Raw genomic sequence first — 288358 nt, 5'->3', positions numbered from 1 at the left:
GCGACTAATGGACGCTCTCTACGTTGCAGCTAAAGAAAGGAGCTGTGTGTTAGTGGGCGTCCTGACTCTCCTGTAGTCCAAGGGAGGGGGTGAGCACGACACTCAGGGCCGGCCTTTGGGGTGTGGACAGTGCCGTTGCACAGGGCGCCATAGCAACATGGGCGCCTGGCGACCGCACATATTCTAAGTAGTGGGTGGGGGGGCGTGCCGCACCGGGTGCCACACACTGGGGGTGTCAGGCCGGCGTCCCCCCGCGACTGAAGAGGACTTTGCCGGGTGGCATGGCGTGGTGCCTGGCTTTGCAGGGGGGGGGGGTGCAAGCCACACCCGTGCGAGCCGTCGGCACACCCGGGACCTGGCCGCAGTGATCCCTCTTCTCTGTGGCAGCTCCGCAGGTCTGATGAGTCTCGGCTGCCTGTGACTGTCTCACAGTCACGCAGCCGAGCAGTGAAGCCGCCTCCCCCTTGTCTGTACTGTGCTGTGTGTGCAGCGCGCGGCAAGCAGATTATCTGAGCCTGCTTTATGGGTCTGAAGGGGGGGGGGTTCTGTATTTTAAGGGGGGGTGTTCTGTATTGTGGGGTTTTTTTATTGTAGGGGGGTCTGCACTGTAGGGGTGGATCTGTATTGTAGGGGGGGGGGTTCTGTATTGTAGGGGTGAATCTGTATTGTAGAGGGGTCCAGAGGTGCAGGGGGCTGTGTAATGTAAAGGGGTCCAGTGATGCAGGGTGCTGTGTAATGTAAAGGGGTACAGAGCTGTGGGGTGCTGTGTAATGTAAGGGGCCCAGTGGTGCAAGGTGCTGTGTAGTGTAAAGGGGTCCAGAGGTGCAGGGTGCTGTGTAATGTAACGGGGTCCAGAGGTGCAGGGTGCTGTGTAATGTAAAGGGGCCAGAGGTGCAGCGTGCTGTGTAATGTAAGGGGCACAGTGGTGCAAGGTGCTGTGTAGTGTAAAAGGGTCCAGAGGTGCAGGGTGCTGTGTAATGTAAGGGGCCCAGTGGTGCAAGGTGCTGTGTAGTGTAAAGGGGTCCAGAGGTGCAGGGTGCTATGTAATGTAAAGGGGCCCAGAGGTGCAGGGAGCTGTGTAATGTAAGGGGCCCAGTGGTGCAAGGTGCTGTGTAGTGTAAAGGGGTCCAGAGGGGCAGGGTGCTGTGTAATGTGCAGGGTGCTGTGTAATGTAACGGGGTCCAGAGGTGCAGGGTGCTGTGTAATGGAACGGGATCCAGAGGTGCAGGGTGCTGTGTAATGTAAAGGGGCTCAGAGGTGCAGGGTGCTGTGTAATGTAAAGGGGTCCAGAGGTGCAGGGTGCTGTGTAATGTAAAGGGGTCCAGAGGTGCAGAGTGCTATGTAAGGGGTCCAGAGGTGCAGGGTGCTGTGTGATGTAAAGGGGCCCAGGGGTGTAGGGTGCTGTGTAATGTAATGGGGTCCAGAGGTGCAGGGTGCTGTGTAATGTAAAGGGGTCCAGAGGTGCAGAGTGCTATGTAAGGGGTCCAGAGGTGCAGGGTGCTGTGTGATGTAAAGGGGCCCAGAGGTGCAGGGTGCTGTGTAATGTAAAAGGTCCAGTGGTGCAGTGGGCTGTGTAACGTAAAGGGGTCCAGAGGTGCTGTGTAATGTAAGGGGTCCAGGGGTGCAGGGGGCTGTGTAATGTAATGGGGTCCAGGGGTGCAGGGGGCTGTGTAATGTAATGGGGTCCAGAGGTGCTTGTGTTGCATTCACACGGTCACACAAAAGTTCTCTGAACTTTTGACTGTCAAGAACGCGGTGACGACAAGCCGAGAAATGAAGTTCAATGCTTACGAGCATGCGTCAAATTATTCCGAGCATGCGTCGGAATTTTGCGCGTCGGAATTGCTACAGACGAACGGAATTTTGTTGGCGGAAATTCCGACAGCAAAAGTCCGATGGAGCATACACACGGTCGGTCAGAATTACCGCCCAAAAGCTCACATCTGACTTTTCTTGTCAGAATTTCCGATCGTGTGTATGGGGCATTAGGCACTGCTGAGTTTGTAGAGGCTGATCTGCTGACAGCCTTAAGGCTAGGTTCACACTGCTGCGAATTCTATTGCGAATTTGAGCCGTTGCGATTTTGCAAGTCATTTAAATTACATTTTTTAACATTAGTGCCGTTCACATCAATGTGTTGTCAATATAAGGTGCGGGAAAAAAGGGTCCTGTGCGAGTTTGACCCATGTGCGATGCAAATTCAGCTCTATAGACTGGCATTACATGAAATTGCGGCAAAAACGCAGCCGCAAAATCGCGGTAAAATCTTGATTTTTACCGCGATTTTGAATTTGCAGCAGTGTGAACCTAGCCTAAAGCAGAATTAAACCCTTAAACCCTACCCATACTTTACATCCAAGGAAGCTGCTTACGTTTGATGTGCAACTGCCATGGCGCTGCTCATGTGATCAGTTATAACACCAGACATTTGATGGTTTGACAGTTTGATTGAGGGCACAACAAATGTGGCCATTGGCAACCCCAGCGTTCCAGGAATGTTCTGTTATTTGAAACTGTTAAATTGATAGGTTTAGTTCTGCTTTATGATTTACTGCTGTTCAGGGGCTATGGGATTCAGCAAAATGGCTGCCTTCAGCAAGAAGAAACAGGAGCAATGCTGGAGGCAATTTACAGCACACTCTGAGTTTGGCATCATAATTAGTATTATGGAATGTATATTCCTTGCTAATGAACACAATTTTTTTTTATCAAGAAGTGATGGATAAAGTTCCACTTTAACCGGTTGCCGACCAGCCGCCGTCGTTTTACAGCGGCAGGTCGGCTCCCCTGCGCGAGAGCCCGTAAAAAATAACGTTGACTCTCGCGCAGGCCACTAGGGGTGCGCGCGCGCCGCCGGAGGCACGCGATCGCTCGTTACAGAGCGAGGACCGGGAGCTCTGACGGTAAACACAGAGCTCCCGGTCCTGTCAGGGAGAGAAATGCTGATCTTCTGTTCATACAATGTACAGTATGAACAGAAGATCAGTCATTTCCCCTAGTGAGGCCACCCCCCCTACAGTTAGAACACACCCAGGGAACATACTTAACCCCTTCCCCGCCCCCTAGTGTTAACCCCTTCACTGCCAGTGGCATTTTTATAGTAATCCAATGCATTTTTATAGCACTGATCGCTATAAAAATGGCAATGATCCCAAAAATGTGTCCGAAGTGTCCGCCATAATGTCGCAGTACCGAAAAAAAAAAACGCTGATCGCCGCCATTACTAGTAAAAAAAAAAATTTATAAAAATGCCATAAAAATACCCCCTATTTTGTAAACGCTATAACTTTTGTGCAAACCAATCAATAAACGCTTATTGCGTTTTTTTTTTTTTTACCAAAAATATGTAGAAGAATACGTATCGGCCTAAACTGAGGAAAAAAAATGTTTTTTTATATATTTTTTGGGGGTATTTATTATAGCAAAAAGTAAAAAATATAATTTTTTTTCAAAATTGTCGCTCTATTTTTGTTTATAGCGCAAAATCTTAAAACCGCAGAGGTGATCAAATACCACCAAAAGAAAGCTCTATTTGTGGGAAAAAAAGGACGCCAATTTTGTTTGGGAGCCACGTCGCACGACCGCGCAATTGTCAGTTAAAGCGACGCAGTGTTGAATCGCAAAAAGCGCTCTGGTCTTTGACCAGCAATATGGTCCGGGGGTTAAGTGGTTAAATAAGTAAGGCTAGTGGGGGGCCTTTTTGGCACAAAACCACATCCATGAAAGGAGCAATGCGGCAAAAAGGAGGAACCAGTAAAGGCAAAATATAGGCAGAATAAACTTCAGCTTTTATTTTTATTTTTTCAGTTAAAACATTTTATAGAAATTCCAGAATAACCTTCAACACAAAAATATGTTTTATGCAATAACAATGTTTAGTGTATCTATAAAAATGTGTAACTATGTATTTAACATCCTCACTTTTATAGGTGTTATTTTGTAGTTTGGAAACGTTCGCTGGTGAAACAACAAAATCTGTTTATCTTTCTGTGTCATAACGTATGTGTGATTGTTACATGATCGAAACAATCATTTATGTCTTATTACTTCACAGCATATAATATACAGAAGGGACGAAAACATAAACAAGACAGTAAAAGGATGTGCGCAGGCGTTAAGTTTTTTTTTTTTTCGCCCTTTTTTTTTTTTTAATTGCCAAATGCCGGCAATTTTGCAGGGACTGCACCATGACTGCGACCCAAGTAGACACGTGCAGAACGGAATTATTTTTTCTTTTTGGATAGATTTGTTATATTACTAATTTTGGTTTGTTGATTCATTTCAGAATTTGTTCGGTTTTGTTTAATTGTAGGGGTTGCACAGGCAGGGATTGCATTGGCAACTATCATCTTGGATAAAGTATTCATATTGGAATAAGTATTCCACTTCGGCACTCTTCTCTATCCCTCCACAGGTAATCTATGCTGCCTTCAAATTCCACCTTTAACTGCAACTGCTTCATTGTTTTAAACATGCTTATCCACTTGCCGACCGCTGCACGCCGATATACGTTGGCAGAATGGCAGCAGTGGGCAAATGGACGTACCTGTACATCCCCTTTAAGAAGCCGCGCTTAAAAAAAAAAAAAAAAGAAGCCGCGCGGCGGGCGCATGCACACCCGCCGCAATCTCCGTGACCGTTACCGCGGGTCCTGGGAACTCGATGTTCGCCGGCAGCCCGCAATCTTGTCACGGAGAGGCAGAACAGGGAGATGCCTATAAAAACAAGGCATTTCCCTGTTCTGCTTAGTGACAGGACAGTGATAGGCCCCGTACACACGACCGAGTTTCTCGGCAGAATTCAGCCAGAAACTCGGTTCAGAGCTGAATTCTGTCGAGAAACCCGGCCGTGTGTACACTTTCGGCCGAGGAAGCCGACGAGGACCTCGGCGAGGTAATAGAGAACATGTTCTCTATTTCCTCGTTGTTCTATGGGAGAACTCGGCCCGCCGAGCTCCTCGGCGGCTCCAGGACTCAACACGCCGAGGAACTTGATGTGTTTGGCACATACACTGCTCCCTGTCATCGGGAGCAGTGATCACTGTCGTGTCACTGGTACCCCCCCACCATTAGAATCACTCCCTAGGACACACTTAACCCCTTCATCGCCCCCTATTGTTTAACCCCTTCCCTGCCCCCCACCATTAGAATCACTCCCTAAGACACACTTAACCCCTTCATCGCCCCCTATTGTTTAACCCCTTCACTGCCAGTGTAATTTACACAGTAATCAGCGCATTTTTATAGCACTGATCGCTGTATAAATGACAATGGTCTCAAAATAGCATCAAAAGTGTCCGATATGTCCGCCATAATGTCGCAGTCACGATAAAAATTGCAGATCGCCGCCATTACTAATAAAAATAAAAAAAAACCTTAGTTAGACTTACCGGTAACGGTATTTCTATGAGTCTTTCAGGACAGCACCTGGAGAGAGCGCAGCTCCACCCACTTCCCAGGAAACACTGCAGTCAATGCTATAACTTCCGCCCCCTTCCACCATGGCCTCAGTTGTTCACGAGTACCTCCGGCCACGCTGAAATTAGATAAGCAGAACATAGAAACTACACACATTAGCATATATATATATTATCTTTAATAATAAAAGGGCGGTTATCGGTGCTGTCCTGAAAGACTCATAGAAATACCGTTACCGTAAGTCTAACTAAGGTTTTCTCACCTCGTCTTTCAGGACAGCACCTGGAGATGATAACCGAGTACTTACTCTAGGGTGGGACCACCGCTTGCAGGACCTTCCTGCCAAAAGACTGCTCTGACACAGAGAGCAAATCCATCCTATAATGACGAGCGAAGGTGGAAAAGCTCGTCCACGTTGCCGCTTTACAGATGTGTTCTGGTGAAGCTCCAGCCCGTTCTGCCCAGGAAGTTGCCACCGCCCTAGTAGAATGGGCCATTACTCCCGGAGGAGGATCCAAACCTTTAGCTTTGTATGCCTCATGGATAGCCATACGTAACCATCTAGCCAGAGTATTCTTGGAAGCCCCATGCCCCTTGCGGGATCCTGAAAACAGAACGAAAAGCGAATTCGCCTTTCTGAACTCACTAGAGACCTCTAGATAGCGTCTAATGCATCTCCTGACATCTAAGGAATGGAATTCTCTCTCCTTCGGACAAGAAGGAGTTGGACAAAAGGTAGGTAACACTATTTCCTGCGTCCTATGAAATACTGACACTACCTTCGGAAGAAAACTCGGATCAGTTCTTAATACTACCCTATCAGGGAAGATTGACAAAAAAGGCTCCAAAATGGAGAGCGCCTGAAGCTCGCTAACCCTCCTCGCTGAGGTGACCGCTACCAAAAGCACCAATTTCAAAGTCAGAAATTTAATAGAGGCGTCTACCAGTGGTTCGAAGGGTTTTTTAGTCAAACCCCCCAGAACCACTGATAAATCCCACTTGGGGAAAAATTTAAACGGGGAAGGCCTAGCCCTGGCTAAGGCCTTAAAAAATCTGATGACGTAGGGCTCTAGAGATAAACGTCTCTCTAGAAACACTGACAAAGCCGCCACCTGCGCCTTCAAGGTGCTGGCTGCCAGACCCTTATCCATACCGTCTTGTAAAAACTCCAAGACGGAACAAGTATTCAAAGGAGAATAATTTTTACCTTCACACCAAGAATTGAAAACCTTCCAAGTCTTGAAATAAATGGCCCTTGTGACCTCTTTCCTGCTACTAAGTAGCGTATCTACCAAACGTTTGGATAAACCCTTCCTGCTAAGAATTAGCTCTTCAGTAACCAGGCCGTGAGCCTTAACCGACTCACGTCTGGATGAAGTAGAGGGCCCTGAAAAAGTAAATCTTTTCTGACTGGCAGTACCCAGGGATCTTCTACTGCCAGCTCCAACAGACTCGAAAACCAAGGCCTCTTGGGCCAGTACGGGGCTATCAGGATCAGAGTAGTCTTCTCCTCCTGAAGCTTCCGTAATACTAAAGGGATGATCTGAACTGGGGGGAAGGCATAGCACAGGCGGAAGGGCCAGCGTTGGACTAACGCATCTAGACCCTCTGCCTGGTCCATTCTGTTGAGAGAAAAATAAGCCGGAACCTTGGCATTGGACTGGGACGCGAACAGGTCTATCTGAGGGGTTCCCCACCTGTTTACTAGCTCTTGGAAGACCTCCGGGCATAAACACCATTCCGATTCCAGAACCCTCGTTCGACTTAAAAAGTCTGCCAGAAGGTTTAAGCTGCCTTTTAGGTGTACTGCCGATAGGGAAGCCAAGTTCACCTCTGCCCAGGACAGAGTCTGTAAGGCCAGATTGAGGAGTACCTTGCTTCTCGTGCCCCCCTGTCTGGAAACATATGCCACTGCTGTGGCGTTGTCTGACAGAATCTGGACATGTTGGTCCAGAATCAGCTCCTGGAAGGCCCTTAGCCCTAACCAAATGGCCCTGAGTTCCCTCCAATTGGAGGACCTTCTGGACTCTTCCCTCGTCCAGGATCCCTGTGCCATCTGCCCGTTTAGGTGAGCACCCCATCCCCACGAACTCGCGTCCGTAGTTTGGACCCTTGTAGTGGGGAAGGACCAAGACAGGCCTAGGCGCAGATTTGTCTGGCCTCTCCACCACCAAAGTTTCCTTCTCACTGAAGACGGAACTCTGAATCTTTTCTCTAGGGATTCCCCATGGGTCCAATTCTGAAGGATCGCCTGCTGTAGGTCCCTTGAATGGAGACGAGCCCACTTTACCGCCGGAATGGCGGCCGTGAGTAAGCCCATTGTGGACATGGCTGAGCGAACAGAAATCGGCACATTCGTCTGAATTGTCTTCACCGCAGCCTGAACTTTCTCTTTTTCCTTCTGGTAGAAAAATCTTTCCCTGAACAGAGTCTATGGTGTATCCTAGAAAGACTATCCTCTGGGAGGGCACTAGATTTGACTTCTCTTTGTTCAGAATCCATCCGAGCCCTTCCAAATGAGCCTGGGTCCTCCTCAGGTCCAGGAGTAGCTGCTCCTCCGACCTGGCGAACACCAGGAGGTCGTCCAAGTATGGAATTATAGAAATCCCCCTGAGCCTTAGGGGCGCCAAAGCCTCTGCCACCACCTTTGAAAAGATTCTGGGAGAGGAGGAAAGGCCGAATGGGAGGGCTCTGAATTGGAAATGTCTCACTCCGCTCTCTGTTCTGATGGCTAGGCGCAGATAGCGCTGAGAGGAAGTCCTGATTGGAACGTGCAAATATGCATCCCTTAAATCTATCGATGCTAGAAAGCACCCCAGAGGAAGCAGCTTTCTCACCGAGTATATAGAATCCATGCGGAATCTCTTGTACCGGATAGCTAGATTCAGGACTTTTAGGTTTAAAATTAACCTGAATTTGCCCGATGGCTTCCTGACTAGAAATATATGGGAATAACAGCCCTCCCCCTGTTCTTTCTGGGGCACTGGTGTAATCACCCTCTGTTGGAGAAAATCTTCCACTAATGACAGCATTGCCCGAGATTTCTCTTGCTCCCTGGGCAATTGGGTCACATAAAACCGCGACGGTGGTCTTCCCGAGAACTCCAGTGCGTAACCCTCTGCAATCAGTTTTAGGACATACGGACTGGACGTCGCCTCTTCCCACTGTGGAAGGAAGGCTTGGAGCCGACCTCCCACAGCTGGGAGACTGTCACTGGGGCTTAGCAGGCTGGCTGGGGGAGCGAAATAACAGCCCAGGCTTCCCGCGGCCCCTCTGGGACCGCCAGGGTCTACCACCCTGGCCTCTTTGCGCATCCTTAGCACCCTTGGCTTGGAAAAAAGGACGAAAATTTTCCTTGGGCCCCGAATCTACCTTTTTTAAAGGAAGAGCCTTCTTTTTATCCGCCGTCCTATCCAGAACGGCGTCTAGCCCTGTGCCAAACACCAAGTCTCCTTCAAAAGGTAACCCACACAGTTTCAGCTTAGAGGCTGTGTCCCCCTGCCAGGTCTTAACCCATAAGGCCCTTCTGGTTGAATTTATCAACGCCGAGGATCTGGCCTATATAGCCTACCGCTTTCATAAGGACTGGAAAGGACTCCAAAAGCTCTCTACGAGAGGTACCAGCCTCGATGTGACCTTTAAGCTGATCCAGCCAATGTTCAAGGTTTCTAGCCACCACAGTGGATGCCATAGCTGGCTTGAGATTAATCAAGCTGGTATCCCAGGCTTTCTTGAGCAGGGTATCTGCTCTTTTATCCAGGGGATCTTTAAGGGTACCTGTATCCTCAAAAGCTAGGTCCGTATTGCGAGAAACTTTTGAGAATGCTGCATCCAGTTTAGGCCTTTTATTCCATGCCTGCGTTGGATCTTCATCGAAAGGAAATCTCCTTTTCAGAGATTTAGAAAAGAAGGGTGCCTTTTCTGGGTCCTTCCATTCTCTTTTAATTGTCTCAGACAATACTTTATGTACTGGGAAGGAACGATGTTTCACCTCATCCAAGCCCTGGTACATCCTGTCATGCAAGGACAGCTGAGTCGCATCTTCCTTAATGTTTAGGGTAGAATGAATAGTCCTTAATAGGTCATCAACCTCTTCTAAGGACAGTTTATAGCGCGAGGAAGAAGTATCCCTTTCTTCTTCTTCCATCCTTCTGATCCTGAAACAACCTTTTCAGGTTCCTCCTCCTCGGACTCACTGTCTAACCTTCTAGATGTGGAGGGGGTACTGGCCCTGGCCTTAGATCCCTTAGTCGGACCCTTGTCCAGGAAGGAGCGAAAAGACTGGAAAGTCTGGTGCAACTCCTCCCTAAATGAAGAGAGCAACTCCCCCGTACCCTTGACGGTGGGCTGCTCAGAGGCCGAACTAGTAGAGGCCTCCCCCCTGACAATCTCCGCAATACAAGTTTTGCATAAAGGTTTGGTCCAGTTCCCTTTAAGGGAAGCTTTACAAGTAGCACACCGCTTCTTGGAAGGAGGAGGTTCTACCACTTTAAGTTTTTCTTTAACTTTCTGAAACGACACAAAGGACAACAACGCTATGTTTAACCTTTGTATGCCAGCCAACAAATCACACAAGTGCACACAGCTAGTGAACAATTAACACCAGAACCCATCACCGCTGTACCAGAAAAAACTACACACACCCAAAGAAGTGACTAGGGTGAGTGAGGCAGGCTCCCCTCCCCCGAAGGGGCAGAAAAGAGGGACATAACAATACCCTGGCACATTGACCACCGCTGGGTCTCCTACCTGGGCTGGGCTGGTGCTTGTGGCTCCTGCTCCCGCCACCTCCGCTGCGTCTTCTGGCTCCATGGTCCCAGAACGCTGCGGGCGTGCGACAGCTTTTTGAATTTCCCGGCTCTTACTCGCCGCTGCGAGACCCAGGAAATAGCACCGCCGAGGCCACTCCTCCTCCTGCGTTCCAGGCGGCCGGAACCGGAAGCCGCCACGCGCCGCCGGAAGTCCCGCCTCCACCCGGAAAGAACGTCACTACGCCCTCCGCTCCGGGACCTCGTATGCCGGAAGAACGGCACCTGACCGCCCCCCCGCAAGCTACGATGCCCGGACTCAGGGAGCGGGACCTCCAGCAGCCTCTGTCCTCGCCGGACCGAAGAGGAGAAGCACCCGACCTTCACCCGCGCGTCAGGGGAGAAGTCGAGTCCGCCTCCTGGAGGATCACCTCCTAATACATCAAACACCGGTATGCCTCAAAACCACCTTCCCCGCCTGGGGAGAGAACAGCACACCCCTGGTTCCCTGCAGCGCTTCCACCATGGCCGGAGGAAACACTACAACTGAGGCCATGGTGGAAGGGGGCGGAAGTTATAGCATTAACAGCAGTGTTTCCTGGGAAGTGGGTGGAGCTGCGCTCTCTCCAGGTGCTGTCCTGAAAGACGAGGTGAGAAAATAGCCATAAATCTATCCCCTATTTTGTAAACGCTATGGCCCGGATTCACAAAGCACTTACGCCGACGTATATCAAGATACGCCGACGTAAGTACAAATGTGCGCGGTCGTATCTATGCGCCGACCCACATACTAAGATACGCCTAAAAATAGGCTTCCTACGACCATCGTAACTTTCCTACGCCGGCGTATCGCGGGCGCATATTTACGCTGGCCACAGGTGGCGCTCGCATTGATTTCCTATTCAAATATGGTAATGAGGGAGATACGTCGATTCACGAACGTACTTGCACCCGGCGCATGATATACGCGGTTTGCGTAAGTCAGGCGTAAAGTTATTCCCCATATAGGAGGCGCAACCCATGCAAAGGTATGGACCAGGAAACACAGCCGTCGTATTTTACGTCGTTTATGTAGTACGTGAATATGACTATGCGTAGGTTACGTTCACGTCGTAGGCAGTGATTCAACGTATCTTAGGCAGTTGTTTTGAGATGATTCTGAGCATGCGCACTGGGATGTGGCCACGGGACAGCGCATGCGCCGTTCATTTTAAGTACTTCTATGGCGCTTGGCCCATCATTTGCATGGGGTCACGCCTCATTAGCATGGCTCACGCCCACTTCCACCTACGCTGGCTTACGCCGAGGAAACCCAGCATAGATTTGACAGCGAGTGGGAGCAAGTGCTTTGTGAATACTGTGCTTGCCTCTCTGCGCTGCGTCGGCGTAGCGTATATTTGATACGCTACGCCGGCATAAATATGTGCCGATGTATGTGAATCCGGGCCTATAACTTTTGCGCAAACCAATCAATATACACTTATTGCGATTTTTATTACCAAAAATATGTAGAAGAATACATAGCCTAAACTGAGAAAAAATAGCTTTTTTTAAAAAATGGGATATTTATTATAGCAAAAAACATCAAATATTCGCTGTTTTTTTGTTTATAGCGCAAAAAATTTTAATTGCAGAGATGAATAAATAGCACCAAAAGAAAGCTCTATTTTTGAGAAATAAAGGACGTCAATTGTTTGGGTACAGCGTTGCACGCCTGCACAATTGTCAATTAAAGCGATGCAGTGCCGGATCACAAAAAAATGGCCTGGTCATTCAGCAGCCAATTCTTCCGGGGCTGAAGTGGTTAAATGGTAATCTATGCTGCCTTCAAATTCTTTAGCTCTGTCCAAATCACTGTGAAGTTTATTTTGTTTTCTTATTGTCTGTACCTAAATTATGAGCTGGTCTTATCTTTATAGCCATGATGATCTCCTGCTCTCTTGCTGTGTCTTGTAGTTTGTCTTTGGTGTGAGAAATTCGTTCTGTCAGCCATGTGTTCCTCCTATGCAATCATGACTGATCGGCAATAATTCCCCCACCCTACTCAGTATAAATGCAGGCCTTCTCTAGGGGATGCCCAGGCAGGGATTGCATTGGCAACTATCATCTTGGATAAAATATTCAGCTTCATTGATGACTTCTCTGCCTGGCTACCCTACTTTCTCTCTTCTGAAATCCCAACAATCATTCTTGGTGACTTCACCATCCCTGTTAATCTTAACACTTCCGCTACTTCTAAATTTCTGAGCCTAACCTCCTGTTTTGACCTGAAACAATGGGCAAAAGCTTCTACTCGCTTTGTTGGCAACCTCCTTGACCCCATATTCTCCTACCTATGCACTCCATGCAACCTCTCCAACATTCCTTTTCCTCTCTTTCCATATCACCACCTTATTAGTTTCACTCTCTCCTTGTCATCATTCTCCTTGCCTTCCAGTTACCAAACAATTACCCGTAGATAAATAATATACCTTTAACATCTTAAAGTGGTTGTATACCCGCACATTAAAAAAAAAAAAACCCTGCAGAGCAAAGGCGTAATGAGCTAGTATGCATACTTGGTCATTATGAAATACTTCCCTTAGAACGAAGCCCCCGTATCAGAGCCTGATTCACGCCGAGGGAGCTGACATCTTGCCTTTGGCGTGTCTTTTTTCCTGGCAAGGTCCGGCAGCTTCTAAGCTGGTTTCTGCTATCGATATGGTTCTGTGTGCAGTGCGCAGGGGCAATCCAAACCGACGGAAATCTCTAAGCGGGAACAGCTGTAGATGCACTCACTCCCGGTGCCTCATAATACACGCCGCCGCTGGTAATGCACGCCGCCGCTCTATACAGCAAGGGGGCAGAAAGGGGCGGATGTGATATTGAACATATTATTATTTTTTGATTGGTGCGTGTAAGCGCTGTTCAATAGGACATGATTCTCTGCCCCTTCTTGGCTCCGCCCCCTTTTCTGGGGTTTGCTGCGGCGTGTAGTGCGGCATGTCCACCGCCCCTTGAGGTGTGTAGTATGTGAGCTGTCTCTGCCCCTGTCTCCGCCCCGCTGTGGCTGCTGACGATCAGCTGTTGATTTTGGCTATTTTCGCACAGTCGTTCTGGAACCTATCCGATGGTGGAACCAGATCGATAAGACACCGACAGCTTTACCCCGGATGTCTGCATACTTAGATGTGACTGTTGTATTCATCAACCATGTGAGTTTCTAAATTTTGTACCTTTTTATTAAAGGAGTTGTAAAGGAAAACATTTTTTCACCTTAATGCAATCTATGCATTAAGGTGAAAAAACATCTGATGATGGCGCCCCCCCCCCCCCCCGAGCCCCCGTTTTACTTACCTGACCCCTCGAAAGTCCAACGCTCGGTCCCGAGATCCTCTTCGCCGCTCAGCTTGGCCGCTGATTGGCTAGAGCGGATGGATTGAGAGCAGCGCAGTCATTGGCTTTTGCTGCTGTCGATCACATCCAGTGACGCGGCGTGCCGAGGGGCGGGGCCCAGTCATACAGTGAGCGGTTATGGCCACTCGCTGTATCACGGGAGCGTGCCCACAAGGACTCATCACCATGCAAGCTCTCTCGCATGACTGTGATGAGTTCTTGCGAGGAGGACCAGAGACAGCCGCCGTCGCCGAGGGACCCCAGAAGACCAGGTTCGGGGCCACTCTGTGCAAAACGAACTTCACTGTGGAGGTAAGTATAACATGTTTGTTATTTTAAAGATTTTATTTTTTACCTTTTATTAACCCTTTAAATGTAACCATATTGCTACACTTAGAGGCGCCTCTCTTCTCTTTTATAGTCAGTTGTGACATGATGCTACTCTTATATCAAGACATCGCTTGTATATCAAGTCAAAATGTATTTAAAAAAATAGCTTGTCTTGCAAACCAGGTTACTCTCAAACAAAGGTTTTACTGTATTAGGGATGTGGCACTAAAAATCACTAAAATGTATTAAGGATTTTAAAGTCACAGGGTTCACACTATTCAACAAGTACATGTAAATATGTATTAGTAAAAAAAAAGATCATTTGAAGTTACAGCCTGAGCTTCTACAGGTATGACAGACGTGTATAATTTGCAGGAGGATAAATCTGCTGGGCCATTATTGTATATGCCTTTGCATTCTTTTCTGTAATCATAATAATTATATTTCTGATTTAAATTCCCTTTCATATAATCATAATAATTATATTTCCTATAAATATTTAAACAGGGAGCTGTCCTAATGCAATCACATTGATATCCCGCAAGAAGATAAACACAATGTAACGACCAATAGGACTGCTATCTCCTGCACTAATTACCTCTCTACACCAGAAATGCTGGACGCACTATTGTATGTGATACTAGCACGATAATACCAGTCTGGTTTTGCTGTTAGGCCCCTTTCACACTGGGGCATTTTTCTGGCGTTTTTCATGCGTTTTTTAAGGTGCTTTGGCGTTAAAAAAAAGCCTGTAAAGCGCCTGAAAGAAGCCTAATCTGCAATCCCAATGTGAAAGCCTGAGTGCTTTCAGAGCCCTTTCACACTGCCAGCGCCCAAAAACCGCTGGTAAAGCGCCGTTAAGACCCCTTTCACACTGGGGCATTTTTCAGGCGCTTTAGCGTTAAAAAAGGCTCCCTCAATGGGAAGGGGGCTTTAGGAGCAGTGTATTCAACGCTCCTTAGGCCCCTTTCACATTGAGGAGTTTTTCAGGCGGTACAGCGCTAAAAATAGCGCTGCTATCCCGCCTGAAAAACTCCTTCACTGCAGACTCAATTTGAAAGCCCGAGGGCTTTCACACTGAGGCGATGCGCTGGCGGGAGACAAAAAAATCTCCTGTCAGCAGCATCTTTGGAGCGGTGAGAGAAGCGGCGTGTATACCGCACCTTCACCGCTCCTTCCCATTGAAAACAATGGGAAACCGCGGCAATACCGCCCGCCATGCGCCTCTATAGAGGTGCATTGCGGGCGGTATTAACCCTTTATCGGCCGCTAGCGAGGGTTAATACCGCACCACTAGCGGCTGATACCCGCGGCAATTCGGGCGGTATAGCGCCGCTATTTTTAGTGGCGTTATATCGCCACCGCGGCTCCCGCCCCAGTCTGAAAGGGGCCTAAAGTGCTGCAAAGAAGCTGCTTGCAGGACTTTTTTTGATGCCCTGCCAGCGCAGCGCCTCGGTGTGAAAGCACTCAGGCTTTCGCATTGGGATTGCAGATGCAGTTTCTTTCAGGCGCTTTTTTTTACCACTAAAGCGCCTGAAAAATGCCCCAGTGTGAAAGGTGTCTTATAATGCAAGTTCCCAGGAAAAAAGAGGAGCGCATTCATGTCTTTATAGGGGGAAATGAGTAAATGCATACTAAGGCCACTGTTTTGTCACATTCGGTGGCTTCATATTGTCATCCTAGAGAATATATATTTTTACCCAAAAAATTATTAGTATGCAAATAATATGAGATATTGCATAAAATATTTAAAAACATTTTCCAGGCAGATAAATATTAGCTTTTGCTTAGATCTTTGGGCTCATCCTCCCATTTGCTTTGCTTACAGATGTCAATAGCTCAAGATAACATTTGCACACAGAATTGAGAGGGGTTCATTTGGTTTATTCAGCACCTGTGTTGGCAAAATGGTTTAATCAAGCTTCAACCAGCCACTAGACAGGTGAGTGAGTTGTAGGCCAACCACATCCACAAGACTGCAAATAACCAGGGCCAGTGCTTGAATCTCTGTCCACACATGTGTAGCCACCCCCCCCCCCCCACAATTCAATGGAACACCCACTCCACCCAAGCAGTGAAAAGCGCAATGCTGCACCCAAAATCCCAACCAAACTGCCCCTGAATGGCACATGCCATGAAGGGGGTGGGTGAACTATGTCCCTCCACCTCCCAGTCGTGCCGTCATCCCCCCACACTACGTCCACAATACAATGGGGCGCAACATGAAGGCCACCACACAGCACCAAAAACATGAGTCACGTTAAACTGCTACCAAACAGAAGTGCAATGAGGGGCTACGCACTCCCTGCCTCCCCTCAAATGCAGCCAGTTTCCCCCCAAATGCAGCCAGTTTCCCCCCAAATGCAGTCTTTCCCCTCCAATGAAGCCAGTTTGACCCCTCAAATGAAGCCAGTTTGACCCCTCAAATGAAGCCAGTTTCCCCTCCAATGAAGCCAGTTTGTCCCCAAATGAAGCCAGTTTGTCCCCAAATGAAGCCAGTTTGTCCCCAAATGAAGCCAGTTTGTTCCCTTAAATGCAGCCAGCTTCCCCTCAAATGATGCCAGTCTGCCCCCCCCCCCCCAGACCAGGCACTTACCTTTTTTGGGTCGGCGCCATCCTCCTCCACTCCATCCGAGTCCTCGATGTCTTCAGCCAATCAGGTGACCGGTAACCAGACCCGGTGCACCTGATTGGCTGAGAGGCAGGTCAGTATTAGGGAAGCGATTCCCTAACACAGCATGGTTTAAACAGGGAACGCACAGCCTGTGCGCCCATTAACCATTAACCATTTGGAAGCCGATTTAACCCCACAGGCTCTAATCAGGAAGCCTATTAGAGCCTCTGGCTCTAATCAGGCACTTAAAAAACACTCCCACCGCTGTAATTCAGATGGCCGGCGCTCAACAGGGGGCCGGACACCTGATTAGGGGAGGGGCATCGGCGACAATAGATATATTCATGCAATGCATGAATATATCTATTGTTGAGTGACGGGTGCAGGAGAGAGGGGGTGGCACTCCTGCGTCCACTGTGGACGCACCGCCACTGCTGATTTTTTTTCACCTTCACTCTTATTGATAACGGTAAACAGAAAAAATAGAATGTATGTTTCTCCCTGATGGGGGCACAGACAGCAATCTAGTTTTGGATAGAGTGGAGAGGGATTAGCCTCTCTATCAAAAACTAAAAAAAACATTCTTTAAATGTAACATACATTTAAAGTTTAACAAAAGGCATTTTTTTTTCTTTTTAGAGTCTTCATCAGCAAATCATAAATTTGAACATCTGGAAGTTTCCGCAGGGAATTCTCTTTTAAGGGACAGTCCCTTAGCCTGGCCTGTGTGACTATGACCCTGATGTGTTTCCCTTGGGGTGACGGTGTGCACGCCATTGTTCAGTCCTTCGCCCTTTATTCTCAATTTCTTAAAGATTTCGTAGGAAAAGGCCATTATGATGTGCTGTTTACTGCATTAAGTGTCCATTTTCAACAGCAGAATTCGGTAACTAAACACTGAGCTCGGCAAGTTTTCTCCCCTGAGATCTTTTGTAAGGGATGACTTTTTTCTATTTGGGAAGAAATGTAAAGTTTGGGGAAAAAGGAAAAATGTTTTCATTATTTAAAATATCAATACAGCAAGATACATTAAAAATAAAGAATTATTTATATTTTTAAAGCAGGACTCCAGCCAATGTACAGTTTAAAAATGATCAGTCTATTAAAAGATAACATAAAAAAACTTTCCTGGTGCCTCCATGGCAGCATACCAATGGTCATGGCTCCGCCCCCGACCGACCCACAGGACCTATTAACTCTCTAATAAAAGGAGTAATCCCCCCCCAGTTAGGCATTCTTTTTTCTGTCCTCATCCCCGCAGGATCACGCGTCAGCCCTACCTCACCGTCTTATGGTGTACCGTTGCAGGTTCATGCTCTCCTGCAGGATGGAGTCCTATCGCTTGGGTTGCTAAAGGCACCAGATAAGTATAGGAGCCCTTTTTTCTGTGGATCTTTTTTTGGCAATACACACACTTGTAAACCTCCAGGAGCTTCTCTTCTCCTCGTTAGGTGCACAGGCTGACTGTCCTAAATATACATTTCCCCAGTACAAGCCACATACAGGAGCGCAGCCTCATCTGAGGTACTTTACCTGACCCCCGCCACCCCAGCCTCCGCTCGTCGCTCGGTACGGCAGGAAGAGGGGGAGCGGGTCAGCTATTTCCCCTGCTTGCGGCTCCACATGCTGTCGGCGCTTCGCGCGCGTCACGGAGCTCAGCCTCGTCATCTTGGTGGGCGGGGCCTCAGTCGGCGCGGCGGCGCATGCGCAGAACGTCGCGGGCGGCCATCTTGGTGCTCTCATCTACTTAAGGCAGCCTGTTGCCTCATTTGAGGACAGGCTGTCTTGAGGGAAGCATCTCTCCACCTCTCCTGCTCTGATCATGGACCCCTGTCAGGGTAAGGCTAATTTTCTATCAGAGGAATATTACTTATTTAAAAAAAAAAAAAAAGGGAGAACCATCCTTTCTTTTAAATGGATTGCTGTGCTTGTGTATATATATGTATATATAGGTATGTGTATATATATGTGTGTATGTATGTATATATATATATATATATATATATATATGTATGTGTTATCCAGCTGATCTTGTGTATAAAATGTATAGCTTCATTTTTAGTTTAAAAAAAAAAAAAAAAAAAGAGATAGTAATTTCTGAAATAAATCTACCCCTAGCTGCCCTGGACATAGTCATGCCGCTACAAAAAGATCCTCAACATTCCACTAGGTAAGGGCTGCAACAGCAGGTAAGCTTTTTTAAATAAAAGAGCACTACAACAGGTGGGAGTCAAATTAGCATCCTATATTTTTTTTGTCTTCCCAGCCCGCAACGAGACTCTTCTCGCAGATCTTCCCAAGACAGAGGCTCAAGGAGCCATAGAAGCTCGGGACACTCAGCCCACAACTCCAGTAGTCACCAGAGTTCCTCCCACCACACGTCCTCCAGACCTAAGAGGGACGATTGTTGGGTGTGTGGCAGAAAGGCCCTTCCTGGGAAGTTAGCCTGTGGCCAGTGCTTTCTGGAGGCCACAGCAGAAAGACAAGGTTCCTCTAGTTCCATTAAAGATCTAATCAAGGAGTCTATCAGGGAATTGGCCACAGTACAGAGCACTCCCGCCTCCCCTCCCGCTGATCAGGAGGTCGCAGGGACATCCGTCTCTCGCCCTGAGGGAAGCATCTCAGAGGATGAGTCAATCCTGAATGAAGAAGAGCCTTCAACCTTTGACTTTGGCCTGGTTGAGCCCTTTGTGGTAGCGGTCAAGGACGCTATTCAATGGGAGGAAGACCCGGAACCTCCTTCCAAAACAAAAAAGTACTTCCCGCATTTAACAAAAAAAGTTTCCAACTTTCCCCTAATGGAAGAGATTAAGGGGGTTATCGTAGGAGAATGGCAAAAGGTAGACAAGAGGCCGGTCGCCTTTAACCGTCTTCAGAAATTATACCCATTAGCCGAATCGGATGCAAAACTTTTTGACTCTATCCCTTCTGTAGACGCTTCAGTTATGAGGCTAGCAAAAAATACGACCTTGCCATTAGAAGACGCAGTCTCTTTCAAGGATACCTTGGATCGAAGGATCGACACGGACCTCAAGAAGATTTACCAGGCGACCGGAGGGGCTTGCAAACCGGCAGTAGCCTTATCTTCTATTTCTAGAGCGACCAAAGTATGGGCGGATAACATTGAGACAGCCCTCAGGGCTGGCATAGATTCCGAAGAAATTATAAAGGCCTTGGATGAGCTGAAACTGGCCTCAGATTTTATGGCAGAGGCGGCCATAGACGTCCTGAGGTGTTCATCTAGGGCCATGCTGTATTCTATTACCGCCAGAAGGGCCCTGTGGCTGAAACCATGGGCGGCAGACGCATCATCTAAACAATCATGGTGCCGCATCCCGTACGACGGGAAGGCGCTGTTCGGAGAGAAGATGGACTCCGCAATCACCAGAGTCACGGGGGGAAAGAGTGGTCTGATCCCTCAAGACAGAAGCAGAAGAAAGAGGTTTGCTCCTAGGCCAGCGGCTCAACAGAGGGGAAGGGACTCAAGATTTTACCGCCCAGGTAGAGAATACAGAAGGGGCTGGAAGGGCTCACAAGCTTCCTTCCTCAAGCTGGGAAAGCCAAAACCCGCTACCTCAGTTGGGGATAACCAGAAGTCTTTTTGACTCCCCTACCGCCCAGACCAGCGTAGTGGGAGCAAGGCTAAGATCCTATGCGCAGATCTGGGTGGAGGGCTGCACAGACCAGTGGGTAGTGTCCACTATTCTCCAAGGTCATTTTTGGAGATTCAAGACACGTCCTCCACCATTTTCTTTTCAAAACACCAAAATCCCGGCCTCCAAGGAGAAAAGGGAAATATTATTTCAGTACGTTCAGATGCTCCTGCAGCAAAAGGCAGTTCTGCCAGTTCCGGAGTCAGAGATAGACTCGGGATTTTACTCTCCAGTCTTTCTAGTGCCCAAAAAGACGGGAGGGTGGAGACCCGTGTTGGATCTAAAGAGACTGAACAAGTACATTCGTTTAGAACACTTCAAGATGGAGTCCCTAAACACAGTGATTCTATTAGTCCAGCCGGGGGACTGGATGGCCTCCATAGATCTTCAGGATGCGTACTTCCACATCCCCATCCACAGCCAGTTTCAACATTTCTTACGTTTCAAAGTGGGCAATCTACATCTACAATTCCAGTGCCTCCCCTTTGGAATCTCGTCAGCACCCAGAACCTTTTCAAAAGTCTTGGGAGCCATCCTGGCCCCCCTCCGAGAAAGGGGGATAAGAGTATTGCACTATCTAGACGATATACTGGTTCTGTCGCAACACAAGAGTACCCTGGAAGAACACACTCAAACAGTATTAAACACCTTAACCAGGTTCGGTTGGTTGATCAACTTCACAAAAAGCCAGCTAGCGCCAACACAAAGAATGGTGTACTTGGGAGCCTTATTCAGCACCCCGGAGAGAGCAGTCTCTCTTCCTCCAGAGAAAATACCAGCATTAATCCAGAAGGTGAAGAGGGCGTTAGAATCCCACAGCATGTCAGCATCAGATTGCTTGAGCCTCACAGGCTCCCTCGCGTCATGCATCCCAATGATAAAGTGGGCCAGATGGCACCTACGGGACTTCCAATTGGGTTTCCTGGCACAATGGGGGAAAGTACATCTCAGGCAGAGGATAATTATTACCTCTTCTATGAAGTCCGGCCTCTGGTGGTGGACAAGGCCATCCAATCTATTAGTACCTCGGTCCCTAGGGCCGATTGCCTGGACTGTTCTTACCTCAGATGCCAGTCAGCTCGGTTGGGGGGCTCACTCCCAAGGCAAATTAGTTCAAGGGAAGTGGCCGTTCAGTGCGGAGGGCGTGATCTCCAACGTCCTGGAGCTCAGGGCCGCTTGGATGGCGCTCCTACATTTAGCTCCTCTACTCAGGGGGAAATCAATCCTCCTCCAAATGGACAACAGAGCAGCAGTGGCCTACGTCCAGAACCAGGGTGGGACACACAGCAGATCACTATTCAGCGAGGTGACCCCAATAATTTCCTGGGCAGAGAAGAACCTATGCAACCTGAGGGCATCCTATATTCCGGGCCCCGAAAACCAACTAGCCGACCACCTATCGAGGTCGTTTGTGAGCAACAACGAGTGGTCGCTAGACCAAGAAGTCTTCAATACAGTATGCCGGCAGTGGGGGACTCCCCAAATAGATCTTTTTGCCTCACCCCTCAACGCGAAAACCCCACGATTCTTCTCGAGGGGCCCCTGTCCGACCTCGGCAGGGGTGGACGCCCTGATACAGCCATGGTCTTTCCGGTTGGGGTACGCCTTTCCCCCAACACCCCTAATACTACGCTTTCTCCAACGACTGACAAAGGAGGATGTCACCATCTTAGCGATAATTCCATACTGGCCGAAGAGACCCTGGTTCCCACTCTTGGTCAGTCTGGCACTGGGCAATCCGCTTCCTCTACCTCTCAAGAGCGGCCTACTGTCACAAGGAACTTTTCTTCACCCACGCCCAGAAATCCTGAGTTTGAGGGCCTGGAGATTGAACGGAGGAGGCTGGGCAGCTTAGGGTGTTCTCAGGAGGTAATCCAAACTCTCCTACAGGCAAGGAAGTCTTCCACAAATGCCACTTATTACAGGATATGGAAGAGGTTTATAGCTCTGGAGGATTCCAACCAATTCAACCCTCTAGTTCCCGGGATCCATAATGTACTGCTGTTTCTTCAATCAGGTCTGGACCTGGGTCTTGGCCACAGCACACTAAAGGTCCAGGTATCTGCCATCTCAGCCTTAACGGATACCAGATGGGCCCATGACCCTCTAGTCGATCGTTTCCTTAAGGCGGTCCTAAGATTACGCCCCCCTAGGAAAACGCTATATCCCAAGTGGGATCTTACTGTAGTCTTAGAGGCGTTGGCACGTCCACCCTTCGCCCCTACAGAGGAATGCTCGCTGGAGGACATCACTTGGAAGACGGCCTTTCTAATTGCTGTCACGTCGGGTCGCAGAATATCAGAGATCCAAGCTCTTGGTGCTCAGGAACCCTATGTCACATTCTTCCCAGACAGGGTGGTTTTGCAGCCTATTCATCAATTCATTCCCAAGGTCCCCTCGGCCTTTCATCTTAATCAGGAATGGGTCCTTCCAGCATTTGGAGAAGATCAAAACTCCTCGAACTTACACGAGCTAGATGTGGCCAGGTCCTTAAAACATTACCTAAAACTCACACAGGGATTCCGGAAGGGCCAGCGACTCTTTATCATCCCCAGAGGGGCAAGGAAAGGAGAAGCGGCCTCCAAGACAACAGTAGCTAACTGGATTGTGAAACTTATTCAAAACACCTATCGGGCTAGTGGTCTCCCTATTCCCAAAGCGGTGAACGCCCACTCGACGAGAGGAATCGCATCATCTTGGGCAGCCTTGGCTCGGGTCTCTCCGGAAACGATCTGCAAGGCGGCAAGCTGGTCATCCTTCAGCACATTTATGGCTCACTATAGCCTAGATCCAGCAGCTCTCACCTCCCGCGATTTTGGGAGAAAAGTGCTGCAGCAATCTGTTCTGTAATTCATTAAAATATATTTTTTGAGCAGTACCCTCCCTGTAAGCGAGTTATTGGACCATTGGTATGCTGCCATGGAGGCACCAGGAAAACTGAAAATTGAATACTTACCCTTCCGTAATTTTCCTTTCCTGGTGCCTACCCATGGCAGCATACACCCTCCCTTGTTGACTTGCTCTTTGGGTCTGAGGTCTAGTTACTAAGAATGCCTAACTGGGGGGGGATTACTCCTTTTATTAGAGAGTTAATAGGTCCTGTGGGTCGGTCGGGGGCGGAGCCATGACCATTGGTATGCTGCCATGGGTAGGCACCAGGAAAGGAAAATTACGGAAGGGTAAGTATTCAATTTTCCGTTTTTTGCTGCAATATTCACCTTCAGTTCAGAGCTTTTGTCTGTAGCACTTTATCCCTGCCACTAGATGGCCTCAGTCTTCCAGGTAAATGACAGCCAGTATAATTCAGCCTACTAGCTCTGGACTCAGGCCCCGTACACACGACCAGTTTCCTCGGCAGAATTCAGCTTCTGACCGAGTTTCTGGCTGAATTCTGCCGAGAAACCCGGCCGTGTGTACACTTTCGGCCGAGGAAGCCGACGAGGAGCTCGGCGAGGAAATAGAGAACATGTTCTCTATTTCCTCGTTGTTTCTATGGGAGCTCTCGCCCTGCCGAGCTCCTCGGCGGCTTCAGTGCTGAACTGGCCGAGGAACTCGATGTGTTTGGCACGTCGAGTTCCTCGGCCGTGTGTACGAGGCCTCAGTCTGTCACAAACACACTGGGGTAGATTCAAAGAGCAATTGCGCCTGCGTAACCATAGTTACGCAGCGCAATTGCTTACTTGCCCCGGCGTAACGAGTGTTCTGTATTCAGAAAGCTTGTTACGCCGACTGCAGCCTAAGATATGAATGGCATAAGGCTTCTTATGCCATCGTATCGTAGGCTGCATTCTTGCGATGGCCGCTTCACAACGTTACGCGAGCCCTGCGTACGCAGTTTACGTCGTTTGCGTACGTCGTGTTTAGCGTAAGGCTGCTCCTGCTAATAGCAGGCGCAGCCAATGCTAAGGATACCCATCGTTCCCGCTTTGCGAAGTTTAAATTTTACGTCGTTTGCGGAAGTGAATCGTGAATGGCGCTGGACGCCATTCACGTTCACTTTGAAGCAAATTACGTCCTTGCTACGTCATTTGCCGCAATGCACGTCGGGAAAGTTTTCCGACGGACATGCGCCCTACGCTCGGCGCGGGAACGCGCCTAATTGAAATGATTCCCGCCCCCTACGGGATCATTTAAATTGCGCGCGCTTACGCCAGGCATTTTGCCGGAGCACCCACACAATTTACGGAGCTACTGCTCCGTGAATCAAGGGTAGCGCAGATAATTTGCCGGGGGCGCAGGGCAAAAACAGTGCCCTGCGCCTCCGTAAAAACTGCGCAAAGCTACCTGAATCTACCCCTATATTACCAAAAGTATTGGGACGCCTGACTTTACACACACATGAATAATTAATAAATACAGAACTTCATTGATTTGTGTTTTTTTTATCCGTGTTAAGTGGATTGGTTGACAATCACTTCTACTGAAGCTTTATTTTGGGAAGGTTTCATTTTTGATTTTCTATGCTTTCCGATGCCAGCTGGGTGTAATGGTAAAGTCAGGAGCCAAAAGAACAGGAGACGTGCCAAATCATGCAATGAAATGCAGCCAGACTTGTAAAATTAATTTCCTTCTCCATAAATTTAAATCAGATAAGCATCTCAAAATGGAAAAACACGATCTACAAAATCTAAACTCGGTGACATTGGATTGATGAGTGTAAAATTACTCCAGGTGACTGTTTCCACCAGGCTGCGTTCAATTGAATGTAAAACATCAGTATGAAGGTATCATATCCCAGTTTAGAGGTTAATGAATGAGATTTTTTGGGGGTGAGTAGTAGCTGTAATGACCAGGAATGGCTTATTAACCACTTCCATACAGGGCACTTATACACCTTCCCGCCCAAACCAATTTTTAGCTTTCAGCGCTGTTGCACTTTGAATGACAATTGCGCGGTCATGCTACACTGTACCCAAACTAAATTTTTATCATTTTTATCATTTTGTACCCACAAATAGAGTTTTCTTTTGGTGGTATTTGATCACCTCTGGGATATTTATTTTCTGCAAAAAAAAAAAAAAATGTAATAAAAAAATGACCGAAAATTTAGATTTTTTTTTTTTTAGAAAAAAAATGTTTTTCTGTTATAAAACATAGTAAATAAGTACGTTTTCTCCTTCACTGATGGTACTGCACTGACGGGCACATATAAGGTGGCATTGATGGGCACCAATATGCGGCACAGATGGGCACTAATATGCGGCACTGATGGGCGGCACGGATGGGCACTGATAGGCGGCATGGATGGGCTTGGATAAGCGGTACGGATAGGTGGCACAGATGGGCACGGATAGGCGGCACGGATAGGCGGCACAAACGGGCACGGATAGGCGGCACAGATGGGCACAGATAGGCGGCATGGATGGGCACTGATAGGTGGCACGTATGGGCATAGATGGGCACTATTGTATGTGTTGTACTAATGAATACCAATCAGTGCCAAACAATGCCTGCCAATCAGTGATGCCCATTGTGGGCACTGATTGGCATCCATTGCGGCACTGATTGGCATCCATTTTTTGTGTCCTTCTCATCCCTGGTGGTCTAGGGTGGCATCCTTTTTTTTTTATCCTTGGTGGTCTAAATGGCCATCCCTGGTGGTCCAGTGGGCATCCCTGGTGGTCCAGTGGGCATCCTCGGGGGGGCTGTGCTGATAATCGATCAGCACAAACCCCCCCCCCCTGTCACAGGAGCAGCCGATCGGCTCTCCTCTACTCGCGTCTGACAGACGCGAGTGAGGAAAAGCCGATTACCAGCTTTTCCTATTTACATCGTGATCAGCCATGATTGGACACAGCTGATCACATGGTAAAGAGTCTCCGTGAGAGACTCTTTACCTTCATCGGTGTTGCGGGGTGTCGGACTGACACCCTGCAACAACGATCGCCGTGATGCGCACCCCCGGGGGCGCGCAGCGGCTCAGAATCCTGAGGACGTCATATGACGTCCAGTCAGGATTCTACAACCACTTTGCTGACATCAATATGTCATTGGCGGGCGGCAAGTAGTTGGTATTGGAATTTATATCGATTAAAGTGATGCTAATGTCAATAATAAAAAAAAAAAGACTTCTAGTTACTTGCTCTACGCATGCTTGCTCCAAAGCTTAGTAAATGAGCAGAAGCTCTGCTGACTTCCATCATCCAATCATGTGCAAGCAAAAATGCAGTGTTTCCATTTTCCTTGCATGTGATTGGGTATTCTTTACAAAGGGAAGCGTTACCTCATTTATTAAATTCTGAACAACTGCATTGCAAAGTGCACAGTCTATTTGCCTTTAGTAAATAAATGTCATGTTCTTCTTCTCTTCTGGCAGTCTTCTGTTTCAATCTTTTTATTCAGTTTTTTAAATGACAATAAAAAACATGCTATGCCATGTAACAAAAGAAATTGCATAATGACATAATGAAAATAGTGACAAGAGCATATCCAAAGGATAAGGAGTTTAGGCAAACGCCACCATGACAGTCCATTGTTAGATACCAGGAACATCACCAATGTGGTAACTGTAGAGCCCCATATAGCAATACAGGTTCAGCTATATGTTAGGAGTAGGGATGAGCTTCGAGTTCGACTCGAACATTGCCTGTTCGGCGAACAACGAACAATTTGGGGTGTTCGCGGCAAATTCAAAAGCCGTAGAACACCCAGTTAAAGTCTATGGGAGAAATCTAAAGTGCCAAGTTTAAAGGCTAATATGCAAGTTATTGTCCTAAAAAGTGTTTGGGGACCTGGGTCCTGTCCCAGGGGACATGTATCAATGCATGTATACATTTCGGGCCAAATTCTCAAAAATCGTGCGTAACTTAACTTTAGGGAGTTAAGTTACACTGCCGCAATTTTCCGAAATTAAGTACCGATTCTCAAAGCACTTACCCGGAAAATTGCGGCAGCGCAACTTAACTCCGTCCGTCGCAAGGCGTTCCTAGTTTAAATGGGCGATTCCCATTTAAATTAGGCGCGCTCCCGCGCCGGACGTACTGCGCATACGTGTGACGTCATTTTTCCCGATGGGCAGCGCGCGAACGTAATTTACGCCGGGCTTTGTGGATCGCGACGGGAAAATAAAGTTGCGTCAGGAAAAAAAAAATACGCGCCGGGAAAAAAAATTCAAATTTAAAAAAAAAACGCGGCGATCGAAAAAAAGGTCTGATTTTACATGGTGTACTAAATTTACACATTGTAAAACCAGACCTAGTTTTGCGCAAGCAAATCGTAACTTACGCAGAAACCACAATGCTTAAAAGCTTTGTGGATCTGCTTAAGTCCTCATTTGCATACGCAAAGCGGCATTTCAATGAGAAATGCCCCCAGCGGCGGATGCGGTACTGCATCCTAAGATCTGACAGTGTAAGTGTCTTACAGATGTCGGATCTTCTGCCTAACTTTGGAAAAATCCTTTTGAGGATCGTTTCCAAAGTTAGGCACAGAGATACGCAGGCTGAACAGCAGTTCCGCCTGCGTATCTCCTTTGAAGATTTGGCCCTTCGTACCTAGGGGGGGTTTACATGCTCTAAGAGTAAAAACATTTAAATATATTTAACGACTTATTAACCACTAGCCGACGCAATTAGCCGATTAGCTCACGCAAATATACTGTGGCAGGTGGGCTCTCCTGCGTGAACCGTCGTACCTGTACGTCGGTCTGTGCAAGGAGAATGGCGGGCACGCGTGCCCGTCGCACGCTGTGGCAGCGTGCCCGCGGGTCCTGCGGACTCTATGTCTGCCGGCGACTCACGATCATGGTGAGGAGATGTAAACAAGATGATTCCTCGTTCTGCCTAGTGACATGACAGAGATCTACTGTTCCTAGTGATCGGGAACAGTGATCTCTGTCATGTTCCTGACAGTCCATCCCCCCTACAGTTAGAACACACACAGGGAACACACTTAACCCCTTGTTCGCCCTCTAGTGTTAACCCCTTTCCTGCTAGTATAATTTTTACATTGATCAGTACATTTTTATAGCACTGATCAATGTAATTATGTCAATGGTCCCCAAAAAGTGTAATTTGGGGTCAGATTTGTCCACCGCAATGTCGCGGTCCTGCTAAAAATCGCAGATCGCCGCCATTACCAGTAAAAACAATAAATAAATAAAAGTCCCTAAATATATGCCATAGTTTGTAGACGCGATAACTTTTGCGCAAACCAATCAATATACGCATATTGCGATTTTTTTTTTTTACCAAAAATATGTAGAAGAATATATATCGGCCTAAACTGTTGAATTCATTTTTTTGTTATATAAATATTGTTTTGGGATATGTATTATAGCAGAAAGTTAAACAAATATATATATATCTTTTTAAATTGTTGGTCTTTTTATGTTTATAGCGCAAAAAAATAAAACCCGCAGAGGTGATCAAATAACACCAAGAGAAAGCTCTATTGTGGGTAAAAAAGATGGCAATTTTGTATGTGTACAGTATCGCATGTCCGCACAATTGTCAGGTAAAATGACGCAGTGCCGTATCGCAAGAAATGGCCTGGTCATTAAGGGGGTAATTCCTTCAGGAGCTGAAGTGGTTAATGTTTACAGAGCTACATTGATTTGTGCACCTTAGGCTGGTGGTGTAATGGTGTGGGGAATATTTTCTTGGCACACTTTGGGCCCCCAATTGAGCATCATTTAAATGCCACAGCCTACCTGAGTATTGTTGCTGACCATGTCCAGTGCCGATCCTGACTTCCCTGGGGCCCTAAGCAAAATGACATGTCACATTAAGGTTGAGAGGCGGGGGGGGCTGCTGAAAATGACATGTCACATTAAAGTTGAGAAGCGCACGGGGGGGAGGGGGTGTTCTGCTGTCGGAAATTATATCTTACAATAAAATGAGAAGCGGGGGGTGCTGACTTCTTACCTCTTCTCCCATGCAGCCAGCGAGTTGAGAAGGAGGATGAGGGGCCAAAAATGACTTCTCACCAGGTGGGGCCTCTAGTAATTTGGGGGGCCCTCCGCAGCTTTGCGGGGGCCCTAAGCAGCTTGCATAGTGAGCCTATAGGGCGGATCGGCCCTGACCATGTAAATCCCTTTATGACTACAGTGTACCCATCTTCTGATGGCTTCTTCCAGCAGGATAATGCACCAAGTCACAAAGCTCCAATCATCTCACCACTGGTTTCCTGAACATGACAATGAGGTCCCTGCACTCCAATGGCCTCCACAGTCACCAGATCTCATCCAATCATCGCATCATTGATGTGTAGCCGACAAATCTGCAGCAACTGTATGATGCTATCATGTCACTATGGGCCAAGATCTCTGAGGAACATTTCCAACATCTTGTTGAATCTATGCCACAAAGAATAAAAACAGTTCTGAAGACAAAAGGGGGTCCAACCCAGTACTAGAAAGGTGTACCTAAGAAGGTGAGTGCATATTTAAATGCAATTGTATATAATAGATATCATTTATATTAGGGATGTCCCGATACCGATACTAGTATCGGTACCAATACCGAGCATTTCCCGAGTACTTGTACTCGGCTGAAATGCTCCGATGCTTCACCCGATACCTGGGCAGTCAGGTATCGGGTGGTGGGGGGAGTTACAAGTCTTCTCCGTGCCACTCTTCCCCCGTGCTGTCTTCTCCCTCTCATTGCCCCTCTCCCCCCATGCTTTCTTGTCCCCCTCCATGCCGCTCTCCCCCATGCTTTCTTGTCCCCCTCCATGCCACTCTCCCCCCGTGCATTCTTGTCCCCCTCCGTGCCGCTCTCCCCCCGTGCGTTCTTGTCCCCCTCCGTGCCGATCTCCCCCCTCAATTTGTCAGGATGAAGACCGGAGGTAGGAGCCGCTAAACCCAGCTCCTACCTTTTCCGAATGAACAGAGTCGGTGATCACTGACTCTGTCCATTCACATAACTGGGCATCGTAAACTGTGTTTACGATGCTTCAGTTTATGAATGGAGAGAAACTTCTCTCTATTCATTTCAGCTGAGGCTGCAGAGAAAGAAACTGGGGAATATGTGTCCTTTGTCCCTTTCTCTGTCTCAAAGTGGAGATGTCAGAGGTCTGCTAAGACCCCTGATATCTCACCAAAGCCCCCCCAACAGGGCTGATTAAATAAAAAGAAAAAAAATTGCAATAAATAATGTAAAAAATAAAATGTAAATAATAAAAACAATAATAATAAAAAAAAAAAACACTGACAATCCACTTCCCCTCCTCTAAAAAAAAATAAAGAAAAAATTGTAAAAAAAAATTGTAAAAAAAAAATTGTGTAAAAAAACAAAAAAGAAAACACCACTGTCACATGACATTAAAAAAAAAGTATCGGTATTTGGTATCAGCGAGTACTTGAAAAAAAGTCAGCGAGTACTTGAAAAAAAGTATCGGTACTTGTACTCAGTCTCAAAAAAGTGGTATCGGGACAGCCCTAATTTATATACATTACACAGTATATACAGTAAGGTATATACACAGTTCAAGGAATAGACCAGGAGAAAGCAAGAAACAGTAATGTCACAATTTTGTGTTTACCAATTATCTTGAACATGATAAAAATGTATCTTCTTAACTCTGTTATGTCACGTATTTGATTAGGCAACTTAAGAAATAATTAATACATGTTTTCCTTTACTTTAATTACAGTCTATAAAGGTGTGTCTATTAAATAACAAGACTGATTAAATAACTTGCCTTTATTTATATGTATTACAAATGTAATGCTTGTCCCCTTCAATATATTCCCAATTTGCACTAATACATTGCTGCAGTCTTGTTTTCCACTGGTCGAACGCATGGAGAAAATCAATTCCTGTCAGCTGTTTCAACACATCCACCGTTTTCTTCTTTAAAGCTTCAACTGACTTACAACGTGTCCCTTTAAGCACAGATTTAACTTTTGGGAGTTCATTCTCATGTCCCTCGCTGAATCTTTTGTGCCACTCAAACATACGCGCACGAGACAGGCCGTCATTCCCATTGCTGTAGTAAGCATTTGAAAACATTCTGTTGGTGTTTTTTTTCGATTTTACCAAAAAATTTGGATGGACCAAACTATGTATAATGTCCATATCTAAATGTCTTCTTTAAAGCTCAATCCCTACTTGTTATAAATATGGCAATTCTTAAAGTAAAACTAAGGCAAAACAACATCCACTTTATATATCTCTACAAAACAGTAGAACGGTGTAATGGAAGATATAAGACAATGATGGGTGCATGATGTGAAAATTCAAAACCACTGCAAAGATAATTATTTAAACCAGGACTCCTCAAACTTTCTAATCAAAGAGTCAGGCCCCGTACACACGACCGAGTTTCTCGGCAGAATTCAGCCAGAAACTCGATCGGAGCTGGATTCTGCCAAGAAACTCGGTCGTGTGTACACTTTTCACCAAGGAAGCCGACAAGGAACTCGTCGGGCCAAATAGAGAACATGTTCTCTATTTCCTCGTTGTTCAATGAGGAAAGTTGGCTCGCCGAGATCCTCGGCGGCTTCAACACTGAACTCGACGAGGAACTCGATGTGTTTGGCACGTCGAGTTCCTCGGACGTGTGTACGGGGTCTCAGAGTACTCTCAACACTCAAACACACGACCGTTTTTCATGTAATGGAAAAAAACAAAGTTTTTCTCGACGTGATTCCTCTCAAGCCTGCCTTGCAAACACACGATCGTGATAAAAAATGCTTGAGCAAAGCGTGGTGACGTACAACACGTACGACCGCACTATAAAGAGGAAGTTCCAATCGAATGGCGGCACCCTTTGGGCTGATTATGCAAATTTTCCTTCTAATAACTTGCTTCTGAGCATGCACGTTTCTTCCCTGTCGTTAAAGCGTACACACGACTGTTTTTCACGACGAGAAAAACAACAATGTGAAAAACGACGAGAAAAAATAAAGCAGGTTCTACATTTTTAATGCCCATTTTTCATGTCGCAAAAAATGCTCTGGAAGATTGGAAAAACGTTGTCTGGTCTGATGAGTTGCGATTTTAGCTACGACATTCATATGGTCGTGACAGAATTTGGTGTTAACAACATGAAATTATGGATCCATTCTGCCTTGTATCAATGGTTCAGGCTGGTGGTGTAATGGTGGGAGGATATTTTCTTGGCACACTTTGGGCCCCTTAGTACCAATCAAGCATCATTTAAACACCACGGCCTACCTGAGTATTGTTGGTGACCATGTCCATCCCTTTATGACTACAGTGTCCCCATCTTCTGATGGCTCCTTCCAGCAGGATAATGCACCATGTCACAAAGCTCCAATCATCTCACCACTGGTTTCTTGAACATGACAATGAGGTCTCTGCACTCCAATGGACTCCACAGTCACCAGATCTCATCCAATAGAGCCCCTAAGGCATGTGGTGGAACAGGAGATTCACATAATGGATATGCAGCTGACAAATCTGCAGCAATTGCGTGACGCTATCATGTCAATATGGACCAAAATCAGGAATGTTTTCAAAACCTAGCTGAATTTATGCCAGGAAGAATGAAGGTAGTTCTGAAGGCAAAAGGGGGTCCAACCCGGTACCAGCAAGGTGTACCTAATAAAGTGTCCGGTGAGTGTATATATAAATCCTAATCCACCATCCACACGTGTTCAACAAAAAAAGGCAAACGTATTACCACCTATTGAAAAACAAGTCTTAGTGACGTCACTGCATCCATGGACAATTAAAGATTAATCTCGCTTATACGAGGCCTATTGACGTTCTTACAGACAGCATTGATAGCACATCTGGTAGTGTTTTCATAATATTTTAATCATTTATGGAGACATATTAATATGAATTGTATGCACGTTTTTTACAGTGTATTAATACATGAAATGATACTTGTCATATATTTATTTTTATTATATATAGCTATTCCTTGATATTTAGTTTTATACTTTAAAGACAATCTTTAAATTCTAAGGGCCAGATTCACGTACCTGGGCGTATCTTTAGTTGGGCGTAGCGTATCCTATTTACGCTATGCCGCCGCAACTTAGACAGGCAAGTGCAGTATTCACAAAGCACTTGCTCCGTAAGTTGTGGCGGCGTAGCGTAAATGGGCCGGCGTAAGCCTGCGTAAATCAAAGTAGGCTGGTAGGGGGCGTGTTGTATGGAAATGAATCGTGACCCCATGTAAATGACGCGCCTAACGAACGGCGCATGCTCAGTATCACGTCGAATTTACTCCATAATATACGCCGGCTTAATGCCTGTGACGTGAAAGTAACCTACGCACAGCGCCATTCACGTACAACTTACGCAAACGATGTAAAAAGATACGCTTGTTCCGACGTCCATACTTTGCATTACCTACGCCTCATATAGCAGGGGTAACTTTACACCAGACGTAAGCCTTACGTAAACGGCGTAACGGGCGCAAGTACGTTCGTAAATCGGCGTAACTAGCTCATTTACATATTCGACGCGTGAATCTATGGAAGCGCCCCTAGCGGCCAGCGTAAATATGCACCCTAGATACGACGGCGTACTAAGAATTACGTCGGTCGGCTGAAGCCATATTTCAGGCGTATCTTGTTCCCAGAATACCACGCAGAGATACAACGGCGCAACTTTTAGGCCTCGTACACACGACCGAACATGTCCGCTGAAACTGGTCCGCAGACCAGTTTCAGCGGACATGTTCGGTCGTGAGTACAGCCTATGGGACAGTTTTCCAGCGGACATTTGTCCAGCCGACCGTTTTCCAGTGGACAAAAATTTCTTAGCATGCTAAAATACATGTCCGCTGGAAACCTGTCCGTCGGACATGTTCGGTCGTCTGTACAACTCACCGGACATGTCTGCTCGGCCGAAAGCCCTCGCATGCGTCGAAGTGATTCGACGCATGCGTGGAAGCATTGACCTTCCAGGGTCGCGCACGTCGCCGCATCATCGTTGCGGCTACGTCACCGCGTATCCTGTCCGCGCGGATTTCTGTTGGATGGTGTGTACAACCATCAGACAAAAATCTCCGAGCGGACATGTCCGATGAAAACGGACTGTTTTCATCGGACTGTCCGCTCGTCTGTACAAGGCCTTAAATTACGCGGCGTATCAATAGATACGCCAGCGTAACTCGTTCATGAATCTGGCCCTAAATGTGCAAATAAAAATGGTTATGCGGAACAAAGAGGTTAAAAAAGGAGTACTGCCAAGGCTCATTTGGCCATACTTCTCATGTGGGTCACAGGAGTACACTTGTGCTCTCCTGTGACCCAGAATCAGCTGACGTCACCATCACAATAATGTTGGGATTCAACCAGATGCCTGAATGACAGCTGGCTCAGCCTCTCAGTGCACTGCTCAGAGCTTGAGCCAGCAGCTCCTGTCCCCTCTTCTGCCTCGTGCTCCAGTGAGCACTGGAGGTGCAGAGCACAGAACAGTGACTGACAGTCACCACTATCTGCTCAGAGTGGACTGAGCAATCAGTGGTCATGTGATCGCTCAGGTCTCCGACTTAGAGCCAGTGGGGGGACAGCTGCATCATCACAGCAATGCTGCATCCATAGAAGTATGTTTATTATTTTGCTTCCCACACCTTTCCTTTAAAACTCCATGAACCTGCTTATTGAGGTTCATTTGCATGAATTCTTTCTGGGAAAGTACCACAATTATCTTTTACAATAATAAATTGCTGTGGCAAACGGCCAGCTATGTCAAATGTAATTGCTAGATATGATAATGATAATGTATTATCTTTGAACTCATTGATTCTGCAGTGTATGGAAAGTGGAAGCTTGCACACAAATACAGAATATATACATAATGAGTAGATTTAAGATTAACAGTGGCCAAAACTGATATTCAGCTTAAGGTTGCCACCTCTTCTCTAAAAAAAAAAAAAATACAAATAATGGGGTAGATTCAGAGAGCAATTCCGCCTGCGTATCCATAGATACGCAGCGTAATTGCTAAGTAGCGCCGGCGTATCTACTTTCTGTATTCAGAAAGCTAGATACGCCGACTGTAGCCTAAGATACGACTGGCATAAATCCCTTATGCCGTCGTATCTTAGGGTGCATTCTGACGCTGGCCGCTAGGTGGCGCACCCGTAGTTGTCAGCGTAGAGTATGCAAATTGCATATGTAAAATGTGAAAGTGTCTGCGCTGTAAAAAACCTGAAATGGGGGAGGGAAAAGGGAAGAGGTGAGGGGACAAAAATCCGTGGACAGTGGACCGTGGGATAGTAAGTATATTGACACAGTGGAAGTGACCCACAATGGAAAATAAAATAAGTGTGGTCTAGCCTAAAACGTGTAACAAAAAACACATAAAAAATCTTCAAAATATCAATGGTATGTGAACAGTTCAAACAAGAAACCTCCTTAGGTGATAAATGGAAATAAACATATATCCAATTGGTAAGACTTGAAGAAAAGGTGAGATCTTATAGGCAATATTGGAGTGCAGTCCAAAAAAAAAAACAAATAAAAAGTGACTGGTAGGTAAATGCGTGATTGGGTGTAGAAAATGCCAAACTCAGGTGAATGAAGGTGTGTGATCAGGTAGGTCCACACACCGTGCACCCTTCACCGGTAGTGAATCAGATAGCTTACCTCTCTACTCACATACAAACCCGAATCAGTCACTGTACCAGCTGGCTGTTAAATGGATATCTACTTGTCTCAATCGTGGTGCATACATGTAAAGACAGCGATATAGAAGTTGTAGCTTTATCTTCTTGCAGGCAACAAGGAGACAAAGTGCCCAAAGTAAGGAGTGGCTGATTGTCCACTTACACAACTTACAGGAGTGTATGAGGAGCGTGTGCCTATCTCCACGAGCGCCGAACTCGTATCCCAATCTTCTTCCTGCTGCCAATTTCTCTTTAGCATCAAAAGAGCCGTCCGCTCATGGCGAGATGTATAGGCAGGGATGGAAGGAGAGAGGGGGGGCACATCGCATAAACCGTGCAGCAAATAAATTTATTAAAACAAAAATAGGTAGGTAAAAGACTCACATGGGGCAGTCTAAGGGCGGTCTCGTAGCCACGAACGCCGCGCTCGTCCACCGTCCGTCAGATGCTGCTCCTAGTGTGTACTCTGTGTTCCCGACGCGTATTCGTCACATCACGTGACTTCATCAGGGGATGGTTAACTAGAGTACTGGGTCCTGTTTAAATAACGTCTCACTAATAGGACATAGCAGCGGCCATTTTATTGAAGTCCACGCCGTGTATTGGCGAATGCCGCGCCGGCACCATTTTCCCTGAGTCTCCTCTCTTGTGTCAGTCTCCGCTGGATGAAACAAACAGGACGGAGAAGGAACAATCAGGGGAGCTGGGCCGGAGTAGGCAACGGCTGGCCTGTGCTATGAGCAAGTGTCCACAGGGGAGAATTAAAAAAAAACATTCGGTTTAAATGCAGTAAAAAAGAAAAACTTAAAAAAAAAAATTATTTACTGGGAAAAGTGATTATTATATATGCATGATCCGGACATATTGAGCATAAAAGTCCAATAAGACACCCATATGGGTGGTCGGGTTTGGGGCACACATTGGGGCAAATAGTGAGCTATCATACATTATAATGCAGAGTTCTGCCATGTCGCAAAGCCGATATACACCGCATTAGCTAGCAGCGCGGTGGCAGGCAGGCTGTGCAGAGAATATTGAAAATTTAAAAAACATAAAAACAAATGTTATTTTAAAATGATATATATTGAGAGACATATATAAGGGGGTAGGCAATATGAGCCCAATGAGGGAATGGTGGAGTGGTCGAAAAAATCCGGGTATCAAGGCCCAGAATGTATTACACCTGGTGTGAAAGGGGCTATTATGCTATGGTGACCGAAATAGAGCAGCACCTGACGCACAGCAGGTGTAAGTGGGATAGGTGAGTGCATGGGGGTCTTAAACATATAATATTCTACACAACATAAACAAGATAGTGTAAGGATAATACAAAGGGTCTAAAAATCACTTAGGAAGCAGTTCAGATCGAACTCAATGTTGAGACCTCTAGGTGTGAAAGTGTCCATATTGTAGATGTATTTCGATTCTAGTTGGCTGAGTGCCCTAACCTTATGGCCCCCCCGCCATGGTCTAGAATATGGGACTATCCCCCAGAATTTCAGATGTGAGGGGTCTTTATGATGGACTTTGGCAAAGTGGCGAGATACACTGTGGTTAGCGAACCCGTTTTCTATATTTTTCACATGTTCTGAGTCTCTTCGTGCGGCCTACATATTGTAGTCCGCAGCTGCATTCGAGTGCATATACTGCACCTTCTGTGTTGCAGCCAATGAAGTCCCTTATTTCGTACTCAGTGCTATTGCTATTAGACTTGAAGGTAGACACCTTTTTGTTCGGACGTTTAGTATGTGTGCAACATTCCTGTTGTTTGCTGCAGTATTCACGCCCACCCACCCCACTGCCCCTTCTCTGGCCCACTCCCCCTCACCTTTATCCTATACAGCGCAGGAGTTCACTTAATACATTCATCATGCAAATTGCATACTTACGCCGATTCACAAACGTATGTGCGGCCGGCGCTCTTTTTTTACGTCGTTTGCGTACGTAGTTTTCGCCGTAAGGCTGCTCCTGCTATAAGGAGGCTCAGCCAATGTTAAGTATGGACGTCGTTCCCGCGTCGCGATTTCAACATTTTATGTCGTTTTGCGTAAGTCGTCAGTGAATGGCGATGGACGGCATTTACGTTCACGTCGAAACCAATGACGTCCTTGCGACATCATTTACCGCAATGCACGTCGGGAAATTTTAGGGACGGCGCATGCGCAGCACGTTCGGCGTGGGAACGCGCCTAATTTAAATGATCCACGCCCCCTACGGGATCATTTGAATTACGCGCGCTTACGCCGGCCGCTTTTACGCTACGCCGCCGCAACTTTACAGGCAAGTGCTTTGTGAATCAAGCACTTGCCCGTTAAACTTGCGGCCGCGTAACGTAAATGTCATACGTTACGCCGCCGCAGTTTTGCGCGCCCCTACCTGAATCTGGCCCAATAGAAGAATAGCCTCTATGCTACTAATTATTAATACTATGCTCTGTGTTTAGTTGGATGGCTGGATGACAACAGTAAATCTCTCTCTGAGTTTGGACACTCTAGTCTGATATGGATTTTTATTCTCTTTTTGTACAGAGGTTCCCCTTTAAATACATACCAGACCTCTATCTAGGGCAGCTTTTTTCAACCACGGTGGATGCCTTCAGGTTTCTTCAGGGGTGCCTCTGCAAAATGTCTAAAAATTGTCCAAACATTATAAACGAGTCGATGGGTGCATTACGCCTGCCTTTTAGTTACAGAAAGCCGAGGGTTTTCATTGGGCACCATTACAACCTTCCAGCCACTGTCCTAAGTCCTAACAACCTATCTCATTATCGACTGATAAGGAGGACATCACGTGCTTGCACAACATCCTTGTTTGCCCTCCCCTGCCCATCTCCATCAGCACTGGGTCCCATTAGCTGAGTGAGGAAAACACATTGAGGGAGAAGAGTAACATTGGAATACTGGTCAGGTATGTTTGCTTTGGAAGAATTAATCACCTCTAACATTGTGTGTTCAACATGTGTGGATGCTGATGTGTTATATACAAATATTTGTTTCGTTTTTTAACATTTTTGAACAAGGAGCCATATGATTTTGCATAATTTTAAAGGGTGTCTTGACCAAAAAAAGGTTGCAAAACATTGATTGATCTAGCACAGGGGTCTCCAAACTATGGTCCGAGTGCCAGATGTGGCCCTTTGCTAACCTTTATCTGGCCCTTGGGACACTATTTCTTCCACTGATTTATGAGGCGCTATTTCTCCCACTTACACCAACAAGGGGGCACTATTTCTTCGACTGATACCAATGATGGGATATAATTCCTCCTAATAGGGGCACTACTCTTTCTCCTACTGACCACTAGCCTTGAGGCCATGTTTATTCTCACTGGTGCTGTGAATGAGACATTTTCTGCCCCCGCTGGCCACAATCTGGCCCTCCTAATGTCTCAAGGACAATAAACTGGCCCTTTGTTTGAAAAGTTTGGAAACCCCTGATCTAGGATAACCATCCGATATGCATTTTAGAGGGACCCCACACCATTCATACCAATTTTTTAGTTTTTTTGCAAGGGGTCTCCTTCAAATTCAACACCAGACCCTTATCCAGGCTTGCAGGGTAGCTAAGAAAGGAGAGAGTAGAAAACCCTCCACAACTGAAATACACAACTTTACATGTCTTGTGGAAGAGAAAAAAAACACATCATGCAACCAAAAAAAAAGCTTGGGAAGGCTCCCTGTCCCTGTGTTCATGGAAACCAGGAACTCATCCCTATGTCCCTGGCCTGGTGGATGTGTGGAATATACTGCATATTAGAATATGGAAACCTTCCCTTCTAAAATAAGGGGAACCCCTGATATCCTACTAGTGTTGAGCGGAATACGCCATATTCGATTTCGCGATATATCACGAATATATAGCCGAATTTTCGTGAAATATTCGCTAAAATCGAATATTCGTGATATTTAAAAAAAAAAAAAATTGCGAAATTTCGCTAATGCGAATTTATTGCGAACATTTTGCGATTTTTTTTTTTTTTTTTTTCTGATTGGCTCTGATGCAAAAGAAGGGCGGAGAAAGTATTCTCGAATATTCGGAAATCGAATATTCGGAATATTTTATCCAAAAAAAAAATGTTGTGAAATATTTTGACAACTGTGGTAGGAGAACTCTGATTGGCTCTGATGCAAAAGAAGGGTGGAGAAAGTATTTCCGAATATTCGGAAATCGAATATTCGCGAATACTTTCTCCGCCCTTTTTTTGCATCAGAGACAATCAGAGTTGTCAAAATCTCGCAATCAATTTCGCATTAGCGAAATTTCGATAAAATATCACCAATATTCGATTTCCGAATATTCGCGAATACTTTCTCCGCCCTTCTCTTGCATCAGAGCCAATCAGAGTTCTCCTACCACAGTTGTCAAAATATTTCACAACATTTTTTTTTAATAAAATCTTCCGAATATTCGATTTCCGAATATTCGAGAATACTTTCTCCGCCCTTCTTTTGCATCAGAGCCAATCAGAAAAAAAAATAAAAAATTCGCAAAATGTTCGCAATAAATTTGCATTAGCGAAATTTCGCAATTTTTTTTTTTATATTCGGAATAGCGAATATTGGACGCGAAATTCGAGATATTCGCGAATACTCGAATATGCCATATTCGAGCCGAATATTCGCAATACGAATATTCGTGAGCAACACTATATCCTACTCCCTACATCAATGAGTAAGGGGTACATAGTTCTCCTACTCACTGTATATATTTGAGTATAAGCTGAGTTTTTCAGCACTTTTTTTGTGGTTAAAATGCCCCCCTTTGATTATACTCGAATTAACTTTTTGCACCTGATCTCCCGTACTTTGGGGACCCAGTACCGGCCGTCCATAGGTCCCCTGGACCCCAAACTTGGCACACATGTAGCCCTACTCTTCCTATATAAATGTGCAACGTTTGTTGTCCGGGGGACAACAGTCGGGGGGGCACTGATTTTTCAAAGCACCCCTTCCATAGACTCCCATGTTAAATGGTAATTTCTCTGGTGACTTTGGGGACCCGGTACTGACCGGTCGTAGGTCCCCTGGACCCGAAACTTGGTACACATTTCTCCTCCACAAGTGTTCAAAGTTTGGTGTCTGGGGGACCTATGGCTGGGGAGCACCGATTTTTCAAAACCAGGCACCCCTTCCATAGACTCCCATGTTAAACGTCAGTCTAGTCATGGAAACAGTGAGGCATGGGCACAGTGAGGCATGGACATGGACACAGTGAGGCAAAGTGAGGCACAGTAAGGCATGCAGATGGACACCCTAGGCATATACTCGAGTCAATACGCTTTCCCATTTTTTTGTGGCAAAATTAGGTGCCTCGGCTTATATTCAGGTCGGCTTATACTCGAGTATATACGGTAAATTATACAGCAATCACACTGTCCAGCGATGTAGATCCACCATCAGTCACGATTAAATATGCCCCAATGACCAACAAAAACAATCATGATAAATTGCGCACATTGATCCTCTCCGGCCAAACTCCCATTGCAACTGATATTTTCACAGCACTCCTGGAATGTAAATGGCAGTGCTGCAAAACCTGGCTGATGTCATTTACCAATTATGATGTTTGTTTAATGATGTCAGCGAACGTCAGTCGAGGTGCTGGCTGGCTTGTGCACAATTTGAAACAAGCTAAGCTTTATTTAGTGGCGCTAGTAATGTCAGCACTAAATGACTGACTCCAGGCTGCAGGAGAAGGAGGGCCAGGGCAGCAAACTGTCTAAATCTGGCCAATCACTTTGCCCCTACAAACTGGAAACACTATGGGTTTGGGTTGAACTCATGGAAAATCATAGATTTTGAGCTGTTACTATAAGATCTACTAGCAGCTGTAAGGAAAATTCAAAAGAAAAAGTGGAAAAAGGAGTAAATTCTCCTGGAACACCAAGCTAAACCTGAAGCAATCTGGGTGTGTAGGGGGAGTTATGTAGGCAACGGGTTGGATTATATTTTTAGTGTCTAGTGTTCAGTTCACCTCGGGCTAGTAGGAGAAATGAAACAGATCGCTGCTCCAGTTAAAGCGATTGTAAAGCTTCAAGTTTAAAAAAAAATATGAAAATATCATACTTACCTCCACTGTGCAGTTAGTTTTGCACAAAGTGTCCCCCGAACACCGTCTTCTGGGATCTCACGGCTCCTCCTCTCATCAGATAACCCCCCCTAAGAGAAGCGCTCTCCCGGGGGGGTTACCTTGCGGGCGTGCTCCCTAGTCCGACTCGGCCCAATCCCCCGGACCCCGCATCATTGGATCTGATTGACAGCAGCGGGAGCCATTCAAGAGTCGAGAACCCCAGTAAGAGGAAGAGCGCATCTCCGCCGGGTGAAATTCCAGGGCTCAGGTAAGTAAAACAGGGAGGGGGGGCTAGGGGGCCGGACACTGGCAGGTGTTTTTTCACCTTAATGCATAGCATGCATTAAGGTGAAAAAACACAAGCGTTCACAACAATCCACCAAAAAGGAAGGGCTGGGTGCTAGCTCCGGCTCGCAACCGTGAACATGTAGACCAAGTGAGAAAAATTAGCTGCACACCAACATCCGTCCAACAGGTTTATTGAAAGACTGCCGCCAGGACAGGTTTTGAAGTAGCACTATGTAAGTGTAAAACATTGTCACCCCTTGGTCTGTTGTTTTAGTCCTGGTGGCAGTCTTTCAATAACCCTGTTGGATGGATGTGGGTGTGCAGCTATTTTTTTCTCACTTGGACCACCTGGTGCTAGTACTATGTAACCCAGGGGTGCTCAAACTGTGGCCTGCGTGCCACATGTGGCCCTCGGAGCCCTCTGATGTGGCCCTCTACCTCAAAATAAGGAAGCGCATGTCCAGGGTAAGCAACCTGTTTATCGTAATCTGGGCTTGCCGACACGCTACCCCCGAGCATCAGAGTGTATCGAGCTGGTAGCGGAGGAAACCTATGTGCCGCTTTTTTTCGACAATGTCATTATCACATTATCATGGTCAGAGACTGCAGACGTAGTACAGTACCTAGGATAAATAATGGACAATGGCCAACAGGCTCTCTTACCAGATCCAGCAAAACTACAGCAGTGATCCCTCAGGCTGGACAATCACTCACTCTGGGTTTCCCGGGGGTGACTCTGGTCAGTAGTGTAGCATGTCTTTACCCTGCCAGTGGCTCAGTCTTTCTCTCTTTGGTGGTGCTGGGCAGCATGGCTCTCTCTCTGGTGGCAGTGGGCAACGTGGCTCTCTCTGGTGGCGCTGGGCAGCGTGGCTCTCTCTGGTGGCACTGGGCAGTGTGACTCTCTTTGGTGGCACTGGGCAGCGTGGCTTTCTCTCTGGTGGCGCTGGGCAGCATGGCTCCCTCTCTGGCTTCCGCCCAGCACACTCCTCTTTTTTTGTCCTGTAGCGCTCACTCCCTCCGCTTTTTTGTAGGCTTCTCCCTGTGGAAAATGGGGAGGCCAATCTTTGGGACCACATGTCCCATAATGCTCTTCTCTCCTAATCTCCTTTGATTGTCCCTCAGTTATGGCCAATGGGGAAGGAACAAAGCAGGCAGGAAGCTGGGTGGAGAACCTAGTGAAAGCCGCCGTCTCTTCTCCTTGACAGGAAAAAGGGGGGCGAGCGGGAGAAACCTCTAAAAGTCTGCAGCTCGCCTTTTTCCTGTCACAGCACTGCTGAGTTCTCTGCTTGACTGAGCAGGAAAAAGAGCCGCAGTTACACTATGCTGATGGGGGGGCTTGATAGCAACTTGATAGTGTCACTCCACTGGCGGGTGGAACCCAGGTGCGGGCTGCCGCAACCCCCATAGCGACACCACTGTGCTAAATTTAACAGTGCTGATCCGATCCTTGATTCCAGGGGGGGGGGGGGCACTTGACCCCCCTTGCCCCTACCTGCGGACACCCATGGATACAGGCTTCTCCTCCTCTCCCTCCCGCTGCCAACAATTTTATTTTATTGTTGCCTGTGACCAGTTACCAAATCATACCAAGTAGCCCACATTCTTCAAAAGGTTGAGCACCCCTGATCTAACACATGCTTACTGAATTTGTTACTGTGTCCCTCAGTTGAAGGGCCCATTCAATCCTTTACGCTGTGTTAATGCAAGGATATGATTGCACCACAATGCACTTACTTTGCAGCACACTGCAATGCATGGTAACACACTGACATGCATTGTGGTGCACTACAAAAGATATAGCAGGTACATTTTTGATCCATTGTGAATAGACTGCCTTACCATGATTCGCATTAACAAATGTGTGTTCATTGCAAGAAAACGGATTGCCCTGGCGTGAATGGCCCTTATCCACATAATAAACACTGTTGTGAGCATCCCTGTTCATTTTAATCTAAATCTAAATTTGTAGCATTTTTTTTTAAATGATTTAACATTTCTATTTTATATATTTAATTTTTTACTATTTTTTTTTCTTACTCTAGTCTGCTCTACACTCTCATTGGCTAAACCTATTCTAATCCAAGTCTGCCTCTACTCCTACTCCTCTTCTACTCCTACTCCTCTTCTACTCCTACTCCTCTTCTATTCCTACTCCTCTTCCTCTTCTACTACTAATCCTCTTCTCTTCTACTCCCAATCCTCGTCCTCATCTTATCCTACTCCTTTCTTACTCACACTCCTCTTTTACTCCTACTACTACTCCTACTCCACTTCTACTACTACTACTACTACTACTACTACTACTACTACTACTACTACTACACCTATTCTACTCCTATTACTCTTACTCCTCTTCTACTCCTTCTCTTTTTCTACTCCTATTCATTCTCTGCTACTATTACTCCTCTTCTTATCCTACTCCTTTTCTACTTCTACACCTACATTTACTCCTTCTCCTTTCTACTCCTTCTCCTGATATTCTCCTCTTCTACTCCTCCTCCTCTTATAATGCTACTCATTTTCCTATTCTTCTCCTACTCCTCCTCCAACTCCTTTTGTACTCATAGTACTACTCCTACTCTTCCTCTCCTGCTCCTCCTCTTCTCCTACTCTTATTTCTCTTCTACTCCTATTACTCCTCTTTTACTCCTCCTCTTCTCTCTTCCTATCCCTCCTTCTTCTCTTTCTATTCCTCCTTTTCTTCTTCCTCCTCCTCCTAGTTATCCTCATTCTCCTCCCATTCATCCTCCTCCTCCTCCTCCTCTCTTTCCTATTCCTCCTCCTCCTATTTATCCCATTCATCCTCATCCTCCTCCTATTCATCCTCCTGCTCCTTCTTTTCATCCTCCTCTTCCTCCTATTCAACTTCCTCCTTCTTCTTCTATTGAATTCCCTCCTCTTATTCATCTTCATTCTATTAATACAATTTTTTCTCGTCCTGCTAGTCAGTCTCCTCCCTCCTTTTCCCCCTATTTATGCTCCTCCCCTTCCTATTAATCCACCTCCTGTTTATCCTTGTCCTCCTCCTTCTCCTCCTCATATTCATCCTCCTCCTCCTGTTCATCCTCCTTCTTCTATTTCCCCTACTTCTATTTATCCCACTTTTCTTCCTCCTCCTCCTATTCACCCTCCTCCTGCTCCTTCTTTTCCTCAAATGTATTGGTGAACGCATATGTAAGTTGTGCCCACATATGTAAACGGTGTTCAAATCACACATGTGAGGCATCACCTCAATCATTAGAGAAAAAGCAATAATTCAGCACTAGACCTCGACTGAAATTTTAAACAGGTAAAAAAAATCGAAATCATCGCCTATGACGATTTTTAAGTACAGTAGTTTGTCACCGTTCCACGAGCGTGCGCAATTTTAAAGTGTGACATGCTAGGTATCTTTTTACTCAGTATAACATCATCTTTCACATTATACAAAAAAATTGGGGGGTAACTATTGTGTTTTTTTTTAATTCATTAAAATGTGCATATATCTTTTTTTAAATTTAGTTTTTAGTTTTAAAGTCTGCTGCGCAAATACAGTGTGACATAAAACATTGCAACAATCCCCATTTTATTCTCTATTGTCTCTGCTAATATATATATATATATATATTATTTTTTTGGGGGGCTCTAAGTAATTTTCGAGCAAAAAATACAAATTTAAACTTGCAAGTTAATAACACCCCAAACACAGATCACAAGTGCATTGCGCTTGCCTGCACTGGATCTCATGGTGCTGCGGTACCATGCAATCTGGTGCAGTGCACTTCTAAAATCGGGTGTGAACCAACCCTAAATGTAACTTGCCAATACACCATCTTTTTGCTTTCTTCTTGATCCCATCCAATGTCTATGGCAGTTTGCTGTTCTGCAGATGTTATGCCATCTTGGCACAATACGCCCCAAATAGCAGGTGGCCTGATAATTTCTGTACTCACTTATACTGTACCCACACCTATCATATGTATAAATAGCTATCTGTCCCTTCTCCAGCTGTGGTTTGCTCCCATTGACCTCTGAAAAAAACAGGTGTGGGAGGACAGTTCTCAATAAATAAAGTGTTTATGATTACAGTGAATGATTTGATTAGTAGTCTAAATGCAGTAGAGTAAACAGACAATGGTATGTTGCCTAACTTTCATCTGTGTCATTCTAGAAATCTTTTTGGAATTTTCAGATTGTGGGTATGGGACTGATATACAGTGCTATGGCATAGTTTTATCTAGCTGAATTACATTTTTGGCGTCATAGTATTAATCCTAACACAATGTTATTTCTGCTGATACATTTTTTTTTTTTTTTCTTTAGCTTTTTTTTTTTATCTTTCATTATCTTTTTTTTAACAAATATATATTTTTTTTCACAATGGAACGATGACTTTGGTTTTATTTGTAAATGTGAAAAAAGCAATAAAGTACTTCTCTTTTAACCACTTCAGCCCTGGAAGATTTTACACCCTTACTGACAAGAGCACTTTTTACAATTTGGCACTGCATCGCTTTAACTGACAAATAGAGATTTATTTTGGTGGTATTCGATCACCTCTGCGGTTTTGAATTTTTTTCACTTTAAACAAAAAATTAGCAACAATTTCGAAAAAAAAATAAAACATTTTTTTTTTTTACTTTTTGCTATAATAAATATTCCCAAGAATGTATTTAAAAAACAAAATTCTTCATCAGTTTAGTCCAATATATATTCTTCTACATATTTTTGGTAAAAAAAAAAAAAAAAAAATCACAATAAACGTATATTGATTGGTTTGCACAAAAGTTATAGCGTCTACGAACTATGGGAAAAATTTATGAGCATTTTTATGGCATTTTTATTTTTTTTACTAATGGCGATGAGCTGTGATTTTTTAGTGGTACTGCGACATTGTGACGGATTGGACACTTTTGACAAATTTTTGGGACCATTGATACTTGCTATAATTGCTATAAATATGCACTGATTACTGCGTAAATGTCACTGGTAGGGAAGGGGTTAAAACTAGGGGGCGATCAAATTGTTAAATGTGTGTTCCCTAAATGTGTTCTAACTGTATGGGGATAGGACTGACTGGGGAAGGAGACATATCATTGTTCCTACTTAGTAGGAATAACGATATGTCTCCTGTCCCCTGACAGAACAGAAATTTGTGTGTTAACAAACAAATCCCCAAGCTGGCTCTCGTGCACGCGATCGCGTGTGGCTGGTGGCGATCGTGCCCGCAGACCACATGCATCGGGTCCCCTGGCGTGCTCTCTTTTGGCTCTTAAAGATGAAGCTGTACCCGTACATGGTTTTGCCCTGCCGTGCCATTCTGCCGCAGTATATCTGCGTGAGCACATAATATACGCGGTTTGCGTAAGTCGTACGTCCGGCGTAAAGTTATTCCCCATATATGAGGCGCAACTCATGCTAAGGTATGGACCAGGGAACACAGCCGTCATATTTTACGTCGTTTACGTTGTACGTGAATAGGGCTGGGCGTAGGTTACGTTCACGTCATAGGCAGTGATCCGTCGTATCTTAGGGAGTAGTTCCGACGTGATTCTAAGCATGCGCACTGAGATACGTCCACGGGATGGCGCATGCGCCGTTCGTTTGAAGTACTTGTATGGCACTCTGCCCATCATTTGCATGGGGTTTACGCCTCATTAGCATGGCTCACGCCCACTTCCACCTACGACAGCTTACGCCGAGGGAACCACAACAGACATGTGCACCTCTACCACACAGAGTGCATGCTTACCAGAAGGCAAGCATAACAAGCTTGCAGCTTTTAACCTAGCCAGGGCCTTTATCTTGAAAGTATGGGAAATGTCAGCTCACAGTGGGGTACTTGAATGTTGCAACTAGGATATGCACCAGGAGTCGGTATACCTTGATTTCTCCAATGCTTATGAACGTGCATCAACCATGTATAACCAAAAACAGAAAAGGCTCTCCATAGTGTAAATCGAGTAAAACATCTGTATTTATTAGTAAAAATTTGCACTTGCATACACAACTTTAAATAAAGCATTTCCATATAAAAGAAGCTGACTGGCTCACGAACACCCATCCTCACAGGAACGCCACGCGATGACGTCAGCACGTCACTCCTACCCCTTCTCCCACTGCCTACATGCCCTCTTACTTCTGTCCCATGTCCTATTCCATTCATTATGTCATATATGGGTCTTTGGCTCTTTTAGTGTTGTTAGGGAATAAACAGGTGGAGTTACCTGATGTTTACATTAGCAGGTACTACCAAGAGTTTGATGCTAATTTTGAAAGATTGTGATTTGTGGTTTGTTGCCTTTCTGGGTGCTTTTCTCTTTTTATTACCGGTACTTATTGTATGTTTTTTTTTTTTCTCTCTCTCTCTCTGAAAAAACAAAATAAAGATTATTCAAAAAATACCACAAAAAGAATGCTCTATCTAAAAAAATGATATAAAATGTGTTTGGGTACAGTGTTACATGACTATATGTGCTTATCATTAAAAGTGTGACAGTTTTAAAAATGAAGAAAACGGCCCAGACACGAAGGGGGTGTAACAATGCAGTCTTTAAGAAAATCAGCAAAGTATACATATAATGTTTGTTATAAAAAAAAAAATTAGACTGAACAGCCTTTCTAAATAATAACAAAGTTTTATGATGCTGAAAAACAGGTAATTAAATGGTTAAGCATGGGGCAACTGTGGACCCAGTGCTCTATACTCCCCTATATATCTCTTCTTATCACATGACTTGAGGGACACGCAAAATGCTGAGGCTCTGGTTATCTATAAAGCATAAACACTTGACCTCCTCCTCCCCTTCCATAATTAACCAGGCAACAACATATTATTTGGCATTGAATGGCCATAGCAGCCTTTTTTATTACAAAAACAATTACCGTATTTATCGGCGTATAACACGCACCCCAAGCTTAGAAGGGAAGTTTAAAGCGGGGGTTCACCCGTACATAACAATTTTTTCCCTTAGCTTAATGCTCATTTTGTCTAGGGGAATCGGCTAGTTGTTTTAAAATATGAGCTGTACTTACCGTTTACGAGATGCATCTTCTCCGCTGCTTCCGGGTATGGGCTGCCGGACTGGGCGTTCCTATTTTGATTGACAGTCTTCCGAGAGGCTTCCGACGGTCGCATACATCGCGTCACGATTTTCCGAAAGAAGCCGAACGTCGGTGCGCAGGCGCAGTATAGAGCCGCACCGACGTTCGGCTTCTTTCGGCTACTAGTGACGCGATGGATGCGACCGTCGGAAGCCTCTCAGAAGACTGTCAATCAAGAAGGAACGCCCGCGCCCGAAGACCTATACCCGGAAGCGACGGAGAAGATGCATCTCGAAAACGGTAAGTACAGCTCATATTTTAAAACAACTAGCCGATTCCCCTAGACAAAACGAGCATCCATCTAAGGGGATTCTTTGAAAAAAATGTTTTATGGGTGAACTCCCGCTTTAATGAAAAAAATGTTTAGGAGGGAAGTTTAAGGAAAAAAAACATACATTTTAAATGCCCATCAATGCAGCCTTATCAGTGTCCATCTGCTGTCTTGTCCAGCATTCATCTGCAGCCTTGCACAGAGTCCATCCAGCCTTATAAGTGTCCATCTGCAGCCTTAAAAGTGTCCATCTGCACCTTGCCCAAAATTGCAGCATTATGCATTTTTTTATTTAGCGCCTCAGCCGAGCTATACAGAGCCGGATTTCCTGTGTATTCGGCTCCTCTCGGCTCCTCTCGCAGTCCTGCCCAGTCCCTCCCCTTGGCCCGGCTCGTATAACGGACACCACAGCAGTCCAATGGCGGGACATAAAGGCTAGGAGGCGGGACAGGGCGTGACTGCGAGCGGAGCCGAGCCTAGCCGAGTACACAGTACACTCAGCTCAGCTTGGTGTATGTCGGCGGCGCTCAGAGACAGTGGGGATCGGCGTATAACACGCACCCACGATTTCCCCCTGATTTTAAGGGGGAAAAAGTGCGTGTTATACGCCGATAAATACGGTAAATACAATAATCAAAAGAAACACTCAGTCAATGCATAACAAATAAACACATTTTCAGCTTAATCCTACATGGTCTAAGATATTTGAAGGCCTATTTACTCACGACCAACCAGTTGTATCTGCCACCCATTAAAAGACCCCCTGCCACAACTTACACCAGCTCAGGCCCAGCTCAGGCACAATTAACACTTACTTATTAGATATAACCTACTTAAAACCCTGATGTTAGGAAGGGACACCCATACCTCCAGATGGACCCAACTCCCCTGATTCTCCAGTATTTTATCCAGTATGGCCTTCAAAGACCTAATAGACCCCCGCCCCCCCCGCCTATGATAAGAAATAAATGGACCCATAAATACCTCTAGCTCTGCGCCCTCCACCCCAAAGCACCTTGTCCCCATTTCACTAAAAAAGTGTAAACATTTTTTTAAACACAAGAGGCACTTCTGGACAAGTCCTTTATTAAAAAAATAAAAAATTAAAATAAAACTGTCCAGCGATTTTTTAATAATTTGAGGAAAAATTGGTCTGGTTGAAAAATTTCTGTTTTCTATGTGCTTGTAGCTTGCAGTGTACTCCAACATTTATTTTACTTCAATCTTTTAATGCCATACAGAAAATAAAAATACTAAGCTTTGACTTCTGTGACTCCCACAAAAAAAATTCAAAGCTGAAAAACTGCTACGGAATGTTTGTTTTGGTAGGGTTTGTTTCTGATTTTATGATATTTAAATCACCTCTTTAATTAGTCTATACGTATATTATCTGGGATTACAAGCATGGTTCCCATGGTTGCCTCAACGTGAAGTCTGCAACACTTAAATTTTGATAATAACCAGGTCTAATTTTTTTCCACGGATTGCAGAGAAAGGTTGTTGGGTTTGAACATAGTTTGTGAGATACAAATTCATTTATGAATAATTTATGCTGAGTGCTTTTAATTATCTCAGATTCCACATGTTTCTGAACACAGCACCTTCCCAGTATGTATATGTTATGGCAAAGGTGTCATTATAATTATCTTTGCGTATAGCGCCACCATTACCTGTGGGGCAGTTCCGTGTAATGGATGTAACATACGAAGCACAGTTATCACACTACACAAAGGAGGTCATTTAAAGCCCTACTCCAGGAAAAAAACAATTTTCATCCCCCCACCCAACCCATCCTGACTGCTTTTTTACCTGGTAAAGGCAGCTATACTCACCAAACTCCCCCTTCCAGATCCTTTGCCATCACCAGTTATGGTGCGGGGGACTGCTAATTTAGTACTATGATAGTACCAAAAAAACACCAGTCTCCTTCACTCCCCTGACACAAGTCCTCATCTGGATACTGAGATGACCAGATTTTGCGCTCTCCAGTTTCAGTAAATCAATCCCAATGTTCACTGAGCATAGTAAATAAGTTAAAGCTTGGTCCACTATGAATACCCAAGTTATGTGCATGGGAAATAAAAATAAATAAATGTGGTACTGAATAACTTCAACCATTTAATTCCCACTTGCTGTCTCATACATCTACAGTGCCTGGAAAAAGTATTCATACCTCTTGACATTTTCCAAATTTTGTCATGTTACAACCAAAAACATAAATGTTTTTTTTATTGGGATTTTATGTGATAGACCAACACAAAGTGACACATAGGGCCAGATTCACAAAGAAAAGTATCTATTGATACGCCGCGTAATTTCAAAATTCCCGCGTCGTATCTTTGTTTTGAATCCTCAAAACAAGATACGACAGCTTCTGGGTTAGATCCGACAGGTGTACGTCTTCGTACGCCTTCGGATCTAAGATGCAATACTTCGGCGTCCGCTGGGTGGCGTTTTCCGTGTCGGGTATGCAAATTAGCGATTTACGACGATCCACGAATGTACGCGCAGCCGTCGCAATTTCTAACGTCGTCTGTAGTCGGCTTTTTCCGGCGTATAGTTAAAGCTGGTATTTTGCGGCGTATACATAGAATTGCCATGTTAAGTATGGCCGTCGTTCCTGCGACGAAATTTGAATTTTTTTGCGTAAGTCGTCCGTGAATAGGGATGGAAGTAACTCACGTCTAAGTTAAAAAAATTACGTCCTAGCGACGTCATTTAGCACAATGCACAGCGGGAAATTTCAGGACGACGCATGCGCAGTTCATTCGGCGCGGGGACCCGCTTCATTTAAATGAAACCCGCCCCCAACCCGCCCAATTTCAAATCCGCCGCCAGAAATACACTACGCCGCCGTAACTTACGGCGCGAAATCGCTGAGGATTCGAAAATGCGCCAGGTAAGGTACAGCAGTGTTGTGTATCTCTGATACACATCACCGTTCTACATGTATGTGGATCTGGCCCATAACTGAGAAATGGAAGGAAAATTATAAATGTTTATGAAAGTACAACTAAATATGTGAAAAGTGTGGTGTGAATTTGTATTCAGCCCCCCTAAGTCAATACTTTGTAGAACCACCTTTAAATGCAATTAAAGCTGCAAGTCTTTTTGGGGATGTCTTTACTGCTGTGTCCCGCTGATCTGTCCACATCGATATCAAGCATTTCTTAAATAACAATGGGGTGTAACAATGTTGTTCATTTGGCTGGTTGAAAAATGTCTGTTTTCAATGTGCTTGTAGCTTGCAGTGTAATCCTACTATTTTTTATTCAATCGTTTTTATGTGATGCAGACATTTTTTTTTACTAAGCTTTGACCTCTATGACTGAAAAAGGTATGATTTAAAAAAAAAAATCTAAGTTGAAAAACCGCTTCGACATGGTAGGGTTCGTAGGGTTTGTTTCTGATTTTATGATATTTCAATCACCTCTTTAATTAATAAGTGTATATGCATATTATCTGAGATAACAAGCATTGTTCCCATGGTTGCCTTAATGTGAAGTCTGCGACACTTACATTTTGATAATAACCAGGTCTCATTTTCCAGGGATTGCAGAGAAAGGTTGTTGGGTTTGCACATAGTTCGGGAGACAATTTAATCACAAATTTAATTATGAATATTATATGCTGAGCTCTTTTAATTATCCCAGATTCCACAGTTTCTGAACACAGCACCTTCCCAGCACGTACTGTATATGTTATGACAAAGGTGTCACTATTATTATCCATGTGTATAGCGCCATCAACACCCATGGGGCAGTTCAATGTAAAAGATGTAACATTGGAAGTATAGTTATCACAATACACAAAGGAGGTCATTTTTTTTTTTTTTAAATATGAACAAGCTAATTTAGTGCAAAGCAACCCATGGCAACCAAATTTCAGTTTCTGATTGGTGGAAGATCAATGCAGATTAGTGGCCATTGGGTATCGCCTTAAAGTGGATCCTCACTGCATCCGAGCACCAAAAACACCAATTCCTTCCCAACATTCAAAGCAAATTTCCCCCATCCACCCATGTCTCCATGCACCTTCCGCCTGAGAAATCACCTAAAAAAAAATCAGCATGTGGCTATCCCGGGAAAGGGCAGAAGACTCACGCAGCATCCTCCGCCCGGAATCCATCCTCGCCCAGCTCAAGCATGCAGGAGAGCATGACCAGCCCATAAAAAAACCTCCTCCCCTCCTGATGACATAATTTGCCACTTGCTCTCCTCTCCTTCCTGCCTTCCTCAGCTGACGTGCTTTAACTCCAAAGGAGTTCCTTTAAAGCCCTACTCCATGGGGAGCTGCGGTGGCTCAACGCGATTGGCACTGCGCTGACAAGCCATTCACCTCTGCAGCTAGGGGTTTGGATCCCGGTCTCAGCTACATGTGAATTGAATTTGGTGGTCTCAGCCCGGCTCCCGGTGGGTGTGCTATGCGAGGTAAGCCTGCGATTAGTACCCCCCCCCCCCCCCCCCCCACAAAAACCACCACACTTACATGCACTCGAAATTGGGTTAACATGCACGCACATTGACCACGCGGTCTCTAAAAAGAGAGGCGAAGGACGAACGGGGCGGGTTGAGCGGGCTAGATCCTCTCACTCCCTCTGCCCCGTTGGGCTTCAAAGCGGAGCAGGTAGGGCGGGCTGTGTGGGAGGACCCCTCACACACCCACCATTGCCACCCGGGGCATGGAGAAAGGTGGCAGATTGCTTCTGGAGGAGGCCTGCCTACTCCCAACTCCTGCAGTCCGGCTCCTCTCTCGAGTACACGCACAAAATACACTTTAAAAAAAAAAAAAAGCCCTACTCCAGGCAAAAACTATTTACATCTCCACCTAACCCATTGTGACTACTTTTTTACCTTTTATCGCTCCAGGTCAACCACAGACTAAAACAATTGCAAGTAATGCCAGACCACCACTATCAAGGCAAACAGAATACTCCCATGCATTAGAAGGGGTGTTTATTATATGGGTAAATTAATAACCATAACCCTTTACAAAAAATTGGTTCAGCCTCATCTGAGTATGAAATTCAGTTTTGGTCTACAATCAACAAAATAATGTGCTGAAATTAGAAAAAGTTATCTAAAGAACAACAAAATTAATAAAGGGGCTGGAGGATATAAGCTGTGAGAATAGATTGAGACATGATGACTATCTACAAACTAATAATGGTTACTGTAAAGCCGGCAACAACGTGTTTTATCCTAGGTCTCTGACAAGGACACATGGCCACAATTTGTAGTTGGAGGAAAGGAGGTTAAATCTGAAATTGTGGGGAGGGTCGAAGTAACAGCAATGTGGAACTCCCTTCCCCAGGTAGTGGCATCAGCTGGGAGTTCTGACAAATTCAAAAGGCTTCTAGACATCTACCGTGATGAGAAACCTCTTATATGCAAAAATATTGGCTAAACCTAAAGTGCTTTTTTGATTTCTACTCTTCCCTTATATCGGCTTTTTAAAATAACAAATGCAGTAATATAGCCATAGTTTCCATCTGTCCCTGATTTCGAGGGACTGTCCCTGATTTGGAGCAATGTCCCTCTGTCCCTCTTTCCCCCTGGTTTGCCCCTCACTTTGGTCTGATCCATATACAGTAGTTGTATATAAAATGCCCTTTTTTATCTTTTAAAAAGTGTTTCCACGTGTTAAACCTTTCATCCAATTTTTCTAAATTGCTGCAATTGTACATTTTAAAAGCAAATATAAAGGAATATCAGTGGTAAAAAAAAAAGTCCTTATGAATTTAATTAACCTTTTAATTTGGTCAATTCTCCTTTAAGGGGGTGTAGCAGGGGGCGTGTCCTATGCCTACATATGTTTTGTTAGTAGGTGTCCCTCATTCCCATCTCAAAATGCCATCAGGAAGACTGTACGGGGCCCCATAATTTCTAACAGCAGCCCTGCAACTAACTACTGGATCCATCCAACACACATACACTGTAGACTTGACATACCTCCATGTATCTAGGTGCCAAAGCTGCAGGTTACTGTATTTAGTTGGAACGTATACAACATAGACGTGCGCAAGGGGTGTGCCAGGGCACACCCTAATCCTGGGGTTAGCAACCTGTCAATGGTGGGCAGGTGACAGGTAAACCACAATACTTCCTTGCTGATCCTCAGAACCTGGACAGGAGAGGTGGCGGGGGTTGGATTTAGTGGAACCTATCTGTATTTTTCTTCTGCAGCAGCTGAAAGTAGGCTTCTCCTCCTCTCCCTTTTGTCAACATTCAGCTGCCATAGGAGGAAAATATAGGGGATCGGTACTAATATATGCCACCCCTCTTTTGCCTGTTCCTCTTCCTTCTGTTGCCCGGGTCCCTCATGTGCTCCCTCGCTCCCCCTTCCTCCCATTATTTTAGAATGGAGAGAATGGAAGAGGCCGATAAATATGTCAAACGCATATGTGTTGAAGCTTTAGGGTGCACACCCTGATGCAATAGGCTGCCCACTCCTATGATATACAGTCTAATCAGCCCAGATCAAAAGACATAAAGCAGGATTTAGAGCTTAATCATGGCTGATTATCAGGCTGGAGAAACTTAAAGTCCAGCCAGACTTTGTAAAGTGCCACATAGCTGAGCATATGGGGGGGGGGGGCAGGGTTACCCTCCAGGACAGAAGGGATCTGATACATAGGAAAGTGCACTAAGTGACCCTTTGCCATCTAGACAATAATTTTTACGAGGACAGCGTCTGTTTAAAGAATGAATTAAGAGTTACTGTTTGTAGACTGTCAAAGTCCCTGACATTCATCAATCAGTACATTGACTTAAATATATTTTCTCATACTGGGACACCATAAATTGTCCAATAAATGAACTATACTTTTCTCTTGTAAATTTCAAATTCTTCTCCGATTCTCCTAGAGATTTGTCCTACATACACTATGGGGTTGGTTTACCAAAGCTGAAGAGTGCAAAATCTGGTGCAGCTTTGCGTAGAAACCAATCGGCTTCCAGGTTTTATTGTCAAAGCTTAATTGTACAAGCTGAAATTAAAAACTGATTGGCTAACATAGTTACATAGTTAGTCAGGTTGAAAAAAGACACAAGTCCATCCAGTTCAACCACAAAAAATAAAAAAACAAAATAAAAAACACAGTAAAATCCTATACACCCAACTCCATACCCACAGTTGATCCAGAGGAAGGCAAAAAACCCCAGCACAGCATGATCCAATTTGCTACAGCAGGGGAAAAAATTCCTTCCTGATCCCCCGAGAGGCAATCGGATTTACCCTGGATCAACTTTACCTACAAATCTTAGTTCTCAGTTATATTCTGTACATTTAGGAAAGAATCCAGGCCTTTCTTAAAGCAATCTACTGAGCTGGCCAGAACCACCTCTGGAGGGAGTCTGTTCCACATTTTCACAGCTCTTACTGTGAAAAAACCTTTCCGTATTTGGAGGTGAAATCTCTTTTCCTCTAGACATAAAGAGTGCCCCCTTGTCCTCAGTGTTGACCGTAAAGTGAATAACTCAACACCAAGTTCACTGTATGGACCTCTTATATATTTGTACATGTTGATCATATCCCCCCTTATTCTCCTCTTCTCAAGAGTGAATAAATTCAGTTCCTCTAATCTTTCCTCATAGCTGAGCTCCTCCATGCCTCTTATCAGTTTGGTTGCCCTTCTCTGCACTTTCTCCAGTTCTCCGATGTCCTTTTTGAGAACTGGTGCCCAAAACTGAACTGCATATTCCAGATAAGGTCTTACTAATGATTTGTACAGGGGCAAAATTATATCTCTGTCTCTGGAGTCCATACCTCTCTTAATACAAGAAAGGACTTTGCTCGCTTTGGAAACCGCAGCTTGGCATTGCATGCCATTATTGAGCTTATGATCAACTAAAACCCCCAGATCCTTCTCCACTACAGATCCCCCCAGTTGTACTCCCCCTAGTATGTATGATGCATGCATATTCTTAGCCCCCAAGTGCATAACTTTACATTTATCTACATTAAACCTCATCTGCCACTTAGTCGCCCAATCAGACAGAGCATTGAGGTCGGCTTGTAAATTGGAGACATCCTGCAAGGACGTTATTCCACTGCATAGCTTGGTGTCATCTGCAAAGACAGAAATGTTACTTTTGATCTCAGACCCAATATCATTTATAAATATATTGAAAAGTAAGGGTCCCAGCACTGAACCTTGGGGTACACCACTGATAACCTTGGACCATTCAGAGTAAGAATCATTAACCACGACTCTCTGAATTCTGTCTTTCAGCCAGTTTTCTATCCATTTACAAACTGATATATCCAATCCTGTAGACCTTACCTTACACATGAGCCGTGTGTGCGGAACTGTATCGAACGCTTTTGCAAAATCCAAATATATCACGTCCACAGCCACGCCCCTGTCCAAGGTTTTACTTACCTCTTCATAAAAGGAAATCAGGTTTGTCTGACAACTTCTGTCTTTCATGAATCCACGTTGTCTGCTGCTTAAATAGTTTTTTTCCAGCAAGAACTCATCCATGTGGTCTTTTATTAAACGTTCCAGTATCTTCCCAACTATAGAAGTTAAACTAACAGGTCTATAGTTACTTGGTAAAGACTTTGTTCCCTTTTTAAATATGGGCACCACATTGGCCCTGCGCCAATCCAGTGGTACTATTCCTGTCTTTAATGAGTCCCTAAATATTAGATACAGTGGCTTTGAAATGACAGAGCTCAACTCACCTAGGATCCGTGGATGGATGCCATCAGGTCCAGGTGCTTTATCCACCTTTATTCTGTCTAAATATTTCTGGACCATATCACTTTTGAGCCATTGTGGATTTGAGGCTGTGTCACTCCCACCCCCATTTTGGACATGAGCTCCCCATGCTCCATTGTATACACAGAGCTGAAGAAAACATGTAATAAATTTGCCTTCTCTTTGTCCCCAGTCACCCACTCTAGATTATTTTGTAAGGGGCCTACATGCTCAGACTTCACCTTTTTACTATTAATATATTTAAAGAATTTTTGGGGGTTTGTCCTACTATCTTTTGCAATCTGTCGTTCGTTTTGAATTTTTGCATCCTTGATTTCCTTTTTGCATATCCTGTTATATTCTTTGTAACATTTAAACAACACTAGTGTTCCTTCATTTTTATATTTTTTAAAAGCTACACCAACATGCACAGCTGCACCAGATTTTGCACTCTCTCGTTTTAGTAAAGTATGAGTTGTTGAGTTCAGGTGTTTCCAGTGAAGGGTACTGGCAATGCTACGGCACACAAAGACATTGTTAGACAATCAAACACCTCCAACCTTGTGGCAACAGTTTGGAAAAGGCCCTTTATTGTTCCAGCATGACTGTGCCCCTGTGCACAAAGTCAGCTCTAAAAACACGTGGTTTGGTGAGTTTTGTGTGGAGGACTTTCAGTGGTTTGCACAGAGTGAAGGTTGTTATAGCCAGTCACAGAGGGGTCCATATTAATGCACAAATTTTGGAATAGGATGTCGTCCAACAATCTCATGTAGATGTGGAAGTCAGGTGTCCACCAACATTTGTCCATAAAGTGTATCTTATACATATCATCCTACACATTATGTTTTAACATAATAAGGGTTAACCAGGAGAAAGTCCATTTTTTTTTTTAGTCATCTGTGTATTCATGACAAGGATGTGGGGTAGGTGCAAAAATGGGTAAAGTTGAGCTTGTTTCATTGATCATTTCCCCCTGAAAAATAAAAGTATGAGACATAGAATAATTTATAGAGTATGTCATATACTTACTAAAAATATTACATTTAAAAACCTGATACCTTCAACTAAAAAAAAAAAAAATTCAAAGTATCAAAGTACTGTGATGCAGGCCTTCACAGTACTGTCAGCTGTGGTTATAAAATCTGTATTTTCAGTAAAAAAAAAATACATTAACCACTTGGCGCCCAGAAGGACTGGGCTTTGTGGTGGTATATCTGAATGATGGGTGCAGCTACAGGCATCATTCAGATATTGCCGGTTTAAGCCAGCGATTCCCTACACCATGATCATAGCAGCTGTTCCGCCGCTTGATCGTTCTTACGGGCAAGGTAAGGGGACACCCCCCTCCCGCCGCCCTCCGGTGCTTCTCCCGACTCACCTGTGCGATCGGCGAGTCGGTGACAGGAACCACCGGCCCCGGATGTTGATCACAGAGATTTCTGGTGACCCGATGGTCCCTGGAGTCTTTATGATCGCCGGAGGTCGGGCGCGATGTTATGACGTCACGCCCGGCCTCTGCATTCCAAAAAACTGTGCCGCTTCGGCTGCGAAGCCCATCAGTGCAGCCTATCGTGCCCATCAGTGCAGCCCATCAGTGTACCCTCATCAGCATACATCAATGAAGGAGAAAAATTACCTGTTTGCAAAATTTTATAAGAAAATATAAAAAAAAAATCATTTTTTTTTTTTTTTTAACTCACTCTTTTTTTAATTTATTTTTTAACAACAAAATAAAAACCGCAGAGGTGATCAAATACCACCAAAAGAAAGTTCTATTTGTGGGGAAAAAAATGATAAAAATGTAATTTGGGTACAGTGTTGCATGACCACACAATTATCATTCAAAGTGCGTCAGCGCTGAAAGCCGAAAATTGGTCTGGGCAGGGGGTTTTAAGTACAAAAAAGAAATAAGCGCGCAACTCCAAACATTTAAATGTGCAATCACAAGGGAGTGAAATAATGTTATATCAAAACCATAAAGTGATGAAAAAATTGATGTGTTGATACACCCTGTACCAGGTGAACAAAAAAGATATAAATAAACCCAAAATGAATAAAAAAAAGAGGTAATTGAGTGATCAAAGTCCTCAAAAAAATATATCAAAGAAAATCCTGACCACCAGATACTTCCAAGCAATAGTTCATTAATCGCTGCAGACTTTAACCCAACATCTTGAAGAAACTTGAATCTTTATATTCAGCTGAAGAAATATAAATACTCACTCTTACCCAATCGTTGGACCCCGGTTTTAAGGAGGTCAGATGAGCTTGTGCATCAGCTTGCCGGCCCCAGGTGTATAATCACTTATCTTGGGGAGGAGTGCTTCTATCTTGCCAGAAGGAAGAGAAAAGACTTCAGCTGTCTTTCCAGGCCGTATGACACAAGAATGGTAGTCAGATTTCAGTTTTCAGCTTGGAAGATGCGGGATAATAAATTCTGAACACGTAGACTCAGTGGAAATGGAGGGAGAAAAAATAGATCCTCATAGTGTAGTATATCCAAAGAATTTATTAAAAAAACACTTTAAAAACTTCACAGCAGGCACCAATCCACTTTTAAAATTCTCACAGCAAGTCACTTCATCATAAAAAATATGTAAAAACTCAGGATGGAAAAGAAAAAAAAAGCGTAAATAAAATATACAGCCAAGGAATGAACCAAAGAGCTGGAGTATATGAGTGTGATGGCGTTTTAAGAATAGCTCCACCCGACATGTTTCTCTATAACTGGCTTCAACTGGGAAAGATGTCGGGTGGAGCTATTCTTAAAACGCCATCACACTCATATACTCCAGCTCTTTGGTTCGTTCCTTGGCTGTATATTTTATTTACAATATATATTTTTTTATGCTTTTTTTTTCTTTTCTATCCTGAGTTGTTACATATTTTTTATGATGAAGTGACTTGCTGTGAGAATTTTAAAAGTGGATTGGTGCCTGCTGTGAAGTTTTTAAAGTGTTTTTTTTTTTTTATAAATTCTTTGGATATACTACACTATGAGGATCTATTTTTTCTCCCTCCATTTCCACTGAGTCTACGTGTTCAGAATTTATTATCCCGCATCTTCCAAGCTGAAAACTGAAATCTGACTACCATTCTTCTTGTGTCATACGGCCTGGAAAGACAGCTGAAGTCTTTTCTCTTCCTTCTGGCAAGATAGAAGCACTCCTCCCCAAGATAAGTGATTATACACCTGGGGCCGGCAGGCTGATGCACAAGCTCATCTCACCTCCTTAAAACCGGGGTCCAACGATTGGGTAAGAGTGAGTATTTATATTTCTTCAGCTGAATATAAAGATTCAAGTTTCTTCAAGATGTTGGGTTAAAGTCTGCAGCGATTAATGAACTATTGCTTGGAAGTATCTGGTGGTCAGGATTTTCTTTGATATATTTTTTTGAGGACTTTGATCACTCAATTACCTCTTTCTTTATTCATATTTAGGTAGATTCAGGTAGGGGCGCGCAAATCTAGGTCGCCCTAGCCTAGCGTGTTTACACTACGCCGCCTTAAGTAAGAGAGGCAAGTACATGATTCACAAAGTATTTGCCTCCTTACTTAGGGCGGCGTAGTGTAAAAGCGGCGGGCGTAATGGCGCCTAATTCAAATGGGTTGGGGGGGCGTGTTTAATGGTAATGAGGCTTGACCTCACGTTTTTGACGTTTTTTAAACACTGTGCATGTGCCGGGCGACTACATTTCCCAGTGTGCATTGCGGTTACGTACGCCGCACGGGCCTATTGATTTCGACGTGGACGTAAACGACGTAAATCCCGATTCGCGTACGACTTACGCAAACGACGTTAAAAATTCGAACCTCGCGGCCGGAACCCCGGCCATACTTTAACATTGTTATTCCACCTAATAGGTGGAATAATTTTAGGCCTCCTAAGGCCTTACAGAAACGGCGTAAATCGACTGCGGCGGCCGGGCGTACGTTCGTGAATTGGCATACAAACTCATTTACATAATCTACGCCGACCGCAATGGAAGCGCCACCTAGCGGCCATCCGAAAAATTGCAATCTAAGATAGGACGGCGCAAGCCGTCCTATCTTAGATATGTTTAAGCGTATCTCTGTTTGAGCATACGCTTAAACATACGTCGGTGTAGATTCTGAGTTAGGCCAGCTTATCTACTGATAAGTCGGCCTAACTCTTACTGAATCTACCTATTTGGGTTTATTTATAGCTTTTTTGTTCACCTGGTACAGGGTGTATCAACGCATCAATTTTTTCATCACTTTATGGTTTTGATATAACATTATTTCACTCCCTTGTGATTGCACATTTAAATGTTTGGAGTTGCGCGCTTATTTCTTTTTTGTATGTATGTCTTTGAAGTTTAAGTATTTGAGCTTTAAATAGGCAGCAGCACTCCCCTATTTAAATTAATTTTTCACTCATTTTTTTCATTCCTTCCTCTATTTAGAGGTCATATATCAATTTTTCTTCACTTGTAAGTGGGTTTAACGCAGAGTTTTCTCCCTTTTTTTAGGGGGTGTTAAGTGCCCAGTAAGCAAGTGGTTAAAACCACTTTAAGATTATATTCTTGGTTTTGGCATTTCAAAATCAGAAACAGGTATACCCTTAACTGCTTGCCAACCAGCCACCGCAGTTATACAGGTCGGCTCGGCTGCGCGAGATCACGTAGCTATATGTCATTTCGCAGTTCAGCCAATAGGGGCGCACGCACTGCTGGAGGCACGCCCCCCGCTCGCCCCTGATGCCGACGCGCGAGCCTGGCGGTCGCGATCACCGCCGGGCACCTGCGATCGCTCATTAGAGTGAGAACCGGGAGCTGTGTGTGTAAACACACAGCTCCCGGTCCTGTCAGGGGGAGAAATTACTTATCGTCTGTTCATACAATGTATGAACAGCGATCAGTCATTTCCCCATGTCAGTCCCACCCCCCTTTCAGTTAGAACACACCCAGGGAACATAATTAACCCCTTCCTCGCCCCCTAGTGTTAACCCCTTCCCTGCCAGTGGCATTTTTATAGTAATCAATGCATTTTTATAGCACTGATCACTATAAAAATGCCAATGGTCCCAAAAATGTGTCAAAAGTGTCTGAAGTATCTACCATAATGTCGCAGTACCGATAAAAATTGCTGATCGCCGCCATTATTAGTAAAAAAAAAAAATATTAATAAAAATGCCATAAAACTATCCCCTATTTTGTAAACGCTATAACTTTTGCACAAACCAATCAATAAACACTTATTGCAATCTTTTTTTACGAAAAATATGTAGAAGAATACTTATCGGCCTAAACTGAGGAAAAAAAATGTTTTTTATATATATATTGGGGATATTTATTACAGCAAAAAGTAAAAAATATGATTTTTTTTCAAAATTGTTGCTCTATTTTTGTTTATAGCGCAAAAAATAAAAACAGCAGAAGTGATCAAATACCACCAAAAGAAAGCTCTATTTGTGGGGAAAAAAGGACGCCAATTTTGTTTGGGAGCCACGTCGCACTTGTCAGTTAAAGCGACGCAGTGCCGAATCGCAAAAAGTGGCCCGGTCATTGACCAGCAATATGGTTCGGGGCTGAAGTGGTTAAAACAAGAGATTGGATACTTCCTTTTTTTTTGTCTGTGCTTTCAGAATGTAGTTCCATTGAGGGGAAATCATCCACTGAAGTCTACTGGGAAACCAACACTTCTAAGGCCCTGTACAGACGACCGAACATGTCTGCTGAAACTGGTCCGCGGACCAGTTTCAGCAGACATGTTCGGTCATGTGTAGGCCCGAGCGGGCAGGATTCCAGCAAACATTTGCCCACCGGGCCTTTTCCCAGCGGGCAAATATTTCCGGACTTGTTTTAAAACAGCCCGCTGGAATCCTGTCCCCTCGGACATGTTCGGTCGTCTGTACAGACCTACCGTACATGTCCGAGCGCCCGCCATCCCTTGCATGCGTCGAATGACTTTGACGCATGCGTGGAAGCATTTAACTGGCAGGGCCGCCCACGTCGCCGCGTCATCGTCGCGGCGACGGCGCGGACACGCCCCGCGTATTGTTTACGCGTGGATTTCTGTATGATGGTGAGTACAGCCACCATACAGAAGTCCCCGGGCATACATGTACGGTGAAAACGGTCCGGCGGACCGGTTTCATCGTACATGTATGCTCGTCTGTACGCGGCATAAGAGTGTCGATCTCATTGATCCCCTGCAGAATTCATTGGTTTCTCCCTCCAAACTCCACATCATTACAGGACATCAACCAGATTGACCGAAGTGTCCGTTTTCCAGTAGACTTCAGCAGAAGATTTCCCTTGTGTTCTGGCAGGACAGCAGGAAAGGTAATTATTTGGGCTTTTCCTTTTCTAGTGATTCTATTTTTTTTCTCTTAAAGATAGAGTCCCTTTTAAAATGTGTACTTACCGTACGATGAGTGATAATTGCAGTGTGGTCGGCTTCAAGGATGGCATTTTGGGCTTTAACTATGGTCTCCTCATCCCAGTCTACACCATTAATGTTTATAATGGCATCCATTATGCTGAAAGAGACAAACACCAGGAGGCAGAAGTGAGACTGGGGTAAAGAAGCATTTAAAAGGCACAGTATTCTGAAAGAATTTCTTCAGCTGATTGTGTCAACCCCATACTCAAACTCTGTGAGATGAAATCGCATATCACGATGTGGTGCATTGCAGTCATGTTCATTGTGAACCTCGACACACTATCACTGTAGCGAGCAGCATACCCACATTGCAGTTTATCACAACCCACATGCAATAAAGGGTATTTTTTTAGGTGCGCTAAGGTGCGCTGTGATCTCAATCAAAAATGAATAGGCTGTCTTTACATAGTGCCTTAAAGTTTTACTAAACCCACAACAGAAAAATCATCCTGTATATGCAGTAAAGATCCTGTCTTCTCCCCTTCTTCCACCACCTCCAACTCATCTATGGATGTTATAGAGCAGGGGTCTCCAAACTTTCTATACAAAGGGCCAGTTTACTGTCCTTCAGACTTTAGGGGGGCCGGATTGTGGCCATAGAGAGTAGAAAAAGTGCCAGCATCAGATGGAGTAAACAATCTCCCGTCTTTGGTGTCAGTGAGAGGAATTGTGCCCCATCATTGGTGTCATTGGGCCCCATTGTTAATGTCATTGGGAGGAATAGCGTCCCATTGTTTGTGTCATTAGGAGGGATTGTGCCCTATCTTTGGTGTCATTGGGAGTAATTGTACCCCATTGTTGGTGTCATTGGGAGGAACTGTGGCCCATCTTGGTGTCATTAGGAGGAAAAGTCCCCCATCATTGGTCTCATTGGGCCCCCTTGTTGGTGTCATTGGAGGGAACTCTGCCTCTTTGTTTGTGTCAGTGAAAAAAATAGTGCCCCAGGAGCCGGATGAAAGCAAGCAAAGGGCCACATCTGGCCCCCGGGCCGCAGTTTGGAGACCACTGATATAGATTAAAGTTTAAAACCTACCCAAACTATAGAAAAGCCATCATCCTAGCATACTCCTAGCACTATTATTACCTGTGCCCTGAAAATTATGCCAAAAAATGGATCCTAATCTGTGCACTAAATACAGATGATGGGCAGATTCTCCAATATTCTGCGGCGGCATCGCGTAAGCCATTAACACTACGCCGCCGCAACTTACTGGAGCAAGTGTCGTATTCCTCAAGCACTTGCTCCGTAGTTTGCGGAGGCGTAGTGTAAAAGGCCCGGCGTATCCCCGCGTATTTCAAAGGGGGCGGCTTATATTTAAATTAAGCGCGCCCCCGTTTCGATCGAACTGCGCATGCGCCGGGCTAAAAATAGCCCAGTGCGCATGCTCCAGTTCTCGGCGGAAAACATCAATGACGCCGACGTGTGCGTCATTGACGTAAAATCGTATTCAAGAACGACTTAGGAAAACGACGTACCCGACGGGAAAAGACGACGCGGACCCGACGCCATACTTAACATGGCATACGTGGGACTGGCGTAAGGTTACCCCTCATATAGCAGGGGTAACCTTACGCTTGCGCAAACGACGTAAGCGACGGTTACGCAATGCGAATTCGTTCGGGAATCGGCGTATCAGGCTCATTTGCATAAACAAATGAGACCTGAATGTAAACGCCACCTAGCGGCCTGCGGCGAATTACATTTAAGATCCGACAGTGTAAGTGACTTACACATGTCGGATCTTCAGCGTATCTATGCCAAAATGATTCTAAGAATCACTCGCATAGATACGCGGGTCAAAAAAGAGAGATACGACAGAGTTTCCTAAGATACTCCGTCGTAACTCTACTCAGAACATGGCCCGATGTGTTTATGAGAGAGTCTCTCTCTCTCTCATTAAAATCGTTTTTAAAATAGTTTAGATCAGGGGTCTCCAAACTATGGTCCGAGGGCCAGATGTGGCCCTTTGCTAACCTTTATCTGACCCTTGGGACACTATTTCTTTCACTGATTATGAGGCGCTATTTCTCCCACTTACACCAACAAGGGGGCACTATTTCTTCTACTGATACCAATGATGGGATATAATTCCTCCTAATAGGGGCACTACTCCTTCTCCTACTGACCACTAGCCTTGAGGCCATGTTTATTCTCACTGGTGCTGGGAATGAGACATTTTCTGCCCTCGCTGGCCACAATCTGGCCCTCCTAATGTTTCAAGGACAATAGACTGGCCCTTTGTTTGAAAAGTTTGGAGACCCCTGATCTATATTATGGTGAAGATTAAAGAATATTTTTTTTTTTTTATATAATTCAAATATCAAATATTGCACATATAAAGATAAATTCGGGAATGTAAAAAAAACGAATAGCCATACTTACATAGATGGATGCAGCATTTGTCCCCCGCCGCCTCTAAGACTAAGCATTCACACACTGCTGATCGCTCAGTCTTCAGTGAGCAGAGAGTGGTGACTGTCAGTTACCGGCTCTCTGCATTGCCCCTCCAGCGCTCACTAGAGTGCCGAGCCGTACAGGGACAGGAGCGGCTGGCTTAGTGCCGGTTCACACAGGGGCAACACGACTCTGTGTGCTCTATTGCACTATTGTGCTCCCTCTTTATAAAAAAAAACACAGTGCTCTAGGCATCTATGAATAAATGTCACCCAAACTATTATAAGTTTCCTTCAATGCCCTAATTGCCACCTTTTTGGCATGCCTTTACGTGGGTTTGAATGCATGGGAGGTGGTGCAACCTCTGTATTATGTGATCGCTGTGATCTGCTCTTACATAATCAGGAACTCATCCCAATGGTTTCTGCTCAGAAATCATGACGAGATCCTATTGGTGACAGCTCTGTTAGTGTGAAAGGACTGGAGCATGGGACCAGGTCTCTATTACGACTAGTGGCGGCTGCTGCTCAAAATTTTTGGAGGGCGCAAACAAACTGAAAAAAAAAAAAACATCAAATAGAGCCACTGTGCCAAAAGCAGCCACTGTGCCATCAAACGCAGCCACTGTACCCATAATTTGCTGACACTGTGCCCCATCAAATGCTACCAGTGTGCCCATCAATTGTCGCTACTGTGCCCCATATGATGATACCAGTGTGCCCATCAATTGTCACTACTGTGCCTCATCAAATGCTGCCAGTATGCCCATCAAATGATGCTACTGTGCCCCATAAGACGCTGCCAGTGTGCCCATCAATTGTCACTACTGTGCCTCATCAAATGCTGATAGTGTGCCCCATCAGATACTGCCTGAACTTACCTGTCTCGCAGCGAGTCAGTGGCGGTCTCCTGCACGTCCTCCATGTCTTCTTCCGTCCTCTCTCAGGCGTCCAATCACAGCGCCTGACATTTTAGCCAATTAGGTGACCGGTAACAGACCCGGCAACCTGACTGGCTGAGAGGCGGTTCAGTGTTAGCAAAGCAAATTCCTTTGCTTTGCTAACACACAGCTGAGTGATCAGCGAACGCCCAGCATGGCGCCCGCTGATCACTGTTTTGGGCGCCTATTAGAGCCTATAGCTCTAATCAGGTGCTTCCAAAACACACCCCCGCCACTGTAATTCAGGTGCCCAGCACCCGAAAATAGGCTGGACACCTGAAAAAGGGGGTGTCAGCAGCGACCATAGATAGATTCATGCAATGCATGAATCTATCTATGGTAATAGCAGTGCCAGGAGAGGGGGCCCCTTATGGAGGCACCGGCACTGATTACCACCCCTGTAGTTTATGCCCCTAATTGACAAAGAAAACTATGTCTTTCTCAGCAAGGGCCAGATTAAAAACACGGGAGCCTATAAGCAAACACCTTATGCCAACTAACGCAGAACCTCTCTGCTAAGATTACCTCTGTTACACTGAACATTTATTTTCTAGCCTCGCTGGAAATATTGTGACAATGTGTATGAAAAAAAATGTGTGCCGTATAACTATGGTGAAAAAAAACACCCTTTTGCCTTGAGGGACCTATAGGTACAGGCAGGGGCGGACTGACAACTCATGGGGCCCCCCGGCAATAGGAGATTATGGGGCCCCCGGGCAATTGGAGATTATAGGGCCCCCGGGCAATAGATTATGGGGCTACACAGTATACAGACACACACACATACAGTATACATGCACAGTATACACACACACAATATACACAAACAGTATACACACACTGAAAGGGTACCGGAGAGGCGGGGCAGCTATAATCTTGGAATTTTTTTTAAAAACACAGATTTTTACATACTGCTCCTGGTTTTACTGAGGCTGGCAACCCTGATGGGGCCCTCAGGCAGTGCCCGAGTGCCCCCGAATGGTCAGTCCGCCCCTGGGTACATGCCTACTTTGCTTAATGTTATCAGCTCACGTCTCTGATTCATCCAGCTCCAGGACCTCAACCACATGCTGGATATCGAGGAGACTCCAACAGGCAGCAATAGGAACAACAGGATAATAAAACAGGAACACCACACACATTTCATTTGTGGTACTTGGTCCTCCCTGAAAAAATACAATGATGAAAACATAATAAAATATTCAAACTAGAAAAAATACAAAGACTGTATCATTGGGAGAAACAAAATGCAAACAATAGAATACTGCATTCTTTTGCATTTTCCTGGCCCTAAACTTGACGGTTTAGAGGTAGCTTGATGTAAATGAACAGTCCATTTACAACCCCAATTCCAAGAGTTGGGGCGCTGTGAAAAATCTACATAAAAACAATGGGCCTGATTCTCAAAAGAGATACGCAGACTTAACTGCTGTTCAGCCTGCGTATCCCTGTGCCTAACTTTGGAAACGATTCTCAAAAGGCTTTTTCCAAAGTTAGGCAGAAAATCTGACATGTGTAAGACACTTACACGGTCAGATTTTAGGATGCAGTACCGCATCCGCCACTGGGGGCATTTCTCATTGAAATGCAGCTTTGCGTATGCAAATGAGGACTTAAGCAGATTTTCAAAGCATTTCAGCATTGTGATTTCTGCGTAAGTTCCGAATTTGCCTGCGCAAAACTAGGGCTGGTTTTATAATGTGGAAAGTTAGTCACACATTGTAAAGGCCCATTCCAGCGACGGCATTTGGTATGCATTCTTGAGGGAGAACTCCACGGCAATTTTAAAATTCAAAACCGGCATGGGTTCCCCCCCAGGAGCATACCAGGCCCTTAGGTCTGGTATGGGTTGTAAGGAGACCCCCCTCCGCCGAAAAATTGACGTAGGGGGTCCCCCTACAATCCATACCAGACCCGTATCCAAAGCACGCTACCCGGCCGGTCAGGAATGGGAGTGGGGACGAGCGAGCGTCCCCCCCCCTCCTGAGCCGTGCCAGGCCGTATGCCCTCAACATGGGGGGGTTGGGTGCTCTGGGGCAGGGGGGCGCACTGCAGCCCCCCCACCCCAGAGCACCCTGTCCCCATGTTGATGAGGACAGGACCTCTTCCCGACAACCCTTGCCATTGGTTGTCGGGGTCTGCGGGCGGGGGCTTATCGGAATCTGGGAGTCCCCTTTAATAAGGGGGCCCCCAGATACCGGCCCCCCACCCTAAGTGAATGGATATGGGGTACATCGTACCCCTATCCATTCACCTGGAGGCAAAAAGTAAAAGTTAGTAAACACACAACACAAGGGTTTTTAAAATAATTTATTATTCTGCTCCGGATGCCCCCCCTGTCTTCGTTATTAGCTCAATTACCAGGGGGGGCTTCTTCTTCCACTCTCCGGGGGTCTTCTCCGCTCTCCGGGGGGGGTTTCTTCTTCCGCTCTCCGGGGGGGGCTTCTCCGGACTCCGGGGGGCTTCTTCCATCTTCTCCCCTCTTCCGCTGTTGACTCGGCGAACCCCGGTTCTTCTGCAGCTCTCCGGTGCCTTCTTCTTCAGCGCCGGCTGCCTGCTATGTTTGTGTGTTAGCTCAATTAGTAACAGGCAGCCGGCGCGGTCTTCTGTGACGTCAGGGTCTTCTGTTCTTCTCCCCTCTTCCGATGTTGACTCGTCGCCTGTTGTCGCTGTAATGATGGAAGCGCGCCTTGCATCCCATTTATATAGGCCTCACCGTCCCATCATGCTCCGGCAGGTACCCACGTGGTGGGTGCACGTGGGTAGGCACCCACCACGTGGGTACCTACCGGAGCATGATGGGACGGTGATGCCTATATAAATGTGATGCAAGGCGCGCTTCCATCATTACAGCGACAACAGGCGACGAGTCAACATCGGAAGAGGGGAGAAGAACAGAAGACCCTGACGTCACAGAAGACCGCGCCGGCTGCCTGTTACTAATTGAGCTAACACACAAACATAGCAGGCAGCCGGCGCTGAAGAAGAAGGCACCGGAGAGCTGCAGAAGAACCGGGGTTCGCCGAGTCAACAGCGGAAGAGGGGAGAAGATGGAAGAAGCCCCCCGGAGTCCGGAGAAGCCCCCCCCGGAGAGCGGAAGAAGAAACCCCCCCCGGAGAGCGGAGAAGACCCCCGGAGAGTGGAAGAAGAAGCCCCCCCTGGTAATTGAGCTAATAACGAAGACAGGGGGGGCATCCGGAGCAGAATAATAAATTATTTTAAAAACCCTTGTGTTGTGTGTTTACTAACTTTTACTTTTTGCCTCCAGGTGAATGGATAGGGGTACGATGTACCCCATATCCATTCACTTAGGGTGGGGGGCCGGTATCTGGGGGCCCCCTTATTAAAGGGGACTCCCAGATTCCGATAAGCCCCCGCCCGCAGACCCCGACAACCAATGGCAAGGGTTGTCGGGAAGAGGTCCTGTCCTCATCAACATGGGGACAGGGTGCTCTGGGGTGGGGGAGCCCGCAGTGCGTCCCCCTGCCCCAGAGCACCCAACCCCCCCATGTTGAGGGCATGCGGCCTGGCACGGCTCAGGAGGGGGGGGGGGCGCTCGCTCGTCCCCACTCCCATTCCTGACCGGCCGGGTAGCGTGCTTTGGATACGGGTCTGGTATGGATTGTAGGGGGACCCCCTACGTCAATTTTTCGGCGTGGGGGGGGTCTCCTTACAACCCATACCAGACCTAAGGGCCTGATATGCTCCTGGGGGGGGAACCCATGCCGTTTTTTTCTTTGAAAATTGGCATGGAGTTCTCCCTCTCAGGAATGCATGCTGAGCGACGCTGTCATTTTTTTTTTATAATTATTTGTTTTCCCGGCGCGTCTTTTTTTTTCACCCGTCGCAACTTTAGTGTCCCGTCGAAATTCTCAAAGCCGCCCGGCGTTAATTACGTTCGCGCGCTGCACGTCGGGAAAATTACGTCACACGCATGCGCAGTACGGCCGGCGCGGGAGCGCGCCTCATTTAAATTTTAAACGCCCCCAGGAGAGGAGGACCGCCTTACGACGGCGGCACTTAAGTTACACGGCCTGAAATTTCTACCTAAGTGCTTTGACGATCGGGCACTTAGGTAGAAATTTTAAGTCAGTGTAACTTAACTGCTGAAATTTAAGTTAGGCAGACTTTTTGAGAATTTGGCCCAATGTGATGATTTACCAATCTTAGATCTATTTTTTTTTATTAGAAAACTTATCAAATGTTTAAATTGAGAAAATTGATCATTTTATGAATAAAAAAAATAAGGTGAGCAGAATTCTGCCTCTATGTAACAATGAATTAGGAAAGACTGAAACTTACAAAGGTGACACCTTCTCTGTCTGGGGTGCTGGATGAACATTCCACCACAATCTGATCCCCCTGCAGGTAGAGAGAATTACAAAATCAAATCTCTGTCTTTGTGTGTATATATACTGAATGCATTATATATCTATATCTATATATATATATACCGTATAAGCTGAGTTTTTCAGCCCTTTTTTTATAGCTGAAAATACCCTCCTCGGCATATACTCGAGTCAGTGTACCTGAAGGGCTGCGAGCGTCCATTGTTTTAAAGTCGCGGCTTCCCCCTGGTCCCTTCCATGATAGGCGTTTCCCAGCAGACACTGTGTTCAATGTTCCGCCAATCACAAATTTATTTTCATCCTCGGACAAGAGAACATGCGTGATAGGCGGAACACTGAACACAGTGTCTGATGAGAAACCGAGTCCGAGGATGAGAAGACGTCCGTGATAGGCTGCTGGGAAACACCTATCACGGAACGGGACCAGGAGGAGACCGCGACTTTTAAACAATGAATGGATACCCGCAGCCTGTCAAAAACTTCAGTTACACTGACTTGGGCACAGGGAGGCTGCAATGGGCACAGTGAAGTGGCAATGGGCACAGTGGCAATGGGCACAGTGAGGTGGCAATAGGCACAGTGGCAATGGGCACTGTGAAATCCCTGCTTTTTCTGTCTGTCCCTCTGATTTCCAATAAAAACTCACCACACTAAACAGTTCTCTAGCTGTGCTAAGAACTCATGCTGCTCTCTCCTTCAATGATCAGACTTCTGCTCACCCCCTCGCCCCCACACAAACACAAAGCTATTCACTAGGGACGTTCAGTGTAATGCAGTTTCTCTTCCCTCAGCTCTCTGTTTTCAGCTGCATAAGGAGCTTAGAGGGAATGTAATCTCTTATAAAAAAGGAAAAAGAGTATTTATACGTTTTTTTTTTTTTTATCTATGCACAAATGTTTTGCCTTTCATTTTTTTTTTAAACTGAATGGGTTGTTTTACAAGGTGAAGGTATGCATATACCAATTACTTCTTTTCTTTTTTTTTTTCATTCAAGTTTAAGTTTATTTTCAAAATATAGACATTACATTTGAAAAAACATAACAAAAAATCATTATATTGTATTACACAACGTCATATTTAGTAGTATACTCTTTCCATTAACACCTTGGTCTAAATCGAAGAAGTATTCATTAGCAAGAGACAATGAATGCAACAATAAATCAACCCAACTGAAATGGAATGGTTACTCCAACCTTCTTATCCCTAGTCATCCGTCTAACTCTTGTCTAAATTCACATTATCTCACATTATGAATCATAACAAGAGTTGCATCTCTCAAATCTATCAATATGGTAAACTATTAAAGTATCCTCCACCTTTCCTGACACCATATCAGGGTCATGCCATGTCAAGGGATGTAGAGCATCTCCTCCATCCATTCTTCCCCCCAATTCGGAAACTATCTCTTATGGCGAATTACCAATTACTTATTTTCACACACATTATAACCTAAAGTAGCATTAAACAGGGGCGGGCTGACCATTCGGGCACTGAGGCACTGCCCGAGAGCCCCATGCCACTAGGGGGCCCCATAAGGGTTGCCAGCCTCTGTAAAACCAGAGACAGTATGTAAAAATCAGTATTTTTTTTACATCTGTCCCTGAAATGTCCCTTACCGACATCCTTTTGGTCTAAAAATACCAAGATTATAGCTGCCCCACCTCTCCAGTACCTTTTCAGTGTGTTTATGTGTATTCTGTGTGTGTATACTGTGTGTGTATACTGTGTGTCTGTGTGTGTATGTATACTGCATGTGTGTGTGTATACTGTGTGGCCCCATAATCTCCTGTGGCCTGGGGGCCTCCACAATCTCCTATTGCCTGGGGGCCCCACAATCTCTTATTGCTCGGGGGCCCCACAATCTCCTATTGTCCGGGGGCCCCATAATCTCCTATTGCCGGGTGCCCCATGAGTTGTCACTCCGCCCCTGGCATTAAACCCTCCTTTTTTACATTAAAGTATTCATGTCCACCACACAAACTTACACCATATATATATATGGGCTTTACATGGGGGGGGGATGGGGGTAAGGGTGCTTGGCTATGGCAGGGCTGTAGGGGACCCGCAAAGGCCACCCTAAAAACAGAAAGAGAGGATTCAGAAACTGAAGACAGAAGGCAAATATACAGTAGTATCTACCTTTGAGGTTTGGATGCCAGGACGTGTCTCCATGCATGCTGAAACCCACTTTCAGTATATACCTCCTTGATACTGTCCAATCATCTCCTAATCAATATTTGGTTTCTTAGTGCACAGGATGGTGCCCACCTTTGGCCTCAGTGTCTCTGGCTGTCTAATGCCCTTCTGTGGAACCCGGCACCTTCTAAATTTTTATTCCCTATTTCCAATGATAACATATAGTGATAAGTTCGGCCACCTTGAATACCAAAGCAGGAAAGATGTGACACACGGTCCTATCTATGTTCTTTGTTTTTAATAGTTCTATGGAATGTTTCACTTGTGACACCACCACAATATATATGATTGACCTCCTCATGATATCCCTGAAGAAGGAGACACTGTCACTCTGAAACGCGTCGGGGTCAATTCAGAGGATCTCATTGTGGTATTAATGTGGTGATTTTGTACACAGATATGTAATCATTATATTTTTCATGTGCGTTTTTTACTTTGATATAATATGTTCAATAAAAACATACTTATTTAAGCAATTTTCAACTGTAGTGCCTTACAAGTCCACTTAAGGGTTATTTCCGTGCTAATATACAATAGTATTTACTGACGTATACTGCTTTATTTCACTTTTTAACTTAATAACACTTCAAGCCTAGGTTTACACTGAATGCGGGTTTGAAATCCTGCAAGTTCAGTAGAACTCGCACAATTTCGAACCGGCATTTCAGTCTGACTTCGGGGACGACTTGAGAGACATCTGTGCAGGTTCATACATGATGTCTATTGAAATCACCCCCCAAAGTCACCAAAAGTAGTTCAGGAACCACTTTTGGGAATCAGTGCGGCACCACAAAGTTAGCGTCGCACCGATTCGCATGGTGCCATTGCCGGTAATAGGCTGCGATTTAGCATGCAATTTGACATGTCAAATCGCCCCGATGGGAACGGGGGCTAAACCACGTTGTGGGACTTATGAAAACGTGAGCAGCTGCGCATGGCAACCAATCAGCTTCTGTCTTCAGCTTGTACAGTTTAGCTTTGAAGTTTAAAAGCAGAAGCTGATTGGTTGCCATGCACAGCTGCTCCAGTCTTGCTACTTGTGGTTTTGATAAATTCCCACCATTGCCTATTATTTCTTAGAGTTATGCCACATACACACGATCTGGCTTTTGCCCGGACAAATCACATTGGAATTCCGACAGAATTCCATCGAAAAAAAATAGAACATGTTCTATATCTAAACTCCGATGGAATTCATCGGAATTTCCGATGAAAAAACTCAGATGGGGCTACACACGATCAGAATATCCGATGGAAAAAGTCCATCTGACTTTTTCCATCGGAAATTCCGATCGTGTGTACGGGGCATTAGACAAAATGGAGTCTAATAAATAAATCAATAAAAAAATGCTTATTAAAAATAAAAAGTACATACATTTAAAGTGCTAATCCCTCTTACAACATGATGCCCCTTTTCTCAAGACCAAGATTTCTGATGTAAAGTCACCCAACGTACCATTTGTACCGTGATAACTCCTGGCAAATCTCGGACTTGTTGGAAATTGAAGTCATATCTCTTATCTTCTCCCAAACTCCCAATTAATGTGCCATTCCTAGAGAGCAAGAACAATAATTGGGTATTATATGGAATGCTATAACTGGATTGACAGCTACTATTTGATGCTTTGAGGGCGATGTCTTAATCCACTTTATTGGTGCAGTTTCCATTTTTTCGGAATTTGCCATTTTCTCTTGTCAATTTAAAAAAATGTAATGTGATGTTATAATGTTTTATATACAGTATATATATTGATACAAAGTATACCTATGACACATTCCTACACCATCACAGGTTTTCTAAATTAAGAACACAGAAGCATCTGTCCCATTCAGCCTATATTCGATATGCACTGGTGCACAGTCATGTTGGAATAGGAAGGGGTCATCCCCAAACTGTTCCCAAAAAAGTTGGGAGCATGAAATTGTCCAAAATATCTTGGTATGCTGACGCCTTCCCTTCACTGGAACCAAGGGGCCAAGCCCAACCCCTGTAAAACAACTCCACACCATAATCCCTCCTCCACCAAATGATTTGGACCAGTGCACAAAGCAAGGTCCAAAAAGAAATGGATGAGCGAGTTTGGGGTAGAGGAACTTGACTGACCTGCACAGAAATTCCTACGAATTTTCGGTTAAAATTCTATCTGTGGCCAGCTTTAGACAGCAAATTATCAGTGGGATTATATTCTTTTAGCACTTGAGTGCTGGCAGATTTTACACACTTTTCATATTTATATGTCTCATATTCATATGAGACAAATACATAGGACATTCTGAGAACTGGCAAAATGCAAGTGTTGACAATTTATGACACCAGAGATTGAATGCCAAAGTTGCCATGGAGTTTGAAGAATGTTTGCTTTGTACTAAGTGTGTTTATGAACTGAACCAATCCCAAGAATGTTTATTGTTTGAGCCCTTTATTACCTGTAATGCATAATTCGTATGCTTTGTACTGTCAGATGACCATGAAGGAGAAATGTGTTGACATGGAAGTCTTCTACTGGATGACCCAACATCTGTGAAGAGAAGAGAGTCCTATGCGTATAAATCACTCACACACAACCCTGAGCATTGTCTACAACAGGAGTCTCCAAACTGTGGCCTGGGGGCCGGATGCGGCCCTTTGCTTGCTTTTATCTGGCCCTCGGGCACTATTTCTCCCACTGACACCGGTAATGGGTCCCTATTCCTCCCTATGATGACCACGACAAGCCACTATTCCTCCTCCTAATGCTAAATGTGGTTATATTTACTCCTACTGATGCCAGGAAAATTTTAATCCCACTGGTCAAAGTCCGGCCCTCCTAGAGTCTGAAGGACAATAAATCGGCCCTTTGTTTAGAAAGTTTGGAGACCCCCTGGTCTACAATATGGTGCTCTACCTTAAGCTCCCCGCAGGAAACACACTTAAGCCTCGTACACACGGCCGAGTTTCTCTGCAAAAACCAGCAAGAAGCTGGCTGTTTTGTTTTTTTTGCCGAGGAAACCGGTCGTGTGTACACTTTTCAACGAGGAAACTGACGAGGATCTCGTCGGGCCAAAAAGAAAGCATGTCTTCTTTTTCGCCGATGGCAATGGGAAAACTTCACAAGGCTTCACAAGGAACTCGACGAGCAAAACGATGTGTTTTGCCCGTCGAGTTCCTCGGACGTGTGTACGAGGCTTGAGGCCTCGTACACACGATAGGTTAACCAGAGGACAACGGTCTGAAGGACAGTTGTCATAGGTTAACCTATGAAGCTGACTGATGGTCCGTCGTGCCTACACACCATCAGTTAAAAAAACGATCGTATCAGAACGCGGTGACGTAAAACACAACGACGTGCTGAAAAAAACGAAGTTCAATGCTTCCAAGCATGCGTCGACTTGATTCTGAGCATGCGTTGATTTTTAACCGATGGACGTGCCTACTAACGATCGTTTTTTTCCCATCGGTTAGGAATCCATAGGTTGGCTTCTTTTTAACCTAAGGTTAAATAACCTATGGGGCCTACATGCGATCGGTTTGGACCGATGAAAACGGTCCATTAGACCGTTGTCCTCTGGTTAACCTATTGTGTGTATGAGGCCTAAGGCTAGGTTTACACATGCGGCAGAGCATGTGTGATAGCTCACTTTTTAGAGGCCTTTGATGGGTGATGAGGAGGTGAGATTTTGCCATAAATGCAGCACCACTACATGCATTGCATATGGTTGCAGTGTGGTCATGGCAAGGCCCCATTCACCTAAAAGGCTCACACGGTTGCAGTAATAATTCCCACTGATTGTGGTGGGTGGGGGGGGGGGGGCAGAGCTGTGGTGTGTTCCCCTAAGACCACATACCGGAAGGTCCACTGCTATTCATCAAGCTGCGTGAGATACCTAGAACTCGCTTATCAAGGAGGATTATTCACTATGAGCATAGCAGTGTTGGTATTAACACATATAACAGTTCAGGACTATGATACAAAAAAAAGGTGGGAAAGATACTGTAGAAACTACGACATGTGGGGGCAGATGAGGGGGCCTCAAACAACCACAGAGAGGACATACAGGCTCCAAATAGAGCTGGGTCTGATGGGAACTGAATCCATGACTCCACCACTGCAAATAGGCTAGTCACTGCTTTAGTCTCCATGATTTTGTGAGACATCAGGTTCAGGTACCTACCTGTGGGATCAGTTCAGTGTTGCAGAGTCCATAATTGCGGAAATGATCAGCTCCGGGAGGGATAAAATGGATAGGAAACGTGAAAATCCCAGTCATCAGAATACCGCCGTCGTGTTCACGTAATTGTGGGGTGTAATAAATTCTTATACCGGAACTATCCAAAAGTCCTGCAAATCAGACACACAGGGGGTTATTTACGAAAGGAAAATCCACTTTGTACTACAAGTGCAAAGTGCTTTTGAAATTACACTAAAAGTGCACTTGGAAGTGCAGTCGCTGTAGATCTGAAATGAGGGGAAGCTCTGCTGATTATATTATCCAATCATGTGCAAGCTAAAATGCAGTTTTTTTTTATTTTTCTTGCATGTCCCCCTCGGATCTACAGCGCCTGAACTTCCAAGAGCGCAATTCCAGGTGCACTTTGCACTTGTAGTTTGCACTTGTAGTGCAAAGTGGATTTGCCTTTAGTAAATAACCCCCACAATGTTAGTCATATGATTGCCTGTGACTATGAGGAGCAGGTATCGTGACCAATTTACATTTTAAATGGCCTATAAACTTGCATTGTGAGAAGGAGCAGTAACACATCTATTGTGTTGGGCTGCAAAGCAGGAAGAAAGGTGTGAATCTGTAACAAACAAATATGGCGGTTATTAAAAATGAATCACTTAAGGACTGAGCCTATTTTTCAGACTTGGAGTTTACAAGTTAAAATAATTTTTTTTTTGCTAAAAAATTACTTGGCACCCCCAAACAATATATATATATATATATATATATATATATATATATATATATATATATATATATATATATATATATATATATATATATATATATATATATATATTCTAACACCCTAGAGAATAAAATGGTGGTTGTTGCAGCACTTTTTGGGAAAAGGTAATTTTTTTTAATTATAAATATATTTTTTATATTGTGAAAGATAATGTTACGCCGAGTAAACTGATACCCAACATGTCACGTTTCAAAACTTCGCCCGCTCGTGGAATGGCAACAAACTTTTACCCTTTAAAGTGGATGTAAACCCGAATTGTTTTTTATTTATTTTTTGATGTCACAATGTAGAGTATAAGATTTCCTATCGTCTGTGCCCAGTCTTGCCACAAAGAGTTAATCCAGCTCTTTTATTGTTCAGTGAGATAAAACGGACTTACAGAGAAAAACCTTGGTCCGTTCCGCCCCCTTGCTATGAATGACAGGTTATTTACATATCTCATGCACTAGCCTGGAGACAGGGATTATTTTTTAATTCCCACCCCCACTCCTTTTCTGAGGTCACGTGGTTACTTTTCTGGATTTTGACTGGATGTTAGTGATCATAGCAGAATTTAGTGTAAGGGGAGTGTAGAGGAGGGCGGGGAGTCTACTGACATCACGACTCCACCAACCGAGCTCCAGACAACAGATCCACCCACAGAATCTGCAGTTTTTCAGTTCTTATAACAGACAGAGGGGAGACATTTGTCAGGTAAGGATACATGCAGGAGGCTTGTATATCCTTATAAATCAGCACTATGGCAGTAGTTTAAAAAGGATGAGAGTGGGTTTACATCCACTTTAAAATCTCCATAGGCAATGTTTAAAAATTTCTACTGGTTACCAGTTTTGAGTTACAGAGGTGGTCTAGGGCTAGAATTATTGCTCTCACTCATTTATTCAAGCAATATTGCACAATGAAAGTCTTCTTTCCCGAGTTACTTCAGAGAAGCAGCTTTTCCCGCACACCTGAGGCTATACAGTGGACCAAAGACACATCGGTGTTTCTTTGCAGGATTACTAAGGACCATTTAACCAAAGGCGTGATTAGACCTGAGCGGTCTTTTCCTAAGGTAAGCGGGTGATTCACCTGAAGGTGGCGCTGGTGGTTTTATATCACTAAATTGTATTACTATGTGGCACATATTGAAGCATAGTGTCTAAGGAAGGATCCTAGACTCTATCATTGTGTGGGACGTTATCACTTGAACTATTTACCACTTATTCACTATTGAGTGTCATTTTATATCTACGTTTTATTTTATATCCTATCAGCAGTGGCAGGTTCATTTAACCTTGGATTTATGCCCAAGTTGAATTAGGACACAATTATTTTATCTGTTATATATTTAAAAAAATAAACATTTGCTTTCCCTTTAAAGCTGCGCTTTTTTGCGGTGTGATAACTTGCCTGATGTCGCACATTGACATGAGTTGTGTTACGGCAGCCCTATTTAGAATGAATAAGTTGCCAACACACCAAAAATTGGTGCATGTTTCATTTCTGGCAGCACACTGCAACACACACTAGTGCATTGTCACGTTTGTCAGCAAGGTGCATTGGGGTGCCATTCAGAATGACGCTTGTTAACCCCTTTCTTACCAAGTCATAAAACTCATGAAAAATGACGTCGGCAGGAACCCTCCCTCCCTTAGGGTGGACGTCATATGACGTCCTGGGCTTCCCGGGCAGCTAGGGGGCGCTTGCGCGCCCACCGCATCGCTCGGGACCCGGTGCGCATGCCCGGCGTCCGCGATGTCCGCCGGGCACCCGTGATTGCCTGCAATCACGGCAGGACCATGGATCTGTGTGTGTAAACACACAGATCCATGTCCTGTCAGAGGTGAGGAGACCTATGTGTGTTGCCAGTACAGAGGAACACAGATCGATCTCCGCCCCTTGTGAGTCCCCTCCCCCCACAGTTAGAATCACTCACTAGGGAACATATTCAACCCCTTGATCGCCCCCTAGTGTTAACCCCTTCCCTGCCAGTCACATTTACACAGTAATCAGTGCAGTTTTATAGCACTAATCTCTGTATAAATGTGAATGGTCCCAAAAATGTGTCAAAAGTGTCCGGTGTGTTCGTTGCAATGTCACGGTCACAAGATCGCCGCCATTACTAGTAAAAAAATAAAAATAAATAAAAATGCCATAAATCTATTGTTTATATTGTAGATGCTATAACTTTTGCGCAAACCAATCAATAAACGCTTATTGCGATTTTTTTTATACAACGTATCGGTCTAAACTTTTTTTTTAAATTGTGATGTTTATTAACTCAAAAAGTAAAAAATATTGTGTTTTTTTTTTTTTTTCAAAATTGTCGCTCTTCTTTTGTTTATAGCGCAAAAAATAAAAAACGCAGAGGTGATCAAATACCACCAAAAGAAAGCTCTATTTGTGGAGGAAAAAAACCATAAAGATTTCATTTGGGTACAGTGTTCCATGACCACGCAATTGTCATTCAAAGTGCGACAGCACTGAAAACTAAAAATTGGTCTGGGCAGGAAGAGGGTGAAAATGCCCGGTATTGAAGTGGTTAATGTGCACGTTACCACAATGCAATAGCATGAATAGGCTGTGTTTTTTTTTTTTTTTTGTAGCAGAATAACAATAATCACAAGATCACCTTCCTTGTTATGAAAATTGCTGTAATGAATTTCAAGCCGGATATATTTAGGGTCCTCCTCGGTGCCGATGGGAACGCCCATATCTGGTGAAAAATCAAAGACCTATAGAGAAGAAAAAAAAGAACCTTGACAAAGGAGGAGAGAAACATTTTCAGAGGAATTTTATTTGCCAATAAAAATTCTTTATACGTTGGTCATTGAGCTGCCTAGCTAAAATCTATTTAACCACTTAAGCCCCGGACCAATATGCTGCTAAATGCCCAAAGGCGTTTTTACAATTCGGCACTGTGTCGCTTTAACAGACAATTGCGCGGTCGTGCGACGTGGCTCCCAAACAAAATTGGCGTCCTTTTTTCCCCACAAATAGAGCTTTCTTTTGGTGGTATTTGATCACCTCTGCGGTTTTTATTTTTTGCGCTATAAACAAAAATAGAGCGACAATTTTGAAAAAAATGCAATATTTTTTACTTTTTGCTATAATAAATATCCCCCAAAAACATATATAAAAATATTTTTTTCCCTCAGTTTAGGCCGATACGCATTCTTCTACCTATTTTTGGTAAAAAAAATCGCAATAAGTGTTTATCGATTGGTTTGCGCAAAATTTATAGCGTTTACAAAATAGGGGATAGTTTTTTTTTTTTTACTACTATTGGCGGCGATTAGCGATTTTTTTCGTGACTGCGACATTATGGCGGAAAGGCAAGGACGTACCTGTACGCCCATTGCCTGTACGTGCCATTCTGTGGACGTACATATACATGCGGCGGTCGGCAAGTGGTTCTTCAGCTCCGGGGAGCGATCGCGACGGAGCGGCTATAAACGAATAGCCGCGCCATCGTCCCGGATCGCTCCCCGCGGGAATCCGATCGGACCCCCCACCCGCTAGAAGGCAAGGACGTATATATACGCCCTTCTGCCTGTCCGTGCCATTTTGCGGACGTAAATAGTCGTGCGGTGGGCGTTAAGTGGTTAATAGAAAAAAAAATCTACTCAGTGCTTTTATGTTTTTTGTTTTTTATTACAGGATGCCTTTTTTTTGGGTGTATTTGTGTTAGTTTAGCTTATTTCATTTAGTATTGTATTGTTTCTGTTTTTTCCTTTTTTGTGTATTTGGTTGTTATTTGCTGCTATTTTCAACTTTTATTTTCTGTTTCCCGTTTTAAAAAATGTTTCCTTCTTCTCAACCTCATCTTTTGTTTTACTAAAAAATATGGGTGTTTGTGTGCCCTAAAATTTACTTTAGGCCTCATGCACACTGGACATTAAAATAACGTTATAAAAACGCCAGTAGCTTTGCAATGAGTTTTTCAACGCTTTTGCAATAGCGTGTTTTAGCGTTTATTAGCGTTTTTCTGCGTTGGTGTTTTTTAGTGATTTTAAAAAAAAAATATATATATTTTTTTAATGGATCAAAAATTTTAAAACACACTGGTGAGCAGCGTTTTTGATCATTTATCAGCGTTTTTTTGTAGGGCTGTGGAAATGAAAGATTATTTCCTTGATTAATCGTTAATTTTTTTTGATCAATCAAAATTCTTTTGATCAGTACTAGTGGTGCAATGGATCGTAAATGATCCGTGATACCAACGGGTCACCATATGCGGATCAGCACACCAGGTGATCCGTGGAGCTCCGCTGCTGCCTCAGCCATAGGAAAGGCTGCAGCTTCGGCCTAGCTCCTGGAGCGGCGGCCATCTTGATCCACCTGGCGGCAGCCTAGGTGAGCCTAGAGCGCTTTGACAGCTGTTAGATAGGTAAGTAACCAAAAGAAATGTCCCCAACGGGGTTAACCAGTTACATCAGCGGGTGGCTCCACCCTTACCTATATAAAAGCTGCCAAAGTGAAAAGAGGAGGACTCCCAAGGAGGCAGAGTTTTTTTCTATTTTTTGGGGTCCGTCGGGTGACCTGATTGACGATGTACATCGCAGGACACTTTTTTTTTTCTTTTTTAATAAAGGAATTTTCAAAAACTGTCTCTTGTGGTTTTTACTTTTTGGTGAATGGGTAGGGTTATAATGCACCTGATACCACATAACATAAAGGCGTCTGGGATCTGGAGGCCCCCTTGTTAAAGGGGGTTTCCAGATTCCGATAAGCACTGACCAGGGTTATCAGGAAGAGGCTCTTGTCCCCATTAACATGGGGACAAGGTACTTCATGGTGGGTGGATGGCACCCAATGGAACACCTTTGGGATGAATTAGAGGAGACTGCGAGCCAGGCCTTCTCGTCCAACATCAGTTCCTGACCTCACAAATGCACTTCTGGAAGAATGGTCAAATATTCCCATAGACACACTCCTAAACCTTGTGAACAGCCTTCCCAGAAGAGTTGAAGCTGTTATAGCTGCAAAGGGTGGGCCAACTCAATATTGAATCCTACGGACTAAAGGCAGACATCCCAATACTTCTGGTAATATAGTGTATCTAATTCTGCTAGTACATCTTACACTCTTCTCTTCCTCAGAGTGACAATGCTGCTGTCCAAGGGTACCCCCTGTGCTCCTTCATCCATAGTGGGGAGCTCTAATACACTTTGGTGTGTTACTGGCTAGATCACCAGGCTTTGGGTTTAATACCGCTTTATTGGTGTGAATGCAGTGACAAAAAAATGCTGAGCCATTATTACTACTTTTGAAGGAAAACACAATTTACGTTCCCCATTGACTCTAATGCACTGTGCCAATAGTGAAACTTTGCCAAAATTTTCAGATTTTTTGCAGAAAGTTCACAAAAAAAAAAAATCTCAGGTTATCATATCACTAATTGCGTTTTAAGTATTCCACTTATAGCAGTTTATTTGGCCAGGAAGCCCACATATAGGACTGTTGTCTGATCGAACAAACCTTTCCCACACATTTTAAAGGATAATTTCACCTTTGGGAACATATTGCATGTTCCACTTCTTCTTAGGGTAGATGTTCTTAGGGTAGAACATGTAACGTGTTCCCACTCCTGCATCATTATCTACTCCTGTCAGTGTGTATATGCCTGCCCATACCAGGTACGAGCAGACAGATACACTGACAAGTCTGCAGGAGTTCACCATGTTTATCGCAGGCGCAATGCAATCCAGAATCCTAATAAAAAAATAAAAATAAGTGCACATTTTTTTATCTACAAAAAGATGTGCATTTACAGGTGATACTCGAAAAACTAGAATATCGTGCAAAAATGTACATTTATTTTCCTAATGCAACTTAAAAGGTGAAACTAATATATGAGATAGACTCATTATTACATGCAAAGCAAGATAGTCCAAGCCGTGATTTGTCATAATTGTGATGATTATGACTTACAGCTCATGAAAACCCCAAATCTACAATCTCAGAAAATTTGAATATTACGAAAAGGTGCAATATTCTAGGCTCAAAGTGTCCCTCTCTAATCAGCTAATTAAGCCATAACACCATGTTAAGCCATGCAAAGGGTTCCTGAGCCTTTAACTGGTCTCTCAGTCTGGTTCAGTAGGAATCACAATCATGGGAAAGCCTGCTGACCTGACAGTTGTGCAGAAAACCATCATTGACACCCTCCATAAGGAGGGAAAGCCTCAAAAGGTAGTTGCAAAGGAAGTTGGATGTTCCCAAAGTGCTGTATCAAAGCACATTATTAGAAAGTTATGTGGAAGGGAAAAGTGTGGAAGAAAAAGGTGCACAAGCAGCAGGGATGACTGCAGCCTGGAGAGGATTGTCAGGAAAAGGCCATTCAAAAGTGTTGGGGACTTTCACAAGGAGTGGACTGAGGCTGGAGTCAGTGCATCAAGAGCCACCACACACAGACGGATCCTGGACATGGGCTTCAAATGTCGTATTGCTCTTGTCAGCCACTCCTGACCAACAAACAATGTCAGAAGCGGCTTACCTGGGCTAACGAAAAGCACACCTGGTCTGGTGCTCAGTTGTCCAGAGTTCTCTTTTCTGAGGAGAGCAAATTTAGCATCTCATTTGGAAACCAAGGAGCCAGAGTATGGAGGAAGAATGGAGAGGGACACACTGCAAGATGCTTGAAGTCCAGTGTGAAGATTCCTCAGTCTGATTTGGGGAGCCATGTCATCTGCTGGTGTTGGTCCACTGTGCTTCATTAAGTCCGGGGTCAACACAGCCGTCTACCAGGACATTGTGGAGCACTTCATGCTTCCTTCCACAGATGAGCTCTATGGGGATACTGACTTAATTTTCCAGCAGGACTTGGCACCGCTACCTACCCACACTGGCAAAAGCACCAAAACCTGGTTCAATGACCGTGTGATTACTGTGCTTGATTGGCCAGCAAACTCGCCTGACCTGAACCCCATAGAGAATCTATGGGGCATTGCCAAGAGAAAGATGAGAGACATGAGACCAAACAATGCAGAAGAGCTGAAGGCCGCTATTGAAGCATCTTGGTCTTCCTTAACTAACACCTCAGCAGTGCCACAGGCTGATGGCATCCATGCCACGCCGCATTGAGGCAGTAATTGCTGCAAAAGGGGCCCAAACCAAGTACTGGGTACATATGCATGCTTCTACTTTTCAGAGGTCCGATATTGTTCTATGTACAGTCCTTGTTTTATGGATTGCATGTAATATTCAAATTTTCTGAGATTGTGGATTTGGGGTTTTCATGAGCTGTAAGTCATAATCATCACAATTATGACAAATCACGGCTTAAACTATCTTGCTTTGCATGTAAAGAGTCTATCTCATATATTAGTTTCACCTTTTAAGTTGCATTAGTGAAATAAATGAACTTTTGCACAATATTCAAATTTTTCGAGTTTCACCTGTATATGCCTGCCTATACCAGGTACGAGCAGACAGATACAGACAGACAGATACACTAACAAGTCTTCAGTAGTTAATCATGTGGATCGCAGGTGCAATGCAATCCAGAATCATAGTAGAAAACTAATAATAAATGCACTTTTTTTACCTGCAAAAAGATGTGCATTTATAATTTTTGTTGTAAAAAGGTGAACTTATCCTTTAAAAGAAAATTTGCCATCATTATTTGCCATCATATTCACAAGCTCATGAACATTTTTCCCAACAAAGATATGCACTTGAATAAATACCATGGCAGTGAAGGTAAGATCATTTTGCAAGTTTGTTTATCTATGCACAAATCAATGTGCCATTTTATACTGACCTCTCCACCGACTGCCCACCCGAACAAGGAGTTCATACACTTGGAGTATCTGGTGTCACTACCATAACAAGCTCCAATCTCTGACGAGAATTCAAGGTTGTTGCCGCAGCCATATATCAGAATGTGATGAACTATCCCAACGCTGTCGGGGTCAACAATTAGCTCATACTGTAACATGCAAAGATAAAAATAATGAATTATCTATATACATATATTTATACAGTGTTCCCGGAATTAGGCTTTGGATTCTGTGCCCTTTTTATTTTACCCTTGTTTTATCTCTATACCGTCCACTTTATTAGGTACACCTGTTCAATTGCTTGGTAACACAAATTGCTAATCAGCCATTCAAATGGCAGAAACTCAATGCATTTAGACATCTAGACCTGGTGAAGATGACTTTCTGAAGTTCAAACTGAGCATCAGAATGGGAAAGAAAGAGGATTTAAGAGACTTTGAATGTGGCATGGTTGTTGGTGCCAGACAGGCTGATCTGAGTATCTCAAAAACTGCTGGGATTTTCACGCACAACTGGCTCTAGGGTCTACAGAGGATGGTCCAAAAAATATCCAGTGAGTGGCAATTGTGTGGAGGAAAGTGCCTTGTTAATGTCAGAGGTCAGAGGAGAATGGGCAGACTGGTTCCAGATGATAGAAAGGCAACAGTAACTCAAATAACCGTTGTAACTCGTTACAACCAAGGTATGCAGAATACCACCTCTGAATGCACAACAGATCGAACCTTGAAGATGGGATACAGCAGCAGAAGACTACACTGAATTCCACTCCTGTGAGCTAAGAACAGGAAACTGAGGCTACAATTGGCACAGGATCACCAAAAGAAGATTGGAAAAAAATTGCCTGGTCTGATGAGTCTTGATTTCAGCTGTGACATTGAGATGATAGGGTCAGAATTTGGCGTAATCAACACGAAAGCATGGATCCATCCTGCCTTGTATCAGCGGTTGTATCAATGGTTCAGGCTGGTGGTGGTGTAATGGTGTAGGGGATATTTTCTTGGCACAATTTGGGCCCCTTAGTACCAATTGAACATCATTTAAATGCCACGCCCTACCTGAGTATTGTTGCTGTCCATCCATTTATGACTACAGTGTACCCATCTTCTGATGGCTCCTTCAAGCAGGATAATGCTCCATGTCACAAAGCTCCAATCATCTCACCACTGGTTTCTTCACAATGACAATGAGGTCACTGTACTCCAATGGCCTCCACAGTCACCAGATCTCATCCAATCATGGATGTGCCGCTGACAAATCTGCAGCAACTGCGTGATGCTATCATGTCACTATGGAGCAAATCTCTGAGAAATATTACCAACATCACGTTGAATCTATGCCAAGAAGAATGAAGGCAGTTCTGAAGGCAAAATGTGGTCCAATCCGGAACTAGCAAGGTGTACCTAATAAAGTGGCTGGTGGGTGTATATCAATTTATATATATATATATATATATATATATATATATATATATATATATATATATATATATATATATATATATATTCGGGGAAATGGGCACTAGGCTCATAGAAAACTGAAAGTCAACCTCCTGGATGCTTTGGGATTGGGGAGTGTTTAAGACCTCAAGGGGCCTTCAGAAACAACTTTCCATTTCTCCTGTAGGCAGCAGTATAACTATAGGTTGCTTATCATCATCAAGATGTGTCCCTCAATTAATAATTGAGAACGTGTTGTAATTGGTATTTTCAATTTCCATACATGAATGTTTCTAATCTTGTCAGAAAATATAGATATGGGTTTAAGAACACACCCCCAGATTCTCGTACGAGTTACGCCGGCGTATCTCCAGATACGCCGTCGTAACTCTGAGTCCAAGCCGTCGTATCTATGCGCCTGATTCTTAGAATCAGTTACGCATAGATTTGTATTAGATCCGACCGGCGTAAGTCTCTAACGTCGTCGTATCTTAACTGCATATTTACGCTGGCCGCTAGGGGCGTGTACGCTGATTTACGCCTAGAAATATGTAAATCAGCTAGATACGCCAATTCACGAACGTACGCCCGGCCGACGCAGTACAGATACGTTGTTTACGTTACGCTTTTCCCGGCGTAAAGTTACCCCTGCTTTATGAGGCGTACCTGAGGAGTACCAATGTTAAGTATGGACGTCGGGCCAGCGTCACATTTTTCAAGTTTTACGTCGTTTGCGTAATAGGGCTGGGCGTCATTTACGTTCACGTCGAAAGCATTGGCTTCTTGCGGGTTAATTTGGAGCATGCGCACTGGGATACTTTCACGGACGGCGCATGCGCCGTTCGTAAAAAGCGTCATTTATGTGGGGGTCACATAAAATTTACATAACACACGCCCACATGTACCACATTTGAATTAGGCAGGCTTACGCCGGCCTATTTACGCTACGCCGGCGCAACTTTGGTTTGAGAATACGGCACTTGCCTGTCAAAGTTGCGGAGGCGTAACGTAAATAGGATACGCTACGCCCGCACAAAGATACGCAGTTCTACATGAATCCAGGCCATAAGCTTTACAAAATCCTTTGTACATTTTCCTATAAGTCTAAAGAAGAAAGCTCTTGGGACCCTAAAATGTGTTGGCTTTGTTTCTAAATTGTTCTACATGCAAAAATAAAGAACTTTTTTCTGGACACAAAGGGAATGTATTTACTAAAGGAAGATAGGCTATGCAATTTGCAAAGGAATTTCACCTTAGATTAGTGAGTGAATGAGGTGAAGTTCTGCTTGCTTCATTCATCTAATCGATTTTTTTTTCCTTGCATGTGATTGGAGATTTGTGAATTGAATTTTCACCACATTCACTAAGCTAAAGCTAAAAAACAATTCCAGTATGGCACTTTCCTCCACTTCAAAAATTTTTAACCTTCCCTGGCGGTATGATTCTTTCAGATTTTTGGTGCTGAAAGCGGTACCATTATTTTGCATGGAAATTTGGCTTTTTATATTGTAGGCCTGTAATTCTTAGTAATAACTCACTTAAATCTTTCCAAACAAGAGTCTAGTAGACATCCCGGGTATGATAAAGTTTGAAACACGAAATCATAAATTATAATATAATAAATTATAAATAATAACAAATAATAACATAATAATAATAATAAAAATGATTATGCCACGTACACACGGACAATTTTCTTGTTCTAGAAAAAACAAAGTTTTTCGCAACGTGATTCTTGTCAAGCCTGCCTTGCCTACACACGATCGAGAAATAAAAATGCTCTAGCAAAGCACGGTGACGTACAACACGTACAAAGGCACTATAAAGGGAATGTTCCATTCGGATGGTGCCACCCTTTGGGCTGCTTTTGCTGATTTTGTGTTAGTAAAAGTTTGGTGAGAGACGATTCACGCTTTTCAGTCTTCGTGCTTTTCAGTCTGTTACAGCGTGACGAATGTGCTATCTCCATTACGAACGCTCGTTTTACCAGAACGAGTGCTCCCGTCTCATAACTTGCTTCTGAGCATGTGTGTTTTTTTCCCGTCGTTAAAGCCCACACCCGATCATTTTTCACAACGTGAAAAACGACGCAAAAATTTAGAGCATGTTCTAAATTTTTAATGCCCATTTTTCACGTCGCGAAAAATGCTCTGGAGCCCACAAACGATAGTTTTTAATGTAATCAAAAACAAAATGTCATTTTTCATGTCATGAAAAACAGTCGTGTGTACACGGCATTACTTTCAGTGTTTGATGACAAATTTAGCCACAAAACGCTATCGCTCATTTCTGCAAGTGATTCTAATTTATTATCGCTGTTTTCTAGCTGGTCTAAAACCACTTTTGACATAAAGGGACACATTTTTTGGTTGCTATGGACAATCTCCAGTTTCCAGGCCGAAAGAACAGTCTTTATTATATAAAAGTGCAGGACACTGGACAGACCACTAGGGACAAACAGGGGGGGGGGGGAATTTATTTTATACAGTATTGTAATCTGTAAGATTACAGTATACTGTATGTGTATTGTGTTTTTATTTTTTTGAATTTGGGCCGATCTCCGCCCCCGTGCATCGTAACGTCACAGGGAACGGAGCTCGGCGGGACATGGGCACTGTGTGAATACTAACCTGGTCTGTTCTAAAAATCCTGAGGGGTTATGCTGTGCCTATGAGCACTAGGTTTGACTGTACAAAATAAGGTCCATTGGTATGGACCATTGGGCGAGTAAATGGATTGAAACTGGATACAAGGGTGAGTTCAGAGGGTAGTGATAAATGAGGAATACTCAGAATGGTCAGGGGTGGGTAGTGGGGTCCCCCAGGGTTCTGTGCTGGGACCAATCCTGTTTAATTTGTTCATAAACGACCTGGAGGATGGGGTAAACAGTTCAATCTCTGTATTTGCGGATACTAAGCTAAGCCGGGCAATAACTTCCCCGCAGGATGTGGAAACTTTGCAAAAAGATCTGAACAAATTAATGGGGTGGGCGACTACATGGCAAATGAGGTTCAATGTAGAAATATGTAAAATACTACATTTGGGTGGCAAAAATACAAATTAAATCTATACACTGGGGGGAGAACCTCTGGGGAAATTTAGGATGCAAAAGGACCTGGGGGTCCTAGAAGATGACAGGCTCAGCAATGGGATGTAATGCCAAGATGCTGCTAACAAAGCAAACAGAATATTGGCACGTATTAAAAAGGGGATTAACTCCAGAGATAAAACAATAATTCTCCCAATCTACAAGACTCTGGTCTGGCCTTACCTGGAGTATGCTGTCCAGTTCTGAGCACCAGTCCTCAGGAAGAATGTACTGGAAATGGAGCGAGTACAAAGAAGGGCAACAAAGCTAATAAAGGGTCTGGAGGATATTAGTTATGAGGAAAGGTTGCAAGCACTGAACTTGTTCTCTCTAGAGAAAAGACACTTGAGCGGGGATATGATTTTAATTTACAAATACCGTACTGGTGACCCCACAATAGGGATAAAAAAAAATCGCAGACACGTGGCCACTCATTAAAATTAGAAGAAAAGAGGTTTAATCTTAAACTGCGTGGAGGGTTCTTTACTGTAAGAGCGGCAAGGATGTGGAATTCCCTTCCACAGGCGGTGGTCTCAGCAAGGGGGGGGCATCAATGGTTACAAGAAACTATTAGATAAGCACCTGAACGACCACAAAATACAGGGATATATAATGTAATACTGACATATAATCACACACATAGGTTGGACTTGGTGGACTTGTGTCTTTTTCCAATCTTGCCTACTATGTAACTATGGGGAAACATTAGCTTCTCTGTTAATTTTATTTGGATTTTATTGTTCTCTGTCCCCCATTGGAGAGATTTCCCCTTATTTTCTGTCCCCAGTAGGTAAAAAACAAAAACCCTGACAATGGTCCAAGCCATTGCACATTCCAGAAAGAACATGTTGAATGGAATATCCCCTTGAATGGTTGCATTTGCACATGGCTTTTGCTATATTTACACCTTGGCAGTACCTTCTCATTTTTGAATCTTTAGTGCTATGTTAACCTGTATAACGCTTTCAACTGGTCCTTTTCATATTTATTTTGACCTTTGTCAAATTTTTGAGGACCTCACCCTAACTATATGATGCTTGGTAGATACATTTGGCATAGGGATGAAGGTACAGGCATACGTCGTATCATCGGCTGGAATCAGGAACTGTTGGGGAAGAAAGAGAATGTGTTCAAAACTAAGCTCTAGGCAAATATAAAAGACACAAATTAATGCAGTGCTGTAATCATTAATACATCATATATATATATATATATATATATATATATATATATATATATATATACACACACACAGATATAATATATATATATATATATATAGATATAGATATATCTATATCTATATATATATATATATATATATATATATATATATATATATATATATATATATATATATATATATAATCTATATAGATATTCATATATATATATATATATATATATATATATATTTTTTTTTTAACCATCTCTGTCCTTAGGTCGTTTATAAAAGTTTGAAGTGCTAATACTAGGATCATGGTTGAGGCTAAAACCATGATCCCAGTTTTGTTTTTTTCAGTCGATTTCCCTACAATCTAAAAGTGATCCATAGATCGGCTGCATCACTTTTACACGCAGCGGAAGGGCTGCAGATCTGGGGGACCCAGTAAGGATACAACTGTTGGTATGCACTTCCTGAGACACAGAGGGGGAGATTTACTAAAACCAGTGCACACAGAATCTGGTGTGGCTGTGCATATCAATCAATCAGTTTCTAACTTCAGCTTGTTTAATTAAGCTATGACAATAAAACCTATAAGCAGCCTATGGTTACTAAGCACAGGCTGATATGTAGTGTATAGTGACAATCAGCGCTAAGAAACTATCTAAAGTGCAATGTACATAAAAATATATAGAAACAATGTATACAGTATATCCAAATAAATGTGAAACAAGAAAAGATAAACCCACAGATGCTGTAACACTCACAGTGATTCACCACAGCAATTAAACAATTATTTCCTTATATTGCAGCGCTGTATGACATTTCCAAAAAGTTTTTTTTAAAACATGATAATCCACTTTTATATACTCGAGTGTAAGTCAACCAGAGTGTAGGGGCCTGCTACTTTTCTTAGCTGGCCCTGCTTTAAATTTAGAGGGTAGTCAGAGATTTAGCTACCTCTGACTGTATTGTTTTGCCAAATTTGGGCCTCTGTTCCAGCCATGGCTGTACTGTGGGTGACCACTATCGTTGTCTGGGGTGTCGGTCCCACCCCAGACCGAGGGTGGCAGCAGTTAGGTCAAGGTGTATTGGATATTTTTCCTCGGCAGCCAATCGGTGAGGGTTGATCGCCTCGCTGTGCATGTCGGGGGAGAGTATTTAAGGGACAGACGTCACTAGTTTGGGGTGGTCGTCCGTCCTGGTCAGTCGTCCCACCACTCCCCGCGTGTGGCCCTCCTGCCGGGGGTGTGTGTTCAAGAGTTCCTGGCTCCGGGACCACGTTGGTCCAGAGCTGTGATCTACCAGGTAGGCCCGGTAGTCAGACTGGGTCTACATTTTGCAAGGTGGTCCTGTGCTGTCTGTCCAAAAGGGAGAAAGCCACCGAATGAAGCACCTGTTACGGAAAGCACCGAGCACAAGGCTGGTACGCTCAGGAGAGGCCTGGAACTTAAAGGGGTTGTAAAGGTTTGTTTTATTTTCTTAATAGGTTCCTTTAAGCTAGTATTGTTGGTTCACCTACCTTTTCCTTTGATTTCCCTTCTAAATGTTTTTTTTCTTTGTTTGAATTTCTCACTTCCTGTTTCTCCTCGGTAAGCTTTCCACCATCATCCGAGCGGTGGAAAGTCATTTAGAATAGCTTACTGAACACCTTACTGAGGAGAAACAGGAAGTGAGAAATTCAGACAAAGAAAGCAAAAAAAAAAAACATTTAGAAGGGGAATTGAAGGAAAAGGTAAGTGAACCAACAATGCACTAGCCTAAAGGAATCTATTTAGAAAATAAAAACAAACCTTTACAACCCCTTTAATTAAAGGACGCACAATTACTGAGGGGCTGAGTGAAGGTCACCTGTCAGTTCTGAGTTCACAAGAATCTGTTCAAGAAGAGATCCGGGTGCTTAATCATATGCTGAGAGGATTCTGGACCAGTTACATCTCTACAATTTTTGGAGAGGTCGGTGGCAGAGACTTAACCAAAAATTCCATGTGACACCCTGGCTGCTAGGTTAGTGAGAGAGACCTATCCAGGTGCACAACACCCGCTCTGGCTAGAGTGGCGATGAAAGCTACATGATTGGAAGCAAGAGTGTTTCCGACTAAAGTTTTACACCTGAACCTACTACCTATACCCTTCCACCTATTCAACCCCTATATTCGTTCTTTTACCACGTTTGGTAAATAAAGCAGAGAAAAAGGAACACAACGTGTGGACATTAACGTTCTTTCAGCTCTCATCAAGTACCCTGGATGGCGAGGAAATAGAGGTAACATGCCACCCAAAACAAACCAGCAGCTCCTTTGGGTGTAGTGATAAACGAGTAGAAGCCGAGGCACGTAATTTTACCCCAAAAAACTCATGGGCACGCTGGGAAGTTGCCCAGGGGCCCCACTTTCTCACTCACACTCGAATCTTTGCAAATTTATTAAAAATACAAGACGGAAATATCCCATGTACATAAGTATTCACAGCCTTTGCCATGACACTCAAAATTGAGCTCAGGCGCATCCTGTTTCCAACTTGATTGGAGTCCACCTGTGGTAAATTCAGTTGATTGGACATGATTTGGAAAGGCACACACCTGTCTATATAAGGTCCCACAGTTAACAGTGCATGTCAGAGCACAAACCAAGCCATGAAGTCCAAGGAATTGTCTGTAGACCTCTGAGATAGGATTGTATCAAGGCACAGATCTGGGGAAGCATACAGAAAAATGTATTCAGCAATGAAGGTCCCAATGAGCAAAGTGGCTTCCATCATCCGTAAATGGAAGAAGTTTGGAACCACCAGGACTCTTCCTAGAGCCGGCCTCCCGGCCAAAATGAGCAATCGGGGGAGAAGGCCTTAGACCCCATTCACATCTAGGCGTTTTTACGCCTGTAGCGCTACGCCGCTGCCGCCAGAGGGCTGAAAACAGATGTCCCTCTATGGAGATGGTTCACATCTCCACGCCGAACGCCGGACGCCTGTCGCCTGCGGCGTGAAAAAAGGTCCCGGACCTTTTTTTCAGGCGTCTTCGAGCGTTCGGCTAGGAGATGGCAATCATCTCCATAGAGGGGGTCATCTTGGGGCACATCTAGGCGGACAATACCGAAGTTTTGTCGCCGCAAATCGCGGTACAAAACGCCGCTATTTTTACCGCGATTTGCGGCGACAAAACGCCGCGATTTCGTCCGTCTAGATGTGAATGCAGCCTTAGTGCGGGAGGTGACCAAGAAACTGATGGTCACTCCTCAGTAAAAGGCACATGACAGCCCACCTGGAGTTTTCCAAAAGGCACCCGAAGGACTCTCAGACCACGAGAAACAAAATTCCCTTGTGTGATGAAACAAAGATTGAACTCTTTGGCCAGAATGGCAAGTATCCTGTCTGGAGGAAACCAGTCACCGCTCATCACCTGGCCAATACCATTCCTACAGTGAAGCATGGTGGTGGCAGCATCATGCTGTGGCCATTTTTTTCAGTGGCAGGAACTGGGACACTAGTCAGGATCGAGGGAAAAATGATTGCAGCAATGTACAGAGACATCCTTGATGAAAACCTGCTCCAGAGCACTCTGGACCTCAGACTGGAGCGACGGTTCATCGTCCAACAGGACAATGACCCTAAGCACACAGCCAAGATAACAAATGAGTGGCTTTGGGACAACTCTGTGATTGTCCTTGAGTGGCCCAGCCAGAGCCCAGACTTGAACCTGATGGAACATCTCTGGAGGGATCTGAAAATGGCTGTGCACCGACACTCTCCATCCAACCTAATAGAGCTTGAGAATGGGAGAAAACTGCCCAAAAATAGGTGTGCCAAGCTTGTAGCATCATACTCAAAAAAACTTGAGGCTGTAATAGGTGCCAAAGGTGTTTCAACAAAGTATTGAACAAAGGCTGTGAATACTTATGTACATATGATTTTTGTTTTTTTGTTTTTTATTTTTAATAAATTTGCAAAGATTTCAAACAAACTTCTTTCACATTGTCATTATGGGGTATTGTTTGTAGAATTTTGAGGAAAATAATGAACTTAATCCATTTTGGCATAAGGCTGTAACATAAAATGTGGAAAAAGTGAAGCGCTGTGAATACTTTCTGGATGCACTGTATGTTGGATGTGTGGAGGAACACATAAGTTGATATGTAAATACATTCAGTTTCAAGAGGACATATTGTACACAATGTCGTTTAGTGGAGGTCTTTTCGGTTACATTTTGGCTCACCTTATCATTTTTGTGACAGGCATTGCATCATCTTGGTACTTACATCGTTAACTCTGAATTCATAAGGGATTAGATTTTCAGTATCTGTCAATTCTTTAAGGATTTCCAGGAAAAAGAAAGACTTTATGTAGGTATTTTTCTCCAAAAGCGTGAACTCATGGTCTTCTCCAAACACGACAATCACTCTAATGGTGTCATTCTAGAAACAAAAGAGTTCAAAAAAGTATATTATGAAATCTCGAAGTTAAACAACTTTATTATTCTTATAGAAATGTAAGAATTTTCAAGGAAGTAAACTTTAAAGTGGCACACAACTGATTGACCAATCATCCTCCACTTCTATGCATCCAAAGGCTATTCAGAAGATTTATTTTGACCCATCTCTACACAGACGATCCTCCAATCAGTCTATCATGAATGCTGCTGCTAGACTTATTCATCCCTCAGATGCCCTTTTCTTCCAATCTCTCCCCTGGTTTGCAATCACCTAATAGAATAAATTTAAAATACTAACAATATACAAAGCCAGCCACAACTCTGCCCTGACTACGTCACCAACCTCATCTGAAAATATTATTATTATTATTAAGGTACTTATATAGCACTGTCAATTTATGCAGCACTTTACATATACATTGTACATTCACATCAGTCCCTACCCTCAAGGAGCTTACAATCTAAGGTCCCTAACTCACATTCATATACTAGGGCCAATTTAGGCAGAAGCCAATTAACCTACCAGCATATCACTCAAACTGTCCTCTTTGCTCGTCCCAAGACCTCCTGCTCTCTAACTCCTTCGTCACCCCCTCCTATGCTCACCTCCAGGACTTCTCCCATCCTCTGGAACTCCCTAATCTCATAATTTTGGTTATCTCCTACTCTATCCACCTTCAGGCAATCCTGGGCAACACTGCTGTTATTGTGTAGGGGCATGGGGCAGTTCCAGGCGGTAGCCCTGCCCTTTACCTACAGTAAATAGGAACTGTCACACGGCAGAGCCTGCAGTGGGCGGATAGCCTTCATCACGGGCGTAGCTTTTTTTTTTCGGCGGTGGCAGTGAGCATTGTGATTGATGATGGATCTACATGGGGGACATTGTTTTTTTAATTTTTAATAAAGGAATTGTCAAAAACTGTGTGTGTTTTTGTTTCTTTTTGACACATTTTTGGTGAATGGGTAGGGGTACTATATACCCCATACACATTCACATTTGGGGGAGCGGGATTTGGGTGCCCCTTTGTTAACCTCCCTGGCGGTATGATTCTTTCAGATTGTTGGTGCTGAAAGCGGTACCATTATTTTGCATATATTAAAATATATATTATATTGTAGGCCTGTAATTCTTAGGCCCCGTACACACGAGAGGATTTATCCGCAGATACGGTCCAGCGGACCGTTTCCACGGATAAATCCTCTCAAAGATTTCCGCTGATTTCGATGGGATGGAGTGTACACACCATCGCATTGAAATCCGCGTGGAAATCCTCTGCCGATGACGTGTCGCGCCGTCGCCGCGATTATGACGCGGCGACGGGCGCGACGCTGTCATATAAGGAATTCCACGCATGCGTCAAATCATTACGACGCGTGCGGGGAATCCCTTTGGACGAATGGATCCGGTAAGTCTGTACAGACGAGCGGATCCATCCGTTGGAATGGATTCCAGCAGATGGATTTGTTGTGCAGCACAGCAAATATCCGATCTGCTGGAATCCATCCCAGAGGAGATTTCTCCGCGGAAACAGATCCGCTGGCGTGTACACACCATAGGATCTATCCGCAGAAACCCATTTGATGGGATTTATCTGCGGATGGATTCTATCGTGTGTACGGGGCCTTAGAAATAACTCACTTAAATCTGTCCAAACAAGAGTCTAGTAGACATCCCGGGTATGATAAAGTTTGAAACACAAAATCATAAATTATAATAAATAATTATAACAAATAATAATGTAATTATAATAAAAAATATTCAATAATGTAATCAAATCAAAAACACAGAAATTTGCTCAGTTGCAGAATTGTCGCTGTCATTACTTTCAGTGTTTGATGACGAGTTTCCCCACAAATCGCTATCGCTCAATTCTGCAAGTGATTCTAATTTATTATCGCTGTTTTCTAGCTGGTTTAAAACCACTTTTGACATAAACTGACACTTTTTGGTTGCTATGGACAATCTCACACAACAGAGCCCCCTCACCCCAAAGCATCCCTCCATGTTGAGGGCATGGGGCCTGGTATGGTTCAGGAAGGGAGGGGGCGCTGGCTTGCCCGGATAAGGGTCTGGTACAGATTTTGGGGGGACCCCATGCTGTTTAAAAAAAATATTGGCGTGGGGTTCCTCTTAAAATCCATACCATACCCAGAAGGCTTGGTGGTGGAGGGGGGGGGGGGGCACATGCCGTTGTTTTAACATTTTTGTATTGCCGGAAATTGTATTATATTGCGGAAAATTTAAATGTATTTTTTTTCTTTATAAATGTATACACGGTACAGATGCATCACTTTATAGGCAGACTAATGGAAGCCCCCAGGTACTAAATTTAAAGGAATTTTTCATTTTTATTGGTTTCACTTTAAGCATCATTAAAAATTATCTTTTTTAAAAACAATGTTTGGAAGTTAGTTGCGGGTAAGTGTGCGGGCAGCATGGTAGTTGAGCCGGCGGGTGGCTCGGTGTACAAATGACTGTGCGGCGTGGTGGGTGAGCCGCTGAGCTGCCTGTCCGCTCGGCGCTCGCACAGTCACACTGACTGTGTAAGCGGAGGCGGCTCGGCGGACGGGTGAGAGAAACAGGAAGCTGCCGGCTGGGAGGCTCGGTGGGTGGACTGGCCAATCAGCGAGTGGCGGAGCAGAGAGATGACATCATCTCTCACCGCCCGCTTCCCGGCCTGCATCCCGGCAGTTCCGCCCTCACTCACTGTGCAGGCAGCAGAGAGATTACATCATCTTTCTGCTGCCTGACTCCGGGACACAGAAAGTGACAATCCACATTCCCCACCTAAGCAGAAAAGTGACAATCCGCAAAGTGTGGCAGGTCACATGACAAGTGGACAATCTGCAAGGTGTGGCAGGTGATGTGGTAAGTGAAAATCTGCAAGCTGTGGCAGGGGACGTGGCAAGTGACAATCTGCAACGTGTGGCAGGTGACGTGGCAAGTGGACAATCAGCAAGGTGTGGTAAGTGACAATCTGCATTGTGTAGCAGGTGACGTGGCAAGTGGACAATCCGCAACGTGTGGCAGGTGATGTGGCAAGTGGACAACACGCAACTTGTGGCAGGGGATGTGGCAAGTGACAATCCGCAATGTGTGGCAAGTGGACAATCTGCAACGTTTGGCAAGTGACAATCTGCATCTGGTAGCAAGTGACAATCTGCATCTGGTGGCAGGCAACGGTTGCAAGTGACACACTCGGGGTTCCCACTGATTCTGCATTAAGGGGAGTTGAACTATTTAATTTTCTATAACAATGTAAAAATAGAAATAATGCACTTCAATCATCCTGACACCATAACAACCCTGGTGCCGTGATGATTGAAGCGCCAACACCAGCCATTTCCCAAATAAATTGTCTGCAAAAAATCGTATTTTCTGGCAGTGCCCCTCCCGAGACTAGACTCTGGATCCGCCCCTGGTGGCACCAGGGCAACAGGGGGGTGAAAAATCCTGTCGTCCTGCAGTACGAACCACAGCAGCGCCGACAGGGTGGGGGGCTTCATTGAAGGCCTTGGGGAGTAAATCCGGGCCTGGGTCATGTATTTTTTTTTGGGGGGGGGGGGGGGGGACTCATAAAAGCTATAAAGCATAAGGTGCTCAGACACTTTTGATCAGTGATGAGCTTGGGTTTGGTCCAGAAGTCCTAAAAAAGGAGGCTACACCCTTGAAATGCATTGTCCTGGCAACCACTGTCCAATCGTGGCCAGAATTCTCACCGCTCCAGGTGAGCCTCGTGATGATCGGGGTTGTTGAACCACCAGGGTGCTGGCAATGCGGTAATGGCAAAAAACAAAAGAACAAAAGCTGGACAGCCGCACTCCAAAATTTTTCTTTAAAAGAGATGTCTTTATTTTCAACTGTGCATACAGTCACTGCAAGCCCACAAAAATCAGTATGGCCAACATTTCGCACTGGCGTCAGTGCTTAGTCATGGCTAAGCACTGACCCCAGTGCGAAACGTTGGCTTTTGTTCTTTTGTTTTTTGCCACTGTCCAATCGTGTCCCTAGGTGTCTCGCTAAGGCGAAAAATAGCATGCACCATATGATTCAACTGGTGGTTTGTCAGCTGGGATAGCAGCCGCTCTCGGTTTAGTCTTCATGTACACACAGCCTACTCTGAAGGCTGGCTGCAGGGAAATACAACCCGCGGCAAAATCGCACCGTGGCCGGTGGTCAAAACTTTCCTATCCTCAACGCGATTCTTCCGCATTTAGGAGAAAGGGGTTGAGGGAGGTTGAATGTCCCCTAACCGCAGCAGCTCCTAACCCCCAGTAAAAACCTATGTGTACATTTACAAAAGCCTAAGGCCTCGTACATACGACCGAGTTTCTCGGAAAAAAACAGCAAGAAACTTGCTGGGAGATATTTTTTTGCCGAGGAAACCGGTCGTGTGTACATTTTCGTTGAGGAAACTGTCGAGAACCTCGATGAGCCAAAAAGAGAGCAAGTTCTCTATTTCCTCGACGGGAGTCCAAATTGGCTCGTCGAGTTCCTCGATGGGCTGGTTTTTGACGAGAAACTCGAGCGTCTGTATGCTAAGAATCCCGCACTTGCTCAGATTAAAGTATGAGACGGGAGTAAAAGTAGCATTTGTAATGGAGATAACACATTTTTAAAGCTGTAACAGACTGAAAAGTGCAAATCGTCTCTTACCAAACTTTTATTTAACACGCAAACACATGAAATTAGCAAATGCAGCCCCAAGAGTTTAGCCAGTGGAATCGAGGAGATTTTGGCTTGACAGTGTGTACGCAAAGCAAGCTTGTCGAGTTCCTCGACAAGCCTAACAAGGAACTCGACGAGGAAAACGATGTGTTTCGCCCGTCGAGTTTCTCGGTCGTGTGTACGAGGCCTAAGGGCTCATGTACACTACAGCTTCTAAACTTAAAGTGGAGGTTCCACCAAAAAAAAAATATTTCACCAAAAACCTAAAATAAATAACTAAAAAAATAATAAAAAAAAAATGTTTTACTCACACTAAATAGCTGTTGCTATGCGGAAGTGCCGAATCTGCCTCTTCATTGTCCGCAGTGGATTCTCTTCCTCCTCCTACACTGGGCGTCTTCTTTTGAATGGGGCACGTTCACAAAGCATCGCGCTGCTCGCGCATGCGCAGTAGGAAACGGGCAGTGAAGCCGCACGGCTTCACTGCCTGTTTCCCTTACTGTGGATGGCGGCGCTTGGAGCTGCCAGGATCGAGGATCGCTCTCGGCGGAGGCTGACAACGCTGGCGGCTAGGACAGGTAAGTGTCCTTATTAAAAGTCAGCAGCTCCAGTGTTAGTAGCTGCTGACTTTTAATTTTATTTTTATTTTTATGGAACCTCCACTTTAAGTTTAGGCGCTTTTGGCTTTTTTTGCCAAAGCTCCTAAACTCAACTCCATAAAATGTTGCCATGTTTTGCGTTTGTTTTCCCGCTGCAGGTGGTCAACCTAGTCTGTGTGTACATGAGCCCTTAGACATGTGACTCCTGTGTCCATGGCACTCCAGCCGTTGGGCTGACAGGTCACCAGCACGGCAGACTCCTTTGTCTGCAGATCAAGGGATCCTTCTGTGAAGTGTTATGTCTGTGGTATCAAGTTTTTAATTGTGAGCGCATTTGTTTATTTTACTTTACCCCAATAAAAGTTTTAACACACTAGGGCGGTGTGCTCTCTCCCTTTTTTTTATTTTTTTTATTTGCTGGACCTCCCGCTGGCTGTAGAGAGTTTCAGACCACTGACAAATGCATTTTCAAGGGTAAGGCCCCATGCACACGAGACACCGGTGCAAACTCTGCTGAACGCATGTTTTAAAGGCTGAAACCGGCGTTTAGAAACACCAGTTTTGCCGCGTTTGCAGCCATGTTTAGCGGCGTTTTACTGCGTTTGCGTCTCTAAACGTTTAGTTAAGAAACATCATAAGACCCTCCCTAAGCTCAAAAACCAGTATTATTTAACCATTTCAGGCATTTTGTGAGACCAGAGCAGCTGAGAGAGCAGCATTGTACTTGTATTTAGCGTGTCACTTGCCACGTCACCTGCCACAAGTTGTGGATTGTCCACTGGCCACGTCACCTGGCCACGTCACCTGCCACAAGTTGTGGATTGTCCACTGGCCACGTCACCTGGCCACGTTACCTGCCACAAGTTGTGGATTGTCCACTGGCCACGTCACCTGCCACAAGTTGTGGATTGTTCACTGGCCACGTCACCTGGCCATGTCACCTACCACAAGTTGTGGATTGTCCACAATGCAATGCAAGCAAGTACAGGTTTTTTTTTTTTTTTTTATGTTTTTTCATCATTTGCCATCATTTTTGAGATTTCTAATGTAAAAAAATAGGTCACCTATAAAAACGCTTATAAACGAAAATGCGGCAAAACGCTGGTACCGCGTTTAGCTGCGTTTTGCGTCTGAAACATGGAAAATTTTACGTCTGAACCCATTTTTTTGCTTCTGGAAAAACAAGGTTAAACGTAACTGAATAAAAACGCCAAAAAACGAGACTGTGTGCATGGACACATAGGATAACATTGAATGCATTCAGGGGCAGTTGAAAAAAGTGTCCAACTGCCTCTGAACGCGCGTTTAACAGCGTCTCGTGTGCATGGGGCCTATAACTGAAGAATTATGGACTCTCCCTGACAGGTTCGCATGAGGTGTCATTAGCGCAATACTGGTGCTACTGTAACTATACTATAGATCTATCATAGTATCAAAACAAAACGCATATGTAGGAAATAATATGTAGTTATGCATAGAAAAGGGAGGGGAAGATGGGGAGGTTTAATTTCTATATAAAGTTCTCAGTGTTCTAGTTTGCAGGAACATTACTGTTTAAATGCCACCTAAAAAAAAGAACATAGTGAAACTCATCACTCTGAAACATGAAACATCCTCTAGGCGTTGACAGAAAAAATTACATGTACTATCCTGCATGCTTTAAAATGTGTGTAAAGGCAAAACCTTTTTTTCTTTTTTTTTTACTGAGGAAAGAAATTTGGAACCCTTTAGTTATCCTAATGCACAACACAAGATCGGAAAAACCGTGGATTTTTTTCCTACGGAATGTTGGCTCAAACTTGTGTTGCATACACACGGTCACACAAAATTACGACCGTCAGAAACGCGGTGACATACAACACTACAACGAGCCAAGAAAAATGAAGTTCAATGATTCCGAGAATGTGTCGAATTGATTTCGAGCATGCTTGTTTTTTTGCGCGTCGGAATTGCATACAGGCGATTGGAATTTCCGACAAATTTTCGGAAATTCCGACAAAAAAAGTCAGATGGAGCCTACACACGGTCGGAATTTCTGACCAAAAGCTCACATCGGGCATTTCCATTTCTTGTCGCATCGTGTGTACGTGGCGTGGCATAATATTATAGGGTGTGACAGTGCAAGGCCCTGCCACTGTGAAAATGGCTGGAAGAAAGGACACAAAGATTGCATGTGTGTAGAGTGCAGGACTTGCATGTGTGTAGAGTGCCTTCAGAGTGAAGAATTCTCCAATCCATTGTCCAGTTTTTGTTGAAGACCAGCAGGGTGTGTGTCCAGCCTCGAAAGCTTGAGGATAGCTCAGGGCAGCAGGGGCGGATCCAGAGTCTAGTCTCGGGAGGGGCACTACCAGAAAATATCAGGGAAATGACTAGTGTTAGTGCTTCAATGATCACAACACCGTGGTTGTTATGGTATCAGGATGATTGAAGCGCATTATTAATATTATGTTACATTGTAATATAAAATGAATGGTTCAACTCACCATAATGCTTATTCAGTGGGAGCACCGAGTGTCAGTTGCCACGCCACCTGCCACCAGAGGCAGCTTGTCGCCCGCCACACATTGCGGATTGTCACTTGCCACACATTGCAGAATGTCACTTGCCTGCCACCAGATGCAGATTGTTACTTGCCACATCACCTGCCACATGTTGTGGATTGTCAACTGCCACATGTTGCGGATTGTCACATCACCTGCCTGTGAACATCTGAAGTTGAGATACACTGGTCTAACACCTTTGTAGTAAGCCTTTTGGTGCGGTACTTGGTGGTGGAACACATGTGGTGCTTTTTCATGGATTGAAGAGGCCCATTATATGCACATATTCTGGCACAAGCGAAATATTTAAGATCTGCATGTGCAGTGTGGACTTTTAATGTATGATTATATGAACATTATTGTTCTTGTGATTCTGTTATGAACATTCTGATATTTTTTCATTGGCCGCTCAGGAGGAGGAAACGCAGGGGAAGCCGCCGAAGAGGAGGTGCTGAGCAGGAGACACAGAGGAGGAGACGCCGAGCAGGGGACACAGAGCAGAGGACACCAAGCAGGAGACGCCAAGCAGGAGACGCCGAGCAGGAGATGCCGAGCAGGGGACACAGAGCAGGGGACACCGAGCAGGAGACGCAGAGCAGGAGACGCCGAGCAGGAGATGCCGAGCAGGAGACACAGAGCAGGAGACGCCGAGCAGGAGACACAGCAGGGGACACCAAGGAGGAGACGCCGAGCAGGAGACGCAGACCCGTGACCTGCTCAGATGACCACTATCTATTTAGCATTTTCCATTATTTTTGGCTCCAATGAGAAAAACAAAGGTGAGTCTTCTAACACAGACGGCAATAAAAACTCTCTATAAGTTACCCAAAATGTAAAAATATTATATAAAGCAGATTGTGTATAGATTTTATCAATGTTATAATAAACTGACCTCAATTTCCAGATCATGGGAGTCACAGGTGAACCATTGACGCCAAACCCTCAAAACAACGTGGGTCTCATTGCGGCTTAGTTCGAGCAGTTCATAGTCTTGGGACTTGTCCATCACGGGAGGCCATTCATCTTTGAAATGAGCATCCTACAACAGATCATACTTCTGTTAACAATTTTTAAAGCTACCACGTTCTAATATCTATAGTACTGTATATTGTTAGAGGGAGATTCAAGTTACATTAAAGCGGCATTAAACCCAAAAGCAAGCATTTATTATATTGCAGCTTACCAATTTTTAGATGTGATAGCTGAATTCATGTTCTTTTTTAATCTTTCTTTCTTCTGTTTTCATCTGTTGATTAAGCCAGTAACTCTGCTGTTTTTCTGAAGCTCAAGCTCTTCAGCAGAATGTATCAGTTTACATGGATGAGACCATTCAATACTAGCGGGGGTGATTCAAATGGTCAGCTTTCATTTGTTCATGTAAAACCTTTTTCCAAAAATATTGCTACTGTCTGTTGTGTCCTGTACTCATTCCTCTAGAGTTGCGTCTCACTAATACTGGAGGCGTTCTACTGGCCAGATCACCGGGTGAAAACAGAGGGAGGTTGGTGACAGGATATTCAGAGGCGGTCCTCCGCACTGTATTGTTACGTTTCCCTTAACAATACAGTGCGGAGGACCGCCTCTGATTTAAAGGGGACTGCACTATAACGGAACACTATAATGATTACAGTGTCCCTTTACAGTGCAGGTGCCTTTATATCACAGTGCCCCTTTACATTACAGTGCCCTTAGCAATTACATCCCCCCATCACAGTGCCCCTTGCTGTCTGGCCCGCTCCCCTTTTTCTCTCTAATCACAGTGCCGCTCTGCCTCTCTGCCTATCCTGCACAGTCCATTTTCGGCAGGGGAGAGGCAGGATTTAGCCCTTGTGTCCTCTCCAGGGTTTCCCGCCCTGCCAACAGTGTAATCCTATCAGCAAGGCAGGGATCAGCAAAAGCTGCAGGTCTCTGAAAATCTTAAAAGATTCCCCTCTATTTGCAGATCTCCAGCTCCTCTTTCCTCCCTGCTCTGTTAATAGAATGATGTCGTTGGAGGGACGGGAAAGCCAGGAGAGGAGACACAGGCATAGCTGAAGGTGAGTGGCGACTGCGGTCAGGGCCGTGTTTAATGTTGATTGGAGCCTGGGTAAAAAAAAATCTTGCCGCCCCCCCATGCAATTTTGCTCCCCACCTGCTCTAAGACATACAATAAATATCAGCTAGACTTCAAATCAGTTTACTGTATCAGATCAGGCAGTGATTGCAATTGGTTGCCAGAGGTTACAGTGTATCATTACCACTTACTGACTGGTTGCTAGAGGTTACAGCACACATTACGGCTCACGGATTAATTGCTAGAGGTTACAGCATATGATTTATTCTTGTTTATTGGTTGCTAGAGATTACTGTACAGTAATACTGCTCACTGATTGAGTGCTAGAGGTTACAGCACATCATCTCTTCACTGCAGAGGGGCATAATATACATATGAATTCCGCCTGTATTTACATATGAATGGTGCCGTCCTCAGCTATTTATAAATAAATGCTCCCCTTATTTACATATGAATGATGATTATTTACATGTAAACACAGCGTCTGCAGGTGAGTCATGTACACAACAATAGGACAGAGCTGAGCAGCATTAGTAGCAGCACTTTACACTGAGATATCAGGACACAGCACAGGACTATAACTTCAAGCAACAAGGGAATTTAAACTGGGATAGTTGGCAATTACGAGGCAGCTGCTTTGTACCCCTTAACAATGACAGCGCCCAGGGAAGCTGCCTATTTTGCCCTGCCTTAAAGACGGCCCGGACTGCGGTCTGTGTTAGCCCTGTCCAGACCTTGGTCGCCATTTACTTCCCATTGTGCGGCCCAGTCATCAACAGGCTGCTCTTATTAGGAAATGCGGTTCAGTGGCAAATGCCTGGTGTGCCCTATGGCCAGTCTCGGCCTGTAATGAAGCTTTCAGTTGCCAAATACATCTTTGATGGCGCATCTACTTACTGAGAGCTTCATTCAAGTATTGATGTTTGTAGTTCACTAGCTCTCCCCACTCCCTTTTGTTAGTAATAAAGGATAATTGAAGTTGAGTGCTGTTTTCTACCATTTCTGCCATCTCTACCCCAGCAATCTGACAACAACTGAGGCCTCGTACACACGACCGAGGAACTTGACGGGCGAAACACATCGTTTTGCTCGTCGAGTTCCTTGTTAGGCTGTCGAGGAACTCGACAAGCCAATTTTCTCCATTCCCGTCAAGGAAATAGAGAACATGCTCTCTTTTTGGCTCGACGAGTTCCTCGACAGTTTCCTCGTTGAAAAATGTACACACGACCGGTTTCCTCGGCAAAAAAAAAGCAAGTTTCTTGCTGGTTTTTGCCAAGAAACTCGGTCGTGTGTACGAGGCCTGACACTATCAGCAATGTGAAATGTAGAGGGATTAACACACATCTTGACACCAAACCAAGGATGGGGTTTTGTTGCTAGAATTGGGTGGTTCCAAAACTTTTACACCTTCAATCCTTTTCATGGACAATAAACATCTAGGGCCAGATTCACAAAGAGATACGACGGTGTATCTCCAGATACACCGTCGTATCTCTGACTTACATTGGTCCTATCTATGCGTCTGATTCATAGATTCAGGTACGCATAGATATGGCTAAGATCTGACAGTGTTACACTGTGTTACACTGTCGGATCTTATTTTCAATTTAAAAATGGCGCCGGGGGCGTTCCCCCTGATTTACGTTGAATAATATGTAAATCAGCGAGATACGCAAATTCACGAACGTACGCGGACCCGACGCAGTCTTCTTACGACGTTTCCGTAGCGGCTTTCCCGACGTATACTTACCCCTGCTTCTATGAGGCGCAGCCAATGGTAAGTATAGCCGTCGTTCCCGCGTCGAGTTTGAATTTTCTTACGTCGTTTGCGTACGCCGATTCACAAACACGCGCGTCGCAAGTCACGCTCACGTCGAAACCACTGACGTCCTAGCAACGTCAGTGGGAGCAATGCACGCTGGGAAATTCCCCGGACGGCGCATGCGCATTTAAATCGGCGCGGGAACGCGCCTGATTTAAATAGTACACTCCCCCTAGCCGCGGAATTTGAATTCCGCTGGGGGTTTTACGATCCGCCGCCGCAAGTTTGGAGGTAAGTGGTTTGTGAATTACCCACTTGCCTCCCAAACTTGCGGGAGCGGATCTTAAATCACGTAGATCGAGCGGATCTATAGATCCGCTGATCTACGTGAATCTGGCCCCTACTTTCTATGGTGGTTCAGGTAAGGTATCTGTTTACCTGTGTGGAAATTAATGTTGGGGTATGTTCCTGACACTCATTCGATCTGAAGAAGTGGCTTGCATAAGCTAAAAAACATCTTCAAGGTTACGGGTAAAATACAGATGAATGTGATTAACTACTACGAGCCATTTTTCTGATATTTTGGGAACGGTCTTGAGTTTTGGAGAAATGCATTAGAGTAAATGAAGAAGTGGAAATTAGGGGGGTTATGGTTGATTTGAGGGTGCAAAAATTGTCTCCTTTGGGTTACAAAAGCTAACTTCAACTATCCTTGATCGGTTCTTGCCTTTTTATTTGATGACATTATTTTTTTCCATGGAAAGGAACCATTGTGAGAGAACGGTAAAATAATAATAATAATAATAATAATAATAATAACAATAATAATAAAAAATAATAAAGCAAAACGACGCAAATTATCAAATACATGCGAAAAAAGAAACAAAAAACACACATACCAAAAACACTAATTGAAATAATATAATCTAATCTTATTACACCCCCCAAAACTCCAAATCAAGAAAAATAAAAGTAGATAGATTGTAGTAGTTAGTCACATTCAACTGGACATGTTCTGTACTTTTGAAGACATTTCATTATCCAAGCCATTTTTTCAGTTCTAAAGATAGTTATGCCGTGTACATACGATAGACCGATAGACTTTTTTCATCGGAAATTCCGATGTGTGTGGGCCCCATCTGACTTTTTTTCGTTGGTGTTTAGAAATAGAACATGTTTTATTTTTTTTCCGATGGAAAAAAAAAACATGATAGGAAATTCCTATAGTCTGTGTGCAACTCCGACGGAGAAAAAACCCACGCATGCTCAGAAGCATTGAACTTCATTTTTCTCGGCTCGTCGTAGTGTTTTACGTCACCGCGTTTGACGGTCAGAATTTGGTCTAAAAGTGTGTATGCAAGACAGCTTGAACAGAATTCCGACAAAAAATTCCATCGGATTTTAGGCCATCGGAAATTCCGATCGTGTCTACGGGGCATTAGAAACCCCAACAATTTTTTTAACCTCCCTGGCGGTATCCCCGAGCATTTTCAATGCTAGGATCGGTATCCCTGAGTCACGCTCGGGGTAGCTGTGCAGAATGTGCAGCGGCGCAGCTTACCTCGCAGCATCCACAGACAAGTTACTTACCTTGTTCCTGGATCCTGTGATGCATCCCCGCTGTGTGAGCGAGCGGGTCCTCGCTCGATTCACAGTGTCCCCGTGTGCCGCCGATCTCCGTTCCCTGTGACGTTACGACGCACGGGGCCGGAGAACGGCGCCAAATTCAAAAAAGTAAACAAACACCTTACATACAGTATACTGTAATCTTATAGATTACAGTACTGTATGTAAAAAATACACACCCCCTTGTCCCTAGTGGTCTGCCCTGTGTCCTGCATGTAGTTTTATATAATAAAAACTGTTCTTTCTGCCTGAAAACTGTAGATTGTCCAAAAGTGTCCCTTTATGTCAAAAATGGTTTTAGATCAGCTAGAAAACAGCGATAATAAATTATAATCACTTGCAGAATTGTGCGATAGCGATTTGTGGGGAAATTCGTCATAAAAAAATAAAAGTAATGACAGCGACAATTCTGCAACTGAGCAAATTTCAGTGATTTTGAGTTGATTACATTATTGAATCATTTTTATTATAATTATATTATTATTTTTTATAATTATTTATAATTATTTATTATATTATAATTTATAATTTTGTTTTAAAAAAAAATCATACCCAGGATGCCTACTACACTCTTGTTTGGTCAGATTTAAGTGAGTTATTCCTAAGAATTGCAGGCCTACAGTATAAAACGCCAAATTTCCTTGCAAAATAATTGTACCGCTTTTGGTACGTAATTCCAGACAGAATCATACCGCCAGGGAGGTTAAAATCACTCACCCCGTTACAATGGAAGGTATTAAGGGGAAATTACTTTAAAAGCAAAGAATGATCGGTGCACTTTTAGTGAAATTTTCCCTCACCTCCTATCCTATGGACAGTGGCCACCAAGACAAGACAATGGGCAAAGTCTCTCAGAAGGTACACCTTCACCAACAACAACAAGATGTTTCCACACTCCATTCAAGAACTAAAAAGAAGCCATCAACGCATATCTGTGATATTATTTAAAAATAACTTACTTACATAGAAAACTTGTTTGTTCTCTTTATCCCATCCACCTACAGCAAAATCACTTGCGTTCAGTTTCCCTTCAGGACTCAGGCCCAAAACTACCCAAGTTGCTAAAGGTGTCTGAATCTCTATTGAGATTTCCTGCAACTCTCGGTCATATCCCCACTTCAGCAGCACCACGTTTTCATTTTCAGAAGATGTCATCTCCCTGGAAAATGGCATACTAATTGGCCCCCGTGATCCCAGGATTGGGACCACCCAAGAGAAAAGTATCCAAACATTCCAAGGCATTGATAGTCTCCTAGTCTTTACGGTTATGTGTTTTAGAGACGCAGAGCATGATGGGGATCTGGATCTTAGAATGTTTTGTATTTTCTAGGAGAGGCTTTTATAAGATCCTACTGGAGATATCGATTTCACCTAATAATGCCTGCTTTCCTGCCTGGGTGATGTAAGACATATCTCAAACACAGGTGTTTTTCACAACAGAAATATCATATTTTTTCTCAGTTAGATAACATTGTTTTTAGGAACAGGAAATGAGTTTAAGGATTTTAAGCTTGGTTGCCTACCATTGCCAGGAATTGCATAATGAGTCATTTCTGAGAACCAGATCCTTTAAACTTATATTTTGGCAAAATTATAACTTACGTAAATGCCTAAAATTTAAAGTGTATGTAAAACATAAACATTTTTTTTACCCTTGTCAAGTTTTTTTTTTTTTTACCACTTGCCACCCAAGCCAATTCTGGCATTTCTCTCCTACATGTAAAAGTCATAATTTTTTAATTAGAAAATTACTCAGAACCTCCAAACGTATACATATTGTTAGCAGAGACCCTAAGGCAGGGATGCCCAACCTTTTGAAGAGCAAGGGCCACTTAAGCGACTTGGTAACCTGTCGCGGGGCACAATAAGCGGAGCAGGTGGATGGCAGCCCACTCGGCTCTATAGAGCCCACTCTACTTTCTCTTTTTTTTTTAGCAGATTGGATTGGAGGTAGGCATTTGTAAACGTCCATTTAAATGTTCCACTCCTTAGAGGTGAATGGAGGGTCCGATTTGGTCGGACTGACTGTGTGAAAGGGGCCTAAGGCTGCTTTCACACTGATGCACTGTTGTTAACCCGCAGCACAGGTGCAGCACAGTGCACCTGTGGCTTTCCTGCACCTGTGGATCAGTTTGAAAACAGCCCAGTAACCCCTGCAGAATAGATAGACCCATATATACACTGTGATTTTAATAATAAACTTACCTTTAATAACAGTATTCTATTCTATTTTATTCCATTCCAGAGCAGGAGGTCACAGGCCACATCATAGGGCTCTGTGGGCCACTGGTTGTGCACCCCTGCCCTAGGGAAAAAAATGGCAGTTGTTGCAATATTTAATTTCACATGGTATCAAACGCAATTTAATGAATTTTAATGCAAGAAAACACACTAGATAATCCAATTGTTGGTACAATATAAAATATGTTACGCTAAGTAAATAGATACCAAACATGTCACACTTTAAAATAGCACACACTCGTGGAATGGTGCCAAACTACAGTACTTAAAAATCTCTATAGGCGACGCTTTAAATTTTTTTACAGGTTACCAGTTTACAGGTAGAGTTACAGATGAGGTCTAGTCCTAGAATTATTGCTTTCACTCTAACAATCACAGTGGTACCTCACATATGTGGTGTATACGCCGTTTACATATGCGGGCGTCACCTACATATGGGGCGCTTTAAAAATTGTTTTATTTTTTATTTTATTTCCCTTTAATTTTATATTTTTTTATCACTTTTATTCCTATTGTGATCCCTTGTAATAGGAATAGGACATGACAGGTCCTCTTTATGCAGAAATCTGGGATCCATAAGTCCCCACATCTATCTTTTATGCTGGCAAGAGATCAAAAAATGTAATTGATCTCAGGCTTTCCAGCACACAAAATGGCAGTGTTCACATCTTCTAGAGTTGGAGGTGATGTCATGATGTTGCTTCCGGCCTCCGAGGGTCATAGAGATGGCAGGGACCAGATGGTAACTATATGGTAAACCCCTGCTGGTGGCAGATTCATTTTCCGGCTCTCCGATCGCAAGGGAGAGACTGGAGAAGCACCAGAGGGCACCGCCTGTAAAAGCAATTATGTAAATAAACCTCCGCCAGGATGGCTTTTACACTGTAGAGAATCTCTGGCTGGAGAAAGATATCTGGATGATGTCTGTTGCTGCTGGTATGATTCAGATATCTCCACTCAAAGTACATAACCGGAGGGTGTTCCAGGTCATCCGGAGGAGCCTGGCTGGAGTCTTCTCTTCATCCGCACTGTTATTATAGTGTTGAGCAGAATACGCCATATTCGATTTCGCGATATATCTCGAATATATAGTCGAATATTCGAGATATATTCGCTAAATTCGAATATTCGTGATATTTTATCGAAATGAAATGATTGCGAAATTTCGCTATTGCGAATGCGAAAATAATTGCGAATTTTCGACAACTGCGGTAGGAGCACTCTGATTGGCTCACAATATTCTTGATATTTTTTCGAAATTTCGCAAAATGCGAATGCGATATTTATTGCGCAATTTCGACAAATGCTGTAGGAGCACTCTGATTGGCTCAGAATATTCGTGATATTTTATCGAAATTTCGCAAAATGCGAATGCGATATTTATTGCGGAATTTCGACAAATGCTGTAGGAGCACTCTGATTGGCTCAGAATATTCGTGATATTTTATCGAAATTTCGCAAAATGCGAATGCGATATTTATTGCGGAATTTCGACAAATGCTGTAGGAGCACTCTGATTGGCTTAGAATATTCGTGATATTTTATCGAAATTTCGCAATATTGCGATTGCGAAATTGATTGCGGAATTTCGCCAACTGTTTTAGGAGCGCTCTGATTGGCTCATTCTGAAATCGAATATTCGAGATATTTTATCGAAATTTCACAAATTGCGAATGAGAAATTGATTGCAGAATTTCAAGAACTGCTGTAGGAGCACTCTGAAATCGAATATTTGTGTTATTTTAGCGAAAAAACAATATTGCGATTGCGAAATTCTCGATCGCGCATGCGCATTCGCGCGAACAACACGCGACCAACACGCGATCACTTCCTGGAGATCCTTGCCAGTTTACTTTCGCATAGCAATTTTGTGCTGCCCACCTTTGAAGTGAAAATGGTCGGGAGCAATTTTACACTCAGTGAGGAAAAGATGCTGATTAGTGTAAGTATTTTCACCACTGTTATTTCATTATCTTTAACTGCATTTTAACTAGTTTAAAAGTTAGTATATATGATCAGATATTAGTATTTCCCAAACAATTTGTCTCCTGCTGTTACAAAACTACAACTCCCAGCATGCCTGGACAGCTGCAGACACCCTGGTTGGTAAATGTGTATTTAGGCACTTTCCTTGCTATTTAGCATAATGAATTTAACATGTTGTGGACATAGGACGTATGTGAACGTCCTGACTTCAGGGTCCTTAACCTTTACCACCGGGCTAATTTTTCAGATTCGGTGTTTACGAGACTAAAACAGTTTTTTTTGCTAGAAAATTACTTAAAACCCCCAAACATTATATATATATTTTTTTCTAACACCCTAGAGAATAAAATGGTAGTCATTGCAATACTTTTTGTCACACCGTATTTGCGCAGCGGTCTTACAAGCGCACTTTTTTTGGAAAAAAATCACTTTTTTGAATTAGAAAATAAGACAACAATATATTTTGCCCAATTTTTTTATATATTGTGAAAGATAATGTTACGCCGAGTAAAATGATACCCAACATGTCACGCTTAATAATGCGAGAATGCTCCCAATTGTTGAATACCATAGATTTCGTCATATATCCATAAGGCTTTAAACAAAAGTATTATAATATACTTTGTTCTTCATCTTGCAGAAGTTTCTGGAAACAGGTTATGATGAGCTGCGGAGACAAGCCGAAAAAAAGGCCGTGGTCAGCTCCATAATTGCGGAATTACGCGACCAACACGGCGGCCCACCTGATCGCATGGCGATCCTCAAAAAATGGTCAGACCTGAAGAGGCGCCATATGGACCGGGTCATGCGTATCCGTGAGAAATATCATCCAGGTAAGTTATTGGTGACAGTTATGTTTTTTTTTCTAAAGTGTATTTTGTGCGTGTACTCGAGAGAGGAGCCGGACTGCAGGAGTTGGGAGTAGGCAGGCCTCCCCCAGAGGCAATCTGCCAATTTTCTCCATGCCCCGGGTGGCAATGGCAGGTGTGAGGGGGTCCTCCTAACACAGCCCGTCCTACCTGCTCCGCTTTGAAGCCCAACGGGGCAGAGGGACTCCCTATAAGGGAGTGAGAGGATTTGCCCGCTCAACCAGCCCCGTTAGTCCTTCGCCTCTCTTTTTAGAGACCGCGTGGTCAGAGTGCGTGCATGTTAACCCAATTTCGAGTGCGTGTGTAAGTGTGGTGGTTTTTGTAGGAGGGGGGTGGGCGTACTAAGCGCAGGCTTACCTCGCATAGCACACCCACCGGGGGCCGGGCTGAGACCACCAAACTCAATTCACATGTAGCCGAGAGCGGGATCCGAACCCCTAGCTGCAGAGGTGAATGGCTTGTCAGCGCAGTGGCAATCGCGTTGAGCCACCGCAGCTCCTTTGGTGACAGTTATGTAAGGTCATATGTAATTAATGTAAGGGCAGATGTTGTTAACCCAGACGCCATGTTGTGGTAACATATATCACCATTCACCACCAGCCAAGGTATTCATAGTACTGTTGAAAAAAGACATGGGACAGCAGACAGGAACACAGAAGTTATGTGGGAACATACATTTCCCATTGCTTTGCATGGGACTTTAAACAAAAACCACGACCATCACAAATGGGGGTAGTTAAGGGATAAATTAACGATCCTATACTTTAAGTGGACGTATAAGTAACATGTGACCAAGTGTTATCGAAATATCTACAGCTGTTATGAAGTAACATGTATTTCCCATAGAGTTGAATGGGACTTTAAAGAAAAACCCCGTCCATGGCAAATGGGGGTGGGTAAGGCTTAAATCACCTATCCTACGTTTGTGGCTGACATATAAGTAACCTGTGTGCCAAGTTTCATGTAAATATCTTTAGCCGTTTGGACGTGATGCTGGTACAGACATACATACATACATACATACACAGACACGTTGAGTTTTATATCTATAGATTCACACTCAATTCCTGTGTTAGGCGTGGGGTTTTCATACTAATCCCGTGTGCTCCATCAGGCCCTTTTTTTAACATGAGATCGTCTGAACAAAACAAAGGAGACAAAAACAGCTCATTTTACCATGGTGGCAGCCCAGCTCACGCTCAGTCCCCTGTAGTGCCCACAAGACCCTTTAATATAACATTGTCCCATTGGTTAACTGTCTATATAAATTAATTTGTATTCATATACAATACAGCAGAGTACACAGAATTTGCATACGTCATTAGAAAACATTTTTATAATATATGAACATTGTGTTATTATAGGAGCTCCTCTACCAACTGTGCGCCCCAAGCGCAAAAGTCAACAGGCCGCTGAGGAGGAGGATGAAGAGGAGGATGCGGCAGAGGAGGATGCGGCAGAGGAGGAGAGGGATGAGGATGAGCAGCCAGGACCATCCGACTCGCCACCCACAGCTCCTGTTGAGGAGCTTCCCTCCCCCCAACAAACTACTGGTGATGACGACATCACGGCTGCTGGAGAGGTCGAGGTGCAGGATGACCCCATTGTCATGAGCCTCGGTCACGAAGGTAAATATGTGCACAAAGATTAATAACATTTCAACAATAAAATGTAGATATAAAAATGGACAACATATAAAGCGCACCCGTCAGATTTCAGAACCATAATATTGTATTTATGATAGAAGTATACAGGTAGTGCAGAATTATTAGGCAAGTTGTATTTTTGAGGATTCATTTTATTATTGAACAACAACCATGTTCTCAATGAACCCCAAAAACTCATTAATATCAAAGCTGAATATTTTTGGAAGTAGTTTTTAGTTTGTTTTTAGTGTTAGCTATTTTAGGGGGATATCTGTGTGTGCAGGTGACTACTATTACTGTGCAGAATTATTAGGCAACTTAACCAAAAAAAAAATATATACCCATTTCAATTATTTATTTTTAACAGTGAAACCAATATAACATCTCAACATTCACAAATATACATTTCTGACATTCAAAAACAAAACAAAAACAAATCAGTGACCAATATAGCCACCTTTCTTTGCAAGGACACTCAAAAGCCTGACATCCATGGATTCTGTCAGTGTTTTGATCTGTTCACCATCAACATTGCGTGCAGCAGCAACCGCAGCCTCCCAGACACTGTTCAGAGAGGTGTACTGTTTTCCCTCCTTGTAAATCTCACATTTGATGATGGACCACAGGTTCTCAATGGGTTTCAGATCAGGTGAACAAGGAGGCCATGTCATTAGTTTTTCTTCTTTTATACCCTTTCTTGCCAGCCACGCTGTGGAGTACTTGGACGCGTGTGAAGGATGCAGACTTCTTCCTGTACCACTGCTTGAAGAAGGTGTCTTCCAGAAACTGGCAGTAGGACTGGGAGTTGAGCTTGACTCCATCCTCAACCCGAAAAGGCCCCACAAGCTCATCTTTGATGATACCAGCCCAAACCAGTACTCCACCTCCACCTTGCTGGCGTCTGAGTCGGACTGGAGCTCTCTGCCCTTTACCAATCCAGCCACGGGCCCATCCATCTGGCCGATCAAGACTCACTCTCATTTCAGCAGTCCATAAAACCTTAGAAAAATCAATCTTGAGATATTTCTAGGCCCAGTCTTGACGTTTCAGCTTGTGTGTCTTGTTCAGTGGTCGTCGTTTTTCAGCCTTTCTTACCTTGGCCATGTCTCTGAGTATTGCACACCTTGTGCTTTTGGGCACTCCAGTGATGTTGCAGCTCTGAAATATAGCCAAACTGGTGGCAAGTGGCATCTTGGCAGCTGCACGCTTGACTTTTCTCAGTTCATGGGCAGTTATTTTGCGCCTTGGTTTTTCCACACGCTTCTTGCGACCCTGTTGACTATTTTGAATGAAACGCTTGATTGTTCGATGATCATGCTTCAGAAGCTTTGCAATTTTAAGAGTGCTGCATCCCTCTGCAAGATATCTCACTATTTTTGACTTTTCAGAGCCTGTCAAGTCCTTCTCTTGACACATTTTGCAAAAGGAAAGGAAGTTGACTAATAATTATGCACACCTGATATAGAGTGTTGATGTCATTAGACCACACACCTTCTCATTACAGAGATGTACATTACCTAATATGCCTAATTGGTAGTAGGCTTTCGAGCCTATACAGCTTGTGAGACAACATGCATAAAGAGGATGATGTGGTCAAAATACTCATTTGCCTAATAATTCTGCACTCCCTGAATGTGCTAGACACATAACAAGTGTATAGACATGATAATGATTGTTTAATAAGCAACAGAAATATTTTATTTATTTGGTAACGGTCTTTGAAATCCAAATGTTTTTTTCTTATATCCTAACAGTTGCAAAAGATATGCTGCTGAAGCAGGCTTTGATCCAGAGAACGAATGCCAAGATCCTCTCCAATCAGAAGAAAATTCGTTATCTGGACCAGCAGAACCAGCAGCTGGAGCAGCAGCAATTAAAAAATTATGCAGAGATGGCAGAGCTTCAGCAGCGCATGCTTAATTACGTTTAATTTTTTTTTTTTTTAATAAAAAATGTTATTTTTTTGAAATGTTTCCTTTCTTTTTGAGATAGATTTTTAGGTTTTTCAACATATCTAACTTAACATCTACCACATCAACATCAACATCAACACATCTAACTTCATAATAAGCAAAAAAAATTGTATACTATTATTTTATGTAACACAAACCTAGGACAAACTAAAGTTCGCGGACACAGACACGACGAACACAAACTAAACTGTTGAAAAATGAACATAACAAAAGCAACAATATATATATATATATATATATATATAGAGAGAGAGCAAGAAAGAGAGAGAGTGCAGATTTGCTCTTGCAGACAGGCTAATGGTTGCAGTATAAAGGCCGCAAACCAGGGTTTAACATAAAGTTCATTGTTTTAGTTACACTTGCTGTTACGATCCGGTCTGGTAGCTTGTAGCGGAGGCTGTTGGTGGATCCGCTGTGCCAGAGAGGTCATGAGGCATTACTCATCATGGAGGCTGCAGCAGTAGTATTAAAATATAATGTAATTATCACACAGGCAGCATTTACAAGCAGTAGTGGTAATAGTACTAGATAGCATCTAAACACTTGGGCAAGACTTTACAGCATCAGTAGTGGCCATAGTAGTCTATAGTGTCAAATAACTTGTGACATAGGTGTCGTGAGCAGCAGCAGTAGTAGTAACAGTAGACAATATATTGTCAAATCACTTGGGAAAGAGGTGCCATGAACAGCAGCAGCAGCAGTGGTAATAGTAGTATAGAGTGGCAAATAACTTGTGACATAGGTGTCTTGACTGAGCAGCAGCAGTAGTAGTAGTAGTAGTAGATACAGAGTCATATCACTTGGGCAGGAGGTGCCATGATGAACAGCAGTGGTAATAGGAGTATATAGAGTGTGAATTAACTGCTGACATAGGTGTATTGACTGAGCAGCAGAAGCAGCAGTAGTAGTATTAGCAGTAGTAGTTGACACAGAGTCATATCACTTGGGCAGGAGGTGCCATGATGAACAGCAGTGTTAATAAGAGTATATAGGGTGTGAAATAACTGCTGACATAGGTGTCTTGACTGGGCAGCAGAAACAGCAGTAGTAGTATTACCAGTAGTAGTTGATACAGAGTCATATCACATGGGCAGGAGGTGCCATGATGAACAGCAGTAGGAATAGGAGTATATAGAGTGTGAAATAACTGCTGACATAGGTGTATTGACTGGGCGGCAGCAGCAGCAGAAGCAGCAGTAGTAGTATTAACAGTAGTAGTTGACACAGAGTCATATCACTTGGGCAGGAGGTGCCATGATGAACAGCAGTGTTAATAAGAGTATATAGGGTGTGAAATAACTGCTGACATATGTGTCTTGACTGGGCAGCAGAAACAGCAGTAGTAGTATTACCAGTAGTAGTTGATACAGAGTCATATCACTTGGGCAGGAGGTGCCATGATGTACAGCAGTCTTAATAAGAGTATGTAGAGTGTGAAAAAACTGCTGACATAGGTGTATTGACTGGGCGGCAGCAGCAGCAGAAGCAGCAGTAGTAGTATTAACAGTAGTAGTTGATACAGAGTCATATCACATGGGCAGGAGGTGCCATGATGAACAGCAGTAGGAATAGGAGTATATAGAGTGTGAAATAACTGCTGACATAGGTGTATTGACTGGGCGGCAGAAGCAGCAGTAGTAGTATTAACAGTAGTAGTTGATACAGAGTCATATCACATGGGCAGGAGGTGCCATGATGAACAGCAGTAGGAATAGGAGTATATAGAGTGTGAAATAACTGCTGACATAGGTGTATTGACTGGGCGGCAGAAGCAGCAGTAGTAGTATTACCAGTAGTAGTTGATACAGAGTCATATCACTTGGGCAGGAGGTGCCATGATGAACAGCAGTAGGAATAGGAGTATATAGAGTGTGAAAAAACTGCTGACATAGGTGTATTGACTGGGCGGCAGCAGCAGCAGAAGCAGCAGTAGTAGTATTAACAGTAGTAGTTGACACAGAGTCATATCACTTGGGCAGGAGTTGCCATGATGTACAGCAGTCTTAATAAGAGTATATAGAGTGTGAAATAACTGCTGACATAGGTGTATTGACTGGGCGGCAGCAGCAGCAGAAGCAGCAGTAGTAGTATTAACAGTAGTAGTTGATACAGAGTCATATCACATGGGCAGGAGGTGCCATGATGAACAGCAGTAGGAATAGGGGTATATAGAGTGTGAAATAACTGCTGACATAGGTGTATTGACTGGGCGGCAGCAGCAGCAGAAGCAGCAGTAGTAGTATTAACAGTAGTAGTTGACACAGAGTCATATCACTTGGGCAGGAGGTGCCATGATGAACAGCAGTGTTAATAAGAGTATATAGGGTGTGAAATAACTACTGACATAGGTGTCTTGACTGATCCAGAGGAGTCATGGGAGAAAATCATGTGGTCAGATGAGACCATAATATAACTTTTTGATCATAATTTCACTAACCGTGTTCGGAGGAAGAATAATGATGACTACAATGCCAAGAACGCCATCCCTAATGTGAAGCATGGTGGTGGTAGCATCATGCTTTGGTGGTGTTTTTCTGCACATGGGACAGGGTGACTGCACTGTAGTAAGGAGAGGATGACCGTGGCCATGTATTGCGAGATTTTGGGCAACAACCTCCTTCCCTGAGTTAGAGCTTTGAAGATGGGTCGAGGCTGGGTCTTCCAACATGACAATGACCCAAAGCACACAGCCAGGATAACCAAGGATTGGCTCTGTAAGGAGCATATCAAGGTTCTGGCGTGGCCTAGCCAGTCTCCAGACCTAAACCCAATAGAGAATCTTTGGAGGGAGCTCAAACTCCGTGTTTCTCAGCGAGAGCCCAGAAACCTGACTGATGTAGAGAAGATCTGTGTGGAGGAGTGGGCCAAAATCCCTCCTCCAGTGTGTGCAAAGCTGGTGTAAAACTACAAGAAAGGTTTGACCGCTGTAATTGCAAAGAAAGCCTACTGTACCAAATATTAACATTGATTTTCTCAGGTGTTAAAATAGTTATATTCAGCACTGTAAATACATCAGGTCCGGGGCTCCATCAGGGAATGCATGACAAGGGACCCTTCAGCGCCCTGAACCGACGACGGGTGCCAGAAAGTCACCGCCGATCCAGGACTCATTCATCTTTATGAATGTGAGTCTGTCCACGGAGTCTGTGGACAGACGGGTCCTCTTGTCCGTGACCACCCCACCTGCCGCGCTGAATGTCCGCTCAGATAGTACGCTGGAGGGGGGGCAAGACAATAACTCCAGCGCATACTGAGCGAGCTCGCGGCAGGTGTCCAATCTGGCAACCCAGTACTCCATGGGGTCGTCGGTGCTCATACTGTCAGAAGCACCGACGGACGCCATGTAGTCTGCCACCATGTGGGCCAGCCGCTGGTGGTGACTGCTGCTGCTGCTGGTGCTGGTACTGGGTCGCTCGGTTTGGAAGAACATCCTCATCTCTTCCATTAGGTCCCCTGCTCGGCTGCTGCTGGGTGCAGCCACCTGCTGGGTGAGATGAGGGGGGACAACTGGAGGCCGGGGAGTTGCCTGCTCCAACCGTCTGACAATGCCTGCCTGCAGTTCCTCCATCCGGTGCTGCCTCCGGCTGGCTGGGATGAACTGCTCCAGTTTCCCCTTGCACCTGGGATCCAAAAGGGTGGCCATCCAGAAATCATCCCTCGCCTTGATGGTCTTAACCCGGGGGTCCCTCCTGAGGCATCTCAGCATGTGGGCAGCCATGGGGAAGAGCACAGCCCGCTGTGACTCCTCAATGCTGGCCAGGTGAATGAGGTGCGACTCTTCATCCCTGAGGCGCTGCTGGTCAAACTCAGAGATGCCCAACCCCCGGACTATCGGTGCCCCCAACACCGGCTCTCCCTCCTGACCAGGCCCTGACTCCGGGACGACACCAGCAACCACCTCCTCCTCATCATCATCATCCTCCTCCTCCTCCTCGTCCTGGCCCTGGTCTCGGTCGAGCATTGCTGACTCCTCCTGCTCCACCAAGGCACTCTCCCCAGCTTCGAGCAGGCGATCTAGTGTCCTCTCCAGCATGAACACTATTGGCAGCACGCCATTGAGGCCGACGTGCTCACTGCTGACCATCTTGGTCGCCTGCTCGAAGGAGGACAACACTTGGCAGACCTGCTTTATCTGCCCCCACTCCGCACAGGCGATGAAAGGGAGTTGTGGTGAAGCCCTCTCAGTGCCTAGTTACATCAGGTACTCCCTCACCGCCCTTTGCTGCTCCCACAACCTCTGCAGCATGTGGAGGGTGGAGTTCCACCGCGTCACACTGTCCACAATCAGCCTGTGAAGGGGCAGACTGTACTTCCGCTGCAACTTGGACAGGGACGCGGTAGCGGTTGGGGAGCGCCTGAAGTGGCTGGCAATCCTACGCGCCTTTTCCACAATGTCACTCAACCCTGGATAAGTGCGCAGGAACTTCTGCACCACCAGGTTGAGGACATGTGCCAGACAGGGCACGTGGGTCAGACTGCCAGCACTGAGGGCGGCGAGTAGGTTGCTGCCGTTATCGCAGACAACCATACCTGCCTGGAGCCTTCGGGGTGTCAGCCACTTCTGGACCTGAGCCTGAAGTGCTTTCAGCACTTCTTCTCCAGTGTGTCTCCGGTCCCCTAAACTAACAAGCTGGAGCACGGCCTGACAGCGCACGTGCCCCACACTTGAGTAGCTACGGGGGCGCTTGCTGGGAGGCTCAGCAGCTGCGGAGACAGTGGCTTGAGGGAGACCAGCAGTTCTCCCCTGGACACCCCGGGGCGGCACCACAAGATCGGTTGCCGCCGATCCCTCACCGACGCCTCGGAGGGAAACCCAATGGGCCGTGAAGCTGATGTAGCGCCCCTGCCCATGCCTGCTGGTCCAGCCATCCATTGTCAGATGAACCCTGTCGCTGACAGCGTGATCCAGCGACAGGGTTACATTCTGCACAATGTGCTGGTGTAGGGCAGGGACACCAGTCCTGGCAAAGAAATGGCGGCTGGGGACACGCCATTGGGGTTGGGCCTGCTCCAACATCTGCCTGAAGGGGTTGCTGTCAACTATGTTGAAGGGCAGCAGATGTTGGGCAATAACCCTTGCCAGGAGCCCATTGAGGGAACGCACACGTCGGTCTCCAGGGGGGAAGGGAGTGGTGCGGTCAAAGGCGTCTGAAATCGACGCCTGGCGCCGGACGGCAGTGCGGGACACAGACGCGGAGGGTGCTGTGGAAGTAGAGGTCTGGCTGCCGGTACCAGTACCTCTACTCGAGGGAGCGGGGGGGCATGACCTGCTGGAAAGAGATGAAGATGTGGCAGGGGCTGCTGTACCCTGCTCACTTGTGGTGGTGGCGCTGCTACCACCACCACGCTTCATCTCGTCAAACACCGCCCAGTGGTTTATCCTCAGGTGCTGGTTCAGGGCTGTGGTACCCACCCGAGCCAAACACTTCCCTCTCTTCACCCTCACTTTACAAATCCGGCAGATGGCCACGGTAGGGTTGTCTGCCACCAGGGTAAAGTAATTCCAGACAGGTGACTTCAGCACCGCCCTCCTGTCAGATGGGGTGACGCTTACTTGCACCTGCTGGGACTCGGTGCGCACAGGTGGAGCTGCCTGCTGCTGCTGCTGCTGCTGCTGCTCCTCCTCCTGACACCTCCTGCTGCCATCACCAGTGGAGACCCTGACGATGGTCTCCCTGGTGGTGACCTGGCGCACCGTTTCACCAGGGTGCCTACCTTCCCCGTCGTCACTGACGTAGTGAGCCGACGCGTCAGATGGCAACCATGATGGGTCACCCTCTTCGCCCCCAGAGATGTCAGACCAAGGGCTGAAATGTGTTGGTCTGAGGGAACCAACTGACATGGAGCCTCTAGCCTGGCTCCGCTGTCCCCTCACCCACGCCTGGGTCTGACTAGGTGCTGCTGTTTCCTGCACCAAAACAGCAGCACCAGTTTGAAGGGATGTCTCTGGGATACTGCCAGCAGGTATCCCATCCTCCTCATCCATCCCTTCAAAAAGGTCCTGACCATCAGGACAGAGCTGGAGGTCTGCCTGATGCATGGCCTCCCCCAAGAGATCCCTCTCACTGTCGCTGTCGAACAGTAAGATGCTGGACTCTTGGGGGCTGGGGGGGGGGTACTACAGGCACCGGTGTAATGGTGGTACTACTGTGAGTCGGGACCGACGACTCAGTGGCACTGCTGTGCCCCATGTAGTCCACCACTACTTCAGCCTGAGATGGCAATATCGGGCGGCTGCCCGATGGGAAGAACTCCCGGATCAGGCGTACTCCCCTTGCACCCGATCCTCTAACACTAGTAGGGGCACGAGAGGTACCCCGTGCTGGCAGCGATCCAGCACTGGGAGTAACTCCCCTACCCCTGCTGCCACGGCCACGGATGCCGCTCATTATTGCTGATATGTGTGTGGGGGGGGGTAAACTTTATTGGGGGGGGAAATGTGAACAAAATGTGTTTTTGTGTATTTTTTACAAGACAGGCACGCAGACAAAGACGTACACAGACAGCTACTAAACTATAAGAAAAGTAGTACACCAAAGACAAGGACTACAAAATTAAAGAAAAAAAAAAGCACTAAACAAACACTAACTTTTTTTTTTTTTTTTAAACACAAAACACAGACACTAAACACACACTAAGCTAAGCTAGATGAAATAAATGTACACTAACAGTGTGTACACTTACTACACAAAATTTAACTAAACTGAACACAAAACTTAGCTTTTAGAAAAGCTCTTTAGGAAAAACTAAACAAAATGTGAACTGAGATGCCTAGCAAATATCACTGAACAGCGAACCTGCAAGATCTAACAGTAACACAAGATGAACAAAACTTAGCTTTTAGAAAAGCTCTTTTATAAAGCTCAGCAAAATGTGTACTGAAATCTCTAGCAAATATCACTGAACAGCGAGGATGCAGGATCAAACAGTAACACAAATGAACAAAACAGCACAAAACAGCACAAAACGTAGCTTTGAAAAAAGCTCTTGGGTCTATTGCTTTGAAAAAAGCAGTTGATATACTGGAAAAGATCCACTGGAATCACTAAATAGCAATGCTGGTGATGATCTAAATCAATCAGGAACAAAGACACAGGAACACAGAAACAGCCTCCACACTCTATAGCCAGCTTCTGAATCTGCAATGAAATGGTGCTGGGAGTGAGCTTATATAATGTCCATGCAGGCAGGTTCCTATTGGTTGCTAACCTCTGACGAGTGTGGAAGGAGAACTCTGATTGGCTCTGATGCAAAAGGGCGGAGCAAATAATCGCGCAATATTCCTATTGCCGAATATTCGCATTGCGAATATTCGGCAATATAAAATGATCGCTTCAGCTACTCGGCCCAAGGTCTCTAATCATACCAGCAATGCTTTTAGACGTCTATGGAGATCACTAGGATGTGATCTGTTTTAAAAATGAAACTGTAAAAATCGCTCTGATGCGGAAGATCGGGGCGAGGAAAGTAATCGCGCGATATTGCGTTTGCCGAATAATCGCATTGCGATCTTTCTGGAAAATTCAATGAACGCTTCAGCTACTCGGCCCAGGGTCTCTAATGATACCAGCAATGCTTTTAGACGTCGATGGAGATATCTAGGATGTGATCTGTTTTAAAAAAAAAATTGTAAAAAATCGAATATTCGGAATTGCGAATATTCACCGCGAATTTCGAAATATAGCGCGATTTCTCGAATATGCTATATTCGAGTCGAATATTCGCAATGCGAATATTCGTGAGCAACACTATTATCTAATCCATCTGAGTTCCAAAGTGGAGAACGGGCATAGCCCATGTTATAGTTAAGAACACTGAGGCCTTGTACTCACGGCAGGACATGTCCGATGAAAACGGTCTGCAGACCGTTTCCATCGGACATGTCTGGCCGGGGACTGCCCGGGGACTTCTGTTCGATGGCTATACACACCATCGAACAGAAGCCCGCGCGTAAACATTACGCGGGGCGTGTCCGCGGTGTCGCCGCGTCGATGACGCGGTGTCGCCGCGACAATGACGCGGCGACGTGGGCGGGCCGCCTTAAATATGCTTCCACGCATGCGTCGAAGTCATTCGACGCATGCGAGGGATGCGGGCGGCAGGACATGTACGGTAGGTCTGTACAGACGACCGTACATGTCCGGGCGGACAGGTTTCCAGCGGACTGTTTTAAAACAAGTCCGGGAAACAGTTGTCCGCTGGAAACCTGTCCGATCCGTCCCAAAATGGTCCGCTCGGGCCAACACACGGCCAAACATGTCTGCTGAAACTGGTCTGCGGACCAGTTTCAGCAGACATGTTTGGTCGTGAGTACGGGGCCTGATGTTAAACATCACCCACACAGTTTAGCTGGTAGTCCCACAGAAGTTATATCCTCTATTATAATGGACACAGCAAGCAGATGTCTATGCTCGGTACACATTACTGATTTCCGTAGCCATATCAGATGACATCTTAGGATCATAAAATAAGGAAGTTATAATATTACCAGGATAAATTACAGCTTTTCTAAATTTACAACATAAAGAGGCTAGCTGAAGAGATCTGGATTTCAGATAGAAGATGAATATCTGCCTTTATTGCATTAAACTGCTAAAGGGAGCCATCCTATTGAATATAATACTGTTTATACTGTTTCTCCACATCTGCTGGATCTGCAGGATCTGCTGGCCTGTGAGTTGAGGAGGCAGAAGGGAGAGATCTACACATAAGATATAGTGTCAGGTGTCTACTCTCCTGTTGACCTGTTCACATAGGTTTCTGTGATTAAGTTGATATGTGGGTTCATTCACAACAATATATTGTGTTTACTTGATAAGTTTGGCATAAAGGTTGGTATGTACAGGAGTGTTTCTATTATTGATATATATGTATCTTGTGTTTTAATAATACAGTAAACGTATTTGAACTGTTTCTTTAAGACCGTGTGAGTCTATTTACTACCACAGCTGGTGACATGACGGAACCCCGGGTGTCGGAGGTAAGGAAGGATTTGCAGAGTTGAGGTAGTCAGTGGGGTACAGAGTCTTTTAGCGGCCCTCATGGGGGTACCGCTACTTAAGCAATGCCAAATTCTCTTGGGTTGAAGGAACCCAGACCTAAATATGTGGTATCCTATCATCCACCACCTGCTCCAGAGAAACTAAGGGCCCGTTCTCTTAGCCTCCAGATCTCTGCAAAACTACCCAGCACAACACAAGATGGTGTGCTATCACATGACTGGGGAAATACACCAATCAAAAAAAGAGAAGGCCATAATGCCCTTAATAGCCCACACTCATGTGCACAACATTTTTCTGTGAGGGGCATTCACTGTAGAGGTATAAATATCAACACAAAATCTGCACTTTAGCATCTATCTATCTATCTTATGACGGAAAGGATTTGTGACTTATCAACTCATTACACATCATTATATAATGATAGAGAAATAAATCCTGCAGCAGACAGCAAGACGGTTTTCTCTATCTTGTTCTCTCTTATTAGTCTAAGGCCCCGTACACACGACAGAGTTTCTCGGCAGAATTCACAGAGAAACTCGGTCAAAACCCGGATTCTGCCGAGAAACTCTGTCGTCTGTACAGTTTTGGCTCGATGGAGCCGCCGAGGAACTCGACGAGAAAATAGAGAACATGTTCTCTATTTTCTCGTTGTTCTATGGGAGAAGGCGGCCCGCCGAGCTCCTCGGCGGCTTCATCCCAAAACTCGACGAGGAACTCGACGTGCCAAGCACGTCGAGTTCCTCTGTCGTGTGTACGGGGCCTAAGAAATGCACAGGCTTTCTTTTTTTTTCTACCTTTTCTGTTGTGGGAACCTGCTGCTGGGTGGACAGGCAGACCAAACCTTGAAAAAAGGTTTCAAGTGCTGCCTATTTGTGTTGGAAAACCCCATTGTAAAGCACCCTACTAGCAGTGTAAATTTTGGCATCACATTTTTATTTAATTTTAGTCATAGTCTTTTCACTAAAATGACATTTTAGTTTTAGTCCCATTTTAGTCATCTGAATTGCTTTAGTTTTAGTTGTATTTAGTCGACTAAAATCTCCAGTAAATTTTAGTTGAGTACAATTTAATGGGTTTAGTTCAATTGTAATACATTATTTAAGCATTTCTTTAGAATTTCCAAACCCATTATATACTGGAGTTTAAAAAATCGAATATCATGTTATTATTTATGGTATTAAGGTTTGAATAAACTCACACATACAGATTTTGCCACTCTGGATGGTCTGAAGAGGTCTTTAATGTTGCACAGTGCTGTGGACGGTGGTCTGAGGAGGCCTGTAATGCACACAGTGCTGTGGACGGTGGTCTGAGGAGGCCTGTAATGCACACAGTGCTGTGGACGGTGGTCTGAGTAAGCCTGTAATGCTGCAAAATGCTCTGGACGGTGGTCTGAGAAGGCTTATAATTCACAGTGCTCTGGACCAGTGTTTCTCAACTCCAGTCCTCAAGGCACCCCAACAGGTCATGTTTTCAGGCTTCCCATTATTTTGCACAGGTGATTTAATCAGTTTCACTGCCTTAGTAATTACCACAGCCGTTTCATCTGAGGGAAATCCTGAAAACATGACATGTTGGTGCGCCCTGAGGACTGGAGTTGAGAAACACTGCTCTGGACGGTGGTCTGAGGAGGAGACCTGTAATGCATTGCACACAGTGCTCTGGACAGTCTGAGAAGGCTTTTAATGCACACAGTGCTCTGGATGGTGATCTGAGGAGTCCTGTAATGAACAGTGCTCTGAGACAGTGGTCCGAGAGGCTTGTAAGGCACAGTGGTCTGTGTTGGTGGTCTGAGAGGTCTGTAATGCTGCACAGTGATCTAGATGGTGGTCTGAGGGGAGGCCTGTAATGCACAGTGCTCTAGATGCCACTGGTCAGAGAAGGCCTGTAATGCACACAATGCTCTGGATGGTGCTATGAGGGAAGGCCTATGATGTACACACTCATAGTGCTCTGCTCTGGACGGTTGTAAGTTGGGACTCTTGTCGGTAGGCCTGTAATGCACGGTGTTACTCTGGATGGTCGTCTGAGGAGGCCTGTAATGCTGCATAATGCTAACTGCTAAGAAGTAAGCACGCTACGGACTTGCTTGCTTGCTGGGAGCGGAAGCACTCACGGGCTCTACACAGGCGGAGCTCTGTGGAAACCAGAAGTTCACAAGTAGTTCATCCTTCCTTCACATTTTCGTTTAGTTTTTGTTCGTTAACAATCCTTTGACAAGGCAAAGCGTTGTTACCAAAAAATAGAAAGTGCCTGAATAATAAACTAAATGGCAGGATCGCCATCAAAATATTGAAAATCACCTTAGCATATGTGAAAGCATGTATAAGATTATATTGAGTATACATCTACTTTACGGGGTCTTTTTATAAAAAAATTGCTGTGGGAATGTCAAGCATTTGCACATCGATTATGAATAATCACTGTATTATGCAATATATTTATTTCCTATAATCTTTAGCTCCATCTAGCGGTCATAATGCAGTATTTTCCTGATATTTCAGGCAAATACCGTATTATGGCTGCTGGATGGAGCTGACAATCATAGGAAATAAACATGTTATATACAGTGTGGTGATTATTCATGACAACTATGAAAAAGCTTGGGACTTTTACAACAGCAATTTTTTTCATAGTTAGTCTCATAAGTATTCATGTACTGTTATTAAAGCTTAAGAAGGATAAAGGACAGCTATAAACAGTATAACTTGGATGTGGCATTGATATACAATGGCGAAGATGACACAAAATATAATTCTTTAAGAGGAGAGCAAATATCATCGTAGGGCTGCATAGTTACAGGAAAATATTGTTCCAGTACATCACTAGGGGAGGACACTGCTAACTGATACAAATAATCCTTATCAAAGAAAACATTAACAAAGGATTTACAAGAGATTAATAAAAGCGTGCCTTGCCATTGAATGGTGGAAAAAAAAAATGTACGTGTGTGAGCAAAAAGAAAAGTCAGCGTATGTTAGAAAAATATTGTTTATGTAGTTTTGTATTGAATCCATGTGTTAAAAATGTATTATACACATTTAGGGCCTTTTCACATGGGCTATGAAGCGGCGGATGTCAGCCGATACATGTCCGCTGACATCCGCCATTATCCGATCTGATCCTGTCTGCAAAATCCAGACGGATGATGGTCCTATTTTCCATCTGTTTGGTCGATCGGATCCATCAGATTAAAATGGACAGGTGGTCCGTTTGCACCCAATCTCCCCATAGAGGAGAGCGGGACTGGGCCTGTCTCCGCCTGCTCAGCAGGGATCAGCGCAGCGATCCCCCGCTGATCAAGCAGATCCTGGAAAATGGAGGCAGCCTTGTGAAAGGGGCCTTAAGTGGTTATAAAGGCAGAATGTTTTTTACCTTATGCATTCATAAAGCCGGGTTCACACCTATGCAAATAGAATGCGTGTTTCCCCGCATTCAATTCGCATAGCAGGAGAATGTGACTGGCTCTCTATGGAGCCGGTTCACATATCTCCGCAGCGGGTCTGGTGCGGTGTGCCGGAAAAACGCATGCCTTTTTTGGTGCGTTTCAGGTTCGATTTCAGCCCAAAATTCGGGCTGCAATCGGACCTTAACTGGTAAACCAGCACGCACCGGAACCCTTCTGTGAGTCGCAAGCGGCAGGGGTGGGAACCCGGCCTAAAGGTTAAAAAAAAAAACTTTTGCAAGCAGTTTTCCCACCCTTTCCCTAGCCCCCACCAAATACTTACCTGAGTCCGATCTTGATCCAGTGATTTGCACAAGAACAGAAGCTCTCTTGACTCTCTCTCTCCTCATTGGCTCAGAAACAGCAAAGGGAGCCATTGATTCCTGCTGCTGTCAATCACAGCCAGTGATGAGGGGGCAGGGCCAATCTGTACTCTGTGTATCTTATGAACACACAGTGATCCAGCTCGAGAGTGAGCATGAACGAGTTCTTTCACCACTTTCACCTCCTATATGACTCTCACAAATGTATATCCTTTTATTCATCCATCTTTATATATACACAAACACCCCTTTTCCCCCATTATTATTCCTTCCCCCCTTTTTTCTTTTTTTCCCACCCCCCTTCCCCTTTCTTCCCCACTCTCCCCTTCCTCCCTCCCTACCCCTCCCCCTTTCCCCCTCACCCCTTCCCTCTCACCCCTTCCCTTGCTCAGTTTTTTGCCTCTCCATCTTCACTTCTTCTCCCCCCCTTTCTTTTCCTTTTTCTCTCTTCCCTCCCTCTGCCCTCTCTTTCTCTTTCCGTCCTCTGCCCTCTCTCCTCCCTCCTCTCTCCTCTCCCCTTCCTCTCCCCCCCTTTCCTCTCTCTTTATCGTTTCTCATTTTCTTTTCTTTTCCCTCTCTATGGGTGCCACATTGCCATTACAACAGTGGTTCTCAACCTGGGGGTCGAATGGCGATTTGCCAGGGGTCACCGAATCCTGGGCTGTTTCTGAAGCCTGCACCACTCTCCCAGCCTTTTTGCGACCGAGCCAGAAACACAGCAACACTACCTGTGATTATAGTTGCCATTAAAAGTCCCCACTACAGTTCTCAGATCAGCAGATGACCTTGATCAAGAGCACCTAAGTTGACTGATCAGAACTCCCCCCAGCACTGCCACTGATCCCACCCCCCATTAGCACTGCCACTCATCTAATTCCCTCCACCGAGGAGTAAGAGAATGAAAACAAATAGAGAATACATGGAAAGGAGAGAAAAAGAGGGGGAGGAACAAAGAAAAAAGGGAGAGAAAGAATAATAGAAAGAACAAGAAAGAAGGCTAGAGAGAGGGATGGGGGAAAAAATAAAATTAGGATAGAGAGAGATAAAAAGGAAAGAAAGGAGAACAAATAGAAAGAGTGGTACGTCCTAAAATGTACTATAAGGGGTTTTAATACTGTGGAAGGGACTCAGGGAGTGCTAAATGTCCTAGGTTAGGGGTGCAAATTGCTTGGCTTGCCTTGGATGCTGACAACCCTTGCTACGGAAATAATTTTACTTTTTTAGGGGTCCCCACAACTTTGGAAAATTTATCAAGGGGTCACAGCACTAGACCAGTTGAGAACCACTGCATTACAACATTAATACCCTGATTACCATTACATAGGAGTCTGCTTTTCCTTCCCAGTGAGGATGTGGAGGTTATCCCCACGGGCCCATCAGGCTTCCTCCCCTTTGGACTGACTGCATTATCAGCTCTAATTCTAATATCGCCCCAAGTCGCGCGACATGAGAAATTAAATTGAAGTGAATGAGAGCCGTCTTAATGCACACTACTGAAGTCCGACTTCAGAAAAGGTTTCTGTACTACTTCAAGGCGACTTCTAGGCAACTTGTAGGCAACTTGTACCCATTGATTTCAATGGAAGTTGCCTCCAAAGTCGGATCACTGTCTTATTGATCAGCTGACTATTGTTTGATTGGCCACTGGCAAAGTTGCCTGTCCTGGAGGCGACTTGAAGTTGCCTCGAAGTTGCCTTGAAGTTGCCTCAAGTTGCATCGCAAAGTTGTGCTGACTTTCATGTCACTGTAGTGTGAACCAGCACTTAAAAATGTATAAGTATGGGGTAATCCATGAAATATTCACTTGGAAATGTGCCCATATTAATGCCAATTATGGGCAGTGATGTCACAGTGACATCCTTTCCCAGAGTACCCTGGCCACCTAAAACTGTGTCAGTTGAAGAAACACCCTCATTGTTCAATCTGAGTTGGGCACTACTATTCTGCTGCTGGAGGGGACCTACAGTACATGCACCAATGAACTAGTTAGGGGTCTAAGGGACCTCTAAAACCAGGGTGAAGGCAACTACCTGCTTTCTCCTCATGGAGGGCAAGTAGTTGGTCCATAAGCTCCCCCATCTTGCCAGAACACATCCAGGTGCCAATGAGCCCAGTGCTTGACCATCAGAGACTGGAGCTTTGGGAAGAGAAGTCTTTTTTTGGGGAACCCCTCTTAATCCTCCCAATACTGAGGCAAAAGTAGGGCATCAACATAAGCTTTTCCCTTGTCAGTACACTTCCAGGTGCCAATGAGCCTGGTACGCGACAACATTAGGCACTGAAGCTTTAGGAAGGAGGACTCTGTTTTTGGGGGGAAACCTCTTAACCCTTCCAATACTGAAGAATATGTAAGGCATCAACATAACAGGGGTTTCAAGCTCTTCGATCCCTTGATAATTGGATATCAATCTAAAAGCTTGGTATGCCAGGCTGGTTAGCTCTGGTGAGAATTGCCTATTATATGAAAAAGATATGAACAAAAAAGATAACCACGGCAGCACTTAAACCAAGTTCAACATTCTTCATGGATAGACATTACATTTTTAGTAGTAAAATGCAAAGATTCAACAGTTTATTGGGGGAAATGAAAGGTGTATATGCATGGAGGGTAACATTCACACTTTTCCTAAATAAGGTGAATATCAATGTAGAGGTTTCCTCCTATGGCGAGAAGATGTTGTTAAATGTCAAGAAATCTAATTTTCTTTGGTAAATGTCCTTTAATTTGGCTTTATAAAGCAAATGTTTGGCAAATTGCTCATCAAATTTTTGAAAAATAGACCCTTGCTTACAATCATCTTAAAAGAATATTAACTCAAACCAGCACTTTACTATGGGAAAATACTGCTCAGTGGAAACTTGATGTTATTCCAGATGTGTGATATTTACTCTATTTACTTAGTCTTAGGTGCGGATCAGAGTTATTAAGGATTTAGGAGAATAGATGTGTGAGCATTTGGGGCCATCTGGGGTTACATATATGACTTTGACCTCCTTGTTCATTCAAAAAACCAACACGTAAGTGTGGCTTCTTTATTTAGTCAATACACTGTACAACAATTGTTTTTAAAGGACCACTTGACCCAAACGGAAGTTTACGTTTTTGGTAGAATGGAAGTTAGGTGCAACTGAAGTCATGTCGTGTGAGTAGCATAGGTTGAAATTGGGGATTTTCAAGTCCGTTAAATCTAAACATGATAAGTGTCGAGACTGCATCTAAACATGGCAGAGGCTGGTGATTGCTCCAATACACAGAAATAGGGGGTACTTGCTAGTCGATTGCACAGACGTGGAGCTATATGGACTATTTAAGGAGCAGAGCTGAAATAAGCAGTTGCTAAATGTGGTCACCAACTGTTACTCTACATCTTGTCCCCAAACTTTTTCCTGAGACCTGCTTACCCTTGCTTGACCTGGCCTGATCTTGGAGTTCTTTCACCTCTGTCTCCCTGTTACTGGTCCTAATTAGTTCCTAACCATTGTTTGTATGTGCTGGCTTGGGCATCCGCAGAACTTTTTTCAGGGGGGGGGGGGGGGCATCATTTTAAGGTCACCCATGCTCTGACCCTTTTTGATAAAGTCATTATCACGGTCAGAGACTGCAGAGGTAGTACAGAAGATGGTCAGAGACTGCAGACATAATACATAATTGTGGCCCCAACAGTGCTCACTGGAACATTCAGAAGTTTTGAAATCCTATTGTAACCAATGTCATCAGAATGTTTTGCAACCATAAGGTTGCAAAGGTCTTGAGAGAGCTCTTTACTTTTACGATGGGTAAATGAGATGTTTCTTGTGTGACACCTTGATAACGAGACTCCTTTTTATAGGCCATTGGTTGAGATTGAACCAGTTGATATTAATTTGCACTGACAAGGGGCAGGGTTGCTTACTAATTACTATTTCATTAAATTTCAGATGGTGTCTCGGCTTTCCATGCCTTTTTGCACCTCCCTTTTTTATGTGTTCAATACTTTTCCCGGTGTCATTCCATTTTATTACACATAACTTTAATTTTTGACATCTTTGACTTTCAGTGGGAATATCTGAATGATGCCTACAGCTACAGGCATCATTCAGATATCCTTGTTTCCAGCTGCCGATTTTTGGCACCATAAGAATGATCATAGCGGCAGTTCCGCCACTTGATTGTTCTTACAGGCGATGGGAAGGGACATCCCCCATCCCGCCGCCATCTGTTGCTTCTCCGGGATCTCCCGTGCCATTGGGGACCCGGAGAACAAATAATGAGAACCATAGACATTACCAATACAAAAGATGGGGGTGGTGGCGCTGTCTGTTATAGTCCCCGTGTGACCAGGTTCACACCCTGGTCACACGGGGACTATAACAGACAGCGCCACCACCCCCATCTTTTGTATTTGTTTTCTTTATGTTTTCCTTGGACAACATGTTTTAGGGGGGGCAGCAGTCTGCTATTCACTTTTTCCTTCCTTATACCCACTTTACATACGCGCAGGCAACACCTTTTTTCTTTTTTTCATAGACATTACCAGTCATCTCTATGACCCTCCGAGGCTAGTGCGCGACGTTATGACGTAACGTCCGGGCTGCGATTGTAAACAAAGCCGCGAGAAAGTCAGAGACTGAAGACACATTGGGGTTGATTTAATAAAGACAAATTGGCTGTTCACTTTGCAAGGGAATTTTCCCTAGCTCAGTGAATGAGGTGAAGCCCTGCTGACTTCCACCATCCAATCGTGTTCAAGCAAAACACTGTTGTTTGTCACTTTTAACTCCCTTAAACTTCTCCAAGAAATAAGTGCTACTCCTTTGTAATTTTTACACCGGTTTCTGGTAAATATTTACAGACAAGGCAATAAAAGGTTTCATAAGATTTAATAAAAAATCCTCTAATTTGTCATAAAGCATTACTATCTCCATTTTCCATTGAGCAAAACCTTGGAGGACTCCATCGGGTGAAGGTTAATGGAGTTAGATGCGGAATAGCCCATTATTGCTCAATCTCAGTTCAATTGGGAAGGTAATTCCAGAGTTATCTTGTCATTAATCTCAAGGTAATAATCCCTGGTGGTGATTCTCAGGTTGGACAGGAAGTCAAAAGAAGCGATTATATCAGCTGTGTTGTTAATTTAGACAATGAGAGTGAAGCTATAAAGCAGAGCGGAAATATTAACACGCTGAAGAATTTAGCAATCAAGAATGTAAGAAACTGAAAAGAAAACACATGACAGCCTGAGGAGGAATACCTCTGAAAAAAAAAACGATGAAAAGAAAAATCAATATTTCACAACACGGATGTCCATAAAAGCCAAGGAACAGTTGAAGTGGTCCTAATGATGAGTAGATTATGCCTAATCTGATCTGCCATCAACCTGCTAAATAAAGTCCTGCTATACCTTTAGCTATTTTTTTAAGTAGTTCACATAACTAGAAAAAAAGGGGTGATAGGGGGCGCTGTGTAATAATAATTGTAACAGGAGTCACTTTTGGGCACAGATTGAGCCAGGAAATAAAGTCTCTGTATAGACTGTTGACATGTTAAATGTCAGGAATGCTGGTAGATCAGACTGTGTGACCGCACAGAGGAACCAAACAAGGTGAGTAGTGAAATAAAAGGTGTTTATTTACAAATGTGTGAACCACCAGTGCACAATAAAACGACAAACAGTATGTACAAATAAAGGGGAATACCGTATTCATAAACGAGCCAAGCCAAGGTCATACACATGGGAGGTCAGTAGATGGGTAAGGATGGGGACAGGAATCAGGACACAGGGAGGACAAGTCCAGGCAGGGATCAAGGATCAGGATCAGGTCCAGGGATCAGGTCCAGAAATCAGGGTCAAATACAAGCTCAGGTCCAGGAGGTATGACGATACCAGGGCGAGGAGTGATTACACACGCCAGGTATTTATAGAGGCGTGCTGATTGCATTCAGGTCACACCTGAACGCAGGAAGGGCTGTATGCTCCATACTGCCAAGAACGCCCCGCTGGTGGACGCCAGTACTGCAGCCCAAGGATAACATAGCACCACCAGGGAAGAACTCCCCCGACAGTCCAAGACTGTCGGGAGACACCTGGTGGTGGGCCACAGTACTGCACGCCAAATACCAGGCAGTAACACCAGCAGGGGGAACCTTCCCTGACATTAAATGAGGCTGGCTCTTGAAAGGCCTTTTATTGTGTGATAACACTGTTTAAAGCCTATTGATGCTCAGAGGTGTGAATACCTTTCTGTCAAAGACGGAACGTCTGTCTAAAGATGTGGATTGAGAAGAAGTCATTGTGTGATGGTGTTTTGTTTGAATTCTGTTAATGAAGGAATGTGACTTCTCAGGTGCAGTGATCAGATTATAGCCCGGCGCCGAGATGTCTGGAATGTTTAGCAATTAGCCATCTTAAGGTGTATTGAAGCCCCCCTAGGGTGTGAGGGGTGGGCGGAGAGTTTGATTGTTCCTTTCATGCTTAAACTGTATATAAACTTGAGAGCTAGCCATTAAAGTTGTCTTGCATTTGAAACCAGAACAGAGCTGTGTGTGTCGTGTCTGGGGGGAATTCTTATGGGTCGTGTTCGTTTGCCTGATTGTGGAGTGTCGATAAGCTGTCGTAAATGATGGAAGGTCGTAAACGGTGGTGACCGTTACAATAATATATACCTTATTTTAAAGACCGTATAACATGGAATACAGTGATGTGTGCCACAGTAATCCCTTTCTCCAACGAGATGTCCTTAGTCATCTAGGCTAAACCTAGAGAACTGAGGATGTGGTGTGTCCGTGTGTATGCAAGACAGCTTGAACGGAATTCCGTCGGAAAAACCCGTCTGAGTTTATTCCGACGGAAACTCAGATCGTGTGTACAGGGCATTATTGCATGTTAAATCCAGCAGGCTGGTTGTACCCAAGTTGATTGATTGATCAGCCTGGGTATATTCAGCCTGCCCATACATGGTTCGAATCTGGGTCGGCTTAAAGGAGTTGTAAAATAAACATTTTATTTTGCTGAAATTACTGTTTACAGGGTGTAGAGACATAATAGTTAACTGATTCCTTTTAAAATTGAATAAAAATTGATAAAAATCAATCATATAATGTACCTGTTGTTTCATTTTTTGCATTTACTTTTTTGAATTTAGTTTAGTTTTTGCATGTTATCCTGCCTCTGTGCATGTACAGAGCCATAGAGCAGTGATGGTTTGGAAAATGAAACTAGAATCTCCCAGTACTGTGGTCCTCAGGAAACAGACAACCAGGAAGTGTCCAGAACAGAGAAGGATTACAGCAACATCAGAGCAAAAACGAACAATGAGGACATGAAACCAGAACTGCAGTAAGGTAAAGGAAGCTATTTAGCTAAAAAAAAAAATCCTTTAGTGACCCTTTAAGTGTTATCTGTAACTCTATGGTTAATTTAGGTATAAATGTTGCAAAGAAAAGTTGTCCTTTAATTAAACTGGAAGGCTGTCGAAGGCCCACTCTAGCAGGTTTTTTTTCCTTCATTTTGTATGGTGTGGTAAAGTGTTAAAACTTCAGTCATAATTTAATTGCTGCCTCTGTCCTTTACTTCTGGCTCTGTCTTACACTCATCAAAAAAATAGAGGTATATTCCATAATAGGGACAAAGACAGATACTCCACAACACCCAGAAGATCCAGACATAGACTTTAATCCCCCCCCCATCCAACATACAGTAATAACATTAAAGGGCTTATAAAGGTTCGATTTTTATTTTCTAAATAGGTTCCTTTAAGCTAGTGCATTGTTGGTTCACTTACCTTTTCCTTCGATTTCCCTTCTAAATGTTTTTTTTTTTTTTTTCGTTTTCTTTGTCTGAATTTCTCACTTCCTGTTCCTCCTCAGTAAGCTGTTCTGGCTGACTAACCCCCGTGGATGATGGAGGCAAGCTTACTGAGGAGAAACAGGAAGTGAGAAATTCAGACAGACAGAGAAAAAAAACATTTAGAAGGGAAAGGTAAGTGAACCAACAATGCACTAGCTTTAAGGAACCTACAGTTGTATTCCAAATTATTCAACCCCCACTGAAATTGATTGTTTTGGCCAGTTTGACATTGATTTTGATCATTCAGTCATCCTGCTTACAATTAAATCAAAGAGGCACGTGTAGGTCAGACAAATATAACATAACATTTATAATGAAATAACCACAAATGTCTTTTCTGTGCTCACATCATTATCAGTTTTATTCAACCCCCAATTGACATTCAATCTTAGTACTTAGTACAACATCCTTTTACAGTTATAACAGCTTTTAAACGTGAAGCATAGCTTGACACAAGTGTCTTGCAGCGATCTACGGGTATCTTCGCCCATTCGTCATGGGCAAAAGCCTCCAGTTCAGTCACATTCTTAGGCTTGCGCACTGCAACTGCTTTCTTTAAGTCCCACCAGAGGTTCTCAATCGGATTTAAGTCTGGTGACTGCGATGGCCACTCCAAAATGTTCCAGCCTTTAATCTGCAACCATGCTCTAGTGGACTTGGAGGTATGCTTGGGATCATTGTCCTGTTGAAAGGTCCAACCTCTCCCAAGCCTCAGGTTTGTGACGGACTGCATCACATTGTCATCCACTATCTCCTGCTACTGAAGAGAATTCATGGTACCTTGCACACGCTGAAGCTTCCCTGTACCTGCAGAAGCAAAACAGCCCCAAAGCATGATTGACCCCCCGCCATGCTTCACAGTAGGCAAGGTGTTCTTTTCATCATAGGCCTTGTTCTTCCTCCTCCAAACATAGCGTTGATCCATGGGCCCAAACACTTCTAATTTTGTTTCATCAGTCCACAGAACACAATCCCAAAACTTCTGTGGTTTGTCCACATGACTTTTGGCATACTGCAGTCGACTCTTCTTATTCTTTGGAGACAGCAAGGGGGTGCGCCTGGGTTTTCTGGCATGGAGGCCTTCATTACGCAGTGTGCGCCGTATTGTCTGAGCAGAAACTTCAGTACCCACATCTGACAAATCTTTTCTCAGTTCCTCAGCAGTCACAAGGGGACTTTTCTCCACTCTACCCTTCAGGTAGCGTTTAGCAGTCGAAGTCAGCATCTTCTTTCTGCCACGACCAGGTAGCGTTTCAACAGTGCCCTTTGCCTTGAATTTGCGAATGATGCTTCCTATGGTGTCTCTTGGTATGTTTAACATCTTTGCAATCTTCTTATAGCCATTGCCCTTCCTGTGAAGAGTAATCACCTCTTCTCTTGTCTTTCCGCACCATTCCCTTGACTTCACCATGTTTGTAACCACACCAGTAAATGTCTAGAAGGAGCTGAGTATCACAGTCATGTTAAAGCTGCCTAATTGGTGCTTATTATGCTTTATTGCTGCTCCCTGACATCCACAGGTGTTTTCAATACCTGATTGAAAACACTTCAATGAACCTCTGTTCTTCAGAGTGGTAGTCTTTAAGGGGTTGAATAATTGTGTAAATGAAGAATTCACAAAAGAAACATTTACTACTGTATTACAAAACCAATTGATGTCATTTTAGTTGCATATGGTTCTTTAAGAAGTCCTTGTAGGATTTCATTCTGAATACAATTACAAATGTACACTAAATTCCCTGAAACCCTTTACAGCATTGGGGGGTTGAATAATTTGGAACAAAACTGTATTTAGAAAATAACAAACTAACCTTTACAGCACCTTTTAATACTAACATTATTAAAATACCTGAAAAAAGGGGAGCCTTAATACTTTGAAACTTGTCGGCTATTCTTTTATAAAATGAATAGAACAATAAACACAATATTAATGACACCCCCAGATCGGTTTCGCATATCGGAATGCGAACTGCCAAATGTTGCAGGAATGGGATCGTATAGTTGTGAACACCAATGCGATCCGATTCTGGTGCAGACCAAAAAAAGGATCCTGCTCCCATTTTTCTGAATCTGTATGGCTAAATTTGCAATGCGGTGCAAATCACATGTGCTGTCTAACATCCCAATAGTGTGAACCCGGCCTAAAGATAGCCAAATGTCTGTAAAAATACAAAAAAAAATTCCGTCCTAGTCGGCTTCATCTGTATTCAAGAGAACTCGAAGTTAGTCATTTCAATACATTTTCCAGCCTGCAATATATATATATTCATCCTGTTTGTGTCGTCTAATCAGTGATATCAGCCTAGCAGGATCTGCTGCGATATAACTCCCTTCACTTATTAATAGGTGCTTGTTGATTTAATCTCGGACTTATCAGGACTTCTGTCGGAAATGAAGGTCTCACATGTCCATAATCTGAGATGCGTATTGCTGATAAGAAGGAGTTCAGTGACAGAAAAGTTCTGTTGTGCTGGCTGTGGAATTTTCTCTAAAGCCTCCACGCTCTATGAGTTTATTATGTACATTCCATCGCTCCCAATATCCTCACACAACCCCAATGTCACGGAACTATCCTTATCCCTCCGGTGACTGGAGGCTGGTGAAGTCTAGAAGCCTAGATGGAATTTACCAGCATCATAATTGTATCATAAATATTCTCAGATTTTTGATCATCTTCGATAATCAGAGAGTATTTATGATACAATTCTATGCTTGTTATGCATTTTTGTTAAGTTTTTAACTGATCATTACATGTTTGTGTAATCCAATCTTATGTGCAATAATAAATGCTTTTTTTTCTTCATACTTGTGCAGGCCCGTCGCTACAAGGCAGGCAAACCAAGCAATTGCTTGGGGCCCCAAGCAGGGCCCTTGCCACGCTTCCTATATGCTGCAGCTGCCTGAGCGCTCTATAGAGAGCCTGCAGCACTGCTGCCTCGAGTCGTCACTTCCCCTTCTCTGTAGCGTGGCAGAGCACCTCTTTTTTCCTCCTGTCAGTCCGGACTCTGGCCGGGTACCGCGCGGTACATGAGATTCCGTTTCCTGTTCCCGGCCGGACTGAAGGCAAGTGCACACTGAGTGCTCACTTCCTTTCAGTCTGGCCGGGAACAGGAAACTGAATCTCCTGCCGTGCGGTACGGACCCTGGTAGGAAGGGGGAACACGGGGGGAGTAAAAAGAACATGGGGGGGTTTGCGTGCGTGCGTGCAGGGAGGGGTTGGCCTCCGTGTCCATTTTGCTTGGGGCCCCCAAATTCCTTCAAACGGCCCTGTACTTGTGTCGTTGTTGCCTCTAAAGTCCCAAGCCAAGGGGGTTTCCTTTTTTCCTAAGTTTTGGCAATAAACCTAGAACCTGATTGGTTTCTATGCAGAGCTGCACCAGATTTAGTAAATCATTGTCTTAGAGACGCATAGAGCAGGGTTTGGGAGCGAGCACTCACCAAGGGGGATGGGCCAGGAGTGCCAGTGGGGGACCCGAGAAAAAGAGGATCAGGCTTCTCTGTGCAAAATCATTACACAGAGCAGGTAAGTATAACATGTTTTTTAAAAAAAAAAGCAAAACCTTTAACCACTTCAGCCCCGGAAAAATGTACCCCCTTCCATACCAGAGCACTTTTTGTGATTTGGCACTGTGTCGTTTTAACTGACAACTGCGCGGTCGTTCGACATGGCTCCCAAACAAAATTGACGTCTTTTTTTTCCCCCACAATTAGAGCTTTCTTTTGGTGGTATTCAATCACCTCTGCGGTTTTTATTTTTTGTGCTATAAACAAATATCCCCAAAAAATCTATAAAAACACTTTTGACACATTTTTGGGACCATTCACATTCATACAGCGATTAGTGCTATAAAACTGCACTGATTACTGTATAAATGTGACTGGCAGGGAAGGGGTTAACACTAGGGGGGGTGCTGAAGGGGTTAAATGTGTTCCCTAATGAGTGATTCTAACTGTAGGGGGAGGGGACTCACAAGGGGAGGAGACCGATTGGTGTTCCTCTGTACTGGGAACACACATTGGTCTCCTCACCTGACAGGACTTTTTACACACACAGATCCATGGTCCTGCTGTGATTGAGGGCAATGGCGGGTGCCTGGCGGACATCGTGGCCACTGAGCACGCGCACTGAAAGAGAGAAAGGGTTGGGACTTTAAATGAGATGCGTGTTGATGCAAACAGTATGTATAAGTAAATAAATAAAGTTGTATAGCGTAATAACCAGGCTCAAACTTACCAACCAAATTGCAAGCCGAATTCAACTGTCTAACTTAGTATGTTAAAAGCAGAGGATTGGTTGCACACATTTGCAAATATATGGATAAGCCACAGGCCGCTTACAAGGCTCTCTGCATTCCTGTGGCCCTAACTAAACTTTTCTAGTTTCCTCAATGAGGCATACAAGTGCTAATGAGTAGATGGAGAGCAGGTGACTAGGGGTGTGTGTCACCAGCCAGCCTCCATCTAAAATAGGTGTAGCAATAAAGAGCACTGGAAAAAACGCATAAGGGTAAATGTATAAGCATCAAATTTGCACGCGCACTGGGTCCCAAGCGATGCCACGGGCGCACGCGCACCGCCCCCTAGACAGCCGGGAAGCCCAGGACGTCATATGACGTCCACCCAGGATGGGAGATCCCCCCTGTGGACGTCATTTGATAATGGGCAGGATGTCAAGTGGTTAATACCACTTTGAGCTTAGAAAAAAAGACTTGGGATCCATGCTGAGCTGCACCCGATTTTGCACGCTCCAGTTTTAGTGGATCAACCCACAGACTTTTTGCAGCAGAGAGCCCTCTGCATTGCTCCCAACTGTCCCTGATTTGGAGGGTCTGTCCCTGATTTAGAACAATGTCCCTCTGTCCCTCATTCCTCCTCATTTGTCCCTCATTTTGGTCTAATCTATATAGATGTCTATAAAATGCACTTTTTATCTATCAAAAAGTGTTTTCTAACGCTAAACCTTTCATCTGATTTCTAAATCGCTGCATTTGTAAATTCCAAAAGCCAATATAACGGAATAATAGTGGTAGAAAAAGCACTTGTGGGTTTAACCAATCTTGTGTTTTTGTACAATTCTCTTTTAACCATTTGCCGACCGGCGTACGCCTATTTACGTCGACAGAATGGCACGGCAGGCAGATTGGCGTGCAGGTGCGTTTATTCGAATCTGCCGCCACATGCCTCGTAAAGTGCGGCCGCGGGTCCCAGGAACTTGATGCTCCCGGGAGTTCCACGATTGCGGTCGGCAAGAGCAGAACAAGGGAATGCCTTTGTAAACAAGGCATTCCCCTATTCTGCCTAGTGACAATGTCACTGATGACCGTTCCCCGTGATCGGGAACGGTCATCAGTGACATGTCATGTGTAGCCACGCCCCCTAACAGTAAAGCCCTCTACACACGATCGGTTTGTCCGTTGAAAACAGACCGTTTTCATCGGACAAACCGATCGTGTGTGGGCCCCATCAGTTTGTTTTCCATCGGTGAAAAAAATAGAACATGTTTTAAATTTTTCTTATGGATAAAAAAACGATAGAAAAAAGTGATCGTCTGTGTGGAAGTCCATCGGTCAAAAATCCACGCATGCTCAGAATCAAGTCGACGCATGCTCGGGAGCATTGAACTTAATTTTTCTCAGCACGTCGTAGTGTTTTACGTCACCGCATTTTGTCACGGTCGGAATTTTGACTGATGGTGTGTAGGCAAGACTGATGAAAGTGAGCTTCATCGGATTAGATTCCATCAGATATCCGATCGTGTGTACGAGGCTTAAGAATTACTTCCTAGGGAACATTTAACCCCTGCAGCGCCACCTAGTGGTTAACTCTTTCACTGCCAGTGCAATTTTTACAGTAATCAGTGCATTTTTATAGCACTGATTGCTCTAAAAATGACAATGGTCCCAAAATGGTGTCAAAAGTGTCCGATGTGTCCGCCATAATGTTGCAGTCACGATATAACTTGTAACCAATCAATAAACGCTTATTGCAATTTTTTTTTACCAAAAATATGTAGAAGAATACGTATCGGCCTAAACTGAGGAAAAAAAACGTTTTTTTATATATATTTTTTGAGGATATTTATTAACAAACTCAGAAGATTATAATGAGTATATGGAGACATTTCCAGCATTCATTGACCCCTAACAAAAGATTCCGCTTGTATAAGGAATGAATCATCCGTTCTGTATAACTGGAAATCAAGAATTCCATAAACCACCACTCGCCAATTCACTGCATACAGGCCATGCAAACAGCGGAGGAAATGTGCAAACATGTCTAAAGCACCCAGATGTTCCCTTCCATCATCATAGCAATATAAGGACAATTTTACTTGATTGGTTCCCCATGTGGATTTCCACTCACACTCCAAACACATGCTGATTGCACATTAGATTGTAAGCTCCTTGAGGACAGGGACTGATGTGAATATATCATATACACTCTGTAAAGTGCTGCATAAGTTGGCAGCACTATATTGGTACCTATAGTATACCAAATACTAAAATGATGTAATAGGAGGGTGAAGATAAACAATGCATTTAAAGTGATTGTAAAGCTATAATTTTTTTTTCATTAAAATAATACGGTAAATGGAATTATACCACGCTAGAAAAACAAAGACAAAAAAAACATCCGTATACAGCTGCAACAAAAACCATCAAATATCTCTATGGTGCAAACATAGAAAATTTAAGTTGCGCTTATAAATATGAAAAATCACAAATAATAAGTGACATATATAGTGAAAGAAAAATTGATAAATAATGAACACATAATTAAGTCCATACAGTGGAACCTCGGTTTAAGAGTAACTTGGTTTGAGAGCGTTTTGATTTGCGAGCAGCTTTTTTTTTTTAATTCTGACTCGGTTTGCGAGTGATTCTGAGTATGTGCTGGTTTTGAACCGATGCTTTTATGTACTAACCATCGGTTTTGACCGATTGTCAGCCGTCCATCGGTTCAACTTTAAAGCAAATTCTCAAATTTTTGTCCGAAGGACAACAGACCGATGGGCCATACACACGGTCGGTTTGGACCGATGAAACTGAACTTCAGTCCGTTTTCATCGGTTTGGACCAGTCGTGTGTACGCAGCCTTAGAAACAAGACCCGAGCAGGAGCTGACACTGGAATGTCAAAAATTAATTGATGAATATGACAGAAGGAAAAAAAATACACATCATGATGACAAAGCTCTTAAAATGTACAAAGGCACAAAGCATAACAAAGGAAGCAGAGCCTGTTCGCGCTGTAAAAGGACCGGTCACTTAAAGTGGATGTAAACCCAATTTATTTATTCTTAATGACGGCTTGTAACTTTTACAGTATAGGATTTCATTTCATCTGTGCCCAGTCTTGCCTCAAAGAGTTAATCCAGCTCTGAGCAATCCTCTTATCTTTTTTCAGTGAGATAAGAACTGACAGACAGGAAGTACCAGTCAGTTCTTCCCCCATGCTGTGAGTGACAGGTGATTTACATATCTCATGCACGAGCGGCTCCTCTCCATTCATAAACTGAAGCAGAGTAACACACATGTCACTCTGCTCAGTCATCACAGGACATAGCAAGCGATCGGTAACGAAAGCTCTCTATGTCCCATGCAGAGAAAGAAGGGACCTTCCTCTACTCTTCATCCAGACAGATCCCCCCCCCCCCCTGCAGCCTGCAGGAGAGGAGAGGAGGGAAGCCGGCTGCGGGGGACGAAGAGGGGTGGAGGAGGAAGACATAGCGGGCGGATAAAGAGTACACTTGGGGGCCAGAGATGAAGAGGGGAGTGTTGGAGGAATACATGGGTGCTAAAGGAGGAGGAAGACATGGGTGATAGTCGAGGATGATCGGTGCAGCTGGAGACAGCTGTGAGCATCGATCTCCCTGCATTGCTTTTCATCAGCCACTTCTCCTTTTCTCCCTCCCAAGGCTGTCAGCTGAAAAGCCATGCAGGGGGATTGGTGCTCACAGCTGTCCCTGCCGCGCCGATCATCCCTGACTGTCACTGGACATCCATGTGTATGTGTGCAGGACTGACAGGGGCGTGAGCGTGCTCTGCTTTTGCCCAGAACGCGCTCTGCCTCTCCTGTGCACGCTCTGACCAAGGGGAATGTAGAGGTGGGGAGTCTGCTGATGTCACGACTCTGCCCACCGAGCACGCTCAACAGACCCACCCACTGAATCCAGAGTTTTTCGGGGTTCCAAATAGAGAAGAGGGAGACATTTGAAAGGTAAGGATACATGCAGGAGGCATGTATATCCTTCTAGTTCAGCACTATGGCAGTAGTTTATAATTGAGGAGAGTGGGTTTACATCCACTTTAAAAAAGGACCATTCTGATAGTTTTACATAATGCAGAAACCTCAATACACATAGGACACCCAACGTTAGAGGTGATTTATTCTTCCAAAGCAAATACACTTTTGCAGACTGGTACCGACTAGTATTCCAATGTTTCTCTTCTCCCTGAGCTTTTCTCCATCACTTAGCTAATGCAGGGCTTGACAAGATCCGGGCGCCAGGTCGCAATTGCGACTAGAATTAGCGACCTGGCACCTGGGGAAGGAAGCATAGGCCTGCAGAAGGCCGCAAAGCCGCGGCCTCATTTACCGGCCAGCGCGGCCCAACGTGATCACGCGGCGGGGGAGGTGGGGGCGCACAGAGACACAGGACCATCCTGTGTCTCTGTGAAACCCCAACCTCCCCCACCACGCAATCGTGTTGGGCCACGCCGGCCGGTAATTGAGGCCACGGCTTTGCGGCCTTCTGCAGGCCTATGCTTCCTTCTGTGATCTGGCGCCATCTTGTGGTGGCCCTTGGCATGACAACACTAATGGAGCTTCCCTTTGTTTTCACTGCCATCTCCTTCCCTCTAATTAGAACCCCCAAACATTATATGCCCATGCCTGGGCACCCTGGTTAAAAAAGGCCGCACTGGATACATTAATGTTCAAGTCATACAAAAAGGAGGAGGTATTGAAGGGGTTAACGTACAACTCACATACAGTGGCAGAATGGAGATGAAGGGTTAATGTTCAAATGTGCAAGATAGTGGAGGCGAAAGGGTTAATACACAGGAGAGACAGCATAGAGAGGGGAAATAAAAATGATCCCTGTGTCACTGCAATTGAATGAATGAATCTGCAGCCCCGTGAATCATGTGGTGCCCATTCATACATATTTATCTCTCTCCTTCCCTTGTTGGAAGGGGAAGGGGAGGGATCCACACAGTAAACCGTACCATGTGATGACCAATAATAGTGATCATATGGCAACCAGCCCCTTTGATTGGCTGGGTATAGTTTCTCAGTGTATACAGCGTGTAGGCAGGTGCAGTCTACATTCTCCACTGTAGGTGGCACTCTTCTGCAGCAGCACTGCAGTTGGAAAGGAAGTCAAAAGAAACACAGTTCTACTATGGTTTCCTGGGTCACCGAGAAGCATCCAATTGGAATCTGCCACTCCACATGACTCTGGCAGCCATCTTGGGTCAGTCACAGCCTATTTAAGACACTGGCTCCCAGGTTTGGCACACATTTTGCAAGTTGGTAGTGTAGGGACAGGTATCCTGCCTAGTAGTACTAGCGGCAGAGAAAGGTTCCTAACAAGGAGGCTTCACAACCTTTCTGAACACCTGACTGTTGGGCCAGGCCACTTTCTTTCCCTCTCTACAGTTGCTGATGAGTGTTCCCAGCTGGGCTGCCTTCCCACCATGTTATTTGTGAGCTGTTTCTGCATTATTTCAGTACAAGTTTTTTCATGTACCATAAGGTGACCACATTTTTTAAATTAAATCCGGGGTCATATTTTTTTTTCATTATGATTTGACGGAAATCAGCGACTCTCTACCCATCACCACCGCCGCCGCCTGTCTCACAGCCTATCAAGTCTTACTTTCCGACCCCGGCTACTACTGAGTGGGGAATGGAGGAAGATCACTCCGCCAGAGAAGGCAAGGAGATAAACAGGCAGACGGTTGGCCGGGACTTGAGCCAAGGCAGAAGAACATGCGAGCGGAGATGAATGGGCATGCACCGGAAACTGAAGAAATATTCCCTCCGCTCCAACCAGCACATAATCATCAGAAAGGGGCACAGGTAATCGGAAAAAAAATACACCCCCCTAAGCTAGTAGCAGCGGCGGAGCTGGAGTGTGTGTAATGGTATGGCCCGTGGGACCCAGAGGCTCTTGAAGGATGTGGGGTACTCCTGTGTCAGCTTCACCAATGACTCTTGCGTCTAGGGTCATCCTATGTCCACTAGGGGCATAGGATGACTGAGAACTGATATCATGGATTACATGAGATGGGACAGTAATGATAATTCATGTATTGCAGGATATTTTGAAATATTACAAGTTGTTCCTTCTGAACACAACAGGTCAATAGAGTGTTTCCTTCAATGTGGAACATAGACTGTTGAGATGTTAATTGATGTTAATCACCTCCAGCTACCTGGCTGTAGTGATGAAAGCTTGCTATGATTGCATTCTATTGTCTATTGTGTTCATATTTTTTTTAATTCTGCACTGACTATCTTTGAAATTGCCCAGCCCCTATTCAAATCCAATCCGGGGACAAAACCGGGGACAGACTTGGTCCGGGGACAGTGTCCTCAATCTGGGGGCTGTGCCCGGAAACCGGGGATGTCTGGTCACCCTATTGTACTGGCTAATTCCGCTGCACCCCATCTGCAAGTAATTATCAGGCAGATCGACCACCCAGCGACTATTTATTCAGTGCCATTCATAAACAGTATTGGGTAAATAAAGGGCTGACAATCCATTGTTGAAATACAAACAGATTAATGCAATCTTAATACTGCCAGAGGGGGGGAAATCTCTCAATTTAAGATAAATGTTGCAGCAAAAGCTGGTTTTGTAATTGTACCTTGGCTATTCATTTACCTTGTTATTTTTGGCTGGAGTTTTACTTTAATCTAAATAAATAGAGATCTAATCATCCTAAGACTGGGGACAGCTGTCATCGTGTTTTGCTAGTCCTATGATCTCCAATGGAATGTTTGCAGAGATGCAATTGATTCACAAACATGGAGTTATTGGAAGTAATGTGCAGCGTGAGAAGTATTTATATAGAGATTAAGTTGTCATTGATCTGGAGTTGGTGTGGATAATGAATAGTAAATCTGGTTTATGCTTCTGCAGATTATTGTGTATCTAGAGCCATCGGTGTATATCATCTCAAAGGTTGCCTTTCAGACGGTTAATTGGTGACCATGCAATCAATCCTGGGTGCCCCAGAAGCCAGATGCACATCCCCAACATCTGCTGTACAGTACAAATATAGAGCCTGATATTAGAGAGCCATTCATGCCCAACTGTTTCAGGCTTTTTGGCCATCTTCAATGCAGTGTATGGAAACCATGGCTTCTATAGAGTAGGTTTTGATGGGAAAAAAAAAAAACTGAAATAGCTGTAGCAGTTTCAAATGAATGGCTCTATAACAGGGTTTTAGACATTTCTAACCAAGGGCCTTCAGACTTTAGGAGGGCCAGACAATGGCCACCTGTGAGTAAAAAATGCACCAAAATTGGTAGGAGAAGGAGGAGGGAAAGTGCCCCATTTGGGGAGTCAGTGGATGGAATAGTGCCCCATCACTGGTATCAATGGAAGGAATAATGCCCATTTTTTGGGGCCAATGGATGATATAGAACCAGGTAGGGCCAGGTAGGCCATAGTGGCGGGGCCCGCGATGTGCGCACACCCTAAAGGTGGGTGCCGCACTTGGAACCAGGAACCCGCGAAGAACCAAGAACAACGGAACAGAAATACTCCCTCCCAGCATGCACAGCGAGGCTCAACTCCTCTCATTGGCTGCTGGGAAAAAGCGGCTCCGCCTGGACCTCTCTGGCATCACCTGCCGCCCAGGGATGGTACCACATCCCTAGAACGCAGTCTGACCCACAGAACAATCCAGATTTGGCGACAGCCAAATTTAACACAAATTAAGAATGAGAGAAAATGATCTCTCTCATTCCCCACTAACTTTAGCGTAGTGCCTTTACTGAAAGTAAGGGGGCGCTACATATGATTCCCTCCACTGTCCTATAATTAGGAATACTTCCGTGATTCAAGGAGACATGTGAGCACCTTCTGTTATTTAGAATTCTAGGAAAATTAGTGGATTACCAGCCCTTTCTTTCATGCTGGAAATACCAATAAGATAGCTTTACAAGTTTGCATGAATAAATTCTTGACATGTTACCATATATACAGCGACACTACAATTTATTCAAAAAGAAATGATGTGGGGGGGGGGGGGGGGGGATCTGCGTCAGACATTTGTGAACACAGCCAAGAACTGTGCAGGCACAAGGATTGACATGACTATAGACATTGCATTGGTGTGCGCTAAAATTATAATAATGACAAAAAAATGTTTGCAGTGCGTACTGACAACGCTGTATTGCATTGCACATAACTTCATGTAAACTGAGGAAAAAAAGAGGAAAAGACAAGGAGCAAGAACTGGAAGGTGTGATATGGCAGCTTAAAGAAGTTTCAAGAAGTTTCATTGTTACATTTGATTGTTGCAAAATGATACAGTACTTTTATAGTCCAACATTCTCATTAAATGAAAGTACAAGCCTGCCACCTAGTGGGCATAGAAGGCAATGGAAGCAGAAAACATGCATAGGTATCATTAACCAAGGTTGTTCCTGCTGTGTATTTCTCATGCCGCGTACACACGACCGTGAAAATTTTCATTTTTTTTTTATGTCATTAAAAACGATCGTGTGTAGGCACCAGAGCATTTTTCATGACGTGAAAAATGGGCATTAAAAATTTGGAACATGCTCTATTTTTCCATGTGTAGGCTTTAACGATGTGAAAAAAACGCACATGCGCAGAAGCAAGTTATGAGATGGGAGCACTCATTCTGGTAAAACTAGCATTTGTAATGGAGATAGCACATTCGTCACGCTGTAACAGACTGAAAAGCACGAAGACTGAACAGGGCGAATTGTCTCTCACCAAACTTTATCTAACATGAGATCAGCAAAAGCAGCCCAAAGGGTGGCGCCATCCGAATGGAACTTCCCCGTTATAGTGCCATCATAGTGTTGTACGTCACCGCGCTTTGCTCCAGCATTTTTTTTTCACAATCGTGTGTAGGCAACGCCGGCTAGACAAGAATCGGGTTGAAAAAAAAGTTTTTTCTAGACCATTAAAAATGGTCATGTGTACGCGGCATCAGTCCTGCAAAATCATAGCTCCCTGATTTCATGGGACTGTCCCTGATTTGGAGCAATGTCCCTCTGTCCCTCTTTTCTCCTCATTTGTCCCTCATTTTGGTCTGATCTATATAGTTGTATATAAAATGCCCTTTTTATCTTTCAAAAAGTGTTTCCCAGTGCTAAACCTTTCATCTGATTTCTAAATTGCTGCATTTGTACATCTTAAAAGCCAATATAAAGGACTAGTAGTGGTAAAAAAGCACTTGTGGATTTAATTAAACTTTTTTTGGAGTTAATTCTTCTTTAACTGGTTGCCGACCAGCTGCCGTAGTTTTACGGCGGCAGGTCGGCTCCCCTGCGCGAGAGCACGTAATATAACGTCAGCTCTTGCGCAGGCCACTAATGTCGCGTGTGCGCCGCCGCCGGGCACCCGTGATCGCTCGTTACAGAGCGGGAACCGGGAGCTGTGTGTGTAAACACACAGCTCCCGGTCCTGTCAGGGGGGGAAATGCTGATCTTCTGTTCATACAATGTATGAACAGAAGATCAGTGATTTCCCCTAGTGAGGCCACCCCCCCTACAGTTAGAACACACCCAGGGAACATACTCAACCCCTTCCCCGCCCCCTTAGTGTTAACCCCTTCACTGCCAGTGGCGTTTTTATAGTAATCCAATGCATTTTTATAGCACTGATCGCTATAAAAATGCCAATGGTCCCAAAAATGTGTCAAAAGTGTCCAAAGTGTCCGCCATAATGTCGCAGTACCGAAAAAAAATCGCCGATCGCCGCCATTACTAGTAAAAAAAAATATTAATAAAAATGCCATAAAAATACCCCCTATTTTGTAAACGCTATAATATTTGCGCAAACCAATCAATAAACGCTTATTGCAATTTTTTTTACCAAAAATAGGTAGAAGAATACGTATCGGCCTAAACTGAGAAAAAATTATTTTTATATATTTTTGGGGGATATTTATAATAGCAAAAAGTAAAAAATATAGAATTTTTTTCAAAATTGTCGCTCTATTTTTGTTTATAGCGCAAAAAAAAAAAAAACGGCAGAGGTGATCAAATACCACCAAAAGAAAGCTCTATTTGTGGGAAAAAAAGGACGCCAATTTTGATTGGGAGCCACGTCGCACGATCGCGCAATTGTCAGTTAAAGCGACACAGTGCCGAATCACAAAAACTGTCCGGGTCCTTTAGCTGCCTAAAGGTCCGGGTCTTAAGTGGTTAAAAGCCAATATAAAGGACTAGTAGTGGTAAAAAAGCACTTTTTGATTAAACTTTTTTTGGAGTTAATTCTTCTTTAAGGGGGTGTGGCAGGGGGCGTGTCCCATGCCAACATACGTTTGTTAGTAGGTGTCCCTCATTCCCATCTCAAAATATTGGGAGGTATGTAAAAATGTTTGTATAAAAGTTTTTGGAAACACCTTGACGTCCTTCTTTTAGATTGAGAAATACATATGTGTGTTAAAGTTTGGTTCACACTATCTGCAGTGGATCACTTTTCAAAGTGCGGCTAAGCAGCTGGTGACATTCAAGGGATAATCTTGCTTCCTCCTGAATGCATTTTTCTTTCTTTTTTGCCGTATGAAAATTTGCAATGGAATTAATGCATCACAACAGCGAGCCTAGCATTTTGCATGTGGTTGTGGCACAGCCCCAATAACCTGAATGGCTGAGTATAACAGGTGCCAGGGTAGAGGATAGCCTGCTGCTGAGTTAGGAACCCAAGCACCAAAAAAATTTTATGGACATCATCCTCCTAACTTTGGAAATATGAGAAATGACAGAAAAAAAGTGCTTTGGAGCCGGTGATTGGCTGTTCAGAAACCCAGTGCTGCATCATGGGAGCAGGGGAGGGAGTCACATGTTCCCACCTGCACAGAATTACAAGATTTCTCCCTTTAACTCCAGGCAGCCGAATGTCACTGTGGGCAAAGGCTGGGAAGGTGAATACATCCATTTGGGTCGGATCGCATTCAATAAACCAGGGAGGGAGCTCGCAATTCCCAAAGGACATTATCAATGGCCACACACATACAAAAGTATTGGGACACCTGCCTTTACACACACATGAACTTTAATAAGAATCCCAGTCTTAGTCCGTAGGGCTCAATATTGAGTTGGCCCGCCCTTTGCAGCTATAACACCTTCAACTCTTCTGGGAAGACTGTCCACAAGCAAGGTCTATAAAGACATGGAGGAGCGAGTTTGGGGTGGAGGAACTTGACTGGCCTGCACAGAGTCCTGACCTCAACGCGATAGAACATCTTTGGGATGAATTAGAGCGGAGACTGTGAGCCAGGCCTTCTCGTCCAACATCAGTACCTGACCTCACTAATGTGCTTCTGGAAGAATGGTCAAACATTCCCAGACACTCCTAAACCTTGTGGACAGCCTTCCCAGAAGAGTTGAAGGTGTTATAGCTGCAAAGGGCGGGCCAACTCAATGTTGAACCCTAAGGACTAAGACTGGGAAGCCATTAAAGTTCATGTGTGTGTAAAAGCCAGGCATCCCAATACTTTAGACAATACAGTATATTTCTCAAATGATGACCTCACTTTGAAGTGACGCTCCAGTTTCGCAGCGCTCCCAGTTTGCACATTTCTTCCAGGTCAGTGACTCAGAGAATTGAATCCATCAGTGAGAAAGAAATCAAAATTTCGGAAGATGTGGACAGCACTTGAAGCTTTAATATTTCTCTATCCCAAATAGTAGGGTTGTCCCGATACCACTTTTTTGAGACCGAGTACAAGTACCGATACTTTTTTTTAAGTACTCGCCGATACCGATTACCAATACTTTTTTTTTTAATGTCATGTGACAGTATTTATTTTTTATTTTTTTTACACAATTTTTATTTTTTACTTTTTATTTTTTACAGTGATTTTTTTTGGGGGGGGGGGGGGGGTAGTGGATTATCAGTGCGTGTTTTTTTTCTATTATTATTATTATTATTTACATTTTTTTTTTTATTATTTATTGCAATTTTTTTTCTTTTTTTTTTTACAGACCTCTGACTTCTCCCCTTTAAGACAGAGAAAGGGACTAGGGACACATATTCCACAGTCCCTTTCTCAGCTGCACTGAAAATGAATGGACAGGAGACAGGGGCTCCTATCCATTCATAAACTGAAGCATCGTAAACACAGGTTACGATGCTCAGTCATATGAATGGACAGAGTCAGTGATCACTGACTATGTTCATTCAGAAAAGGTAGGAGCCGGGTTTAGCGGCTCCTACCGCCGCTCTCCATCCTGACAGAGGGGGCGGAGGAGGACACGGAGGGGGGTCACAGATCACGGAGGGGGGAAGCAGCGGCACGGAGGGGGAGAGCAAAACAGAGGACGGCAGCGGCACGGAGGGGGAAAACAGAGGACGGCAGCGGCACGGAGGGGGAGAACAGAGGGCGGCAGCGGCACGGAGGGGGAGAACAGAGGGCGGCAGCGGCACGGAGGGGGAGAACAGAGGGCGGCAGCGGCACGGAGGGGGAGAACAGAGGACGGCAGCGGCACGGAGGGGGAGAACAGAGGACGGCAGCGGCACGGAGGGGGAGAACAGAGGTCGGCAGCGGCACGGAGGGGGAGAACAGAGGGCGGCAGCAGCACGGAGGGGGAGAACAGAGGATAGCAGCGGCACGGAGGGGGAAAACAGAGGACGGCAGCGGCATGGAGGGGGAGAACAGAGGACGGCAGCGGCACGGAGGGGGAGAACAGAGGACGGCAGCGGCACGAAGGGAGAGAACAGAGGGCGGCAGCGGCACGGAGGGGGAGAACAGAGGACGGCAGCGGCATGGAGGGGGAGAACAGAGGGCGGCAGCGGCACGGAGGGGGAGAACAGAGGACGGCAGCGGCACGGAGGGGGAGAACAGAGGACGGCAGCAGCACGAAGGGAGAGAACAGAGGGCGGCAGCGGCACGGAGTGGGAGAACAGAGGGCGGCAGCGGCACGGAGGGGGAGAACAGAGGATGGCAGCGGCACGGAGGGGGAGAACAGAGGATGGCAGCGGCATGGAGGGGGAGAACAGAGGACGGCAGCGGCATGGAGGGGGAGAACAGAGGGCGGCAGCGGCACGGAGGGGGAGAACAGAGGATGGCAGCGGCATGGAGGGGGGAGAGCAGAACGGCGGGGGGGACACAGGAGCATGGAAGGAGAGTAAAATATCGGAGCATTTTCCCCGAGTACGAGTACTCGGGGAAATGCTTGGCATCGGTCCCGATACCGATACTAGTATCGGTACCGGGGCAACCCTACCGAATAGTTGTAAACTACATCTCAGCCTCTAAAAAAAGTCATCTATATTAGACCTCATTCACATTTTGCGCATTTTTTGCGAGTGGCCGCGCTTCAAAAGTAGGGCAGCCCAATTATAATTTCATGGGATGTCCTACAAGCGACAAAGGTGGTGAACCCCACACACCTCCATACACCTCTGTGAGTTCCACACTTTTAGTACTACGCTTTCTTGCAGATTTTTGTGCGTGTAAGAACATGATTCTTGCTTGGACCGCCTAGGGTACCATTAAGAATGAATGACACTACAAGCGTGACAGATGTCTTTTGCCCGTTTCCTATACCTGCACGTTATTGCATGATTTTACTCTAGTTGTCACGCTACAATAGAGTGAACGAGACCTTAAAGTGATTGTAAATGCTTGATTTTTTTTTTTTATTGAAATACAAACATGTCATACTTACCTGCTTTGTGTAATGGTTTTACATAGAGCAGCCCGGATCCTCCTCTTCTGGAGTTCCCCGCTGGCGCTCCTAGATCCTCCTCCCCGTGGAGTGCCCCCCATACCAAGCCACTTGGTCTGGGGGCATTTGTATCTGCTTCCTCTGGGACCCCACTTTGCATGTCTATTGTGTGCCTGCTGGCTACTGTCTTTGAGCCAATGAGGAGGGAGAGAGCTAAGAGACCCTCTGCTCCCATGAACATCACTGAATCAAGATCAGGGTCAGGTAAGTATAAGAGGGTGATGAGGGGGAGCTGCATGCTGTAGGTTTTTTACCTTAATGCAGGGAATGCATTAGGCTACTCTCACACTGAGCAGTTTTTAACCGCTTTAATACCGGCCGCCGTCAATTGACGGCGGCACGATAATCCTCGCGTTCTGGGAGGACGTCATATGACGTTGTCGCCTTGCCGTACCACTAGGGGGTGCACACCCGCCGGCGCGTGCACCGCCGCATTACTGGGAACCCGATGCGTGTGCCCGGCAGCCGCCGGGCACCCGCGATTGCCCAGTAACTGAGCAGGACCGTGGATCTATGTGTGTAAACACAGAGTTCCACGTCCTGTCAGGGAGAGGAGACCGATGCTGTGTCCCTTGTACATAGGGACACAGATCGGTCACCTCCCCCAATCAGTCCCCTCCCCCCACAGTTAGAACACTCACTAGGCTACACATTTAACCCCTTGATCGCCACCTAGTGTTAACCCCTTCCCTGCCAGTCACATTTACACAGTAATCAGTGCATATTTATACCACTGTTCGCTGTATAAATATGAATGGTCCCAAAATAGTGTCAAAAGTGTCCGATGTGTCCGCCGCAATATCGCAGTCACGATAAAAATCGCAGATCGCCGCCATTACTAGTAAAAAATAAATTAAAAATAAAAATGCTATAAATCTATCCCCTATTTTGTAGCCGCTATAACTTTTGGGCAAACCAATCAATAAACGCTTATTAAGATTTTTTTTTTACCAAAAATATGTAGAAGAATATGTATCGGCCAAAACTGAGGAAAATTGTATTTTTATATATATATATTTTTGGGCATATTTATTATAGCAAAACGTTAAAAATATTGCTTTTTTTTTTTCAAAATTGTCGCTCTTATTTTGTTTATAGCGAAACAAATAAAAACCGCAGAGGTGATCAAATACCACGAAAACAAAGCTCTATTTGTGGGGAAAAAAAAAATTAAAATTTCATTTGGGTAAAGTGTTGCATGACCGCAAAATTGTCCTTCAAAGTGTGACAGCGCTGAAAGCTGAAAAATGGCTTGGGCAGGAAGGGGGTGAAAGTGCCCTGTATTGAAGTGGTTAAGGCTGCTTTCACATTGGGCAGCGGAGGTGTGGTGACGGTATAGCCGCGCTATTTTTAGCGCCGATATACCGTCGTATTTACCGCGATATTCGGGCGTTAGCGGTGAGGTTTTAACCCCTGCTAGCAGCCGAAAAAGGGTTAATACCGCCCGCATTGCAATGCGGGCGGTATTACCGCGGTGTTACCACGGTTTCCCATTGATTTCAATGGGAAGGCGCGGTATAGGAGCGGTAAACACCCTGCTCCTATACCGTTCCAAAGATGCTTTCACATTGAAGCCTGCAGGGCATGATTTTTTCATGCGGTATAGCAGCGCTATTTTTAGCGCTGTACCGCATGAAAAACGCTTCTATGTGAAAGGGGTCTAAAGTGCTTTTGAATTAAAAAAAAGCTAAAAAAAGCAGAATAAAAATGCTTCCCTTTAAATTTTATGTATGTCTTCACACTGGTTCGCTGCGGTGTAAAAAATCCTGCTTGCCTAATTTTTTGTGAATATTTGGTCAGTAAAAAAAAAAAAAAAACAACAAAAATGCATCTCCCATTGAAACGCATCAAAAACGGAAATGAGTTGGGACTACAGAACACTTGTTATTCTCCTATAATATATAATTATATAATATAGGTCAGAGGTGCCCTCCTTCACTGTGCTGTATCTATGGAGGAGCAGCAATGTCTCCCTAGGAAAGAAAATGAGTTGGGACTACAGAACACCTTTCCTTCTCCTTAAACGCATTACAAACCCAGTAATTCATATAAAGAGTAAGTAAAAGCTAGTAAAATAATAGTACAAAAGGGATTAGTAGATATTAGTAGATATGAATAGTATACATACTTTATCTGTTCATATAAATATAGTTCACATACATGCAGTTCTCTATATTACCAGTAGGTGGTGCAAGATGTGTAGCTGCTCAAGTAGCAGAATAAGTCATGGTAGCTAGCTATACATCATACTCCACCTACTGGTAATAAGGAGAACTGCCTGTATGTGAACTCTACCTGTTTGGAACAAATGACTTCCTGAAATCAAGACGGTTTTCAGGTTTTGTATTTTTTTTTTTTTTTTGCTGCTCTACATATTTATATTAATTACTATCTTTATCTTTTATTATTTTTGATTGTATTTATATACACATGTGTTGATCGATTCCCTATTCTTTTTACTATTTTTATACTAGCATTTCATATAATTTATTGAGATTTGAATGAATTTTAGTCCCTTTAATTCAGAATGCCTCTTATTATTGTAATTTTTCTATTTTTTTTTTCTTTAACAGAAAAGTTTTAATTTATCACATACAAATACAAAAGAGAACTGTAAGTAACACAGTTCAGTAAGTTCACCACATCATATTTGTACATTTTTAGATGTACATCATTATTACTCACTGTTGGTGTTTTTATTGTTACTAAAATATATTTTCCTTTTGTGGCATATTTTTTGAAGACTTTATGTGTTTTTTATAGAACCTGTGCCACAGCTATAACTGATGAAGTGACGTTAAAGGGGAGCACTGGGGTACCCCCCACAAAATGTAATCATTAGTTACAAATACTGTAGCTGCTGACTTTTAAGATAATGACACTTACCTGTCCTGGGATCCCGCAATGTCCTTACCCGAGCTGATTCTTCAGTCGGCTTCAGGGGCAGGCGCCAGCCTGGTAAGTAAGGGAAACAGGCAATAAAGGCTTGTGGTTTCCCACTGCGCATGCGCGAGTCGCGCTGCTCTTTGTGAATGGTCCATTAGTCTTCTGGGACCTGTGATGTGTACCAGAAGGCTGCGGGGTAAGGAGGGAGGCAGAGATTCTGGCTCAGATTGCCGTGACTTGTCTTACTGGAAATGGGAGTGGTAGCTACCCGTCCCTCCATAAAGAGTTTGAAATGTGGGTGGAACTCCACTTTAAGTAGTCACTAATCAGCCCACAGGCAAATTAATAATGGGCCTTTTTTTGTTTGCCCCCTGTTTATCTACACAATCCAGATCCTTTGTGCGATCCTAGGATTGGATTGCATTAAAGTTTTTATAAATACTTTTTTTTTTCTTAAAATAATAAAGTTTTATACTCCCAGAACGGTCTGCATGGCTCCAAAGTACGCCGCAAGGACGTATTGGATTCAACGTAAATGATGTCCAGCCCTATTCGCGAACGACTTACTCAAACGACGTAAAATTTTCAAAACTCGGCGCGGGAACGACGGCCATACTTAACATTAGCTACGCCTCATATAGCAGGGGTAACTATACGCCGAAAAAAGCCTAATGTAAACAACGTAAAAAAATGCGCCGGCGGGACGTACGTTTCTGAATCGGCGTAAATACCTCATTAGCATAATCCTTGCTTAACTTTACGGAAGCGCCACCTAGCGGCCAACGTAAATATGCAGCCTAAGATACGAAGGTGTAAGACACTTATGCCGGTCGGATCTTAGGGAAATCTATGCGTAACTGATTCTCTGAATCCGGCGCATAGATACGACGGCCCGCACTCAGAGATACGACGGCGTATCAGGAGATACGCCGTCGTATCTCGTTTCTGAATCCGGGCCACTGTCTGTAGACACACTGAGCCGGGCTGTGCGCATCCATAGACACCGTCCGTAGACACACACATCTCGGCTCAGCCCCGGTCCCTCCTTACAAGATTTAATTGACAGAAGCAGGAGCCAATGGCTTCCGCTGCTCCCTCTGTGTCCTGTGAGAAAAAGAAGAGAGGAGAGTGCCGCTGCAGACAGGCACAGGGCTGGATCGATAAAGGTAGGTGTTTAGGGAGGTGAGGGGGGGATACAGTTACTGGGACATTTATTTTACCTTAATGCAGCAACTGCATTAAAGTGAATATAATTTTTTTTAACTAAAATAACAAACATGTCATACTTACCTGCACTGTGCAATGGTTTTGAACAGAGCAGACCCCACCCTTCTTTTCTGAGGTCCCCAGACGGAGCTCCAGGCCCCTCCTCTTCAGCAAGTGTCCCCAGGGAAAGTGGCCCATGCCACCTGTGCGTTCTCAATCCCGAGCCACCCAGTCTGCGTCTATTGACACTGACTGGGCGACTCGGCCCTGCCCCCCGCTCCCTCACCACAGCATTTGATTGATAGCAGTTGGAGCCAATGGCTGCCGCTGCTATCAATCTGCCCAGGGAGGTTGGAGACAGCCGCGTTTCTGGATCGGTTCGGACTCAGGTGAGCATAAGAGGGGTTCGGGGGCTTCTGCATCACAGAAGGTTTTTTACCTTACTGCATACAACCACTTGACTTGAGAACTGCTTTAAGAACATCTCCCTGCATATTCTGCATAGAGAAGGTCATATTCTCCACAACCTATAAGGAAGGTTGTGTTTTCCATTATCCTATGGTCATTCACATTGGCAGACTCAAGTCCTTTATCCGATATAGCAAATCCCCATAAGGGCTCTCGTGTCTCTCCTCTTTTTATCTAGTGGACGCCTTGGTGCATGTCCTTTTTTCACTCCAGGTACCTACCTTTTAGCATACATACTATACATAAGGGCTGCTGGTAGATATGGCCTGCCTCTCACCCTTCACAGCCAGGCACACAAATCTTCAGACACTCAGTAGTCAAGAAATAGTCCTTGTACCTTTTTTTTTTTTTCATTTTTTTATTTCAGGGATTGTAACTTGGATGGGGAAAGGGTAGATATGGGATGCCCACTTAATTATAAAAGCAATAGGGACTGAGAACTATATACACCTCCGTTATAAACAACTTCCTCTATTCTACCTCCAGCACAAACTTGTTAGTAGAACTGCAACTCCCAGGACCAGCTAGCACTGAATTGCAGGCCTAACACTAGTTCAGCCAGGTCCAAAGCAAAAACTGCCCCTTTCAGGCAGGGACCATGGGCCCCTTGATGTGGCAAAAAAATGGTAGTCCTAGTGCTAGCTGTCCCATGTGGCTACTGATCCCAGTACCACCTCTTCAGACCCTGCCAGCCCTCCTGGCTGCAGCTGCCTATTTCCACTGCCCATGCCACTGCCACCTCAGTCCACTCCACTGTCTCTGCACCCATCCCAGACCTCTCTTCTACATCCAGCACAAACTTGTTAGTAGAACTACAACTCCCAGGACCAGGTAGCACTGAATTGCAGGCCTAACACTAGCTCAGCAAGGCCCAAAGCAAAATATGCCCTTTGCAGGCAGGGACCGTGGGCCCCAATGGTAGGGTTTGACAAATTTGCTTGGAATCTAGGAGCCAGCTAAAAAAATTAGGAGCCACAAAATGCGCCTCGTCCTGCCGAGCTTGCGCGCAGAAGCGAACGCATATGTGAGTAGTGCCCACATATGTAAACGGTATTCAAACCACACATGTGAGGTATCAACGCGACTAGTAGAGCGAGAGCAATAACTCTAGCCTAATGCCGCGTACAGACGGTCGTTTTTTGTGATGAAAAAAAAAAACGTCGTTTTTGAAAACGTAATTTAAAATGACCGTGTGTGGGGGAAAACGTTGTTTTTTTTGCCTTCTGTAAAAACGACCAAAAAAAAATTCGAACATGCTTGAATTTTTGGTGTCGTTTTTCAAAACGTTGTTTTTTGTGTCAATTAAAATGATAGTGTGTGGGCAAAACGACGTTTTTAAACCCGCGCATGCTCAGAAGCAAGTTATGAAGCGAGCTTCAATGGAAAAGAGTGCTGAACATAACCACGCTTTGCTAGAGCATTTTTAAAAAACGATGGTGTGTAGGCAACGTCGTTTTTGAAAATGAAGTTTCAAAAACGTTGTTTTATTTCATGATTTAAAACGTCGTTTTTTTTTTTCATCACAAAAAACGACCGTCTGTACGCGGCATTAGACCACCTCTGTAACTCAAAACATGCAACCTGTAGAATTTTTTAAACGTCGCCTATGGACATTTTAAAGGGTAAAAGTTTGTCGCCATTCCACGAGCGGACGCAATTTTGAAGCGTGACATGTTGGGCATCAATTTACTCAGCGTAACTTTATCTTTCACAATATAAAAAAATAAAATTGGGCTAACTTTACTGTTGTCTTATTTTTTAATTAAAACAAGTGTATTTTTTCCCAAAAAAAGTGCGCTTGTAAGACCGCTGCGCAAATACGGTGTGACAGAAAGTATTGCAACGACCGCCATTTTATTCTCTAGGGTGTTAAAATAAAAAATATATATAATGTTTGGGGGCTCCAATTAGAGGGAAGGAGATGGCAGTAAAAACACTGGGGAAGCTCCATTAGAATTGCTGATTTGCTTGTCATGCCAATGGCCACCACAAGATGGCGCCAGATCACAGAAGGAAACTTAGGCCTGCAGAAGGCCGCGCCGGCCGGTAATTGAGGTCGCGGCTTTGCGGCCTCCTGCAGGCCTAAGCTTCCCCGGGCGCCAGGTCGCTAATTTTAGTCGCAATTGCGACCAGGCGCCTGGATTTTGTCGAGCCCTGCCCTATGGTGTAGCAAAAAAATAGTAGTCCTAGTGGTAGCTGTCCCATGTGGCTACTGATCCCAGTACCTAACATAAACCTACCAAAAATCATAGACTGGTCATTTCTTTGTCAGTGGGCAAACGTATTTCACAGGGGATCAAATACTTCTTCCTCCACTGTACATATATATCTATACCCTATGGGGTGTTGTAATTCTAGAAAAAAATCTATTTTATATTTTTCAGTGTTTTGCAACACAATTAGCATTTTTTTCCTAAAGACTTCACACTTTTTCACCTTAAAGTGATTGTAAACGATCCCCTTGTAAAACAATTTTAATGAAAGACAAACATTTGTGTATAAATATAAAAATACATTATAAATAGCCTTTTTCCCTTTGATCGCATTCCCTCTGTTTTCAGCTGCAGAAGAGCTGGGGGAGGAGAAGCAGCAGCACACTGAGCTTGGAGGAGGAAGAGAGGTAGGATCCCTGGTCACTGTTGTACATCCATGGTGTCCTGTGATGGTTATAGGAGAGTGAACCTCAGCCAGGCCACACCCCAACATGTTTCACTCTGCCCCTCGGAGCTTAGCCATGGGTATAGCACTGTGAAACACACTGATCTTCCCAGTGAAAGGTTGTGCAGCGGGGGCCTGCCAGGACAAGTTTGATCATTGGACGAGAGCATTCTGATTTCCCAGAATAGCTAGAGAACTGACCATGGTGTGCACTCCTGCTTAGTGTGGTCAGTTTTTAATAGGAAAGCAGATGGACCATGGATTTTACATAAAGGAAGCAATTCAAAGAGAACGGGATACTTTCTCATACAAATACATGGTACAGCAACCACCAGTGGCGGTGCATCCATAAGGGCGCACGGGCGCTGCCCCCTCTCTCCTGCCACCTCCTCTATGCCCAATGGATAGATTCATGCATTGCATGAATCTATCCATGGCAGCCGCTGCCACCCCCTATTCAGGCGCCGGCCATTTTTCAGGCACTGGGCACCTGAATTACAGCGGCAGGGGGTATTTTTGAAGCACCTGATTAGAGCCATAGGCTCTAATAGGTGACAAAAAAAAGTAAACAGCGAGCGCCATGCTTGGTGCTCGCAGTTCACCCAGCTGTGTTAGGAAAGTGAATGACAATTCGCTTTCCTAACACTGGACCGCCTCTCCATCAATCAGGTACTCTGGTGTGTTACCCGATTGGCTGAAACAACAGACGCCGCTATTGGATGCCTATGAGGAGGAGAGGACAGGAGATGAGGATGGCAGGAGACGCATGAAGGACCCCGTTCATCGTCGTCACCCCACAGAGACAGGGTAAGTGCCGGGCAGACGGCGAGCGTGCGGGGGTCACACTAGCAGCATTCAAGGGCACACTGATAGCATTTAATGGACATACTGACATAATTTGATGGGCACACTGGCAGCTTTTGATGGACACTCTGCAGCATAGTATGGGCACACTGGCAGCATTTAAGGGGCACACTGGCAGCGTTTGATGGGCACAGTGGCTGCGTTTGATGAGCACAGTGAATGAATGAATGAAGAATTTATATAGCGCAACGCATGCGAACTAAATCGCCTCTGGGCGCTGGTTGTTCCTGTCTCCTTTGATATCAAAAGAGATGAGTTTTGATCTTTCTCCTGAAGGCTAGGTGGTTCTCCTCCAACCGAATGCTGGTTGGTAAAGCGTTCCATAGTCTGGGACCTTGGACATCTTCTTTCTCCTTTGGACTTGTAATTGGCTTTTGGTATTTGGAGCAGGTTTTGATTGGTGGATCGCAGAATGCGATTGGAGTTGTGAGCTTTTATTTTGTCGCATAGATAATGGGGAGCATTCCCATAGATACATCTATGCGTTAGACAGAGTGCTTTAAAAACAATTCTGTCTTTTATTGGCAACCAGTGTAGAGTTCTCAGTGAAGGTGAGATTGATTCCCAAGGTTTTTTCCCAGTCACAAGTCTGGCGGCCGTATTTTAAACGACTTGCAGACGAGCGATTTGGTACTTTGGGAGACCGAGGTAGAGGGCGTTTGCATAATCCAATCTGGAGTTTACAATTGCTCCCACCACGGCCGCTATGTCTTCTTTGGGAATAAAAGGAGTGAGTTTGCGTAGTAGGCGCAGCAGATGGTGAGATCCGCTGACTACTGACCCTATTTGAGCGTCCATTGTCATGTAGGAGTCAAAGATGACCCCAAGACTTTTGACTTTGGCGCTAGGGGTGATGATTTTTGCCCAGAATGGGCGGGGGTATCCATGTTGTTGCAGGTTGATTCATGCGCTTGGCGTGAAACAGGAGAAGTTCTGTTTTTGCTCCGTTGAGTTTAAGGTAACTCTTAGTCATCCAGTTCTCTATCAAAGAGAGGCATGTCTCTAGATTGAGATGGTGATCTTTTTTGTTGCAAATACGGAAATACAGTTGCGTGTCATCAGCATATGAGTGATAAAGCAGTTTTTGGCTGCTAATGATTTTAAAGAGGGGACGAAGATAGATGTTAAACAGCACCGGTGATAGAGGCGATCCTTGAGGGACTCCGTACGATACCGTGCGTTTCTCAGAAGTGAAAGGTCCCAATTTCACTGTTTGTGATCGGTTTTCCAAAAAAGAGGAAAACCAAGATAAATCACCTTCTGCGACTTTGGCTACGTCCGTTAGCCGAGTTAGTAATAGTTTGTGGTCTACCGTGTCAAAAGCCGCGCTTAGGTCCAGCAGAACCAGGAGACAAGATTCTCCTTCGTCTGCGGCCTCGAGAGCGTCGTCCCATATTTTGAGCAATGCTGTTTCCGTACCGTGTCCGGGACGGAAGCCAGATTGAGATGGATCAAGTAGGTTGTGGGTATCTAGATGCTGTTGCAGCTGTTGTACCACTACTTTCTCCATGACCTTGGAAAGAACGTTTAGACCTGTTATGGGACGGCGATGAAGTGGGTCCTTGGGGTCTAAGGTGGGTTTCTTCAAGATGGGTTGGATTATGCCCTCTTTGAGCTGGGAGGGCACCATGCCCTCCTTAAACGAGTGGTTTATAAGCTGCGTGATAGGAGGTGCCAAGATGTCGGCGCATTCCTTCAGCAGTTTAGTGGGGATGATATCATTTGGCGCGGTGCTGTTTCGCAGAGTACTGATGATAGTTTTAGTGGCCTCGATGGAGATGGGTTCTAGAGTGAACTTTCCTAATTGCGGTGAATTTCTGTGAGTGTTGTGTGAGTAATTGTGGGGGGGGGTTCAGGGGGGTATTGTTTTGCTGAATGCTTTCCCGGATTCCCTCGATTTTATTAATGAAGTAATCCGACAATTCATTGCAAAATTCTTGGGTGTCAGAATTGGGGGCTTCAAGACAGACAGGATTCATGGTCTTAGTGACCAGCTTGAAGAGTTCGCGGGGGCGATTTAGGGCGCTGTTGATAGCCTTGGAAAAATAATTTTTCTTGGCTTTGAAGATTTCTTTATGATATTTTCTTGTTGTGGTCTTGTAGGTGATGAGGAGCTTCTTTTCCAGGCGGCTTCCGCCCTTCTACGCTCTTGCTTCAGTAACGACAGCTGTTTGTTAAACCAGCTTGAGGTATTTTTTCGGATGCAGGTTTTCCGTTTTGGCGCTATTAAGTCGGCTGACTGTAATAGGGCTGTGTTTATGGCATCCAGTGTTTCTAAGGTCGTTTGATAAGATTGAATTGTTTTTACTTTTTCCCTTAATGTGGTTTTGTAGAGTTCCGAATGGAGCTTCTTCTGACATCTAGTCCAGTGGCTGCGTTTGATGGGCACAGTGGCTGCATTTGATGGGCACAGTGTCTGCATTTTATGGGCACAGTGGCTGCATTTTATGGGCACAGTGGCTGCATTTTATGGGCACAGTACTTGTAGAATGCACAGTCTATTTTCCTTTAGTAAATCAACCCCAAAAAGTGGACATCTAAAAAAAAACTGGGGGCAGATCCACATACATCTGCGCCGGGCGCAGCGTATCTAAGATACGCTACGCCGCCGTAACTTATCTTTTTTATTTTGAATCCTCAAAGAATCCTCGCCGTAAGTTACGGCGGCGTAGTGTATCTCTCGCGGCGTAAGGGCGCGGAATTCAAATGGCTGTGATGGGGGCGTGTTTTATGTTAATACGTCGTGACCCGACGTAAACAACGTCTTTTTTTAACTGCGCATGCGCCGTCCCTGGGGGTATCCCAGTGAGCATGCTCGAAATTAAACCGGAACCCGCCAATGCTTACGCCGGTGACGTCATTCTACGCAAATTCCTATTTGCGAACGACTTACGCAAACGACGTAAAAAATCCTAAATTGTACGCGGGAACGACGGCCATACTTAACATTGAGTACGCCTCAGAATAGCAGCTATAACTATACGCCGGAAAAAGCCGAGCGCAAACGACGTAACAAAAAGCGCCGGCCAGACGTACGTTCGTGGATCACCGTAAATAGCTCATTTGCATACTCGACACGGATTTCGACGGGAACGCCACCTAGCGGCCGCCGAAAATTTGCTGCTTAGATCCGACGGCGTACGAAGACGTTCGCCTGTCGGATCTAGCCGAGATGCCGTTGTATCTTGTTTTGAGGATTCAAAACAAAGATACGACGCGGGAATTTTGAAATTACACCGGCGTATCAGTAGATACGCCGGCGTCATTTCTTTATGGATCTGCCCCCTGATGTTTTGTCTCTTCAACTCGTGTAGTTTATCTCTTTCATTATTTCTTCCCATTACCATAATCCATGGTAATCCCACCATGAAAGCCATTGTTCAGGAACTCCCTGTATAGGGTGACGTGTTCTGCCATTGTCTCCTAACTTCTCTCCTGCATTGTCACCCTGTCACATGTTCTTTCAGTGCTTACTATCTGGTTACTACTGGTACTGGTCCATGGCTGTCGTCATTACGAAAACCCACCCTAAGAAATGCCATGCAGCCATCACCGGAGGTCATATAGATAGAAAGTTGATGCAAAGTGGTTGCAGGAGATCAGCAGCACTGAGATACAACAAAGGATAAAAAAAATGTGGACAATGTTGTCCTGGATTTCTGAGCAGGGCTGGGTGTGCGCTAATAATCTTGTCCTATGCTCTAATAGTTTGGAATGACCTTTGTACTTTTTCATATAAAAGGAGTTTTATATACACTGATCAGCCATAACATTAAGACCACCCACCATAACACTTAATATTGAGAAGATTCTCCTTGTGCCGCCAAAACAGCCCTGACATGGACTCCACTAGACCTCTGAAGGTATGCTGTGATATCTGGCACCAAGCCGTCAGTAGCAGATCCTTGAAATCCTTTAACCACTTAACCCCCGGACCATATTGCTGGTCAAAGACCAGAGCACTTTTTGCGATTCGGCACTGCGTCGCTTTAACAGACAATTGCGCGGTCGTGCGACGTGGCTCCCAAACAAAATTGGCGTCCTTTTTTTCCCACAAATAGAGCTTTCTTTTGGTGGTATTCAATCACATCTGCAGTTTTTAGTTTTTGCGCTATAAACAAAAATAGAGCGACAATTTTGAAAACAATGAATATTTTTTACTTTTTGCTATAATAAATATTCCCCAAAAATATATAAAATATATATTTTTTTCCTCAGTTTAGGCTGATACGTATTCTTCTACATATTTTTCGTAAAAAAAATCACAATAAGCGTTTATTGAGAAATGTGTGTTTGTATATGCGGCACATATACTACTGCGCTGACCCTGTGCAAAATTTACTTATTAACACTGTGAATATAATACTTAAATCACATATATATAATAACACCAATGTGCTCAAAAAGTGACCTGCGATATACAATCTCGGTAAGTATGAGTAATATAATATACACATGCACAAATAAAGTCCAATGTTTCAAAAGACTCCAAAAATTGATGCGGTTTGTTCTTGACCAAAATGTTGTGACTTTTCACCCTTGTTATGTGTCACCACCACCTCTTATATACTATGCGCTCACCAGATCAGGGGAGGTTTATAGCCTGCAATCATATCCAGGTATATGTATCTCCTCTGACTTTAGCAATGGTGCCGTTTAGCCTTCAATGTACCGTATTTATCGGGGTATTGCGTGCTCCGGCGTATAGCGCGCACCCCTAAAGTGGACCCGCATTCCTGTGGAAAAAATATTTTTGTACTTACAGTTTTGGTGTCTTGCACGGCGTCCATCGGCGGCCTCGTCAGGTCCGGCGTCCGTCTGCGGCTTCGGGTGTCCTCTTCGTCGGGTTCCGGCATCCTTCTGCGGCGTCCTCCCCGCTAGTTTTCCGCTTTCCCGCGCCGAGTTTGAATACTGCGCCGGCATATACCGAGCGCAGTACACTCGTGTATAGTCGGGCAGTCTCGGCTACTCTCGCGCTCACGTCCTGTACGTCCAGGACGTGAGCGCGAGAGGAGCCGAGCCTGCCCGACTATACACGAATGTACTGCGCTCAGTATATGCCGGCGCAGTACACTCGTGTATAGTCGGGCAGGTTTGGCTCCTCTCGCGCTCACATCCTGTACGTCCAGGACCTGAGCGCGAGAGGAGCCGACACTGCCCGACTATACACGAGTGTACTGCGCCTTGGTATATGCCGGCGCAGTATTCAAACTCAATACCGCGCACCCACGATTTTGCCCTAATTTTCAGGCCAAAAAAGTGTGCGGTATACGCCGATAAATACGGTATGTATCAGACCAACATGCAGGAAAAAAAGCTTTTCACATCCACACCAGCCTCCAGTTGCTTTCCTTACTCCAAAAGAAAAACCTCATATTGTGTAGTATGTATGAAAAAGGGGCAGTTTATTTATAAACATATAAAAATGTGCACTCACATGTCAAAGTGCCTAACCGACACTAGTCTGTCCAGCGTTACTGCTCGATATCTCCTCGGCGTGCGTTACACGCCTCGGTTGTTTGCTGTTCAGCGTGCGGAAGTGCCGTGGAGGAGGCGCGTGACGTATTTCCGTCCGTGAAGAAATTACCCATAGGCCTCTACGCGTTTCGCATGTACGCATGGGACGCATTATGACGCATGCGTACATGCGAAACGCGTAGAGGCCTATGGGTAATTTCTTCACGGACGGAAATACGTCACGCGCCTCCTCCACGGCACTTCCGTACGCTGAAGAGCAAACAACCGAGGCGTGGAACGCACGCCGAGGAGATATCGAGCAGTAACGCTGGACAGACTAGTGTCGGTTAGGCACTTTGACATGTGAGTGCACATTTTTATATGTTTATAAATAAACTGCCCCTTTTTCATACATACTACACAATATGAGGTTTTTCTTTTGGAGTAAGGAAAGCAACTGGAGGCTGGTGTGGATGTGAAAAGCTTTTTTTCCTGCATGTTGGTCTGATACATACATTGAAGGCTAAACGGCACCATTGCTAAAGTCAGAGGAGATACATACCTGGATATGATTACAGGCTATAAACCTCCCCTGATCTGGTGAGTGCATAGTATATAAGAGGTGGTGGTGACACATAACAAGGGTGAAAAGTCACATAATTTTGGTCAAGAACAAACGGCATACATTTTTGGAGTCTTTTGAAACATTGGACTTTATTTTTGCATGTGTATATCATATTACTCATACTTACCGAGATTGTATACCCGCTGAACTTTTTTTTTTTTAATAACCCTGTAAGGCAAAAGGCATAATGAGCTAGTATGCACTGCATACTAGCTCATTATGAAATACTTACCTTAGAACGAGGCGTTGGTAACTTACATGGTCCACGCCGAGGTAGCCGACATGTTGCCTCGGTGTGTTTTCCGGGTATCGCGGCTCCAGCGCTGTGAGTGGCTGGAGCTGCAATGTCGTCACTCCCGCGCATGTGCACGGGAGACTTCTTTCCAGCAAGGTCCGGCGTCTCCCGGGCATTCAGCTAAAAAATCGCCTGTGCGCATGCGCCGCTGCAGTCAGTGGCTCATTGCAAGGGGAATATCTCCTAAACCGTATTTTTGTTACCTACAGGTAAGCCTTATTATAGGCTTACCTGTAGGTAAAAGTAAAAAAAAAATCACTATACAACCACTTTAAGGACATCGGGCCAGATCCACGTACCTCGGCGCATATATAAGGCGGGCGTAGCGTATCTCAGATACACTACGCCGCCGCAACTTACAGCGTATTTTTCGTATCCACAAAGAATTTGCGCCGTAAGTTGTGGCGTAGTGTAACTGTGTTGGCGTAAGGGCGCGCAATTCAAATGGATAAGATGTGGGCGTGTTTTATGGTAATTCATCTTGACCCCGCGTAAATAACGTTTTTTTTTAACGGCGCATGCGCCGTCCGTGGGGGAATCCCAGTGCGCATGCTCGAAATCACCTCGCAAATAGCCAATGCTTTCGACGTGAACGTAATTTACGCAAAGCCCTATTCGCGAACGTTTTACGCAAACAACGGAAAATTCGACATTTGCCCGCCGTCGATACTTAACATTGCGTACGCCTCATAGAGCAGGGGTAACGTTACCCTGAAAAAAGCCTTACGTAAACGACGTAAAAAAATGCCCCGGGCGGACGTACGTTTGTGGATCGCCGTATCTAGCTCATTTGCATACTCTACGTGGAAATTAACGGAAGCGGCCAGTGTAAATATGCACCTAATATCCGACGGCGTACTAAGACGTACGCCAGTCGGATCGAGCCCACATTCAGTCGTATCTTGTTTTGTGGATACAAAACAAAGATACGACGGGGCATCATAGAAATTACGCGGCGTATCAATAGATACGCCGGCGTAATTTCTTTGTGGATCTGGGCCAACATGTTTACTTGCTTCCTAATATATCCCACCCACTTTCAGCTTTCATTGCAATGAGATAATCAATGTTATTTACTTTACTTATCAGTGGGTCATATTGTTATGTTTAATCTGTGTGTGTGTAATATATATATATATATATATATATATATATATATGTATATATATATACAGTATATAGATGTCTGCATTATTTGAATCTAATTAGGAACAAGGTGATTTGCCGTAGAGAAGACGGATTTGCTGTGCATACATTTGGCATTTGAAATCACGCGGTAAATGTTAATTTTACTTAATGAACAGGTGTCCTCATCTCAGCGCATATAGACTCTTCCCTGATGAGAGAGTCGGTGCATGTGAGAGTATGGACATGGTTCTCGGACTGGTGGGGGAGAGTGAGGGGCACTGAGCGTGCACAGATTAGTGAGACAGCTGTGGAGGGGGGTGGGGTGGCTCAGAGGGAGAATCAGAGACTCACACTATCCCTACGACTAGAAGAGCAGAGAGATAGACACAACTCAGGGAGACTGTATAAGTCTGGAGCATAGATCGTCATGAGGACACCAACACACAGGCGTCGATAGGATGGAAGTGTACCCCCATGATGTGGCCAACTGGGACCCTTCGCCGTCTTATTCTTCTCCATCTAGGCAGCCTTTGGGCATCGTCATCAGGTCATGAGGGGACAAGCGCATCCTTGCGATTACAACTTCTGGGCTTCTAATAGGGAGTCAGCACCTGCTTGGTGTAAGCGCAGCAAACATCATGCTTGCCAGAATACTTCTCTGGATCCTTTACCTGCTACCTCTCGTATCTGCTTTAGAAGGTGAGCTTCAAAATTTCCATGGTCTCTCTTTGTCCACATTTTGTTACCTTAACAAAAATGAATGAGAAAGCGTCATCGGCAACTTTGAAATGCTGCTTTAAACTATTTGGATTGTGAATCGTGAATTAGTAGACAATTTGAGGAACAGGTCTTGTTGGAGATGTTTTGGCTTTAGAGTAGGGGTGGTTTGGTAGCAGCGTCCTCCTAGGTGACCAGGTTTTGTTAGGCCCCGTACACAAGACCGGTTTTCTCGGCAGAATTCAGCAAGAAACTCGATGGGAGACGTATTCTGTCGAGAAAACCGGTCGTGTGTACACTTATCGCCGAGAAACCCTGTCGGGAAACTCGTCGGGCCAAAAAGAGAGCATGTTCTCTATTTCCTCGTTGGGCAATGGGAACATTTGGCTCGACGAGTTTTCTGACAACCGAACAAGGAACTCGACGAGCAAAACTATGTGTTTTGCCTGTTGAGTTTCTCGGTCGTGTGTACGGGGCCTGAGAGATGTTTTGGATTGAGAACAGAGATGCTTTTGTTGTAGTGTCCTCCTAGGTGACTGGGTCTTGGAGTCATATTGGCTTCAGACCATAGATGGTTTTGTTGCAGTGTCCTCCAAAGTGACTGAGTCCTGTTAGAGATATGTTGACTTCAGAATAAAGGTAGTTTTGTAGCCATGTCCTTACAGGTGGCTGGGTCTTCAAGCTGGGAAGCACATTGGCTTTAGAACAGAGGTGGCTTTATATCAGTGTCTTCTTAGGTGACTGGATCTTGTTGGAGATCTGTTGGCTTCATACAAGAGGTGGTTTTGTTGCAGTGTCCTCTTAGGTGGCTGGGTCTTGTTGGAGATCTGTTGGCTTCATACAAGAGGTGGTTTTGTTGCAGTGTCCTCTTAGGTGGCTGGGTCTTGTTGGAGATAGGTTGGCTTCAGAACAGAGGTGGTTTTGTGGCAGTGTCCTTATAGGTGACCGGGTCTTTTTGGAGATGTGTTGACTTCAGAACAGGGATGGCTTTGTAGCAGTGTCCTCCTAGGTTACTGGGTCTTGTTGGAGATCTGTTGGCTTTGGACAGTGGCGGTTTTGTATCAGTGTCCTCCTAGGTTACTGGGTCTTGTTGGAGATCCGTTGGCTTTGGACAGTGGTGGTTTTGTAGCAGTGTCTCTCTAGGTTACTGGGTCTTGTTGGAGATCTGTTGGCTTTGGACAGTAGTGGTTTTGTATCAGTGTCTCCCTAGGTTACTGGGTCTTGTTGGAGATCTGTTGGCTTTGGACAGTGGTGATTTTGTAGCAGTGTCCTCCTAGGTTACTGGGTCTTGTTGGAGATCTGTTGGATTTGGACAGTGGTCGTTTTGTAGCAGTGTCCTTCTAGGTTTCTGGGTCTTGTTGGAGATCTGTTGGCTTTGGACAGTGGTGGTTTTGTAGCAGTGTCCTTCTAGGTTACTGGGTCTTGTTGGAGATCTGTTGGCTTTGGACAGTGGTGGTTTTGTAGCAGTGTCCTCCTAGGTTACTGTGTCTTGTTGGAGATCTGTTGGCTTTGGACAGTGATGGTTTTGTAGAAGTGTCCTTCTAGGTTACTGGGCCCTGTTTGAGATCTGTTGGCTTTGGACAAGTGTTGGTTTTGTAGCAGTGTCTTCCTAAGTTACTGTGTCTTGTTGGAGATGTGTTGGCTTTAGAACAGGGGTGGTTTTGTAGCATTGCCCTTTATAGGTGACTGGGTCTTGATGGAGACATGTTGGCTTCAGAAGAGAGGTGGTTTTGTGGCAGTGTCCTTCTAGGTGACTGGGTCTTGCTCCAAGCAATCTTTGATAGGTTCGGGCAAACACAAGCATAAGCAAATGTGACCGTCTTTTATATGAGATTGACTTACAGACTACAAGCACACATACAAGGACTTGTATGACAAAGAATTGTATACATTGTCCTCATAGCACCGACAACTGTGTCCGAGTGGCTATTCAGCTCAGATACAGTATCAGCAAATTAGCCCTCTAAACTGTCTGAAAATAGCCTGTAAATTGGAACTTGAATAGTTAGTTATGCTAGGTTCTTACTCAAATAGACCGTTGATAGGTTTGGACAAACATAAGGGTGTGCAATTGTGGCCGACATTTATAGCTGAGGTAGAATTACAGACAAGAGGGACTTACTGTATAAGGATGGCATAGATGGGCAGACATGATCTTCATGAGACCAGTTTGACCAACAACCCTGCCCTAGTAGCTATTCAACGCGGATATCAGCAAATAAGTTGATTAATTTGATTTTGAGTGCAGACAACGGGGAAGGTGTATTATTTGAGTTCCTGCTTATGTATTGCACTACAGAAAAAAAGATTCTTATTTACCACAAACAAGAAACAAATATAGAATAAGAACTAGAAATGTTCTTCACAAAAGTCAAGGGGCCAGATCCACGAAGCAGTTACGCTGGCATATCTATTGATACGCCGCGTAACTGCTAGGTTGCTCCGGCGTATCTTTGTTTTGTATCCACAAAACAAGATACGCCTGAAGCTGGGCTAGATCCGACTGGCGTACGTCTTAGTACGCCGTCGGATCTAAGGTGCATATTTACGCTGGCCGCTAGGTGGCGCTTCCGTCAATTTCCGTGTCAAGTATGCAAATTAGCTAGATACGCAAATCCACAAACGTACGTCCGGCCGGAGCATTTTTTACGTAGTTTCCGTAAGGCTTTTTTCGGCGTAATGTCGAATCGGGGCCAGCGTCAAATTTTCCTTTGTGTACGTCGTTTGCGTAAAACGTTCGCAAATAGGGCTTTTGCGTAGAATGACGTTCACGTGGAAAGCATTGGCTTGTTGCGAGTTAATTTGGAGCATGTGCACTGGGATACCCCCACGGACGGCGCATGCGTCGTTCAGAAAAAACGTCATTTACGTCGGGTCAAGACGTATTAACATAAAACACGCCCCCATCTCATCCATTTGAATTGCGTACCCTTACGCCGACACAGTTACACTATGCCGCCGTAACTTGCCGGCCCAAATTCTTTGTGGATACGGGAAATACGCTGTAAGTTACGGCGGCGTAGTGTATCTGAGATACACTAGGCCGGACGTAAAGAAGCCCCGCGCTACGTGGATCTGGCCAATGATCGTTGACATTGTATCAAGCTTTGCTGGTTGCCATTACAGGCTAAAAGAGGCTTAAAGGAAAGTGCACCTTAAGCCGCGTACACACGATCGGTTTGTCTGATGAAAACAGACCAAAGGACTGTGTGGGCCCCATCGGTTTGTTTTCCATCGGTGAAAAAAAATAGAACATGTTTTAAATTTTTCCTATGGATAAAAAACAAATAGAAATAAAAAATCGTCTGTGTGGAAGTCCATCGGTCAAAAATCCATGCATGCTCAGAATCAAGTCGACGAATGCTCGGAAGCATTGAACTTCATTTTTTTCAGCAAGTTGTAGTGTTTTACGTCACCGTTTTTTGACACGGTCGGATTTTTGACTGATGGTGTGTAGGCACGACTGATGAAAGTCAGCTTTTTTGACCGGTTGGGGCCATTTTTGAATTTCCTCAATCTTATTGGTCTGCGGCTTGACCACTCCCCGGCCAATAATGTACCCAAGGTGTTTTTAGGGTGAACCTCTGCTTTAAATATTTTCCTGACTAGTGATTCTAGGGGACTGATTGGGGGAGGTGACCGATCGGTGTCCCTATGTACAAGGGATACAGCATTGGTCTCCTCTCCCTGACAGGACGTGGATCTGTGTGTTTACACACACAGATCCACATCCTTGTCTGTGTAACGACCGATCGCGGGCAGCTGGCGGACATGGCGGCTGCCAAGCACGCGAATCGGCACCTTAGTGACGCGGCGCCTCCCCGTGGCCGGAGGAGCCGAGGACGTCAATAGACTTCCTCCCGGCATTTGAGAGCCACCACCGTCTTTTGTCTATGGCCGGGGCTCCAAGTGGTTAAGAAAATTACAGAATTCAAAACGGCCAAACTTGGTGTTTTGAATATTTTGAAGTGCAGTACAGTGTCTTATAGATCCATAAATAGTACCTGTCACTGCCTATTACTGTCACAAGGGATGTTTACATTCCTTTTGACAGCATTAAAAGTGATCATCATTTTTTTAAAAAGGGACAGTGTAAAAAAAAAAAAAAAAGTTACAAATTAAAGCGCCCCATTTCTCTGTGCATACACAAACGCATACGTAAGTCGTGCCCTCACATGTAAACAGTGTTCAAACCACACATGTGAGGTATTGCCACGATCGTTAGCGCGAGTGCAATAATTCTACCACTAGACCTAATCTGTAACCCTAAACAGGTAACCTGTAGAAATATTTAAAGCTTTGCCTATGGAGACTTTTAAGTACCATAGTTTGACGCCATTCCACAAATGTGCGCAATTTTAAAACATGACATGTTAGGTATCCATTTACTCGTATCATCATCTTTCACGTTATATAAAAAAATTGGGCTAACGTTACTGTTTTATTTCTGTTTGTTTTTTTATTCATGAAAGTGTATTTCTTCCAGAAAAAAATTATTTGATAGACCACTGCGCAAATAGTGTGACATAAAATATTGCAACAACCACCATTTTATTCTCTAGGGTCTAAGTCATTTTCTACCAAAAAAATACTGGGCCAGATTCACAAAAGAGATACGCCGTCGTATCTCTGAGATACGATTGTCGTATCTATGCGCCTGATTCATAGAATCAGGTTACGCATAGATAGCCCTAAGATCCGACAGGTGTAACTGTCACTTACACCGTCGGATCTTAGGCTGCAATTCTAGGCCGGCCGCTAGGTGGCGAGGCCATTGCGGTCGGCGTAATATATGCAAATGACTAGTTACGGCGATTCACGAACGTCCGCGTTGCCCGTCGATCTAAATTTACGTTGTTTCCGTAGAGATGCGTAGCGTAAAACTAAGCATGCCCTCTAGGTAGTGTAACCAATGTTAAGTGTGGCCGTCCTTCCTGTGTCGAAATTTAAAATTTCACGTCGTTTGCGTAAGTCGTCCGTGAATGGCGCTGGACGCCATTTACGTTAACGTCGAAACCAATGACGTCCTTGCGACGTCATTTAGCGCAATGCACGTTGGGTAATTTTACGGACGGAGCATGCGCAGTACGTTCGGCGCGGGAACGCGCCTAATTTAAATGGTGCCCACCCCATTTGAATTAGGCAGGCTTGCGCTGAGCGGATTTACGCTACGCCGCCGCAAGTTTACAGGTAAGTGCTTTGTGAATCAGGCACTTACGCTGTAAACTTGCGGCGGTGTAACGTAAATGGTATACGTTACGCCGCCACAGCGTAACGTATTTGTATGTGAATCTGGCCCACTGATTTTAACTTGTAAGCAACAAGTGTTAGAAAAAGGCTTAGGCATCCGGGGTTTAACATGCGTGCAAAAGAAAACAAAAAAAACGCAAACTCGGCCCTGGCAGGGAAATGGTTAAAAATAGAAAGAAAAAAAAAATGATATAAAAATAATAGATGAGAAATGAGAAAAATCCATAATAAATGCTTACGTATGTCATTTATTGGTGGATGTGAGATTGGATTGTACAAGGTGTGGGGAGTTCTCTGTCCCTAGATGGACGCAGCGAGGGGAAGATTATGGAGCGTAATCTATGCAATAATATCCTGCCCCCTGATGGTGAGCGTTTACACTCGGAATGTACACACCGACATCCCCAGACACAACAATAGTGCGATTCTATAAATAGTAATGAGCTGTAATGTAAATATTTAGGGAGTCTGTATATTATGGGGCTGATGAGCCTCACCTGGTTATTATAACAAGGTGACAATATTCTGACATCTCTCTCGCTGTATATCACATAGAAGACACATGGATCCAGAAATCAGTGTTTTACTTTACTCTGCTACATATAGCGCCTTGAAAAAGTATTCATACCCCTTGAAATATTCCACATTTTGTCATGTTACAACCAAAAAACGTAAATGTATTTTATGTGATAGACCAACACAAAGTGACACATAATTGTGAAGTGGAAGGAAAATGATAAATGTTTTTTTTTTTTTTTTTTTTTGTGGCGTACATTTGTATTCTGCCCCCCTGAGTCAATACTCTGTAGAACCTTTCACTGCAATTACAGCTGCAAGTCTTTTTGGGGATGTCTCTACCAGCTTTGCACATCTAGAGATGTGCCTGAAGCTCATGCCTGAAGCTGTGTAAGGAGCCCCCTAATTCCTGATGGCTGCCCTGATGGCACCCATGTGCATCTGCAGAAGGCAGCACGTTTCCACGCGGTGTGGGAAAATTTGCAATTTCACGTTCATTCCCAAGCACTCCCTCTATGCCTTCAATTCTTTATAAACACTTAAAGCGGTTCTCCACCCATTTCATATTAACAAGCACACCGTCTCATGAGCCGACACGTGGAAGGCTGTGCTCTGGTTTCCCCCAGGAGCTACAGAAGGTGCAATGCCGAAAACATTTCACCAACATGATCTTCCGTGCGAGAATCCGTCGCTGGGGAGCGCCACCGCATTTACGTCAGATATCCCAGACAACGTACAGCGGCGGCCGTCAGTCACACCATATAGAGGCCGGACCAGGCTGGACTCAGCTGCAATAGAATTATGACCTACTTTCCACTCCAGCAGATTAGCAAACGCACAACTTAGCACGGAAGGGACATCAAAAAGAGGACAGAAGGGAGTAAAAAAAAAAAAAGGAGGAGGGCAGGCGCCCATAGGAAATATCAATCATATAATATTAGATAAGTCGATGTATACCCAATCACTGCAATCTCATAGAAGCTTTAACATGTTAATATTATTTTATAAAAGTTCAATCTTTCTCTGCAGCTTTCATTAAAATAATCCCTTGTGACCCTGCTCTGTTCAGACACTTTCTATTATAGGGTGACAACGCTATGCCCCCGTCTCTCAGTTGTCCCCCTGCGTTGTCACCCTGTCACATGGACTCTCATTAGAAACTACAAGTGGCTGTTTCAACACACTTTATGCAAGAATGGCCTGCTGTTGTCATCATCAGGAAATCCACCCTGAGAAGTGGCTGCATAGTGGTGGCAGGCAGGGGCGGACTGACCATTGAGTCACTCCGGCACTGCCCGAGGGCCCCATGCCACTAGTAGGCCCCATCAGGGTTGCCAGGCTCAGTAAAACCAGGGACAGTATGTAAAAATCTGTGTTTTTTTTACATCTGTCCCTGATATGTCCGAAACCGACATGCTTTTGATGTGAAAATCCCGAGATTTTAGCTGCCCTGCCTCCTGGCGTGGTGGCCATCTGTAAGCCCAGGGGCCCCATAATCTTCTATTGCCCGGGGGCCCCATGAGTTGTCAGTCCACCCCTGGTGGCAGGAGATCAGCAGCACTGAGATGCAACAAAGATGCAACCTCCTCCCACCCGCATTATAGCCGAAAGACGGCTACAGCGCAAACCTTATTTGCCGGGAGGTTATCCATGTATGTCGTCCGGGGAATGTGCCGCCTGCGTGACCCTGTGGGGGGCGTGCAGCACGCTCTGTGTTTAGCGAGTCAATGAGACTTGGCTGATTATAGGCCCCTTCAATGACAGCTGATCACGGCATGTAAACAGAGGATGATAATCGTCTTTTTTTCCCCTCACAGCGTGAAAAGAAAAAAAAATCAGATTAGCAGCAGAATTCAGCCAGAAACTCGATCGGAGCTGGATTCTGCCGAGAAACTCAGTCGTGTGTACACTTTTCAGCGAGGAAGCCGACGAGAAACTCGTCGGGCCAAATAGAGAACATGTTCTCTATTTCCTCGTTGTTCAATGAGGAAAGTCGGCCCGCCGAGCTCCTCGGCGGCTTCAACACTGAACTCGACGAGGAACTCGATGTGTTTGTCACGTCGAGTTCCTCGGACGTGTGTACAGGGCCTCAGAGAGACATCGGTTCCGATCACGGAGAGCCACTGCTGCTATGCAGTGCCCACCAGTGCCACCTACCATTGTCCACCAGTGCCATCTATCAGTGCTGCCAATCAGTGTCCATCAGTGCTTCATCATCAGTGCCACCTATTGATGCTGCCTCAGTGCCCTTCAGTGCCTCCTATCAATGCTTCACTATCAGTGCCACCTATCAATGCTGCCTATCAGTGCCACCTCTCAGTCCCACCCATCAGTCCCACCTCTCAGTTCCACCTATCACTGCCCATCGGTGTCACCTATCAGTGCCCATCAGGGATGCCTTATCAGTGCCTCATCAGCGCACATCAGTGAAGGAGAAAAATTTCCTGCTTTCAAAATTTTCATTTTTTTTTTCAAAAACAGCAGTGATTGAATCCCATCAAAAGAAAGCTCTATTTGTGAATATAAAAATGTCATTTGGGTACAGTGTTGCTTGACTGCGCAATTGTCATTCAAAGTGCGACAGCGCTGAAAGCTGAAAACTGGTCTGGCCAGGAAGGGGGTTTAAGTGCCCAGTAAACAAGTGGTTAAAGTGTTACTAAACCCAGGACCCGGCATTCACTATATCTGGTCTCCCACAGTACACAGAACATGGAAATACAATTATTGTAGTAAATATAAACTGATAAATACCTTTTCTCATCAGCAGTATATAGCAGTCTTGTGACTTCTATCAGTGTTCAGCTGAGCATGGGTCAAAGCTTGTAGGAGGAGTTTTCATTCTCCTATGACTGTCCTATAAGACTGCAGGACCCCTGACCCTCTGTCTGGACAGTGCTGATTGGCCCTGTGCTGATCACATGCACCCTCCCAAGAAAAGAAAAAAACCTCTAGCAACGCACACCAAACTGAGCATATACAGAGTGCCCCCTAAGGCTCTGTTCTATCGGGAGATGGATTGGGGACTGTGGAAGAAGGGTAGGGTTCAGAGGAGACAGGATCAAACAGCCTTTTTACACAATGCAGAGGATTAACCCCTTAGGTTCCACAGTACGTATAACAAGCATTCTATTGTGCATATACAGGCTGATTTTACTGTTGCGAGTTTAGTAACACTTGAAAATATTTGTATTAGAAAAATGGAGCGACAATTGCAATCTGAGTGTTCAGTTGGGGCCCTGGTGCCTGACTTTTTTTAGCACCCTTTTTTCCTCCACTCTAGGTACCCACCCCCATTTAGCCTGCTATGGGCTGTTGTAATTCCAGAATTATTATATTATATATACTGTGTATTGCAACAATGTTTGTGATGTGTTTTTCAAAATACTCCAGACTTCTTTACATGAAATACTCTATAATTATTATTTATATAGCAAACAAACAGTGTGGATCTTTAAAACAGAGGTTTTGTTTTCATGTGTGCAATTTCTCTATTCCCTTTTATTAAACATTTCCCTGGTGATCCTACCATAGGGGTCCTTGTTCAGGCACTTCCTGTTATAGGGTGACAACGATCTGTTCCTGTCTGCCATTTGTGCTCCTGCGTTGTCACGCTGTCAAATGGGCTTCTGATGTAGACTACTGTGTCTGTTTCAATACTTATAAGGCAGGTATGGTCCACCATAAAAAAAAAAACACCCTGGAAAATACCAATTAATGATCACACAGGATACAATATTAGGCTCAATTCACCAAAACTATGTTGTATGTATGTGTGTGTGTGTATATATATATATATATATATACAGTATATATATATATATATATATATATATATATATATATATATATATATATATATATATATTATTTTATTAATTTATATATAATAAAATTAATTAATATATAATAATAATAATAATAATAATAATAATAATATAATTTATAAAATAACTTTTCTAAGTGTGCACTATTTAATAATTTTTTTAAGGCATTTTTTTAAGGCATTTTCATTGGAACTGTCAATACACAATACAGAATGTTTTTACAACAGAAATTAAAACTAGGAAGATATATGTGCTTGGGCTGGATGCAACATTCAGTAGCAGGGCTGTCTTATTAATACAGCCCCAGAGGACCTGTGCCTAGGATTCCTTTATTTAAAATCCAATGTTTACTACAGGAGATGGTGGTAAAAACTATTCTGGTTTTTTTTCCCTAGAAATTCTACTTGATACAACCTACGAGACCTCAGAGATTGGCTGGGCAACCTACCCTGAAGGAGGGGTAAGTGACACTTAAATATTTCATATTTTTTTTTTTTTAAACCAAAATTTTCCCAGCAGCGAGTAGACAGATCTACAACCCTAACCCGTCCCCTACTATGTAAAACTACACTGGAGCTCTAGTTTTACCCTTTCACTGCTATTTTATTTTTCACGCACATACAAAAATACAATTATTATTTATTTTTTTACATGAAAACTTAATTATAAACCCCAAAAATGCCTTTACTCAAAGCAGGGACCCTGAAAGAAAAAATGTTGGCAATTTTTTTATGTCTCACATTATTTGCATTATATTTGCATACTATAATACACAGATTTTAGTAAAATATAAAAGATGAGGTGAGTAATAAGATACCAAATATGTCAAGCCTGAACATTGTATGTATCCCTGAAATGGCAATAAACTAAAGTAACCAATTACTGTATTCATAGGAGATTATCAGTTTAGAGTGGACAGTGCATGTTGGCCCTAGAATTATTATTCTATGCTCTATTGATTTAGTATGTGTAGCAAAATCTTAGGGCCTGATCCACAAAGAGCGGCCGTAACTTATATTTTCCTATTTACGTTACACCGCCTCAAAATCTCTACCTAAGTGCCTGATCCACAAAGCACTTACCTAGAAATTTTGAGCGGTGTAACTTAAATCCGTCCGGCGCAAGGCGTGCCTAATCTAATGGGGCGAGTCCCATTTAAATTAGGCGCGCTCCCGCGCCGGACATACTGCGCATGCTCCCGACGTGCTTTGCGCGGATTTACGTTGCGCCGGGTTTTTGAGAATCACGACGGGCGTAAAAAAAAAAAAAGAGTTGCAGCGGGAAATTTTTTTTTTTTAAAAAAAATGACAGCGACGTGGGATAGAAGGGTCTACTTTTACATGGTGTACTAAGTTTACACCTTGTAAAAGCAGCCCTAATTTTGCGACGGCAAACTAATACTTACGGTGAAAAAACTAAGCGTAAAAGCTTCGTGGATCTCCGTAAGTGCTAATTTGCTTACCCGACGCTGGATTTCGACGAGAAATGCCCCCAGCGGCGGATGCGGTACTGCATCCTAAGATCCGACAGTGTAAGTCCCTTACACATGTCGGATCTTCTGCCTATCTATGTGAAACTGATTCTGTGGATCAGTTCCATAGATAGAAACAGGGATACGACGGCGTATCAGTAGATACGCCGGCGTATCCCTTTTGTGGATCAGGCCCTTAATTTTTTATGTGCGTCTGTATGTACATGTGCATAGGAGCGGGTGCTTTAAAAAAAAAAAAATATGTCATTGATTTTATTAAACTTTCACTTTTTTTTTTCTTTTTAATTTTATTGCTATTACAAAAGAGCTAACAATCTTCCTATGTCATAGCCAAGGCTAATGCAAGGATTTTTGACACCCTAGGCAAAACATTGGCTCCACCCTTTGCCCTGCCCATGTATACCCCACCTTTTTAATGAAGTGCCCATCAAATGCAGCCTCACCAGCGCCCATCAAATGCAGCCTACAAGTACCCATCAATGCAGCCTACCAGTGCCCATCAATGAATGTTTGCTTGCTTCTATTAGTTCGGGAGTCTGGACACAGACATAACCTTCCACCGCCGCTGCGCCTCTGACACTATGTGCGAACGGAGCTGATGCTCTCTTCTTTCTGCAGCAAGCAACTCTCTGCTTGCTGCAGAGAGAAGAGAGTAGAAACATCAGTGGCTGGGTGCCCCAGGCAGCAGTGCGCCTTAGGCAGCTTCACAGTTTGCCTAGTGGTAGCATCGGCCCTGGTCATAGCATAGTGCAGATGATAGGTTATCTTTAAAAAGATTTTAAGAGACCCCTAATGTCACCGCTGCACTCTGTTGATGCTGCTGATTGAGCATAGATTATGCTCAATCAGCTTCTTCCGAGGCCAGAGCAGCCAGGGTTTGACAGCTCTGAACCCAAATGTGCTCATCCAAAGTGGACTTCCAGGTTCATATGTGACGCACCCCTAAAGGAGCCGCTGGCGTTGATGGTCCCATTTCCCCAACTTAGTACTTATACAGCCAGGCACATGGTATTTTCTTCTTTCTCACTGGTTCAAATACACAGTCTAAGGCCCCGTACACACGACAGAGTTTCTCGGCAGAATTCACCGAGAAACTCGGTCAAAACCCGGATTCTGCCGAGAAACTCTGTCGTCTGTACAGTTTTGGCTCGATGGAGCCGCTGAGGAGCTCGACGAGAAAATAGAGAACATGTTCTCTATTTTCTCGTTGTTCTATGGGAGAAGGCGGCCCGCCGAGCTCCTCGGCGGCTTCATCCCAGAACTCGACGAGGAACTCGACGTGCCAAGCACGTCGAGTTCCTCGGCCGTGTGTACGGGGCCTAAGGGTGTCTTTTTGTGTTACTTTATTGCTAAGTAGAACTTGGGATGGAAGAAGGCATCGGATATCCTAAAAGTAATTAAATATACTTCTCTTTTCACTATTCCCTCAGAGAACTTCCATAAAGTCATTACTTGTTAGAAGAATGCCTTTGTAGAACTGAGAACTGCATACAGCCTCTAGGGCATAGGACTTAGGTCAGTACTAGGGTGACCACGTGTCCCGGATTGCCCGGGACAGTCCCACATTTTGCAGGTCTGTCCCGGGCACCTTCATTCCAGGACAAAACAGTGTCCCGGAATGAAACTGACACAGCCACCCCCCCAGGCCAATCTGATGCCCCCATAAAAGGCAGCCGAATCACCGCTTTACTCACTGACAGTACTTGTCCTGGCCGGAAATGCCTGGAGGAGCACAATCCCCGCCCCCTGCTTGTGATTGGAGAAATCATAAATCTCACCTCTTGTGTCCAATCACTGTGCTGTGATTCGTTACAGCACAAGCTGATTTTTGGGAAGGGAGGGTGTCCCTGAATGGTAGTTTGAAAATGTGGTCACCCTAGTCAGTACTCAACACCAACAACATCACAGGATCATCAGTTTCCACCTTCTGATATCCACCAGGCACTTCTCAGTGAGGGAGACACAGACTTATGATACCACAAACCACTGGACTCTCTTCCCTTCAGCCTCCACCTTGTATCCTCCAGTGAGCTTCTCCAGACCATGAAAAAAGATCCCAGACTTTAGAGAATAGCCCCCAGCCTAGGCAAGGGCTTGGACCTCGATGACATCCAAGCAGCCTCTCCAGCAAACTGCCTAGAGGGACAGAACCCCTCAGCCAGGGGACTCCTCTGGCAGGGCTAAACACAGAATCCAAGAAAAACCTCTACCCTAGGCTTCGGACTATTTATGGGCTCTCAAGCCACCTTCTAAACACACCTCTCCAAGGATTGGCTGGATCCCCATAAATATTCAAGCTGCTTTCCCCTTCTTCCTCCCACTGTAATTCTAAAATGTTCTAGAATGGAGGGGGAAGTAATCAGACCAGCAGCCTGTAAAAGACTGAGCAGACAAGAACAATCAACCCCAGCTTCACTGATTAAAGAGGAGCTAAACAAAATGTACCTAGCAACTTAGGCCCCTTTCAGACGTTCGCTACTTCTGTCCGTTCATTACAAGTCCGTTAATGGACTTGTAATGAATCCCTATGGGGACGCGTCCGTTAGCGGATGGAGCATCCGCTAGCGTCCGTGTCAGTCGGGTTCCGCTTTTCCGAACGGAAGAAACCCTATTTTTTTTCCGTTCGGCGGACAATCAGGTTCCCCATAGGGGACAGCGGAGCAGAGACAGGAAGGTCCCTGCACTGTGTGCGGGGACCGCCCTATTCGCCGACAGCTGAGCGGGGATCCCAGCTGAGCCGACGGAGACACACGGAGCGGACCCGGAAACGGTCCGCTCCGTGTGAAAGAGCTCTTACAGTAACTGGGAGGGTGCTACACATACTACCCAAAGAGGATTGTCAAATAGATGCTCAATCATCTCCTGCTGCTTTCCATCCTGGCACCCACCATGGGGGATCCAGACCCCCAGAAGGAACAGATGAGTCCAGAACACATGGTGGGGTGTGTGTGTGTTTTTTTTTTGTCTGGCTGTTGCCAATTCAGTTTAACTTTCAAGGGGCTTTCAAGTGAAAGAATCTCTAGAACACCACCACCCCCTCTCCCCTGACCCACTTTTATTCACCTTCTTTGTGCTCATGACACTTTTTAACTTCACTATGTCTAGGAGTCAAGCCATTAGTGTTGAGCAGAATACGCCATATTCGATTTCGCGATATATCACGAATATATAGCCGAATATTCGAGAAATATTCGCTAAATTCGAATATTCGTGATATTTTATCGAAATGAAATTTTTGCGAAATTTCGCTATTGCGAATTCGAAAATAATTGCGAAATTTCGACAACAGCGGAAGGAGCACTCTGATTGGCTCAGAATATTCGTGATATTTTGCACTCTGATTGGCTCAGAATATTCGTGATATTGTATCGAAATTTCGCAAAATGCGAATGCGATATTGATGGCGAAATTTCGGAAGGAGCACTCTGATTGGCTCAGAATATTTGTGATATTTTACAATACAAAATAATTGCGAATATTCGGCAAATGCGGAAGGAGCACTCTGATTGGCTCAGAATATTCGTGATATTTTACAATAGAAAATAATTGCGAATATTCGGCAAATGCGGAAGGAGCACTCTGATTGGCTCAGAATATTCGTGATATTTTACAATAGAAAATAAAAAGTGTTTTGCATTGGTGGTGATTCTTTACTCTATCCACATGTCACAGCCGTTTGTCAATCAAACACCTTGAAGATTGAACACGTTCATGCTGTATGCTTTGGACTTTTTTTCACTTCACATATCAAAGACATTTTTATGAAAGATTATTTTTCTATTATTGGGACTATATTTCTTTATATATTTGTTTCACTGTGTATTTCACAAGTTATTTGCGCTTGCTTATTTTATAATTTGCCCACATGTCTTGTCACTAGACATATTTTTTATTCTTGTAGAGCGACTCCATTTTCTGTCTTGTATTAATTTATGTTGTATAACATTTTTGAGTTGCTGCTGTATTCTCCCCTTTTTTTAAGGTATGCGCAATTTTTTCCTTCTTACAAAAAAAAATAATATCAAACATACAAATATTCATAACAGAAACATACACAAAGCCCCCCCCCCTTTTGCATCAGAGACAATCAGAGTTCTCCTACCACAGTTATCGAAAATTCGCAATAATTTTCGCATTCGCATTAGCGAAATTTCGCAATTTTTTTTTTTATATTCGGCAACATAAAAGGATCGCCTCAGCTTAGCTACTCGGCCCAGGGTCTCTAATCATACCAGCAATGCTTTTAGACGTCGATAGGATGTGATCTGTTTTAAAAATAAAATTGAAAAAATGCAAATATTCGGAATAGCGAATATTCACCGCGAAATTCGAAATATATCGCGAATACTCGAATATGCCATATTCGAGCCGAATATTCGCAATACGAATATTCGTGAGCAACACTACAAGCCATTACTTAGTTGCTTGGGCCCAAGTACTAAAGTATTACTACCCTGGGGAAGGTCACATGCTCCAACAGAGCAAGGGACTCATTCAGTTCGGGGTTCCATCTCCTTTAAGAATTCTATGCCAAGTTTAAATACCAATAAATGCCTGTTACAAAAACATTAACTCTTCTTTGGTTGTTCTTCTCAGTGGGATGAAGTTAGTGTCCTAGACGGCCAACGGCGCCTCCTACGAACGTACGAAGTTTGCAATTCATATGCTCAACGTTCCAACCAGAGCAACTGGCTCCGTACTGGTTACATCGCTGCCCGCGGCACCCAGCGAGTCCATGTCACACTCCGTTTCTCAATACGAGACTGCGCCAGTTTACGACCACCGCCAGGAAGGCGTCACTTGGCCTGCCGGGAGACATTCACGCTTTTGTATCGACAAGCCGACGCTGCCATGGAAGCGGAGGACTGGGAGTGGACAGAGGAGGCCTGGACAAAAGTGGATACCATTGGAGCGGGCAAAAGCTTTAGTAGGGACCCGGGTAAGGGAGGCGAGGGTCCACGGATGGACGAGAGGAATTTAGATTTTGGGCCAGTCCGTAAAAATGGATTTTACTTGGCCTTTGTGGATTCTGGGGCCTGCCTCTCTATGGCTGGAGTCAAAGTTTTTTTTCACAAGTGCCCAGCCACTGTGAGGAGCCTGGCATTCTTCCATGAAACACCATCTAGTGGAGGAGGAGGGGCGTCACTGGCTGAAGCCTTAGGCAGTTGTGTTGTTGGCGCTCACCCTTTGGGGACTACAAAACTCAGTCTACACTGCGGAGGAGAGGGGGAATGGATGGTGTCTAGCGGAAGTTGTGCCTGCAGTCCGGGGAGAGAAGTGAGTGAAGATGGAACTGAGTGTCGGGGTAAGAGTTAAGTATTTAGTATTTGTGAACGTTAATCCAAAAAAAGTAAAATGTTTTTTTTTAAGTGATGCAGTCACATTTGGTGTTATGGAATAATACAAATATTCATTAATATAATGGCGAAGGCTTTCTCAATGGGTTTATAATTGCTTCGCTTTTTTTACCTATACTAACTGACCCTTTGACTTGAAAACCAGAGGTCAGAGGTCACCTGAAGTCCGGCAGCTTCTGTCATATTATGTCACTTCTCACACACATATTATACTTACCTGCTCTGTGTAATGGTTTGCACAGAGCAGCCCGATCCTTTTTTTCTTGGGTCCCTCGCCAGCACTCCTGGCTCCTCCCCCCTGCCGAGTGCCCCCATAGCAGGCCGTTAACTATGGGGTTACTTGTGCAAGCTTGCTCCCAAGACATGCTCTGTGTGCCCATTGGCACGCAGAGCACAGCTGGGCCCTTCCCCCCACTCCTTCCTCATTGTCTGTGATTGACAGCAGTGGGAGCCAATGTCTCTGAGCCACTGAGGAGATAGAGAGCAGAGAGAGACACTGCTCCTGAGCACAGTGCAGGATCAGGATCAGACTCAGGTAAGTAAAAGGGGGGGGAAGGGGTGCTGAGAATGCATTGTGGTAAAAAACCTTCAGCCTTTAGAACCACTTTAAAGTATAACTAAGCAAAACATTTTCTTTAGTTTTAGATAAAGTGTAGAGGGAAGAGATCCGTTGTCAGTTTTTTTTTTTTTTATTGTTCTTATTGTCATTTTGCCCCTGTAAAAATCATTAGTATGACCTTTATTTGGAACATGCAGTTCAGTTTTGGGCACCAGTTCTCAAAAAGGATATCGGGGAACTGGAAAAAGTGCAGAGAAGGGCAACCAAACTGATAAGAGGCAGCTCAGCTATGAGGAAAGATTAGAGGAACTGAATGTATTCTCTCTTGATCAGAGGAGATTAAGGGGGGATTTAAATCACCATGTACCAATATTAAAGGGGTCCATATAGTGAATTTGGTGTTGAGTTATTCACTTGAAGGTCATCACAGAGGACAAGGGGGCACTCTTTACATCTAGAGGAAAAGGGAACTAGATGGACTTGTGTCTTTTTTCAACCTGACTAACTATGTAACTATGTTTGATTAGACTAAGCTCACAATTGCCCATTCTCTGAAAACGGATCCTCTGTGTGTAGCCTATTTTCTCCCCTGTAGGTGGCACTTGACCGCAGAAGCATTGCAATTTGAGGTGAAGTCGAGGAGAACTTGGTTCCTCTATAGTTACCTGGGTGACTGGGGAAGCTATCTGATTGGATGATGATGCCCTATGTGACTGGTGGCCATCTTGGGTCAGGCATTTAAAGTGGTTGTAAAGCCACTTGTTTAGTAGTATACAATCCCCTGTGTTTAATAACGCTATGTGCCCCAGTGTATGTTTTATAAAACAATATGCTTATTTCTACCTTATATCAGAGCGTCTCCAGGTGCTCACGTAACTAAACGCCTCTCTCCTCTCCCGGGCTGACAACTCCCATTGACGTGAGCCGGGAGGAGAAGCTAGGAGTCATGTGAGAGCGCCAGGAGACGCTCAGATATAAGATAAAAATCTGCATATTTTTAACAAAACACATACACCTGGTAAACATTTCCTGCTCATCACTCAGCCCCTTCTGGCTATTTAAACTGCCTGGTTCATATCTTCCAAGCCTTCACCTTGGTCAACATATCTGAAGATTCTCTGCTGTGTTCATGTTAAAGACTTGCCTGGCTGACATCCCTTCTGGTTCTTGATCCTGTCTGCTGTCTCTGTCTATGCTGATCTCTGGCTTCCTGATTTACTGGCTTGCACTGACTACCCGCTTAGATTACTGAACCCTGGCTATGTTTTGACTACTGTGGGGCAGATTCAGATAGAGATACGCCGGTGGATCTCCTGATCCGCCGTCGTATCTGTGAGACCCGACGGTCGGATCTGTGAGATCCCACCGTCGGAGCTATGCGACTGATTCATAAGAATCAGTTCCGCATAGATCTCCCTTGGATCCGACTGGTGTAAGTGACTTACACCAGTCGAATCTTAGGCTGTAATCTCCCGCCGGCCGCTAGGTGTCGTCGGGATTTTTTACCCGTCGCATATGCAAATGAGGAAAACCGCCGATTCACGTCCGTACGCCAGCCCGTCGCTCGTTTTCTACGTCGTTTGCGTTCGGGTTTTTCCGGCGGATAGCTACCCCTGCTTCTATGAGGGGTAGCTAATGTTAAGTATGGCCGACGTTCCCGCGCCGATTTTTTAATTTTCTACGTCGTTTGCGTACCGCGATCGGGAATACCGATGGCCGCAAACGACGTACCCGCCGCAAACAATGACGTCGTAGCGACGTCATTTGGAGCATGCGCACTGGGCTTTTTCGCCCCGGCGCATGCGCAGTTAAATCGGCGCGCGAACGTGCCTGATTTAAATTGTACACTCCCCCTAGCCGCAGAATTTGCATTCTGCCGGGGGGAGTTAGGATCCGACGGTGCAGTTTGCGAGGTAAGTGCTTTATGAATCATGCACTTGCCTCGCTAAATTGCACTAGCGGATCGTAAACCAGGTAGATCTAGCGGATCTATAGATCTGCGGATCTATAGATCTGCAGATCTATATGAATCTGCCCCTGTATGTTTACTATTTGCACCATTCTTACCACTTTATTTAAAGGTGTGATTTTTACTGCATTTTCTGTCTCTGTCTGATTCATGGTTCCTGACAATATAACACAGGTATTATAGCAGCTGGAGGGGGAGGATTGGGCACTGTCACAAGCTGACAGTTATAGCGCTTGTGAGTCCCTGACCCTTTTTCAAAAATACAGCAGCTGTTAAATGAACTGTAGTTCGTTTCTGCAAAAAGTACCAAAAAAACGCATAGGTTGTGAACCAGGCCTAATTTGGCCTAATTGTTTTGAAAAAAAAAATCGAAGCAGGTGTGGCCGCCATTAATAGATAGTGCTGTTGATGTTGCACATCCCACAATAGTTGTGACAATCAACGCTGTATTCTGGCCTAGGCCAACAAGGCCCATGCCTAGGGCAGCACTTTGCAGGGGGAGCAGCATGGAAAGAGTCCCCGCTGGCTTGCACTACACTGTTAGTGTAACGCCAGTCTTATGGGGTGGACTGGGCAGAGAGGCAAATTAGTTCCACAACTATTAGTTCCACAACTAATCCCGAATTCATACATCTTGGTTCGGTGAATTTTGATGTATGTGTTATTGGTGTCAACCAAGGATTTGCTTTATAACACATATATTTTATTTTTATTTTCTTATTTTTATTCATTTATTTCTATTTGTGAGTATTCATTATATGGTCTGGCCCTTTAAGTTAGTTTCCGTACTACTAAATCAGGCCTTATTGTATACAACCTTCTGCTATCTTAATGATTCACATATAGTGAGGTTGATTTTTCCCCCTTTTTTTCTTTTTTCTGTTAATAATTTATAATGGGAATTATTGGGCCTCATTTCTCTATGAGTGATAATTGGCACTCTTCCCTGGGCCAGAGTGGTTGGCTCGGCTTGAGAGTGTACATAGCCCCGAGATATATATAGATCTCATTGTTATGGTTTCACTATTTTATCGATATATTATTGAGATTATTTATTAGTTTGTTTTAAATAAGCTGCCCCGACGTTGCAGTGATCATTCTGCGACGTCTATGCAGTATCTGCCTGGATGTTTGTTGCGGCTTCCGCGATTGGTTGATTCCTATCGCGTGTTAGCCGTGACTTTACCCATATCGAGGCTTGGTTTTTATAATGTGCATTTAAGCGCGACACGTCACTGCGTCGCCCGTTCCCCAGACGACGTCACATACTGACGAAACGTACGTCGGGAGGAGGAGACGCTTTGACGTGCTGCGTCTAGGTCCCGAAGGACGGGCGTTTGTAGTAGCCGGCCGGCTCGAATCTTTTATATGCTGATTTTATCTGTTTCCATGTAAGTGCATCTACCTTATTAAATCTTTTTACCTATGGTACGTCACTATGTGGAATCTCTCTTTTTTATGGTGATATATTCGGTCTTGCTTTGTGAGAGAATCGATTGATTGGATTTAACCCTAAAGGCCCTGGCTGGGTTTGGCCACAAGCTCTTTATCACTTATTTCTGGTAAGAGTCCACTTTATTTGGTGATTCTTTTCGGTGGAGGTTTTCCCTTGGTGTGCCTATGTTCATTTGCCTACGGTGCATCACTATTTGCTTATACATTTATTTACATGCTTCTTGGATTTCGGAACTATCTACCCAATTTGGAGGAATAATATCTGGATTTCCACTTAAGACCCTAGCTGGGGGATTTCAGCTGCAAGCCCTGTTTGCTTGCCCTTCCGGTAAGCGCATAGATATCTATTCAATTACTGCACCGGTGGAGGATTTCTATTTTTGTTTAGTCACGGGCACAATTTCATCCAACAATTTTTTCACTGAAAATTGAACTTTTCACTATATATTATTATTATGTATGATGTTTTGTATACCCATGGACAATATTTTTTTCAATCATATTGATTTTTTACACTCATTCACTGTTAGCGCAACTAATTCGTTTTGTTTTTGATCTTTATTGTGTGTATATCACAATTTTTGTTGCAGCTTTTCTTCACTTTTGTTGTTTATTTAGTTAGTTTAGCGCAGTATCAAAATTTTCTCTAGAGAGGCAAATTAGTCTATTGCCCTCCATAAAGAGGCCACACTGCTTCCAGTATGCGGGCGGCCGATATTCTGAGGGGAGGGGGGGGCGGTGCTTCTAATTTTGACTGTTCTATCATCCTGGGCCACAAACCTTCCTCACTGTGCTATGTATTTTCTACTACATCATTGGCATGGTTACACCTTCTTAGTCCTCTCCATAAAATTATCAGAAGTAGAACTATAGGCAACACTTTTTTTTTTTTTTTCATTTTGGATAGAGAAAGGGAGGGTTGTAGCCCCTGTCAGTTTATTTTTTACCATCCCTGTCTCATTGCAGAGATTTCCCTTCACTTTCTGCCCCATAGCCAAACAGGAAGTGAGAGGAAGTGAGAGGAAATCTATGCAGATTAAGGGACTCCCCCCCAGGCCCTCAACTAGTGTCCCCAGTCGAAATTTTCAGGGTGGATCTTAAATAACAAGGGGTGTGGCCTGGACAGGAAGGGAGGGTCATATTTAAATTAGGGGGTACAGGAGTTTAGTCAGGCCTAGAGCAGCACAAAACCTAAATACACTACTGGTGCCAATGTTAATAAATATATTTTCAATTCAACTCTCAAATTAGTAATGGTGCACGCAACATAATCTCTGAAATTCCAACTACTAAATAATATCAATAAATCTGAATACAAATACGAAATGCGCACATTGTTGCTTTTTTGTGCAGTAGTAAAAATCGAAGATTCAGAAAACTGGAATTAACATATTAAAAGCTTTTACTGCTTGCTTCAGGACTGAGCACCTCCAGGTCCATTCAAAGCCACAAGACGTTCAATCACCGCAAGGCTCTACTTCTAGATCTTTTCAGCATAGGCTCTGTATAAGTTGCCTAAGTTTTGGACAAGTTTACTTTAAACTGGAATTTGCAATAAAGTGAAAAGTCTCCAAAAAAATAACTCCCTGACACGAGAACAGTAATATTGTAAAAAAAAAATATTCATCAAAAAATAAATCTGTGTTTGAGATCCAGTCTAGCGACTTTATCTAGGCTGAGATGATGTAATCCATCTGCTGCAGGTAGGAGAAAGCATTTCCTTAGTCTCCTCTTTCTCAGTGATCAGTCTGCACTAGATATGTGCAATTCGTTTTATTCCAAATTAGTTATTTTAAATAATCCAAAAAACATTTTTTTTGATTATTTGAATATTTGAAAATGCAAAAATTTGAAAATTCAAAGATCCAAAAACCCAAAAAGTTCCTTGCGAGAAGACTTGCCTAGATATTACCAAGTTATGTAATTTTATTTGCATAACTTGTACTATCTAGCCAAGTCCTCCCACGTGGAACTTAGCTCAATACATTATGTTGCATCCATAGGTCTCCAAGACAGACAGACAATCTGACCTTATTATTAGTGGACAAATGTCAATTGTTTAACCACTTGCCGCCCGCCAATGACAGATTGACGTCGGCAAAGTGGTTGTAGAATCCTGACTGGACGTCATATGACGTCCTCAGGATTCTTAGCCGATGCGCGCCCCCGGGGGCGCGCATTGCGGCGATCGTTGTTGCGGGGTGTCAGTCTGACACCCCGCAACACCGATCTCGGTAAAGAGTCTCTCACGGAGACTCTTTACCACGTGATCAGCCGTGTCCAACCACGGCTGATCACGATGTAAACAGGAAGAGCCGTTGATGGCTCTTCCTCACTCGCGTCTCACAGACGCGAGTAGAGGAGAGCCGATCGGCGGCTCTCCTGACAGGGGGGGTTCGCGCTGATTGTTTATCAGCGCAGCCCCCCCTCAGATCGCCACATGGACCACCAGGGATGCCCCCCAGGGAAGGGCAAAACAAAAAAAAATGGGGGGAAAAAAGTAAAAAAAAAAAAGTCTGAAAAAAAAAAAAAAAAGTCTGGGGGGAAAAAAAAGATGCAAAAAAAAAAGATGCCAATCAGTGCCCACAAATGTGCACTGACTGGCAACAAGTAAATCAGTGCCGCCCCACAGTGTCCATCAGTGCCGCCCCACAGTGTCCATCAGTGCCACCCCACAGTGTCCATCAGTGCCACCCCACAGTGCCCATCAGTGCCACCCCACAGTGCCCATCTGTGCCACCCATAAGTGCCACCCCACAGTGCCCGTCTGTGCCGCCCATGAGTGCCCATCAGTGCCGCCCATGAGTGCCCATCAGTGCCGCCCATGAGTGCCCATCAGTGCCGCCCTTGAGTGCCCATCAGTGCCGCCCATGTGTGCCCATCAGTGCCGCCTATGTGTGCCCATCAGTGCCGCATACCAGCGCCGCCAATCAGTGCCACCTCATCTGTGCCCGTCAGTACTACCTCGTCGATGTCCATCAGTGCCATCTCATCTGTGCCCATCAGTGCCACCATATCAGTGCCCGTAATTGAAAGAGAAAACTTACTTATTTACAAAAAAAATTACAGAAAAAAATAAAAACGTATTTTTTTTTCTAAATTTTCGGTCTTTTTTTAGTTGTTGCGCAAAAAAAAAAATCGCAGAGGTGATCAAATACCACCAAAAGAAAGCTCTATTTGTGGGTAAAAAAGAACGCCAATTTTGTTTGGGTACAGTGTAGCATGACCGCGCAATTGCCATTCAAAGTGCGACAGTGCTGAAAGCTGAAAATTGGCTTGGGTGGGAAGGTACGTAAGTGCCCTGTATGGAAGTGGTTAAGCACCTCGTCCCGTTACGTTAGGTAATAAAAAATAGGAAGGGAAAAAGGGTACCAGTAAGACCCGGGGACTATTAGACGGTGCAAATAGAGATTCAAAAACAAAGAAAAATATAGAAAAATATTTTATTTTTACAATTAAATAACATTAATAACAATGAATAAATAAATAAATAAATAAATATCTCCAATAGGTTGTACATGGGAGATCAAAACAGCATTGACTTGTGGGTTTGCTCTACATGTTTCGCTCGATAGGGAGCTTCTTCAGGAGCGTTATGAAGCAATGCTAGGTATCAAAAGAAAATTACAAATGATTAATTAATTATCACAATTGCATCAGGTATCGGCAGATGAATGCAAGAAACAAATACATGAAGTTATCACATAGTATGAGGGGAAATTTACATAAAGAGATACGCTACGGTGGCATAAATGTGCGCTGATGTGTGTGAATCCAGGCCTACCAGTTATACTAAGACCATTTCGCACAAGCGCAGGAGAAAATTATTTTTTCTCTGTTTACACTTTTATATATATCTGTATTGCCTGTTTGTACGACTTTGTGAAATCTTTACCTGATTTAAAATAATAATAATAATAATAATAATAATAATTATTATTATAAATGAATAAATAAGTACAAATAAGCCAAATCAAATATTTACCTGATTTAAAAAATAAATAAATTATTATCTGTATTATAAATTAATTAATACATACAAATAAATCAAATATTAAATAAAAATAAAACAATATATACAATGATCGTTCAGGGACTGTGAGTACGCTGTTTGTTTCATGCTGACCAATACTCAAGCGACATCTTCCGGATTTTGGTCATTAATCCTCTTTTTTTCCCTCTATATCTTTCCATACATTGCCTTCATACACTCCCTTTCATTTATCAGGAGGGATCCATTGCTGATTATGCCAGTCTAATCTCTGAAATCGCTTTAGACATAATCTCTTATTTGGGTGGAAGACTAAAAAGGGAAAACAGCCAGGCTGCTGAGGGTCTTTAGAATGCTGAATTTAAGAAGGCCATATCCAGGGCCGTCTTTAGTGTTGATTGGACCCTGGGCAAAAAAAAATCTTGGGGCCCCCCATGCAATTTTGCTCTCCACCTGCTCTGAGACATACAATAAATATCAGCTAGACTTAAAATCAGTTTACTATATCAGATCAGGCGGTGATTGCGATTGGTGGCCAGAGTTTACAGCACATCATTACCACTTACTGACTGGTTGCCAGAGGTTACAGCATACATTACCACTTACTGACTGGTTGCTAGAGGTTACAGCACACATTACGGCTCACTGATTAGTTGCTAGAGGTTACAGCACATGATTTTTTCTTGATTGGTTGCTAGAGATTACTGTACAGTAATAGTTCTCACTGATTGGTTGCTAGAGGTTACAGCACATCATCTCTTCACTGCAGAGGGGCATGATATACATGTGAATGCCGCCTTTATTTACATATGAATGCTGCCGACCTCAGCTATTTACATATGAATGCAGCTGCTATTTACATATGAATGCCATCACTATTTACATATGAACTTTGCTCCAGAGCTTAGTAAATGACTTTCATCATGTGAAAGCAAAAATATAATTTTTTTTTCCTTGCACGTAATTGGGTATTCTTTGCAAAGTGAAGCTTCACCTCATTTACTAAGCTTTGGACCAACTGCACTTGTCACCATTGTAAATGTGGGTGGGGCCTGTCACTATTGTAAATGTGGGTGGAGCTTGTCACTGTTTGAAATGTAAGTGGGGCTTGTCACTAATGGTAATGTGGGCAGGGCCTGTCACTGTTGGAAATGTGGGTGGGGCTTGTTATGTTTAGTAATATGGGCGGAGTCTGTCACTGTTGGAAATGTGGGTGGGGCTTGTTACATTTAGTAATGTGGGTGGGGCCTGTCACTGTTGGAAATGTGGGAAGGACCAAACCTGTCAGTGTAGAAATGTGGGAGTAAAACCTTTCACACAAACAAGGATATTACAGGAGACGCACCCCATTATTTAGATAAGGGGGGGCAGTTTGAGTTTGGGTGTCGATTGTTGATAAATTAATGTGCAACCCCTTGGCGCTGGCTGCATGCAAATTTGCAGCCTCTTGGCGCCTGGTCCTTGGTGCTGAGAGGCCACATATTTGCGTTATTTGCTTTCAATACAGCTGTGCCGAGAGCGCTCACACTATATGTTCCCAGCACAGGTACTGGCGCCTAACCAAAAGCTCCGATCCAGAGTTTTTGGATCATGTGACCACCGTGGCTGCCAATCACAGTGGTCACGTGATCTTTTTTTTTTAAATACTATTTTTTTTTATTAAAAAAAAGGTTTTCTTACAATAATGGAACATACCGTATTTTCCGGCGTATAAGACGACTTTCTGGATGCAAAAAAATGCATCCAAAGTCGGGGGTCGTCTTATACGCCGGATACAGTCTCAGTACTCACTTTTTTTCCCCAGCGCTGACAGTCTAACATGCTGCGATCGCGAGCGTGTATTGATTTCAAAGCCGCGCCTTCACTTCAGAGTGTTCTGTGATAGGAGGAACAAAAATCTTCCCAGCAGCGCCTCTGTTCTTTGTTCCTCCTATCACAGATGCCTTCTCATCCTCGGACGAGATGAGAAGACGTCCGTGATAGGCGGAAAACATAACAGAGGCGCTGCTGGGAAGATTTTTGTTCCTCCTATCACAGAACACTCTGCAGTGAAGGCGCGGCTTTGAAATCAATACACGCTCGCGATCGCAGCATGTTAGACTGTCAGCGCTGGGGAAAAAAAGTGAGTGTTATTGCACTGGGGGGGGGGGGGGGGACAAGTTCAGGCACAGTGGGGGCAAGTGATGGCAATGTGGGGCATGTAATGGCACAGTGGCAATGTGGGGGCATGTAATGGCACAATGGCAATGTGGGGGCATGTAATGGCACAATGGCAATGTGGGGGCATGTAATGGCACAGTGGCAATGTGGGGGCATGTAATGGCACAATGGCAATGTGGGGGCATGTAATGGCACAGTGGCAATGTGGGGGCATGTAATGGCACAATGGCAATGTGGGGGCATGTAATGGCACAGTGGCAATGTGGGGGCATGTAATGGCACAATGGCAATGTGGGGGCATGTAATGGCACAGTCTGGGCATGTAATGTAATGGCACAGTGAGGAATGTAATGGCACAGTGAGGAATGTAATGGCACAGTGAGATTTGAAAAAGCCTGTTTCTGTCAGCGGTTCTGGCTACCCCTCAGCTTCCAGAAAGACTAGTAAGAAGGGGGTAGTCTTATACAGTGAGTATATCCCAAAATCAAAATGTTTCCAGGAAAATTAGGGGGTCGTCTTATACACCGGGTAAATTAATTTATGTCTTGTAAAGAAACTAATGCCGCGTACACACGATCAGTCCATCCGATGACAACGGACCGATGGACCGTTTTCATCGGTTAACCGATGAAGCTGACTGATGGTCCGTCGCGTCTACACACCATCGGTTAAAAAACTGATCGTGTCAGAACGCGGTGACGTAAAACACAACGACGTGCTGAAAAAAACGAAGTTCAATGCTTCCAAGCATGCGTTGACTTGATTATGAGCATGCGTGGATTTTTAACCTATGGTTGTGCCTACTAACGATCGGTTTTGACCTATCGGTTGGGAATCCATTGGTTAAATTTCAAGCAAGTTTGCTTTTTTTTAACCGATGGTTAAATAACCGATGGCGCCCACACGCTATCGGTTTTGACCGATGAAAACATCAGACCATTCTCATCGGTTTAACCTATCGTGTGTACGCGGCATAAGGATCATATTTAAGATTGAATGCTTTCTTGGTGTTAATGATTGTATTGATCATGGGATCTTAAGCCCCGCCCCGCCTCCCGGCTTCATAAATCTCTTAAAAGGATGGGAGACATTGGTGTGAAGAGGTTAACATGAAACATGGTCACAAAGGTGGACTAATGCCGTGTACACACGATTGGAAAGCACGACAAGAAAAGTCCGATGTGAGCTTTTGGTCGGAATTTCCAAACGTGTGTAGGCTCCATCGGACTTTTGCTGTCGGAATTTCCGCCATCAAAAAATTGAGAGCAGGTTCTCTATTTTTCCGAAGGGAAAAAATTCCTATCAGAAAATCTGCTCGTCCCTATGCTATTCCAATGCACAAAAAAACATGCATGCTCAGAATCAAGCAGAAGAGCCAAACTGCCTATTGAACTTCATTAATCTCGGTTCATCGTAAGTCTTGTACGTCACCGCGTTCTCGAGGGTCAGAATTTCCGACAAGATTTGTGTGACCGTGTGTGTATGCAACACAAGTTTGAGCCAACATTCTGTCAGAAAAAATCCACGGTTTTCTTGTCGGAATTTCCAATCGTGTGTACGTGGCATAAGACTTTTCCAACGACCACCAATACAAGGAGGTATTTCTCCACAGGATACCAATGTAAGAAGGCAATTTTCCCCTAGCCTCTAATGTATATGGGTATTTTCCACTGACCACCAAAGTAAGGAGGTATTTCTCCACGTTTCACCAATGTAAGGTGACCCTGAGACTTTTCCAGTCTGCTTTTCTCTTCTGGTCATTTTAACTAATGTATTTGCCTGATTAACACTGATGTATAGTGCAAGGAAGTATTGTAAAATTATCAGCTTTGGGTGTCAAATATTATGGATATACCATGTTATTTATTATTCTATTTAAAACATTTAACAAGTTACTGATTATGCCATTTTACTGTCAAATGTAGGTACAGGCATACCCCACTTTTAAGTACACAATGGGGTTTATTTACTATCGCTGGAAAGTGCAAAATCGGGCTTACTTCTGCATAGAAACCAATGAGCTTCTAACCCCAGCTTGTTCAATTAAGCCTGGTAATAAAACCTGGAAGCTCATTGGTTTATATGCAGAAGTGAGCCTGATTTTGCACTTTCCAACGATAGTAAATAAACCCTGGAGTGTACTTAAAAGTGGGGTATGCCTGTATAATACTTAATAAGGGTCTTCTGACATTTATTTCTAGAGTTCCTCTGGGGGTAAAAAGGTTGAGAAAGGCTGGTTTAGATCTTGAAATGTCTAGATGTCTAGAGAGGCAGATGAACCCTGGGGTGGAAGTCTGGCCATGCAGTGGTGCAAAGATTCAAATTCCCTATCGTGTGCCTGGCAGTTTAAGGTTTTCAGGCATGTTTCCACAAGAAGGGCTGTCAGGAATGGTAATGAATCTGTGTTATGTGGCCATTTTAGACATACATTGCTTATCAGAGCTAGATGGCCATTGTCATTTGTTTGTAGCTATCCTAACCTTTTATCTGGTCTCTGGCGGCTTGTAATATAAAACATACTGAAAGATGCACACACAAGCAGCATGAAAAGACACTCAGTGCTGTACATTGCCTGCAGCTACTTATTCATAATGTTTCCAAGTAATTTCTTTCCCTGTGTCTTGCTACCAGTCTCTACTAGTGTTCCTCTTCGTATGTTTACAAAAACCTTCTCTTGGAAGTATTTATCTAAATTAGTTTTTGTATTAAAATGATCCATAAACCTAAAATGCCCAAAAAATAATGATATATAAAAGTGTTAGAGCAGCTCTTCTCAACCAGAGTTTTGTATGAGGGTTCCTCAAGAAAAACCTTTCTCTATCAGGGTTCTGTGGGAACCTAGGGTACCTTTAGAAAAACGATTCTCTACCAGGGTTCCGTCAGAGCCTAGGTTTCCACTAGAGCAGCCTTTCTAAACCAGAGTTCAATATGACTTAGAAAAAGTTTTTTCTTGAGGAACCCTAAGGTCATATTGAACTCTGGTTGAGAAAGGCTGCTCTAGTGGAAACCTAGGCTCCGACGGAACCCTGGTAGAGAATCGCTGTTCTAGAGAAACCCTATGCTTCAATAGAACCCTGGTAGAGAAAGGTTTTTCTTGAGGAACCCTAAGGTCATATTGAATTCTGGTTGAGAAAGGCTGCTCTAGAGGAAACCTAAGCTCCGACGGAACCCTAGGAAGAGAATCGTTTTTCTAAAGGTACCCTAGGCTTCCACAGCACGCTAATAGAAAAAGGTTTTTCTTGAGGAACCCTATCATGGTGCTGTGGAAGCCTAGGGTACCTTTAGAAAAACGATTCTCTTCCTAGGGTTCCGTCGGAGCTTAGGTTTCCTCTAGAGCAGCCTTTCTCAACCAGAATTCAAGAAAAAACTTTCTCTACCAGGGTTCAATTGAAGCATAGGTTCCTCTAGAACAGCGATTCTCTACCAGGTTTCCGTCGAAGCCTAAGGTTCCTTTAGAACAGCCTTTCTCAACCAGAGTTTAATATGATCCTAGAGTTCCTCTAGAACAACCATTCTCTACCCGGGTTCCATGGGAGCCCAGGGTTTCTCTAGAACAACCATTATATTCCAGTGTTCTGTTAGAACCTAGGGTTCCTCTAGAGCAGCCTTTTTCAGCCAGAGTTCAATATAACCCTAGGGTTCTTCTAGAACATGTGTCGAACACAAGGCCTACGTTCCGAATTTGACCTGACAGGCCATTTTTTGTGGCCCTTGCACCTCTCCTGCAGATGCGGAACCCCCCTTGTGTCCAACCCCACCTTCAACAGCAGAGAGGAGAACAAAACTCTACCAGATTCTGCACTTCCCCATGCAGCTGTGGAAAGGCTTATCTCTGCCACCCCGCCATCTCAGCAGTCAACAGCAGAGAGGAAGACTCAACTCCTACAGATCCTGCACCTCTCTGTGCAACTGCAGCATCCCCTCGTCTCTGCCTTCCCTGGTGTCAGACTCAGGCAGTTGACTCCAGCCCTCATCTGGTACTCCTCCAGACCCTGCACTTTTTGCTTCTCAGCTCCACCATCAGCTTCTTCCCAGCACCAGGACACAATTAGGGGGTACACTATGATATAAGGAAGGGTGGGAGATTATTGACTTCTGATGGTGGGGGAGCGCTTGACATCTTATGTAAGGAGGGGTGGGATGCTTGGGACATCTAGTCTTACAGATACAACCGGTCCTTTGGGGGCAACCATAATGTTGATGCAGCCCACAATGAAATTGAGCTTGGCACCTCTGCTCTAGAACAACCTTTCTTTACTAAAATTCTGTGGGAGCCTAGGGTTCCTCTAGAACATCAATTTTCTACCAGAGTCCCATCGGAGCCTAGGGTTCATGCTAAAGCAGCCTTTCTCAACCAGAGTTCAATAGGAGCCTAGGGTTCCTCTACAACAACGATTCTCTACCAGAGTTCCATCAGAGCCTAGGGTTCATCTAGAACAACCTTTCTCTAACAGGGTTCCATGGGACCCTAACGTTCCTCTAGAACAACCTTTCTCTACCAGGGTTCCATGATACTCTAGGGTTTCTCTAGAACAGGGGTCTCCAAACTTTTCAAATAAAGGGCCAGTTTACTGTCCTTCAGACTTTAGGGAGGCCAGATTGTGGCCAGTGTGGGTAGAACATGGCCCAGCATCAGGGAGAATAAACATTGCCCCAGGGTTGGTGATCAGTAGGAGGAGTAATGCCCCATAATTGGTATTAGTCGGAGGAATAGTGCCCCACCATTTGTATCAGTGGCAGGTAATATGCCCCACTGCTGGTGTCAGTGAGAGGAATAGTGTCCCAAGGGCCGGACAAAGACTAGTTTGGGCCGCAGTTTGGAGACCAGTCCTCTAGAACAACCTTTCTCTACCAGATTTACATGGGACCCTAAGGTTCATCCTGATGTTGCTAGGGGTTCTTTGATTAGAGAAAAATAGCAAGTTGATCTTCCCAGTACACTGCCCAGCAATACAGTACTGACATTTTCACTGACTATCAAGTAATGAGTAATTTTTATACTGACCACTAATATTAGGCAACACCACATTTCTTTTTATCTTGCAATCATTTATTTATTCTCAAAAACACCAAGACTGCTGTAATTACATGTAATGTCAGCAGCCCCAGCAAACTTCGGCCGGCCATACAAGGATCAAAACTTGGCAGGTTCTACCGATTGACTTCTGTGCCACCAGCCTACTGGAACATTTCTGCACGCTTTAACCAGCAGCGCTAAACAGTGTATTCTGATGGCAGGGATGCCTCCCCACCATCAGAACACAATAGCTCAGCGGGCGTGATTATCCCATCCACCTCGAATGTGTGGATGGGGAAATCTGGGTAAATGTTTTTGGTTTAACCTGCTGGTTGAGAAAAAAAAAAAAAACAATTTGCTTTCAATTCTCTTACCAAAGCTACATAAAATAATACATGGGGGGCAGAGGACCTGCGTCAGCACAGAGAGTAATCAGACACATTTCCAAAAGAAGGGATGGCTATGATGTGCAAGGTGGAAGGCGGCTATGCTATGGAATCGACTCTTCCTGGAGTACAGCTGGTGGCAACTGTGGGTGAAGAGGGGGTCACTGGAGGGGACCGTGAGTTTCTTAAGGAGACTGGGGGCTTTCCAGAGGAACTCTGGTAATCTGGAGGGCACTGCAGAGTCTGGGGGCACTGTGAGAAACTGTTGGAGGTGAGGGCACTATGGTAAGGTGACCAGATTTTTATAATGAAATCCGGGGGCATATTTTTTTACTAGTATTGGCGGCAATCATCGCTTCTCTGCCCATCGTCGCCGCCTAACGGTTGCCACTTTTTCTTTGTGTCAAACCCGAACACTTTAGGGACGCACACTAAAAAATGTTGCTTTTAGTATACACTATAGGATTGTAACAGACCTTGCACACTTTTGGGCACTCCAAAGAGACTAGTAATGCTGGGCACATAGTGCCCCCGACTCACAACCTGTGAAGTCTTACTCTCCTTGCCCTGGCTATTACTGGGTGGGGAGCGGAGGAAGATCACTCCGCCAGGGAAGGCAAGAAGACAAAACCGGGGACAGACTTGGTCCGGGGACAGTGTCCTCAATCCGGGAACTGTTTCCGTAAACTAGGGTGTACTGCAGATGACTAGCGGGCAAATTTGGATACATGACTCTATTGTAAAAGTTTATTTACACCAGTTTTCCAACTGTCTTTATCTACCTAGGGACCTTGATGTATTGAATGGCCATCAATGACTTAATAATCTCTTCTCTATAAAATATTCATTGTTTTGTTGCTTTACATGATTGCAACATCAAGCAAAGACTCCATCCACCTTTTTATTTTTTTACTGTGTTCCCTGTGGCAAGAGGAAAACAAATTCTGAAACATTTATCTCCCCCCAATGAATCTAGGTCACCAGCCCCAAAGCGTGAACAGACTTCTGCCTCTTGTAGAGTGAAATGTCACTCTACAGAAAGAACGTCAGACAGAAAGCGACAAGATGTTCCAATATGTGCATTTTCATTACGGGTGCAGAATGAAGAAATGTAATATCAACATTAAAGGAGAACTCCTGGCAATATATATAAAATGACTATTTCAGGGAGACTCCACAAAATGTGTTTAATTTGTAAGGAATGCTTTACTAAGACTGCAAAGGGCCCCTCTTTGCTCTTAAAACAGACTCAGGCCTTCATGGCATCGATTCCACATGCCACCAATGTTCCCTTAAGGTACTGGTCCATGTTGACATTGATGTTTGCACTGTCAATATTAATTTCCTGGTCTACCACATCCCAGAGATGTTCTGTTGGTTTCAGATCTGGTACCTGGCATAATGTCTGCATGATTCCATAGACATCCAGATCTGGTGATCCTGTGCCCACTGCAGACTCAGTTTTATGTTCTTGGCTGACAGAAGTGGGGCATGACATGGACTTCTACTGTTTCAGCCTTTCTATCTGAAGGTTCAAGTATGTAGGCAGATTAAACATACCTCCAAACTTTCTGAGATGGGAATGAGGGACACCTATCAGAAAAAGTATGTAGGCAAAGGACACACCCCTTGCCACGCCCCCTTAAGGGAGAATTGTACAAAAAATAAGATTGGTTAAATCCACAAGTGCTTTTTTTTACCACTACTATTTCTTTATATTGGCTTTTGGAATTTACAAATGCAGAAATTTAGAAATCAGATGAAAGGTTTAGCACTGGGAAACACTTTTTAATAGATAAAAAGTGCATTTTATATACATCTTTATAGATCAGACCAAAATGAGGGACAAATGAGGAGAATGAGGGACAGAGGGACATTGCTCCAAATCAGGGACAGTCCCTCGAAATCAGGGACAGTTGGGAGGTATGGATTAAACTGTGTTTGGTTTTAGCAATATAGCGGCAGGCCCAGGCTGGGGGAAACTGTAGAGGTGCTGCAAGCTTGGTTCCTAGGCTTTTGGTACTAGTCAGCCCACCTGTGCTATTAAAAGGGGGGCAGCTTAGGTCCATGAGCCACATAGTGGATCGAGAGTGGTTCCGTGTGTTCCTGTACTGTCTCATAGTTTCCAACAGTCCCAATATTCCTGGGACATTCAAGGTATTCAGACCCGGCCTGTCCGTGTCCAGGGAAAAATGACGGGAAATTGGCTTTGTCCCGGTGTTCTGTAGGCAAATCGTCAGATCATCGGGATGGCCGCAGCTTCCGGCTGTGAAAACATGGCTGCGGAATCTCCCTCCGGCTAGCAGGTCTCTCCCCTGTTTACAGTGAAGAGGGGAAGGGGCCTATGACCCGAGCAGCTATTTGGCTTCTCTCTTCGTGTAAAAGCAGAGCAATTCACTTGTACACTGAAGCCGATTAGCTGCCCTTCTCCACAGAGAAGCCGATTGGCTGCCCCTCTAACAGGAAAGATTCCTGCTTGCCAGAGGGAGATCCTGCAGGCACCACAGATCGGCCACCCCCCGCCCCTCTCAATTCTTAGTAAACTGACAGCCGGAGATGCTGCAGGCACCACAGTTGCAGGTGGGTGGCCATGGGGTGATCTGCTGGATGTTCTGTGTGTTGGGGGGGGGAGGGGGTATAGAGATGTATTGGGTGTTGGAGGTGCACATCAAGTCCTGTACCATGTCCACACCCTCTCTAACCGTCTTCTGTACCATGTTCAAATTCTCTCTGACAGTCTCCTGTACCATGTCTGCACCCTCTCTGATTGTGTTCTGTACCATGTCCACACCCTCTCCAATCATCTCCTGTGCCATGTCCGCATCCTCTCCCCCCACTGTAATATCCACATCTCCCCACTGTAATGTCCACATCTCCCCACTGTAATGTCCACATCTCCCCACTGATGCCAGGATTGATGTAAGACTGATGTCGCAGAGCAAAGTAGGATGAAAGTCGTATGACTGTCGTGTCGTATCAGTGTAGTTCCTGCACTACTTTTGCCGATTTCGGGTGCGACTTCAATAGACACCTGTGCATGAAGTCGCACAGATGTCTTTCAAGTCGCACCCGAAGTCGCACTGAAATGCGGATTTGAAATTGTGTGATTTCATATGAAGTTGATGTGAGCTTTTGGTTGGAAATTCTGACTGTGTGTAGGCTCCTTCTGACTTTTTCTGTCGGAATTTCCGACAACAAAAAATTGATAGCTGGTTCTCAATTTTTCCGACAAGAAAAGTTCTTCCGACAAACAAAAAAACACGCATGCTCAAAATCAAGTCGACGCATGCTCGGAATCATTGAACTTAATTTTTCTTGGCTCGTCGTAGTGTTGTACGTCACTGCGTTCTTGACCTTGGTCGGAATTTTGTGTGACCGCGTGTATGCAACACAAGTTTGAGCCAACATTCCGTCTGTAAAAAATCCATGGTTTTCTTGTCGGAATTTCCGATCGTGTGTACGCAGCATAAGACTATCCTGTCCACAACGTGACAACGCTGCAGAGAGACTTCACCGCAGAATGAACAGTGTTGTCACATTTACAGGAAAGTGGAAAAATAAGGATCAGGATCAACAGGTAATCAAACCGTTACAGGGAGGGACTGCTGTGCCAATACAAGTGACAGACTGCATCGTATACTGTATGTCATTTTCAATTGTGCCCATCTTCTACTTTTAACGAGCATGTACTGGAAGCGTATTACAAATTAAATGTAATTAGCGTTAATTAGCCGTTGTCTCATTTTGCACGCAACCTTGTTTCGGCTTCCGGTATGAGAGATCGTTGAATTAGGAGATGGCTTTTTTAGCATAGTATTTGGCCTCTGCAGTCCCCTGCGGTCACTCCTGTTCATCCATGTAGAACGGCCGTGTCTCTGAATACTAAGAGAGAGAGAAACGTCTCCGCCTGCAGAAACCCGGCTAGAGAAAGCCTTAATTAAGGTTGAAGCAACATGGGATTCCCAGGGAGACGTGTTTTAGCGCTTATACACAATTCACACACATTTACATTACATTTACATGCCGCTTTTTCTTGTGCATGGCGGAGAACGTCAACATTGGATGCATTAAAGAGGAAGCGTGCATCAATTTCCATCGTGAGCGGGCAGATAATATGCACTGTGATGTCACTTCCTCCTTAAAGCAGAATTTTGGGTGTCTGAAAAACCACCTTAAATGATTATCCTTGTGTAGGTTTATGTAGGCTGATCTTTGTTTAGCTTTACTTACTTTCAAATAGCGCAAGACTGTAGTTACCTCTTTCTGGCCAACCCAGCAAAAAAGTTCTTAACACCCGGGGGGGCAGGAAGGATTGTCGATCATGTGACCACTGTCACAGCAGTCACCAGGACCAGAAGATTTGCCCCCTTAATGGCCAGGCCATTTTTTTGCGATATGGCACTGTGTAGTTTTAACTGACAATTGCGCGGTCGTTCGATGCTGTACCCAAACAAAATTGTCGTCCTTTTTTTCCCCACAAATAGAACTTTTTTTATGTGGTATTTGATAACCTCTGCAGGTTTTTAGTTTTGCGCTATAAACAAAAAAAAGAGCGACAATTTTGAAGAAAAAAAAGTCTTCATCCGTTTTGGTAAAAAAAAATCGCAATAAGCGTATATTGATCGGTTTGCGCAAAAGTTATAGAGTCTACAAAAAAAGGGGATATATTTATGGCATTTTTATTTTATATATATATATATATATATATATATATATATTATTTTTTTACCGGTAATGGCGGAGATCAGTGATTTTTATTGGGACTGCGGCGGACAGATCGGATTCTTTTGACACTTTTTTGGGACCATTGACATTTATATAGCCATCAGAGCTAAAAATAGCCACTGATTACTGTGTAAATGACACTGGCCAGGACAGGGTTAACATTAGAGGGCGATCAAGGGGTTAAATGTGTCTTAGGGAGGTGTTTCTAACTGTGGGGGAGGGGACTGACAGGGAGTAGAGAGAGATCGCTGTTTCTGATTACTAGGAGCAGCCGATCTCGCTCTACTTCCCCTAACAGAACGGGGATCTGTCTGTTTACATTGACATGTCCCCATTCTGGCTCTTTGAGGAGTGATCGACGGTCGCCGGCGGACATCGCCACTGCCGACCGCGAGCACCGGCTCTGGAACTGCGGGCGTGCATGAGCACCTCCAGCGGCGTGCACGTGCCCCCTATAGCCCTTAAACCGGCCGCCATACAGCTATGGATATGTACAAGGGACACAGCATCTGTCTCCTCTCCCTGACAGGACGTGGAGCTCTGTGTTTACACACAGAGCTCCACGTCCCTGCTCTGTCATTGCCGATCGCGGGTACCCGGCGGACATCGCGGCCGCCAGGCACGCGCATTAGCATCTCAGGGACCCGCAGCCGGAGGACGCGAAGACGTCAAAAGACGTCGTCCCAGATTTACAGAGCCACCTTGAGGCCGTCATTTTACTACGGCCCGGGACTCACGTAGTTAATTCATTTAACTTTTTTAATTTGTTTTTGGAATTAGTTTTGTTTATACGATTTCGAATAATTTTGAATAGTTTTGCAATTAATTTCGAATAGTATTTCGAAAAGTTTTTTAACTCGAATAGTTTTCCAATTTGAATAGTTTTCAAATTCGAATAGTTTTCCTAAGGGGATAAAATATAATAGAAAATAAAGGAATGGAATAGAAAAAAATTGAATAGAATAGAAAATAATATATTAAAAACGATTCAAATTTGAATTCGGACCAATTATTTTTTTTTTCAATGTTTAAGATTCATTGAAATTCGGTACTATTGTAATGCTGACCATAAATGGATAGAAAATCATTTGTCAAAAACATTCGGAATTGAAAAAAACTGTCAATATTTAAACAGTAATAAAGTACTGCTTTACATAATTATACTTCAATATTCCAGGTCCAAGTAAAATAATTTATATGATAAATAGTATTTCCAACTACAGTCATGAATATCTTGATGTAATGATTTATTTACTTTTCTTTTTTCTGTTGAGTTTATATAATTTACTCATCTGTACATATATAGTGGACCATGACGTTTTTTTTTTCAAACCTGTTGTAAGTTGGATAACTTATTACAACATGTATAACACAAGATTTGTACTTGGATTAACATATTCATTCAATAAAATACTTTGACAAAGACAAAATCTGTCAAAAGTGCATGAGATAACGCCATCATTGTATCAATGGATGTCACCCAATTATCGACATATAACCACAAAAACTGTCAAATTTTCATCAAACGATTACACAATCTGGGGTTCAATATTAACAGGCACATGCACTGCAGATTTGTTCAAACTTTTTCCGAATGATTCCACTGCTATTGTTTAAAAAAACTTTTGTTTTAGCGCAAAAACTCAGATATGTTGTTTGTTTTTCTTGGCATAAAATGTGCATTTCGAGAATCAAAATTTGCCCACTAAAGTTTCGAAAGTCAAACGATTTTCTATCCATGTATGGCCAACATAATTTGGAAATTCGAATACGCCAGAATTTCCAAAAAACTTAAATTTGTCCGAATTTCAATTCGGAACGAAACAAACTGCACATGTCTAGTAAAATGCCATCCTTGACCCCTCCAGTCTAGTTACTTTTCCTAGGCTAAGATGATGCCATCCGTCTTCCGCAGGCAGTCCCCCCCCACCCCAGTGATTAGACTGCACATTGTAACTTTGTAGCAAGTCACGAGGTAAGACGCTGTAGCAGTGGCTGATCTGCGTTAGAGTGTAAGGGCCAGATCCACATACATTTAGTTCTGCGCAGCGTATCAGAGATACGCTACGCTGCCGTACCTTACCTGGCGCATTTTCGAATCCTCAGCGAGTTCGCGCTGTAAGTTACGGCGGCGTAGTGTATTTCTGGCGGCTGATTTCAAATTGGGCGGGTTAGGGGCGGGTTTCATTTAAATGAAGCGCGTCCCCGCGCCGAATGAAATGCGCATGCGTCGTCCAGAAATTTCCCGCCGTGCTTTGCGTGAAATGACGTCGCAACGATGTAATTTTTTGAACTTAGAAATGAGTTACGTCCATCCCTATTCACGGACGACTTACGCAAAAAAAAAAAAATTCAAATTTCGACGCGGGAACGACGGCCTTACTTAACATGGCAATTCTATCTATACGCCACAAAATACCAGCTTTAACTATACGCCGGAAAAAGCCGACTACAGACGACGTTAGAAAATGCGACGGCCGCGCGTACGTTCGTGGATCGCCGTAAATCGCTAATTTGCATACCCAACGTGGAAAACGCCACCCAGAAGACGCCGAAGTATTGCATCTTAGATCCGAAGGCGTACGAAGACGTACACCTGTCGGATCTAACCCAGAAGCCATTGTATCTTGTTTTGAGGATTCAAAACAACGATACGACGCAGGAAATTTGAAAGTACGCCGGCGTATCAGTGGATACGCCGGCGTACTCTCTCTGTGAATCTGGCCCTGAGTAACTTGTATAGCGCTGACAAATGCGAACCGAATCGCCTCAAGGCGCTTGTTAGACATTTTGTGAACACAGCGAAGAACTGCACAGGCACCCCAAGCTTCATAACATTGCTTATCATGTGACCAGAAGGAACTTGCAGTCATCAAATGCACTAAGAATGTCCCTATGAATCTTTATTCGAAAATCTACAAGTGTATGGCCAGACTTGCATAGGTAAGCACTATATACTAAACTATATTCACGCATTTTGTTTCCAAAGATAAAAGAACAATGCAGATTATCTTCTGGAATCTAATTTCTTCATGCGAGAACCATCCCATGGATACAGGAAAGACGTATTCCTGAAAAGGCTACAATATATTCTAAATGTCATTCTATTTATTTACAGCTTGCCTGCCCGGGACATACAACCCGTCTGATGCCTCCACAGATGGCTGCCATCCCTGCCCAAGTAACAGCAACTCTACAACCTCAGGGGCGTTTACCTGTAGATGTAACAGGGGATTCTACCGCACCCCCGAGGAGTCCCCCAATTCCCCCTGTACAGGTGAGTAACACTACAGGAGGGGACAGCAGAACATGACATGAACCTAAAGCCCCATACACACTATCAGTTTTCCTGCAGGTTTTTCTCTTCAGGTTTACCAAAACCATGTAGTGCAAGGGTCTGCCTGATTGCATACAAATTGAAACTCTTAAGGTTTGACCTCGTATTAGATGCTTTTGGTAAACCTGAAGAGAAAAACCGTCAGGAAAACAGATAGTGTGTATGGGGCTTTATTGTAGCTTTGTCATATTCCTAATGTCTAGATCAGCCTTCCTCACCCTGGGCTGTGTGCCCTCCTAGGGTTCTTCCACAGGCAGAAGAGATTGAAAAGATTAGTGATCTACTGATTTCCTGCCTGCACTGACTGCCAATACAAGGGGTCACTGACCAACACTACAAGGGTCATTTTACACTGACCACCAATGTAAGGGTCACTTCTACACCGACCACCAATGTAGGGTTCACTTCTACACTGACCAACAATGTAAGGGTCACTTCTACACTGACCAACACTGTAAGGGTCACTTCTAAACTGACCAACACTGTAAGGGGTCACTTCTACACTGACCAACACTGTAAGGGGTCACTTCTACACTGACCAACAATGTAAGGGTCACTTCTAAACTGACCAACAATGTAAGGGCCACTTCTAAACTGACCAACAATTTAAGGGTCACTTCTACGCTGACCAACAATGTAAGGGCCACTTCTAAACTGACCAACAATGTAAGGGTCACTTGTACACTGACCAACACTGTAAGGGCCACTTCTAAACTGACCAACAATGTAAGGGTCACGTCTACACTGACCAACACTGTAAGGGCCACTTCTAAACTGACCAACAATGTAAGGGTCACTTCTAAACTGACCAACAATGTAAGGGTCACTTCTAAACTGACCAACACTGTTAGGGTCACTTCTACACTGACCAACACTGTAAGGGCCACTTCTAAACTGACCAACAATGTAAGGGTCACTTCTACACTGACCAACAATGTAAGGGTCACTTCTAAACTGACCAACAATGTAAGGGCCACTTCTAAACTGACCAACAATGTAAGGGCCACTTCTAAACTGACCAACAATGTAAGGGTCACTTCTACACTGACCAACAATGTAAGAGCCACTTCTAAACTGACCAACAATGTAAGGGCCACTTCTAAACTGACCAACAATGTAAGGGTCATTTATACACTGACCAACAATGTAAGGGTCACTTCTACACTGACCAACAATGTAAGGGTCACTTCTACACTGACCAACACTGTTAGGGTCACTTCTAAACTGACCAACACTGTAAGGGCCACTTCTACACTGACCAAAACTGTAAGGGGTCACTTCTACACTGACCAACAATGTAAGGGGTCACTTCTATACTGACCACCAATGTAAGGGGTCACTTCTACACTGACCACCAATATAAGGGTCACTTTTACACATCCACTGCCCCCAATTTGACAGCCGTAAAGGTGCACAGCCCTGAATGCAAACAGTGTGCAGACTGTATCTGTGCAGCTGCTGTGTCCCAATTGACATTAATGTTAATTGAGTCACCTATTGTTTCTGTCTGTCTGCTAGTATTGTGTCCTCTTCACCTCGTTACCAAACTATTGTGGGATGTTTATGTGCTTATGTTTATGCTAGCTGTTCATTAGATGCACTGTTAAATGTACTGATGATATTACTGTTTTCAGTGTGCATTGTTTAGGAAAATGTGATCAAGATCACACCTGATTTTGTGTAGTATATATGCTGTGTGATTTTACAATAAAGGCAGTTCCAGTTTGCACCTAAGCTAGTGCTATCAAGTTCTCGGGTGGAATATTCAGCTATAATTCCTGGTTGATGGTTCCAGAGTGGAGTCAGCTGTATCTTGATGGAGGCTGGGTGCCAGGCGGTTTTTCACAGTGGCCAATGTATTTAAAAAATCAGTCTGACCAAAGCTCAAGGAACCTGTAGCAAGCTCAAAAGGAACACTGGTTGATCTAGATTATATTCCATGGACTCCATTGTATACATTTGTAGCATATTTTAGAAAAAGAATGACCAACATTTAGAGCCTATGGCCCGGATTCACAAAGAGTTGGGCCCACATTCCGCTGCCGTAACGCAAACCCCGTACGCCACGCCGATGCAGCGCAGAGAGGCAAGCAAGCAGTGCTCCTAACGCTGCGTCGGCATGGTGTAGGTTTCGAAGGCGCAGGCCGGCGTAGGTGGAAGTGGGCTTGACCCATGCAAACCCATGCAAATGAGGCGTGACCCCATGCAAATGATGGTCCGAGCGCCAGACAAGTACGTTTAACGAACTGCGCATGCGCCATGACGTGGACGCATCCCCCTGCGCATGCTCACAACCACGTCAGAACAACTGCCTAAGATACGCCGGATCACTGCATACGCCATGAACGTAACCTACGCCCAGCCAGACACACGTCCAACTTAAAATACGCTGGCTTGGCCGGCTTGTTTTCCCTGGTGCAGACCTTTGCATGTCTGCTGCTGGGTTACACCTCCTTTATGGGGCTTAACTTTACGCCGGACGTACAACTTGCGCGCACTTTTCGTAGCCTGCGTCGGGCGCACGCAGGTTCGTGAATCGCCGTATTTCCCTCATTTGCATATTTAAATGACTAATCAATGGGAGCGGCACCATGCTCCCAGCCTAAATGTGCGCCCACTCTACGCCGGCGTAAGCAAGATACGTCGGCGGGGTGTAGCCTGGTTTAAGGCACATCTCTGTTTGTGGGTCTTGCGCACAGATATGACGGAGCACATTTGCACTTACGTCGGCGTAACTTGTTATACGTCGGCGTAAGTGCTTTGTGAATCCGGGCCTATGTTTGTTGTTTGCCACTCTCTGTGTCTGCATTTGAAAGATGGTCACTCTCTTCTTGTCCAGGTGAAAATATTTGTGCACAACAGGAAGGGAGAATTTTTTTTTCAAGAGGGACACATTCAGCTATTAGGCTCCATGCACAGTGAAGCTGATAAACTGTAGTTTATTGTCGTTTTGGCTTTTTTTTTTTTTTTTTTAAGCCCACAAACTGAACTCTATGTTAGCCCATGTGCCCAATAGATCAGTACCTGTCCAATAGATCCCTGTAGCTCAGGCGTGCTGGGAGCAGAAGCACATTACAGGGGGCGGGGCATACGTGGCATATTTGGTTACTAGGAGGGTGGCACTCGGAGAGCATGTCTGGGAGTGCACAGGGTGATTGGCAGCAGCTCCGGCCAACCCAGAAGCCTCTCATCACACCACCTATGGGAGAAGAGCCGACACACGCAGAGGGGGTGGGGCAGACAGAAGACGCGCACCCGACATAATTAGTTAGTGGAGCCTAGTACCGGAACGTGTTCCGGTACTAGGCTCCGCTGCGGTACCCAACCCAGATTCCGGGGGACAGCGGGAGGTATGCGCTCTTGTCAGTTGCCAGCGGAGAGAGCAAGCGGGATGGGGAACCGCAGCACCCGCTACATGCGCTCCGCCTCTGGACACAGACAAGGAGGAGGGAGGGGAGCACTTTGGAGCTTCGGCGCCCCCACCTCTGCGGCGCCTGGGTGCGGAGCACCCCAGGCACCCTGCCTAGGATCGGCCCTGTTAATGAGCTTTGGAGTTTCTTGCCTTTTTTCTGAACGCCCGAAATTTGCGTACAAAGTGCCGTTTTTCGTCAGGTTAAAACGCTAAAAAACAATTTTTTTATCCATTAAAAAAAAAGTAAAAAAAAAAAAAAAAAAGCTACACTGAAAAAAGCTGATTAAAGCTATTGCAAAAACGCTAAAAAGCTTTGAAAGGCTCCCTGCAAAGCTACTGGCGTTTTTTATAGCTTTTTTTAGCTTCAGTGTGCATGGAGCCTAAAAATTGTTGTAAGGGAGGTTTATTGCTATCTATGTCCTTTTTTGGGGAAATTTTGCTTTTGTCACTGCAACAGAAACTAAGGAAAAATCTTCCCATCAAGTGTTCAAACAGCAATATAAAAAGTTAAAGTCTATTAAGATGTGGCTTAATAGAGTGGAAAACTTGAACAGAATGGAGGACCTAGTATGGACCTCAAGGCAGAAGCGGAGGGTCTACTTGGAAACGTGGGCGGAATGGAACATATTCAGATATTCGGAGGAGGGGAAAGCCTTGATGGATGTAGATTGAAGGTGGGATGACTGCTGCGGGGTCCGGGGGGAGAGGCAGGCAGGGGCGTTGCTTTTTTTTTTTTTTTTTTTTTTTTTTTTTTTTTTTTTTTTTTGTTTTTTTTTTTTTTTTTGTTTTGGGGGGTTTAATGGGTATTGGGGAGGGGTTAGGGACGGGTGGGGGGGGGTTAAGTAAAGTAAACAAGGAGATACAGGGGAAATGTCCCAATCATGGCGGGATTTTGGCTTCCCGCATGAAGGGGACAGAATCGAAACGGGATATTAAAGGTACTGTCAGGGTGAGAGCCCTGACTTTTGAGGAGTGAGGGAGGGGAAAGAAACAGGGATCAGAAAATTTAAAATGTAATTTGTTTTTCCTCCCCCTGGTTATAAATGAAGATTAATTAGATGGGGAAATGGTTTTTTCTTTCGAAATGTTTTTTTTTTTTTGTATGGGTAATTAAATTGATATTACTGTTATATATGATCAAAGGGGGTTAAACTGGAAGAATACCCCTCGGGTTTGGTTTCTTTTTCCTTTTTCTTTTCTTTGGATTGTACTCGTGAATCTCTGTTTTCCTTGTTGTTTAAAATCAAATAAAAGATGATTAAAAGAAAAAAAAAAAAAAAAAAAAAAAAAAAAAAGTTAAAGTGGCAGAGTTTGTGATCCTTGCTCCATCCATAACAGAAATTAACCAGTTCCCGACCCCCGCATGTACATATACGTCCACAATATGGCACGTACAGGCACATGGGCGTACACGTACGTCCTCGCCTATTAGCGGGTGGGGGGTCCGATCGGGACCCCCCCCGCTACATGCGGAGGTCGGGTCCGCTCGGGGAGCGATCCGGGACCACGGCGCGGCTATTTGTTTATAGCCGCTCCGTCGCGATCGCTCCCCGGAGCTGAAGAACGGGGAGAGCCGTGTGTAAACACGGCTTCCCCGTCCTTCACTATGGCGGCGCATCGATCGCGTCATTCCCTTTATAGGGAAGACACGATCGATGACGTCATTCCTACAGCCACACCCCCAAACAGTTGTAAACACATACTAGGTGCACCCTAACTCCTACAGCGCCACCTGTGGTTAACTCCCAAACTGCAACTGTCATTTTCACAATAAAGAATGCAATTTAAATGCATTTTTTGCTGTGAAAATGACAATGGTCCCAAAAATGTGTCAAAATTGTCCGAAGTGTCCGCCATAATGTCGCAGTCACGAAAAAAATTGCTGATCGCCGCCATTAGTAGTAAAAAAAAAAAATTAATAAAAATGCAATAAAACTATCCCCTATTTTGTAAACACTATAAATAATTTTGCGCAAACCAATCGATAAACGCTTATTGCGATTTTTTTTTACTAAAAATAGGTAGAAGAATACGTATCGGCCTAAACTGAGGAAAAAAAATGTTTTTATATATGTTTTTGGGGGATATTTATTACAGCAAAAAGTAAAAAATATTGCATTTTTTTCAAAATTGTCGCTCTATTTTTGTTTATAGCGCAAAAACTAAAAACCGCAGATGTGATCAAATACCACCAAAAGAAAGCTCTATTTGTGGGGGGAAAAAGGACGCCAATTTTGTTTGGGAGCCACGTCGCACGACCGCGCAATTGTCTGTTAAAGCGACGCAGTCCCGAACTGTAAAAACACCTTGGGTCTTTAGGCTGCATATTGGTCCGGGGCTTAACTGGTTAAATAAAAAAAGTTTTTATTTATTGGAGCAAATTAGGAAAGGAGTGATGGTGTGGGATTATCCTGGCAAAATGAATATAGACAGAGATTACACAGAGTTTTCACAGCTGCTATCTCAGGATTTCTAGTGAATTGTGACCAGAGGGAGGGAGCAATAAAGATCTCAGAAAGTTCTCTATGCTCAGGTACTGTTAGATGAGATAGCAAATGGGCAGACACAAGTTATTTAAAAGCACGCTGTACATTTTAAAGATAGGTGTTTTATATTTTCAGTTTATATTTGGGATCAGGGAATATAAAAATTATATGAAAAGCACGTTGGGATCATTTCTATCATTTTCTGGTAAATTGATATATAAACTGTCCCTTCTGTTCCAGGACCTCCTTCAGCAGCTTGGGATTTGAATTACGAAGTGACCGGTCCTGGATCTGTGTCCCTGACCTGGAGGACTCCTAAGGACTTGGGAGGTCGGAAGGAGGTCATGTATTCAGTGGCATGTAAAGAGTGTATGAGCGGACGCTGCCTCCGGTGTGGGAATGGAGTGATGTTCAGACCCGGACAGGTAGAACTCACCCAAACACGTGTCCATCTCACTGGGCTCCTACCAGGCGTGGCCTACACCATGGAGGTGCAGTCAACCAATAAGGTGTCTGAAATGAGTGCTGAACAGCCAAAACACGCCTCTCTGAACCTCAGCATCAGCCAGTCAGGTCAGTCCTATTTGCATTAAGCTTTACTCCAGCCAGATATAAAAATACACAATTATTGCAATTCTGTATTCATTAATACACCATTAAATTAATTGTTTAATGCAAGCAGTGCATTTGATCTGTATCAACCTTTTTCAGTCCCTGAAAACAGAAGAAGAAGAAGAAGCCAATTGTTGCTTCGGTGCTAACAGGCAGTATGCTGATAGGAGGGGAGAGCAGATTGACAGAGTGATGACCCCATCAGCAGTGGTGGCTGGCACTCCATTTTTTAGGGGGGGAGCAAACAAACCTTGCCCGCTCTCTGCACACCAGCTCGCCCACCCGCAGTTACAACATCCAGGTCACAGACGGCTTCCCCACCTTCTCCTCCCGGCCAATCCTGTCACCTCTCCTCCTGGCCAATCTAGTCTTAGTACCCGCTTCCTGTCCTAATTGGCTGGTAGGAGAAGCATACCCCAACCTGCAAAAACTCATTTGATGGAGGTGGCAAACTTATTACAGAGAGGTGGGCGTGGCTTAAACCGTGCTACATATTGGGCATGGCTTAAATGGGATGTGGTTTAATAGAGCCTGAGATGACTTACAGCGGTAAGTAGTTTGTGGAGGGTGGTGTCAGTAGGGCAGTGGACGGTGTTATTATTTTTTTACAATTGTATTCTTTAAATTATTTTACAATTAACTTTTTTATTTTTTTGTTTTTCACAATGATTTGGGGTGGGGTAGTGGACAGTGTCAGTAGAACAGTGTGTCAGTAGTTTTTTTGTTTTTACTATTTTCTCTATTTTTTACAATTTTGTTATTTATTATTTTCTTTAAATAATTTTTTATTTATTTTTTATTTTAACAGTGCTTCTGGGGAAGGGGTGGGGAGTACATGGCGGTGATGTTGTCAGAAGGGCAGTGGACGGTGTCAGTAGGGCAGAGGACGGTGTCAGCAGGGCAGTGGACGGTGTCAGCAGGGCAGTGGACGGTGTCAGCAGGGCAGTGGACGGTGTCAGCAGGGCAGAGGACGGTGTCAGCAGGGCAGAGGATGGTGTCAGTAGGGCAGTGGATGGTGTCAGTAGTTTTTAATTTTACATATTGTTTTTTTACAATTCAATTTTTTATTAAAATGTTGTTCACAAATCTTTTTCGGGGAGGGGGTTGGGGCAGTGGACAGTGTTGGTAGAGCATGGGGTGGTGTCAGTAGTTTTTTATTTTATATATTTTTTACAATTACATTTTTTATTATTTTTGTTTACAATTTTTTTTATTTTTAAATATTTTTTGCATTTTTGTTTTTTAATCAACTCTGTTGGGGGGCTTTGGTGAGATATCAGAGGTCTAAACAGACCCCTGACATCTCCTCTTTGAGACATGGAAAGGGACTGAGGATATTGATTCCCCAATCCCTTTCTCGGCATTGAAGATGAATGGACAGGAGACAGTGGCTCCTCTCCATTCATAAACTGAGCAGAGAAAACACACAGGTTAATCTTCTCAGTTTTTACAGGACACAGGAGCGATCTCGCTCACTGTGTCCAATCAGAAAAGGTAGGGGCCCGTAAATGACCATTTCCTTCCTCCGCTCTCCATCCTGACAGATCTCCACAGCTGGTGAGAGAGGAGAGGAGGGAAGCCGGCTGCAGGGGACGAGAGGAGGGTGGAGGAGGAGGACAGGGAGCCGGGTGAAGGACAGGAGGGGGCTGGATCAGGAGGACAGAGAGCCGGGTGAAGGACAGGAGGGGAGCCATAGAAGAACGAGGTAGAAGGACATAGAGGGGGGCTGGAGGAGGAGGATACACAGAACAGTCGCGGATGATCGGTGCAGCCGGAGGTACAGCTGTGATCACCGTTCTCCCTGTGTAGCTTTTTAGCCAACAGCCACTGGAGGGAGAGAAGGAGAAGCACTCGGCCACAGCCCGAGGGCCCAATGCCACTAGGGGGCCCCATCAGGGTTGCCAGCCTCAGTAAAACACAGTGTGACAGTATGTTGTGTGTGTGTATTCTGTGTGTATGTATACTGTATGTATACTGCGTGTGTATATTGTGTGTCTATACTGTGTTTGTATACTGTGTGTGTGTATACTGTGTGGCCCCATAATCTATTGCCTGGGGGCCCCATAATCTCCTATTGCCCGGGGGCCCCATTATCTCCTATTGCCCGGGGGCCCCATTATCTCCTATTGCCCGGGGGTCCCATAATCTCCTATTACCCGGGGGTCCCATAATCTCCTATTGCCTGATGGCCCCATATTCTCCTATTGCCCGGGGGTCCCATAATCTCCTATTGCCCGACGGTCCCATTATCTCCTATTGCCCGGGGGCCCCATTATCTCATATTGCCTGGGGGCCCCATGAGTTGTCAGTCCGCCCCTGTAGACGCTATAACTTTTAGCGCAAACCAATCAATACACGCTTATTGGGATTTTTTTTACCAAAAATATGTAGAAGAATACGTATCGGCCTAAACTGAGAATAAAAATTGCTTTTTTTTTAATAAATTGGGCATATTTGTTATAGCAAAAAGTACAAACAAAATATTGCTTTTTTTTTCAAAATTGTTGCTCTATTTTTGTCTATAGCACAAAAAAATAAAAACCGCCGAGGTGATCAAATACCACCAAAAGAAAGCTCTATTTGTGGGGAAAAAATTACGTCAATTTTGTTTGGGAGCCACGTCGCACGACCGCGCAATTCTCAGTTAAATCGACGCAGTGCCGAATTGCAAAAAGCGGCCTGGTCTTTTGGCAGCCAAATGGACCGGGGCTGAAGTGGTTAATAACTTCCTTTCTTCTTGACTTTTTTCTTTGGGGGGGGGGGGAGGGGGGGTAATGAATGAAATACATTTCTCAGAGATGAACTTGGCACAATAAACATTATTTACTGTCTTGCCAGCTTTGCTACTGATCCTCCCATCATTATAGAATTCCTACATTATTTTCGCTCGGCTGGGCGGAGGGGTGAGAATTTCTCAGAGCGGAGCTGCGAGTTTCATGGTTCCCGGCAGAGTTGGTGTTATGTTCTCACTAATGTGATGCTGTGCAGCCGACACTGGAATTGTGGTGTTTAAAGATGAACTCAGATATCAAAGAAATAAATAAAGCTGAACTCCAGGCACAAAAACATTCATGTAAATGTATTCCTCAATAGCCACAAAGGATAGAAATCCACTTTGTGTGCACTAAATTCCCTTGCAAACTCAGATCATTGTGCTGTACATAATGGTCTGCGCAGAGAGTAGAGCTGTGGGAGGGGCCCAGCAGGCCCCACCCACTACAGACAACTACAGGAGGGGGCGGAGACAAGACCAGTCACCCCAATCAGGAGCAGTAGTTCAAAAGGGCGTTCATTGTGGATATTTAGCCAGGGTCTTAGTGGGGGCACAACATATGGAGTGGGCGTTGTTTGGTTTTTCCCACCCAGAAAGTGAGTGGACATATTACAAACCGTGGGTGCAGTTAACAATTGGTTGGTCTCTCCCCCCATTCCAAGGGTTAACTGTTTGTCTGTGGGCAGGTTGCCTACAGCATGTTAGTTAGGAAGTTGGCTAGCCCAGGCTGGGGAAGGGTTAATCTTCTGCACCCTGTTCCCAGGCTTTTTGAACCCTGCCTGTTCTCCCTGTAAAATAAAGGAGGACATACCGGCGGTGCGTTCCTTGAATAAGACTGACAGGCGTCTCAGCCAATCAGGTTCACCATTTCTGGTTACCGGTAACCTGATTGGCTGAAGCGTCATCAAGGGCGGGAGAAGACATCGAGGGACGTGGAAGGAGGATGACTGACCCCCAGAAAGGTAAGTGCCGGGCGGGGGAGGGGCATTTTACAGGGCACAGTGGCAACAATGGGCACAGTGGCGACAATTAAAGGGCACAGTGGCATCAATTGGCACAGTGGTGACAATTAAAGGGCACAGGGGTGACAATTAAAGGGCACAGTGGTGACAATTGGCACAGTGGCGACAATTGATGGCACAGTGGCTGTGTTTGATGGCATGGCACAGTGATTGCGTTTGATGGCATGGCACAGTGGTGACAATTGATGGCACAGTGGCTGCATTTGATGGCATGGCACAGTGGTGACAATTGTTGGCACAGTGGCTGCGTTTGATGGCATGGAACAGTGGCTGCGTTTGATAGCATGGCACAGTGACTGCATTTGATGGCATGGCACAGTGGTGACAATTGATGGCACAGTGGCTGCGTTTGATAGCATGGCACAGTGACTGCATTTGATGGCATGGCACAGTGGTGACAATTGATGGCACAGTGGCTGCGTTTGATGGCATGGCACAGTGGCTGCGTTTGATGGCATGGCACAGTGGCTGCGTTTGATGGAATGGCACAGTGGTGACAATTGATGGCACAGTGGCTGCATTTGATGGGCACAGTGGCTGCATTTGATGTCATCCACATTGCACATGAGGACGTCAAGGGCCCGCCCCCATTCTGGGACATCAGATAATGCGCCAGCTGCTGGGGGAATGAGGGGTATTACCTTATTTATAATCTCCTTGGCAAACTTTTGCCATATGTACATTTTTCATTGTTTTTTTTAGGAGAGTTTAGATAAAGGTTTTAAATAAATTAATAAAAACTGATAATGGCAACCACCCCTGTCAGTGGTAAATGATTTGCCTCATCTCTGTAACTGATAGATCTGCAGGAGAGCTTGTTCTGTTGAAAACACAGACTTATTGGCTGGATCACCATTAATTAATAATATAAAAAAAGACTAAAACAGAGAACGAATGCAGCTCTCATATCTTAAGCCATGTACACACGATTGGTTTGTCCGATGAAAACAGACCGATGAACCGTTTTCATCGGACAAACCGATCGTGTGTGGGCCTCATCGGTTTGTTTTCCATTGGTGAAAAAAAATAGAACGTGTTTTAAATTTTCCCTATGGATAAAAAAAAAAACGATAGAAAAAAACTAGGGTTGTCCCGATACCGATACTAGTATCGGTATCGGGACCGATACTGAGCATTTGCGCGAGTACATGTACTCGCGCAAATGCTTCCGATGCTTCACCGATACTTTTTTTTTCGGAGAGTGGGTGGAGAGGGGGCGAAGAGCGGGTAGAGAGCGGGCGGAGAGAGCTGCTACCGCTGTCTAGTCCCCAAAGAGAAAGCTAAGCCCCCCCCCCCCACCGCTGCCGTCTAGTTGATCGACGTGGGGAACATTACAGCTTTCATTTGAATAGCTGTGTGTTCCCCGCCGCGCCTCGTCATATATAGCCCCTCCCCCTTGTCCGGGCACATTGATAGACAGATCACCCGTCCCAGGATGGGTGATCTGTCTATCAAAGTGCCCGGACAAGGGGGAGGGGCTATATATGACTAGGCGACAGTGGTGGCGGCGGGCTTGGCTTTCTCTTTGGGGACATGGCTGCATTTGGGGACAAGGCTGCATTTGGGGACACATGGACACATTTAAAAAAAAAGTATCGCTAATCGGTATCGGCGAGTACATGAAAAAATGTATTGCTAATCCGTCTCGGTGAGTACATGAAAAAAAGCATCGGTACTTGTACTCAGTCCTAAAAAAGTGCTATCGGGACAACCCTAAAAAAAAATGATCGTCTGTGTGGAACTCCATCGCTCAAAAAACCACACATGCTCAGAATCAAGTCGACGCATGCTCGGAAGCATTGAGCTTCATTTTTCTGAGCACGTCGTAGTGTTTTATGTCACCGCGTTTTGGCACGGTCGGATTTTTGACTGATGGTGTGTAGGCAAGACTGATGAAAGTCAGCTTCATCGGATATCTGACGAAAAAATTCAATTTGATTAGATTCCATCAGATATCCAATCGTGTGTACAGGGCTTAAGGATTGGTAAGCTGCAATATAATTTTTTTTTGCTTTTGGGTTTAATACCGCTTTAAATATTACTAAAATAAACCCAATATGCATTCCATGGCATAGAATCAATAGTAAACCTAACGTTTGAAACAAATGTTAGCTTATAGAAGATTTCAGTGTTTTTTATAATCTTTTTTATTGTTTTTAACTACATTTTTATTTATTTATTGGCCCTGTTTATAAGAAAGAAATAAAAAAAAAACACCTGATATATTTCCGAGGCATTGATTTGTAACAGATCAATATTGAAAACTTTTGAAACAAGATGTTGAAGCTTATAGGGGGATTTGGTTGTCTTTTTGTTTTGTTTTTTTATTGTTTTTATTACCGTACTTCTCCTTTTTCAGTTATTTTTTATTACATTTTTTAGTCCTAGTTATTATAAAGAAAGAAAGGTAGAAAAAAAATATACATTCATAAGGCAGTGATTTTTAACATATCAATATTGAAAACTTTTGAAACAATGTTAAAGCTTATAAGTTGTATTAGTGATTTTTTTCCAGTTTTTTTAATTTTTTTTATCATTTCTCCTTTTTTTTTTTTTTGCTGCGATCTTTTCCCTTTTAGCTGTGCCTTCCTCCCCTCTCTCTCTCCCCCAAGCCTTGCACTCTAACCGAATTTGTCTTTGTGACGCTTTCTCTGTATCATACGTGAGGGTCTCACAAGAGGCGGTGATGCGGTGACCCAAATTCAAAGTGACAGCTCCGGCCAAGCGTCGCCCTCCCCGAGGTCACATGTCACCGCGCGGAGCACAGCGCGCCTGTGTTATTGAATTCTCCCTGTTTTTGTGATACACAGAAAAATATGTTCCAGCTCAATGTTTTTTTTTTTTTTTCCTCCCTCTTTGAATTATTTTTATCTTGTGTACCTTTCTAGGTCTCGTTCCTCTGTTTCTCTCCCTCCTGTTTTTTTTTTATAGGTCTAAATGTATTTTTTTTTCCTTCCAGTGCCATCTGCTGTGCCCATAATACACCAAGTCAGTCGGTCGACTCAGAGTATCACCTTATCCTGGCCCGAACCGGAACAACCGAATGGCAAGGTCCTTGACTATCAGCTGCGTTACCGTGAAAAGGTACCTGCTACAAGTGCCTCTCTGACTCATTAGCCCATGGCTGTGATGAACCTTACGCAGCACACAGACAGACATCTGCTACCAGTAACATCTGCCTCTCTACAACACAAAATCTGTGTGTACCCCTCGGGCCAACTAGGCATTTGCCTAAAGGCTGCACTCTACAAAGGGGCATCATATGGTATTTTAGCATTTACTCTTTACATCTTGTTTTGTCTGTTGTATAATTAAAGCTCAACTCCAGGCAAAAAAAGCAAAAAAAAATAAAGTTTCCCCTTGCAGTGTGGCTGTGCCTCCACTGCGAAGGTTAACGTGTTACTAAACCCACAACAGTAAAAACAGTCTGTATATGCAGTAAAGCATGCTTGTTATACTCGCTGTGGAACCTAATGGGGTTAATCATCCACATTGTGTAAACAATGCTGTTTGAGCCTGTCTTCTTTAAACCTCCCCTTCGTCCACTGACTCCAACTCATCTATGGATATTATAGAGGGAAGGGGACAGGCTGCACATGCTCAGTTTGGTGTGTAGTGCTAGAGTGTTTTTTTTTTCTTCGGAGAGTGCACGTTGTCAGCAAAGGGCCAATCAGCACTGTCCAGTCCGAGGGTCAGCCTCATAGGACAGTTAGAGGAGAACGAAAACTCCTCCTACAAGCTTTAACCAGACACTAATAGAAGTCACAAGACTGCTATATACTGTTGATGAGAAAAGATATTTAACAGTTAATATTTAATAAAATAAATTAATTTCCATGTTCTGTGTACTGTGGGAGACCAGATATAGTGATAGTAAAGCCAGGACCCTGAATTCACTATAACGGCTCATTTTTTCCAGGGGAGAAGGCCTATATTCACCCGATCCTCCATTCCACCAGCGAACAGTGCTCCCCCACGATCCAGCAGTGGACTGTTCCTGAGTTCCAGAGCAAGGCTAGGGGCCTGATGACATTAGGAACAGTGCACTGCACAAGACCACAGGGGGGTTGGAGGACCAGGTAAGTATATTTGCGTTCTCTAACCCCCTAAACAGAAACAAGTGATTAACCCTCGCAGTGTGGGCACAGCCCTACTGCAATTTTGCCTGGAGTTGGGCCTTAAACTTCACATCACCCATGATTGGTGTGCATTTTTTCACGTTAAGACCCCTTTCACACTGTGCAGGCGAGGCGGGCATTAGCGGTTAAGCGCCGCTAGTTTTAGTGGTGCTTTACCGCTGTTATAGCGGCACTTTTCGGCTTTGCAGGCGCTTCAGCAGCTCTGCCCATTCATTTCATGGGCAGGGGCGTTGGAGGAGCGGTGTATACAGCGCTCCCGCACCACCCCAAATATGCTGCTTGCCCCAGTGTAAAAGCGATCAGACTTTCACACAGGGAGGCATGAGAGGCGCTTTTCAGGTGCTATTTTTAGCGCTAAAACGCCTGAAAAGCGCCCTAGTGTGAAAGGGGTCTTAATTCTTCATATTAAGGGCAGACAATTGACAAAACACAAGCTGTAGTCTGCATTTGCACCAATGGGATTTAGGCCGACCATACACGGTTCGAATCTTGGCCGTTTCAGCAGGAATCAGCCGAGATTCAAACCTTTAATTGGTAGGCTGAATGAACCAAGTGGATCGATCGATCAACCAGCCTGTCGGATTCTCTTTTGATTATCACTAGTGGCTGCTATAGCAGCTAGCAATAATCACTGTCATCTCCCGGCAAAGTTGGCTTCACCCGCCCAACCCCACTGGCATACCTCCCAACCGTCCCGGATTTTGCGGAAATGTCCCGCGATTCGCGGAAAATCCCTGCGGTCCCGCGAGCAGTCCAATTGTCCCGCGATTTTGCGTTAAATTCTGCAGTCCCACAATTCGTGGTAAATTCTGCGGTCCCGCGATTCGCGGTAAATCCTGCTGTCCCGTGATTGGCGACAAACGCCCCCCGCTCAACAACTCCGATCCACAGACCCCCCCCCCCCCCCGCTCCACAATTTTGATCTGCCCCCCCCCCCCCTCCGCTCATCAACTCTGATCCGTGGACCCCCCCGCTCAACAACTTCGAGCTGCTGGGTTGGACAGATAAAGAGTCATCAAAAGGCTGAAATAGCTTTCCTAGAGCAGATGTTGCCCCAGGCTGCCCTCAGTGCTGCCCTTAGTGCTGCCTACATATCCGAAGGTCTAGGCACTCCATTCTGTTGAACCAAGCATAAGTCTTGGTTCACATTGAATTCCATGCGGATTAGATCCGATCTGAAAGGCATATTGACATATCATCTGAAAAAAAAACATTGTTTGCTATGAAAGCCATTCACATCTATGTGAGCTGCGATTCTGATTCGCTCACAAAAAGGGTCCTGTGTGGATCCAATGCAAATGTTATCTCCAGCTATGCCAAATGCCCTCAGATATCGCATTGATTCACATTAGAATCGCACCTGTCACAACAGATTTTAACAAGACACCGGTGTGAACCGAGACTAAATGGTGAGATGACGCGAGCCACGTAAGAACCATTGGGTTACGGTTTCTCTTGATTCGATCAAGCTACTCCACAGTCAAGGACTGTTTCCAATAAGTTTAAGCTTTTTTAAACTGTATTATTATTATTATACAGGATTTAAATAGCACCAACAGTTTACGCAGCGCTTTACAATATAAAAAAGGAGACTGAACAGTTACAATGTAATAAAAATACAAGAGGGTTAAGAGTAGGGATGAGCTTCGTATGAGTTCGACTCGAACATCGTATGTTCGATCGTTCGTTGAATTACGAACGCTTTGGGCCTTTCGTGCCCAATTCGAGTTACGTTTCACAGCCCATAATTCACTGCGACATCGCAGTGCATTGCTGGCTGATGATTGGCCAAGCATGCACTATGACCCGCATGCTTGGCCAATCACAGCTTGCAAAAAAGCCAGGGTGGCTTTGGCCAATTATGGCTATGGGGATTTAGTACACGCCCCACACTATAAAAGGCCGCCTGCAGGTCGGCCTTGTGTAGTGTGTTGCGGTGGTTAAGAGAGAACAGAGAGAGACAGAGAGAGAGTGTCATTTTTTGCAGGTAGATAGAGCAGGCAGGCAGGCTAGTCAGTTAATGTTACAGTGTGTAGAGGATATATATACATCCCAGGTGTTGTATATATATTTATACACTGTATAGTTTAGCTAGATCAGCTCTTCCTAATTTACTGGCAGGCAGGTGATTGTGCTAGCTGCAGTATTCTCACATGGTGTATTGCCTGTATCCTCTGCAGTGTGCACCATTAAGCTACGTGGTGTGTGTACTGCCTTTGTCCCCTGTAGTTTGCACCTAAAGCTGCGTGGTGTGTACTGCCCGTGTCCTCTGCAATTTTCACCTAAAGCTACGTAGTGTGTGTACTGCCTTTGTCCTCTGCAGTTTGCACCTAAAGCTACGTATTGTGTACTGCCTGTGTCCTCTGCAGTTTGCACCTAAAGCTACGTGGTGTGTACTGCCTGTGTCCTCCTCCGTTTGCACCTAAAGCTACGTAGTGTGTGTACTGCCTTTGTCCTCTGCAGATTGCAGCTAAAGCTACTTGGTGTGTACTGCCCGTGTCCTCTGCAGTGTGCAGCTAAAGCTACGTGGTGTGTGTACTGTCTGTGTCTGTGCTATTTTTCTCAATGATTTTCATCCATATTGCAGGGACCAGACATTATATTAAAGCCGCAAGCAGTTTTAAATTACTTTTTTCTTATAGTAATCTCATTTTGTGCAGTGAGAGTTTCCTAGCAAGAGGTAACAAGAGAGAGCACAGTCCTGTGAGTACTAATGCCCCTGGGTAGAGAAGGGTCTGAAAGGGAGATAGATGATAAAGTGCTGTTCTATTTATTGTGTGGACATTCCTTCCTTGGGGATGTAAAGGTCTATGGCTGGGAATGTAATGTGAAGGCCTATGGCAGGGAGAAGGGAACAAGATGGCGGAGGGTTCGGCCTCAGCGGGAGGAATGATGTCCCAGTAGGGCTGGAGCGGGGATAGAGACTTGGCGCAAAACCAGGCAACCATGAAGCACACAGTCATACTGAAACAGAAAATAGCATTCCTAAACTGTTGACACAAGGCTGAAAGCACACAGATGTCCATTATGTCTTTGTATGCTGTACAGCGGGGGTCGGCAACACATTAATCAGAAACTACCAGCAGATTGCGGCCAGGAGAATGGTAGATCCTGCCCTGAGTTTGTCAACCCGCCATCTGTAGAGCAGTTTAGTGCTCAATTTCTTTTGTACAATTCTCCTTTAGGGGGCGTGACAGGGGGTGTGTCCTATGCCTTCATACTTTTACTAATAGGTCTCCCCCATTCCCATCTCAGAAATTTGGGAGGTATATTTGGATTGTATTTTCGGATGAAAACTCTATTGATTAAACAAAAATCATACGATCTGGTATTGTATGAGAAACATTTTCCTCCTTGTCCCATCGGATAATTTTACACAACCTGTCCTGATCGGATCTTGAAGGCTGTGTAATGACAATCAGATTACCATATGATCGATTTGAAAGCAGTATTTTTTGTACGATTTTCTGATCGTGTGTACTAGGCTTAAGGTTGCCTACCCCGGCTGTACAGTAATGGCACCCTTTACTGGAAAAACAACTTAGTCATTTGCAGTCCATGGGATGTGATGGTAAGTTGTCCACAAAACTTTGGATATATATTGGTTGTGATGGTTAGTCATCTTCATGCGTTTGGCAATATAGTGATTGTGGTAGTAGGTTGTCAACAAACCTTTTGGCATAAAGTGGTTGTGATGGTGAGGTGTGTCCACAAACCTTTTAACTAGGGTTGTCCCGATACCACTTTTTTAGGACTGAGTACAAGTACCGATACTTTTTTTCAAGTACTCGCCGATACCGAATACCGATACTTTTTTTTTAAATGTGTCCCCAAATGCAGCCATGTCCCCCACAGATGCAGCCATGTCCCCCACAGATGCGACCATGTCCCCCATATATGCAGCCATGTCCCCCATAGATGCAGCCATGTCCCCCACAGATGCAGCCATGTCCCCCACAGATGCAGCAATGTCCCCCACAGATGCAGCCATGTCCCCCATATATGCAGCCATGTCCCCCACAGATGCAGCCATGTCCCTCACACCATGTCCCCCATATATGCAGCCATGTCCCCCATATATGCAGCCATGTCCCCCACAGATGCAGCCATGTCCCCCACAGATGCAGCCATGTCCCCCACAGATGCAGCCATGTCCCCCACATATGCAGCCATGTCCCCCACATATGCAGCCATGTCCCCCCACATATGCAGCCATGTCTCCCCATACCTAGATGCCGCCGCCTAGTTAATCAGCGTGCGGGGAACATTACAGCTTTCATTTGAATAGCTGTGTGTTCCCCGCCGCGTATAGACACTCCCCCTTGCTCGGGATTGAACGGGTGATCTGCACTTTGATAGACAGATCACCCGTCCAATCCCGAGCAAGGGGGAGTGTCTATACGCGGCGCGGCGGGGAACACACAGCTATTCAAATGAAAGCTGTTCCCCGCACGCTGATTAACTAGGCGGTGGCGGTGTTGCGGCATTGCGGCGGCGACGGCAGCGGGGATAGTATCGCATCTGGCATCGGGGGCATTTGCGGGAGTACAAGTACTCCCGCAAATGCTCAGTATCGGTACCGATACCGATACTGATATCGGTATCGGGACAACCCTACTTTTAACATATAGTGGTTGTGATGGTCAGGTGTCCACAAACTTTTTGGCATATAGTGATTGTGATGGTGAGGTGTCCACAAACCTTTTAACATATAGTGATTGTGATGGTAGGTTGTCCACAAATCTTTCGGCATATGGCTGTGATGGTTAGGTGTCTTTATGCATTTGACGATATGGTGATTGTGTTGGTTGGTTGTCCACAAACCTTTTGGCATATAGTGGTTGTGATGGTTGGGTGTATTCATGCATTTGACAATATAGTGATTGTGATGGTAGGTTGTCCACAAACCTTTTTGACATACAGTGATATTTGATGGTTAATTATTCACAAACCTTTGAACATATAGCGAGTTTGATGGCCAGGTGTCTATATGCTTTTGGCCATATAGTTAAAACAACAGTTTAAAAAACGTAATAACTTCATAAACTTAAACAATGCAATAAAATTGACCTAAACCACTATAGTTTCCCTTATGTTCTATAGTACAATGTTCTTTGTGATTGTTGGTTCTTCTTTCCAGGCGGACGAGGGGGAGTCTTTGTCCCTTATCAGTGAAACAAATACAGCTACAGTTGGAGGTCTCAACCCCGGAGCGATTTATGCCTTCCAGGTCAGAGCCAGGACGGAGCGTGGCTATGGGTCCTACAGCGGGAACATGTACTTCCAGACTCTGCTGGGCGGTAAGTGTCCCCACGCATTTGGTGTTATCCATAGTCTGCTGAATAATGCACGTCTCCTCATTATAGGCCTCTGCTATATAGATGAAAGCTCAGTGATACGCAAAGACAAGGGAAGCAATTAGCGGAAGAGGCTGAGTTCAGCGACAAGGGATGTATACACAACTATGACATTTACCGGCTGCGAGATCAGAACTCCTGTCAGCTTGTATTTCTCGTACGTGACGCAAACACAGTGTGTGTCGTGTCCAAATAAGTCAGAGATGTTGAGCAAAGAGCGCAAGCGTTCATCAAAACAGAGGCTGTAGTGTACTACATTATGCACTCAAAGTCAAAGTGCCATTCTGTGGGAATATTGTTGACAGATGCACATAGAGAAATAGCAATATGTTATTTGCTTTTTCTGAAGATTCATGCAATACCTCTCCAAATTTTTTATCATGAAGGCTGGGTTCACACTGCTGCGAATTTTTTTGCGAACTTGAGCCGTTGCGATTGCTCAAATTCGCAAGTCATTAAAATAACATTGTTTTCCATGAGTGCCATTTACATCAATGCGTTGCGAATATAAGCTGCGGGGAAAATGGTCCTGTCTGAGTTTGATCCTTGTGTGATGCAAATTCAGCTTTAAAAACTGGCATTCCCTGAAATTGCGGCCGCAATCGAGGCAACACTCGCGGCAAATTCGCAGCAAAAAAACAGCCGCAAAATCGCAGTAAAATCGTGATTTTACCGCTATTTTGAATTCGCAGCAGTGTGAACCTAGCCTAAAGAGACCCTGTTAGTTTTAAAAAAAAAAAAAAAATCCAAATGTCAGCTCCCTGCAACAGAAGAGGTCCTCACCTCTCTGGAGGTTTGTGTCTCCTACATCCCTTCCTTTCCAGTGTTGCTGCCTCTGTCAGACGCTTCAGAATTCGACATATACCAGATAAGAACCTCCAGCGGCCTAACGTTTCACTTAGGGTCAGGTCTTTGGCTTTAGTGGAGTGATGCGTACAGATGGGTCTGTCACTCTTCTAAGCAATTTTTTTTACTGTTTAATAGCTCTATTCTAACTCCAGGGAGAAAGGGTTAGGGCAAAGGACATCCATGTGATGTGGCCAACTACGGAAGAGGGACAAAAAGTACTAACAGCCTCCAAAGATGGGGAACATTGAAGCCAAATCAGCATCCTGGGATTCAAGCTCCTGGCTTCAAGTTACTGGGTGGTCCAGCTACCAATTCCATGGGGAGAGGTCACCATACTTCAGTCAAGCTTCTACCCAGCTTCTCCAGTATTCCACAGGCTAAAGTTCCTCCATGATGCTTTACTTTCCCTTACCAGCACTCTAATGCCGCGTACACATGACCGTTTTTAATGTCCTAGAAAAAACGAATTTTTTCTCGACGTGATTCTTGTCAAGCCTGCCTTGCCTACACATGATCGTGAATAAAAAATGCTCGAGCAAAGCGTGGTGACGTACGACGGCACTATAAAGGGGAAGTTCCATTCAGGTGGCGCCTCCCTTTGGGCTGCTTTTGCTGATTTCGTGTTGGTAAAAGTTTGGTGAGTGACGATTCGCGCTTTTCAGTCTTTGTGCTTTTTAGTCTGTTACAGCGTGACGAATGTGCCATCTCCATTACGAATGCTAGTTTTACCAGAATTAGCGCTCCCGTCTCATAACTTGCTTCTGAGCATGTGCGTTTTTTCCCGTTGTTAAAGCCTACACACGACCATTTTTCACGACTTGAAAAACGTCAACGTGAAAAACAACGCGAAAATTTAGAGCATGTTCTTTTAATGACCATGTTTCACGTCGAGGAAAAATGCTCTGGAGCCCACACACGATCGTTTTTAATGTAATTTGGTCGTGTGTACGTGGAATAAGTATCAATCCTAAGCCTCTTTCCAAACACAGGGTCATCCTCTCTAGGCTGAAGGCATACCCCTACATCCCTATCCAGACAGGAGGCCTGCTGTAAGTTTAACTTCTCAAGGGCACTTCCAAATATTTATGCCCTCTCTCAGCCTGCCCCACTGATAATGACCATGACTAGTGGTTGGCCAGGGAGACATAAATATTCATTGTGGTCTGCCACACTATCAGGCAAAAGCAAACAATAACCAGAGTTTAGGAGAGGATCACAGAAAGTGGAACAAACAGGCTTAGGCCCTGTACACACGAGAGGATCTATCCGCTGGAATTGATCTGCGGATCAGTTCCAGCGGATAGATCCGCTGGTGTGTACAACCCAGCGGATCTTTTTCCGCAGATTTTTTTCGGGCGGACCGATTTCCAGCAGATAAAAATTTCTTAGCATGCTAAGAAATCTATCCGCTGGAATCGGCTCCAGCGGATCAATCCGGTGGTCTGTACAGACTCACCGGATCGATCCGTCCGAACACATCCCTCGCATGCGTCGTAATGATTCGACGCATGCGTGGATATCCTTATATGACAGCGTCGCGCACGTCACCGCGTCATCATCGCGGCGACGGCGCGACACGTCACCGCGGACGGAATTCCGCGGGGATTTTGATCTCCTGGTTAGTACAACCAGGAGATCAAAATCCGCCAGAGGATTTATCCGCGGATACGGTCCGGAAGACCGTTTCCGCGGATAAATCCTCTCGTGTGTACCCGGCATTAGGCTTTAATAGGTCACTCCTGCTTAAAAGAGAAGTATGCCATTTTTTTTATTATTATACTTACCTAGATCAATGTAGCATTGGCTTAATGCTGCATCTGCCCCCCTAAGAATGAGAACCAAGAAAACAAACACCACCGATCGCGTGGTTTTCAGAGCTCTGTGAACAGAGAGCTGGTCACTCACTGGAGCGCTGGGCTGTGGAGGGGACGGGAGTGGCTCACTCAGGCTCTCAGTGGCTCGCTGAGAGGCTGAACCAGGTGACAGTCCAGGGTTGCGGGCAGATCCCGACCATATTTTCACGATCTTGTCCCAGCCTGTTTGTGTGACGTCAGCCGACAACAGGCTTCAGCCCGCTGTCTGCTGAAAATGGGTCACAGGAGTGCAGAACGAACTACACTCTGTGACTTACAGGAGAAGTACAGCCAAACGAGCTCTGGTTGTACTTCTTCTTTAAAGTGGTCTAAAGGCAGACTTATTTTTATCTTCATGCATTCTCTGCAATAAGGTAAAAAATATTCTACATGCAGATCCCCCCACCCTTATACTTGCCTGAGCCAGATCTCGATGCAGCGATGTGCACGAGAGCAGAGGCCCTACCCCTAGCCATTGGCTCCTGCTGCTGTCAATCACAACCAGTAAGGAGGCGTACTCTTTATGTTAATGGACACACAAAGCCAGGCTCAGGAGCAAGCCTGCATGCGGCTTGCTATGGGTGCACTCGGTGGGGGTGGGGTGGACAGCAGTGCCACGGGGAACACGAGAAGAGGAGGATCGGGACTGCTCTATGCACAACCATAGCACAGAGCAGGTAAGTATAACTTGTTTGTTAAACCTCATTGAGCATTTACAAACACTTTAAGGCAGCATGGCTACCAACATTTTCTTAAATGTTGAATACCAGAGTACCCCTCCATAATGCCCTTTGTTTATGTAAAACCATTTGTTTGCTTGTAGGTAGTGAACAGGCGGAAGTATCACAAGACAAGCTACCTCTTATTGTTGGATCCTGCCTGGGTGCTTTGGCCTTCATTGGAATGTCCATCATGCTCATCATTATCCTTCTCTTCAAGAGGTCAGCACAAGACATAAATACAGATTTCAATATGTAATAAGTGGCGATGAGCGCTGGATTATGGTGTATTGTCTATAGACAAGAATTTGTTGGTGTCGGAGTAGACTGGAAGCTCATAGAAGCACCATTTCACATATAAAAGTCCAGAATGAGATTTTATTTGTTATCAACAAGAGAAAGTCAATGCATTTTGGGGTGCAAATGTCAGGGCCATTATTGTCATTTAGTGTTCATTAGACATGTGCATTTCGTTTCGTTCCGAATTAGAATTCGGACAAATTTTTCATTATTCGGAAATTCGTATGCATCCGAATTACAAAATTAACGAATTTAAACAAATATGAAAAAACGCGAACAAAATTCGAATTTGAATCGAATTGAATTTGAAAACAAATTCGAATCGAATTTGAAAAAATACAATAAAATAGAATATAAAACAATAAAGCAATAGAATCAAAAAGAATAGAATATAAGTTAATAGAATGTAATAAAATAGAACATGACAGTCTTCCGAAATTCGAATAGTATAAATTTGAATTCTAGAATAGATTGGAAAATAATTAAAATTTATGGAAACTAAAATAGAAAAGAATAGAAAAACAATAGAACAGAATAGAATCAATTATAATATATATTCTATTTTATTTTATTCTTGTTTTTCTTTTCTATTCCATTCTAATCTTTTCTATTCGAATTTGAATCCATTTTATACGAAATTCTAATTTCTTATTGAATGAAATCGAATTTGAATAGAAAAGATTATAAAAGATTAGTTTCATATTAGAATTTGAAAAATTTTTGACCGAATTCCTAAAAAGTCGATCAAATTTGAAAAATGTAATTAGATTAGAAAAATCTACTGCATTTGAAAAAATTCTACCGCATTTGAAAAAAATCTACCGAATTAGAAAAAACTACCACATTCGATTTTTTTTACATATAACCATTTTCCAAAATTCGAATTTCATATAGAATGAAATCAAATTGGAATAGAAAAGATTAGAATAGAATGTATTATATATTTTTTCTATTGTATTCTATTGTTTTTCTATGCTTTTCTTTTCTATTCTATTCTAATCTTTTCTATTGGAATTTGATTTCATTCTATACGAAAGTCGAATTTCAGAAGATGTTATATATATATATAGAGAGAGAGATATAAAATATTTTTTTTCTGTTCTGTGCTATTGTTTTTCTATACTATTCTTTTCTAGTATTCGATTCTATTTTAATCTTTTCTATTAAAATTTGATTTCATTCTATACGAATTTCGAATTTCAGGAAATGGTTATATAAAGTTTTGTTTAAATGTGGTAGCATTATTTCGAATTTGATAATTTTTTTCGAATTCGGTAGATTTGTTTTCGAATGCGTTAGAATTATTTCGAATGCGGTAGAGTTTTTTCGAATGCGGTCGAATTTTTTTCGAATACGAAATAAATCCCGAAAACGAATGTAATGAATGCAACGAACTTAACTAAACAAATTTAATTAAATAACAAATCGAAACTAAACTAAACAAAACACATTTTTTCATCCTGCACATGTCTAGTGTTCATAATGTATTTTTTCCCTTGATTAAGGTATTTAGAAAAAATACTGCATTGTGGCAACTAGATGGTGCTCAGGATCATAGGAGATAACTATATTACTCAAAATATGGCAAGTTTTCTTGGAGCTGTGCAAATGTATGTCACGGTCGTACAGCACATTTTTTTTTATACCTAGACCCCCTGGAGTTTTCTGAAATAAAGACTCATGCCGCGTACACACGATCATTTGTCCAAAAAACAACGTTTTCCCAACTTCATCATTAAAACAACGTTGCCCACACACCATCGTTTTAAAAAAATGCTCTGGCAAAGCGCGGTGACGTACAACACGTACGACGGCACTATAAAGGGGAAGTTCTATTCGCCTTTGGGCTGCTTTAGCTGATTCCGTGTTAGTAAAAGACGATTTGCACTTTTCTGTCTGCTACAGCGTGATGAATGTGCTTACTCCATTACGAACGGTAGTTTTACCAGAACGAGCGCTCCCATCTTGCTTCTGAGCATGCGTGGGTTTTTTACGTCGTTTTAGCCCACACGCGATCATTTTTTACAACCCGAAAAACGACATGGTTTAAAGCGACGTTAAAAAATGCAGCATGTTCGAATTTTTTTTTTGTCGTTTTTCAGAACCTGAAAAATGATGTGAAGCCCACACATTTTAAATGACGTTTTTGAAAAACTATGGGCCAGATTCAGAGAAGAAGTACGCCGGAATATCTGCTGAAACTCCGGCGTACTTTCAAATTTGCCGCGTAGTATCTTTATTTGTAATTCACAAACAAAGATACAACGGCATTTGGCTAAGATCCGACAGGCGTACGGCTCTGTACGCCTTCGGATCTTAGGATGCCATACTTCGGCGTCCGCTGGGTGGAGATCGCATCGTTTTCCGCGAATGTACGTGCGATCCACGAATGTACGTGCGTTCGTCGTATTCTCTTACGTCGTCGCTAGTCGGCTTTTCGCGTCGCAAAGTTATGGCTGCTATTTAGGTGGTGTAACAATAGACAGCCCATGTTAAAGTATGGCCGTCGTTCCCGCGTCGAATTTCAAATATTTTTTTTGTGTAAGTCGTCCGGGAATACGAAAGTACGTTACGCACGTCGCCGTTCAAAACATTACGTCGGTGCGACGTCATTTCGCGCAAAGCACGGCGGGAAATTTCAAAACGGAGCATGCACAGTACGTCCGGCGCGGGAACGCGCCTAATTTAAATGGTCTGAAGTATGCTTTGGACAAACAGATCTATACTCAGACAAGAACGTTAGCGGGTAAACAAAAAAAAAAGAAGAATAGCGAAAACAAAAAATAAAATAAAATGGGCAGACTTGATGGACTACTAATGCCGCGTACGATAATTTTTCGGGTTGTAAAAAACAAAGGGCCAGATCCACGTAGCGGATCGTAATTTTCGGCAGGCGTAGCGTATCATATTAACGCTACGTCCCTGCAACTTTGAGAGGCAAGTGCTGTAGTCACAAAGCACTTGCCTCTAAAGTTACAGCGGCGTAGCGTAAATCTGCCGGCGTATGGGCGCGGAATTCAAATGTTAAAGATGTGGGCGTGTTTTATGTTTATTTTACTTGACCCGACGTAAATGACGTTTTTTCTGAACGGCGCATTCCCCGTCCGTGGGAGTATCCCAGTGAGCATGCTCGAAATGAACCGGCAACAAGCCAATGCTTACGACGTGAACGTCATTCTATGCAAAGCCCTATTCGCGAACGACTTACGCAAACAACGTAAAATTTTCAAAATTCGACGCAGGAATGACGTCCATACTTAACATTGAGTATGCCTCATATAGCAGGGGTAACTTTACGCCGAAAAAAGCCTTCCGGAAACGACGTAAAAAAATGCGCCGGCCAGACGTACGTTTGTGGATTCGCGTATCTAGCTAATTTGCATACTCAACGCGGGATTCGACGGAAGCGCCACCTTCCGGTGGCGTAGTGTAACTGTGTCTGCGTAAGGGAGCGCAATTCAAATGGATGAGATGGGGGCGTGTTTTATGTTAATACGTCTTCACCCGACGTAAATTAAGTTTTTTCTGAACGGCGCATGCGCCGTCCGTGGGGGTATCCCAGTGCGCATGCTCCAAATTAACCCACAACAAGTCAATGCTTTCGACGTGAACGTCATTCTACGCAAAGCCCTATTCGCGAACGTTTTACGCAAACGACGTACACGATGGAAAATTCGACGCTGGCCCGACGTCCAAACTTAACATTGGCTACGCCTCATATAGCAGGGGTAACGTTACGCCGAAAAAAGCCTTACGGAAACAACGTAAAAAAATGCGCCAGCCAGACGTACGTTTGTTGATTCGCGTATCTACCTAATTTGCATACTCGACGTGGAATTCGACGGAAGCGCCACCTAGCGGCCAGCGTAAATATGCACCTTAGATCCGACGGCGTACTAAGGCGTACGCCAGTCAGATTTAGCCCAGCTTCAGGCGTATCTTGTTTTGTGGATACAAAACAAAGATACGCCGGAGCAAAATAGTGGAGCAAGATACGCCGTCGTAACTTGTTCGTGGATCTGCCCCAAAGTGTTTAAGGGTCTAGAAAAAATGAAGTTTTTTTCAACCCGATCATTAAAACAGCCTTGCCTACACACAAAAAAAAACGGCACTATAAAAGGGAAGTTCCATTCGGATGACGCCGCCCTTGGGGCTGCTTTTGCTAATTCCGTGTTAGTAAAAGACGATTCGCGCTTTTCTGTCTGTTACAGCGTGATGAATGTGCTTATTACTCCATTACGAACGCTAGTTTTACCAGAACGAGCGCTCCCGTCTCATAACTTGCTTCTGAGCATGTGCAGGTTTTTTACGTCGTTTTAGCCCACACACGATCATTTTTTACAACCCGAAAAACGACAACGTTAAAAACGTCGTTAAAAAATAGAGCATGTTTAAAAAAAAAAAATTTCAGTTTTTCAGAACCCGAAAAATGCTCTGAAGCCCACACACGGTCGTTTTTAATGACATTTAAAAAACAAAAACGTCATTTTTTACAACCCGAAAAATCGTGTGTACACTGTACGCTGTCACTTTTCTATGTTTTTATAATGGTGTTGAAATCTACAGGAAAAAAACATTCTACAGTATACACAGAAAAGCCTACAGTGCCATCTAGAGTCTATTTAGTAATGGTGCATCCTGTAAATGACAATTTTTGCACGGTATTACTGTAAAGCAGAACTTCACTCTCCCAATCAACATGAACGATTTTAATCCTTATGCTGCCAGCATTAGTAAATAGGCAGGTATATTATATTTACTTTTTTAGAGAGAATTTTGCATTTCTTCAGTTATTTCCTATTCCGTTCCCATATTGCCTTTAGAGTCCGACCTTTGTGGCCATCATATGCCCAATTTTTTCTTTTAGATCAAATTCTCATACGGATTTGGTTATAGGAGTTATTTCCAAGTTTCCAGGCCTTGGCCAAAATGATGTCATACATCCCAGGAGTCTTCAGGAGGGGAGGAGGGGTTTTCTCAGCTAAGCACACCCTCATGCCTGCATGCCTGAGCGAAGGGCAGATGGATTCCAGGAAGTAAAGGTTACATGAATTATTTGCCCTTACTTAAGATAGCCACGGCTAGAAATGCTAGGGGGGTGTTTTTCAAAGTAATTCCCCAATAAAATAAAGCATGGAGACATGGATGGATGGGGGAGTTTACTTTGAATATTAAATACGAATTAAATAGTGTTTTTGATCTGTGACGCTCAGAGGTAGTTGCACTTTAAGTTCCATTTGCTGCCTTTCTCTACCTCCCCTGTCCGGTAACAGAATAGTTTTTTTTTTCATATATTTTCAGTAAAAGAAGAGAAACTCCATACACTGACAGACTGCAGCACTACATCAGTTCAAGAGGTGAGTCGCACATTCGATCGCTCTCTTTGGAAGTGTTCTACAAGTTTCTGATAGGCTCTGCCTGTGTAGCTTAAAGCTCTGTATAATGTCCCTGGTATTGCATCCTGCACTAGGGTGACCACATTTCTAAACTACCATTCAGGGACACCCTCCCTTCCCAAAAATCAGCTTGTGCTGTAACGAATCACAGCACAGTGATTGGACACAAGAGGTGGGATTTATGATTTCTCCAATCACAAGCAGGGGGCGGGGATTGTGCTCCTCCAGGCATTCCCGGCTAGAACAAGTACTGTCAGTGAGTAAAGCGGTGATGTGGCGGCCTTTATTGGGGCATCAGATTGGCACTGGGGGGGGGGGGGCAGTGTCAGTTTCATTCTGGGACACTGTATTGACCTGGAATGAATGTGCCCGGGATAGACCTGCAAAATGCGTGACTGTCCCGGGCAATCCGGGACACGTGGTCACCCTATCCTGCACAACGGCATCATAAGTCCATACATTTCTTCATAATAGGGTTTTCTTCAATAATATTCTTTTGCTTATGTAGATGTAATCCCTAATTGGTTTATAGTTAATTGGCCAAAGCACTGTGTATAATAAATAATTGTCAATCTTTTTTTTTTTATTAGAAAATATTGTTATCATTTTTTTTTCCCCCTTTTGTTTAATCTCAGTGTTGCTGATCTCCTGCAGCCTCTTTGCATCCACCCCCTTCTTCATGCCCTTTAACAATGACTGTATAGAATTTCTCAGGGCGGATTTCCTGGTGGTGACAACAGTGGACCAATGACTGTGTAATGTTTGTTTTTCCATCAGAAACCTTTCTGACAGGGTGACAACCCATGAGCACAATTGGGAGGCAGGGACAGGGTGTTGTCACCAGAGCTTTTTTTCTCAGAAAATAGGTGCAGGAACTTAATCACGACCCCGTTCAGATTTCAAAAACAGTACAGGGGTCTTAAAGGGGTATTAAATACCAGGATTGCATTACATACAGAGTGCAGAGTTCAGGGGCTTACACATAGAGTGCAGAGCTGTCACTTGTAAACACAGAAACCAGACTTCTGTGTTTACAAGTGATTGTGGTGAGCAGGCACCAAGGGGTCTGAGCCAGAGGTGGTGGAACTGAGTTCCCCCTGAAAAAAAGCCCTGGTTGTCACCCTGTAATGCCGCGTACACACGATCAGTCCATCCGATGAGAACGGTCTGATGGACCGTTGTCATCGGTTAACCGATGAAGCTGACTGATGGTCAGTCGCGCCTACACACCATTGGTTAAAAAAACGATCGTGTCAGAACGCGGTGACGTAAAACACAACGACGTGCTGAAAAAAACAAAGTTCAATGCTTCCAAGCATGCGTCGACTTGATTCTGAGCATATGTGGATTCTTAACCGATGGACGTGCCTACTAACGATTGGTTTTGTCCGATCGGTTAGGTATCTATCGGTTACATTTAAAACAAGATTGCTTTTTTTTAACCTATGGATAAATAACCGATGGGGCCCACACACGATCGGTTTTGACCAATGAAAACGGTCCATCAGACCATTCTCATCGGTTTAACCGATTGTGTGTACGCAGCATAATAGGAAATGGATGAACAAAGACCATCATGACAGGAACACCAGTGATTCATTTTTTTAAAAGCTGTAGATGTTAAAAGACTGATAATGAGTTTTGAAATGACATTAACATTGTAAAGATAATGTACTTGACCTCCAGAAAGGTTTTACCCCCTTTATGGTCTGGGCATTTTTTGCTATTCAGAGCTGTGCTAATTTCACTGGTAATTGCGCGGTCATGCAACACTGGACGCAAATTTAATTTATATAATCTTTGTTCACACAAATAGAGCTTTCTTTTGGTGGTATTTGATCATCTCTGCGGTTTTTAGTTTTTGCGCTATAAACAAAAATGGAGCGACAATTTTGAAAAAAAATAATATTTTTTACTTTTTACCATAATAAATATCCCCCAAAAATATATAAAAAAACATTTTTTTTCCTCAAAAAGTGTATTTTTTCCCAAAAAAGTGCGCTTGTAAGACCGCTTCACAAATACGGTGTGACAGAAAGTATTGCAACTACCACCATTTTATTCTCTAGGGTGTTAGAATAAAAAATATATATAATGTTTGGGGGTTCTAATTAGAGGGAAGGAGATGGCGGTGAAAACACAGGGGAAGCTCCATTAGCACAAGATGCCGCCAGTGCACAGAAGGAAGCATAGGCCTGCAGAAGGCCGCAAAGCCGTGGCCTAAATTACTGGCCGGCACGGCCCGACGCGATAGCGCGGCGGGGGAGGTGGGGGCACACAGAGACACAGGATGGGGTATCCTATCCTATGCTTCCTTCCCCAGGTGCCAGGTCGCTAATTCTGGCGCCCGAATTTCGTCGAACCTTGGTCTACTAGACTCTTGCTTGGACAGATTTAAGTGAGTTATTTCTAGGAATTACAGGCCTAAAATATAAAAAGCCAAATTTCCATGCAAAATAATTGTACCGCTTTCAGCACCAAAAATCGGAAAGAATCATACCGCCAGGGAGGTTAATGGACGCACCGCCACTGTTCACGGTGGGGATGGTGGGTTCCAGGTGATGTGCAGTGTTAGTTTTCCGCCACACATAGCGTTTTGTTTTTAGGCCAAGAAGTAAAATTTTGGTCTCATCTGACCAGAGCACCTTCTTCCACATGTTTGCTTTATCCCTCACATGACTTCTCACAAACTGAAAACAGGACTTCTTATGGCTTTCTTTCAACTATGGCTTTCCTCTTGCCACTCTTCCATAAAGGTCAGATTTGTGGAGAGCACAACTAATAGTTGTCTTGTGGACAGATTCTCCAACCTGAGCTGTGGATCTCTGCAGCTCCTCCAGAGTCACCATGGGCCTCTTGGCTGCTTCTCTGATTAATGCTCTCCTTGCCCGGCCTGTCAGTTTAGGTGGACGGCCATGTCCTGGTAGGTTTGCAGTTGGGCCATACTCTTTCCATTTTCGGATGATGGATTGAACAGTGCTCCGTGAGATGTTCAAAGCTTGGGATATTTTGTATTAAAACCTAACCCTGCTTTATACTTCTCCACAACTTTCTCCCTGACCTGTCTGGTGTGTTCCTTGGCCTTCGTGATGCTCTTTGTTCATTAAGGTTCTCTAACAAACCTCTGAGGGCTTTACAGAACAGCTGTAAAACACATAGGTGGACTCTATTTACTAATTAGGTGACTTCTGAAGGCAATTGGTTCCACTAGATTTTAGTTAGGGGTATCAGAGTAAAGGGGGCTGAATACAAATGCACACCACACATTTCACATATGTATTTGTAAATAATTTTGAAAACCATTTATCATTCTCCTTCCACTTCACAATTATGTGCCACTCTGTGTTGGTTTATCACATAAAATTATCCCGATTAAAATACATTTTTGGTTGTAACGTGACAAAAATTCCAAGGGTATGAATACTTTTTCAATGCGTTGTAGTACCCAACAAGTACTCTTTCCTCCTCCTAACCTTATTTGATGAATGAGCACTTAGACAGAAAGTCTGATTTGGATTTTCAGCTGATGTGAGGTACTTAAACAATATAAAGAGAGGTGGCATAGCGAAAAAAAAATTATATACAGTATACTGGGTTTTGTTTGTTTAACAAAAAATAAATAAATGTTGTTTTGCCTGCAGGTTTAGGAGTGAAGTATTACATTGATCCTTCCACATATGAGGACCCCGCCGAGGCTGTGCGGGAGTTCGCCCGAGAAATCGATGTCACCTTTGCGAAGATTGAAGAGGTGACGGGAACAGGTATGAGGCGCGCTAATGTGGCCTCTCAATATTTTTGTACATCATTTTAGCATTCCTTAGGTGCTAGACGGCATCCTTTAGGCCCCTTTCACACTGACACGTTTTTCAGATGGTTTAGCGCTAAAAATATCGCTGCTATACCGCCTGAAAAAATCGTGCCCTGCAGTCTTCAGTGTGAAAGCCCAAAGGCTTTCACACAGAAGCGGTGCGCTATCAGGACCGCTCCAAAAGTCCTGCTAGCCGCGTCTTTGGAACGGTATAGGAGCGGGGTGTTTACCGCTCCAACGCCACTCCTTCTGATTGAAATCAATGGGAAACCGCGGTAATACCACCGGCAATGCACCTCTGCAGAGGAGCATTGCCGGCGGTATTAACCCTATTTTGTCCGCTACGAAGGTGACGGTATAGTGGCGCTAAAAATCACGCCGCTGTACTGCCACCGCACCTCCTGTGCCCAGTGTGAAAGGGGCCTCAGTGCACGTGTATCAAACACAAGCCCACGGGAATGAATTCTATGGCCCAGATTCACAGAGAGCGGGCGCACATTACGCCGCTGTAGCGTAAACCAATGTACGCCACGCCGACGCAGCGCAGAGAGGCAAGCATGGAATTCAGGAAGCCAGTGCTCCCCACGCTGCGTTGGCGTGGCGTAGGTTTCGAAGGCGCAGGCCGGCGTAGGTGTAAGTGGGCTTGACCCATGCAAACCCATGCAAATGAGGCGTGACCCCATGCAAATGATGGTCCGAGCGCCAGACAAGTACGTTTAATGAACTGCGCATGCACCATGACGTGGACGCATCCCCCTTGCGCATGTTCACAACCACGTCGGAACAACTGCCTAAGATACGCTGGATCACTGCGTACGCCATAAACGTAATCTAGGCCCAGCAAGACACACGTCCAACGTAAAATACGCCGGCTTGGCCGGCTTGTGTTCCCTGGTGCAGACTTTTTCATATCTGCTGCTGGGTTACACCTCCTTTATGGGGCTTAACTTTACGCCGGACGTACAACTTACACGCACCTTTCGTAGCCTGCGCCGGGTTCGTGAATCGCCGTATTTCCCTCATTTGCATGTTTGAATGACTAATCAATGGGAGCGGGACCATGCTCCCAGCCTAAATGTGCGCCCACTCTACGCCGGTGCAAGCAAGATACGTCGGCGGGGTGTAGCCTGGTTTTAGGCGCATCTCTGTTTGTGGGTCTTGCTCACAGATACGATGGCGCACATTTGCACTTACGTCGGCGTAACTTGTTATACATCGGCGTAAGTGCTTTGTGAATCCAGGCCTATATTCCTTGACTATGGTATAAATACATACACCCTTATCTGCTAAGACCCACATTTTACTCAACTTTTACCTTAAATAAATAACTGAGACCACTACTGTAATCTTTGGAGTAAAAACTGGCCGTAGCAGCCTCCATTTATTTTTAAATAACCTTTTTTAAATATTAAAGCACATTAAATAACATTTCCACACATAAACATAAGTAAACCTGAAACACAATATTAACACTACTGGTGCTGGACTTTGCAGGCACATTAAACCATTTTAACCATGCTAAAACTTTTATGAGCACTGCGATACCTAAATCTGGTCTTAGGCCTCAAGCCGAAAACCTGACTCAGAGACGACCTTACCTGACCGCAGTGCCCCTATTAACCCCTTCCCAGCTACACCTTGGTAGACTGGACTACCAGCCCCTTCAGAACCCATACCACCTCTGGGTAATGGCATCCACTTTAGGGTACTTTCTTCTCCTGCAAAGTCCAAAACACCCGCCGCCGCCACGACATCATAACTTCGCACCTGTGTGGAGAGACAGAAAAAAGAAAAAACAGGAAAGCACCCCAGACCACAAACACCATATCACATCCCCATTTTTACCCCCATAAACCAATCGCCCCCTCCAACCAACCAGCAAAAAAGGGAGGGTGGGTGGGAAACTTCGCCCCTCGTGCTGCTTAGCCCGGGAAGCGTGGGAGGGTGATTTATAACCTCCCCTCCCACCGCTCTCCTTCACTGCAACCCCTCCCACTGACCATGGCAGGGCTTTCCTTTAACCCCGTCATGGCCGGCCCTGCGCCTATGCTGTGGGTTTTTTGCTCCGGGCCTCTCTTGACTATGGTATAAATACATACACCCTTATCTGCTAAGACCCACATTTTACTCAACTTTTACCTTAAATAAATAACTGAGACCACTACTGTAATCTTTGGAGTAAAAACTGGCCGTAGCAGCCTCCATTTATTTTTAAATAACCTTTTTTAAATATTAAAGCACATTAAATAACATTTCCACACATAAACATAAGTAAACCTGAAACACAATATTAACACTACTGGTGCTGGACTTTGCAGGCACATTAAACCATTTTAACCATGCTAAAACTTTTATGAGCACTGCGATACCTAAATCTGGTCTTAGGCCTCAAGCCGAAAACCTGACTCAGAGACGACCTTACCTGACCGCAGTGCCCCTATTAACCCCTTCCCAGCTACACCTTGGTAGACTGGACTACCAGCCCCTTCAGAACCCATACCACCTCTGGGTAATGGCATCCACTTTAGGGTACTTTCTTCTCCTGCAAAGTCCAAAACACCCGCCACCAGCACCCAAAGGTAACTCCTTACCTTTGGGCGCCCCTCCACACCCTCAACGCTCGCTGGATCCCGTCTTGCAGGCCCAACACCCACATGTCAATCCCCACGTCGGTCAAATGTACTCCATCTTTCAGCTGATACCTCCACATATCCACCTCCAGCTCAGGGTGTCTAACCACCAAGCCCCCATTCCTGATCACAAACTTAGCCACGTCCCGATTGATCTTCCTCCTGGCCCTGTTCACGCCTTCCCACGATCTGGCCATCCGCCATGTTGACCTGCCCACAATGTCGGACCATATCACTACCGTATCCGGGTAGGACATGCGAATTCGCAGAAAATCGAATTTGATGTCGCGTGCGACATCCAACATAGTACGAATCCCAAGGTCGTTGCCCCCCGCATGTATCAATAAAACATCCGGCGGGCGATCCAACCGTGCAAACTTGTGCACTTCCGGCACCACCCTGCTCCACAACATCCCCGGGAACCCCAACCACCGCACCATCGCTTCCTGTCTTGGGATCCCCAGCTGTCGACCGTCCGGTCGCCTATCTGCTCTTGCCGCCCCCCTATGAACGAAGGAGTGGCCCATTATCCAGACCAGCCCTTGTCCCGCACCTGAAAGACAGCAAGTAAGAAAACCATCACAAATAAGTCCCATCGGGAGACGAACCCCATCCCCGACCCCAACATGTTCCCTTAACCAAAAAACCCCCGTTCCACTCCCACCAACATTGGAAGTGGCCCCTTAACCTTCTTGGGACGTATGTTAACCTGCACCCCCACTCACCCCTAGTTCTACCAGGAGCTGGGGCCTAACATATAGTCGAAACCTCCTGGACTCCCATCTGCCAATCTTCTTCACCAATTCCTCATCCAAGCCACAACGGGCCGCTTCCGTCGCAGCCCCAATCCGAAAAGAATGCGCCGAGAACTCCTGAGCCACAAGGCCCAAAGCCCCCAGGCACCGTCTAAACACCGTCACGAATTGATACCGCGACAACGCCGTACCATCCTCATGCAGCAAAAAAGACCCGCCCAACTCCGGCCGTACGTCCAAAAATTCCTGCACCACCCTAACAGGGCATAATTCCGACCCCTCAATAGGGAAAACTCGCACCACTTTTCCCTTCCCTTTCTGGTCCGTCTTGGACCGACGTAGTAACATTTTCACCCCTTCTCGCGTCCATGCCACATCACCGGCCAACATGCCACCCTGTACCGTCTTCGAGGGGCTAACCAATTCCCCTATTCGAAAAGCTCCAAAAAACGCCAACGCGAACGCCACCCTAAACAATAACACCTCAAACTGGGACGAACAAACTGTCCCCAACTTTCCCATAATACCCTTCAATATTTCAAACGACACCGGGCGCCGAGAATCCGCCCGACGCCCCTGTTTCCTGTAACCTTTTAGGGCCTGCCGGACACAAAAGTCCTTCGTAAAGTCCGGACACCCTTGCCACTTAAACAGAAAAGCCAAGCCGGCCAATTTTTTGTCCAACATGGACTGAGACACCCCGGCCTCCATGTTCCTGGCCAAGAAATAAATCACCAATCCCTTGACCTCGGGACCGGCCGGGTCCACCTCGGCCTCCCTAACCAACGCCTGCCATTCTGCCCAAACCTTCTCATAAGCCCTCCAAGTGGTCACACTTACCGACTTTTTGATCCAACTGGAGACGATTCCAACGGAATCCTCCAAAGCCACTCCGGACAGGGTACCCCTTGCTCCTCTGCCTCCGGCGCCAGCTCCCGAAACCGGTCCCACTGAAAGCGAGACAGAGCGTCAGCCACTACATTCTCCACCCCCGGTAGATGCACCGCATACACAAATATGTTCATCTGCAAACAGCGCAGCACCAGGTGCCGTAATAGCCGAATAACTGGAGGAGAGGACGCCGTAACTCTGTTGATCACCTGGACCACCCCCAGATTGTCCCCATGGAACCGCACCTTCCGGTCCCGGAAGGCCGCCCCCCACAACTCTACTGCCAGCACCACCGGAAACAATTCCAACAGCACCAAGTTCTTTGTGAACCCCGCCTCCAACCAGGCCTGAGGCCACGGGCCCGCACTCCATTGCCCCTGAAAGTATGCCCCAAAACCTGCGCCTCCGGCCGCATCCGTGAACAACTCCATGTCAAAGTTACTAACCGGACCGGACATCCACAATGCCCTGCCGTTGAAAGATTCCAAAAAGGAGTGCCACACCAACAAATCCTCCCTATGTTCTTTCCCCAGGCGCACATAGTGCCTGGGTGACCTGACCCCCGCTGTGGCCGCCGAAAGGCGCCTGCAAAAAACCCTCCCCATGGGGAGAATGCGGCACGCAAAGTTTAGCTTCCCCAGGAGCGACTGCAGCGCTCGGAGTTGCACTTTCCGCAAACCAACCATCTCCTGTATCTCAGCCTTGAGGCCTTCCAGCTTGTCCAGTGGCAACCTACATTCCATCACCTCCGAATCAATTACAATGCCCAAGAATTGGATGACCGATCTCGGTCCCTCCGTTTTCTCGGGCGCCAGCGGCACACCAAAACGCTCCGCAATGTGTTCCAGCGTGGCCAACAACACTGCGCAAATCCGTGACCCCGCCGGTCCAACGCAGAGAAAGTCGTCCAGATAGTGGATCACGGAGCTCACTCCAGACACATCCCGAACCACCCACTCCAGGAAAGAACTAAACCGTTCAAACAGCGCGCAGGAAATGGAGCAGCCCATCGGTAGGCACTTGTCTACGTAGAACTCCCCACCCCAATGGCAACCCAAAAGCCGAAAACTATCCGGGTGGACCGGCAGGAGCCGAAACGCCGCCTCAATGTCCGACTTGGCCATCAAGGCCCCCCGGCCATACCGCCTAACCCAGCCCACCGCAGCGTCAAAGGAGGTGTAGCTCACCGTACACTCCTCCATGCTGATAGCGTCGTTAACCGACCCCCCCCTTGGAAACGACAAATGATGAATGAGCCGGAATTTGTTCGGCTCCTTCTTAGGCACCACCCCCAAAGGTGAAACCACCAAATCGTCCAAGGGAGGCGAAACAAATGGGCCCCCCATCCTGCCCAACGCCACTTCCTTCAGCAGTTTCTCCGAAACCACCTCCGGATGTTGTAACGCGGAACGCAAATTCTTTGCCACCGGGGGGACCACCGCCAACTTGCACGGAATGCTGAAACCCACGGAGAATCCCCTTTCCAACAACAGGGCGGCCGCCCTGTCAGGATATCTACCGAGAAACGGTCGCATCCTTTCCACCATCACCGGAGTCCTCCCTCTTACTTGAAGCATCTCCGGAACGGCCCTTGCCTTGTTTAAAACACCGGGAAGAGGGGTGATTGCCACCACAGCCGGAGCACTCGTGCTTGAACCGGCAAGACCCTCCGAACTTGCAGTTTCCTTCGTTGAACTGCCAGCAGACCCCCTTTTTCTTTCCGGCCGACTGTCCTGGGGAAGAGGTTCCACCTGCCCCCCCCCTGAAAAAACGGCGTGGACGTCCGTGGGGCCGACATAAGCCGCATCCAAAGGCCGATGTCTTTAGTGTCCCACCTAATATCCGGCCTGATAGCCCGGCGTTGCCGGAACTGCTCATCATACCGGAGCCACCCCGTGCCCCCGTAGCACCGGTAGGCCTCGCTAATCGCCTCCTGGTAACTAAAAAGCGCCGAACAGTGTTCGGGGTTTTTCTCGCCGATCACGCTCGCCATGATCGAGTATGCCTGCGACCAGTTCGCAAAAGTTCTAGGTATAAGCCTATACCTCCTCTTCTCCTCGTCCTCTTTTTTGGACTCCTCCGGCTTAACCCTATCCAGGTTAAACTTTTCCAGCGGTAACAACGCAAATATCTCTACATATTCGCTCTTCCAAATCTTTTCCCGCACCTCCGGCTTCAAATGTGAACCCAGCGGTGCCTCATAACAGGTATACACCTCCCCTTTAGCTGCGTCCGCCAACCGGACCAAATCCCTCTTCTTTGCGGAATCGACCCCCGCATCTCCTTTATCCGCAGGCGGCACCCCATTCCCCGTTGCCACCGCCCCTACCTCTTGCCCCTTGTCCACAGGCACCACTGGCCCCGACACGGCGACCGCCACTGCAGGTGGCGTGACCCCGGACCCCCCCGCCGGACCCCATGCTGCCGCGGGGCTAACGGCGGGGCTGCTCCCCCCCTTCAGCTGGCTCACCAATGCTTCTAGGCCCACCAAAAACCGGTGCAAACCCCCATCCTCTCCCGACTGTTCCCCCAAGGCACCCGAACCCCCACTACTCGCCCCAGCGGGCACCCCTAAACGCCTACGGGGACCCCCCCGTCCCCCCACTGACACCCCCACATTTTGTACATTAGAAGACAAAGCCAAAAACGACTCACCGGGCTGTCTGGAAGCAATCCCATCAGCCGTCCGGCTTGGCTCCCGCGCTGCGACCTCCGTCCTGGGCACGACATCCTCCTCCGACAGCTCCCCTTCCGATCGATCTCCCGGGTGACCCTCCTCACCCGATGAAAGCCCACCAGGCGACTCGGGCCTGGGAGCCGTGGGCCCAGAGCTGGACTCGCTCTCGCTGCGCACCCTGGACCCGTGAACCGACTTCCTCGTTGCTTTCCTCGGTGCCTCGTACATTCTGCCGTCTTCCCCTCCCCCACGCTCCCTCACCACGGGGCTGGATTGGAGGTGGCTAGCCGCGGATGCTGGGAAGCTAGCCACCGCAGGGACCGATGTGCGTTGCTGAGGCTCTCGGCCCTCCGGTGCAAAACCGGGGTTGGAGCCCGCATCCCTCCGATCGTCTCGCCGAGCGGACCTGGCCGCCGCAGAGGAGCCCCCTGGCCGCCCCCTCCCTGCCCCACGCTGCCGCTCAATGGTCTTCTCCTGGCGCCCCCCCGCCGCTGTACGTTTCGCTGGGGGGCCCGAGGGGGCCCGGATGGGGCTGCCCTCCCTCCTATGGGACCGGGTGGACGGACCAGGTGAATAACGCACAGGGGGCCGGGACACCCGTGAACGCGGGGTGTCCCCCCCCCCCCCGGCCCGGTGAAATAGTCACATTGCCCCGCTCCGCAGGACGAGGCCCATGCGTTACTGTGGTGCCCCCCTCCCCCCCCCGGACGGGTGAAACCGACCTGGCATCCCCCTGTGGCATGAGCGGCCCCAGCAAGGACTGGAGCCACCCCTCTCCGCGGCGATCCGCCTCCTCCCTGAGCTGGGCGAGCATGGCCTCAACCCCGGACATGGTACCAGGCGGCTGGGTGGGAAAAAAATCAACTCCCCGGCTGCGGACTAGCGGCGCTCGTTTTTTTTTTTTTTTTTTTTTTTTTATATAACTTGTACCTGTAACAGGTAGCCTGGGCTAGCGCCCCCCGGTCGCGGCCTGCCTCTCAGCAGCGGTGTAGATGGTAGCAGGAAAAACGGGCCCACCCGGCGCCCCTGTAACAATCCGATCGCCCGAAAATTTAGCCCCCGGTCGCGGCCTGCCCCTCCCTGGAAGTTCTGGCAGAGCAAAGATGCCCAGCAGCTCTAAGTCCGTCGATCCCGCAAATAAAGCCCCCGGTCGCGGCCTACCTCCCCCGGATGGTTCTGGCAGAGCAACAGAGTCCCCAGCAGAAACTTCGCCCCTCGTGCTGCTTAGCCCGGGAAGCGTGGGAGGGTGATTTATAACCTCCCCTCCCACCGCTCTCCTTCACTGCAACCCCTCCCACTGACCATGGCAGGGCTTTCCTTTAACCCCGTCATGGCCGGCCCTGCGCCTATGCTGTGGGTTTTTTGCTCCGGGCCTCTCTGGATTGTTAAAGGGGTTGTAAAGGTACAATTTTTTTTCCTAAATAGCTTCCTTTACCTTAGTGCAGTCCTCCTTCACTTACCTCATCCTTCCATTTTGCGTTTAAATGTCCTTATTTCTTCTGAGAAATCCTCACTTCTTGTTCTTCTGTCTGTAGATACACACAGTAATGCAAGGCTTTCTTCCTGGTGTGGAGTGTCGTGCTCGCCCCCTCCCTTGGACTACAGGAGAGTCAGGACGCCCACTAACACACATCTCCTTTCTCTATCTGCAATGTAGAGAGCGTCCTGACTCTCCTGTAGTTCAAGGGAGGGGGCGAGCATGACACTCCACACCAGGGAGAAAGCCTCGCATTACTGTGTGGAGTTACAGACAGAAGAACAGGAAGTGAGGATTTCTCAGAAGAAATAAGGACATTTATTTTTTTCATATTTAAATCTTTTATTTTTTTTTTCTTTTATGGTAAGGTTCACAGAAGGTTAACATATCTTATACAATGGATACATAATCATATAGTTCTTATCACTACACACTTATGATGGGCTAGCAAATAAACAGGTTGGGATTCAGAAACTTAAGAAGAATAAACCAAAAGCAGTACCTCCCCGGTCCTCTTGCTCTATTCCCAAGCCCGCCTGCCTTTTATCAGTAACTTCTTTTCCCGTTTCCTAATACCACTGTATTGACCTCACACTTCTTCCTCCCCTCTGTTCCCTTGTCCATTCCTATACCCCACCTAACCCCCCCTTAAACCTAGAATCAGCATAATCCTCAACAAAACAACAACCAAAAAAAAAGAAAAAGGGAGAAAACCCCGCCAACCCCCTCCCCTCCTCTCCCTCCCCTACCTCGCCGGAGACGGACGGATCCTCCCTTACTTCAACCCTTCGGCCTCTCCCTTTTCACTTCTACCCAAAAAGGAATCTTCTCTCCCCTATCTATTCCTCCAGTAATCTCTTCCCCTCTTCCGTACTCATAAACTGATTCCAACCTGTCCAAGTTTCTACATACTGTTCCCTTTTGTTCCGGGCTGAGAGGATCAGGTCTTCTATAGCTCCAGTCTCTCTCACTCTATTGAGCCATCTCGCAATGGAGGGTGATCTACTGTCTCTCCATTGTAATGTTATTCCATTTCTGGCAGTATTTATCATGTGACATATCACCATCTTTTTGTACTCTCGCACTGGGATTTGTGAGCAATGGAGCAGAAAAAAAGCTGGATCCTCCTGAATCTGGTGCTCCGTAAATTTTTGAACAATTCTCTGGACTTCCTTCCAGTAATCTCTTACTTTTGCACAGGACCAAAATATGTGCAGCAAGGTTCCCTGCTCCACACCACATCTCCAACAGTACTCTGAGTAGCCTTTAGAAAATTTATGTAACCTTACTGGTGTATAATACCATTGGAACAATAGTTTATAATTGGATTCCTGTATTCGCGTAGATATTGAGGAGTTTAGTGCTAAGTGAATTATGTGTTTACGTTGAGTCTGTGAGAAATTTCTCCCCAGATCTCTTTCCCATTTCCCCAGTCCCGGCAACTCAAAATCCTCCTGAGGGGAATTCAATAGTCTATACATCTTTGAACTCACTCTTTGTATTGGTTCCTCCTCGTCGCAGTATTGTTCAAATGTTGTTAGTTGTCGCCGAAAATTAGATGGTTGTCCCAGGGATCTTAAAAAGTTGCTTATTTGAAATGCTTGCCAAAAGGATAACTCATAATTCCCTCCTCTCTTTGTTAGGGCCTCCAATGATGGCCACATACCAGTTTGCAGAAAATGTGATACCTGTACTTTACCCCTTTGTTTTAATTTATTAAAAACTGCTCCTGCTGTACCTGGCATGAAGCCTGGGTTCCCTAATATAGGGAACAGGGGAGAACACTTCGATGAGAATTTTGGATTTTTACATATTTTAGCTGCGATTGACAACGTTGGGCCAATTATGGGATGTTTCTTCATCTTACTTGGCAATAACTTATAACACCAAGGGGCTCTACTTAGTGTTATTGGACAGGTCTGCTGTTCTACCTCAACCCACCTTTTATAGTGTCCGTTTCTACACCAGTCTATCAATCTCGTCAAATGTGCCGCTTGATAATATTTGGCAATATCCGGGACTGCCATCCCCCCAAAACACTTGGGTAACCTCATCACCTCTTTCTTAATTCTTGCCTTTTTCCCTGCCCAGATGAATTTCATCAGGAGGGCACTAATTTGCCGTAGGAAGGCCGATGGTATCAATATCGGCAGTGTTTGAAACAAATACGTAATCTTTGGCAAGATGCTCATCTTGACTATATTATTTCTGCCGAACCATGAATGTAGTCCATGTTGCCATTTCTCTAGTAGCATTCTTATTGAAGTAAGAAGAGGTGGAAAATTTATTTTAAAAACTTCTTTTATGTTTGCTGGAATCAGGGTACCCAAGTATTTTAGCGCAGTCTTCCACTTAAAACCAAAGTTTTGTTGTATAATTGACTGTTTCTGGGGTGTCATTGACACACTCATTGCTTCAGATTTTGCTTGGTTTATTTTTAGGTTGGAGAGCTCTCCGAATTTAGCGATTTCTTTGACGAGATTGGGAAGAGATACGTGAGGGTTTGATATAGTAAACAGCAAGTCATCTGCAAATGCAGTTATTTTATGCCTTCTCCCCCCTATCTGTATACCCCGTATATCCGGATTTTGGCGTATTTTATTTAATAAGGGCTCCAAAGATAGCACAAATAGTAGCGGTGACAGGGGACATCCCTGGCGCGTTCCGTTTGTGATTTGGAAAGTTTTAGAGAACATCCCGTTAACTCTCACTGAGGCACGTGGGTCTGTATAAACACTTCTTATCCACCTTAACATATTCTCCCCCAGGCCCACGTGTCTCAGTACTGAGAACAGGAAATTCCAGCTCACTCTATCAAAAGCCTTCTCGGCATCAGTATTTAGGAACACGCAAGGGATGTCCCCGTCAGTGGCCTCCTGCACCAGATTAAGAACCCTTATTGTACCATCTCTTGCCTCCCGTGTAGGTACGAATCCGACTTGATCCATATCGACTAGCTCGGGTAACCATACTTGGATCCGTCTTGCTAGTAACTTCGTAAAGAGTTTTAAATCGGAGTTTAACAATGAAATCGGCCTATAGCTGCCGCACTCCGCCGGATCTTTCCCATCTTTGGGAATGACTATAATTTGAGCTAGTAATGCGTCCGGCGGGAACCCAGCCGTCTGGCCTACTGCATTGAGAAACTCTGCTAACTGCCCTCCCAGTAGTGTTACAAATTCTTTATAGTATCTTATCGTATAGCCATCCGGTCCCGGGGCTTTCCCTTCCTTCATAGTTTTTAACGTTGCCTCTATTTCTTCTATCGAGATGGGGGTGTCTAAACTGGCCTGAGCTATTGATGATAACCTAGCTAAGTCCATTGCTGAAAGATATTCTTCTATTTTGGGTGGGGCTACTGGTAGCTGTGCCAAATTATATAGAGAGGAGTAATATCTCCCAAACTCCTCCACTATCTCCTTTGGCGTACGTTTTAATTGTCCCTCCTTCCCCTTGATTTGCGGGACATACGTTTGTTGACTCTTCTCTTTCAATTTCCCAGCTAGTAGTTTACTACACTTGTCTCCAAATTCGTAATTTATTTTCCTTCCCCTTTGTATTATTGCTTTGGCCTTATAGCGTAGGATCTCTGTCAACTGCCTTCTCAGGTGGCTCAATTCTCTGCCTGTTTGAGGGGTATGTGTCTTTTTATGTTGTAGTTCTAATTCCTGGATCTCTGTTAGTAAATTTTTAACCTGCTGTTCTCGCTTCCTTTTTAGAATCGATCCATGTCTGATAAGGACCCCCCTGATCACCGCTTTGTGCGCTTCCCACACCATCCCTAGATTACTCCCGGGGGTAGCATTCATTTGGAAATATTCTGTGATTTCCCGAGCAACATCTTCTCTCACTTCCCTATTCTGCAAGAGGCTTTCATTTAGACGCCACCTTCTCTCCTGTGCAAGCCCTATGCCAGATAGTGAGATACGCAGACTAACTGGGGCATGATCCGACCATGTAATATTACCAATGGACACCTCCTTCACAGAGGAGATCAGATAGTGAGGTATCATGAAGAGATCTATCCTGGAGTACACCTGGTGGGGATTGGAGAAAAAGGTGTAGTCCCTCTCTTCCCCATGTAACATCCTCCATGCATCCACCAGCTGGATTTCGTACAGTCTACGTAGGACCTCCCGTCTGACCCCCTCTGTGATAGACGAAGTTCCCCTTGAGGTATCTATCTTTGGACATTTGGACATTTAAACGCAAAATGGAAGGATGAGGTAAGTAAAGGAGGACTGCACTAAGGTAAAGGAAGATATTTAGGGGAAAAAAAATTGTACCTTTACAACCCCTTTAAACCTTCTGAATCTCCAAAGAAAAAGAAAAATCTCTGTACACTTTTCCGGTGAACTAAAATTCTGTAAAAGAAAAATTGGCAGATTTTCTTCTCTTCGCTCGTCCCTGTTTATAAAAATCCCCCCGCTCGGTAATTAGAATTAATGTCGCTCCTTAAAGTTCATCTGCGGCGGAGAAGACGGCGGCCCGTCATGTGGAAATAATTTCCTGTTATGTTAAAACGTGTTAAAAATTTGTCCTGACATCTTCCTTGTAATGAGATGAAGATACGATTAGATGAATATTTCCGAGGACCTGAAGGCATTTTATGAGAAATACACGATGAGTTTTCTGTTTCATTGGACTAACTCGCAAAGAGGAAACACAAATGTTTTATTCCTGAACAGAGGCATTAAATACCGAGATAATATGCAGTAACCCTTCCTTCCGCCTGAAAAACCTTCTTATAGAAAATGACATTGTGAATGTGAATCTTTGTTTCAATATTTGATACATTACATATGATTGCATACTGTTTATTATATATATGGATTTTATTCAGTTAACTTAAAGGTGTATATGTAAAAATGTAAAACTGCATGTACACATCGCTCTGTGCAAATAAAGGCAGAATCAAATGTTATTAAACTTTTTTTCTCTCAGGGTCAAATGTTATACAATCCTGCATATAGAGTCAATTAGGAAAACACATTATGACCACTAGATGGAGCTGAGGAACATAGTAAATAAGTATGTGTTTTCTATGATCATCAGCTCCATCTAGTGTCCATAATGTGGTATTTACTATATTCTGCATATAGAGTCAATTAGGAAAACACATTATGACCACTAGATGGAGCTGAGGAACATAGGGCCAGATTCACAAAAGAGATACGTCGGCGTATCTCTGAGATACGCTTGTCGTATCTATGCGCCTGATTCATAGAATCAGTTACGCATAGATAGCCCTAAGATCTGACAGGTGTAAGTGACTTACACCGTCGGATCTTAGGCTGCAATTCTAGGCAGGCCGCTAGGTGGCGATTCCATTGCGGTCGGCGTAGAATATGCAAATGACTAGTTACGCCGATTCACGAACGTCCGCTTTGCCCGTCGCTCTAAATTTACGTCGTTTCCGTAGAGATATGTCGCGTAAAACTAAGCATGCCCTCTAGGTGGTCTAACCAATGTTAAGTATGGCCGTCGTTCCCGCGTCGAATTTTTAAATTTCACGTTGTTTGCGTAAGTCGTCCGTGAATGGCGCTGGACGCCATTTACGTTAACGTCGAAACCAATGACGTCCTTGCAACGTCATTTAGCGCAATGCACGCCGGGAAATTTTAGGGACGGAGCATGCGCAGTACGTTCGGCGCGGGAACGCGCCTAATTTAAATGGTGCCCGCCCCATTTGAATTAGGCGGGCTTGCGCCGGGCAGATTTACGATCCGCCGCCGCAAGTTTACAGGTAAGTGCTTTGTGAATCAGGCACTTACGCTGTAAACTTGCAGCGGTGTAACGTAAATGGGATACGTTACGCCGCCGCAGCGTAGCCCATTTGTACGTGAATCTGGCCCATAGTAAATAAGTATGGACCGGATTCACAAAGCACTTACGCCGATGTATAACAAGTTACGCCGACGTAAGTGCAAATGTGCACCGTCGTATCTGTGCGCCAGACCCACAAACAGAAATGCACCTAAAAACAGGCTACACCCCGCCAACGTATCTTGCTTACGCCGGCGTAGGGTGGGCGCACATTTAGGCTGGGTGCATGGTGCCGCTCCCATTGATTAGCCATTCAAACATGCAAAAGAGGGAAATACGGCGATTCACGAACCTGCGTGCGCCCGACGCAGGCTACGCGATGTGCGCGTAAGTTGTACGTCTGGCGTAAAGTTATTCCTCATAAAGGAGGTGTAACCCAGCAGCAGACATGCAAAGGTCTGCACCAGGGAACACAAGCTGGCGTATTTTACGTTGGACGTGTGTCTGGCTGGGCGTAGGTTACGTTCACGCCGTACGAAGTGATCCGGCGTAGTTTAGGCAGTTGTTCCGACGTGGTTGTGAGCAGGCGCAGGGGGATGCGTCCACGTCACGGCGCATACGCAGTTCGTAATATGTATCTGTCTGGCGCTCGGCCCATCATTTGCATTGGGTCATGCCTCATTTGCATGGGTCATGCCCACAAAAGACCTACGCCTTCGAATCCTACGCCACGCTGGCGCAGCGTTGGGAGCACTGGCTTGCTGAATTCAATGCTTGCCTCTCTGCGCTACGCCGGCGTGGCGTACATTGGTTACTCTACAATGGCGTAATGTGCGCCCACTCTCTGCGAATCTGGGCCTATGTGTTTTCTATGATCATCAGCTCCATCTAGTGTCCATAATGTGGTATTTACCTGAGTCCACTATATTCTGCATAAATTAACCAGTTCCGTACCGTAGGACGTCATATGACGTCCTGGACTTTAGTGGGGGATATCTGAATGATGCCTGCAGCATCATTCAGGTATCCTTTTTTTCAGGCGGCGATTCTGCGTACCATAAGAACGATCATGGCAGCGGTTCCACCGCTTGAGCGTTCTTATAGGCGGCGGGAGGGGACATTCCCCCCTCCCGCCACCATCCGGTGCTTCTCCGGGCCCGGAGAACTAATTGGCCGCCGCTGAATGAAGAGCATAGTGATTTCCGGTGACCAAATGGTCACCGGTCATCTCTATGATCGTCGGAGGCCCGGACGCAAAGTTATGACGTCACACCCGGGTACCCGAAAGTAAACAAAGACGCAATCTCGACTGAAAGCATGAGATCAGTGAATTTTTTTTCCCGATCTCATGCTTTCCAGCCTGGAGGAGAGATGTGGGGTCTTATTAACCCTGCCTCTTTCCATAAAGAGGACCTGTCACACAGTGTTCCTATTACTGGGATGTTTACATTCCTTGTAATAGGAATAAAAGTGATAAAAAAAATTGGAAAAAAAAAGTGTAAAAACAAATTTCAAAATGAATAATAAAAAAAAAAATTAAAACGCCCCTGTCTGCAGTAGCTTGCGCTCAGAAGCGAACGCGCACGTAAGTCCCGCCCACATATGTAAACGCCGTTCAAACCACACATGTGAATTATAGCCGTTAGAGCGAGAGCAAAAATTCTAGCACTAGAGCTCCTCTGTAACTTTAAACTGGTAACCTGTAAGAAAAATGAAAGCGTCGCCTATGGAGATTTTTAAGTACCGAAGTTTGGCGCCATTTCATGAGTGTGCGCAATTTTAAAGCGTGACAAGTTAGGTATCCATTTACTCGGCGTAACATCATCTTTCACATTATACAAAAAAAATTGGGCTAACTTTACTGTTCTGTTTTGTTATTTTTTAATTCATGAAGCCGTTTTTTTTTTCCAAAAAAAAGGCATTTGAAAAATTATTGTGCAAATACCGTGTGAGATAAAAAGTTGCAATACCGCCACTTTATTCCTTAGGGTGTCTGCTATATATATATATATATATATATATATATATATATATATATATATATATATATATATATATATATATATATATATATGTTTGGGGGTTCTGAGTAATTTTCTAGCAAAAAAAATGTGATTTTTACATGAAGGAGAGAAGCGCCAGAATAGGGGCGGTATGGAAGTCGTTATTAACATTTGCAGTTTCACAGGACAAATAGCATTTTTTTCTTTATTACACCCCTAATTTAAACCCTAAGTTTACTTTAAAAAAAAAAATAAGGCACAAGGAACATTACTTGTCTTTACTGAGATGTGTCCCTTGTACTGCTGTGTTTTTGTTTAGCAGAATTCCTCCTCTTCTACCTCCCCCTGCCACTGTAATCCTCCGGTGCAGCGGGGGTTGATAGGACTAAGGGAGCTAACCCAGGTACCTATCAAGAGTGCCTGACTATACTGGCCTTTCTGTCCATCTCCTCCATTCATAGAAGCCAGTGCTACAGCTTCACAGAGCTCTGCAGAGGTGCAATGCCGGCGGCAGCTGTGGTGTCTCATTGATTTCAATGGGTAGGAGCGGTGGAGGAGCGGTATACACACCGCTCCAAAGATGCGGCTAGCAGGACTTTTTTTTTTTTAGCAGCTCCATCTAGCTGCCAAAAGGTGTTATAGTTCTCTGCAATACCTCAATGAGAAAATATACAGGTATTTGGCCACTAGATGGTGCTGATGATCATAAAAAGATAATCTATTACAGAAAATATGGGTACAATTTGCCCAGCCTGCACACATATGTGTGACATTCATCCAACAAATCATTTTTAAATAGATCCCTATGTATGTGGGAAACCTAGGTACACCAGTCACAATCCTGCCAGCCAATGTCCCACAACTACAGTGTGTACTAGAGCCCTAGAGCCGGAAATTGTTTTTTTTTTTCATACTTTATTTTTTATTTTTTTACTTTTACTTTCACTTTCTCCTCCAGAAGAGTACGGTGATGTCTGCCGTGGCCGCCTTTGTCTACCCGGAAAGCGAGAGATAGCCGTGTGTATCCGCACACTGCGCTCAGGGAGCGGAGACAAGGAACGCGCAGAGTTTCTCAGTGAAGCAAGCATCATGGGACAGTTTGACCACCCCAATGTCGTGCGCCTTGAAGGGGCTGTGACCCGCAGTCGCCCCATAATGATCCTTACAGAGTATATGGAGAATGGGGCACTGGATGCATATCTTCGAGTAAGTGTGCAGGAGGAGGTTTCTGCTGTGACTGTGTAGCACTACCCCCATAGGAGCTGCTGGTTTAGATTTGGGTTTTGCACGTTACCTCTAAGTTCGCTGTCCAGGGAAGAAAGTCTGTAGAAATCGCAATGTCCACACAAGATGTAAAACCTTCAACTGTTAGGTTTTATTTTTTCTGCATAACACTTGTGAAGAAAGTGGAGAGTATAGAGAGAAGGGGAAGGTTCAGGTACATGGTACAGCATGCACAAAAATATCTAAAGTTCCAATCAGTCAGTCACCACTCCCTCTTGAGTGGGTATTGCTCACCCGGATAGACCCCTCTCACATGGCCTAGCAGCCGGAATGATGCACGGACAGTATGAGAACAGTCTCTGCCACAGACCGTCTGAGAATGATCATGGATAGCCAGGAATCCTCTGCCACAGGTCTGTCACCAGGCCTATCCCGAGACATTAGCTTGCCTTGCTTGGTCTCCTCCAGGGCAGGTCCTCCCCCGGTTTCCTTCGTTAAACGCTTTCCTCACTTGGATGGACAGCTTGGGATCCCCTTTAGAATTATAGGCCCCAGCCAGCACAGCTGGGCCTACTCGATAGAGATGCAGCCTCGGACCAACGTGGTCCCGGCTGGAATCTCACACACACACCTCGAGCCAGGAGGGCCACGAGGCGAAGGACCCCCTGAAAAATGGCGTCTGCCCCCTAAGTACCCCTTCCCGGCATGCACAGCGGGGCACCACTCCCACTGGGCTGCTGCCGAGAAGGGTCACTCAATACACTATGGTTTGCTTGTGTTCCAACATTGGCCTGAGGTGGTAACGCCACCTACAGGCAACAGTGGAAAATCCTATCAAACATAACCATAGCCAGAACAGAGGCAAATTTAATGAAATTAAACAAAGTCTGAGCACACTATTGGCTCAGAGACCCTCTAAATTTAGAATAGCGCAGTGGCGTTGCGTCCATAGAGGGCGCCGGAGCGCCGCCCCCTCTCGCTCCCGCATCGCCACTGAATACAATACACAGATTCATGCATTGCATGGCTTTGGAAGTGCCTATCAGAGCTCTGATAGGCTTTCGGATTACAGCCCTCAGGCTGTAATCGGCTTCCAAATACTTATCCAGGGGATGTAAGGGGGGGGGGGGCGTTCCTTGGATAAGACTGACAGGCGTCTCAGCCAATCGAGTTCATCGGTTCTGGTTACCGGTAACCTGATTGGCTGAAGCATCATCGAGAGCGGGAGAAGACATTGAGGGACCGTGGATGGAGGATGGCTGACCCCAGAAAGGTAAGTGCCGGGCGGGGGGGGTGGGGAGGGGGGCAAGGGGGAAGCATTTTACAGGGCACAGTGAAAACAATTAAAGGGTTAGCGGTGAAGCGCCGCTCGTTTTAGCAGCGCTTTACAGCTGTTTAAGCAGCGCTTTTCGTCCGCTAGTGGAGCTAAATACGGTGTTAAAAACTCCTGTGCTGCCGAATCGCTTTCCAGGAGCTTCGGAAGCGCTGCCCATTCATTGCAATGGGCAGGGCATTTTGGGAACGCTGTATACAGCCCTCCCAAACCTACCCAAAGATGCATCTTGTAGGACTTTTCCAGAGTCCCGCAAGCACACCACCCAGGGATGTAATAAATGGAAGGCAGTTTTCAGGCGATATTTCTAGCGCTAAAATGCCTGTAAATAGCCTCAGTGTGAAAGGGGTCTAACACAGTTTTTTTTTCAACCCAGAGAACATTAAATAGACCATACTAGCCCTAGATGGATTAGGAAAGAGAGGGAGAGAGATAAAGTTAGACAGATAGAGAGAGAGAGAGAGACAGATAAAGACAGATAAAGAGAGGAAGATAGAGAAAGATAGATAGAGAGAGAGGGGGAGAGAGAGAGAGAGAGAGAGAGAGAGAGAGAGAGATAAAGATAGAGAGATGGATAGAGACAGAGATATTAAGACAGATAAAGAGAGGAATATAGAGAAAAATAGATAGAGAGAAATAAAGATAGACAGACAGATAGAGATAGATAGAGAGAGAGAAAGACAGATAAAGCAAGGAATATAGATAGAGGAAGAGAGATAGAAAAATAGACAGATAGAGATAGATAGATAGATAGATAGAGAGAGAGATAGAAACACAGATGAATAGAGGAAGATAAAGATAGAGGGGGAGAGAGATAAAGATAGACAGATAGATAGATACATACATAGATAGATAGATAGATAGATAGATAGATAGATAGAGAGAGAGAGAGAGAGAGAGAGATAGAAAGACAGATAAAGTGAGGAAGATAGATAAAGATAGAAAGATAGAGAGATGAAGATAGATAGATAGATAGATAGATAGATAGATAGATAGATAGATAGATAGATAGATAGATAGAGAGAGAGATAAAAACACAGATGGTGAGGAAGATAGAGATAGATAGATAGATAGATAGATAGATAGATAGATAGATAGATAGACAGATAAGATAGAGAGAGAGAGAGAGATAGAAAGACAGATAAAGTGAGGAAGATAGATACAGATAGAAAGATAGAGAGATAAAGATAGACAGAGAAAGCAATATAAATAGATAAATAGATCGATCAATATATAAATATAGACAGATAGAGAGAGAGAGAGATTTGGAACATTATAGTACATTTTATGTGACATCCACCCTCTCTTCTCTCCCAGCAATGTGAAGGTGGTCTGTCGGCCCTGCAGATGGTCTCTATGCTGCGCGGAGTGGCGTCCGGTATGCGTTATCTTTCAGAGAGAAGTTACGTTCACAGGAATCTGGCTGCTCGCAGCATCTTGGTGAACGGCCAGCTGGTGTGTAAAGTGTCCGGCTTACGTGGGCCTGGAGAGGTGGTAAGCTACTTACTTTGTAAGAATTTAATGGATGTCTCACTGGTGGGATTTTCCTTCCCTTTTTGTGACCACACAGGAAGAGAAGAGACATCTACCATGAGGGTGCACAGACATCATTAACCACTTCAGCTCCGGAAGGTTTACCCCCCTTCATGACAGACCATTTTTTTGCGATTCTTACTTTAACTCACAATTACGCTGTTGTGCGACGCTGTACCCAAATAATAATAAATGTCCCTTTTTAACCCACAAATAGCGCTTTCTTTTGGTGATATTTGATCACCTCTGCGGTTTTTATTTTTTGCACTAAATACAAAAAAACAGACAATTTTGTTATAAAATAAAATATATATTTTACATTCTGCTATAAAACATTAACAATAAAAAAAATGTAAAAAGCGAATTTCTTCATCAATTTACTCCAATTGTATTCTGCTACATATTTTTGGTAATACAAATTCCAATACGTGCATATTGATTGGTTTGCACAAAAGTTACAGCGTCTATAAACTGTGATATATTTTTATTTTTTTATATTTTTTTCTAGTAATGACGGCAATCAATGATTTATAGTGGGACTGCAATATTGCGACAGACAAATCAGACACCTAACTGACACTTTTTGGGGACCAGTGACACTAATACAGTAATCAGTGCTAAAATAATATGCACTGTCACTATACTAATAACACTGGCAGGGAAGGGGTTAACATCAGGGGCGATCAAAGGGTTAACTGTTTTCTCTGGGAGTGATTACTAACTGTGTGGGGGAGGTGCTTTGACTGGGGGGAATGTAAAGATCCGTGTTCCTGCTTAGCAGGAACGCAGGAACAGCACATTCCCCTCTAACAAAATGGCGATCTGCCTTTCTCCTGAACGATCGGCGGGTTTTGGCGCGTCCATTTACAGCAGGAGCGGGTCGCCAGCGGCACATGCATGCGTACCAGGTACGTGATCTGGCACATAGCGGCTGCCCTGCCGCAGTATATCTACGGTGGGCGGTCGCTAAGTGGAAAAACACCTGACAGAGGTTCTAAATGATCCACACTCTACTAATCATCTATCGCTGTGTCCCCATAAGAGAGATTCATCCCATTTTCTTTGTGTTCATATCATTTTGTTATATCAAATCTAACCATTTCTTAGAACAATGATTGAAGGTTGAGTTCTCGTAATGGAAGTCATCTGCTACTTTCTTTCAGGTTGGCAGACAGTCATTGCGTTGGATGGCACCCGAAGCTCATCAGCAAAGGAAATTCTCCAGCTCTAGTGATGTATGGAGCTACGGGATTGTCATGTGGGAAGTGACATCCTATGGAGAAAGGCCATACTGGGACATGAGCAACCAGGAGGTGACTGAGCACTGATTGGTTAAGAGTTTTCTGTTACACCACCCACCTCAGTGCCACGTAAATTAGTGGATCAGTTGTATCCCACTAAATTATTTGCAGAGGGAGTTGTAAACACAGGACAGATCCTCTATGTCAGTCTTTTAAATATTATCCCTGGAGGAACTATTTCCATATTTTTTAGGCCTCAGAGCCACTGTTGAAAACGATATCTACAACTCCATTTCTGGTGATCATTGACAGATACGATCCCCTTACACTGACAATCAGTGGGAGGTTGGTTTCACTTACCTCAGTGGTCAGATGGAGATGTGCCTGGTTACAGTGTAGTTGGGGAAGAATGCTCCTTATAATTGGGGGGGGGGGGGGTCAGGGAGAAGAATGCCCCTTACCTTGGTGGTCAGTAGGAATAATGCTCCTTACATTGAAGATCAATAGAGGGATTTGTTGCATGTATATACGTGGTCAGTGGGGAGAATGATGCTTACATTGGGGGCCAATGGTAAGAATGCTCCTTAAATTTGGGGTCAAAGGGAAGAAGGTTCCTTACATTGCTGGTCAGTGGGAAGAATGCCCTTGACATTGGAGGTCATTGGGAAGAATGTTCCTTACATTGGGGGCCAGTAGGAAGAATGCCCCCTACATTGGAGGTCATTGGGAAGAATGTCCCTTACATTGGGGGCCAGTAGGAAGAATGCCCCCTACATTGGAGGTCATTGGGAAGAATTTCTCTTACATTGGGTGCCAGTAGGAAGAATGGTGCTTACATTAGGGGTCAGTTGGAAGAACTCCATCTTTATTGGGGGTCAGTGGGAAGAATGCCCCTCTATTGGTGTTCAGTGGAAAAAATGCTTCTTACATTGTGGGTTAGTTGGAAGAACTACCCCCAACATTGGGGGCCAGTGAGGAGAATGCCACTTACATTGGGTGTCAGTTGGAAGAACTCCATTTTTATTGGGGGTCAGTGGGAAGAATGCCCCTCTATTGGTGGTCAGTGAGAAGAATGCCCCCTACATTGTGGGTCAGTGGGAAGAATGTCCCTTACATTGGGGGCCAGTAGGAAGAATGCCACTTACATTGGGGGTCAGTTGAAAGAACTCCATCTTTATTGGGGGTCAGTGGAAAGAATGCTCCTTACATTGTGGGTTAGTTGAAAGAACTACCCCCAACATTGGGGGCCAGTTAGGAGAATGCCCCTTACACTTTGGGTATGGGAGGAATGCTCTATAAGTTGGGGCTTCACTGGTCTCATGGCCTGGTGACACCAGCCCTGGAACCACAGAAAGCAGGCACCATCAATTGGGAGGTGAATAATCATTACTCAAGGAACTCCTACCACCTCTAATCTCTGAAGGAACCCTGATTGAGATAGACTGATCTTGATTAGGCTTTAGAGATGATGACCACACCAGGTCTTAGTGGACTGCTCGGTACAAGCAGTCTGTTGAATGAGAACCAGTGATTACTGATCTTGTCCAAGAATCTGAATATTTAGCATTTAATGAGTAAACATGCAAGCTTTATTACAAACGATTTCAAATTACACCATTTTGGAACATTACAGGACACCTGAAGTCTTCCCTATAAATAGCCTAATGCCCTGTACACATGACCGTTTTTCTCGGCAGGAAAAAAAACGAAAGCTTATCTGAGGTTTTAGTGGTTGGGTCTTCCTGTAATTGAATTCTCTCTACTATCCTCAGGTGCTGGATGCCATTGAGCAGGAATACCGCCTCCCTCCGCCCCCTGACTGCCCCAGCGCCCTGCACCTCCTAATGTTAGACTGCTGGCAGCGGGATCGCTCTCAGAGGCTGCGTTTTGAACAGATTGTCAGCTCTTTGGATCGGATGATTAGAAACCCCAATTGTTTAAGAACCGTAGGAGTATCAAATAGCAGGTGAATTATGACGTATGTTGAAGCAACATATGATGCAAGTAAAGTCTAAATGCAAGTTTTCTTCTATGGTATGTTCTATTGGCATTGGGCATGGATACAATTATTTAGACTTTATTTTTTAATTGACATTCTCCCTGCTCAAATGGAGACATTTCCTTGAGGTCAAACTTCACCTGGATGATCAGCTTATCTACAAATGTTTGTATAGATCAAGGGGACTGAATTAAAATTCACATAGGTCCTGTCAGTAACTGCCACTCACGGGATATTTTCTCTTTTTTGGACCATTCTCTGTAAATCCTAGAGATGGTTGTGCATGAAAATCACAGTAGATCAGCAGTTTTTGAAATACTCAGGACAGCCCGTCTGGCACCAACAACAATAATGCCATGTTTAAAATCACTTAAATCCCATTTCTTCCCCACTCTGATGCTTGATTTGAGCTTCAACAAGTCGTCTTCACCACGTTTATATGCCTAAATGCAAGTGGCTGCCATAGGATTGGTTGATTAGAAATGTGTGTTACCAAGCAATTATACGGGTGTAGCTAATAAAGTGTCTGGTGAGTGTAGATCTCTGCACAAGTCCTCGGTCCCTTCTTTACACCATAGTCCTCCCTTCATGCACATATTCTGCTTTACATCCTTTCTCGACCCCCTTCACATCACATACCCTCTTTTACATCACAGACCCCCCAGTCACAACTGACATTACACCCCCCCCCCCCCATCACATTACTAATCTGGTAGGCAGAAATTACTCATTACTCAAGGAAACCCCAGCAACCTCTGGAGGAACACTAGAGTTCAACTGATCCCTGTTTGAGAAAGACTGTGCTACATGGTTCAATTTGTGTATTTTATTCCTATACCCAGGTTATGTTCTTGACTGTTGTTGCTGGCCAAGTGCAATAGTGAAGCTAACACACCACCCCTGCAAAAAAAAAAAAAATCATTATGACCTTCAAATAAAAAATATCATTGGTGTCAGTGGGTACTAATCTGAGGGGCAGAAATTGCTCATTACTCAAGGAAACCCCTAGAAACCTCTACAGCAGGGGTGTTAAACTCAATTTCATTGTGGGCCACATCAGCATTATGATTGTTGTAAAAAGGGCTAAGATTAGATGTCCAGCGCATCCCATCCCCTTACATTAGATGTCAAGAACCACCCCACCATCAGAAGTTGAGTCCCCCACTCTCCCTTACATCACAGTGCACCCCCCTTACCTTATGCTGCTGCTGGATTCATTGCTTGAAAGCAGAAAATAGGGGGCTGGAGCTCTCCTGCAGCTACAGGAGAGGTGCGAGGGCCACATGAAATGGCCTGGAGGGCCGAATTCGGCCCGTGGGCTTTGTGTTTGACACCTGTGCTCTAGAGGAAACCTAGTTAATAAAAGCTGAACTAGATTGATCATTTAGTCTTCTTTCTATAAACCCATGTCTTGGTCTTGATGTTGTTGGCCAAGTGCATCAGTGAAGCATACGATACCACCCCGCCAAAAAAAAAATCATTATAAATCAAAAAGATCTACAGTATGTTTAGATATATCCTAAATTTTCTCCTATGAAAGCTTACTTCCGACACAGAGGAAAAGATTAATGGAGGCGCTACATGACTAGGGTGAGGGATATTCTGCAGGAAATAGTTAAATTAACGTAGAAGAGAAAGGCTTTACCAGATTGGAGGCAGAGGGTCAGGTAGGACGGAGGATCTGCAGGGGTAGGATCTGCAGGGGTAGGATCTGCAGGGGCTGCTTAAAGTTCATTTTGAAAGTTTGTCAAGGAAAGAAAGTTGTAATACCCAGGCCTTCCTTGATTTTTTTTGTTTGGTGAGTTAGGGGGTCTTTGTATGTCACTGAAAAGGTGAGATGGTTACAAATTGGGGGTCCATCTGAGGGTAAGGTGCTCCCTGTTGGTGCCAGTTGGTCCCTTGGGAAGGCAGAGATGGCCAATTCTGGAGCTAACCTTAAGCTAGTGAGTTATGGCCGGGGGCAAGGGTGGATTTTACTGAAGCGTTCTTGGCTTGCAGACACCAAAGACTTCCTCTTGTAACCAACAGTTGTGTTGTGTATTGGCAGGGCTTTTTTTCTTAGCGAATAGGTACAGGAACTCCCTCCTTCCGAGCTACCTCTTGTCTCTGCCCCCTACCCACCTCAGCAGGGCCGTTGCGACAGGACAGGCAAGCCAAGCAATTGCTTGGGGCCCCAGAGCTGGCCTGGGGCCCCGAGCTGGCATGCTGGGCCCCCCTCCCTCGCAACTCGCTCGCTGCACGGGAGGAGGAAGGAGGATGAGGGAGGAGGAAGAACTAAGAAGCCATTTTCGGTAGTGGCCGAACCCCCCACCCCCGCTTCTGAACTTGAAAAGACTCGGATGTCATTTCCGACAGCAGCACATCCCCAAGCTTCTCAACCCTGCCCTGTCCATTTTGCTTGTGGCCCCCAAATTCCTTCAAATGGCCCTGCACCTCAGAGCACAGTTCCTTGGTTCCGCCCCCTACTGCCCCTTTTATAGATAACAAGACAAAGTATAATTTTGTGGTACTAAGTCATTTTAATGGAATGTGTTAATGATAACAAGAAAAGCATTTAAATAGATCCCCTGTAGCTAACAACAATGAATGCCTTCAGCAACAATAGACTCTTAATAGCCAGCAACAATAGACCCTCCAGCATCAATAGACCCTCCAGCAGCCAACAACAACAGACCCCTCTCTCAACAGTAGATCTTTCCCAGCAACAAATGTCCCCCAGCAACATAAGATAGATCCCTTCCAGCAACGGTAGAATCCCCAGCAGACAGCATCCACAGACCCTCCAGCACCCCCCTGCACCCCTTGCCATTACATACATTCAATGCCGGAGGTGCCGGAACTGCACTCCCCCACGTTCCCGCTGAAAAAAGGCCCTGTGTATTGGTCTGTTTTTCATTTGGTTATTGTTAATTGTTTTGTGGTTAAAGAAAAAAGGCTGCTGTGGCCATTTAACCCCAAGTCCTGCAGTACAGAGCATTGCCAATGTTCATGCGATTGAAAACATGGAGGCCAAATGAGGAAATTGTCACCAGAAAAGATATAGTAAACACAAACACGCAATTATTTTCAGCTAAAAGCCAGAATGGTAAGATTTTGTTTTATTTAGTGGGTTCTTCCAACTCTGCTGTAAATTATTTAACCTAAAAGCCTATTTAACGTAAGTTAAGAGCTGTGAAAACTAGAGCACGGCCGACTGATTATTACTAGTGCGGAAAGCTGCCATGTTTAACGTTCTCTTCTCCATCAGACCCTCTCAGCCGCTTCTGAGCAACTGTCCTCCGGATCTCCCCTCCCTCTCCTCACCCCATGAGTGGCTGGAGGCCATCAAGATGGAAAGATACAAGGAGAACTTCGATAAAGCCGGATACACAAGTCTAGATGTCATTTCTCGTCTGACGGCTGAGTAAGAAAAATTCATCATTCTGTTTTGCAGCTGCTTATGTCTGCGGGTTTAAAAAAAAAATCAGTTTATGCCATTTTCCATGGGCATGCATGTATTATCTGTTGGAATAATTGTTGCACATAATATGGGCATGATTTGAGAAAAAACCCTCATAAAAAAGACAAAGGGAGGGGTATGAACTAATCCGTGTACTCTTTAATTACATCACCTCCGGAAAAGTTTACCCCCATTCCTGACTAGGCCATTTTTTGCAATACGGTACTGCCTTACTGTGTGTTCATATATATATATATATATATATGAATATTTGAAATAAAATATTTATTATTTTTGGCAATAACATGGTGGGGGTCGATTTCTGCCAGTCACAGACTGTGTCGCACCCCTCCAGCCTGTTTTTTTTTTTAATAACAGGGAGGAGAAGTCTCCATCAATCTACATGTAATATGCCAACCCCATTTTGTTTAGCTGGTTAGTGGGCATGGAGGAGCTAGGTGGTGGGGACGAAGGAAAACCTATTAGCAAAAGTATGTAGGCATAGGACAAATCCCCTGCCACGCCCCTTAAATTAATTAAAAGAAAAAATTCTTGAAACATATCACATCATGTGTAATGAATCAATATATTATGAGTTTCACTTTTTGAATGATATTCAACTTTTTTGAGCTGTACCTGTATAAATCTACTGCACCTTCCATACCATATTTAACCACTTGCTTACTGGGCACATACACCCCCTTCCTGACCAAGCGAAATTTCAGCTTTCGGCACTGTGTCGCTTTAACTGACAATTGCGCGGTCGTGCGACATGGCTCCCAAACAAAATTGATGTCCTTTTTTTTCCCACAAATAGAGCTTTCTTTTGGTGGTATTTGATCATGTCTGCGGCTTTTATTTTTTGCGCCATAAACAAAAAAAGAGCGACAATTTTGAAAAAAACACAACATTTTTTACTTTTTGCTATAATAAATATCCCAATTTAAAAAAAAAAATAAAGAAAAAAAAAATTCCTCAGTTTAGGCCGATACGTATTGTTCGACATATTTTTGGTAAAAAAAATCGCAATAAGCATATAGTGATAGGGGACAGAATTATGACTTTTTTTATTTTTACTAGTAATGGCAGCAATCTGTGATTTTTTTTATTGGGACTGCGACATTATGGCGGACACATTGGACACTTTTGACACATTTTTGGGACCATTCACATTTACACAGCGATCAGTGCTATAAATATGCCAGTGCATATTGATTACTGTATAAATGTGACTGTCAGGCAAGGGGTTAAAACTAGGGGGTGAGGAAGGGGTTAAATGTGTTCCCTAGGTGTGATTTTTACTGTAGGGGGAAGGGGACTGACTGGGGGAGGTGACCAATCTGTGTCCCTATGAACAAGGGACACAGCATCGGTCTCCTCTTCTTGGCAAGACGTGGATCTGTGTGTTTACACACACAGATCCACGTACTTGGCTGTGTAACGGCCGATCGCAGGTACCTGGCGGACATCGTGGCTGCCAGGCATGCGCATCGGCACCTTAGTGACGCGGCGGGCACGCGCGTGCCCCCCCCCCAGTGGCCGGAGACGAGGACGTCAATAGATATCCTCCCGGCATTGTAGAGCCACCTTGTGGCCGTCAAAGTGCAATGGCCGGGATGAGAAGTGGTTAAAAAGAGCAGTCGGACCAATGGCGGTTCGTCCATAGAGGGCGCTGGAGCGCCGCCCCCTCTGGCTCTCACCGACACTGAGTCTAATAACATAGATTCATGCATTGCACGAATTTATGTTATTGTCGCCGCTGCCGCTGTTCTATTCAGATGGCCGGACATGAGCGCCGACCATCTGAATAACGGCAGCTGGTTGGCTGTACGGAAGTGCCTATCAGAGCCAGCGGCTCTGATAGGCTTTCCGAGTACAGCCCTCTGGTCCCCGGAAGCTTATCCTTGGAACGCACGGGGAGTGCGTTCCTTGGATGAGACTGACAGGCGTCTCAGCCAATCAGGTTGGCCGGTTCTGGCTACCGGTAACCTGATTGGCTGAAGCGTCATCGAGGGCGGGAGAAGACATCGAGGGTTGAGGATGTGGATGGCTGACTCCAGTAAAGGTAAGTGCTGGGCAGGGGGAGGGGCATTTTTCAGGGCACAGCGGCGACGAAGCGCACAGTGACATCAATGGGCACAGTGGCAACAATAGGCACAGTGGGGACAATGGGGACAGCAGAATGAATGGGCACAGTGGCGACAATTAAAGGGCACAGTGACATCAATGGGCACAGTGGGAACAATGGGCACAGTGGGGACAATTGGCACAGTGGCGATAATTAAAGGGCACAGTGACATCAATGGGTACAGTGGCGACAATTAAAGGGCACAGTGGCGACAATTGATGGCTGTGTTTGATGGCATGGCACAGTGGCTGTGTTTGATGGCATAGCACAGTGGTGCGAATTGATGGCACAGTGGCTGCATTTGATGGCATGGCATAGTGACTGCATTTGATGGCATTGAACAGTGATGACAATTCATGGCACAGTGGCTACCTTTGATGGCATGGCATAGTGACTGTATTTGATGGCATGGCACAGTGGTGCGAATTGATGGCACAGTGGCTGCGTTTGATGGCATGGCACAGTAGTGACAATTGATGGCACAGTGGCAGCATTTGATGGGCACAGTGAGGCTGCAATTTTTTTTTACGTTTGCGCCCCCCCCCCAGAAATTTTGAGCACCAGCCGCCACTGAGTCGGACTCTAATGTCACTAATGTCATGTCTAATGTCATATATATTTTATTTGCAGGCTTATAGGATTTATGCTAATACCCCTAATGAGATTTCGAAAAAGGCAGTGATTCCTTATTAGCACATAAAAAGTTTTTAACTCATTTTAGTTTTTAGTTTTTAGTAGTGCTATCCTTAAAAGACCCTTCTTCATTTAACATTCATCTGAAAGAAAAAAGAAATGAATCTTTCACAAACCAGCTGTGAAAATGAACATTTCCATCAAATTGTCTTGTATTACTGAAAATGTCTTTCATATTTGTCTAAATAATTTACACGTGAAGCACATTGTACTGCTTTTGTGGCGCAATGTTTAAGCATCTTCTCCCTTTTCCTCACTTCCAGAGACATCCAGCTAATTGGTGTGACACTTTCTGGCCACCAGAAGAAGATACTCAGCAGCATTCAGCTCCTAAAAGCTCATCTGCAGCCACTGGAACCCGTGGAAGTCTGAGGCCTTGGCAGAGACGGGCATTCGTTGAGATTCGGGAGACGTTAGCGGCCACGAGAGGCAGGGTGACTTAAGGATACGAGACAGACTTATGAAGAAATATCAGGCAAGACTGACAAATTCACAGAGACAGGACAATAACCAAGAGTAACACTGACTGACGTCAAGATCTCAGTGTCGCTAGCGGCCAGCACGACTCCAGGGGACGCAAAGACAGCTCAATGTACCAGATGCCACAAGATTCTTGGGCACAAGACAAGAATATTTATTGGCATTTAAAAAAACATTACTGATGGACGGTGGTGGAAAAAAGACGGTCAAGACAAGATTATTAATTGGCAATTGAGCATCTAGAAACCAGTTACTGATGGACAGTGGCGGAAACTAATAAAGACAGACATCTGTTCAGCACAAATACAACGTAGTTATCATTGTATTCTCAAATGTACTTTCTTTTTTCAACCCCTGAACTATCATGTCATCTGGATTCCTACAATACAAAAACAGCGTCACTTTTTGCTCAGGTTTGCAAGATAAAGTTTATTGAATATGCATTTTTTTCATGTTTAAAGTGGTTGCAAACCCGGATTTTTTTTTTAAAAACACCTGCAAGTCAAAGCTATAATGAGCTAGTATGACTAGCATACTAGCTCATTATGCATTACTTACCGTAGATCAAAGCCCCCAAAGCCGTCCTCGGCTCCGCCTCTGGCCGCAGACATCTCTCCACAGATACCCGGAAGGTTACTTCCGGGTATCGCCGCTCCGGCGCTGTGATTGGCCGGAGCGGCAAAGACATCACTCCGCGTATGCCAGCGGGAGCCGTCAAATTCGGCATTGCTGTTTTTTTGAAAGGGGATTCTCATTGCGCCTGCGCATGCGCCGTAGACAACGGTGTATACCTATTGGCAAATATCTCCTAAATCGTGTAGGTTTAGGAGATATTGCAAACACCTACAGGTAAGCCTTAATCTAGGCTTACCTGTAGGTGTAACTTCCATGGGGGGGGGGTTTACAACCACTTTAACCACTTAAGACCCGGACCTTTAGGCAGCTAAAGGACCCGGACAGTTTTTGCGATTCGGCACTGCGTCGCTTTAACTGACAATTGCGCGGTCGTGCGACGTGGCTCCCAAACAAAATTGGCGTCATTTTTTTCCCACAAATAGAGCTTTATTTTGGTGGTATTTGATCACCTCTGCGGTTTTAATTTTTTGCGCTATAAACAAAAATAGAGCGACAATTTTGAACAAAATGAAATATTTTTTACTTTTTGCTATAATAAATATCCCCCAAAAATATATAAAAAAAAATGTTTTTCCTCAGTTTAGGCCGATACGTATTCTACCTATTTTTGGTAAAAAAAATTGCAATAAGCATTTATCGGTTGGTTTGCGCAACATTTATAGCGTTTACAAAATAGGGGATAGTTTTATTGCATTTTTATTAATTTTTTTTTTTTTTACTACTAATGGCGGCGATCAGCGATTTGTTTTCGTGACTGCGACATTATGGCGGACACATCGGACAATTTTGACACATTTTTGGGACCATTGTCATTTTCACAGCAAAAAATGCATTACTGTGAAAATGACAATTGCAGTTTGGGAGTTAACCAAAAGGGGGCGCTGATGGGGTTATGTATGACATCTGTGTTTCTAACTGTAGGGTGTGGCTGTAGGTGTGACATCATCGATTGTGATTCCCTATATAAGGGAACACACTATAGATCACGGCGCCACAGTGAAGAATGGGGGAGCTGTGTTTACACACAGCTCTCCCCGTTCTTCAGCTCCGGGGACCAATCGCGGGACTCCAGCAGCGATCGGGTCCGCGAGTCCCGCTTTCACGGAGCTTCGGACCGGGTCGCGAGCACGCGCCAACGACCCCATGGCTGGGCTTAAAGGGCAACGTACAGGTACGTTGATGTGCCCAGCCGTGCCATTCTGCTGACGGGTCCTTAAGTGGTTAAGGTGCTGTGATGGGCTGATATGCTCATAGTGGTAGGTAGCCACATTGAAATGGACTTATTCTGTAATGTTGAAGATGTTTCACCGCTTAGCCTAATGGCTTCCTCGGATCTAATGAGTGTCAGGAACATGCCCCAGCATTTACAGCCATAGGGGTTACTGGACTTCAGAATCTATACCTTCAGCCATGTGACTTGGACAATGAATATCTACCCTAGACATTATGGAACCATGGTGAATGGTTTGTAAATGAGAACATCTTGTTCTTGGACAGTCTACCCATTGAGATTGGATTAAGGCAGTGGTCATCAACCCTGTCCTCGGGGCCCACTAACAGGCCAGGTTTTATGTATTACCTTGGGGAGATGCAGACTAGAATACTGCAATCACTGAGCAGCAAATGATATCAGCTGTGATGTATTTCAGTTATCTTGCAAACCTGGCCTGTGAGTGGGCTCTGAGGGTTGATGACCACTGGATTAAGGTGATTGTTACATGTGGATATCAATTCTGGGGAAACTGGAGAAACAACTTGGATAAGATGACATCTTCAGCTTTATAGAACAAATTTAGTTGGAAGTGTTACCAGATATGCCATGACCTGGATAAATGAGAACCTTCCCAGACAAAGCAAAAAATAGCGGTATGAACCCTAATCGAACTTTCAGCGGCACAGTAAACAATAGAGACGTATAAAAAATATATAAATGTTTAATAGAAAAAGAAAACCACATATATAACATAGAATACAAGGACAATACAAGAATTAAAAATCATACATATGAGTACATATAAATGATGAGAACCCAAATGCATCAACGCGTTTCGCCTTGAGGGCTTCTTCAGGACGCGAATTCAGGAAAACAGTAACTGTAGAGACAAGAAAGGGATCTCACTCTATATATAAAAACAGAGACATTGATTTGTAAATAAAATACTAACACATTCATTTGAGTAAGTATTAAAGAATGGCCACAAAACCGAACATGGGTGTGAAAAAACATGAATAACAGGGGGGAAAAAAGAAGGGATTTAGTAAGAGAAGAAATACCTTACAAATTCGTTTCTTGGTTAGCATGTGGCCAAACCTGACATCCAATAGAGGAGAAAACGAGCCACGCAAAGAAGGTGCAATGCTGGGCGAAGCAAAAACGGAGAGACCAACTAAAAATGATACAGATATAATTAACATCTAGTAAACAAAAAAGGGGGGGGAGGGGCATATGGAGATAGCTACCTGTAATTTCCAAATAGCCGGTGTATATGACTATAAGTCACAAATGGATATAGGAAGAATGTCTTCCTTTTCAGCCGACAAGGCCAAAAATAGGACGTCAAAATGATAATTCAAAATATCAATAGCCTTCCCAGAAACAAATGGTACATATTGTTTAGAATTATCTGAAAAGTATTATCGTATTAAGAGCCCTGAGAAAAAAAACACAAATGTGCGGATTTGTCATTATGCTGTTTTTTGAAAAGTCAGGGAATCCTTAAAGTGTTACTAAACCCAGGACCATGCATTCACTATATCTGGTCTCCCAAAGCACAGAGAACATGGAAATGCAATTGTTTTAGTAAATATAAACTGCTAAATACCCTTTCTCATCAGCAGTATATAGCAGTCTTGTGACTTCTATCAGGTCTTGGTAAAGCTTGTAGGAGTTTTCATAGCGCACTGAGCTGTCCTATCAGGATCCAGGGCCCCTGACCCTCTGTGTGGACAATGCTGATTGACACTGTGCTGATCACGTGCAATGTCCCAAGAAAAATAAACTCTCTAGCAATACACACCAAACTGAGCATGTGCAGTCTGACTCCAAAAGCTCTGTCTTATCTGGACATGTTCTGGAGTCAGTGGAAGAAGAGGAGGATCTGTGCATACAAGATCAAACAGCATTTTTACATAATGCAGATGATTAACCACTTGGGTTCCACAGTAAGTATAACAAGAACGCTTTACCGTATATACAGACTGATTTTACTGCTGTGGATTTAGTAAAACTTTATTGAACCAGCGCAATGTGTAAGCAAGGTGCAGTATGGTGTAGCAACCACTAAACACACAGGGGTTGATTACTAAAGGCAAATAGTTGGCAATTGCTCCAGAGCTTAGTAAATGAGGATTGGCATCATGCCCACAGAGATTCAGGGCTCAGGTAAGTAACTTGGGGGCTGAGGGGGGGGGGGGGGCGGCGACAGCGAGGTGTATTTTGTAGTTCTCAATTAGATCCTCTTAGCCATGCAAATGAGGACTTGAAGGGATTGGTCTGATAGCTTGAATAGGAGGACTGCTATGTGTAATGAGACAGAAGCTCCAGAGGGCAATCAAAGTACACAAACAGCCAAACACAGAACAATGCTTTTCCTCCAGACCATGGAGCCGTCTGGAGGGGGGGGGGGTGTTAGCCTTAAGAAAGGGCAGAAGACCCTCCACTGTGTAACAGATTCAAACACTTCAGCATTCCAAGGTCCATGACAATACTCCCCCCTGAGAAACAGTCCAACAGCCACAGTGGGACCCCGAACGGGTCAACTCGAGGATGTTGGAAAAGTAGTCTTAAGGTTCCAGGTCTGTCTGCCGGGATAACCCATCCTCCTTCCTGTTTTGAGGCCCTGGCCCATAATCGGAAGGCAAGAGGCTCACATTCAGTCCTCTCCAAAAGCCTCTGTCGCAGCTAGGTCTGTCACACCGCCATCTTCCATTTCTTCTATCCCTTCTCCTATTACTATTTTTGCCATTTTGCCCCATTGGGTAATAAAGCACAGAAAAGACATCGACAGTGTGGACATTAACTTTATTACAGCTCTCATCCAGTACCCTAGACAGCGGAAAGATAGAGGTAACGTGCCACCCAAATCAAACCAGCAGCTCCTTCTGGGGGTAGTGCTACATAAGAGTCCACTAATGCACCCTGCCATGATTCATTAGTCCCAGGAACATTGAAAACTTGCCCAACAGGACTTTATCTTGCCTTCTATGGCTGACCACACAGATACTCACTCTCTCAGCACAAGATACGTTATTTTCTTTTCCTCTTGCCTTTCAGCTCCACACATGACCCCAAAGTTCTACGATGAGCCCCTGGCTACCAACCACTCCATTGGATGGACAGTGACATTGTGTTTTACCTGAACATGGCTGCAAGATATGAGCTAATGACTCGGTTCCACCAGGCATCTCCAACGCCTTAACTTCTCCTGCAACCCAGTGCTTACTCCACCTAAACATTCAACTCTCATAATTCCCTAACTCCTAAAACTGCTTGCACCTTACACAGTTTGTCTCCCACCCCGCAGGAGGAGTGATTTAGCTGTATGATTGCCATGAGTGTCCTCCTGGACCCACCAGTTACACAAACCTATAAGGAGGTCTAGTCACCATGTACATTATGATAGTACACTGAACTCTATAGAGCTCAGTGAGGAGAGCTCTGAGAGCTGATTGGAGGGAAGGGACACACCTCTCTCCACACAGCAAACAGGAAGCTGAAGTTGTCAATCACAGGTAATGTGCTAGCTTGTGAGTGGTGTGACTCATACAGATAGCAGAGGAATGAAGCAGCAGACAGAAATGCCACTTAGTGCTCTGGATTGAGACAAGTACACACTATAGAGGGATATGCTTTGTCTGAGGTTTACAACCACTTTAGAGTAGTTGTATACCCAAACTGGATTGCATTTAGTTTGCTGAAATACTGTGTTTCAGAAATGTATTTAATGTTCTTTTTTCTGTTTTTGTAGTTTAGAAATAGAACATGTTTTATTTTTTTCCGATGGAAATTCGATCGTCTGTGTGGAACTCCGACGGAGAAAAAAACACGCATGCTCATAATCAAGTCGACGCATGCTCGGAAGCATTGAACTTAATTTTTCTCGGCTCATCGTGGTGTTTTACGTCACCGCGTTTTGGACGGTCGGAATTTGGTCTGACAGTGTGTATGCAAGACCGCTTGAACGGAATTCCGACGGAAAATTCCATCGGATTTTATCCAATCGGAAATCCCAATAGTGTGTACAGGGCATTAGTCTTTTAGTCCCATTTTAGTCTCTTGACTAAAATGCCATTTTCGTTTTAGTCGTATTTTAGTCATCTCAATTGTTTTAGTTTTAGTCGTATTTTAGTCGACTAAAATAGTATTCATTTAGTAGTTTTAGTCAACTAAATTAACACTGGTTGGTTGAACTAGATGGACTTTTTTTCATTCTAATTTAATATGTAAAAAACAATCATGCCAGCTGCCCACGTCTGAGCGTTTAGCTGACATATTTTGGTTGACATCTGTTCAGAAAGCGTGCTGCTTTGAACCCTATTTTATTTGGAAAGGAAACCACAAACAGAAGGAGGAGAGACCGTGTGAAGCCGTAAGAGACAACACAAGTGTGGTTTTTACAAGGACACACGACTTGACTCGCATCATCAGCCATGATTTTCCCTCTGATTCTCTTACCTCTATTCCTGCCGATCTGTCTTCCCTTAATTATCCAGGATCCCCCTTCCTTTTTTACCCATGTGGGTCAGGGCACTTCCTTTCATTGCAGGGTGTTAAACAATGGGGACCCCCATATGTACTGGTACAGACGCAGCCTGAACGGAGGTCCCCTGATCTTTATTTCATACTCTCTGGGCACCACATCGGTAGAGGAGTTCCAGCACTTCAAAGGAACAAGGGTCAGTATAACGGACTTTACCCTAACGGCGAACAAGACCGACCTCAGCGATTCCGGTATCTATTACTGTGCGTGGAGTAGCACAGGGGGAGATGTTAAGGGTAGACAGCTACAAAAACTACCAAGCCAATATTCATCCCACTGTCATAGCTGTCAACACTTTGAGTTAATTACCAGGGTTGCTTTTTGGTTGAAAGAAGAGGATTTATTAAAGATGTATGACTAATTTTATTTGTGCTTTTTATTTTATCTTGCAACAATTTTATTGTCAAACTGCTTAATTAATAATATTTTTTTTTTAGTTTGTATTTTTTTTGTTTTTAAAGATTATAATACAAAACAAAGCCTTTTGGGCATACCCAGACTCACCAATATATATATATATATATATATATATATATATATATATATATATATATATACTGCTTAACCACTTCCATACCAGGCACTTACGCACCTTCCTTCCCAGGCCAATTTTCAGCTTTCAGCGCTGTCGCACTTTGAATGACAATTGCGCGGTCGTGCTACACTGTACCCAAATGACATTTTTATCATTTTGTTCCCACAAATAGAGATTTCATTTGATGGTATTTGATCACCTCTGCGATTTTTATTTTTTGCGCAACAACTAAAAAAAGACCGAAAATTTAGAGAGAAAAAAAGGGCCAGATTCACATAGAATTGGCACCCCGCATCGCCACGCGCCGGCATGAAATCCTGCAGGACGTCAATAGACGTCCAGTCAGGATTTCACAACCACTTCCCGGACGTCAATTGTCCATTGACCGAACGGGAAGTGGTTAAAGGGGTTGTGAAGGATTTTTTTTTCCCTAAATAGCTTCCTTTACCTTAGTGCAGTCCTCCTTCACTTACCTCATCTTTCGATTTTGCTTTTAAATGTCCTTATTTCTTCTGAGAAATCCTCCACTTCCTGTTCTTCTGTCTGTAACTCCACACAGTAATGCAAGGCTTTCTCCCTGGTATGGGGAACACCTCTTGAGGGGGGGAGGGGGCGAGCGGGAGTGTCAGGACACCCACTAACACACAGCTCTTTTCTCCATCTGCAAAGTAGAGAGTGTACTGACACTCCTGCTCGCCTTCTCCCCCCTCAAGAGGCTTTCTCCACACCAGGGAGAAAGCCTCACATTACTGTGTGTAGTTACAGACAGAAGAACAGGAAGTGAGGATTTCTCAGAATAAATAAGGACATTTAAAAGCAAAATCGAAGGATCAGATAAGTAACGGATGACTGCACTAAGGTAAAGGAAGCCATTTTGGGGGGGAAAAAAATCCTTTACAACCCCTTTAATTTAAATAAATATTGCCTAGGTTTTATATTTTTTGTTACATATTAACCAGTTAATCCCCTCCTCTTAGACAAAATACGTCTACAAGGCGGTTCCTTAACTCTGGGAGGACGTCCATGGACGTCCTCCCAGAATCACACTCCCGCGCGCCCCCTGGGGCGCGCACACGGGAATGTCTGTGACCGCTGGGTCCAGAGGTAGATTGCCGCTGATAGCGGCTGTTTACTACGTGATCGCTCCGTCCAATGACGGAGCAATCACATGTAAACAAACCGACATCATTTGATGACGCCGGTTCCTCCCTCCTCTCTCTGTACCGATCGGTACAGTGTGAGAGGAGCAGTGTTGCTCATCTTCCTTTAAAAAAGTAACTAGTTACAGTTACAAGATATAAGTGGATTGACAGAGCATAAACATTAATTACAAAGGATTGACTGTCAGCTTTCAAGTCCCTCTAAAAAAGAAGATTTATAGGGGTTACCCTTTACAGGCAAAAAATGGGGACTCTTGTTAAAGCATGAACAGTAATAATATATGAAAATATGTGGGCCTGGTCAAACCTCAATCATGAGAGCCACAACACCAATATAAATATCAAAAAGATTTATTTTGTAAAAAGATTTTCTTTGTAAAAGGACATAGAAAAATCAAAAAAGAAGAAAAAAGAAAAAATTATACATTGAATGCTATAAAATGCATACTAGACAAATTCCAGACTAACAAATAAAATGATACTTCAAGTGCATAAAGATGCAGGTGATCTTGATTTCATCCCACATGTAACGGTTCTACTAGTTTCGCCCAAGGGGGCTTCGTCAGGAACCAATGGGGGGCAGTAGTCTGAACAAACAAAGAGTATATCAATAAACGGAAAAATATAAGTAATAATATATACAAATAGTCACATAGATTTATTGCATCAGTACATACAAACGTATCTGATTGACCATAGATGTTGATGTAATCATAATTTATAAGGCATAGAGACAATGTGTTTTGTTTAAGTAGACGGAAGTCGAGTTAATGCAGTGTCTGTGATAGCTGTGGACTTTGACAGAAATATTTACCTGAAAAAATGGACTGAAAAACCTGAGTAGTTAGCCGTGATTGGCTCAAAATCCCAGATGGAAAATCCCAGATGGAAGGAAGGGGGGATGGGAAAAAGAGGAAATAATCCTCTTATGCATGCAGGTAGGGTCACCGTGCACCTTACAGAGCCTGGATGCAAGCCTGTAGAGGAGGAGGAGCCGAAGGCAAGCAGGTACTATGGGTACAGAATAAAAATATTAAAAAAATTAATAAATAAAAAAGAAGAAAAAAAAAAGAAATATAATCAGAAAAAGAGAAAAAATGTGATGAACAGACATCTATACAAAGATATATGTAAAAGGATTGATGATTATTACCTGGTTCAAATAATGATAGGAATAATGGGAAGATTGATGATAAGGTAGTCTCAAAAGAGATTGATATGGATCATCCCAAGAGATTTCTGTCAATGCTGTACAGTATTGACAGAAATCTCTTGGGATGATCCATATCAATCTCTTTTGAGACTACCTTATCATCAATCTTCCCATTATTCCTATCATTATTTGAACCAGGTTATAATCATCAATCCTTTTACATATATCTTTGTATAGATGTCTGTTCATCACATTTTTTCTCTTTTTCTGATTATATTTCTTTTTTTTTTCTTCTTTTTTATTTATTAATTTTTTTAATATTTTTATTCTGTACCCATAGTACCTGCTTGCCTTCGGCTCCTCCTCCTCTACAGGCTTGCATCCAGGCTCTGTGAGGTGCACGGTGACCCTACCTGCATGCATAAGAGGATTATTTCCTCTTTTTCCCATCCCCCCTTCCTTCCATCTGGGATTTTCCATCTGGGATTTTGAGCCAATCACGGCTAACTACTCAGGTTTTTCAGTCCATTTTTTCAGGTAAATATTTCTGTCAAAGTCCACAGCTATCACAGACACTGCATTAACTCGACTTCCGTCTACTTAAACAAAACACATTGTCTCTATGCCTTATAAATTATGATTACATCAACATCTATGGTCAATCAGATACGTTTGTATGTACTGATGCAATAAATCTATGTGACTATTTGTATATATTATTACTTATATTTTTCCGTTTATTGATATACTCTTTGTTTGTTCAGACTACTGCCCCCCATTGGTTCCTGACGAAGCCCCCTTGGGCGAAACTAGTAGAACCGTTACATGTGGGATGAAATGAAGATCACCTGCATCTTTATGCACTTGAAGTATCATTTTATTTGTTAGTCTGGAATTTGTCTAGTATGCATTTTATAGCATTCAATGTATAATTTTTTCTTTTTTCTTCTTTTTTGATTTTTCTATGTCCTTTTACAAAGAAAATCTTTTTACAAAATAAATCTTTTTGATATTTATATTGGTGTTGTGGCTCTCATGATTGAGGTTTGACCAGGCCCACATATTTTCATATATTATTACTGTTCATGCTTTAACAAGAGTCCCCATTTTTTGCCTGTAAAGGGTAACCCCTATAAATTAGTTACAGTTACAAGTTACTTGTCCGAAAAAGTAATTGAGTTAGTGACTCAGTTACTTTATTGGCAAAGTAACTAGTTACTCTGCAAAGTAACTGAGATTTTTTTTTTTTTTATATTCTACAATGCAATTACGGTTAATCAAATGCCTTTTTTTCTTTGTGTGACTTTTCTACTGCAGGGCATGTTTTTTTAAAATCTATACCAAACCTAGAAATCTAGAAAGGATTTTAAAGGTTGTCCCGATACCACTTTTTTAGGACAGAGTACAAGTACCGATACTTTTTTTCAAGTACTCGCCGATACCGAATACCGATACTTTTTTTTAAACGTGTCCCCAAATACAGCCATGTCCCCCACAGATGCAGGCATGTCCCCCACAGATGCAGGCATGTCCCCCACAGATGCAGCCATGTCCCCCACAGATGCAGCCATGTCCCCCACAGATGCAGCCATGTCCCCCACATATGCAGCCATGTCCCCCACAGATGCAGCCATGTCCCCCACATATGCAGCCATGTCCCCCACAGATGCAGCCATGTCCCCCCATACCTAGATGCCGCCGCCTAGTTAATCAGCGTGCGGGGAACATTACAGCTTTCATTTGAATAGCTGTGTGTTCCCTGCCTCGCCGCGTATAGACACTCCCCCTTGCTCGGGATTGGACGGGTAATCTGCACTGTGATAGACAGATCACCCGTCCAATCCCGAGCAAGGGGGAGCGTCTATACGCGGCGCGGCGGGGAACAGACAGCTATTCAAATGAAAGCTGTAATGTTCCCCGCACGCTGATTAACTAGGCGGCGGCGTTGCGGTATGCGGGAGTACAAGTATGCGGTAATATCAGATCTGGCATCGGGGGCATTTGCAGGAGTACAAGTACTGCTGCAAATGCTCAGTATCGGTAATCTCGGTAACGCCGCCC

At 44.6% G+C, this 288358-nt stretch overlaps 2 protein-coding genes and 1 long non-coding RNA gene across 4 annotated transcripts; 2 read left to right on the top strand and 1 right to left on the bottom strand.

Moving 5' to 3' along the window:
* Window positions 1-58965: 58965 nt before the first annotated feature.
* Window positions 58966-111759, bottom strand: LOC120946899 (putative DBH-like monooxygenase protein 2). Its single transcript, XM_040361722.1, has 13 exons — window positions 111419-111759; window positions 105907-106053; window positions 97034-97189; window positions 92637-92720; window positions 87073-87240; window positions 81940-82042; window positions 78527-78693; window positions 76802-76893; window positions 75831-75927; window positions 72132-72191; window positions 68862-68995; window positions 64477-64591; window positions 58966-59058 (listed from the first exon to the last, which is right to left on the bottom strand). The coding sequence occupies exons 1-13, from the start codon at window positions 111695-111697 to the stop codon at window positions 58975-58977; spliced, it is 1686 nt and encodes a 561-aa protein (XP_040217656.1). The 5' UTR covers window positions 111698-111759; the 3' UTR covers window positions 58966-58974.
* Window positions 111760-173611: 61852 nt separating this feature from the next.
* Window positions 173612-277358, top strand: LOC120946898 (ephrin type-B receptor 5-like). Of its 2 annotated transcripts, none has more exons than XM_040361721.1 (16): window positions 173612-174003; window positions 184007-184071; window positions 189700-190408; window positions 213841-213999; window positions 220198-220530; window positions 227324-227448; window positions 233644-233803; window positions 237386-237503; window positions 242883-242938; window positions 246619-246738; window positions 263943-264190; window positions 266859-267035; window positions 268238-268387; window positions 270088-270281; window positions 273562-273717; window positions 276838-277358. In XM_040361721.1, the coding sequence occupies exons 1-16, from the start codon at window positions 173943-173945 to the stop codon at window positions 276944-276946; spliced, it is 2940 nt and encodes a 979-aa protein (XP_040217655.1). In that variant the 5' UTR covers window positions 173612-173942; the 3' UTR covers window positions 276947-277358. The 2 variants fall into 2 exon arrangements, with proteins under 2 accessions (XP_040217655.1, XP_040217654.1); XM_040361720.1 differs by having other exon boundaries at window positions 189700-190414.
* A 9043-nt stretch (window positions 277359-286401) lies between these two features.
* On the top strand, window positions 286402-287147 carry LOC120910358. The gene is made up of 3 exons (XR_005741530.1): window positions 286402-286495; window positions 286638-286834; window positions 287062-287147. It is a non-coding gene; the product is annotated as an uncharacterized LOC120910358 (long non-coding RNA).
* Window positions 287148-288358: the final 1211 nt, after the last annotated feature.

This window comes from Rana temporaria, chromosome 8 (genome assembly GCF_905171775.1).
Source record: "Rana temporaria chromosome 8, aRanTem1.1, whole genome shotgun sequence".
NCBI classification, from domain to species: Eukaryota; Metazoa; Chordata; class Amphibia; order Anura; family Ranidae; genus Rana; species Rana temporaria.
The sequence above is the reverse complement of the archived record's forward strand: the minus strand, read 5'-3'. Positions and strand labels throughout refer to the sequence as shown.

Bases quoted from the DNA above. Each gene is read 5' to 3' on its own strand.
- LOC120946899 (XM_040361722.1), bottom strand. From the start codon at position 111,697: ATGCCTTGGAATGTTTGGATACTTTTCTCTTGGGTGGTCCCAATCCTG. The intron at 97,190-105,906 runs GTCAGTTTATTA...TTTTGTTTCTAG, and splicing joins CCCATGATCTGGAAATTGAG to AATGACACCATTAGAGTGAT. The intron at 75,928-76,801 runs GTAATAAAGGGC...CTTGCTCTCTAG, and splicing joins ATACGAATTATGCATTACAG to GAATGGCACATTAATTGGGA.
- LOC120946898 (XM_040361720.1), top strand. From the start codon at position 173,943: ATGCTTGCCAGAATACTTCTCTGGATCCTTTACCTGCTACCTCTCGTA. The intron at 184,072-189,699 runs GTAAGTGACACT...TGTTCTTCTCAG, and splicing joins CAACCTACCCTGAAGGAGGG to TGGGATGAAGTTAGTGTCCT. The intron at 267,036-268,237 runs GTAAGCTACTTA...ACTTTCTTTCAG, and splicing joins TACGTGGGCCTGGAGAGGTG to GTTGGCAGACAGTCATTGCG.